The sequence below is a fragment of the Notechis scutatus genome, chromosome 10, assembly GCF_049901735.1.
Source record: "Notechis scutatus isolate UNSWTSFEM ecotype Mainland chromosome 10, rNotScu1.2, whole genome shotgun sequence".
Lineage (NCBI taxonomy): Eukaryota > Metazoa > Chordata > Lepidosauria > Squamata > Elapidae > Notechis > Notechis scutatus.
This window is the reverse complement of record NC_142018.1, coordinates 5,596,221-5,827,037: the sequence shown is the minus strand read 5'-3', so window position 1 is coordinate 5,827,037 and position 230,817 is coordinate 5,596,221. Positions and strand designations below refer to the sequence as shown.

Sequence of the window (230,817 nt, the reverse complement as noted above, 5' to 3'; positions counted from 1 at the left end):
ACTGTGGGAAATGATTGGGGGAGGGAGGAACATTCAAGATGTGATCGATTCCAGAGAGTAGAAGCTGAGATGGGAAAGGAAGTTCTGAAAGCGAACGTTGGCCATTTCTCTATGCAGGAAGAGTGGGGTCCTCAGCTCCCTAACTATTGGGTGGTGATCGCAGTCGAAACGGGTCCGTCTCTCCTCAAACCTGCTTTGGTCATAAGCTAAAGATGTCCAGCAATTCAGCTCTCTCTGTTTTGTCAATTTAAAGGCACTTAAAGTATTTGTCTGGTAAAAGTAGTAAATTAGTTGTAATAATGTTTATAAAGTTTCCATGGATTAAAAGAATCCACCTGATTACTCTTGACTGTAGTTTTTGAACTTGTGTGAGCTTTATTTGTAGAATAGTAAAGTCAGCTTGCAAAATACAACATAATTGATTACCTCCAACGTTAGGCAGAGGACAAGACCACTTGCTCATTGCAAGAGTTGGAGTTAGGGTCCCCACATGAGTTACAAAAGGTTGCAGTCCACTTACTTCAGAATTCCCTTTAGAGGAGCTGGCCTGTATGCCTTTCCTCTTTGGAGTTAATATAGACATAATCACTCACTCTAGGTGGGAATGGATGGAAAGCCAACTCATTTGCAGAGGGCCGTGTTGGAAAGTTCTGTTGGTGATACCAGTTTTTAAGCCATGGTTCATTTCTAGAACCCTTTGCTCCCTCATTGGATGTTGGGCTTTCGGTGGAGGTATAAATGAAAATACCACTTGAGCTCCTAATTCTTTAACCACCTTCCCTCGCTGTTCATCATCTGTTGTTATCTTCAGGTGCGTTGTTGTGTCGTGGTTGGCTTTTGATGCCATCGACTGTGGTGTCCTTTTGGGCTGACGTAATGGAGTTGGAGGCAGGTGGCACAATCACCTCCCTCCTCTGAGGCAGGCTCCAAATGGCGTTCATAGGGGGTGAGGTTGCTTCTTTCTGGGGCGCCACAGGGGCTCAGTACTCTCTCCAGTCCCTTTTGAACATCTACATGAACCCGCACAAGACAAGGTAGCACCAATAACCCGATGATACCCAGCCACATGTCTCCATCCCAGGTGAAGGGAGAGATGCCCTTCCGTGGGGCCCAAAGGCGGTGGGCGTCTGGATGGAGAACAGCCCTCTTCAGCTGAGCCTGGTCAGTTGGAGTGGCCAGGGGTGGGGCCCTCTGGGTCCGGGAGTTCACTGCTCCTGGATGGGGCTACCACTACCCCAGGCTGACCTGGCACATAACCTGGGGGGCTCCTGCTGAAAGAGCAGATGGCAGCCGTGGCCAGGAGGTCCTTTGCCCAACTTCGCATTGCATGCCAATTATGCCCCTTCCTGGACAGGGAGGCCCTCCACTTGGTCCCTTGTGCCCTGGTCGTCGCCCAATTGGACTCCTGCAATGCGCTTCGCGTCAAAGGGTCCTGGGCAGCCATGGCAAAATGGGCCCTTCCTGCTCTGACCAGCCCTTGGTCAGCCATCTTGCGAAAGGCCCGGCTTTTCCAGGGAATGGCACCTTCCTGGCTCCCAGGGCCATGGGGTGCTGCCTCCAGCTATTGAACTCCAGTGCTCACCAGCATTAGCCAAGGGTGGGGGAGAAGGAGGAGGGCTGGCACTCCAAAGGCATCTTTGCTCTCCTTCCAGCCTAGATGCGTCTGCTGTCTGCTGCAGCCCCCGGGAGACGCCGTTTCCCCTGGGCCTTTGGGCCTGTGTGACTGCAAGCCCCTTCGCTGGCTCAGCTTCTGGTGGGGAGTTGAGAGGCAGCCGTCACTTTCTTCCACAGGTTGCCATGGTGATGGAGGAAGCCGACCCCCCCCGCGGAGAGTCTGCACTGCCCCTTCGATGCTCATCCAGCCCCCCCCCCCAATGGAAGCTCCAATAGCAACTTGCCAAGTGCCCCCCCTTGTGCGCATATTTCAGCAGCGTTATGGTTTGAAAAACATATTACAGCAGCGTTACGCTTTGCTGTGGAGCAGTCATTGAGGAGAAGCCATTCTGGAGAATATTATGCCTGCACACTCGGACATAGGGGGTGTCATGGCTCGACACACACAGAGCCCGAGGTAGCCCCCGTTTGCACATGGAACAGACGCGTAAATGGCAAAAGGCATTTTCCCACCTAAAAGGTTTCAAAGCTCTTTAAAGGGAGCACCTTATGGCAGGCAAAACGTCTAATCTTTGCAGATTTTGTCTGCTGAAAGGAATGCAAAACATGCCTGCTTTTAAGGAAATCTTGATGGATTTTTATTTTAAAAAGGAGCACAAACCAGCAACGTATGGCCGCTTTCCCCTGATGAATCTTTCCATCCTCCGGGCTTTCACCAAGAGCTCTCCAGCATGGCCGGAGCACTAGTGGAGCTGAGACCAAGTCGAACTGAGGCGGCCAGAGCCTCTCCGAGGGCAGAGAGGGCTGACAGACAGCACACTGGATGGGGGTGTGGTGTGTGGGGAGGTCCTTGAGGAAAGAAAATCATTCCTGTAAAACAGGCCTGTGGCTTCCGTGCCTCACTTAGTGCATCATCCTTCCACACTGCCTGGAAACGGCAACTGGTGTCGAACGAGCGCAAGGAAGCGCCTCCGTCTGTTGGTTGTGGGCTTCCTCGCACAATACCTTTCAAGGCTCACCTAATGGCTGCTGAACTGCTGGGCACCAAGTCCCACAGGAGGGACCCATTTTCCGAGGCTCTGCAGCAGGGAATGGGGCAACTCGCTGCGGGACAATTTAACCATTCCATTTAATTATTTAAAATAAATTTTAAAAAAACTATTTTAATTTTTGCAATCCACATTTAATTCTGTCCCTCCTTTTGCATCCTTTCTTTAATGGATTCTATTCCGCGATTCCTTTGACACTAGTGTAACTCTTGTCCCAGGGCGAGTTGGCTGTGGTGCCCCCGCAGCACCCAGGAGGGTAGAGGCCACGTCTTGGTGCTCCCGGGCTGTGGAAAGCCATGGCTGAGCCTCTCCCGGAAGCCTTGGGAAGAACTTCCAGATTCAGCGGATTGGCCAGGACCTAGAAGGGTTAAGGGAAGTTCACGCCGATTCTAATTCATGTCCCTGCATTTCTCTCATTTTTTTTGGATAGCCTATATTTGTGGCGTTTGCTGATATTAAGTAGGAAGATGGAAGAGAAATCAAAACTTTTTTTCAAAATCTACTATTATATAATTCTCTCTGGATCTGAGTCTGCAGTGATAATGCCAGCAAAGGATACATTTTTCATTCATTCTATTCGTACTGCAGTTAGAATGGGGAAACCTTTGTTTTTAATTTGTGTTTAGACGTGGACCAAAAAAATGATGATTTTTAATTTATGCATAAAAGACTTCATGTTTTTATCAATTTATCAAAAATTTTATTTCATTGAAAGGATTCTGTACAATGCCCGGAGTCACTTGTGATGAGATAGGTGGCTATATAAATCTGATCAATAAAGAAATAAAATAAAGTCTTACAAGTCTTCTAATCCAGCCTGCTAACTTTTGGATTTACCAAAATATTTTAAATTTTAAAATACCTGAAAATGAAGTAAAAGTAAAATCAGCATTCACATATCATCAAACTTAAGTTACTACTTTTATTTATTTTTTATCTTTATACTTCCTGCAAAAATAAGTATTTGAACTTATGTAAATGACAGAATGTCATTAAATTTTGAATTTGTATTAGGTTTTCTATTCTAAAATAATAAGTTGAATACTTATTTTGCTTTCAAATCTCAAATGCAACAATTGAGTGTTGCAAAATGGATTCAGTATCAGTGTTCTTGTACTTAGTGAGAAGTTATGGAATCAGTGAAATAAATTTTATCTTTGGAAAAAAGATAAACAATCTTTATATATATTAAAAAATCCTGCAACTTATTGAAGAATCCAAACACAGAGAATGTATCCCTAACCATCTGATCAGACCCCCTCGGCACAAGAGCCTCGGAAGGCAAATATACCTGGTTAGTCAGGTGACATGAAAACCCTCAGGACTCCAGGATGATGAAAGTTCTCATGTGACTCTCATAGTCAGGAAATTCCCCCTTATTTCAAGTTTGGATCTTTCCCTAAAGTTTATCATGATTCTTGTCCTAACCCTCAAGGACTTTGGAGATTAAATCCAGAGCCTTTTCCTGGCCTTCAAGAATTGGAAATCCAGAGAAATGGAGAGTAACAACAACAACAACAACAACAACAACAACAACAACAGCAGCAGCAATAATAATAATTCCTGATCCTGCCTTTCTGTCACCAAACAGGCAGTTAGGCTGCCATGGCTGGGCCTAGTTCCTATGGTTATGGGATTACCGTCTTTGGATCAGTAGTGGCTTAGCTACCGTGAACCAACCCAGGCACCTACCATCACTAATGATGAGAAGAAATCAATAAAATCCCACAGCGGATCGGTCATCGCCCGGGTCAGCAAGGACCACATCAGATACTATGGGGCTCCTGGATATCTGCTGAAAAATGGGCTACAGGGCTCAGTTGTTACTGCAAGGGGACCAGGGCGTGCAACTGCAAAGCGACTGGGATAAAAGCGTAAAACTTGGAAAACCGAAGAAGATCGAGAAATCATCAAATATTACTGCCAGGCAGAACCAAGAGCCAAGGGATTTCAAAAAAGAATGGTGCAACTGTGGAAGGAAAAACACCCAGAAAGCGAGGTAACTGAACAAAAATTAATGGATCAAAGACATTTGATCATCCGTAATAAAGTTTTCACAGATGTGGAAATGCAACATCTAGAAAAATTGGCCAGAAAGAAAACAACAAGTAATGATGAACAAGCCGAAGAAATTGCTTCAAACAAACTGACCAGCCAGTGAAAGAAACCAACCTACAGGATGAAGATCCTCCTGTGCAACAACTTGAAAGTGTACAGCTAAGTGATCTAGCAAAAATAATGAAAGAAAAGATTGAAAACCACATCAAACAAAACATAGAAAGAAAACGACTACCTACCATTCGCAAAGTGCATAGCAAATGAGTGAAAGATCTGTTAACCGCTGTGAACAACATTTTAATTTACATCCCATCCAGCATAATATATGAAACCAACCAACTAATGTATAGAACAGCTGCCATTATAACTGCAGAACTGGGTTGTAAAATGCCAAAAAAAAAAACCACTGGAACACCGAAGTGGAAAATTCGACTTGAAAATAAAATAAAAAACCTACGAGGGGATGTCAGCAATTTAAAGTACTTGAAAGAAGAAAAACTATAAAGAACAAAAAGCTGAAAAATAGTTTACACAAAAAATACAACCTGGAGGAAAAAAACAATAGCGGAAACCATGAAAGAACTAAAACAACATGTAATAGCAACAGCAAAGAAAATCGAAAGATATGAAGAGCAAATAAAACAATATCATCAAAATGTCCAGGTTCAGAAGAAACCAACACCACTTCTACTGGTCCCTTATGAAAATCGAGTCCAAACTAATGTTCACCCACGTAAGGAAAAAACTTTGAACTTTTGGAAAGAACTGTGGGAAAACCCAGTAGCATGCAACAAAACTGCCTCCTGGATCAAAGATATTCAACAACAAACAACACGAAACAAAATGGAAAATATTGAGATGGTTGAAAAAACAAGCAAAGAAGGTCAAGAACTGGAGTACACCTGGCCTGGACAAACTGCACAGATACTGGCTAAAACACCTGACCAACCTCCATCATCACATGGCCGCTCAATTTGATGAAATGCTTCAAAATGCAACAAGCAAAGAATGGCTAACAGCTGGTTGAACATACTTGATAATGAAAGATCCAGAAAAGGGCACAAAACCAAGGAACTATCGCCCAATTACTTGCCTGCCAACAACGTTCAAACTTTTTACAAGAATACTGGCAAATTCAATATTCAATCATCTGATGGGAAACAGTTTGTATACAGTAGAGCAAAAAGAAATTATAAAAAAATCAAGAAGAACAAAAGATCAGCTGCTCATTGACAAAATGGTACTAAAAATGCAAAATGAAGAAAAACAAATTTAAATATGGCATGGATTGATTACAAGAAGGCATTTGACTCATTGTCCCACAGCTGGATTAACACCTATCTAGAAAACTTTGGAATCAGCAAAAATATTTGTACATTTTTGAAAGCAAATATACAAAAATGGAAAACAGTTCTAACAGCAAATGGGGAGAACATTGGTGAAGTCAACATCAGATGAAGAATCTTCCAAGGGGGACTCACTTTCGCCATTACTGTTCAACATCGCATTAATTTCACTGATAATAATCCTATGAAACACAAAACTGGGCTACCAGGCATATTGGAAGCAGATAATATCTTGAATGGAAAAGTCAAAGAGTCAACGCAAAAGGAATACATCAGGAGGGTCCACAAAATATTAAAATCAAATTTGAATTCTGGAAACATAATTAAAGCCATGAATACATGGGCAATTCCAGTGATACACTACCTAGCTGGAATCCTCAACTGGACTTTGGCTGAACTGGAAAACCTGTAAACTTTTGAATATTTACCATGCTTTACATCCACAAAGTTGAAACTGTTTCACACTTAATTTGTGAGTGCAGCAAAATTGGCCAAACTGACTACAAAGCTAGACACAATCGAGTTGCTCAATTAATCCACTGGACATTGTGTAAAAAATATGCTGTACCTGTATCCAAAAAGTCATGGGAACATAAAGTGGAAAAGGTTGTCAAAAATGAGATGGTGAAGATTTTGTGGGACTTTTGAATTCAGACGGATTGCCATTTGGAACACAACATGCCAGATATTACGGTTGTTGAGGACAAAGCATACAATGTATTGATACCACTGTACCAGGAGATGTCAGAGTCAAAGAAAAAGTACTGGAAAAAATCATGAAATATTGCGACTGGCCATCGAAACTTCATGGTTATGGATAAAACACGTAACAGTCAGAAGTGGCATTCAGCAGGTTCTGACCAGTTCTGGAGAACTGGTAGCGGAAATTTTGAGTATTTTCTTTTTCTTTATGTACTGAATTTTCTTTGGATTTTTTTGGGGTGGGGGGCGGACATTAGTTACCAGTCTTAGCTCATTCTGGACCTTAGTTTTCCTTTCTGCCTCCTTGCAGATCAGGCTATTTGTTGACATTCTGTTTTAGTTATATGCCCTTCTTTCCATTTTTTCTATTTGACCATTTTTGTCCCTTAATTTATTGGAGAACTCTATGCAGCCATGCTGGTCTTGTCTGCTCTTTAGTTTATCTTCCTCTGAGGTCTTGATTTTGGCTAGGGCTTCATCATCTAATTTTTCAGGTTTTTCCCACATATCTTGAAACGTTTTTCCTTCTAGGACATCCATCCATCGAGTCCTTCCTCATCTCTCTTTTAGCTTGTTGAAGTTTCTCTCTTAAAGTCTAAAACTCTAGTCTGACTTGTGCTAGTTAGCAATGGTTGCATTATGGTAGATTCAAGTATGACATAGTTGCGTTTTCCCAAATATTTTCTAACTTCTACTCCCTCAACTATTTTGTCTCTAATTAGTGTCAGTTACGTCTGCTGTAACTGTCCTTCTAGTTCCCTCTTCTACCTTCTATATGACAAAGTGGTCTGCTAGGGATGGGGTGGGGGACCCCTCTTTGGTCTCCTCCTGCCTGCAGAGTTTGTCGTCTCCCAATTGAAGTCGGGATAGTTAAAGTGCCCCATTACTGCCCTGGTGTGTTTTCTGCACCCCACAGTTAACCAATTAGGAAAGAGTTCACTTGGGTGACCTGTAGTACACACCTACAGCAATGTCATGTCTTTTTCTTCTAACCTTTATCCAAATAGTTTCAAGAAGGCCAACAGAGAGAGATACTTACAGTGGAAAGGCCAGGAAGCACAAACTCGTCTTGAAAAGGTTTGCATAGACCTTCAATGAGCTTCATGTATGTTTGGAAAGACAATCTGGCTACGAGCTTGTCAACCGTGGCTCTGGGTGCGAACAAATGGCCTGGAAGAGCTCTTTGGCCATTATTGCCTCAGTGACTCTTTAGTGATAAGACAAAAAAAAAAAAAATGAAAGCAATGCTTTTCCAAAGAAGGTTCCCAACTGTCCATTGACTGAAACACAGATTTCCCAAGCACAACGTGGCCTAATTCAGCTGGTTGTGTGAACTATGTACAAAAGGACAGTAGGCAGAAAAGGAGGCTGTTGTGATACTAGTATGGCAGCTGCAGAGGTGTGCCCTTTACTCCTATTTGTTCCTCAAGGAGAAAACACAGGCTAGGATGAATATTCATCTCAGGGAAGAAAAGGCAGAAATAATTAGTCATCCTCTTGTGTCCTCAAAGCTGATGATGTGTTGAATAAATAAATGTATTGCAAAAATACTGTTTGCCAACTGCTGCTTTCCTGCTTGAACTGAGAACCTGTCCTTAAAGAACAACCAACTTTTCCTCTAGGATTGATTTAAATAAGAAAAGTGGTGACCTTACAAAATCCCAGGCCAGAATAGGATGCAAACAAGGTCCTGTCTGACTCCATTGTCCTTGTTTCCCATAAATTATCCTATTCTGTTTCCTTCAAGCAAGACTAGTTGCATGCCATTATTTTGTTTTTCACTTTTGGAAGAGTTTGCCTGAGTTTGATGACTGAATGCAATTATTTGCCATCACGTGTGCAGAGAAAGAGGGAGACTCCTGAAGCATTTGCCAAGAAGCGTCATTGTGGAACCCAAGTCCAAGGTCCCTTCCCAGCAGCCACCTCAAGCCTTGGGCTTCGAAAGGAGCCCATTGGCAGCAATCTTTGGTCATGGCAGTGTGGCACTCTTGGTCTCACTCTTGACCACCACCACCACCCCCCCAGGGCGTTCAGGCCGTGCTCATTCTGCTTCCTTTCCTGCTTAAGATGGTTTTTCTCCTTCTACCTACTTATTTGGTGGGTCTTGAGATTGATCATAGCCTCCATGTAATCATGTCAGACCTTCTGGATTCTAACTTCCCGCTAAGGGGTGTCTACTCTTGAGATCAACCAAGATTCACAATACCAGAAACTGCCTTGGAAAGGACTCCCCCCCCCCTCCTCCAGCCCCGGTCACTCCCACTCCCACAGAAAAGCAAGCAAGGGACCATAAACCCAGTTGGGCTGAGGCCAGGACAGCGACTTAGCTCTTTAGTTGGGAAAAGATTCTAACCAAAGCGGATTGCCTTAAAAGAAGCCCATCGAATACAAGGAGAAAACGGATAACATTTTGAACAGGCATTCAGCGTTTAGTTGTGTTGTTATTTATTTATTTATTTATTTGATTTGCCAATTGTTTACAAGATAATAAGTATAAGTGTATACATAGTTGTGAATACATGAAATGGGTACATATAAGAAAAATAAAAGAATAAGAGAAACAATAGGACAGGGACGGTAGGCACGTTGGTGCGCTTATGCACGCCCCCGTTATGTTATGCGGCTAACAGATCAATGCTGAGCACACAAAGAAATCTTGGATGGCCATGGCTAAAACATGGTGCGTGTGGCACCCCCCTATGTTGTTTGGATGTGTACAGGAGACCCCAAGAGAGTTTTGGAGAAGGTCCCTGGTGAAAGAAGCTGAATTTAGGTTCTGCCTTTCTGGGATTTGCTCCCCCCCAAAAAAAAAAAAAAACCCCACAAGCCTTTTCCAAGATCTTCTCCAGATCTGACTGATTTCATAACATCATCTGTTTTGGGATCTGTTTCTTCCTGACTCGGCTTCAATTTGCATGAAACCAGAGCAAAAAGTCTGTTTTCTTTGAATTTGCTACAGCTCTTAAAAGCTTGGAGACCATCCATTTTTCCATTGGAAGAATTCTCGCCTCGGCTGCTGTGCTCTAAAGCGGCCCATCTTCTCGCCGCTCCCTGCCCCGCGGAAAGAGGCCCCGTCTCTTGCTCTTTGTCTCTGCAGTTTCCTGCCTGGGTCAGACAGAGCCCGCCTGCCCGCCCCCCCCCGTCTCCCCCTCCCTCCCCCTGCCCAGGTGCCTTCCTGATTTACAGACACAGACTTTGGGGGACGGTTCCAGGTGACCCTCAGTGGCCCTAAGAAGACCAGTGGTAATGAAAACGATCCAAACAGAAATGAATAATAATATTCAAAGTAAAGTATAGAAAATATCTGAGTAACAATTATAGCCGGGAGGTGGGGGGGGGAGGCAGAATTGGGGGGAGAACTTTGGACAATGTTTTTGTCTGTTTTGCTTTTTAAAGCCCCGTCTCAAATTCCTTTACGTATGCGCATAAGCATGTCTCTTTTCCCCTTTTTTTGCCATTTTTAACTTTATTATTCATTTATATATATATCACCTTATTATTTTTATAAATAACACAAGGCGGTGAACATACTTAACTTCCTCCGCCTATTTTCCCCACAACAACTGTGAGGTAAGCTGGGCTTTTCTTCCTTGTAGGTTTTCTTAACCCCCGGAGAAAGGAAAGAGATCTCCGAAATAAATTGATTTTTAAATTACATCCTTTTCAACAACAAACACTATTTCCAAAATGGCAATATTTGTATTTGTATCGTAGGAGGTGAAGTAAAGCTAATGTTTTATTTAAATACTGTATATTGTTCAATTATGATAAAGAAGCAATTCCACTTATTAATTCAATAGTTGACTTTGGAACAGAGAAAATGAACTTGTAATCGGTGGAAGAGCCTCCCGCTAGGACTTGTGGGGAAGCTTTGAAGAAGAGACCACCTGCCCAGAATGGTCGAGGGAGCGTCTCCTGCTGGAGCCCCCGGGGGTTGGACTAGAAAACCTCCAAGGTCCCTTCCAACTCTATGATCCGATACTCTGTTAAAAGACCATGGAAGCAGAAAACATTTGGTTTTATTTAGCAATCTGAAGAATTATTAATATAGATAACCATGGATGACTGCAATAATTTCACTACTGATATATGTCAGCAATATGAAAACACAGGAGGTTTCGGAAGCTATGAAACAAGTGAAAGAGGAAAGAATGGATTACCAGCTTCTTATTATAACTGTTTTTTGAGATGAACATTTACAACCTCTACAAAACACGATGGTTTCTATTTTACAGGCAGGAAATATTCCAGACAGCTGGAAAGAGGCCAAACGGAGCCTCAATATCTGAAGAGGGACCCAGGTTTGACTTCAACAAGAAACTACTTATACGATGGAAGAAAAAGATGTTATTCAATGTCTTTATTGAATAATGGTTAGAGGTGTGTAATCACATTGGCTGGCAGGCTGAAAATAATTTTGCAAGATCAATGGAGGATCTAAGTAGGTTGTTACCTAAAAGGCCGTTATATAAGACATTATTAGGAAGGTGTTGCACAGTCTGGAATATTTGGAGCAATATAATGAAAAACAAGTGGATCCTGTTTGAGGCAGGGGAGGCCTCTGACCATTGAACTGGGATTTTCTTCTTCAAAAATTTGGAAAATACGGAATTGGGTGAGAATTCGGTGAAAATAGCTGAGATCACTTTATACGTCACAGGAAGCACAGACACGGGGTCCTCGACTTACGACCACAATTGAGCCCAACGTTTCTGTTGCTAAGTGAGAAATTCATTAAGTGAGTTTTACCACATTTACAGCTTTTCTTGCCACGGTTGTTAAGTGAATCTCTGCAGTTCTTAAGCTAGTAACACAGTTGTTAAGCGAATCTGGCTTCTTCCCCACTGACTTGGCTGGTCAGGCAACTGCCCCCCTCGACCTCCCTCTGTGGCCAAGCGTCCGAATGGAAGCCCTGGGATCCGGGGATGGAGGCAGCCAGGGTCCTAAGCATGGAGAACGGTCCGTGCCATTGGATCTCCCAGCCGTCCCTAAACGGACTGTTGTAAGCCAAGGACAACCTGTAATTACTAATGGGTGTTTAATGAAGACTTGTGGGATACAAAAAGGAGCCAGGCGGAAGACAAAGACATTAACCAAAACCATGAAAAGTGGAGGACCGAGTGGATTGACACATAAAACAGTTTTCAAGATTAAAAGGGAAATACCTGAGGATCTTCATGAAGAAAATGAATTGTATGTTAGTTTCAAAATAATTGTGTTAAGCCAATTCATTATCCCAACTGGGTAACATCATCAGTGCTTTATATTCTAGTGCAGGGGTCCCCAACCACTGGTCCACGGACCGGTATCGGTCCGTGGATCATTTTTTACCGGGCCGCAAAGCTTGGGCGCCGCCATCTTGTTTCGACGGCGCTTCCGAGTTTTCGGTTGCTTCCGGGTTTTCGGTTGGAAAGTGCTTTTGGGTTTTCAGTTGGAAAGCGGCGTTTGGGTGCTCGCGCCTTAGTTTCGTTGTAGGGGCCCCCGGCTTCGAACGAAGAGCCGTCTCGCTGGCGGTGGAGTCTCGCGTTACTCAGGTACCGGTCCGTGGAAGAATAAATAATCGTGAAACCGGTTCCTGGTTCAAAAAAGGTTGGGGGCCACTGTTCTAGTGGATTGCCCTGACCTTCTGTGCCTTACTAGCATTGGATGGTGTCTATGGAGATTCTCAGGCATCCTGCAGGTCCTGGTTGTCCCAAAGGTGCTTTTTCAAGAGGCAACTGGACTTTCTTGGGTTGTTTTTTTTTTTTTGATGATGTTTTGCTTCATCCAGAAGCTTCTTCCGTTCTGACTGGAAGGTGGGGAATGGAAGGATTTATACTCCTTGCAGACAGCTGGTCATTTGCATCGTTTTAGAGGGTCGTTGAGGCCCCTTGGAGGTTTGTCTGTGTCCTCGGGGTCTCTGAAAGAATGCAAATGCAGCCCCAGCATCTAGTCAGAGCAGAAGAAGCTTCTTGGGTGAGAAGCAAAATATCTTCAAAGAAAAACGAGAAAGTCCAGTTACCTCCTGAAAAAGGCACCTCTGGGATAGCATTGATGATCTTACCTACTTCAGGTAATGAAACCTCTGCATGAAAACAACCAAGCTAAGAGAGCACCTCATTTCAATCCTGAGCTACCAATATTCTCATTTATAGGTAAAAAAAGACACACACACACACATTAGATATAAAATGCTAATAAGTTGCAAAGGGAATGTGCGGGGGAGCGTTATTGGTTTGAGATTGTATTTGGCAGCTTTCTGTTTGGGTTGGTTGAAAGCGTAGGGGTTCCTGAGAAAACAGGCTTTTGGAGATAGGAGGACACCCCCTGAAATGTGGGGGGCTATTTGTGGCCTGACAGTTGAGGTTAGTGTGGATTTTAAAAACCATTTATGTCAGATGTGCCATATTGAGAATATGGGACAAATATAAATCCAGGTTGTGCCCCAAAACACTTTTATGGCCCTTAGTCTAAGAAGCATTTTATAGGTGAGAAATAATGGGGAAACACAAGTGCCTAACATATTATGAGGTACCAGAATTTTGTCAAGGTGAATGCAAAATAAAATCAAGAGAAGAACAGGTGGCAGAGGGAGATAGTTGTCAAGGATTTTCTTATTTGCCAGAAAGATTTAAAATAGACAAAAAGTGTTTGCGGTAATTGAACATTTTAACGCTGATCTTGAAACAGAACCGAGTACAAATGAGGAATATGTAACTGCTTAACTCCGACACTGCCCAGCCTCTCTCTGCAATACCGTCTTTTTCAGCACTTCCAAGTATTGGCACTGTGATTCAGGGGACCCCGAGCACCTACAGATAAACCCCCCAAGCGGCCTCAACAACTGTTAGACTACCTGCTAATGACCGGATGAGTGCAAAGACTAAAAACCCTCCCATTTCCCACCATTCGGTCAGAACTGAGAAAGCTTCTTGGATAAGCAGCAAAACGTTTTCAAGGAATAAACCCAAGAAAGTCCAGTTGCTTTCTGAAAAGCACCTTTGGAACAAAAGAACGATGATTTAGCTTTAGAGAAAGAGGTATATTTATAATTGTACTTAAAATTGCTATAAAGAAGGTTGGAAACTACTTCTTGGCATCTTTTTGTTTTGATGGAAGAAATATCCTTCTGGGTTCAGTTCCAAGTGGGGAAGAAAGACACTGGAACACATGGAGGCTGCTTGGGAAGATGGTTTAATGGTGGACAGGACCACGTGGCTTGGAGCTCCTGGGAGAAAAGGGAAGAGATGCTGAGAATCCCTCGGTTTTATGCCCTCTGTGGGGCCCCACCTTAGTGGTTCCTGTTCTTGGGTAAGAATTGTATCCCATTGGCTGCCAGAGTCCCAGGGGCGGGGTCTTAGCTGGACCACATGGCTTTACCTGAGTGCTGGCTGATGCAATCTTCCCAGGCCAGGTGGTGAGATGGGTAGAGGCCTTTGTTATGTAGAATACTCTGGCCCAGGCCTTAATGGCCCACCCATTAACAAAGGTGGGGGTGAGCTTCTGCTTCTGAGTTTCCACTTTTCTTTTCAGGGGAAATATTCTGCCTTTTAAATATTTCCTAGGATATTTCATTTTCCTAGGAGAGGAGGGGTGGGTGCTAACTTCCAACAGTTGTTAAAACTTTCAGTATTATTTGATATAAAAAGTAACTGAACAGTTCATGCACACATCACGTGCCCCCAGCCTTGCTTGTGATAGCAGTAGGAAGCCCACATGTGTACAGACTCTACTTGTTAGCCCACTTCTGTGGCTCACAATTCTTGAGAAACTTATATGAAATGTGTGCCCGTTGTATGAAAAGGACCTGCAAAACTCAATTCCCTGATCTGACAGAACTTGATTTCCCATCATAGCCCTAATCGAGAGGGGCCAAAGGCTTCCTGTTTCTTGCCATCGTTGCCTTATTCACCTCCCCCTCTTCCCAACGGGCAGGCCATATGCTTCCCAGGAGATTCCCTGGGCTATAAAGGAACATCTGCCCGGCCCCAGTGGAGGCAAACAGGCAGCGGGGTGCACAAAACTCCAGTTATGGCTGTGGTTGTTGCAAACAATATAACCATCCTGGTAGGAAAGGGAGCAAGAGAGAATGTTTGCCATGCTATCAGTCAGTGGCCATGACAATTTATGATGCTTTATTCTACCTGTTAATGGAGGGCCTGGAAATGAGGTTACTAATATACTGCTTATGAGTAATTGCCCCTATGGATTAGCCTGCAATTTCAGTTTCCACGCACTACTTTCCTACAAAACAAATTCCAGCTTGTTTAAAAATATCTTTTAAAAACATGCTCACTTTGGCTCTTTGCTGTGATCCCCCCTCCCACTTAAAAACGGGGTTGATTGACATCAGTGATCTATTTCAGCTTTGCAAAAACTACAGGGCAACTTTGCTCATTAGACATTGCCGGATGTTTTGCAAAACTCTCAAAGGAAGAATGACAGCTAAAAGGGACCTGGTCTGTTCTACATCATCATCATCATCATCATTATTATTATTATTATTAATTATTATTATTATTATTATTATTATTATTATTATTATTATTATTATTATTATTATTATTATTATTATATGTCATTGTATTTACAACTTAGCCCATTTTCCCATGGCTGACAGCTCCAAATAACAAAACACTTCAGCTAACAATAGGAAAACATCTAACAGAAAACAGTTGAAATGTTAATTACTATGCAAAAACAAACAAAAAAACAAAAAACAAAAAAAACCAAGATTAGCAAAACCAGTTCAAAAAGCTTATTGCTTTAAAAGTTGCATGGAAATTGGGCATTTTTAACCCAATAAGCAGCAAGGAGCTGGCCAAGAACGTCTTCAGTTCCCATCACCCAGAAGGACCTTTTTCTCGCATTCTCACCAAGTGAGGAAAGGATTGGGAGGCTGAGGAGAAAGTGGATTCCTCAGGAGATTGCTGTAGGTCCCAGAGAGCTCAGGGCTAGTAGAGAGTAGATTCTCTTATTAGAGGTCCCTCTCACCCATCTGGCTCAGCAATTAGAGGAGGTGGGAGGAACAAGGGGAGGGGGCAGGAGTTGGTGTACTAGCCCCAGCTGCACATAAGCATCCTGGCTACAACCTGGGAATGGAAATGACATGGACTGGGTTTTTCTTTTCTTTTCTAATTGTTTTTATTGCAGTTTTCAAAAAATACAAATCTTGTTTATATTCGTTACAGTGTTTTGGCATTGACAAATACATATATCTTATTATATACACATCTACATTGATAAGCTCGTAAGGCCTCTTGTTTTATTTACAATCATCTATTCTTCCTAATCTTTACATCTATTTTTTAACCACTCATACTATTTAACCTGTGCTGCGTAATAATCAGAATCCTCTTTGTCTTTCATTTCCAAGGTGAGCTTATCCATTTCAGCGGATTGCAGTATTTTTTTGTATTATTAGATCCTCTGAAGGGATATTAGCTCCTTTCCATAATTGTGTGAAAGCTATTCTGGATGCTGTCAGGATATGGAGTATATTGTACTTCATCTTTTTAGGGTATTGGCCTGGGATTATTCCTAATAGAAAAAGTTCTGGTTTGAGTTCAGTTTGGTGTTTGGTGATCTCTTGTAGTCAGTTCTTTATTTTAACCCAATATTTCCTGGTCTCAGGGCATAGCCACCACATATGATAAAAAGTACCATCTTTTTGTCCACATTTCCAACATTTTGGGCTTGTGTTGGAATATATCTTGGCCAACCTCGCTGGGGCCAGATGCCACCGATAGAACATTTTATATAAATTTTCTTTGTAGGCCGTAGATGTTGTTAATTTGTAATTCCTAGACCATAGTTTCCCCCATTCATCTAATTCAGTACTATATCTGAAGTTTCAAGCCCATGCTATCATAGAACCCTTTACAATTTCTTCTTCCATATTAAATCCCAATAAATATTTATACATTTTGGTTATAAAGTTTTCTTCTGTTCCAACTAAAATTTTATTTAATTATTGTTGTTCTTTATTGAATCCAAATTCCTCTAGGTTTTTTAAATATCTACCTTGTATTTGTAAGTATGGTCACCAATCAATTATAATTCCTTGTTCTCTCAGCTCCTGATTCGTTTTAAGCTTCCCTTGATTGTCTAATAACTCATTATAGCTTACCATTTTTTATATCCAATCTGTTCGGGTGGATCATGGCCTCCATAATTGACAGCCAGTACGGTATCTTTATATAATGCTTCTTTTGGATTTTCATCCAAATCTGGATAAGTGAATCTCTTATTTGATGTCTGTAGAAGTAAGAATGTACCTTACTCCTTTTTCCCCATAAAAATGTGTGCCAGTCTATCTGGAGGTCACGATCTTCTAGCGTTAAAATTATTTTATCTTTTAAACTTACTCAATCTTTTATCCAGTTTAATGCTGCTGCCTGATAATAGAGTTCCCACTCTGGTAGTCCCAAACCACCTCTGCTACTACTATCCTGTAACATTTTTAGTTTAGTACGCGGTTTCTTGCTTAACCAGTTGAATTTAGTTGTTATTTAGGCAAAATGTTCGTTTTTATTACTGCAATTCTTCCCAATAATGACAGTTACAAATTCCCCCATGATTCTAAATCCTTTTTTATTTGTTTTACTAATGTACTATAGTTGTCTTCTTTAATTGAAGAACACCTTGAAGATACCCATACTCCTAAACATTTCATTTTTTTGCAATCTGTAATCCCATTTTCTCTTCTAATTCTTTTTTCTGATTTGCAGTACAATTTTTAACATTTTAATTTTATCCTTATTAATTTTAAGTTCAGCCACCTCCCCAATTTTTTTTTATTTCTTGCAATAACATGTATCCAATATTTAGTGGGTCTTCTACAATAAATACTAGCTTGTCCGCAAATGCTTGGACCTTATACTCTTCTTTCCTGATTTTAATCCCCTTTATTTCTGAGTTTTGTCTGGTCTGGGCTAGTAACATTTCTAAAGACAGGATAAAAAGGAGAGGTAATAATGGGTACCCCGTCTCACTCCCTTGGCTATCTTAAAATTGTCTGTACAATCGCCATTTAACAGTATGCTAGCTTTTTGGGCATGGACCTGGTTTTTCAAGAAGAAGGCTGACTGGCTCTAGATACTTTGTCTGTCGTACTCTCTCATCTTGTCCCTATCAAGTTTACATTCATTCGCCATCATCATTTCCATTTTTGGATTCCAGACATTCACTCAGGAGATCAGTCACATTCTGAGATTATAAAAGAAATAGGTAATATACATGCAGCCGAGATGCTTCAGTTCAATGAAATATTAAATGTAACACCCCTTCCAAGCAGCTCTACCTAACAGTGCATAGAGCACAACTTTTGAAAAATCTAAAGAGCAAAGAGAAATCATCGCATTGCATTGCTTGATGTCATTTCTGGGCCTCCTCTAGTTCTTCTAGTAATTCCTGGATGTGCCGGAAGTGATGCAGATTGCAACCTTTCATTGAAGTGGGGCATCAAAGCAGAGTCAGTTCATATTGGCCTAAGCCCTAGGCCTTCCTGAAAATGGGATTTCTGAAAAGCCTCCTCGACAGAAAACTCATTACATTCAGAATCTCCACAGGCATTCATCACATTCAACTGAAGATGCTTATGAAGGTTTTTCAGCCATTGGGGCCAAATAGTCAAGAATAGGCACCACCTGGCTCAATTGGATGAGTTGTCAGATCTGCCCCCAGTCAGGTCCCTTAGGAAAGACTCTCGACTCCCATTTGGGTGAGGTGATAGCTTCTTTTCTCTAAAGGCTGCAGTAAAGTTAGGCTAGAACAAAATTCCCTGCATGAAAAGTTACAAAATTTCCCCCTCATCTGTGTGAGGGGACGTCCTGGGGCACGATCACTTGAATATGAGCCAGCCGTGTGCTGCAGCTGCCAAAAAGGCCAATGCAGTCCTAGGCCGCATCAACAGAGGGGCAGGATCAGCATCACGGGAAGCGACAGCTCTGCTTCACTGGTGAAACCACTCTCGGAATATTGCATCCACATCTGGTCACCACGATACAAAAAAGAGGCTGAGGCTCTACAAAGAGTGCGGAGAAGAGCAACGGAGATGGTTAGGTATCTGGAGGCTGTAGCTTATGACCAAGGATCTAGATAAACTTAGCCTAACTAAGAGAAGGATTTGAGGTGACCTGAAAGCCATCTTCCAGTACTTGAGCAGCTGTCCCAGGGAAGAGAGGCTCCAAAGCATCCATGGGCCAGACCAGATGTAAGCCGTGGAAACTCATCAAAGGGAGATGCAGCCTGGAAATAGTGAATTTCCTGACAGAGCAATTAATCAATGGAACCATTTGCCTCCTGGAGTTGTGAATTCTCCATCACTGGAGGTTTCCAAGAAAAGATTGGGCAAGCCTTTGTCCAGAATGGAATAAAGACTCCTGCCTTGGGCAGGGGGTTGGACTAGAAGGCCTCCAAGGTTCCTTCCAGCCCTAGGTGTCTATGATTTTCAAGGAAAAGGAGTACAGAGTGGCTATGCGGGTAGATTTCAAGTAAACACCTATGTCCAGTAGTGGGGTTCAAAATTTTCTTACTACCGGTTCTGTGGGCGTGGCTTGGTGGGCGTGGCCAGGGAAAGAGACTGTAAAATCTCCAGCCAGAGGTGGGATTGGCCGGTTCTCCGAACTACTCAAAATTTCCGCTCCTGGTTCTCCACAACTGGTCAGAACCTGCTGAATTCGCCACCTCTGCCTATATCCCACCCCCCCATCCCAAATGTGACCTCTATGTGGCCAGGGTAATGCTTGCAATAGCTGACCAAGGGAGGGTAAGCTGCCAGTGCATGTTTCCTACGAATCCTATAACATCAAACAACTTTGGCTGGAGAGGTTAAGCCTGAAATGTTCAAGAGAGGTGGAGGCATGTTCTCTGTTTCCCCATAGGCCAAAGGCTGAAGTGATGCCCAGCATTTGATTATAGATCTTGGGCAAAAGCTAAAGGCACCTTGGCTCCTCCTCCTCCTCCTCCTCCCTCCTCCTCCTCCTCCTCCTCCTCTTCCTCCTCCTCCTCCTCCTCCTCCTCCTCCTCCTCCCTCTCCTCCTCCTCCTCCTCCTCCTCCTCTTCCTCCTCCTCCTCCCTCCTCCTTCTTCTCCTCTTCTTCTTCTTCCTCCTCCTCCTCCTCTTCCTTCCTCCTCTTCTTCCTCTCTCTCCTCCTCTCCTTCTTCTTCTTCTTCTTCTTCTTCTTCCTCTTCCTCTTCTTCCTCTTCTTCTTCTTCTTCTTCTTCTTCTTCCTCTTCCTCTTCTCTCCTCCTCTTCTTCTTCTTCCTCTCCTCCTCCCCTCCTCCTCCTCCTCCTCCTCCTCCTCCTCTTCTTCTTCTTCTTCTTCTTTTCCTCTTCTCTCTTCTTCTTCTTCTTCCTCTTCTTCTTCTTCTTCCTCTTCCTCTTCCTCTTCTCCTCCTCCTCCTCCTCTTCTTCTCTTCTCTCTCTCTCCTCCTCCTCCTCCTCCTCCTCCTCCTCCTCCTCTTCCTTCTTCTTCTTCTTCTTCTTCTTCTTCTTCTTCTTCTTCTTCTTCTTGTATACATTTCAGCAAATAGCAGCACTAGCAACATATATACATATGAGAGAGGGAGGGAAGGAGAACTCTTGAACTCGGTACATGCATGCAGCATGCACACACTCATGCATAAACAAAGACACATCTTTGCCACCATAGCACTCTTAATCCAGAGGGAAATAGATTTGGTTGTATTTTTTTTTTTTTAAAAAAGTTTTGTTTGCTTTTTTTTAATTTCCAGAATTAATGATGGAAAGGAAGAGCCTGAAGGACCGTGGACAATTTTTCTCTCCCTCCCCACCTTTAAACCTTTTTTTTTAACATGCTAAAGAATTTATTTGCATTTCATGAAGTATAAAACATATAGAAAAGCGGGATGGAGGTTGCAAAACCCAGCTGATAAATGGGAACGGATCACTCAAGGAAGCTACACAGAAAGGTTGCCCTGTACCAGGAAACGTGCACTTTTGATTAGGCCGGCTGCTTTGCAAGAACATTCCGGCAACGGCTCTGTCATGGTGCAGATGAGATCAAGGCTGAGCAGGGATTAGAGGCAGGTCATTGCAGAAGGCCCAGGAGAGAGATCAAAACAGAGGCCTTGAACTCTGTTTGAACTCTCTTCCCCCCTCCGCCCCCCACCCCTTCATACAAGTTAATTAAAAAAAAAAAACCTCTTATGGGGTAGTGCTGGCTTCAGATGATCCGAGTCCACCAATCTGCATTCAAGCTGACAGAAAACATCCCTCAGAATTTATTTCAAACCAAGGGAACAGTCCGAGTTTGTTTGTTTGTTTGTTTGTTTATTTATTTGTCAATCGCTTACAAGATAAAGTTCTTCTTGCATTTGTTATGTGACAAGGTAACCAAGGTCTGCATATGAGTATTTTCTCATTCAGGGTTTAGTCTCCAGCAGCCTGCAACTTCAGCCTTTCATTAAATCTCCCACACAAAGATTAAAAAAAAATTCGGTTGGCCTTTCCCAATAGCTGCTAAAGGGATTTCTGCTTTGGAGAAATGACTGGGGATATTCTTACCCTGCAGAAATCATCTTACTCCGCCGACTTCCCTGGTTACAAACTTGGTGAAAATTTTGAAAGGGACTTTGTGATCCTGTTGGTAGGAGAGCATGAGCCCCCAGACCCCCTTTGGTTGTTTGGGGCTGGCGACCCTTCAGGCCATCAGGGCCACCAGACTCCATAATGTGTGAACCACTATCTGGACTGCTCTATGCAAAACCAGGGGATTCTATCCAATGTTTGAAGTGCTCTGGATAAATGATTTCGAAGGCTGGATGTCAACATTTCAGCTGATGAACTCAACCAAATCAAGCCCGGCCGAGATGATCCAATCTCTGAAGGCAAAATTATATTGAGTACATCATTCTGGCACCGATGAGGGCAAAACCAGATAGAGCTGATTCCCGTGCAAACCCACATAATTAAAGCATAGGATTCTCTCTCCCCCTATTAGTGCAGGTTACACTGTCCAATTGAATGTCGTTGTATTGCTATGAGAAAAAAATCTTTGGCTTTGGTAAACACCTGCCAAAGCCTCCTTGGCACTGATGCCTTGACTTCTTGATGTCTGGAGCCTACGTTCCAATTCTCTCTCTCTCTCTCTCTCTCTCTCTCTCTCTCTCACACACACACACACACACACACACAGAGTTCGTTGGCAAGCTGAGAAGTGATCATAGTTGCAACAGCAAAAGCATGGTTTGAACTTGACCCTGAGTGCATGATTACAGCAGAAACCTATTCTGCCTTGTTCACACAAAACCTCTCACAGAGAAATATCTGTGCAAATTCACAAGATTTCTTATTGGAAAGAAGTATCAGAAGAATTGAGCATTGGTTCTGAAGAAGCAAGTCAACAAGGGAGGGTCAAGAATGACACTTGAGTCAACTCCTGAGCTTCCTCCCAAGGACTCAAATGCCTATATACTAACCCTCAATGTTTAGGGAACAAACAGGATGGACTTGAAGCATTAATACACGAAGGAAGATAGGATATAGTTGCCATTACAGAAACTTGGTGGGATGAAACTCATGACTGAAATGTACTGATGGAAGGATACAAATTATTCAAAAAGGAAAGGAGGAGGTGGAACTGCATTTTATATAAAAGATCACTACATCAGTACAGAAATACACAAAATGAAGGATGAAAATCTCCTAGAATCCATATGGGTCGATATAAAAGGCGGGGAAATGACATTGCTATAGGCATATATTATAGGACACCCAATCAAGCACAGGAAATTGATGAACTCTTTGCTAACCAATTAACAAATGTATGTAGGAAACATACCACATAGTAATGGGATATTTTAACTATCCTCATACCAACTGGGAGACAAACTCTGCAGCAAGTCGAACAGATTCTTAACCAGCTTAGCTGACAACTTTGTCATCCATAAAGTACAGGAAGGAACTACAGGGAAAGCTATATTGGACCTAATTCTTGCTAATAGAGAAGAAGTGATAAGGGGAGTTGAAGTTGCCATAACCTTGGGCGAGAGTGACCACATCATATTGAAATTCAATATAATGCAAACAGAAGCAATAGAATATAATGCAACCACTATCTTAAATTTTAGAAGAGTTTATTTTAAGAAACTCAGAAATCTTAAGAAAAATTCCATTTGATAAAAATCCTAAAGGGGAAAACAACTCAAGAAGCGTGGGAAACTCTGAACAATATGATCATAAAAGCTCAGTCCAAAACAATGCTACTGAAAAAGAAACACAAGAAATCCAAGAAGAAACAGCACAGTTGCACAAAGATCTCCCTGATAAACTGAAAGACAAAAAGGAAACGTACAAAAAAATGGAACGAGGGACACATAACTAAGACAGAATATCAGCAGATAGCCCGAATCTGCAAAGATGAAGTCAGGAAAGCAAAGGCTTGCAACAAAAGTCAAAGGTAATAATAATAAAAGTTTCTTTCAATATATAAATAATAAGGAAAAAAATCAAGGATACAGTTGGTCCACTAAAGAGAGATGGCAAGGAAGCCAGTAGAGAAAGCTTAACTCATTCCTTGTGTCTTCACACAAAAAGAAACTACAGCCCAACCTACCAAAAAGACAACTGTAAAAGACAGACTAGAAATAAAAAATAAAATAAGCAAGGAAATGGTAGAACACCTGTCTGCTTTTGACAAATATAAATCACCAAGACACCCCAGAGTTCTGAAGGAGCTGGCAGATGTTATCTCAACATATAGAAACAAATAAAGTTACAATTAGAAGCTAACAATAAAGTTACAATTAGAAGCTAACACAGGTTTGTCAAAAACAGAATAGGCTAAATCAATCTTATTTCATTCTTTGATAGTCACTAAATTACTAGCTTAACAAAATGCTATGGACATAGTATACTTGAATCTCAGTAAGGCATTTGAGAAGGCAGATCCCAACCTACTTATTAATAAGTTATAAAAATGTGGGATAGACAGCATCAGAGAGAAGAAGAGAAACAGTGCAAAAAAGATGTTCAGACTTCGGAAAAAGTGACTACTTCCTTGTAGGCTACAGTAACAGAATCTTGTGAGTTTGCAGGTACAAACTTCCTGCAAACGACCATTAGGCCGGCTCCTTCCTAAGTTTCTTCCTCAAACCCTTAGGCCACTGGGGGGCTCCTCTCTTCTGTGATTGTCTTCTAAGCAGCATTTCTTCCCCTCGTCCCTCAAGGCCACCCCCATCCCTGCCCCTTCAGGGCAGAAAATGGCAGAGTAGATTTATTGCCGGTTCCCTGCATGTTGGAATCGTGTTCCAGGCAGAAGAGCAAATTGATGGTCACGGGTGGCGGATTTCAGTTTGTTATGTGGACAGAACAATGTTTGAAAGTCTCAACTGAGGTCAAAGTGCTGTCTGACAACCCTTCAACTGCAATGAGACAATGAAAAGTGATGTTTTTTTCTTCCTGTCTCTATCATCGTCCTTGAATCGCAGCTGATGGGTGTTCTGATCATTGCTCATGATAGGCAGTGTTGGTGTCATCCTTTGTCTTGGATGGACTCCCTTATTAGCAAAGCTGGGGGGGGGGGAATCTACTAATCGCAGCCTTGCTACAGCCACAGGGGAAGAGTGTGTGTCTGCCCTTGACCGAGCCACTGGTGCCCTTTCTCCAGCCTTAGAGAGGATTGCAAAGTCTCCTTTAAGTGAAGCTCAAATCTGAGTGACTGCGTATTTGATTGGCAGCTAAACACGGCAAATGGTTTTGTTGACATCAAATGTCTGTGTCTTAAGTGATAAGAGCAAAGTGCAGCTTCCTCTGGGATGCTATTCTGGAGGGCAGGTGCTGCGACTGCCTTGCTTCCTTAGACCCAGAAGATGTTTCATTGAAGGGACACCCACTGACTGTTTCCTAGTATGATTCGATTGCTTATTGGACCCCATGACTATCATTAAGTGTCGTACCTGATGATTCTTGACTCTTGGCGAAAGTATCTTTTCTTTTATGGACACTGCACCAAGACAAATTCTTTGTGTGTCCAATCACACTTGGCCAATAAAGAATTCTATCTGTCTTTAAAAAAATATAAAAAGGAAATAGGTGGTCCCTGGATAACCAGACCCTCTGCCATGAATGGCTTTATCAATAATCAACACCTTGAATTGCCCTCGGAAGCCAGCTGGCAATCATTGCAATTAGCATAGCAGCAGTGACACGTGGGAAGAAGGGGAAGGGCCCATAACTGCTGACGTGTTTTGAAGCAGCTCTAGCTGTAGATTCTAGATGATGATCTTCCAGAGCAGCTCATGGGCAGTGCTTTGCGAAAGTCCAGAGCAATAATGACTCTGACGGGCTTGAAGACAAGATGCAACTGCCACACAAAGGAACCTGACCACAACTGCCGCTTCCTTTTTTGAGCAGTAGCTGAGAGTCCAGGAGGATCCGCCCAAGTTGCAGGCCAATATTGAATGAGAAGTGCAATTCCATCCAAGACGACCAAGGTGAAAACATCCCTGAGCCAAGGGCAGAACTGCGCTGAAGTTGGTTCCTCCCCATCCAGACCCAAACAGCCTCCAGACCCTGGCATCATCTGGCGGCCCAGGATTCGGATTATACCAAATCCCAAGCTGACAGATGACCTCACCGAGGAAGGAGACAAACCACTGCAGCCTAGTGCCTATCACCCCGAGCCCCGGTAGCTGGTCAGTGGCGTTGAAAACCACTGAGTGGCCAATGCATCAAAACCCACTGAGCAGTCCAGGAGCCCCAGACCGATGCACCACTGCTCTCCTGGCCTTATCAAAGGCTATTGAGAAGCTGAGCAACACTTCCTGTGTACTCTACCCCAGACTGAAACCACGCCAAAGAATCTGCTTCCTCCAAGGTCTTCTGAAACTGCCATCCGACGACTTTCTTCAGAAAGGGAAGATTGGAAACTGGACAACACTGCCCAAGATATCACTCGTCTCTTCAGCCTACAGCAGGAACACCAGAGAATGTTTATCATTAACATACTAAACTGGAGACCTGGCAGTGGGTGGGTTCAGAGGCTTTTTGGGCACTGCATCCCCTCCATGTGAGCAGGGCTCCAGGAATGCTCTCCTCTCATCCCTTGAGAAGTTGGATGTCCTTCCCTCCCCAAGCAAAGGTGCTTCCAGGTGCTCAGCTTGGCTGCTGACACTTTGCAGAGATGCTCCTGAATGGCTCCTCTGATGGGCACCTGGGATCAGAAAATCCAGGCAGCTTGTCTGAGTAGCCAATGTCCCTTTCAGGGGAGACCAGCCTGGGCTTTGCCATTTTCTCTTCTTTAAACTTGTTGCAAATGAGTCATTTCAGCGCAGTTACCTGAGAAGTATTTGCAGGGAAGTTGCTGGCCACTGTTGTCCTTAGGAAGATGTAAGTTATTATTCAGAATATAAATGTCACCTCGAAAAAGAAAAGAACCATGCAGAAAAACTAAACATATTTAGGGTCCAGCTGGAAGGGATAGGAAAAGATTCTACTTCTCACCCAGATCCTGTAAAATATATTCTTAAATAATCGATGTAAGCTAATTATTTATTTTCTCTTCAGTAAGACTGATTTCTTATGGCAGCATCGAGTCTGCATAAATAGCTTGAAAACGCTTTTAAAATGCTTCCTCTGCCTAAGTTTCTCTCTCAGTCATTCTGCCTGGATCAGATGTCCACGGCCTCCTGGGGACTGGGCTGTGGAAGTGGCGGGTGAGTGCGCATGAAGCTGCATTTGCACACGGGCAGGAGTTAGGTTGTGTGCATCAAACCATCCCCTCCCCCCTCTCCTAGGGTCCACGGATCCAAAAAGACTGGGGATCACTGGTCTAGATGAAGAACCCACAAACTGCATCAAAAAGTAGGTAGAGTCTTCATAGGTAGAGTTGCAGGAAAAAAAGCAGCCAAGACAGGAAACGTACACACGGATTCAGACAATCAAGGTTTGCTTTTTAAAACTGTATTTGGAGGAACAATAAAATCCAAGGTTACAAAGATCAGAACTGGTTGACAGCATGAAATTTGCCCTCTGTCCAACGACAACGGTCACCTTCTATTAATCATACAACGTACTAATGAAGTCAGAACCAGGCGGCTTCTTTTGTCTTGTAACCTACTCTCTTTAACAGTCCCCCGTTCACTTCTCTGTGTTGGGGCTGGGCGTACGTGAACTCTCAGGTTTTAGCCTTTGCAACTAGGATGGATGGCTACAACTCACCAGAAAAGGTGGCTTGCCCTGGTCTCATGCCACTCACCCCAAGACCTTTGCTGCAGCTGCTTCTGGGGTTGCACCCAGCATCTCCATCCAAATGTCCAACACTGAATTACACTTGTGTGTCTAATTCTGACACTAATAAAGTCAGTTGCATTTTCTTCTACTGGTGTCGGTAAATAAATGGCTGGTTCTATCTGCTTTGGCACCATTAATTAAAGACCACTTCCTGGACATAATAAGGCCATTATTCTCTTTAAGTATGGCCACATTTTGTCATGTAATATGCAAAATGCACAGAAATTGATCTGTTCACCAATCAATATCAATCAATCAATCAATCATTTCTATGTATGTAAAGATTTTATGACCACTGACCATAGCAAAGAATCCATCCACCCACTTCATATTCTTTCAGTGAACTCTTAGCCTAATTAAATCGTCCTTTATCTACTGCCATTCGATGCTTCTGACAGGCAGTTCTGGGCCCTGGAGAGCCACGTGAGCAACTGTTCTGCGGGCAACATTCCAGCTCTTTGGCTAGTATTGATATTTTACAGCGTCACAAGCTTATTTGACTGTATTAAGACCATAGAAACCTGTACAAGTCCATCTCACTCCCTCCACACACACACCTCTAGCACACAGCCATTGGGGTGATTTCATCTAACAATAATCTATGTATGCAAAGATTTAATTAAAAAAATACACAAGCAGATTAACAAATGTAACTTTTCAAAAAAAGTGCCACAATTTTTACAGAATTATTTCTGGCTCCAGCTACGCTAAAAAAAGGAGACGTCTAACCCCGCACCCCACCCTACCAGGCTCTCCAAACAAGGACAAGAGTCGGGTGCCTTGACCCCTTTGCTTTCTACGCATTCAATGCGCGGACTGGACTCTTCTTCTGCCGAGAACGGATGCAGCGGGGCCCTTGACTCTGTCCCGACCTTTGAGTGTCCTCCCTGGCGCCCTTCTGAGGTCAACGCTCCAAGAGCGGCTCCTCTCCAAGAAGGGAGACAAAGCCCACCAAGCCCCCCGCTGGCCGCAGCCTGCCCACCCCCCCACCCCCCACCCCGTGGCTTGCAGCATCCTCACAGGTACAGGGAAGGGAAGCAGAGGAACCACCTTCAGCCTTCCACTCACATTGAGGCTGTGCTCTCTGGCCAAACCGTTTTCCTCCACTCTCGGAGGAGCTGTGAACCCCAAGAACCTTTAGTGCGATCAAGTGGGAGCAGCATTAGGGCCCGGCTCCCCCCCAGTGCAAATAATGCTCCCCAGGGGCTCTTCCCCACCCAAAAGACCCTCTCCCCTCCGGCTGGCTGCTCTGCTCAGCAGGCCAGGAAGGACATGCGTCCCCTCAGATCTCCATGCTTCCTGGTCTCGGTTAGTCCCACAGGCACTTCGTCCTGGGGACAGAGAAGGAGCAAGAGGGTCAGACATCTGTTTCTCCCCACTTTAAATAACATTCTTTGGTACTAACACTACACATTCTTTCGGTCAAAATTGCAACAAGTGAACACAGAAGCAGCTTAAGCCTTTACAAAGTGCTTTGGACAAAAGAGAACTCAGAGTTCCAGTACAATTAAGGGACAGAGTTGGAGAAAAGTTTTCCCAAAGAAAGGGGAAAACATAGATATCGGCATCTTTAACTATAGAAAAATCTAAGATTCTTAAGCACATACCTCCCACATCCAAACTAAAATAGAATAAATCCCAAATCTGTCATCAGAATTGTGATGTCGTCCAGGGTCAAATGCGCAGGTCCCTTCCTCGTGCAATGGGAATGCCCCTTTCCTTCCATTCACGGCCTTCCTCCTCCTCCTCAACTGCCAAAGGAACAAGACCCAGCATTGCCCTGGGGGCTGGGTGGGGGGAGAATAGGCAGCAGCAGCATTCAACCCCCCTCCCCCCCACCCAGTCTGTCAGCCCTTGTCCAACCCTGCGCATTTTCAGAGCGGTTGGGTTCTGGCAAATAACTTTTCGTATCACAAAAGGCCATTTTCATATGGCAGAACTCAAGGCTAAGTACACTTTTTAAAATGCATAATAATTTTGATGCATAAAATGCACAGTTCTAAAAATATGGACTGATGACTATGATTTTGTAAATGCTTTTCATAATTCATAAGCTCCCCTCCCCCCCACCACTTTTCCCTTGTAGTCCACCGTAAATAAACTGAAGAAAGCAAATACTTAACTCCCGGCCACCAGTAATCCATTCTCCAATATTTACATGACAATTCATTAAAAAGGATTTGAAAGGATCTTCCAGAAGTGGCCAGAAGATGAAGCTTCTGGACCTGATTGGAAGATTGCTGGAGAGACAGGTGAGAAATGAAGCTGCTGGGTGACAGGCTACAGCAACCCTAAATGAGTCATCCTGGGGTACTTGAAGAACTAGCAAGTTCACTGTGGTATCCAAAACATGAAGCAGCCATGCTAGGTTGCAGAGGTCTAATGGAGGTGGCACTTTGCTTGTGCGTGGATCTTGAAGATGTCAGGAACTCTGCCCTTCTGCGACAGCTTAGCATGAAGGACACACGTTGCCCCTGGATTTCAAGATTTTCAGATGATTTGAGTATGGGAGGAAAGCACCCTGAAACCAAGTGCAGCATGCATGCACCCTGGAATGCCATGGCTCCCCACAGCCAGCTCTGTGGAAGGCACGTCACATATACAATGCAGCCGAGGGAAGTTGAATCAACACACTGATCTGAGCCATTCAGGCTCGTCAACTACAGAAGGGCTTTCAAGGTTTCTGCCCAACTTTTGATGGCCTTATCTTCACTCGCTTATAGGTGCATTTGAGGCAATATTTCTAAAATGAATAATGAAATGATATTGAGTCTATAGGGAAGGATGGTTAAGAGTGCAATTCATCCAGTTTGATGCATTTCGGAGGTTTTCAAACCAAGCACCCAAAATGTAGACTCTTGTCTTAAAAAAGAGCTTCAGTGTGTGTGTGTGTGTGTGTGTGTGTGTGTGTGTGTTTTAAATCTCTTGAGATAGCATGAAGAAGGATCAGGAAAGCCCAAACATCCATAGCATTGTCAGTTGCTCTACGAAATGAGAGGAGAGGGAGCCTCAGTATAGAAAACAGGAACGTATTTCAATGGTTGCTTCCAATTATTGTTATTAACAATCCAAAAATTAAAAAGCGGCCAAAATAGATTTATTTTGGCAATGCAATGGACAGCATCACTCAAAAGCAAAAGCTAATTCAATGTATTGCTGTTTTATTGTTCTTGTTTCTGTAGAGATGAAACTGAATGTTGGTCATTTTTACTCTGCGTTGCTAGAAATATAACCTTGTTTTTTCCTTTAGCTGAAGCCTGGGGTCCATGTAAAGACACAAAAACGGCCAGGTAATTAATGATCTTAAGCATCGGATCAAAATGACTCAAGGTGGGCAAGTTTTAAACTCAGAGCAAGACATCTTGAAATCAAAGCAGATTTGAGAATTGAGCCTCAGGCGGCCCAGGCGGTTCTCCAAACGTTGGATTCTATTTTCATCTTTTTTCTCAGTAGACGTCACCTTGTGCTAAAAAGTGGTACCTAATAGGAAAATAAAAAAGAGGTATATTTTTTTTTGGGTGGTGGTGGTGGTGGTCTCCTCGTCTCCTTTGATAAGGGGGTTTTTCTCCTACTCTTTTCAGCAGGGATTACAGAAAGGAAAAGGGGCTCCGCCACTGTTTTCTTGCAGAGCGGCAGGAAAGGAATGGTCCTGGGCCGGGCGAGCACAGTGTGCAGGGATGTTCCCAGGAAGGATCGCCGATTTGTGGGATTGCTGAGGCGGCTCCCTGCCCCCTAGCAAAAAGCCAGTGATCCAAGGAAGTCTCTAGGAAGGGAAATGAATGACTGTGCAACGAGAGGCAGAGCTAGGGTGAGGCTGACTGGGGGACGGTTGGGAAGGGGAAAAGAAATACAACGGAGAGAGAGAGAGAGAGAGCATGAAAAGAGAAAAAAAAGCTCACAACTGGAATGTCTTCACATTCACTGGGCAAATGTTTTCACTTCTGGCTCATGGTCCACAGAAGAAGAAAAGATGAAGTAGTGCCAGCTGCAAAAAGCCCCCATGATTTCTGGGCCTTGGGAAAACTTCCAGCCCTCCTCTTGCCTTCCGCCCATTCCTGTGGCCCTCGGAACCACTGCAGGAATCGGGCTCTCTGTGAGCATCTTCCACGCCAGCCACTGCAACAGGCGACACCCGGCTCTCCTCGGGTGTCTGTTCAAGTGAGAAAGTGACGCTGAAGGTCCGAGCGCTGGGAACAGGACGGGCTGTCTGTGGCCTCCTGCTTGAGCGGGGCTGGGGGCTGGATTAGAAGACCTCCAAGGTCCCTTCCAACCCTGTTATTCTACGTACGTAGTTGGACGAAGGATGGGTGTCTTGAGCCTGATTGTATGTGCAAATAAAGCCCTGTCTGAAAGCAAAGTCTAGCAGGCGCATGGATAGCCACTACATTCTCTTGGTCTGCTTTGGGGTTTGCGTCTCTCGCCATTTCCAGGGATGCTTCGGACCTTTTCTTGGAGAGATGAAAAAGGGGGCTGCAAAGACTGCTGAAAAACCAACCCAACACACACACACACCCCACTCCCACCCGGAAAGTCTTCCCTTATGACCTGCTTGCCACTGGGCAGAAAATAAACAGCACCAGGAAAGTAGCCGCGGGTGGTTCTGGGCCAGGCCCTTCCCTGGGTTGCAGGGGGCCACCAAAGCCACAGTGGGGAATGCACAAGCACAAGAATGTAAACAGGGCCGCCAGGCGCCACGCCACAAAACTGGAAGAGGAAGTCCACGCACACAATGGGCCACGGAAGCCGGCAAATCTCTTGACATGAAGGCAAGTTCAGGGCAAAGCAGGAAAGATGAACCTGAAAGGGGCCCAGCAAGGAGTTCTTTGTGGCCACTGTGCCTCTTGGGGGGACACACTGTGCCTCTTGGGCCAAGGCACTGCAGGGCAGGAGTCCAGCGGCCCGAGGAAAGGAGGCCGTCCACTACTCGCCCTCACTGGGAGTGGAAGTAGATGGGCTTCACCTTCCCAGAAAGGATCTTGGGGACCTGCACCGAGATGATCTCCGCCATCATTTCAGGGTAGTCGACACTCACCATGTGGGACTTCACCAAGAGGTCAAAGGTGAACTGATGCAGCTCTCTGGCAATCTGCGGAGGGAAAGGGAGGTTGTCACAGGGAGGCCCCTGTTTTGCCTGGGGGTGGGTGGGGGGGGCTTCCACACCCTGGAGGACGGGAGGAGCCCCCGGCGGTTCCAAAGGAGGAAAGTTTGGGGCTGCTTCAAAGGGAAGGGGGAAGAATTCCCAGGGGTCCCTCATATCCCATTGCTCTGGCTGGACCTGTGTTGTAAGGGCACTTTATTCTCCCGCAACCAGAAAATGCGCAGAACGTTCCGCCAGGTGTGACTTTCTGTTTTGTTTTGCTGGAGCTTCTAGAGTTCCCCATGGCAAGCGGTGACCCCCAGCCCCCTCCTCCTCCTCCTCCTCCTTTGAGCCCACTGTCCAGGCAAGAGCTCGTCTTCAAACCGAAGGGCCAGGCCCTTTTGCTCCGTGGCCAAGGGCTGCCCCAGAATGTGCCCCAACGTGGTGATGTCCATTGCCGGACACCCCATCTGGTCCCTCTCCTTGCAGCTGCTTAACTCAGCATTCCTCCCGCTGCCCGTCTCAAATTCAGACGGAATCTCCTTTTCTTCCCTAAACCCTGCCTAAAATGGCTCCCCGCCTCCCTCCCCACCCCCCCCCCCCCGCATGCCTCTTCCCGAAATAGTAGCGTGGAATAATTCCAGATGTTTAACACTGGTGGTAAGGCTGGATGCTCCTCTTGTAAGAGGACGCTCCTCAGAAGGGAGTAGCGTCACCCAATGAGCGCTAGGGATCTCGTGTGCAGACCGGCTGATTGGCCGGGAGCTCCTTGAAGGAGGTGCTGACAGGTGTGGCGTACATAGCCAGCCCAGACTCGAATCCAGATCCAGTTAGCCACAGATCCCTAAGTGGAATCAGGTTTGGCTTTTCAAACCACAGTTCCGGGCTTCCCTTCCGCCACGCCTTCCTTTTTTCCCTCCTTTAGACAGACAAGTCTTTGATGTGCCGCCCATTGGTCTTTTCTCACTCTCTCCCCTCCGCTGCATGGAAGCATCGCATGGGGCCGGCAGCAGGAAATGCGCCAGCTGCCCCCTTCTAAACGTAACGGTAGCTGGGGATCCAACAGGGAACCTGTTCCAATCCACGGAAACTTAACGGACGGAGCTTCCCCAAGAAGACGTCCTGGCAGGGCCCCCAGAAGAGGACTGGGGGAGCTTGGCTCCGACCCAAAGAGGAAACACCCAGCAGGAATTAAGGGGGGGGACTCTTTCCCCCCCAAGCTGCACGTGGCTGTTGAGTGGTGGGCCAGGAGCCCCAGTCTAGAATGACAGAACAGAAACTTCCTTTCAGGTAACTTGGTGAATACTAATACGGCAACAACTTTGTCTACCATGTTTAAAGATGCACAGACATGTGTATGTCCACTTTTGGATCTCTCTGGGGCTCGGCCCAAGGATTTTGGGACTACTGCTTGCAGCTCTGAGATTCTATGACTTCCTGGGCTTCTATGCTTCCTCTTTGCGTTTCCTCTGTCGAAGCCCTTTTGGGTCTGAGTAGGCCTTGCCCTGCACCCCAAGCCCCTTGGCCAACTCCCCCACTTTCACACTTACCGGCTGCACGGAGTCCAGGAGCTTTGTGAGCTGATAGAAGCGACGTGAGCAAGATGTGGGGTTCTTCCTTTTGCAAGCAATGATGCGGTCCAGCTCCTTGATGTAGTTCATCCGGAGCTCATCAAAGAACTTCTGATTCTTCAGGCCATCCACTGGGACTGATACAGGAGAAGGAGAGGAAGTAAAAGGCACAGACGCAGGAAAGAGACCCAGGAATACTGAGGGGGCGGTGCCCCCTCCCTCCTTCCGTACAAAAGTGCAACCAATAGGGCAGCTGCCACAGAGAACACAGAATAACAGAGATGGGAGGGTACTTGGAGGTTATCTAGTCCGGCCCCATTTCCTGCCAGTGAGAACAATTAACCTGTGGAACGTCCTGCCTCTGGAGGCTGTGAGTGCTCCTTCACTGGAGGTTTCCAAGCAGAAACTGGGCAGCCATTTGTCCAGAATGGTACAGAATGGTACAGGAGGAGGTTGATCTAAAAGACTTCCAAAGGTCCCTTCCAACCCTCTTATTTTACGTTTTATTCTAAGTACAAAAACAGGGGGATGAAAAATGCCGCTGCTTACTGATACTGAAGAGGAGCAGAGCCTTCATACAGAGAAATTCTTGAGGCGTAATCTGAAGCCATCCAAACTCTTGAGAGAGATGTCGCATCCTGACACACTGGCTGTACATTCTGGATTTGTGCATTCGGTACCTAGGAGAAGTTAAGACATGAATAGGAGAGAAACAGCTTAACAGAGTTTGCCTTTCTTACAAGAACTAAATCCACACATTTCACTTTTGTACACTGCTTGAGATGTTTATGAATGCTACCATTTCAGTCTTGATGGAAACTTAGTCTCTCTTGCTTATTGTTGGTCACATAATGGTGCAAAAGTTGACCCCTCCCTCCACAAAGGTCCTCATAGCCCCAAGTCCAGCCCCCTTTCGTCCCTCTGCAAAATCCCACCAGCCCTTCCCTGAGACTCTTGTCATTTCCTATGAGAAAGCTTATAGCAAGGAAACACTGATGCCCCTCAGCTAACAGGCCCCACTGGGAAATCCGTCCCAAAGCAGCAGGCCCCCTCCCAGCACTAAGGACCGTCTTGTCTTCAGGCTGCCATGTATTCCTGCTGGTCTAACTATGCATTGAGCCACGTTCCATCTCTTCCATCAACTTTTTGCTGAGTAAAGTTGAGTGTCTGCGTTATAAACTTGATTGCAGGAAACATGACTTCAGCAACAGAGCGGTCAATGTCTGGAATACTCTATCTGACTCTGTGGTTTCTTCCCCAAACCCCAAAAACTTTAACCTTAGACTGTCTACTATTGACCTCACCCCTTTCCTAAGAGGTCTTGTAAGGGGCATGCATAAGCGCACCAACGTACCTACTGTCCTATTGTTTCTTTATTTTTCTTACATGTATCCATATATTCAAAACTATGTTTATTCTTATACCTGTATCTTGTAAGCGACTGACAAACCAAATCAAATCAAATCAATCAATCAATAAAATGTGTGCCTGTCTCCAGAGGAATGAAAAGACAGGTGAGGAGATGTGGAATCTGCCAACTACAAGATAGCCCAGGAAGCCCGAAGAGCGCTCAATCTACTTGCACACACCCAGGTGGACCTAATCTGTACTCGTATCTTTTCTTTTTCCTGCATAGGTTGTTTTTCTCTACAGTACGTTTTATGTTGTTGGGTAGGGCCCCATTGTTCAAGTCTGTCAAAACCTATTTGTATCCTGCACTTGTCTTCTGGGGTGTTGGCTACTCCTGTGAGCTTGGTGTCATCTACAAATTTGATGAGTTCCCCTTCTATTCCCTCATCTAAGTCATTTATGAAGATACCGAAGAATACTGAGTCTAAGATGGAACCTTGTGGTACCCCACTGGGTACTTCCTCCATGTAGATGTACTTCCAGTCAGTGCCTAACATCCTTTTCGTTAGATCATGGACACTTCAAAATGAGTCAGAAGGATGCGTTGGAACTTCCATGATCACAAGCTTCTCTCGGTTGCTCATTAAAGCAGCCATGTTTTTTCCAAGTTTCTAAATAACTCTAAGCATATATGGTTTTAATGGTATGGCTGACATTACAAGTATGGCTGTTTTAATGAGTCCATTCATTAAAGTTGCTGGACCTTTTTTCCCAGTCTTGCTTAGCAGCTTGAAAGAACATGTGGCTGCCTTAATGACTAACAAAATTTGAAAGCAGTTCTTCCAAAATATTTATTACTTACCTATTTCTCTCCCTCCCCTTCCTATTTCCATAATTATTCTTAGGGTGAAAAAATATCATGAAGGGAGCTTTTATAAGTATTTTAAAAAAATGATCCAGAGTTATCTTATAACCTGTAAACTTCCAAATATGCCATATTGTAATGGCCAGCTAACAAGCCTTGGAAATGGATCTTGCCATATAAGTTGCCTTATTAATAATACTTTATTATTTGACCATTAGGCCGTATCAGAATACAAAATATAATATAGAGAATAGTAATAAAACCACTAACTAGTAAATATGGCAAAATACATAAGTAAAAGAAAATGCAAATCTTAATTTCTCTGTCAGCCCTACAATTTACTCCATAGATTCTGATCTAAGCTGTTCTCAATTGTCCCGTTTTGTTCAGATAAAAGGCCCTATTGAAATAGGCCCTATTTCCCACAAGGCCGTGGGGCCTGTTCTCTTGCCATATGTGGCACATGCAGCTGTAGGCAGGGTCATCTGAAAACAAGCATGCCAAGCACACAAGTAGAACTTGGAACTTCATTTCTGTAGTATCTGGCTACAAAGGTCAGCCTGAATCCTTCTCCAACAGATGCCCAGGGATTGAAGTAACTGAATACACGAACTGCATACAGAAACTCTGGTAGTCAAATAGTGCACAGAAGAACACATGGGAAGTCCCCTGTCTGCCCAAGACCTGGGATAGAGAAGCCAGAAGTGCAGAAAACAGTGGCTATGCTTGGGTCAAGACAGCTGCATGTGGGGGGGAGGGGGCGTACTACTTTACAGAACTTTGATCCTCCAAAGTGGTGAGGCCTCAGCATTTTATGCCAGAGATCAACAAAAGATGGAATATTTCAAAGGACGCAAAACACAAGGAAAGGACCAGTCCTTGACCACTTGAGAAAATATAGCATATGCCTGGAAAATAGATATTCACTATTTACACTGAAACATTTCTACGGAAGAAACTTGTACTAAACACTCCTAACTAAGCTCATATTTAGACTTAGAGTTCTACTTTTTTACACATCTACTTTCCAGAAATTTTGATCTCTACGTCTGCCTCTCAGAAGAAGTGTCATGCCCCTGGTGGAGACTGACTCTGAGGGAGAGGAGGAACAGCCGACAGGGAGTGGAAGTGGGGCTCCAGAGGTTGTGGAGGAGGCTGGGGAAGGGTGGAGGCCGGCTGGGAAGTCAGAGGAGGACCCAGGCCCATCCCCTCTCCATCCTAAGGCACGCAGGGAGGAGAGGATAAGGGAGAGACGTGGTCTACAGAGGAGGACAGGGCCTTGATCCTCTTCATGGGCTGCAGCTGTGACAACTGGATAAGAGGACAGGCATGCATAGGGGCCGGTGCTGGAAACATAGCATGGAAATATTTCTAGTTTATTGTTCCTCTCTGAGTTTGGTGTCCTTCCCAGTGTGTGTTCTGATATCTGTGGGCGTCTTCCAGCCCTTATCTTGCCTGGTTTGTGTTGTTTTTTGACTCTTTATAATTTAAATGGCATTTTCTCCTTCTTATAACTGCTTGTGTGGGAGTTTTTTGTCTCCAGTCAAGGATATTTGGAGCTTGGAAGCAAAGTGAAGGAATAAAAGGGGCTTCACCTGTTTTTTGTGACTGTGTTTATTTTGTATTCCACCCTGGGTCATCACAAGAAGTGAGTATGTGAAACAAAGCAAACGTTACCTTGTGTGGCTGCACATTTGCCTCTTGACTCTTGTGTAAATGTAATCCCAATGACATTGCATTCAAGAATTGAAACAAGTCAAGCAGACACAATTTGAGCTCAAAAAACCTTCCTTCCTTTTCACTGAAAGTGGCCCTGTGGCTCACTTGCCCTGCCGTTCCTGAGGAAAGGAGCGGGCTTCCTCTGGCTTTCGCTTAAAGCCAACCACAGGCTAACCCCCTTTCCACTTTCTCAATCAAGTCTAACATGAAACAGAGACAACCTACTCATTGAAGACCAAGTCTGGAGCAAAATAAAGCATCCGGGAATTCACATTGGTGAAGGACCTCCATCCCATGGCAAAAATCATCAAGCCCATCCAGGAGTACTGAATGATGGCCATCTGGTCATCTACATGCAGGTTGCGGAACCCTAGGAAGAAAAGTCAGAAAGGTTAAATCAGCTGGAGGCAAAGCTCTTTCTTCAGGTCAGGGAGCAGCTGGGTTGTTAGCCTGGGCTCAGGCTGCTGGCACCTCAAGACCGACAGAAGGCCTTCTCCAACAACGATTTGCTGCTTGTGGCATTTTAAATCTGGTAGCGAGGGAAGGACAGGTGAGGGAGCGACAAGTCATATACAACACATTTTCTTACTGAAGGTTTTCTGTTGTTATTATAGAACAAGCTATTTTTCTCTCTTATACTGCAGGGATCAGCAAAAAAAAAGAGGACATAATTAGGGATGAAATTGGAAAGAAAATAAACTAAAAGTTCACACCATAAACTATTTGGATTCCGAGTTGCATACAGCCTGGGCCGCTGGTATGACTCCATGGGAGGAGAGAGGCATTAAGTCAAAGGTCTGCTGGGATGCCTCAATAAAACCCAGAATTTTCTCAAGCAGAATTATCAGAGGTTCATGTAATTTGATGCCACATAGTGTGGGCCACACTTCAAACAGATTATATTTTAAGATTACATTTTAATCTCACTGGTATTACCCTATTTTTTTCTAAAAGCATCTCTTAAGCCTTTACAGTTATTAAAAATATATTGTATTGCCTTAAGTATTTAATTCATAACTGCACTTGCTCCACTTAAAGCTTCTCATCAGTTAGATTTGCAGACTGAGAGGGAACCAAGCACTTTTGTTGCTAATTGCTAACACGAGCGCTTGTTTCATTCACCTTCGTGGCATTTGGAGATTGGCGAAGGTGCTGAAATGAAGGTTCACAGAGAAAGAGAAGAGCATTACCAGAACGCTCAACAAAGCTAAAATCGGGAATTACTTATGTCTTATTCTTACTTTCTACATCTTTCCAAGGTGATTTATAATATACGCTGAGCGCACAATTATTAGGCAAGTGAGTATTTTGATCATATCATCATTTTTATGCGTATTTTCCACTTCAAGTATAAACTTATATTCAAATATAGTGGATATAAGCATATCAGGCAATGTGTTTTTGTGTAATGAGGGAGGGTGTGGCCCAAGGAGATCAACACCCCATGTCAAGGTGTGCATAATTATTAGGCAGCTTCCATTTCCCAGGCAAAATGGGCCAAAAAAAAGAGATTTAACTGAAAAGACAAAAAATTTTAAAAGGTCTTTCCGAGGGATGCAGCACTCTTGAAATTGCTAAGATATTGGGATGTGATCACAGAACCATCAAATGTTTTGTTGCAAATAGTCAACAGGATGGAAAGAAACGTGTTGAGAAAAAAGAGACCCACATTAACTGCCAAAGATTTGAGAAGAATTAAACGTGAAGCTACCAGGAACTCATTATCCTCCCGTGCTGTCATATTCCAGGACTGCAACCTACCTGGACTGCCCAGAAGTACAAGGTGTTCAGTGCTCAGAGACATGGCCAGGATAAGGGAGGCCGAAACCCGACTACCACTGAACAAGACACATAAGTTGAAACGGCAAGACTGGCCAAGAAATAGCAGAAGCCAGATTTTTCAGAGGTTTTAGGACAGATGAGAGTGACTCTTGATGGACCTGATTTGAAGGTTTTGGTTTCTCTGCCCTGAGTAGATCTTTGCAGTTCTCCCAGTGCTGTTTCTATGAATACTTTATTTCGTATTATAGACAGACATTAATCTGCTAGCCTCTGTTCTATTATTCCTGATCCTGGGTGGTGTTCTTTCCAGAACTGACACATTCGTTTCAAATATCCTCTTCTTGTTGGACCTGATCTGTTACAACAGACCATTATTTCTTTGTTTTCAATCACTGTATATTTGTGACAAATAAACACCTTTTCTTCCAGTTGTTCTGCAGCTGCTGGCCCTGGTTGCTCAGCCAACAGTCCTGAGTCCTGAAGTCCATTTTTCACCAGATATCCAGGACAGTGGTGGGATTGAAATTTTTTTACTACCGGTTCTGTGGGCATGGCTTGGTGGTCATGGTGTGGCTTGGTGGGTGTGGCAGGGGAAGGATACTGCAAAATCCCCCTTCCCTCCCCACCCACTGGCCTGCTTTCCAGCTCCGTTCTCCTGTGCAAGCTGGGACTCAATGGGAGGCAGAGAAGAGATGGGTGCAGGGCCAGTCAGAGGTGGGATTGGCTGGTTCTCCAACTACTCAAAATTTCCTCTACCGGTTCTCCAGAACTGGTCAGAACCAGCAGAATACCACTTCTGGTCCAGGATCTCCAACATCTAGCGTGGACCTTGTTAACCCTGGTGACACCCAAGACAGTATGACTTTCTGACATTTATATCTCACCATATTTTTAATGGGAGAGAAGAGCCTCTTTGTCTGACTCTTCTGAGGAGACCCGTCCAGTATGGTTGAACCTCTGGCATAGCTTCTATCTTCCTCACAGCACACAAGCCCCACAACCACGTCTCACTGGGAAATTGTTGTTGTTGTGCAATCCACATGGGCAATCCAAAATTCTTTGGATCATTCTAGGGTCAAAATATATATGTCTTGGTGACATATCCCACCCACCCAGCTTGTCTTGTGCTTTATTGGTCTGTTATTTTCTAAAACAGGAAACGAACAGTCTTCTCCCCATGAACCAACAGCCATAAGCCTCAATGCAGAAAACTGTGATTTGGACCTTCTGAATTTTGTGATAGAGAATATCTAAGGTCCTCGGGGATCAATTCTTTTCTAGAATCTTTTCTTGGCACTATTTTTTCAGCGTCAATTTCTATACTTAGAAAAAATGGCAATATTGTTTTTGTACAGGCATTTGACAGCATAGAATAGCTAACATTAACACAGAATTCAGAGTGTTCAAACCATTCATATAGATTGCTGTGATCTGTACACAGACGAGAGCTTGTAATATTCTTTAACATCATCTAAGTAAGTTTCAAGAAGAGGCAAAAAATTACAGGATCTTAGGTTTCTTTCTTACAGTTACAGATTGCATTACAACTTAATTGGAGATGGAATTCATGCTATCTGTGGTAAATATAAGCCAACAAGTTTAACATCTTCAAAAACTACTAGCATTAACAAAAAAAAAACACAACAACTAAAGCTGAAATTACAATTTGGATTATCACTGAATTTGCAGGAAACCTGCCTATAGCTATCACCTCAATGACACTTTGAGATACCCTATCACACTAATGCTGCATTGGTGGAAAGTGCAGTTAATAAGTGCTTGGCATCAAGCACATTTTTACCTGCTTTCCCACTGGTATCTCAATGCATAATTAAAAGTTTCACTTGAACTTTACTAATATTAATTTAAAAAAACGTTGTTAGCATTTTTAGCAATAGCAATAGCACTTAGACTTATATACAGCTTCATAGTGCTTTACAGCCCTTTCTAAGTAGTTTACAAGGTCAGCATCTTGCACCCAACAATCTGAGTTCACCACGGCTCTTTTTCTAAATAGTTGTTAAACAATGTTCATTAACAATTATTTTATTGGCGGTAAACACTGAACTATCATTTTTGTAATTAATATTTTCAGCTCATTATTAAAACATTAAAGTTCATATATGCTCTTTCTAGCAATATTCTGAACAGTTCTATGTATTTTTTAAAATGCCCTGAAAACTCTTCTGTATGTTAATCCAGCCTCAGAAGGTGTATACTGACTCTCTGCCTTGCTATTGTAATTAAAGGAAAACTCCATGGTGGAAATCACTACGAAGAAATGCAGGAATATAATTTCCAATTTTATTATGTGCTCTCACTATCCTATGTCCAGCCATTACTAATTTCACATTTTGGAGAAATACATATTCTATCTGCTTAAGTTAAAACTGTGCTCTTCTCATGAAAACAACATAAATCTGCTTGCTTGAAGCTTTGGTTTTTTTCATATACCCCTTACGAGAGAGAACTCAAAAGGAGGAAGAGATCAGGACAAAGGCATCCATATCTGAGGCATGTAAAAAAGGAGAGCAAACCTTCAACCAGTCACAGCTACCATCTAATATTCTGACCCCCATTTGTGGATGCTATTTTGATCTGAATGTGAATGTAAGAATGGGGAGGGGTCTTAGACCTAGAGTCCAAAATCACGCCCAGTGCAAATGGCCAGATGGTCATCCAGCCTCTTTTTAAAGATACCCCTAGACCCCTTTATTAGTATCTGTTGCACTAGTGAACGGCTCTTCACATTAAGGTATGTTTGCTGATGTTCAGCTGACCTCTACTTCCTTTTCCTTGCTTGAAGTTGTTATCTTACTATCCAACCAAACAAATTGTAATGTGGAGAAATGCAAAGTTTTACATTTAGGTAGGAAAAATCAAAGATATAAGTACAGATTAAGTGAGACCTGGCTCAAAAACAGTAACTGTGAGAGGGACTTTGGAGTCCTAGTGGACAATCACTTAAATATGAGCCAGCCATGCGCAGCAGCAGCCCGAAAAGCTAATACAATCCTGGATTGTATAAACAGAGGCATAGAATTAAGATCATATGATTTATAAAACCCTAGTAAGACCACCACTGGAATACTGCAACCAATTTTGGTCACCATACTACGAAAAAGATGTTGAGACCTTGGAAAAAGTTCAGAGAAGAGCAACTAAGATGATCAAAGTCCTGGAGACTAAAACATGAAGAACGGCTGCAGGATTTGGGTTTGGCCAGTCTAGAGAAAAGAAGAATTAGGGGGGGACATGATAGCAGTATTCTAGTATTTGAGGGGCTGCCACAAAGAAGAGGGGGTCAAATTATTCTACAAAGCACCAGAAGACAAGACAAGAAGCAACAGATGGAAACTAATGAAAGAGAGAAGCAATCTGGAATTAAGGAGAAACTTCCTAATAGTGGGGACAAGTAACCAGTGGAACAGCTGGCCACCAGAAATCATGGATGCTCCATCACTGGAGGTTTTTAAGAAGAGACTGGACTTGTCTGAGATAGTCTAAGTTCTCCTGCTTGAGCAGGACTAGAAGTCTCCCAAGGTCAGTTCCAGCTCTATTCTATTCTAAGGTTCTTGTTTCTGGTCCTGATTTCTGGAAAAACTTGGGACAAATCTACCTCCTTAGGTCAAAACTGTTGTTTATTCACTTCTCTGAATGCCACTTCAGCATCTTAGCCAGCTTCATTCAGCTGCGTCTGTTTTCTGTGTACATCATTCACAGAGTTTTAGAAATTTGCCCTCCAAGCCGTTCACCTTGTCCCTTCTTCCCATTCTGAGATGTCAACAGGTAATGCTTACATATAAGCATTACATACATAGATGTTTAGTATTCCTTACAAGCACTGATAATATCATGTAGTTTGGTAATGAAATGTCTGCAAGAAAATAACCAAGCTCAGAGACCACTAAAGAGCCCACAAATATTTAGGTTTCTATATAATAATGGTTGTGTGAGTCACAGCTGTTAAAGCAGGAAAAACGGAGTCCTGCCTCTTCTTTTGCCCTTGGTTCCTCCACTCCCGCTAACTCTTGAACTTACTCCCAGCATCAGGTTAAGCCCAAATAAACCACTCTGTCAAATGCAATTAGGAAGGACGAAACAGAGATCGGCTGTTGTTGAAAAAGTTAATGGCACCCATTACTTGAAAGAGCTTAAAGACAATTCACAGGACAGCTTTAGTGGTCAAAAAGCAAAAGGCTGATTTCTGTCAAAATGTGCAGTTTTTAGTGTCTGCTGCCAGTGCAAGTTGCGATGATGTCGGAAAAGAGAAGAGAAAAAAAGGCAGGTCCCTGCTGAGTTTGCTGCAGAGGGAGGAAATAGGTGTGAAGAGAACAGTTCAACATGCCAGAATCACGGAGATCAATGGTTACACAATCATTCCCTTCACACTCTAACTCTCTTTCCTTTCCTTTCAGTGAGACATTTATTTAGGCCTATTTTCAGGCAGGAATAGACCTTGCCCCTCTCCTGAAGCCTACCCCAGGCCCCAAACTCCGAGTCCCCTGAGGCTGAGCCTCAACCTCTCCTGCCGGGGTAGCCAGACCGAGGAGGGCCCCGTCTGCCGGCAGGGGTGGTCCCCAAGGCAGCCCTTCCCGCCCTTCTATGGCGTTGCCTTGCAGGGGGGTTTCGAAAGAAGAGGCATGCCTTTGGCTAGCTGCCAGTTCCTATGATAAATCAGAACAAAATATTTATTTAACATTAATGACTGCAGTTGCAAAGAGGCTTTAACTCTCCTGGTGCTACCTATAAGGAAGATACCAATTTGTATCCATTACTTAAAGCAACTGGCAGAAAAGCAACAGAACTAAAAGAGGAGAAAAATAGCCATTAAAGGGGGACTCCAAATAACTTCCATTGCCCACCCTTGAGGGTCCCATCTGGCTGGAGGAAGAGCAGACAAGATGGTAACAAGATACTTGCCGCTCTGCCACCTTCCCTACTATGCATTGTTAAGCTTGCTGGCACCCTGCCATAAACGGAGGGAGGAGGAAGGTAGGGAAGTTATGCAGGTGGTGTGAATGGTTTCTATGGGTAGAATGTGTCCAAAAGAGATGAATGAAGGAATGACAGATGTGGAACAAGTTTTTATCTGACAAGATAGTTTAAAAAAGAGAAAAACAAACGATAAACCAAGAGAATGATCTGAAAGATATTTTTCTTATTGGATCTACAAAACAGGCTTATTAAAGCCTTGACAAAATTTGTGTGATGGGATAAAGAATTGAAACCCAAACAAAGCCTATGACAATATTGAATTGATTAAGAGTTAAGAAGGAAAAGGAATTTGATTAAGGTTAAAATAAGACATCCTCCTCCCCTCCCCCTTTCCTGGCAACCCCTTCCCCGACTTTTTGCTGGCACTAAGATTAAAAAGTTGATGTTTTATGGATTTGTTTATAAAGAAGAGATAGTATTTTGGCAGAAGAGATGTATGCTTAACCTTATAAGAGCTGAAGAGTTATTTTTTTCTACTTTCCCCCCTTTTTTTCTCTTCTCTATCTCTGGGTTTAGTTTATATTACTTTTTACTGTAACCAAAATTGTTAATAAAATTGTATTTAAAAATATGGAGTTTCCAATTATGAACCAAAGGTGTGACATGTCAGCCAAAATATAACGTGAATCCCATCTTCCCTTTGAAGCACAACCATCACATCACAATCACATTTCTTGTCTTGCTATCCTTGCTGGTCAAGCCAAAAATAGTTATTTTTCCTTGTGGCCCATCAAGAACTCAATTACTCTTCCTGCAGAGGAAGGACAGGTGATTTCTTCTCTCTTGAGTAAAATCTCTACTGAAAATTATCTGAGGAAAAAACTAAAAAATTTCTATTCCTTGGTCTAAATCCAACTATTATGAAATTTTGTTGACTGCCATGGAAGAGACGGTCCCGCGTTTCTGAATGGAACCACTTATGCTGGAGTTGATCCAATGACCAACTCAACGCAGCTTGCAGGATTTCGTTGTGCTTCAACTGGACGTTAGTGCTCTTTGGGTCCTAAAATAAGGGAAGGTCAAGATGGAAGGCAAAGCTCTGCCCCGCCACGATGGCATGAACAACTGGGCAATTCTCTTCCTCCTGCAGACAAAGTGCTAGTTTTGCCGCCAAAGCTGGTGCTGTGCTCCCTCAGGGCGCCTAGGAAGCCTGTGCATTGGACGATCATGCATTTCATCACCTGTCCGCCACTTGGCCATTGCTTGGGAAGCTACCTGTAAACGATCTTATACAATTCTTTCATGCTTCATGATTATCCGTGAGTCAAGTTGGCCTTTCTGTAAATCAATCAGATCCCAAACATTTAAATTTATCCCTTTAGCTTCCTCTAGCTTAATTTCTCAGTAACATATAATTTTTGATCAGGGCAATGTTCAAGAGGTGGGATCAGGAAGCAGAATGCTACTCAAAGAAGCAAAGTAGTCACCTTCAAGCAGGTCAATCAAAAAAAAAATTGTTTCAGGAAGTGCTTTGAGATTTGATCAAGATGGGAAGTGAATCCATTGATAGACTGTCCCTAATATGTTGTAGAAAAGTTTCTGTTGCCAACCACAACTGGAATCTTCCAATAACATAGTCTCTTAAGTTTACTATTTAAACAGAAGAAAACCAGAGATTGCAATCTATCTTCCTATCCTATCATTAGTTTTTTTAATTTTTAAAACTTGTTCTGGGCTTTGGGCTTTGCACATTTATAAGTAAGAGATTTAGAAGTTCTGAGAATGATAGATTTAGGAGTGTATTAATTAATTCATTAACTCTAAAAAACCCACGTACTTCATATTTCTGTGGAAAAGGCTCCAAAGATAGGTTAAGTGGATTAAAACAAGTTTCACAAGCTATGGATAATCAAACGAGAAATAATAAAAGCAACACAACCACAAAAATGAGGGCTAGCACAGCTAAGGACAATCAGGCCTGCCTGCAGTTAAAAGCAGCAGGGGCACCTGCAGAGGCAGCGTTAGAGACGTCAGGATCCGTTTGTCCCTCGTTTGTCCCAATGCGCCCCAGTCCCATGGGGGCTCTTGGAGCATGAAGCATCCTGTGAGGACCCAAAGGGGCGTGGCAAAAAAGCAACAAAGTCACAAAAGTAGGTAAAGTCCCTTTAATATCTCCAACTTGGCCCCCAATGTCCAGTTATCTTTGGCTGGAGAAAAAAACTCTCCCAAGAACAGTTTTTTAAAGGGAAGAAATTCTGTCCGAACCCAAAGTACATATAGATTATAAATAAATAAAAAACACAAACCACACTGCAGCAATTAACGAGACAGAGCAGGATAAGGAATTGCAGACTTCAAAAAATAACGAAACACACACAGTTGGGAGGACGCCATAACCCAGATAAGACTCGACAAACAAAGATAATGCAGGCTTTGCTTCCAGCATGGTGCTGTGAGCAAATGCCCCTTTTAAATCCTGTTTTCCTAGCTGCAGCTAATGAAGGGAATCAGGGCCCTTTTCTCCCCCATAAGCCACGTTGCTCCCTTCTCTGTTCCTCCCTGCATGCCCTAGGATGAAGAGGAGGTGGCCCTGGGTCTTCCTCTGAATGCCCAGCCAGACTGTGCCCTTCCCCCGTTTCTTTCACAGCCACCAGAGCCACACTCCCACTCCCTGTCATCTGTTCGACCTCCCCCTTGGAATCAGATTCCAACAGGGGGCATGAAGCATCCCCATCATGGTCTGACCCAAGCAGCGTTCTGCTCAAAGCATGGCAACTGAACTGGATATTACCTTGAGGTAAGATGGGCAGCCTATAAGTTTCATAAATAAATAAAATAAATAAACATTGCATCCTTCTCGGTCAAAGACTAGAGAGGCAGCCATTTCATTACTTGTGAAGGGAAGGCAAAAGTGAGGCGGAGAAGAGGAGCCAGCAACAGCCCCTCCCTGGCCCTTCTGTCCTTGGCTCCCCACATAGTCTGGGGGAAGCAGCCAGAGGGAGGGAGTGGTCGGGGTGGGGGCACTGGGAGCAGGCCCTCCTTTGCTGAAACCAGCCCAGCTGGCTGAGGAGTTTTCTTGCCTCTTTCCAGACACAGGAAAGCCAAACAGTCAAACCCTGGGATGCTTCATTCTAAATTGGACCATGGGTTGTAATGGACGTTTACCACAGGAGTCCTTCAAAATCAGAAGGCGTGGATAACCAGGCAGTACTTTTTAACAGCTCTATTTTAACAGAGATAAGAACCACCAGCAAGTTACGGGATTGCTAATAAGGCATCGGTCTTGGAAGTCGTGATGACATGACACCTACAATCTCAAATCGGAGCGACTTTCTCATTATCCTTATTCACAATTTCTGGAATAGGGTCTGAGAAATACAATTTAATTGAAGTTAAAATGGCACTTTGAGAAAAGCAGCGGTTTGTAAGACTGACAGAACGAACATCTTCCATGCAAAGTTATCCTTTCGAAATGGGTGGCAATTCTTGGTTGGTTGACAGTTTAGGCCATTTGACCCTGGTTGCTGTCTTTGGAGAGCTGAAGGCCTGAGGAGGAAGCGCTTGGCAGACGTTGGAGTGTGGATGGTGAAGCAGGCATGCTTACGAGTTCTCCCCCCTCCCCCATTATACTTCCCCTATTTTATATTGCTAATATGACCTATGGCTGAATAATTAAAACAGTATTAGAAGTTTTGAAGTTCAGGGGCAATGGCTGCCCTCTTGAACTTGCTGGGTCTTAGCACCGAATTGCTCTGGTACATGTTTCTTCACTGAATGGTGGGATAGGTTTTCATTCACAGACCACACTTGTGCACATCAAGTTCCGTGAAATAGGAATCAAGAGAAAGTAAATGCTTCCTTTGCTTACTAAGTCCCAGCTTTTCAGTGCCGTTGCATCCAAGTCAAAAACTAAAGCTTTCTCAATTTGCCTGGGGGAGCTGACAACCTCTTTATTCAGGCAGACCGGAAAGGAAAGCCCCGGGTGTCGTCTGATCATCCCTGTTTCTTTTCAGCAAGGAAGGCTCATATAATGTATGGATCAAAAGTTACCTTGAATCCTGCTTGTATTACTGGAACACGCTCCATGTGGAGCGGCCCTTGAAGAGTCCTTGGAAGCTTCCCCTGGTGTCAAATGGGTGCCCACTGTTGGGCACATGTCACCCCTTTGTTCCGTGGGCTGCACAGGCTGCTTCGGGATCCAATGCAAGCGGCGGGCGGGTCCCTCTCAAGCCTTCCATGGCTTGGGGCAGGCTACCTATGGGGCGACCTCCCTCCAGCAGCATCTCCCCTCCTGTCAGGCCCAGCAGGAGATGCTCTGGGCACAGCCTCCTATCGGCTGGAAGGGTCCCAGAGGAACCTTTTGGATTGCAGCGCTGACCTCTGGGGACGAGATCAGCCCCATCCCTGCTGGCCTTCCATGCGGGCTTGAAGGCTTGGCTTTGTGCCGGAGCCCGGGCAGCATGATGGAGCCTGTCACCTGGCCACAGGGACAGCTGCCCTGAGGTTCTCTCATTTTTCACTGGATGTCTTCTGTTTTTTGCATATTTTTAAAAGTCTTTTTTCATATTGTTCGTTCTCCCTGAGTCAAGCACTTCAGATGGGCTGTTGAGGTATTCCCCATTAGGAAAATGAGTGCACTCAGGGAAACGTGAGAGCAATGTTGAATAACACACAACCAGCATACAGATACACTGAATAGTAAAATGTAGGTTTTACTTCCAGTAAACGGGTAAACAAAGTCCAACAAACAGTCCAAATCATACGCGGTTAAAGCAGTTAGTATCAATCCAGGGATAATCCAAAAACAAAGTCAAGTATCATAAACAGAGTTCAGTAAACGGAGTTTGCTAACAGTTGCAAGACTCACAGCAATCCAAGTAGAACCACGATCAGGCAACATGGCAAAACAGGAAATGCAAGGAGAGAGAAACTAGGTTTCTGGCTCCATCTTATGGCCGTTGGAGGAACCTCAGCCAATCACAATTACAGCAATCTCTTAAAGATACAGTATTAAACTACTATCCTGGTTTATATATTGCCAAACCAACTGTTAGGTGACTATCATTCCTAACATGGGCGGCCATAAAAATGTAATAAATAAACGTCATGCCATGTCATGTCACCCAATCTCTGATCTGGTTCAGCCATCCAGGGCAGCCCCAGCCTGAAAACTACCAATCAGGTGGAGTCTATCTTGACTCGAGGCTGGCTCTTCCTCCATTGCCCCCAACCCTTCGTGCAGAGCTTGAGATCCCCTGACCTCCTCCCTGGTTGTCCAGACCCTGGTTGTACAAAACTCACACCACCGAGAGAGACCAGAAGTCTCTTGGACTTCTCTTTCCTAGCAGTTCCTGAGTTGGTGCCATTCCTGGTGGGTTAGGCAAGACTCTTGATCTCATGAGAAATTCCAAGGTTGACTTAGAAAGACACCTTCTGATCTTTGACAGGTATCGATTTCACAGAAGACAATGTTGAAAAATCACTACGCAATCTAAAACCATCTCTATCTATTGGACCGGATGGAATATGTGCCTACTTCTTAAGAAAGCTATCCACTGCCATAGCCAAACCTCTAAGCATTATCTTTGAAAAATCTTTCAGGACCAGCTCCTTGCCTAACCTATGGTCACAAGCCACAGTCATCCCCATCTTCAAAAAGGGAGACCCAAGCCTAGTTGAAAATTACAGGCCAATCTCCTTATGCTGCGTCACCTGTAAAGTCATGGAATCAATTATTAACCAATCCATCATCCTCCACTTAGAGACAAATAACCTACTCTCCAATAAACAATTTGGTTTCAGAAAAAAACTATCCTGTAATCTACAACTCTTACACTGCAAAAACATATGGACAACACAACTCGACCAGGGCAAAGCAATAGACGCAATCTACATAGACTTCTGTAAAGCCTTTGATTCAGTGGTACACGATAAACTACTCTAAAAATAAAATCCTATGGTATCTCTGGACAACTGAATAACTGGATAGAAGCATTCCTGTCAAACAGACAACAAATGGTCAAAATCGGGAGCGTCCTATCAAATCCAGTACCTGTCAATAGTGGTGTCCCCAAGGCAGTGTTCTAGGACCAACTCTCTTCATACTCTACATAAACGACCTCTGTGATCATATTAAGAGCAATTGCGTTCTCTTCGCTGATGACGTAAAGCTGTTCAATACCACAGATAATACTGCTACCCTACAAAAAGATCTTGACTATCTATCAGAATGGTCAAACAAATGGCAACTTCAAATCTCAACAAATAAATGCTCTGTCTTACATATTGGCAAAAAAATCAGAAAATAAAATACAAGCTGAATAATCAAGAACTTGTTGATGACCCAAGCTCTGTAAAGGACCTTGGAATACTCACCTCTAATGATCTAAGTGCTAGAGCCCACTGCAACTACATAGCCAAAAAGGCATTAAGAGTTGTTAACCTAATCCTACGTAGCTTTTTCTCTGGTAATATCACACTACTAACCAGAGCATACAAAACATTGCTAGACCAATACTCGAATACAGTTCATCAGTCTGGAATCCACATTACGTATCTGATATTAGCACAATTGAGAAAGTCCAGAAATATTTCACAAGAGTTCTCCACTCCTCTACTCGTTAGTAGAATACCTTATGCCACCAGACTTGAAATTCTAGAACTAGAAAACCTTGAATTACGCCGTCTTCGGTCTGACTTAAGCATGGTATATAAAATCATACATTGCAATGTCCTACCTATCAGTGAATACTTCAGCTTCAACCATAACAACACAAGAGCACACAATAGATACAAACTCAAAGTAAACCGCACCAAACTTGATTGCAGGAAATACGACTTCAGCAATAGAGTGGTCAATGTCTGGAATACTCTACCTGACTCTGTAGTTTCTTCCCCAAACCCCAAAAACTTTAACCTTAGACTGTCTACTATTGACCTCACCCCTTTCCTAAGAGGTCCATAATCAGGGACATGATTTTCTTTATAGGCATATGACACCCGACTACCGTCCCTGTCCTATTGTTTCTCTTATTCTTTTATTTTTCATATATGTACCCATTTCATGTATTCACAACTATGTATACTCTTATACTTATTATCTTGTAAATAATTGGCAAATCAAATAAATAAATAAATAAATAAATAAATGTGGACGTGGGGATTAGTCTCGTATGTAGGCAGCCTTACTGCCTCCCGGCTGTCGTGCGCTGAAGACTCCGAAGTAAGTTTCCCATTTCATTCCTCTGCCATTATTAACTGCAGCTATGGTTCTCTCTCCTTGGGTTTCTCTATCCTTGCATTTCCTGTTTTGCCGTGTTGCCTGATCGTGGTTCTACTTGGATTGCTGTGAGTCTTGCCACTGTTAGCAAACTCCTTCCTCTATTGACGTCTGGGCTGCTGCCTCCTTTCAATTTATTTTAAAACCTTTCCTACACCCCGCAAGGCTTTTGCTAAAGACATTTTCCTTTTTTTTATGGGTTGTAGCACATTCTTGTCAAGGAACCCCTCATACCGGAGAAGGAGGCTAGGGTTCAGGACTTCCTATCTTTCTCAACGGGACAGTCCTTGCCTTTTTTTTCCCCTCCCAGGTCCTGCTTTTCCTTCCCTGCCCGCTAAGGATGAGCAGGGAGGATTAGTACATCTCCAGCTGCTCCACCTGCGTGCCCAGCCACCTACAGTGGCCTGTAGTATTCTGAAGGATTTTTGCTCTTCTAGCAATATTGTTTAACCTGATCAGGACAGACATGAATCGGCCAGTATCCATTTGATGATTTTGGATCATCTCTTCTCCCTATCCGTGTTCATCAGGAAGAGAGCTTGTTCCTTATGCTCTTCGGTTTCTCGTGTTAGTAAATTTCTCACTATATCACTTTACCTCCTCAGTGGAAAGCATGGTTTTGTTGGTGGCTGAAGCACTGAAAGTCCTTTCCACTTGTATTTGGAGAAGCTGATTTAAAAGACAGCCCCCCACCCCCACCCCCTTGGGTGGCTGGAGGTATTTTTCCCACATCCGGAGTGTTAGGAATAAAAGTCACCTAACAGGTATTTGGGTTAGAAATATATAAACCAGGATAAATATTTTAGTACTATATCTTTAAGGGAATGCAAGAGCATGCAATTGGGTGTGGTTTCTCAAACAGCCATAAGATGGAGCCAGAAACCTGGGTTGTTTAGTCTTAGTCTCAGAAGAGAGTGTGTCGGAGTGAGTATCTCTGTTTCCTTCTGTTGGAAAGTATTGCCGTTCCTCCATTTTTCCTAATTGACTGATATTACTGGATTTGATGTAAGTCTGATACTGAACTGTTTTTGACACTGGAATTTGATATTTCGATTATCCCTGGATTGAAAACTGACTGATTTAACCTGTGAATGATTTTGGATTGCTTATTTGGACTTTGCTTAACGTTTCTGGAAGTAAAAACCTACATTTACTGTACAGTGTATCTGTGTGCCGTATGTATATTATTCAAACACCATTCTCAGATACGTCTCCCTGTATGCGCTCATTCTCCTAACGGGGAATTACCTCAACACGGAGCATTAATTCAGCTGGTTGGCTCCTCCTAGTTTAGCCATTCTTTCCTGCCGCGCCTTTCAATGCTCACCAGAGGTTTTTCTTCCCCTGGGGGAGGCATCTTGTCCTGGGCAGCAGACTGTGCCCCTCCAACCTTCATGTGGGAAACCTTATGGAACAAGGGTGGCCCTTAGTTTGCTCCCCTTTTCCTCCAGCCGCCATCTTTCATCTGCACCGGATATGATTGGCATATTCTTCCAACAGGACTCTGTGCTGGGATCCAAGGGACGGAGGCTCTGCCTTTGCCACACTCTCTGTGAAAATAACCATGCAGGGCAGGTGGGGGGTAATATTTAAACTCTTGTTGATGTACAGGGAGTCCTTGACTTATGACTGATCATTTCATGACCATTCAAAGTTACAACTGCCTCAAAAAGAATCTTTACAACTTATAGATCAACATGACTGCATTTGGTCACTGGTCCACATATAGGACCGACTGCAGAATTCCATGGTCATGTGTGACTGCAGTTTTTGCAATCTGGCAAAAACGACACCCAACTATTATTTTGTATAATTGAAGTCAGGATACATAATATCCCCTTTTCCTATTTCTTTCCTCACAACACAATCCTGGAGCTGGTTCTGCAGAGGGACAAAGGCTGGTTCGCAGACATCCAGCCAAGGTGGAACTAGAATTCACAGTCTTTTAAGGTGGAACTAGAATTCACAGTCTCCTGGTTTGTAGCCTGGTGTCTTTAACCACTACACCAAACTGGCCAGTCAATCACTCTAAGGAGAAGACCTACTGTTTCTGAATTCATTCCCATAAGAAAAATGTGGGCAATTGATTTATGGGTAATGAACACAAACAAAGGCACGTTCATGTCCCAATAACTTCACAACTTTCTTTTGTTCTCTTTCCCTACTATACATCAGATTTTATGGATGTTGGTGTCAGCACCCAAGAACTCGCTTCCCATAGGGCAAGGCAACTTCCCCAGAAGAAGGGCCTGTTCAACAAGCGCATCCCATTATTCCCAGTTAGCGTGTCTGTGTCCATAGAATGATGGGGGAGGAAAGGGGTGATCGCTGTCCAAAACAGATGGAGACCCACTTGAGGAAGAGGCATTGAATGAAAAGAGGTAGAATTCTACTACCAAAACCAAACATTGTTCTTTTCATTGCTGAAATTTTCATTTCAGCAGCTATTTGGAGACGTAACAATCAATGAAGGTGGTAGAATCCCTTTCTTTTATAAATACAACTTGCTTAAGCATGCACCCAGAGGTATGTGTATATACAAATTGAACATTGCTGGAAAAGTGAGATTAATGAAACTGATAATTCCTATGCCACTTTCATGACAATTAGCAGAAAGTAGAACTGGTAATACTTTATAAGCAGGACTGAGGTGACACTGAAAAAGGAAGAAGCTGCTTCTTTCGTCCTACAAATTAATGAGTTATAATGAGGTGAACATTTGTGAACATGTTTGGATTTTCAATATTCCTGCACGAATATTAAATGATAATCTGTTCTTTACACAATGCCTCAAACTAGAGAAAGACAACCCAATTACAGAAGTTAATCAGAATCAGTACACTCCTTCATTTCTTTATTCAGGAAAATGATCCAAAGCTACATATTTGTGTGTAGCAAAGTTATGTAAACCTCTAGGCTTCATTTGAGGGGGAAATTAGAGTCAGGAGGAAGCAGGGGGCTAAAATTCCTCCCAGCTGATGTGAGGGGCTGACCAGCAGTTATCAGAAACGTTTAGTTACAGGCATTGCTGCCTGGGAGTTACTGAAAGCAAAGTAGAGACAGACTTTTGCAACACATAAATATTGCAGCATTTTCCTCAATCAGGGAATGCTTTTGACTCATTTGTTTAATTTGGTTTTCTTTATCTAGTTTCAGTAGATAAAGATCAAATAACATTTAGGTCACATTTATGCAGAAATATTGAAAGTTCAAAAGGTTCATTGTAGTTGGTGCTTAAGTTTCGACCTTCCGCTTTTTAGTTAGGCCTTATAAGTGCATTTTTGTCCTGATGTTGCCCATGAATCCAGAGGTACCTGGAGGCCGAGGCGATCTAGGGAGGAGGAATCCCACTCTGGCACTCCAGACTTCTCTTCCCAGCAGCACCAACGCTCAGGCTCTGAAGGGAAGAATACTTGCAAAACCTTTTGTGTGTGTGGGGTGGGGTGGGGGGGGGGTTGAATTCGGAAGGCATTGCAAAATGCTCAGAAGATAGTTGCCTATTCACAAAACGTGTCATCCCCAATTGTCCTTTCCTCTGGAGCGATTTCCGCCTCCTCCCGCAAGGTTTCCTCTTGTCTTCCCCAGGCATCAGCATGGCCCCCTTTCCCTAGGGACACCTGGGAGAATAAAGGTTTAGAGGCTTAATGGCTAATGTTCATTTTCCCAGCAGCCCAGGTTTCCATGTATTTTGTTCCATGTGTCGTTGTCAAAATGCAGGCGGGCCAGGGAGTGTGGAGGCAGAAGGCCTGTGGGTTCCCCCTTAGCTGCCCCGAGTGTCTTGTATGCAAGGCAATTCAGAGTGAGAGTCCCGGGTGATGCAAAGGGGGCCTTGGTGGGGGTCTCTGGGTCCTTGAAGCTCCCTGGGACAGGGTCACCTCGGGCACTTTATGCAACAGGAACGGGTCCAGGTGCATCGTTTGAGTCTTTTGGACAAAGACTGGAATAGGACTATCAGCTGCCCCTATTCAATTCTGATTGGCTTGCATGTGGGGCATAAAGAAAAAGCCATTTGGAACGAATCAGAAGGCTAAGATCTCACGGAGCGGTCTGAAATATATTTTCTCAGGGAGCATCTTGTCCTGTAAGGCCCTTCAATATTTTGAAAAACCTGGTTCTTTCATTTGTTCAATTGAATGGCAGCCTGGGATTGTTCTTCAGCTTTTCTTTGACACTGATGGATTCCTTATGCATGAATTTCCTCTCCAACTGGCTTTTTACCCATTGTTTTGACAGCAGATAATGAAGAAAACAACAAAATTTAAGTTCAAAGAATATGCACGATAATGGAAGAAGGAGCTGTGCGTAGTATTTGAACAGAAACTTTTTTTCTTATTTTGCATAAGAAACAGAAGCCAAGTCTCAATCAATCAATCAAAACAAAACAAACCTCAAATAATCCTTGAGCAAGAAATTCTGGGCAGCAAAGAAGCCTTTAGGAAGGCGGCACCTTCTCTGGCCAGAGAGAGGAAGGCAAGTCTTCAAGGGGGGCACTGGACGGTGGAGGCAGGTGAAGCCCAGCACGGCAGCTGGGGTTTCTGAGCACAAAAGGAGACTCGGATGGCTGCTCTCGGGGGACGATCTTTTGAGCCTTTTTATTTTTTCAAAATACCAACAGGACTTATGCGGAGCCAAGAAATACGAATAGGCAATAAATCTCTCAGTAGCGTTTGGCCCTTTCTTTGCATTTAAAACTGCTAAGCCTAATGCAGCAGGAGCCTGATGGATACCAAGGAATGTATCCATGCCACCTACCCTCAGTCAAGTGTCCTTGAGATAAAGGCAACCCCTCATGGACCATCCCCTGCAGTTTTTGTGGCAACAACAAAGCAGGGGTTGGACTAGAAGACCTCCAAGGTCCCTTCAAGCCTTATCATTTTATGCTTTATGTTAGTTACCACCTTCTTCCAAGAAGTTTTTTCAAACTCCAGCCTAGCCTTCAGCTCTAAAATTGCCAGGACGTCTCCGCTACGACTTTCACCGAGTGCCTCCACCACCTAAGACACCACCACCCCCGCTTGCTTAACATCTTCAGATCCTGATAGGCTGAATGGGAGCTGGGGGTACCCCCCAAAAAATGCTTCTTACCTGGCAAGGCTTTTGCCCATTTCACCACATGTACCAGGTGCCTCTCTCCAAGTTCATTCAAACTGGTGAGAAGGGAGCCGAAGGAGTCGGGCTGGTTGTTGTCGTGCCCTGCGCAAACCACGCCAGGCTCAATGGCTTCCAGGACATTGAGGAAGATGGGCTGGCATTCCAGGCTATCAATATGCGCCAGTGGCATTTTCGTGGCTTGCTCCTCAGTGGGGCTCGAGGGCCCTGCTGCCTCCCCTTCTTCTTGCATCTTCAGGTTGCCCAATTTCTTCAACTTGCGGGCTGAAAGGAGAAAAAAAGGGCTTCTAAGAAAACGTTCCATGACAGGTTGACTGTTTATACCATGAGTGGGCATTTCATCAAAGGAGGAAAAATTTGTGGACGCTTCTTTCACATAACTAAACCTTATGAACCTGCTGCTCTTGGGCTGCTCCTCTGGGGGCAGACACCAGAGCCACCAGACCGCCCACGGGGTCCCTCTGGATTCCTCTGGCCAGCCCAGGCAGAGAGGTAGCTGGACAGAATTTTAATGCAGCTCCCATTCAGTTGTGTAAACATAATGCGAAGAAATAAGAAATAACTTTCTATGATTTTTCACTATCTCAGCTAGGCTTTGCGATGAGGGTCCAATCTTCTCAAGCAAGGTTTCACAGGGGAATGCTGTGCAGACTTGCACAAATTTGTAAGGAATATGGTTAGCATTTACAAAAATTAATGTGTTAGGATTTGAACAAACCATTTGGGAGTGATTGACACCATGGTGGTGGTGGGTGCCCCTAAAATGAGTGCCCTTCCTCCTCTTGTGTTTGTCGCAGTCGGTGTGACAAGGTGGAATTATGTTCCTCTGAATGATTCTCGACATTCAGTACTGACCATTACAATTATATGGAATTTTCCCCAACGCCCAGAGCAGCAGTATAGCCTGAATCTACTGCTGCAGGAATTGTAACTGGGGTTTTTCCCATCATTATGCTTTTATATTTCTGAACAACTAGATTTCTGACCACCCTTCTTGCAAACAGAAGAGCATGTTGCAAACGTGTTTGACCTGATCCTACAAGACTAGATATATACTCTCCACAAGGTAGAGGGGAGCCACCTTTTTATGTGGCAGGGGCCAGTATGCTCAAGGGCAAAATGGAGCATTAATCTTTCATGATCTAAAGGTAAGGTAAAGGTTCCCCTCGCACATCTGTGCTACTCGTTTCTGGCTCTAGGGGGCAGTGTTCATCTCCATCACAAAGCCAAAGAAGAGCCAGCGCTGTCCGAAGGCGTCTCTGTGGTCATGTGGCTGGCAGGACTAGTATTTAGGGTTTTTGTTTTTTTTAGTATTTATTTGATTTGTCAATCATTTACAAGATACAAGAATAAGAATAAACAGTTTTGAATACATGAGATAGATACTTATATGAAAAATAAAAAGAAACAATAGGACAAGGACGGTAGGCACGGTTGGTGCGCTTATGCACGCTCCCTACAGACCTCTTAGGAAAGGGGTGAGGTCAATAGTTGACAGTCTAAGGTTAAAGTTTTTGGGGTTTGGGGAAGAAACCACAGTCAGGCAGAGAATTCCAGACATTGACCACTCAGTTGCTGAAGTCGTATTTCCTGCAATCAAATTTGGTGCGGTTAACTAAACGCCCAAGGCATATGGAACGCTGTTCCCTTCCCACCAAAGTGGTCCCTGTTTTTCTACTTGCATTTTTTACGTGCTTTCGAACTGCTAGGATGACAGAAGCTGGGACAAGGAATGGGAGCTCGCTCCATTACGCAGCGCTGGGGATTCGAACCGCTGAACTGTCGAACTTTCTGATTGACAAACTCAGCATCTTAACCACTGAGCCACCGCGTCCCTTGGATGACCTACCCTGCCCCAAAATCTTGTAAGATCTCTTAGGAAAGTTCTCATTCCTTCTGGCAGCCTGTGTCATTTTTAAAAATTAAATGTTGTGTTTTTAAAATGTTAATTTGGGGGCTCCACGGAAGCCGCCTGAAGGCTGTGAATTCTGTGGCTGCTCCCCGTCACAATGGGAACCTCCAAGGCTGAGTAAAAAGGGAGGCTCAGCTATTGCAGCAGCACCGAGGGGTCTTGCTCCCCTTCCCCACTCAGTACAGGTCAGCTCTCCATTTCATACTAAAGTTCACACTAAATATACTAGCAAGATTTCCTAATATTCAAATGGGATCAGAGGCAACTTATTAATTAATCAAGTAAATATTGCCGGCTATTTGCCCTTGGCGACTTGGGGCAGCTTACAGAATGTAAATGTCAACTCATAAAATATTTCTCTGGTCTAAATGGGGGTGACTACCGGAACCCTGACAGTAAAACCATATTTAAAATTAAAACAACAATAAAAACTAACAAAAAGAATCAAATAAATTAATAAAGTACAGTTGGACAAAATCTGGAAAATAAATAAATACATAATCACCCCCAACTCCCCGCCATCCCAACGGCAGCAGATCACACAATGAGCCACTGGAAGGGATCCCTCCCGCTCTGGGCTCCCCAGGCAGAACCAGGCCGTCTTCAGGGCCTTCCGGAAGAGTGTCAGAGAGGGGGCCATCCTGATCTCTGGGGGGGATTAACTTAGATCCCTGATTCCTCCTGCCTGTGAGTGGGACAATCAGCTCTTTTCAAAAGGAGGTTGACTTCCCGGTTGGTCCTCTGGTTCCCTTCACAGCCTTTCTCGGATCTGTCTGAATTGTTCTACTTTTTAACTGGTCCCACTGCTTTTGCTATTGTGCAATTTATTGATTCCCTGCCCCACTAATATTCAATTTTGGTTGTCTTTTTTTAAAAAAAGCCATATCTTCCTAGACAACCAGGACGCTCTATTGACTTTATGGGTTGTCTTCTATATGGTCATTTCATTGAATGGCTTCTTGCCCTTGTGCATTTCTTTTGGGCTGCTGGACGGCTGTGGGCCGGTCCAAGCACCACCGTTTTCGTAGAAGTTCTGCAACTTCAGGGGTTCTGAAAGGGCTCTCAAATCCTTGACTCCCTAAATCAGAGGTGGGGAACAAGGGCCCCTTTATGACTTGGGGCTGGTTGAGAAATTCTGGGAGCTGAAATCCACACATCATAAAAGGGCCACCGTTTCCCCGGCCCTGCCATAAACGATAAATGGATTTGTCTGGCCCATGAACAATGCTAATGACTTTACTTGTGCTAGTGGCACAAGATAAACACACCACTTCCCATCATTAAACACATCAAACAAACAAACCTACTGACCGAACCTTATAATTTTTTTTAAAAAAATAAAAACTTTCCACCAGAATTTAACATTTAAACCATACTTTTAATGGGAAGAATGCGCTTGCCTAGTTTTGCACAATTCCTGAAGTCCAGCTTCCCTCACCCAGGTCTCCTTCCCTCTTCATAACAGAAAGAGTGGCAGAGCTCAGCTGGGCCAGGCCAAGGAGGGGCCACTGGCTGCCATCCAGCTTGTTTGCAGGTGTGTTTTGCAGGCCCAGCCACAGCTTGTCAAGACTTGCCCTGGGCTTTGCTTAGACAAGGACTGTTGGCTTGTCCAGGTGACCCAGGAGAAGGGCAGCCATCTTTTAAACCCTGCCCTACAGAATTAAGAAAAAGAAAGGCATTTTTCTATGTCCTTGTAGTCGTTTTGCTGGTGTGTGTGTGTGTGTGTGTGTGTGTGTGTGTGTAGGCCAGCTCTGTCAACCCTGGCCCTTGCCTGAGCTCAGCGATTGAACAGGTAGCGTAATCCTGAATGTCCTGCATGGCCCAGGAGCTGCTCTGCCCGGGAGATCTAAGCCGATCCAGGCAACCTTCAGACCTTGGCATCACATTACACAGAGATGACTAAAACCCCAGGAAGTCCGTGATTACGAGTTTTCTAATTCTCCGAAATGGACTGTTTGTAGCCGTTATTTATTTATTTTCCACTCCTGGGTGTTTGCTATCATAATTGTCTTGCTTACAACCATAAAATCTACAGAGCCAGATTTTGTTGTTCTAGACAATAAAATGCTTTTATATCTCCCTGAAACTCTACCACCTCCTTCTCAAAAGCCAGCTTGGAAGAAAATAAAATAATTAATGAGAAATAATGGGGGAGATAGAGAAAAATCCTGACTACTTAAAAACAGTATCTGAGGTCCTGGAGGATCTGGCTCCCTACATTAAATGAGGTTTATCTGAAACTTCCTCTGGCCATAATTTAAAAAATAAGCCTGCAAACATAAAAATGTCAAATCAAAGAGCATCTCAATAAATCAACTCAAAAGCCGGTCTTTAATTATATGCTTTGGATGATCTACAGTAAGAGCAATTAAGGGAGGTTGCTCTGTGAAAGTGGCAATAAAAAAAATGAAAGTGAGTAACCTTTGAAAAACAAGAGCCAAATGCAGCATGACTTCGGTGCTGTTATTTATGCAGGTTGGGATGGTGACCAGGAGATGGCTGAACATGATCCGACCATGTCTGGCAAGGTCCTGATAAGCTTCCCCAAGAACATCGCTGCACTCCTCTCTTAACCTTGAGGCAGTTTGGCTCCAAGCTCTACCGCCAGCCTATCAGGGCCTATCTGTGCTCCAAAGCCACAACAGTTCTTCTGTTTTGACTACATGAAGTGGTCGCCCACAAGGAAGGCAAGGAAGATGCCAGCATCTGGAAAGATCTGACCTTCCAGAGTTGCCCGCATGGCCGTTTCTGAGAGAAGTGGCAACGCCACTCAATGTCCAGAAGTCCAGATGTGAACTTTAGACCTGAGAGCAGCTCTGCCCAACTTCTCATGACCTCCATGGTTTGCAGCTGCAACTTCAGGGCTTCCCAAGTGAATGGGACCACCGCAAATGCTGGGAGGTGTTCGGTTAGGAATCGTTGTGCCTTGGATAAACCTCAGTGGCCACAACACTGCTAGCCAAGCATTCATTTCATGTTTTTACTTGTAGTCTGCAAAGATTCTCCATCATCCAGGCCACGGTTGTCCTTGACTTTGTTTTTCCTTGAAGACCTTTTGCTTCTCATCCAAGAAGCTTCTTCAGTTCTGAGAATCTCCATGGACACCTCCAGTAATGGAGCATCCACAACTTCTGGAGGCAACCATTCCACTGATTAAATGTTCTCACTGTCGGGAAATATCTCCTTAATTTTAGGTTGGATCTCCCTTTGAGAGTTTCCATCCATTACTTCTTGTCCTGCCTTCAGGGGCTTTGGAGAATAAGTTGACCGCCTCTTCTATGTGACTGCCCCTCAAGTATTATTGAAAGACTGTGATCATGTTACTCTTTCTCGTTGTAAAACTAGACATAACTAGTTCCTTGAACCGTTCACCGTACTATTAGTCTCCAGACTGCTAATCATCTTTGTTGTTCTTCTCTGCACTCTTTCTAGAGTCTCAAGATCATTTCTCTATTATGGTGACTAGAAATCTAGTATTCCAGGTATGGTCTTGTCAGCACAGTATAAAGGGGACTAACATTTCACGTGACTTTGAGGCTTTCCCTCTGCTGATGCAGCTCAGGACAGCATTAGCCCTTTTTTGGCAGCTGCAGCAGACGGCCGTAGCAATGGGCCTCAGCAGCTGTAGGATGTGTGGTGGTCTGCAAGGAAGCTGGCGAGGGCATTCTGGGATCCAAAGTCCACCTATCTTAAAGGTGCTGAGGTTTTGAAGAAGCACTGCTCTAGAAGTAGTGAATGCCCCGTTGGGAAACTTGCAGGCCCAGCTTCTTTCCTCTAATACACAAGAGGTCAGTTAGTGGAACCCTAGAGAGAACATTCCAGAGTTTGGACAAACAGGTTGCTATATCCAGCCCAGCCCCCTCCCTCTCCCATTGGCGCAGCTGTTCCAAAATGACAAGATTCTGCGTGTTGTTTTTTTTTTTGGAATAAGTCCTGGTTTCCTGCTGATAATGATTGTTGCTTCGGTTATGGATAGGAAAAGACTAGATGCCCTCTTTCCTCAAGAGGAGAAGGCTGTCCAACTTGATGGATCAACTCAACCACACAACCCAAATAGGGGTGTGTGTGTGTGCGTGCATGTGCACATGTGTGCAAGTGGGAGAGGGGGAGAGAATATAATGTATTGGGTATTGAATGTTTGGGTTATCATTAGAAACATTGGTGGGGGAAGTAACCACTGGCACCGGTCACACGCTCCCCCCCCCCAATCTGCCCATGGAAGTACAAAACGTGCTTCAGGGTGCAAAACAAGGGTAGCCTGGTATGTCCACTTTTGCCCTGCCCATTGCCCAATGTAGCTGGAAGCTGGGTCAGCCTGACTTGGGCAGAGGAGCAGGGCAGGTCAGGAATGAAAAAGGCTTGCAAAATCCCTCCTTGGCACCCAAGCTGAAAGGGAGCCTTTGGGCCTGAGGCCGCCAAGTAAACAGGCAGGCAGGATGGCTATATAGATGCAACCTTGGAGGAATAAAACTAAAGGGAGAGAAATTTGGAAAAGACATGTATAAATGATAATTAAGGAGGTTTTATCTTTTTATGTCTTGTTTTATGTTTTGTATTTTGTGTGTTTATGCTTGATTGATAATTAATAAAACCTTGATAGAAAGAAATATAATTGAATAAAAGTGAAGGGAGAAACAATGAGAAATTTGGAAAAGATATATATGTGTTTAAATCAGGGTGGGCAAACATTTTGGCTCGGGGGCCGCATTGACTTTTAAAATTTGACAGACGGGCCGGGTCAGCACAAGTCCACCAGCAGCGGCCTAGCTTTAGGTGGCTCCAAGCAGCCCGCCCCGCCCGCCGGGTGGAACCTTTCCCGCTCCTCGGCGGGAAGACGCTCCAGCCTGCAAGCTTTGCCTTTGCAAAGTTTAAGCCTGGAAGCCCCGGAAAAAAAGGGGATCGGCGGGGACTCACCTTCGAGAGGTCGCACTCGAAGGTGATTTCGAACTCCCAGCCGAGGCCTTTGCAAATTTCTTTTCTTTCCTACCCCTAGATCGCTCCGCACTGTTTTGCAGCTTTGGGGGCCACGCGGCACAGGGCAATACGCCACACCCAGCGATTTTTTTCAGGGGCGGGCGGATTGGACAGACCAATGGCAGTGATTTTTTTTCAGGGGCGGGCCGGATTGGACAGACCAATGGCAGTGATTTTTTTTCAGGGGCGGGCGGATTGGACAGACCAATGGCAGTGATTTTTTTTCAGGGGTGGGCCGCATTGGACAGACCAACGGGCCGGATGTGGCCCAGACGTGTATTGCCCACCCCTGGTTTAAATGGAAATGTGATAATGTGGAACTATGCCTTAAAAAATAATGCTTTATTTGCCTTGTTAAAACTTATAAGTAATTTTTGAGAAAGGAGGTTTTATACTTTGATGTCGTATGTTTTGTTTGTCTTTAAAATCAATAAAACTTGTTTTTTTAAAAAAATATACAACATGGCTCCTGCCAAAAGGGGAGGCGGCTATCATTCATCCTGGGGATCTTCAAAATCACACCCCTAAAGATGCCCAGGGCAGGGATGGGAAGACCCCTGAAAGAGCACCCCTTGATCAGGATCTTTTGGCAACGGTTGGGCAGCTGCCAGGCCTGGGACCCCCATTTCTAATGAAGGGCAGCCAGGCCTTCTGTTGCCTTGGAGGTAGCTAAGGAAACACAGCTCTACTCAAAATGGTTTATGGCATTGTGCCCATACTAAAAAAAATGGATGATTATTAACCGATTGTGGCTGGCTACGTTCACAGATACCTCTGGAAGCCCTTGAGAGAAGGCACACAAACAAGAAATATTGAAGGGAACAAATGAAGTTGATTACTTCTGAAACATTTTTTCCCCCTGCAACATCCTTTATCCCGAGTATGGGAGCTTTGACGTTGGATTGGTGGGATGCTGATGGGGCAGAGGATTCTTGGATTTGTGTGTGTGTGTGTGTGTGTGTGTCTTTGACTCAGGTTTTTGATGCTGGGCAGCTGCCTGGACTCGGCCCTGCTGTTTTTCTTGGTCCAACCAAGGCTTTTCTTCACCTGCAGCGCTGTGCTGGGGGTGTGGGTGGCTTCACAGAAAGGAAGAGCTGCGGCTATAAAGCAGGAGCCGGAGTTGGCTGTGCCGCTTTCAGCCCAGGGCTTGCTAACATTAGCCATTAGGGTTTGATTGAAGAGCTGGCTCACGTCTGAATGACGCAAGTCTGAAGCCAAGGGTTTATAACTCTTGACATCTGGCGGACTAGATCAATAATGAAAGGCATCAACAATAAAGATATTGTATTGATCAGAACACCAAACCTCCCTTTTCCTTCTCTCCCGCTTAATAAACCCCCTTCTCTCACCCAACGGGACCCTTCTGCTGCTGCTGCCCACTGTTAGTAAAAGAGTTAATAACAAACATCCAACCACGGAACGTTTTTGCATCTTTCTGTGGGGTCAAGACAGAGACAGCTTGGGAGGGGGATTCAAAAAGGGAGTCTGGTGGACACTAAATCACAGCACACATTTTCACAATTACTTCTAAGCTAACATTAAAAGGAAAGATAAAACGAGCCAGGCAGAGAAGGTTAAAGTGACCTAGAACAGACACATACAGCATATTCATTTGCTCGTCCCAAGTAAGCACACGACCTTGGGAAGGACTGGGTTTTATTTGTAACATAGGACTAAACAGATTTTCTTTCTAAAAGGGGACGCTTAGCTTGGTCAAAACAAAGCTGAGCAGGAGACTGTTGCGCAGTTAAACTCCCCGGAAACCGACACCCATCAGCACAGGTTGATCTTGGGAGTTGGTGGCCTTGGAGCCTCTGTCTGTAGGTGACAAACAGGTGTCCAGAGGACAGCTGGCATCTCCAGGGCTCACCCTTTCGAACAAGATGCAACTAAAAAGCAGTCGGTTTCATAGGGATCCTTCGGGCTGGGTTGTTTTTTGGGCACACAGTAACTAACTCATTTTCTAACCACTTTCAGAAATTGCCTATTTAATTATCTTAACGCTATTAGAGTCGTTCAGAGCAATAAGGTTTAAAAGCAATCTGGTAAATTTACTTCCATTCTTGAAAAAAAAAATAACCATAAGTTTAAGAATGTAAACAACTGGAAATTAATAGTAAAAAACAAATAAAACTTTGATTTAAGAAAGTTATAAACACATTATGGGTCCAGGCAAATTTTAAATATTTGTTACTATAAGCTTTTATTATATAAAATAAACAGCTTTTCATGGAAAGCAAATTGTTTCATGTATCTTAGGTCATAAACATTTGAAGCTTCAGGACTTCAGAAATTGGACACTGGGAAGGACTTAAGACTCCAAGCAGAAAAGGAAAAAGTGTAAACTTGTCCTTGCATTTTTCTTTGTATGGGACTTACAAAATGACCCAAAGCTTTATAATGTTGAAATACTCCACGAGATTTTCAAAAAATGGGATTAGAAATTTGTAAACAATGTCAGTAATGTCAGCAATGATATCTGCTTCTACAGATTGATTGTCCAAAATATGTTCATGATGAGGTGATAGATGTAAAAAAATTCCCTAATGTAGAAATATTAAAAGCAGAAATACTGGATAATAAAGAAGGCAGCTAAAGTGTCATGCCCAGAGAAAGACCCAGATGGACAAGAACCTGGTTTGGAAATGAAACTGGAAATACAAATGATAGACCAAAAGAAGGGGATAATGACTTTGAACTTTGCTAAAGCCTCTCGGAAGCCTTTGAGCTGGGAAAATTGAACAAAAACCAAATCTCACGACAACAGCTGAAAGAATTAAAGATCAAAATTGTCAGAGGTAAAAGAAAGGAATATAAAGTTGGTTTCTTTGACCAAGATTAAAATGACACAAGTTTTCATAAAGCTGTACTGACCATTTTACAGACATTTGCTGGCACCAGGACTGGAAAATGTATGATAATTTTATGTCTAAATAAGGGATGGGTTACAGAAAAGAAGAGATATTTGTATCCTTTTAGGAGAAAAAGAGTTATCACTTTTATTTATACTTTTTGTGATTAAGATTGAAGGTCACTTCTTTAAGCATTTTTCTTTTCTTTTCTTTTCTGCACGTTTGTAAGAGAAAACCTTGCGGATCACAGAGAAAAAAACACTTTCCATTCTTATTCCTGTACCATACATGGGACTGTTTGGGAGTTTAACATCCCTTTCTCCCCATTTTCTCAACAATTTTTTTCCCTTTTATTTTGTTTGTGTGTGCATACATGTAAGTGTGATGTGCATGTCTAAATAAGGTTGTGAAATGTTCCGAATACTCTACATGCTAGTTTTAGGGAGTCCAATCAATACAAATCCACCCACCCCGTTTCTGAAAACCCAGGGTTGCATCTCAAGGCCCTGGCCTGTAGGGACGTCCATTTCCCCCTCGGCTACAGATCCTCAGTCTGCCTCCTTTTGCCTCCTCACCCAAGATGCTCTCCTTTCGCTGTGCCCTCCGCCAACTGTAACCTGGAGGGGGACGTTTCTGCTTTGTAAATGCATCTAGTACCTAACAGTCTCCAACACTGTTTTATGTTCATTTTGAATTTGCTATTTAGTGGCAAATTCAAAACACTGATTGTTCTTAAACAGCCCATTAATTTGTACACCTGATGATGTAGGTTTTCCATCCTAACTGTGCTTGACATGCACAGAACCATCTGTTGGGGACTGGATGTCACTCTTGCAGGCAGGCAGGCAGGCAGACAGGCAGGCTCCCACCTGGCAGGCAGGGTAATTAAATTGCACAGCTGACCTTGCAAGTCCATCCAGGAGTGGACTGAGAACAGGAAGCACTTCTATCTCTCCGCTACCAGGCTTCAGGGCCACACCTTTGTAAATGCATTGCCGCTTTGTTAAAGAACTGATGCAGCTGAGCTGCAGAGTAACTGCTCTAGCAAGCTTGGAAAGGAGGAGGAACCAAGTAATTCTTCCCAACTCAAAGCCAGACCACTAGGTTTTGTTCTACATTCTCTGACACCATGAACTGTATGAAGGGCCCCACACCAACCTCTGGCACTTTATCTAGTTTAACAATGAAGAGCATGCAGATGTGTTCCAATCAGCTCCCCCGAATTCACTGCTGCCAGCCTCTTCCACTGCCTCTGCGTGGCCAGGAGTCAAAGTGGGACTGGAACAACTAGTAACCAACAACACTAGACTAAACAACTGCCTCGATCTCATCTTCTGCAATAGTTTGAATTTAATTTATGGAATACAAACTAAAGAACCCTTTTCCAGCAGTGACCACAATATGATTGACTTTTGTCTCAACATACGCCCACACAAAAATCACCTCAATGATGTAATCCCCAATTATAACTTCAAAAAGGCAACTATGATCTTATAGACAACGACCTCTCATCCCTTGATTGGCAATCTCTATTCTCTGGATGCAATACCGTTGAAGACCATTACAACATATTCTTACTTGAAATCAAAAGAGTCATCATACTATATGTTCCAACAACAACTCCCAAAACAAAACAAAAAGAAGATTACCCATATCAATAAGGAAACTTCAATCCAAAAAGAGATCACTCTGGCGGAAAAACAAATCTGGTCACATTGCCAATTTCAAAACCGATACAAAAACTTATGCCACCAGATAAAGACCGAATGCACCAATTATCACATTAAACAAGAAGAAAACCTTCTAAGCACCAATTCCACCCGTGCTTTTTACAATTTTGTAAACAACAAACTAAAAGACTCAAGGTCCATCCCTCCCTTGATAGGACCTGATGGTAAAGACTGCAACGATTTACACCATTAAAGCCAACATCTTTAACACATTCTTCGGCTCAGTATTTGTAAACAGCAATGGATCTTGCCCAGTATTTCCTAACCGTACCACAGATAACAACAATGACCTAATACATATCAATTTCACAGAAGACAATGTTGAAAAATCACTACGCAATCTAAAACCATCCCTATCTATTGGACCGGATGGAATATGTGCCTACTTCTTAAGAAAGCTATCCACTGCCATAGCCAAACCTCTAAGCATAATCTTTGAAAAATCTTTCAGGACCAGCTCCTTGCCTAACCTATGGTCACAAGCCACAGTCATCCCCATCTTCAAAAGGGAGACCCAAGCCTAGTTGAAAATTACAGACCAATCTCCTTATGCTGCGTCACCTGCAAAGTCATGGAATCAATTATTAACCAATCCATCATCCTCCACTTAGAGACAAACAACCTACTCTCCAATAAACAATTTGGTTTCAGAAAAAAACTATCCTGTAATCTGCAACTCTTACACTGCAAAAACATATGGACGACACAACTCGACCAGGGTAAAGCAATAGACGCAATCTACATAGACTTCTGTAAAGCCTTTGATTCAGTGGTACACGACAAACTACTCCTAAAAATAAAATCCTATGGTATATCTGGACAACTGAATAACTGGATAGAAGCATTCCTATCAAACAGACAACAAATGGTCAAAATCGGAGAGTCCTATCAAATCCAGTACCTGTCAATAGTGGTGTCCCTCAGGGCAGTGTTCTAGGACCAACTCTCTTCATACTCTACATAAACGACCTCTGTGATCATATTAAGAGCAATTGCGTTCTCTTCGCTGATGATGTAAAGCTGTTCAATACCACAGACAATACTGCTACCCTACAAAAAGATCTTGACTATGTATCCGAATGGTCAAACAAATGGCAACTTCAAATCTCAACAAATAAATGCTCTGTCTTACATATTGGCAAAAAAATCAGAAAACAAAATACAAGCTGAATAGTCAAGACCTTGTTGATGACCCAAGCTCTGTAAAGGACCTTGGAATACTCACCTCTAATGATCTGAGTGCTAGAGCACACTGCAACTACATAGCCAAAAGGCATTAAGAGTTGTTAACCTAATCCTACGTAGCTTTTTCTCTGGCAATATCACACTACTAACCAGAGCATAACAAAACATTTGCTAGACCAATACTCGAATACAGTTCATCAGTCTGGAACCCTCATTACGTATCTGATATTAGCACAATTGAGAAAGTCCAGAAATATTTCACAAGAAGAGTTCTCCACTCTTCTACTCGTTGTAGAATACCTTATGCCACCAGACTTGAAATTCTAGAACTAGAAAACCTTGAATTACGCCATCTTCGGTCTGACTTAAGCATGGTATATAAAATCATACATTGCAATGTCCTACCTGTCAGTGAATACTTCAGCTTCAACCATAACAACACAAGAGCACACAATAGATACAAACTCAAAGTAAACCGCACCAAACTTGATTGCAGGAAATACGACTTCAGCAATAGAGTAGTCAATGTCTGGAATACTCTACCCGACTCTGTAGTCTCTTCCCAAACCCCAAAAACTTTAACCTTAGACTGTCTACCATTGACCTCACCCCTTTCCTAAGAGGTCTGTAGGGGCGTGCATAAGCGCACCAACGTGCCTACCGTCCCTGTCCTATTGTTTCTCTATTCTTTTATTTTTCTTATATGTACCCATCTCATGTATTCACAACTATGTATACACTTATACTTATTATCTTGTAAACAATTGACAAATCAAATAAATAAATAAATAAATAAATCTTCACCAGCACCTTTTTGGCCATGGTGTCACGTCCCCTTGAGATCTATTCCCAGGGTGCATCAAATGAAAAAGACAGAGCTGTTACAGATGATTAATCCGGAGTTACTCTGAATATAACGGGATTACAATACAACAACTCTTGAAACAGAAAAGAGGTTTTTTTTAGCCCCATCAAGACGAAACAACAATAATCTACTGAAGATAACCAAGAGGCCCAAAGCAATTTCGGGAAGAGATTTTTTTTAAAAAAATAAGTAGTAAATTCTTTCACAGATATATTTTGAAGAGAGAACATCCTTGCTCCACTTGAATTTGGCAAATGGAGAAAATAATACTTTGTTAATGTTGCTATATTAACAAGGTTCAATTAAAAACCATTATACACACTCACACTCACACCCTGGGGCTAAGGGGCTTATCAATTTGCACAATCTTAAGAGTTCTATCAACCATGCCTATCCTGCAAGTCCCTGGATATTGCTTCAGTTTGATCTTATGTTTAGTGATAAAGGGCTGGGGAATAAAAGCACCCAAGGAATGTCGGCCAATGCTAAACCAAATCAAAGTTGGTCCCTTTAGACAGCACTTCTGGCCAGCACAAGACAGAGGGAACCAAAAGGTCAAGATGATACCTCAGGATTCATTCTTGTCAATGAGGCAGCTCTTAGTGCCAAAAAAAATCTGCTTTCATCCCTCTAAGTAATTCCTCTGATGGAAGATAGCAAGTGTGCAGCCCACCCATTACGGTAGTGTGTTATGACAGTCATAAATCAGGTTGGGCACATGACCAATCTGATTTTACAACCGTAAGGACCGACTAATGCAACAGTCATAAAAGGAATGCTCTTGGTTGTTTGGTGTACCCATTGGTTGCTATGCTTCAGTTTTTCCAAAGATCAGAAGTAACTTCTGCTTTTCAGCAAACTGTCATAAAATGCAGACACCATGATCACCACCACCATCATCAAGTAGACAAGTAACTGCAAGATGCTGCAAATGGCCATAATTGAAGCCGTGTGGCCAAGCACCCAAATTGTGGTCACCGTGCATGTGGGGTCAGAACTTTGAAACTGGATCATAACTCCATTGTTCCAGATAAAAGTTGTAACTTGGAAGAGTCGTGAAAGGATCAGTTACAAGCCAAGGATTACCTGTAGTCATTTTCTTCACTTAGCGCTGAGGTCAAGCCACACAGCTGCAAGAGGGCCCAATGGAACACAGTTGATATCTTGCCTTTTATTATCCGAGGCTATGGGAGCCTACTCTCACTTGTAATTCTTGTATATTTTACCCTAGCAATGCAGCCGTAAGCGCTGAAGACCTTAAAGAACATTTATTTGTGCATTCCATATATCCTGAAGTTATGGCATTTGGGCACATTATGATGGCCCTGTTGGATATGACTTCATAGCATATCATACAAGTTTGATAGTATTTGTATTGCCTATAGCATTTGTATTGTCCTGAAGGCTTGTTGGGGTGGGCTACGTGGATTTTCCCCAGGGAGCAGGATGAAGGTAAAATGGGGGTGGTTGGTTACGTACCATCACATCATTGTTAACTCTGACAATCACATAATTAATTCGATTCAATTCAGAATAGAGCTGGAAGGGATCTTGGAGGTCTTCTAGTCCAGCCCCCTACTCAAGCAGGAGACCCTATACTATTTCAGACAAGTGACTGTCCAGTTTCTTCTTAAGAACCTTGTGCTGGTTAAACAGTATATAGTTAGTTTGGGAATGAGAGTTGTCCCCTTAAGGGAAAGCCTCATGGGAAGTGTAGTTAATGCCTCAGGGGCGATGTAGTTCATGTCATGTGGTCACATCTGTAATCCTGATTGGTCACTGAATTGACCTCTGGTGGGTGGGGGGGAAGCTTTGTTCATTCTTGCTTGGACCCCAGTATCGTGCTGGAGTCTTCCCTTTGCTGTATCATTATGGGATGAAGATAACTATCTTTTCACACGATGAAGACAACTATGCAAAAATTGGACATTAGATTAATCTCAACATAACTGTGAGTTATACCTTGAGGATGCCTGATATAAACCTCCAGTGACCCACAACTTAGGTAGGCAAGCTGTTACACTGGTTAATTGTCCTCATTGTTAGGACCTTCAAATACTGGAATATTGCTATCATGTCACCCCTGGTCCTCTTTTTCTCTAGACTGGCCATACCTAATTCTTGCAACTGTTGTTCATATGTTTTTGTCTCCAGGCCTTTCGTCACTTTAGTTGTTCTTCTTTTCACTTTTTCCAAAGTCTCAACATCTTTTTTGTAATGTGGTGACCAAAACTGGATGCAGTATTCTAGGTGTAGTCTTACTAAGGCTTTGTAAAGTGGTACTAATATTTCATGTGGTTTTGGTTTTAATGACTCAGTTTGTACAACCCAGGACTGTAATGGCATTTTTGGTTGCTGCCGCACACAGCTGGCTTCTGTTTAAGTGATTGTCCACAGGTCCCTCTCACAGTTACTGTTTTTGAGGCAGGTTCTGCCTACTCTGCACTTGTACCTTTGGTTTTTTCCTGCCTGAGTGTGAAATCTTGCTTTTCTCTAGGTTGAACTGCCTTTTATTAGATAGGGCCCCGTGTTCAAATTTGTTGAGATCCTTCTGAATCTTGAGTTTCTCTTCTGAGGTGGTGGGTATTCCTGCCAGTTTAACGTCATCTGCAGATTTGATGAGTTCCCCTTCTATTCCCTCATCTCAGACATTAGATTTTCTGCATGACAAACTGACCCCAACCGGATCTTTGGGGTAGGGGGGTTTTTATTGGGCTCTTATTAGAGAATCTGCTGGAAGAACCAATCACTGTTCCTCCTTCCTTCCGATAATACTCTGATTTCCTCTCATGTTCAATAACAGGCCCAGAGGAGGCCGCTGCCTGGCCCACCCTGCCAACTGCCTGCAGTTTGGGGAAAGGGAAGTGAGTTAACCAAGAGGTCGAACTGGGAAAGGGATTTCAGAGTTTGCTTCAACAAGACAGATTTCTTCTTGGCTCCCTTAAATCTTCCTGGCTTAACAATCAAGAACGCATCTGGACCATCCAGCCTAGGAAGACCAAATGTTGGATGTTTTTGCTCTTGTGGGTTTGCAAGCATTTGTTTGCCGACGGCTGCCGTACCTGGCTACAAAAGGAGAGCTGCTTGTAAATTACAGGAGGGGCACGGTGACCTGGCAACAACATAAACCAAACTCAGCAGCTGTATAGCCCCAGTCTTTCTGGACCTGGAGACCCAACCGCCAATGCTTCAGGCTTCTGCAACTAAAGGGCAGAGCCCTCCCTTTCCCACCAGTTCAAACCACTAACCTGCCATGTCTCAAACGGCGTGTGTGCTGGCCGTGCGGGAGCACACACTCCAGCAATTTGGGTGCATTTATCAGTTAATTCCAGGCAATTATAGGAATGCTCAGCTTCTCGCTCAAATATCTGATGAAAGAGGAGACATCCTGCCCCACAGACGGGCCCCGTCTCTGAAGCGCTTGGAGGATAATGGCCGGAGCGGCACAGAGTGCTGGGGAGGGCAGCCAGGGTGGGGTGGGGGGACGGGACGGGACAAGAAGAGTTGCGGAAAGGAAAGGCAACCTGCCTGCTCTCCAAACGCTCCTTTCAGCAGAACCTGTCGGAATGCTGGGCTCACAATGGAATAAGAGACCAAGGGGAAGAGAAGAGAACTCTGCTAGGATCCCTCCTGAGCGTAACGTGATGAAAATGGCAGCTTACTGAGTGATGTGATATCACTGTATGCCAATCTCTAAGGGGCTGCCAGAGAGAAGAGGAGGGGACCAACCTGTTTCCAAATCGCCTGAGGGCAGGGCAAGAAGCAGGGGATGGAAACCAATCAAGAAGAGAGACAACCTAGCACTAAGAAGAAATTTGCTGACAGGGGGAACGATTAATCAGTGAAATGGGTTGCCTTCAGAGGTTGTAGGTGCTGCTCCAGCCCTGGAGGTTTCTAAGAGGAGATTGGACAACCTTTGGTCTGGAATGGTACAAATGCTTGAGCAGGGAGTTGGACTAGATGACCTCCAAGGTCCCTTCCAAGAATGATATTCTGTTATTTTCCAAATCAGTGCAATGATAGAGCAGGGACAGCGACAAACTTTTCTGTCACTAAGATTCCTCACAACGCTCAGAATCCTTTGCAGACACCCCTGGGCACAAAAGAGTCGTCCCCCCCTCTCTCCCTTTCTCTTTCTTTCTCTCTCTCTTTCTCTTTCTTTCTCTTTCTCGCTCTCTCTTTCTTTCTCTTTTTCTCTCTTTCTTTCTCTCTCTTTCTCTTTCTCTCTCTCTCTCTTTCTTTTTCTCTCTTTTCTCTCTCTCTTTCTTTCCTTTCTCTCTCTCTCTCTTTCTCTGTCTCTCTTTTTCTCTCTCTCTTTTCTCTCTCTCTTTCTTTCTTTCCCTTCTCTTTCTCTTTTTCTCTCTCTTTCTCTCTCTCTTTCTCTTTCTTTCCTTTCTCTTTCTCTCTCTCTTTCTCTTTTTCTCTCTTTCTCTTTCTCGCTCTCTCTTTCTTTCTCTTTTTCTCTCTCTCTTTCTCTTCTCTCTTTCTCTCTCTCTCTTTCTTTCTCTCTTTTTCTCTCTCTCTCTTTTTCTTTCCTTTCTCTCTCTCTCTCTCTTTTTCTGTCTCTCTTTTCTCTCTCTCTCTTCTTTCTTTCCCTTCTCTTTCTCTTTCTCTCTCTTTCTCTCTCTCTTTCTCTTTCTTTCCTTTCTCTTTCTCTCTCTCTTTCTCTTTTTCTCTCTTTCTCTTTCTCGCTCTCTCTTTCTTTCTCTTTTCCTCTCTTTCTTTCTCTCTCTTTCTCTTTCTCTTTCTCTCTCTCTTTCTCTTTCTCTTTCTCTTTCTCTCTCTCTTTCTCTCTCTCTTTCTCTTTTTCTCTCTCTCTCTTTCTCTCTCTCTCGTTGCGCTCATGGGCTGGCTGGGAAGAAGTTGCCTGCCGCTGCTGTGCTTGAGATCAGAAAGACAACACCTTTGGTGGGTTGCTCACTGGTCTGGGGAAGATCCTGGGGATGGGATGGATCTTGACAACTTGGCTGCTCTTTGAGAAAAGGGTCTATAAAGGCTGCCGCCAGATAGGGTGACAAGAAGGGCTTCATTTGCAGGCAAAGGGCATTAGCAAAATCACCATCAAAAACAACATCCAAACTTTTTCTCATACGGAGAAGATGCTGCACTTGATTCAGTATGCTGATTCTACTGCAGCCGCAGTTATTGCATTAAAACAGCAGAATGCTGTACTGTAAGTTCGAAGACAGTTATCAGGTTCATAACAAATAGTACTACAAATGCAAGTCAAGCCCCCCTCCTGCCTGATATACTAACAAATCTTTATCCCTCCAATTTTATAGTGTTGGTGCTTGTATTTCCAGCACAGCAAAATTCCAATTTGAAACTTTCCTAGATTGTTTTGAACTTTCAGGGGCTGTCCATCTTCTACGTTCCTTCTCTCACTATCAAACAAGAAGCAGCCAATGGGGAAGATTGGAACGAAGGAATCAAATAAGGCAAACTTTAATTTAATTACTTTTAATTAGGTCAAATTTAATTTTTCAAGGGTATTGGATTAACATGTGGGGACAGTATCATTTTATACCCAGATACCTTGGATAAGAATACAACTTTTAGTTCTTGGGGAAGAGAGCTCTTTGTCCCGAGACCTGCTGGAGAATGTCCAGACACATAATTCTTGCACAGAACACTGAAGTGCCCTGATGAGAATCTAGCAGCTGGTAATTCATGCCAGGTGCCCTATTTTGCTTTTGATTGGATAAAAATCAGTTTATTTGCCGGGCTGTATGTCTTTGAGAATCTACATCCAGGCAAGGGAAGAATGTCTTTAGACCATGAAAAAACATGTGCTGTGTTTCAGTGTGGGGGGAAGACTTCAGTGTGGAGACTTCTGGCGAGGAACGGTGAGGTAGCATGTCTCCAGATGAGCAGCGATGATATCATGAGAGTGACTGAAGAACCAGAGAGTAGGCTGGTCTCATGGAACCTCTTGGGGTGCGTGCAGTGTGTATGTGGTTTGCTGGATCAGTGAAGGATCCACAGCCAAGAGAAAAGGAATTGCTCTCTGTAAATAGTGCATTTCCTTTCCACTTTTGAGTGTTAGCTTAGGGGTCCAAACCAACCTAAACATGTCTCGGAGGTACTTCCAAACACCCACCCCCTTTTATCCTCCTCTAGCTGACCCACCTTTACCTGCAGAAAATGATCCCCTTTTCACCTTCTCTGGCATGCTGAAAGGGGAGGGGCTTATTGGCGGGCAAATTCCCTTATTTAATTACATGTGACACAATTTGTGAAGCAACCACTTTAAATGAAAGCCATACCTCCCATTCTTCAGCAGTTCAACTTCAAAGGGAAAAGCAAATCTTTCTGCTCCTGGCCAAATGTATCCTGGTTAATGAGTTGAATGATTAACCTCTTTTAAAAGCACATTTTCAGAAAAGGAAAAGGCAGCTCGATTGGTCTTCATTGCAGAAGGCCTTCTCGTCTTCTGGCCAAGAAAAGTTTAGGAACGGTTTTGAAAAACAGAGGAGGAGAAACGTTGTGGGAAAGAAGCCTGCTCTGATTCTAGCCGGATCCCTCAGCTCAGAAGCTTCGGTTGCTGGGAGCTCAGGAATACACGGAGCAAGAGGAGAGAGAAGAGCAAACTCACGTCCATAAGAGGGTCTGGGCTCTGAAGCCACGCTACCAAGGCAGGAGAAGGCTCCTTCTGCCTCGCAGGGCCAAAAACCTTTCAGGCACCTGTGGAAATGTCCACAGAAGTCACCAAAATCCCAAAGGCATCTAGGAACCAGCTCCCCCCCTCCCTGCCAGCAGAGCCCTTGTCTCAACCCCCTTGGGAAGAGATCAGAGTTAGGAGCTTTGGCCAGCAGGCAATTCAGGGCTTGTGAATTTTCTTCTCCTGGCCAAGACCTGGGACCCCAAGGAAGCTTTACAACTGACCGCCTCCAGTATAATCTGGCAGATTGCCCCTTGGTGCACATTCCTTAGGAGATACTTCAGATGTGGAAGTTTTTGTTAGCCTTCTTTCATATGATGAACTGTGCAACAAAAGGCTTGGAAGGGTTCTGAAGCAGAGAAAAAAGAGCAGATCTTTTTGTAAAGAATAAAGTTCTTTACCTGTAAAAGGAAAGGGTGGCTAGTAGCAACTCTAGTCACTCTGAAACTCAACCTACAAAATGAGAAACTCCAATCTAAGCAAGAGGACTATATTCAAATTGAACATAATAAAGAACAAACAATTTCTAAAAGAAATGACCTGGTACATGAGGAAGACCGATGGAAGCATGTCACTCATGGGAAGAAAACAGCAACCAAGTACAAGGCCCAGCTGTCTGGCCCAGCCTCTCTGGAGCTGAGCAACTGACTTCACAGCCTCCCCCTGGAAGGAAGCATGAAGGCATCTGGAAAGAGGCCTCACCAGGTGCTCCTGTGAAAGGTGGAAAAGTAGCCCAGACCTCCCTGAGGGAAAAAAAAGGCAAGTCTTGGTGATAGGAGATTCAGCTCTATGGGGAAGAAAACCAGCCATTGTTAGACTGGACATTCAGTCTAGGAAGGTTGTTTCTCTGGAGCAAAAAACAAAGATGTGGCTGACAGGCTTACTAAAATAATCAAGCTCACAGATTATTATCTCTTTCTTCTCCTTCACGTAGGGATGAACCAGATGACAATGAACCTGAAAACAATACTGAGGAATTATTAGCAGCTAGGCAAGAAACTTAAAAAGTTAGACGCACAAGTGATTTTTTTTCTTCCAACTTCTAACAAAAGGTCAACATCCAATGAGGGAATAAAGAATTTAACATACGACTTCAGCAACAGAGTGGTCAATGTCTGGAATACTCTACCTGACTCTGTGGTTTCTTCCCCAAACCCCAAATCTTTAACCGTAGACTGTCTACTCTTGACCTCACCCCTTTCCTAAGAGGTGTCTGTAGGGGGCATGCATAAGCGCACCAATCGTGCCTACCGTCCCTGTCCTATTGTTTCTTTTTATTTTTCTTATATGTACCCATTTCATGTATTCATAACTATGTTTATACTTATACCTATTATCTTGTAAGCCATTGACAAAAATAAATAAATAAATAAATAAAAAATAAATAAATTTTGGAAATGAACCACTGGCTTAAGAGTTGGTGCTGCCAAGAAAACTAGACCATGGTCTGCATTACCTACATGAAGGGCTTCTGGCAAGGATGGGCTGTACCTCACGAGGACAGGGAGGAAAATAGTCAGGAAACAACTGGCTCAACTGATCGGAAAGGCTTTCAACTAAAATTAAAGGGGGAGAGTAACCAATCTTTAGGATCTTCAGGACCTGATCCCAAGCATAAACCCCAAGACAACCAATCAAACAACGAGGCAGGGAGTGAGAAGAAGGAAGAAAAACTCAGAAATAGCTATAGGAAGCCTAGCCAGGGTCACCATACAGGACTCAGGTGCCTGTACACAAACTCTCAAAGGGACTTTAACTACCCTGATATCAACTGGGAAACAAACTCTGCATCAAGTGAGAGATTGAACAGGTCCCTGAACAACCCAGCCGACAACTTTGTCCCCCAAAAGGTAGAGGAGAGAAGAAGAGGAGAAGCTATAGCGGACCTAATTCTTACTAACCCCCGAGAAGAAATGACAGAGGGGCTTGAAGCTGCTGGAACTTTGGGGGAGAGTGTTCAAGTCATATTGCAATTCAATATAATGCAAACACAAACAACAGAATATAATCAAGCCATTGTCTTAGACTTTTAAAAAGTCTGCAAAGCATTGCAAGGATGTAAATATTAAAGGGGAAAATAAGAAGCTAGGGAAAGTCTGAAAAATATGACTATAAAGGCCAGTTCAATACCACTGAAAAAGAAAAAAACAGCATGGTTGAGCAAAGATCTTTTGATAAACTGAAAGAAAAAAAAAAGGATAAATACAAAGAAATGGAAAGAGGGACATATAAATAAAGCAGAGTATCAACAAATAGCCCAGACATGCATAGATGAAATCATGAAATCTGAGGCTCAGAATAAAGTAACACTAGCAACAAATGTCAAAAATAATAGAAAAAAAGTTTTTTTTCAACATATAAAAAACAAGAAAAAAAATCAAGGAAATAAATTGGTCCTCCAGAAGCCAACACAGGTTTGTCAGAAACATATCATGCTAAACAAATCCTATTTCATTCTTTCACAAAATCAGCGGGCCAGTGAAATGCATACCTGGATTTCAATAAAGCATTTGACAAAGTAGACTACAGCCTATTTCTTGGTAAGCTAAAAAAAATTGGGATAGACAGTATGACCACCAGATGGATTTGTAACTGACAAATGTCAGTTTTAAAATGATTGCGTTGCAGTCTACTTTCTATGCAAAAGGAGACTTTTAATTGAACCACAACATAAGACAAAACTAAAGAAGCAATTAAAACATTTACAATGAACCCCCCCACCCCCCACCCCCAGAACCCAGTGGTATTTCTGCAGGATATTACAAGACTCATTAAGAAATCCAACTGAACCTTGAATTCAAGTAATGAATGAGATTCAACTATGTGAAGAACTTCCTCCATCACGGAAAAGGGCCTTTATTTCCTTAATTCATAAAGGGAGAGATTTCCATAACCCACAATTTGAGGGTCACACTGATCAACTGGAAAGGGGATTCCTTAATTTGACATGTTGAATAGGTCGCATCTACTAAGTGAAGATTGCTCACATTTTGCTCTGGATAAGTTTGTATCAACAGCTACACAGGTTAATAAACCTAAACACCCACACACACACACACACACACTCCTGAAGTACTACTGTCTGGCTCAGCATTAATGCTCTGGAATGTACTCCATCCTTGAATATGGGCTATTTTGAGAAGATCAGTGGACTTCTGTTTTGAAACAGGTTTGCCAGTTTTCCAGAAGACTGAAGTCAGCAAAGTGTTCTAGAACAGTCCAGTCCAGTGGTGGGGGAGGGGACGTGTGAGCTGAGAAGATGTTCACCTAGCAAACTGAGAAAGTTCCCTGCCCCTTCATCCTAGCCTGTCAGCTACCCCACTAACCCATGGACTGTTTTTTGGAGAGATGCTTGACAAAACAACAACAACTGGTGGGCAGGCTCATCAGTCACCCTTCTCCTCAGGACGTTGCTGAATCAGGCCCTTAACTGATGTAGTCCAGCAGGTTGTTCCCATAGTGCTCAAACAAGTGTGTAAGGGAGGCCACGAATCTCCCTGCTATTCCATTAGTTGTATTTCATCAAGACTAATAATCATTAATCCCAATGATCTCCATAAATTGGTCCAACCCATATTTCAAGCCAGCTAAACTGGGAGCCAGTGCAACATTTCATAATAGTGAATTTCAAAGTTTAATTATGCATTGTGGGGGGGAAAAGGGGGTCCTTGGCTGTCCTGATCCTCCCTGGATTCAATTTCACTGAATGGACCTCTAGGCCTAGCGTTTGGGGAAAGAGAAAAACAGCTTCTGTGTGCCCATTTAATCCGCCGCAGGTCCAATGCTGTATATTTCAATCACGTCTCCTTTCATTCGCCTCCTTCCTAGGGAAGCTGCTCCAACCCCTTCGTCCTCTTACTTGTCCTCCTCTGAACCTTCGCTAGCTCTATTATCTCCTTTTTAAGGAGCAGCTACCAGAACTGCACACAATATTCCAGATCTGGTCATGCCACTGATTCATAGAAGAACATTATGATATTGCCGTCTCTGCTTTCTTATTACTCCCAACATGCCGTTGGCTTTTATTTTTAACAGTAAATGCTGACTGTGCCAGCCCCTCCATTCATCTGTCGATCATCGCTCCAAGGTCACTTTCCCCATCAGCCATTGTTGGTTGATCCTATTAATTTGTATGAGCACTTAAGATTTTGGGTACCAATGTACATCACTTTACCCTTGCCCACATTGAATGGCACCTGCCATTTCAATACCTCTAATGCGCAGAGATGCTCTACTGTCATTACTACCCTGAACAACTTAGTGTCATTAGCAAAGCTGGCTATTCCATTAGCCATGCCGGATTCCAGATCACTTATAAATGTGTTAAAAAGCACCTGTCCTAGGACGAGATCCCAGGATTCCTATTCTTTAGCCAGGTCTTTATCTGCAAAACCATCTGCTTTCATTCCATGGCTGTTCTCCTTATTAAGAAGTCTTTGATGAGCAACTTTTATCAACCGCTTTTGAAATATAAGAAGATGCTATCTACTGGCTTGCCCTCATCCATATGTTTATTATCACCCTCAAAAAACTGATAGATGAATGAGGTGGACCTTTCCTACAGGGAGGAAAGGTCTTCCTGTCGGATCCCAATTATCGGTGGGATCACATTCTCCCAACAGTCTCTACCCATCCAATGAGGCCTGGAAGAGAAGGCTCCCTCTAGATCCCATCGTTTGGGAACATCTCTTGCAGGGTTTCTGGGGTTGCAGCCTCTCGTTCACTGCCCCCTTCTTAATGTCAGGCTGGCCCCGTCCCTGTTTGCAATTCCATTACGGCTGGACTATTCCAGCAAGACTTTGGGCTGAAGGAATCGTTTTAATCTCTCTGGAAGTGTTACAGTTGTTCCTTGGAGCACAGAATATGACCGACGAAATACATTAGAGACAGTGTTATTTTATTCTACTTTTATGTTCTTAATCTTATTACTGTTTTAGGAGGTCAGTAAGTTGCTGTTGCATCAGGCATGACTCAAGTGGCATATAAGACTACTGAAGTAAAATAAATAGATGAAATAAATACTTAGGCTACAAAGTGAAATTGGCTAAACTCATCTCAATTTTACTCCAGCACCTAATGGCCCAAATTATGAAATGCTTCAGAAATCATAAGTGCACTAATGTGGGACACAATCAGCAACAAAATTTTAAATTTAATCAACATACGGCCTCCTCTAAGCACCTCCAGGCAGAGCCTAGAGTTACTCAAGAGTAAAGTAAATGCTAAAGAAACAGAGGGGAACTGGGAAGAGTTAAGATCAACTGCCTTGAAAGAGGAAGGATTACAAGATGGTATTAATTAAATTAAATTAAAAGAAATAAAAACTGTTGCATCACTCCATGTTTTATGTTAACCTCCAGGCATCGGTGAGGCAAGATGGAAGCCTAGGATTGCATACAGAGGAGTTTGGGAGAGGCAGCATTTCTACAGCTGGGAAGTGAGGCTGAGGTCAGCATCTCTATCAACACAATAAACTCAATAAAGCCCAATCACTATGGTAATTGAAACAAGCTCCCTTTCGTAGCCCTGAATCTGGGAAAGGCCTCCTGTCAGAAGCAAAGCACCATAGGGCTGGACCCTGGGGTGCTCAGCACTCAACTGGGTAATAATTCACTTATTAAAAAGTGATCTTCCCAGGAGTACAGGTTGCTTACTAGGGCAGTATTGCTTCTTCAGGTGAAACTTAAAATACTCATGAGATTAAGTTGATAGTCCACCATACATTCTGGGGTGTGGGTGTGTTTGGTAAAAGCAGTACTGGGTCCAGGGGTCCCTCACAGCAAATTTTTCCTCTATAGCTTGCTGTCTAATTAGCCTTTTTAAATCCACATACTTTTTTTGTATGTAGCCTTTTCTAGATTGGTTTAGAGATAGACAACTATTTTTAGACAATCATTTATCCAGAATGGAAAAGGTCTTCTGCACTGGGCAGGCAGTTTGGCTAGGAGACCTCCAAGGTCAGAATACTGGAGGTACACAAGGTTTTAGAAAGGGCGCATAGTCATACTCCACTCAGTAGCAAGGCTGCAGCCGGAGGTGGTGAGCAGTATTAAGGGGTATCTGGGGGTGCAGACAGCAAACAATCTGAACTGGTCTCCTCACACATCATCCTTAGTGAAGCATTTGCAAACCGGTGCCTGCATTTCCTGCGTCGGATGAGGAGAGCACATCTCTCTCCTTCTGTCCTGGCCACTTTTTACAGAGGCACGATTGACAGCATTTGAACAAACTGCATCACCGTTTGGTTTAGTGGCAGCAGAGCCTCAGATAGAAAGTCCATACAGAGAGTGGTGAGGACAACCGAGATTATAGGAAGCTTGCTTCCTGTTATTCAGGATACTGCTTATAAGCGCTGTGAGCTTAGAGCTCAAAGCATTGATAGAGACCCCACCACCACTTCACGGGCTGTTTATGTTGCTGCCCTCTGGGAGGTGGTTTCTAAGTATTTCTAGCAGGACTACCAGATTCTGGAACAGCTTTGTTCCCTAGGCCATCCGTCTGGTAAAACTTGCAAGATTTGTTTTTCTCGCCATATACATGTATATATCCAGATTAGACTGTGTTGTTTCTCTGTGTCATATAATATATACATAATTTTGTATTAATTATTTAGTCATGTTTATGTAGTATATATTAGAGGTGGGGATCCTTTGAGAGCTGCATGCAATGAAACTTCATTTTAGTGTATGCTGATTAGTGTATATTCAACGTGAGAATAAAGTTATTCTAATCTAATATTGATCTGAGCCCATCCAAAGAGGCTTCATATGTTCTCATCACACCTCAAGAAGGTTATCAGACAGCTTGGAGAAAAGGGCAGCCAAGATAAACAGAGGCGTGAACACAGGAAATAGCAATGGAGACTGCTTATCTTAGAAAACAAGTTTACAAGGAGACACTATTGAAATACAAAGATAGACAGGTATGCGTGCTGTGTTCTTTATTCTTATTTTGCCCAGTCTTCACCATTGCTAACTGCAAGTTTACTCTTAAAGGCAGTCTTTTTTTTTGCCTCCTCATTTCTCAAAGCAATGTCTCTTCCAGCAACTTTTTGTCCCTTGGCTGGGGAATACGGACACCTGCCTTTGTAATACGCTCAGGTTTGTTTGAGTTTCATCTGCTGGGATTGTTTCCTGCATGAAGACATAGAAGATCTGTTTCACTGACTCGTCTGATAGAAGCTGTGACTGTCTCAAGAGCTCATCGGTGAATGGGCCTAATCTCATACACACTTGACATAAACCTTCCTCCTTTCCCCTGTGATATTATGTGGGAGTTTCGGCTTCACTGGTTCTGGGACATCCAAAGAGCAGAGCATCATTTTGGTGAACCCACCAGATGCCAAATGTGGCGGGACTTACCTCCGAGGGTCATCCCTGCTTCGTAGCATTTTCTCAGGCGACAGGAGGGACAGTTTTTCCTTCGGAATTTATCAATGGTGCAGTCATTTCGGCTGGCACAGAGGTACTTTTGCTTACCTTAAAAAAAAAATTACAGCAAAATTTGTCATTAACAGATCAGAGGAACAAGCTGGAACAAGTGGGGTGGGGTGATTTGGTTGCAATGAAAAACACACATGTACACCAATGCATCAATCAATACACAAATCGCATCAGACTGAAGGGGTTTTAATCAAGGAAAGCAAAAAGGATTGGAGTGTCGAGTGATGTGCCTCCCCACCATTTCTGGGAATACTGGACAAGGTGCACCTATGTGATGTGCCTGCCCCCAAAGACCCCTCTGGCAGAGGCCCGTCAGAAGCCGGCTGACTTCCAGCGGCTGAGCAAAGGCTGGAAGCGAGAGATTTGGGCTGACACGCCTCTGCTCCTGTTGGGAGAGCGTGGCTCATTGCTAGGCCTCAAGGAAGGGGCTCAGCAGGCCCCACCACCTCTGTACACAGCAGAGGGCAAACCCCACAAGCTGGGCTACAGAAGGGCTGAAATAGGTATCCGAGGTATCGAGGTATCCTCACGCTGAAATCTCAGGTAGGAAAAATCAGAACGGAGGATCGGCCTTATTTGGGGGAAGACTAACTATAATATTAACTCCCACCTTTCCGAGGGAGGCTGCTATAGTACTGCCATTGTCCGTTTTGGTGACATTATCCATCTGGCTGGGCTGGTGACACAGAATATTCATAAACCCCCAGGTGGCCCTGGAAGCCAGTGGTCAGCATATAGTACCAGCTTTGGAAAGGTTACATTAGCTTGCCTGGTCACAGAGGCAGCCCAAAAAACGGCAGCCCTGAACTTTGGGCACTTCCCACGACTCCCACCCCTCAATTGGAAGGATCCAGGTGTTTCTTTCTCCTTTAACTCTCAGCTTAAAATGCCAGCAGGAAATCTGGGCTAGGCTGGCCTGGCCCGGCCAGTTCTCTGAATTAACACGTGACCGTCTCTTTCTTTCTCCTACTCTGACATGGAGGACAAAATCACAAGGTGCATCCGGTCCTTTTATTAGTGCACTGATTGTCTTCACCTTCACTACTTCAGAAAAGCACAGCTCTGAAACCGCCTTACCAATACACCCATCAGCGTATTCATACTTCTAATCTGCCTCTTGGAAAATTCAAGGCAGCCTCGGGCTGGAAAAAAGGATATAGTACGAAAGTGGCAGACTTTTTAAAAAATATTTTAAGTTATGGAGGGCTAGAGAAGGAAATAGGTACAGAGAAACCTGGACAAAACTAGAAGGGCTAAGTGGAAGCAAAGCCATAACAGCATCCCTCTATGGGTGGAAGTTCAAACAGGATATGAGGGGGACAAAGGAGCCAATTGAGGGAACAAGAAAGAAAAGAAGCCTGCAGTAAGTACATATTGGCTTGAAAGTATTTGGAGATCATCTAGTCTATTTGATGTAAGGGATAATGGATCAGAAAACATTCCCAAGCAGGTGCAGCCACTCAGTCCATCTCTAGGACAAAGGACTAGGAAGGGTTTGCACTGTCAAAAGGAATTTGCAGCCAAAGCCTGTGTTTCTCTTTCTGCTCAGAAACAGATATTCCTGCTCCTCATCCTAGGGAAACAGCCCTTGAAATATTTGTGGCAAGTTCTCTCAATCTTCAGGTTAAACATAGTTTGCCTTTTCTCATGAGGCGTAATGTTCAGATTGGCCTCTGCCCTGGTTACCCTCTGGTGAGGTCCCATACTTGAGAACTCTTTCCAGGTTGATCCACTGTCTTCAACGAATGTTTTAGGGTTTGTTTGCAAAATGGCAACGGATCCTTTGCCCCATGGGTTATCAACTCATAGATAGGTGTATCATGTACTTAACTGAATTAAAGGTATACTAGGTTGTGGCATTCTACAACGATCTATTAAATGGTAGGTCTCTAAATCGGCCCCCTGGAACAAAAGGCTATTGCTAGAATTCTAACTGGGGCAAAAAGGTTCCACTCCTCTTCTGCCCCACTTCCAAATGATTCCCAAGTAAGACTCATGGGGGCAACGACCCCTTTATGCCCCCCAAGACTTTAGACCAGCTGCAGCCTGCTTGGGGTGCAGTCTTATTCTGAGCTCTTTTGGACTTTGGAGTCACTGGCAGCCGGTCTGGCTAAATCCGGCCTCTGCCGGGAGAGCGACAGGTTTGATGTAAAAAAGGAGGAGGAACTAACTGCTGATGGCTGATCCCGGGTCTTTCGGGCTCTTATTATTACTCTTACGTTATGGAAAAAGCTGACTTTGCAGCACATGGAAAAAGCGGACTTTGCAGCACAATGCCCACATTGCTCTGCTCTTCTGCTGCAGACAAACTACAGAATCTTTATGGAGCTCAAGGTTTATGGTGCAAACATGATGAGACACAGTTGACAATCAGCCACTTGAAAATCTCTCCAGGGTAGGGTTTTTTTTTTTGGCTATGTTTCTATATCTCCTATCATTTATTTATCTTGGATGGTAAACAAAACAAAACCCAAATTATAGAACAACTCAAAATAATTTCACCTGATTACAGTGTCCATTAAAATATTTATTTAGCCTTCCAAAACAGGCCTTCTAAAAGTTCTCCCAAAACATCCGAGATAGGCAGTTTCTAAAGCTCAGTAAGAAGTAAAGAGAAGATCTGACCACACAACCAGCAACATTTATTTGGCTATGGTGGTAGCAGGGGAAAATGCAAAATTAAGTACAACTTTGCTCCTGCTGTAAGGTTAGGGCAAAAGGCTTTTAAGAGAAATTAAATATGTTTGTTACTCAGTTCGCTCTCTCAAGGAGATCTGTACAATACCAAGTTGTTTTTGGAGAATAGCCAATGGCCTTTGTCATCAAAGGTTTATACTGAAATTAATGTGTGGCTTTTTAAGATGCCAAAATTTTGTGACTCGGAGGTTTGAACCTGCTCTGTCAGAAGACATAGGCTCGAGTGATGAGGAAGATCTGGCATTAAGGTTTGAGCCTGCCTTGTTGAGTGACATAAATGGGAGTCAGGAAGAGGAGGACTTGGCTCTAAGATTTGAGCCTACTTTGTTGGAAGTTTCGGAGTCGTCTTCCTCTCCAGAAACTTCCTCCCTGATTGTGCCTCAGGTGTTGGCAGATAATCAGGAGAGTATGCCGGAGTCATTAGCTGAAGATCAAGCCGAGAAATGCTGGTCTGATGCAGGCAGAAACGTGACATACAACGTAAAAAGAAAAGAGACTGACACGGCCCTCAGGGAATATAAGGAGGCGGTTTAGCTCTGAATCCCTGTTCGGGTCAAATTGTCTTTTGGAGCTAGCAGTTCGGATGAATTTTTCTGTGTGACGGTTGCTTCTGATTTATTGCCTTGCTCGTTATCGGACTTGGTAGGCAGCTTCTGGGAAAACTGCCAAGGACGAATTCAGCCAAGGGAAGTTAACTCTGTCGCTTCTGTTTCTGTCTGTTTGAGTATTTCCCTTTGGAAATTTGGATTCTCACCTTGTGGTGACAGGAGAGACAGAACACCAAAAGATGCATCATTAAACAAATGGGCAGAGAAAAAGAGAGGGGAAGGGTCTTATTTGTTCCTGGACACATGGCTTCTGAAAAGTCCTCTGCTCAGGGCTCCATCCCTGGAGCCTTTTAAGACGAGGTTGGTCAGCCATTTGTCCGGAATGGTAGAGGGTCTCCTGCTCAAACAGAGGGTGGGGCTAGAAGACCTCCAAGCGTCCTTCCAACTCTGTCACTATGTAGTCTGTTCTGGCTGCTTCTTTGATTCCTTCTCCTTGGATGGTGCGCCTTAGTTGCTATGAGAGCTTGCACCCTTCAAGCCACGGGACTTGTACCTCTTGGTACCCTATCCTAAGCCAGGTCTTCACTTCCCCTTGGAGAGGAACACGGTTTCCTGGGGGAAAAGTGAAAGAGGTGAGACCAGCCAAAGATTCTATGCCAAGGAAAGTTCCTGGGGAAAGGAGGAGGAGGAGGAGAAGGGAAGGGCTGCTCGAGACAAAGGGAGCGATGAGATACCTAAGCATCCAGGACATTTGGTCCTCTGACAAAAAAGAAAAGAACAAGAGCATGCATCTTCTTATCTCCATCTGTAATTAACAAAGATACGATGAGATGATTTAATCATTGGGAAAGGAGAATTTAAAAAACACTGCCCCAGACCACAAGTTCAAAGACTGAAGTCACGCAGAAGTGTTGCACTAAAGAAAAGAGAGAAAGAGGGTTGGGTTTCATCGGGAGCTACTCAGAAGAAACATGAAGGTGGCCCAGGAGGAGACAGCATGAAAAGCCCTGCAACCTCAGGAGGCAGGAGAAGGAGGAACAAAGTTCATGAAAATCATCAGGGAGGAAGAAGAACGAGAAGGGAGCTGCTGGGAAGGATGCACAAAAAGTGGGGGGGAGGATAATAAGTAAGGTGGAATCAGGGGTCTTGGAAAAAGGATGGGGGGAATTGTCAGTCTGGCTCATTGTTTCCGAGCTTAAAACTCTCTCTTCCTGAGAAAGGCTCCACCCCCATTTGCACCACTCAGGTGACCCTGAGGACACAGACAAACCCCCAAGTGGCCTCAAGGACCCTCTAAAAGATGCAAAGGACCAGCTGCCTGCAAGGAGTATCCGTCCTTCCCTTTCCCTCCATCTGGTCAGAGCGGAAGAAGCTTCTGGGATGAGAAATGAGACATCCTCAAAAAGAGAAACCAGAAAGTCCAGTTGCCTCCTGGAAAAAAAGCACCTCTGGGACAACTGTGACCTGCATGGCGGAGGGTCTCCTTAGATCACTGATGGCCAACCTTTCGTCATCGCATGCCAAAAGTGCGTGTGTGTGTGCACACGCGTGCCTGCGCCCATAATGCAATGCATGGGCAATCCTCCCCTGCCCCCCCCCTGTGCATGTGCACACGACCCCCGCGTGCACAACCTGTACCTCTGTGCATGTGCCTCCCACGCGCCCCTTGCTCCCTGCACATGCGCGGCAGATACCCAGCAATCAGCTGGGTGGCAGGAGGCGTGTGCGCATGCGCAGGGGACCTGTTCGGGGCACTGACAGAGATGGCTCTGTGTGCCCCTTCTGGCACGCGTCCCACAGGTGCGCCGTCACAGCCACAGACCGTCCCCGGGAAAGGAAGAAGCAGAAAGGAAATAAATGAGAGGAAAGGAAGTAAAATTGGGGAAAGTCTAGGAAGAAAGTTGGGGGTTCGAGGGGCTGCCCTTGAAGAGCACCTGGAGCCATTGAGGGCAAAATGCAGCAGCAGCAGCAGGAGGAGGAGGAGGAGCAGCCTTTGCATCTGCTTCTGGCAGAGCCCGGGTTATACTTCTGCACCAAAACTTTACTGGGCACCCATGTTTCTCCAGGTCCCACTCAAATAGCTGCCGTTGGCCTTTAAAGCCCTACCCGGCCTGGGTCGGAAGGATTGGATGGGTCACCCTTCCCCAATTTCATGGCTGCCCGCCCCACCAGATCTGACGGGATGGGCCTGTTACAGGTCCCCCCACCTAAGCAGCTCCATTGGGTGAGTCCTGGGTGGGAGGCGGCCATTTCCGCTGTGACTCTGCACTGTGCATTCTCTTGCCCTCTAAAGGGAGGAGGGCCTGGGGCCTCCTGAGCGCCTGAAGGTCCCTTAAGGCAGTGGCCCCCAACCTTTTTTGTGCCACGGCCCGGTACCGGCATCACAAAATCATCCGCGGCCTGGTACCAGCATCACAAAATCATCCACGGCCCGGTACCGGCATCATCAGCATGCATGGCAAGGCGAGCCGAGTGACCGGCCAGCCAGCCGTCCCCCGCTTCTCCCCGCCACCTTCAACTCCTCCTTTGTACCTGTGTCGATCGGCTTCGGGACGGCTTCGGGACGGTCGCTCGGCTCGCCTTGCCTTGGGTGCTGAAAGAATCCTTGCGCCTTAGTTTTGTTCGAAGCCGCCCCCCCCCTCGATGAAAGTAAGGCGCGAGGATTCTTTCAGCACCCAAACGCCGCTTTCTACCCGGAAAAGCTCACCGGAAGCACTTTTTCATCAAAACAAGATGGCGGCGCCCAGCAAACCGGTGGCCCGGTAGAAATTGTTCCACGGACCGGTACCGGTCCGGGGACCAGTGGTTGGGGACCCCTGCCTTAAGGCACAGACATGCTATCAGGCCTGGGGACCCCAGAGGGCAGCCAACTGATATAGTGGTTCCTCTGCCTAATTTCCCTCTTTTAGTTTTCAATGCTTTTCATCTTTGTTAATGATAATGAACGTAACCTTTGTTTAGTTTTCTTGTACGACGCCCAGAGTCATTTGCTCATGAGATGGGAGGTTCCCTATATTAGATGGGTAAATAAAGTGGGTCAGGAGAGCAAATAATTAAGTGAAGGAAAAAGAGAGGGGCCAATAGCAGAAACGAGGGGACGCACAGTAATAGCAGTGCAAGCAAAGCAGAGTGGAAGTTTTCATTTGCAACAATCATTTTGAGATACAAGACTGAAAAGATATGACTTAGCTGAGTGTCTTTCTTAACCAAAATTGCATCAGAAGCGTTTTAATTAAGCAATTATTATTTTTAAGTAGCCCACAATTATCAGTACACTGACTTTGTGGCATGGGAAACAACATTATTATAAAACTCCCATCAACCCGATTGCCCCAGAGCAACTTCTGTTTGATAAGTTGCTCCTTTCAAGCTGGCTAAGTCAACGTCATCACATCATTCATTGTAACAGCTGAAGATTAATCTACCATCTCTTTGCTGAAATCCACTTTGGTTATTCACATCCCCACTTTCTCCCATAGAGTTTCATCAAACAAAAGTATTTAGCAAACAGATCTGGAGTTTAGCTGAATGCCTGGGGTAAATATGTACACAACCTGGCATTTTTCTTGGCAACAACATGGAGGCTATTTATTTTGGGATTTCCCAGTCTGGCCTACAGGCCTGAACTTCTCCGGAGTCTTTGATCCAAGGACGATGATGAGGCTCAAGAGGACTTGCTTTCTTAGGCCAGGCACCTGCCGAGATGACAAGCCCAAAAAACTAGATTGTTTTAACGTTGCATCCAAATTTTACTCTGGCATGCTTGAATCCAAATGTGTACTTTGCTTGCTTTAGCGCTTCCCTTTCTGTTTGATAATGGACACGTTTTCCTGAATTAACCCCATAACAAATCAGTGTTTTGAAGCTTCCTCCAAGAATTTATGGGAAAAGCTCGTTTTTTTTCAAAGCCCCCCCCCCCCCGGAAGAATCTTCCTTGCCAGCTAATCCTGTTAAACGCCTTTTGTGTACCGAAGGCCTCGGCATCAGGATGAGATGGTTGCAGAAAGCAACTGCGACCAGATTCTTTACTGAACAATTAAAACAATCTGACCAAGATATTGCTCAAACGGGCAGTTTTGTTTTATTGTGTTTTTTTATGGTCACCACCTTTAAAGTCCTGGGCAGAAACAATTCCCATGACAAGAGGATCCGTGTCTTCTGGCCCCTCCTGCATGAATAAATTGTGCTGATAGGCAGAGTGGATCCAAAAATGCCTGGGTACGTTTAGGCCTTAAAGCAATTTACACACACACTTTGATGAATGTAATCCTGTCCTTTAACTGGTTCGACTCTTTCATCCTCTCCAATAAGGCACATTTTAAAAAGCACCTCTTTGACGAACCAACGCAAGAGAAAGGCCTACTACGCTTCCATGGGCTGGGCATGACTTGCTTTTGATTTGCCACCCATCAACTAATGTTGATTTCCTCCCAAGGTTGGGGTGGCTGGTGGCCCCCAAGCCACGCGGCAGTCTCCTTCAGCAGCCTGCGGCTTGCCGCCGTGAGAGCTGGAGTCCAAGCCCAGGGCCTCCCTGAGCCAAGCTCTGGTGGGAACGCCACCTCTGTTTTCCAGGCTCATGTCAGTTGCAAGCAGCTGTCTCCCAGGCAACGACTGAGTCCAAAGTAAGCAAGCAAACCCCCCCCCCCACGACCCTTCAGGCATTACACAACTGTGCTCTTTGTTTGGGCCCTCCTTAGCAAAATCACATCAACAACCGGTAATCAAAGCCTTGAATAAAAGTCATTGGACTCTTTGTCTCACTATAATGCTCCCCCTCTCTCAGGATGGCCTGGCCTGATGCTGGGCCACAGGGCTGACAAAACGACCACGTTTTAAAAAAAAAAATACAAAACAAGCCCAAAGCCTTGTTGTTTACCTTATTAGCACTCGCGGTAACACCCAAGACCCTTTGCTTCTGAGGAAAAACAAACCACCGCGAGGCTCAAGGGCCCTAATGTGAAATTCCGCCCAGTTCTTTTTTACACCACCAGCTCCCAGCAGCCCTTCCGCTTAGCCTTCATCCCGGGGTCCTGCCATCCCCATTGCCAGCAGCTGAAAAGCTGCTTTCCCCCCCCCCGGATGAGACGGTAGAGGAGAAAGGGGAGAAAAGCAGAAGTCCCAGCCAGTCGTGTGAAAACTCTGAACTTCTTCCCTGGAGTAGGAATGCGCCACCAGGCTTAGAAGCTCATACCGAAGGATTCAGCGTTATGTTACAGAGGCCCCAATGGTGCTCTGCAGAGGTGTCGGACTAGTAACCCAGCATCCTCTTCCTCATGAAAATCAAAACTATATTCCACCCCATTAAAGGATATCATCCTTAGCATTATCTTGACTCTAGACCAGGGGTGTCCAACCTTGGCAACTTTAAGACTTGTGGACTTCAACTCCCAGCAAAGCTGGCTGAGGAACTCTGGGAGTTGAAGTCCACAAGTCTTAAAGTTGCCAAGGTTGGACACCCCTGCCCTAGACCATTCCAAACAAGTGGCTGTCCTGTCTCTTCTTCAAAGCCTCCAATGATGGAATATCCACATCTTCTGAAGGCGAGCCCTTCGGCTACTTTAGTGCTCTCACTGTCAGAAATTTCTTCTTAGTTCTAGGTTGGATCTCTCCTTAATGATCTGCCATCCATCACTTCTTGTTCTTGCCCTCAAGGGCTTTGGAAAAGAGGCTGAGCCCTTCCTCCCTGTGATATTCTCTCCAATATGTTCCTGGATTCTCTGGGGCAAATGGACCTCAGCCATCTGGGCACGTTGATCAAGAACTTGGGTGCCCAACACTTTCAGCTCATGCAATATATTCCGTTATAGAGCAAACGGAAGACCTTCATGACTTAGCTCTCCATTTTTGACTATCTGACTTAAAAACAACCTTTAAATATGCCCCTTAAAGCCTTTCAACAATTACTGTAGTAGATAAAAACCTGAAAGTTTTTTCCAAGGCTAAAAGGAACCTTAACATTCTGGGAACATTTTTTTTTAAAAAATTATTATTTATCTGATAATTTTTAGAAGATGTATTTTCCTCTGATTTCTTTTCCAAAATACTCTTTCTTCCCCCACCCTTTATTCTACCCTCACTTAATCCTATTTTCAAACTATTCTGCCAATATCGCCTTTTCTCAACTTTGCTCCATGGAAAGGAGGTTTTCTGGACGCTGCGTTTTCCCTTGATAAAGACACGGATAGCCATGGGGGGCCCCTTCAAACTCACAGTCCCTCCTTCAGGGGCATTTCAGGGCACCATCCAGAGGGCCCCGGAGACACATTCCACTGAAAGAGGCAGGGCACCAAAGAGCAAGACGGACAAGAGGAGGGGGTTTTGGGGGGGAGGGTCATAGGGTCCCAGCATGGCAAGGCACTCAGAGCCCTTTGCTACTCATTTAATAGAACCAGATGAAAATATTAAGAATATGATACTGTATCATTGGTCCTTTTACCACCAAGGATTTTGAGTTAAAGAGCAGAACCCCAGGATCAAGGATCACGATTTCCAAGCACAAAGTCCATGTCTGGGCAAGAAAATCTCAAGGCAGCCGAGGAGAATCAAGTGAAAGTTTACATTTATGGGGAGAAACACTCCTCCGTCTTCTTCAGCGATCGCTTTCTATTTTCAGGGATGACTCATTCTAACTAAGCACTCTGAATTAAACTGATGGAGAGACTCTGATGATCTTTCAAAATACACAAACTGTGAAAAGCTTTTATTTCCTCTGGAGTGTTCCCACTACTTTGGTCTGTGTCTTTGGAAACCCTCTCAACAGGCCGATGATACAGATTTATTTTTGAACGATTCATTGTCTTTCCACTTGGCAAGCAACTCATCACTGCAGTCTTCTCTGCATCAAGAGCCATAACAAATACACAGCTTTCCTGATGCCCCTTATCGGTGCGATTTGTTAATCCAAGTTTTTTTTAAAAAAAGGATAAATAGCTATTAGTAGAACATCTAGAGGTGGGAGTCACTATTGATTGTTATTGATTTACAAGGAAGCCAAGAGTGTGGCGCTGCCCAGTAAGAGCCCAGAGCAGGCACTCTTTGCCAGCTGTTTCCCCAGGGGGAACAATCAATCTCTTTTATGCTGAATCAGGAGGTTGTGAATGGCACAGGAGCTTCTGCACGGGGACCACACATGGTAAGAAAAATAAGGAATAGCAACCTGGTAGAAAAGCTGCAGAGTGTAATTCTGTTTCCAAAGCCAAGCTGGGGTTATAGTTTGGAGACTAAATGGTTATGGTCTCATGGCAAGCCCCCAAAAGCCTCATTTTCCAGCTGTGGACTTAAGGCTTGATTCAGCTTCCAGAGAAGAAGCAGACTCAGCTATTGAAAGGGCAGAGAGAAGACAAGACGTTTTAGAGATTTGGTACTTTCATAAGAGAAGCTTATAATGAGAATAGAATATCAGCAAATAGTGTGAATCTGCAAAGTTAAAGTCCAGAAAGCAAAGGCTCAGAATGAAGGTGTCTGTGGAACTGCTTAGTTCCTTCTTTGCATCTATTTTCACGCAAAAGGAGAAAACAGTCCAAACAACGCCATGGGAGACAGGATAGGAGAGCAAGTCAAAATAGGCAAACAGCGAGTAAGAAAGCACCTTTCCAGGAGTTTACACACTAGTTCTGGAGAGCTGGAAGTGGTGATCTTGGAACCACTAAACAAAATCTCTTGGAGCTCCTGGAGCATAGGGGAAGTGCCAAAGCACTGGAAAAGAACCGATGTGGATCCCATCCTCATCAAAAAGGAGAAGAAGAAGAAAAAAACCCCCAGATCCAGGAAACAACACTTTAACATCAATACCTGTGAAGATTGTAGGAAAAGATAATACAGCAACAGATTTGCAAACACCTAGAAGCAAGCAAAGTTACAACCAGAAACCAACAGATCATGCCAAATAAATCTTATTTCATTCTTTGACAAAGTGACTAAAGTGTCCCAAGCATGGTCATTCATGATGTCAATATGGAGAGAGACAACTCAGGGAGCATCTCCAAGTGCTGAGTCCCAGGCTCACTAGTCTTAAATGACTTAGATCAGGGGTGTCCAACCTTGGCAACTTTAAGACTTGTGGACTTCAACTCCCAGAATTCCTCAGCTGAGGAATTCTGGGAGTTGAAGTCCACAAGTCTTAAAGTTGCCAAGGTTGGACACCCTGACTTAGATGGAAGGGATGCTGAGCTCAGAGTGGTCATGGGGGACTGCTAACACCTCAGAAAACAGGCTTAAGGCTCAGAAGTGTCCTGATAGATTTAGATATTGGGCCTGATCCAAGAAAGCATGGTTCAATAGCGGAAAATGTATGGTTCTGTATTTAGGTCAGAAGAACCAAATGCACAAGTATATACGGCAAGTGGTACCTGGCTCAACAGTATTGCTTGTAAAAAGAACCTGGACTTTCTGGGAGACCAGAAATTAAGGTTGAGCCAGCAATATGTGGCAGTTGCCCAAAGAGTTAATGCAATACAGAGCTGCATCAATCATGGTGTAACATGAAGATCACAGGCGGCAATAATACCATGCAATGCTGCCCTGTTTAGCCACACCTACAATGCAATCAGCTTGGCTCTAGTGTGAGAAGATGGGTGCCTGGAAAGAGTTCAGAGAAGAGCTATGAAAGCATGATTGGCCTGGGCACGTTAACATGAAAGAAAGCCAGTTAATGATGAGGGCGGGTAAGTCATCTTGCTAGTTCAGTTCACTCTTTTATTCTTTCTATTTTTCTTTTCAGTTTGTATTATCTTTTATTATTGTAATTAAAGCTTCTAATAAAAAAGATTTTAAAAAATAAAGGAAGACGATTGAGGTGTGACATGACAGCCATGCCTATTTCTTCTCTCTAGCATCTAAGGGCAAGATGGGAAGTAATGGCTGGAAACAGAAATCCAAACTTGAAATAAGCAGTAATTTCTTGACTGTGAAAGCTGTCGAACAGTGGAACACCCCTAGATCAGGGGTGTCCAACCTTGGCAACTTTAAGACTTGTGGACTTCAACTCCCAGAGTTCCTCAGCCAGCTTTGCTGGGAGTTGAAGTCCACAAGTCTTAAAGTTGCCAAGGTTGGACACCCCTGCCTTAGATCCTTGAGTGCTTCATCATGGAAAGTTCTATGTCAAAGTTGAATAGCCATTTGTCTGGGAAGGTCTGAGCAGATCCCCTCTGATCACAGGATTCTATAATCCAGGAGGTAATGCAATTTGACAACAAGCTCCAGCTGTGATGTTTGATCTGATGAAGGCAGCCAGCAAACTAAGCCTGTGAACCACCAGTTGGAAAATAAGAATTGCTTGCCATGCTTGTGGATCATCCAAAAGATAGAGGAGGGAACTAGAGGAAAAGCTATACTGGACCTAATTATTACTTAACAGAGAAGAAGTGATAGGGGCAATTGAAGTTTATTTATTTATTTATTTATTTGATTTGCCAATTGTTTACAAGATAATAAGTATAAGTGTATACATAGTTGTGAATACATGAAATGGGTACATATAAGAAAAATAAAAGAAGAATAAGAGAAACAATAGGACAGGGACGGTAGGCACGTTGGTGCGCTTATGCACGCCCCCTACAGACCTCTTAGGAAAGGGGTGAGGTCAATAGTAGACAGTCTAAGGTTAAAGTTTTTGGGGTTTGGGGAAGAAACTACAGAGTCGGGTAGAGTATTCCAGACTTTGACCACTCTATTGCTGAAGTCGTATTTCCTGCAATCAAGTTTGGTGCGGTTAACTTTGAGTTTGTATCTATTGTGTGCTCTTGTGTTGTTATGGTTGAAGCTGAAGTATTCATTGACAGGTAGGACATTGCAATGTATGATTTTATATACCATGCTTAAATCAGACCGAAGACAGGCGTAATTCAAGGTTTTCTAGTTCTAGAATTTCAAGTCTGGTGGCATAAGGTATTCTACAACGAGTAGAGGAGTGGAGAACTCTTCTTGTGAAATATTTCTGGACTTTCTCAATTGTGCTAATATCAGATATGTAATGTGGGTTCCAGACTGATGAACTGTATTCGAGTATTGGTCTAGCAAATGTTTTGTATGCTCTGGTTAGTAGTGTGATATTACCAGAGAAAAAGCTACGTAGGATTAGGTTAACAACTCTTAATGCCTTTTTGGCTATGTAGTTGCAGTGGGCTCTAGCACTTAGATCATTAGAGGTGAGTATTCCAAGGTCCTTTACAGAGCTTGGGTCATCAACAAGATCTTGACTATTCAGCTTGTATTTTATTTTCTGATTTTTTTGCCAATATGTAAGACAGAGCATTTATTTGTTGAGATTTGAAGTTGCCATTTGTTTGACCATTCTGATACATAGTCAAGATCTTTTTGTAGGGTAGCAGTATTGTCTGTGGTATTGAACAGCTTTACATCATCAGCGAAAAGAACGCAATTGCTCTTAATATGATCACAGAGGTCATTTATGTAGAGTATGAAGAGAGTTGGTCCTAGAACACTGCCTTGGGGGACACCACTATTGACAGGTACAGAATTTGATAGGACGCTCCCAATTTTGACCATTTGTTGTCTGTTTGCCAGGAATGCTTCTATCCAGTTATTCAGTTGTCCAGAGATACCATAGGATTTTATTTTTAGGAGTAGTTTGTCGTGTACCACTGAATCAAAGGCTTTACAGAAGTCTATGTGGATTGCGTCTATTGCTTTGCCCTGGTCGAGTTGTGTCGTCCATATGTTTTTGCAGTGTAAGAGTTGCAGATTACAGGATAGTTTTTTCTGAAACCAAATTGTTTATTGGAGAGTAGGTTGTTTGTCTCTAAGTGGAGGATGATGGATTGGTTAATAATTGATTCCATGACTTTACAGGTGACGCAGCATAAGGAGATTGGTCTGTAATTTTCAACTAGGATTGGGTCTCCCTTTTTGAAGATGGGGATGACAGTGGCTTGTGACCATAGGTTAGGCAAGGAGCTGGTCCTGAAAGATTTTTCAAAGATTATGCTTAGAGGTTTGGCTATGGCAGTGGATAGCTTTTTTAAGAAGTAGGCACATATTCCATCCGGTCCAATAGATAGAGATGGTTTTAGATTGCGTAGTGCTTTTTCAACATTGTCTTCTGTAAAATTGATATGTATTAGATCATTGTTGTTATCTGTGGTATGGCTAGGAAATACTGGGCATGATCCATTGCTGTTTACAAATACTGAGCGAAGAATGTGTTAAAGAGGTTGGCTTTAATGGTGTCGTCGTTGCAGTCTTTACCATCAGGTCCTATCAAGGGTGGGATGGACCTTGAGTCTTTTAGTTTGTTGTTTACAAAATTGTAAAAAGCACGGTGGAATTGGTGCTTAGAAGGTTTTCCTCTTGTTTAATGTGATAATTGGTGCATTCGGTCTTTATCTGGTGGCATAAATTTTTGTATCGGCTTTGAAATTGGCAACGTGACCAGATTTGTTTTTCCGCCAGAGTGATCTCTTTTTGGATTGAAGTTTCCTTATTGTTATGGGTAATCTGCTTTTTGTTTTGTTTTGGGAGTTGTTGTTGGTACATATAGTTTGATGACTCTTTTGACTTCAAGTAAAAATATGTTGTAATGGTCTTCAACAGTATTGCATCCAGTGAATAGAGATTGCCAATCAAGGGATGAGAGATCATTGTCTATAAGATCATAGTTGCCTTTTTGAAGTTACAATTGGGGATTACATCATTGTGGTGATTTTTGTGTGGGCGTATGTTGAGACAAAAGTCAATCATATTGTGGTCACTGCTGGAAAAGGGTTCTTTAGTTTGTATTCCGTAAATTAAATTCAAACTATTGCAGAAGATGAGATCGAGGCAGTTGTTTAGTCTAGTGTTGTTGGTTACTAGTTGTTCCAGTCCCAGATTTGTAATAGCATTGTAGAAAGTTGTGTATATGATTTCAGTTGTACATTCATTTAGGGTCCAGTCAATATGAGGTAGATTGAAATCACCAAGAAAGATAAAAGGGTATGGGCAGGATGCAGCCCATGTTAGTAATGTATTTAGCTTGTTTACATGTTCGATGTCATAATCAGGTGCTCTGTAACATAGTAAGAATCGAATTGTGATATTTAAGGATAGTTCACAGATGATGGTCTCAGGAAGAGCAAGCTCCTGGGTAACTTGGATATTTTTAGATGTAAGGACTTTTTATAGAAGATAGCAACACCACCTCCTCTACGAATTTCACGATCTGATCGGTAAACATGATAGTCCCTTACTGTGGTAATGGAGTCAGGGAGAGATGTGTTGAGCCATGTTTCACAGACAAATATAATGTCGAATTTAGCCATATTTAGTAGGAGGAAAAATTCAGGTATTTTATTCACGAGGCTTCTTGCATTGAGTAGTTTGCATTTAAGGCCAGTAGTAGTTGGAATTGAGGTAGTTAGGGCGTGCATGCCTAGTCTTGGGTGATGGTGGATCGGTTGAGGTAGGGTTGTGGTTGAGGGTTAAAGCTGAGTTGCGGGTTGTGTGGCTTACTTTTGATACAGTCAGCATGGTAGTCAATGTACAGGTCCTTCTCTCCATTGTCTAGACGTTTTTGAGTTCAGTGCGGAGTACACGGGAGCGGGCACGTTGCTGTATGGTTAGGTCAGGGCGACAACGGAGGTTCTTATGGTTGGTGTTGGTTTTGGCGAGTGAATTTATAGTGTAAATGAATTTACGTTTGCTTGATTCATTTTTGCAAATGACCCTGCACAAGCATGGGGCCACAGAGCCCTCTCTGTTTTTGAGCTCTCGGCCAATGCGGGAAATGTCAAGTATTTCATCAGCGGAGATGTTTCGGACAGTTGTGATGTCATCATTGTCATTGATGTTCTCTAGACCAAATAAGATGGCGTTTGGACGTTTCTGTTCACGCTCAACGGCTTCTCTGATGAGGATTGGGATATCAATATTTGTCTGGGTTGTGTTTATTTGTGGATTGGGTTTTGGATTGGGTTGTGGTTGTTGGGTAGAGATGTGGTTTGTAGCTATTGGATGTTCAGGTTTTTGTGTTGTGTCCTTTTTTTCAAGGTTGGATATTCTTTCTTTTACGGCGTCCAGGGATGCTACTATGGTGTTAAGGGATGTTTCAATGGTTTCGATGGTATCAACTCTTTCAGACAGATCCAGTTTGGGTCTGCATGATTTGCAGAGATATGGAAACTCATTGGATGATTCTAGGTATTGAATCATTTGCTCAGGTAATCCCAAGCAGTCATGATGAGCGTATTTTTTACACAGAGAACATTTGATGGAGTTTTCATTATCCTTTAGATTTTTGTAGCATTTAAGGCATGTGTAGGAGTCTTGTGGTTCATTGGTGGGGATTATCTTCTCTTTAGGTTGTGGTTTGACATTGGATTTTCTTTTTGGCATGGTAGGTTTGTTAAGATGGTACGTTGATTGCCAGAACTTTGGGCCAAGAGTGACCATGTCATATTGGAATTCAATATAATGCAAACACAAGCTATAGAATATAATCCAACCAGTCTCTTAAATTTCAAAAGAGCTGATTTTAACAAATTCAGAGATAGCCTGGGAAAGATTCCATGGATGAAAATCCTAAAGGGAAAAAGCCACTCAAGAAGCTTGGGAAACTGAAAAATATGATAATAAAAGCCTAGTCCAGCACTATACCACTGAAAAAGAAAAACAAGAAATCAAAGAAGAAACCAGCACGGTTGCACAAAACTCTCTGATAAACTGAAAGACAAAAAAGGACAAGTACAAAAAATGGAAAGAGGGACACATAACTAAGGCAGTATATCAGCAAATACTCTGAATCTGCAAAGATTCAGATAAGTTGAGGGTCAGAATGAACAAAGAGAAAGTCAAGGATAATAAAAAAAAGTTTCAATATATAAATAACCACAAAAATTCAAGGAAAGAGTCGGTCCACTAAAGAGAAAAGATAGCAAGGAAGTGTCCAGCGTTCGGACTCCTGATAGCTCCCTAGTGCAGGGCTCGCCAACCTTTTGGACCTCAGGGACCACCAAACTCATAATTTTAAATCCCGTGGACCAGAGACCCTGGGAAAATCCCCCAAAAAGTCTGCAGGAAAATTCCCCACCCCATTTTCCTACTGATCAATCATTCTTTATTTGGGATTGCAGGATACTGTCTCCAGCTCCGTTCTCGGGGAGGGGGAGAGAGAGAGAGAGAGAGAGAGAGAGAGAGACTTGGCTTCATGCAAGGAAAGCAGCAGAAGTCTTTCTTTCTCTCCCCCAAACTCTGCCAGAAATAAGTCTTTGCCGGCGCAGCCTCTTGGTGCAGGATGCCTTGCAGGGTCCCAAAGACTCATTTCTGGTGAAGTTTGGGGGAGAGAAAGAAAGACTTTTGCTGCTTTCCTTGCGTGTAGCCAAAAGCAGAACAAAGAAGTGGAAAGAAGCAGCCTGGTGGCCAGGCGAGGTGCGTGTGGTAAGGGGAGCAAGTTCCCCCCTTCCGTCCTTTCCCCCTCCACTCACTACGTCATGTTGTTTGCAATGCAAGTGATGCAAGCCTTGTGTTCCCGCAGACCACGTGGGTGGCGCAGCCTTGTGTTCCCGTGCAGTCTGGATTAATTGCTTTGGGGATAACATTTCTCTGCAAGACCACCTAAATTTTCTCGCGGACCACCGGTGGTCCCCGTCTCACTGGTTGGCAACCACTGCCCTAGTGTATTGTTAGGAAGAAAAGCCCCTCTGTTGGATCCTGCATTAACTGGTCCTCACTCAAGCCTTCCTACGGATACTATTAAGCTCTTTTTTGAGTCCTGGAGGGAAGCTGACAGTTTCCAGTGTTTACATTATGACTGCAAACCACTCTTTTCTGTCCAGCAAAGGCTGATTTCACCCCAAAGAGTCTCACATTGGTAACTGTAGTACAACTGGTTGGAAGCAATTTGAAGGTCAGTTGCAAATGGTTTATTTTTGTAAGTCACCCAGGATCATTAAGAGTGGCTGGCCATATACATTTTCTTAAATAAACACGAATTATCTCTCCTGCCCTGCCTAATTAGTTTGGAAAGCACCTGATGGTGTATGTATATAGGAGCTTCCAACCTGGCCATGCCTTAGATATCGTATATCACCTCAGCTTTCATAATCGACTTGGCTTGGGCAAGACTCCCAGAAAAACAAAGCACGAGGACACCTTGACATGTCAGAAATGCAACTGGCAACTTTTAAGCTGTTGGAGTTATGTCAGAGGACAAAGGATGCTGCTTTCATTGATGCTCCTTTTGTCACAACAAATGTAGATTTAAGGAAAGCAAAGAGGTGTGACAGGTGGGGCAAGAGGAAGCAATGAGGCCTGCCAGCATGCCTCCCCCCTGGCCGTTTGTAAAGTACACACAAGTGTATCACAACATACATGCTAGCATTTATTTTCACGCATATCCACAAAACATTACATCTATGGAAAAACATGGCACCACCATTACTCAAAACTAGGCACGCACGCCCCTAACTACCTCAATTCCAACTACTGCTGGCCTTAAATGCAAGCTACTCAATGCAAGAAGCCTTGCGAATAAAATACCTGGATTTCTCCTCTTACTAAATATGGCTAAATTCGACATCATATTTGTCTGTGAAACATGGCTCAATGTATCTCTCCCTGATTCCATTACCACAGTAAGAGACTATCATGTTTACTGATCAGATCGTGAAATCTGTAGAGGAGGTAGTGTTGCTATCTTCTATAAAAAGTCCTTACATCTAAAAAACATCCAAGTCACACAAGAGCTTGCTCTTCCTGAGACCATCGTCTGTGAACTGTCCTTAAATATCACATTTCGATTCTTACTATGTTACAGAGCCCCTGATTATGACATTGAACATGTAAACAAGCTAAATTCACTACTAACATGGGCAACATCCTGCCCACACACTTTTATCTTTCTTGGCGACTTCAATCTACCTCACATTAACTGGACCCTAACCGAATGTAAAACTGAACCCATACATGCAACCTTCTACAATGCTGTAACAAACCTGGGACTGGAACAACTAGTAACCAACAATACGAGACTTAACAACTGCCTCGATCTCATCTTCTGCAATAGTTTGAATTCAATTTATGGAATACAAATTAAAGAACCCTTTTCCAACAGTGACCACAGCATGATTGACTTTTGTCTCAACATAAGTCCACACAAAAATCAACACAACAATGTCATCCCCAACTATAACTTCGAAAAAGGCAACTATGATCTTATAGACAACGATCTCTCATCCCTTGATTGGCAATTTCTATTCACTGGATGCAATACTGTTGAAGACCATTACAACATATTTTTACTTGAAGTCAAAAGAGTCATCAAACTATATGTACCAATAACAACTCCAAAAACCAGAAAAAAAAATTACCCATAACAATAAGGAAGCTTCAATTCAAAAAGAAATCACTTTGGCGGAAAAACAAATCTGGCCACGTTTTATTTATTTATTTATTTATTTATTTGATTTGCCAATTGTTTACAAGATAATAAGTATAAATGTATACATAGTTGTGAATACATGAAATGGTTACATACAAGAAAAATAAAAGAATAGGAGAAACAATAGGACAGGGACGGTAGGCACGTTGGTGCGCTTATGCACGCCCCTACAGACCTCTTAGGAAAGGGGTGAGGTCAATAGTAGACAGTCTAAGGTTAAAGTTTTTGGGGTTTGGGGAAGAAACTACAGAGTCGGGTAGAGTATTCCAGACATTGACCACTCTATTGCTGAAGTCGTATTTCCTGCAATCAAGTTTGGTGCGGTTTACTTTGAGTTTGTATCTATTGTGTGCTCTTGTGTTGTTATGGTTGAAGCTGAAGTATTCATTGACAGGTAGGACATTGCAATGTATGATTTTGTATACCATGCTTAAGTCAGACCGAAGACGGCGTAATTCAAGGTTTTCTAGTTCTAGAATTTCAAGTCTGGTGGCATAAGGTATTCTACAGCGAGTAGAGGAGTGGAGAACTCTTCTTGTGAAATAATACGTTGCCAACTTCAAAAGCCGATACAAACATTTATGCCACCAGATAAAGACTGAATGCACCAATTATCACATTAAAGAAGAGGAAAACCTTCTATGCACCAATTCCACCCGCGCTTTCTACGATTTTGTAAACAACAAACTAAAAGACTCAAGGTCCATCCCACCCCTGAAAGGACCTAATGGTAAAGACTGCAACGACAACACCATTAAAGCCAGCCTCTTCAACACATTCTTTGGCTCAGTATTTGTGATCCAAACAGCAATGGATCATGCCCAGTATTTCCTAGTCGAACCACAGACAACTACAATGATCTAATACATATCAATTTTACAGTAGACAATGTTGAAAAAGCACTTCAAATCTCAACAAATAAATGCTCTGTCTTACATATTGGCAAAATAATAATAATCAGAAAATAAAATACAGGCTGAATAGTCAAGACCTTGTTGATGATCCAAACTCTGTCAAGGACCTTGAAGTACTCATCTGTAATGATCTAAGTGCTAGAGCCCAGTGTAACTACATATCCAAAAAGGTATTAAGAGTTGTTAACCTAATCTTACGTAGCTTTTTCTCTGGTAATATTACACTACTAACTAGAGCATACAAAACATTTGTGAGACCAATACTCAAATACAGCTCATTAGTCTGGAACCCACATTACGTATCTGATATTAACACAGTTGAGAAAGTCCAGGAATATTTCACAAGAAGAGTTCTCCACTCCTCTACCGTGTTTCTCACATAATAAGGCCGGGCCTTATTTTTTTTTGACCCCGAAAAAACGGCTAGGACGTCTTTTTGGGGTGACTAATTTCCCCCTTGCATCCTCGGGTGGGTGGGCGGGCGGCGACAGCTTGGATATTCGGGAGACCTTCGGGTTCGGGCCACCGTTGCTTTCCCTTCTCCCTTGCTGCCGCGGCATTAGAGCAAAGCCGCGGCGTTTGGCGCAGCCACGTGCGGCCAGTCAGGGCTCCTCCCTGCAACCGGAGCCCTGAGCAGACACTTGGTTTCAGGCGCTCCCGTCTTCCCTTTTCTTTCGAAGGTAAAGCGAATTATTTTACAAAGCCTCCCCTGCCCGAGAGGGCAGCCCAACCCCACTTGGGGAGGCTAATTTCCCGGGCCTCTTCCGTTCCTCCCCAACCTCCCTACACTGCGCGCCTCTGATGCGCCGGTCCCTTCAGCCCAGCGAGCTCTTCCACCTCAAAGAAAGGCCAGGCGGGCGGCTGCAGAGCAGCAGCAGCGGGTCTGAGCCGCTCGCAGCGGAAACAGCCACCACCCTTAGCACACACACACCCGCGGCTCGCTTTCCCAGCTCTGCCCAGCATTTACGGCTCTGGCGCGGCCCTGGCAGGATGAGTGGAGGGTCCGGCGGGGAGGTGCTTGCTGCCCGCCAGGGCTGCGCCAGAGCCGTAAATGCTGGGCAGAGCTGGGAAAGCGAGCCGCGGGTGTGTGTGTGCCTCTTCCTGCCCCTCGTTCTCAAATCTCACCCGGGCGAGCCGCGGCTTCCTCACCTCTCAGCAAGCAGGAGGAACCGGCTGCAGCCCTCTCCTCTGCAGCGCAGACGTTGACCTTGCGGGAAGAGAGAGGGAGAGATCCTCTCGGGCGAGCGCATTCCCCCGCAGCCCTCCGCACGAAAGGAGGGCCCGCCGTAGGGGGAAACCGAGCCGCGGAGGCGCTCGGTGCAGGTGCCTCCAAAGGCAGGAAGGACGGGCTGGCGGGCGCTAACCTCGCTCGTTCTCCCCGCGTCGGGCTAAGGGTGGTGGCTGTTTCCGCTGCGAGCGGCTCAGACCCGCTGCTGTTGCTCTGCAGCAGCCCGCCTGGCCTTTCTTTGAGGTGGAAGAGCTCGCTGGGCTGAAGGGACCGGCGCGTCAGAGGCGCGCAGTGTAGGGAGGTCGGGGAGGAACGGAAGAGGCCCCGGGAAATTAGCCTCCCCACGTGGGGTTGGGCTGCCCTCTCGGGCAGGGGAGGCTTTGTAAAATAATTCGCTTTACCTTCGAAAGCAAAGGGAAGACGGGAGCGCCTGAAGCCAAGTGTCTCCTCAGGGCTCCGGTTGCAGGGAGGAGCCCTGACTGGCCGCACGTGGCTGCTCTAACGCCGCGGCAGCAAGGGAGAAGGGGCAGCAAGGGAGAAGGAAGAAGCAACGGTGGGAGGTCTCCCGATATGAAGTGCCCCACCAACGCAGGTAGCACCATATCCGGGCATGCAACAAAAGTACTTCCTAACGGCAAGCCCCCCCCCGCTTCCCCCCCCATTTCGCATGTTTAATATGGGGCTTAATTTGGGGGGAGGGGCTTAATTTGATTTTATGCCAATAAAACATGGTGGGGCTTCCTATTGGTGGAGGCCGTATTGTTGGAGAAACACGGTACTCACTGCAGAATACCTTATGCCACCAGACTTGAAATTCTAGACCTAGAAAACCTAGAACTACGCCGCTTTCAGTCCGATGTAAGTATGGTATACAAAATCATACATTGCAATGTCCTACCTGTCAATGAATACTTCAGCTTCAACCATAACAACACAAGAGCAAACAATAGATACAAACTCAAGGTTAACCGCACCAAACTTGATTGCAGGAAATACGACTTCAGCAACAGAGTGGTCAATGTCTGGAATACTCTACCTGACTCTGTGGTTTCTTCCCCAAACCCCCAAAACTTTAACCTTAGACTGTCTACTATTGATCTCACCCCTTTCCTAAGAGGCCTGTAGGGGGCGTGCATAAGCCCACCAATGTGCCTAACGTGCCTGTCCTATTGTTTCTTTTATTTTTCTTCCATGTATCCATGTATTCATGACTATGTTTTTGCTTATACCTATTATCTTGTAAGCAATTGACAAACCAAATAAAATAAAATAAAAAAATAAATTCCACACAAAGATGCAGAGAAGAAAAAGAAGTATCAGGCCACATATATGAAATGGATCAGATCCAATTATTATCATTTCAGTTTTATTAGCTATAAAAATGTTTGTTTAAAAAAGGGAAAGGACAGTAAATGGACTCAGAGTGTCCTTATTTGAAATCTATTATTGAAGGTGACAATTATAGTAAAAATAATTTTGTAATGTATAGGTTAAATATTTAAAAGTAAACCTAAAAGAAATGTAAAATTATAAATGTATATAATTCAAATTTATTTATTTGATTTATTAATCAAATCATACATCACCCGTTTGACTGTCTAAGTGACTCTGAGCGTTTGTAAGTACTGTATAAGTATTGCACAAAGATAAACAGGATCCTAAATCAAGCAGGAATTTTACAAAAAATGTATACAAACATTCCAAATGAAAAAAATGACTTGTGCCTTTCACCATCAGATTGAAAAGCGCCTCCAGGGATACAAGATTAAATATGTAGCATGTTGATTTCTAATGTCAACACAATGAAGTAAATTGAAACTTTCTGGTTACTACAATTCTGCTAAATGATACCATCTGCAGGGAACATGACTGGAGGTGTCCATTTAAGAAAGAACGATGTCACACCCACTGCAATGCTATTGTGCAAATAATACAAATTATGTAAGTGTTCCACATCACTACAAATGTGGTGTCATTTGCTCCCTTTGAACATGATCCGTCTGAAAAAGGAAAGAGTTTGAGAAAGCTGCTTCGAATAAAGCCACATGGCTCTTCCGTGGGCCCTTTGCCCATTAGCCCAGCCTTCACAGCAGTCTCTTTTGCCTAAATTTTAGAGTTCAGGTTTCCCTCTTCTGGATTCCAGAACATTCTAATTTAAACTACTGTATATGGTTTCAAATTCTTGTTTATAATATTTAAGGCCCTGCTTTTACATTCTGTCAAATGCAATTAGTTTATATTTCATTTGGAAATACTTGGGAAGTCAAATTTGAAATAAAATGAAACATCTGTAATTTTTTTTGTAATTGTAATTGAAAAATATAATTGCGATTGCAAAAACTGCAATTTTGTAATTTTTTTCAAAGAAAATCCTCTGGTCTCACATTCACACAGGTTCGGTTCAGTTGCATCTTGCGCCGGTCTGAAGGATGTTCTGAGAATTCTATAAGACGCTGCTTCCTACCATACACCTTAGTGCAATGTATCAAAAAGCAAGCAAACAAATATAATTATTGCAATTATATTAATCTTCGCTCATTAGCTGATATTGCAATTAAACGCAGGAATAAGTAAAACAGGAATAGGGAGCAAGCTTCAGTCTTTCCTGAAAATAAAGATGAACATTCAGTGCACTCAAATACAAACAATATCTGTCATCCAACTGAAGTTGCTACTAAAGTTTATCAATGAATTTGGCACAATAACATCCTCCACCCAGCAAATTGCTGCGAGATGAAATATGACGGCATTAATAACAGGGAATGGCTTAGGGCATGAGAGTTTCAAATCAGAACATGCCGACTACATCCACAGGTGGATCAGACACTGCCAGGTCCTGGGGAATAGTGAGATGATGGATGATGATGACGATGACAATCTCATTTGACTCATATCTTACTCTTTCTCTAGCAGCTCCAAGTGGCTTTCCTTATTTTACCCTCATAGCCCAACCACCCCGTGAGGTCAGACGAACTTAGTGGTTGGCCCAAAGCCACCAAATGGCTGATGGGAGACCTGAACTGTGATTCCCAATCAAATACAAAGGCTACCAATTTCCCTCCTGTGAGGGGTGTCCAACTGTCCTAATGGACCCCCCTGCATAGGTATGAGCCAGCGGTGTGCTGCAGCTGCCAAAATGGCCAATGCAGTCCCTCAACAGAGGGACAGGATCAGCATCACGGGAAGCGACAGCTCTGCTTCACTGGTGAAACCACATTTGGAATATTGCATCCACATCTGGTCACCACGGTACAAAAAAGAAGCTGAGGCTCTACAAAGAGTGCAGAGAAGAGCAACGGAGATGGTTAGAGGGCTGGAGGCTAACTCCACTGAAGAATGGCTAAAGGAACTAGGTTTTTGGAAACTGACCATTAGGCTGGAGGGAGGGGGTGTCAAGTGTGAGCTTAGCTTAGAATCCTTGCATAGTCATAAGAAGCATAAACGTGACCCCCCCCCTCGAGATTCATAAAGCCTTATTTGGTCATTCTGCAGGGAAAGCAAGCAGTTTTGCAGAGATTCTGGTGATACAATCAGAGAACAATTTAGGCACAATTGCTTACTTTAGCTATTTATGGCTGGCTCTAGTTGCTTATGCCTGACACCAGAGATGTCTAACTTAATGAAGAGAAAACTGAGGGGAGACATGATAGCAGTCTTCCAGTCCTTGAAGGGCTGTCACAGGGAACTTTAGTCGTTGACCAATAAAAATACAATCAATAAAATGAACAATACAAAATCACCCCCCAATAGCAAGAACCATTAACAACCATTTGTCGGCAAAGCTTACACATAATGTAGCAAACTTTTGCTGCTTTTAGATAAATATTTAACGGTGTAGGTAAACGCTATCAGAGTGCCCTGGAAATTTTAATCAAAGAAGGATAATCAACTGGTGGAGAATGTCCCTGTAGTACTCGCAGTATAGAAGAACATGCACTGTGGTTTCTATGGCACCCCTATCACAGAAGCAGCATCAGATTTCATATGGCAATTTCACATTTCCCTTGCAGGACAACGGTGGGGAGAACATTAGAGCCAGTTTGGTCTGGTGGTTATGGCATCAGGTTAGAAAGCAGGAGACCGCCTGAGCCATGAAAGCTGGCTGGGTGACTTTGGGTTAGTCGCTCGCTCTTAGCTCAGAAGGGTTGTTGTGGTGGTGGGGAAAACAGGAGCAGGAAAGGGTGTTGGATATGTTTGTCTCCTTGAGTTATTTGTACAAATAATAAAGATGGGCTATAAATAAAATTAAAATTAAATCAAGCTATGATAGGGTCTCCTGCTTGAGCAGGCGGTTGAATTAGAAGGTCCCTGTGAGTCTATTATCTGTCACGATCTACCAGTATTACACGGATCAGTATGCTAGGGTTGCGATGTAGTTTCCACCAGTAGGGTAAGGTATTTATCCAAGAGATTAGATTCAAGTTTACTGGTCCCTGCTTCAGGGAAGAGGGTGTCGATTTAGTCTCCCTCACTCTCGAGGGCAGGACAAGAAGCAATGGCTGGGAGGTCATCAGAGGTTCAGTTCATCCAACCTGGAAATAAGGAGACATTTCCTGACCGTGAGAACGATCAATCCATGGAACAGCTACGGCTGTCACTGGAGATTTTCCAGAAAAGATTATGCAACCATTTGTCAAGGATAGCATAACGACCCTTGCTTTGGGTAGAGGAGATGGACTAGAAGACCTCCAAGATCCCTTCCAGCCCTATGAGGCTATGTTTCTGAACAACTGATAGTTCTTTAGCTCTGCTCTCTGCACAGCTGCAGATTGTCCCAGAATCAGAGAAGAAGCTCTTATCTTCTCTGGTCAACCAGAAGGCTGTGAGAAGACCCCAAAACCGCCTCCGGAATGTACAGTGTTGCATTGGTCCTCTACTGAAACCAGCTCCCTTGCAGGAATTCTTGCACCATTCACCACTTTCATCCTAATCTACATTGCTTAAGAGGACCTTTAAGATTCTCACTTGGGAAAAACTCACTTTCCTTTCAGGCAGCTACTAAAGGCCTGGCATCCGCTGGCCTAGGGAACAAATGGCACACTTCAGGGAATGTAATTTAAGAGAGTAGCAAACAAACAACTCCTGTCTGGTCTCCACATGCAGAAGCTACATATTGTGGTTTATTGATTTGTTCAGGAAGATTCAGCTGGAAGAGATCAGCAGTTGGCAAAAAACATCCGGGGGCAGGGGGAATGGACTTTTTCCATATGAAAGGGACCTAAAGGCCAATCCATAACTTGGTGACCTGAGAATGAAACCAAACACTTCCATACTTGATCAGACTCTGAACAATAGCTATCCATGGCCAAGGTGACTAAGGATTTGTGAGCTCCACACAAAAGTGCCTCCTGGTCTTGTCACAATTACACAGATGCCAAACTGTTCACATAGGAGTGGACTCGCATCAATATGGCGTCTTACGAAGGAAGGAAATGAGCCTGGTAATTCCTCAACATCCGCTCGTATGCTGTCATTTAATTTCAAGATCGTGAAAGGCAGAGCTGGGAAAATATCCGACGTGCATGGTCAGCAAGACATCTGAAATGAGTTTGTAGCACTGCGCATGGGGAGCTTCTAAAGATTTGATGGGCGTGCCATTCAGGAGTATGGAATCATTTTCTGTCAGGACTTTAGATTATGGTGACATCCCCAGGGTTACTTTGGGTATGTGGAAGGCATCTCCCTTTCAGGAAGAACCATGGCATCTCTTCTAGGCAAGCCTTGTGTGACGGAAGAGAATCTGGGTCTAAAATCATGTCTATGAAAGTCTACGCAAGAAAAAGCACGACAACCCATTGCCAAGTCGATTGAGAACAAGTCATGATACAGTAAGTATGGCTTGGAAGGCTTTTGGAGAAGGATTCAAAGAGAAGATGAGCAGTAGAAGGTAGGAAATTCCCATCTCCCAACAGAGCATGGAAAGTCTGACCTAATTCCACAAGTATTAGGTATTTTTGGTAGCTTAACGAACTGCACAAACCAAGTTTGTTTTGGTAATGTCAGTTCAATAAGCACTTTGAAGTATGTTGTGAGAATGCATCCATTATTACTTAGTTCCTGGGTTTTCTTCTTCTAACTCATTCCATGTCTTCAGAGGCGAACAGGGCAACTTTCATTCAACTGAACAATTCCATCCACCCCTACTTATTTGACTGCTCCAAATGTAGAGACATGTGAATATGAATGTTCTGGGATACACCTTTATACAATGGGAGAATTTTTAGAGCACTACCACTTCTGGTGGGATCTCTTTAATGCTAGGTACTGAGAAGACGGGAGTAAATTCAAACTCTTGTGTTGGAAGGGTTGCTCGTTAGAACCTTGAACTGGTGAAATATTTTGTGCATTCAGACTTCAAACTGTAAACTTCAACAGAAATGCTGTTCAAGACAGAAGCAGCCCCTAATCAAAACCAGACATTCTCCCATTTGCCTGCCCAATAAAAGTTCCAGTAGAGAGATTTTAATCAGAATGTTAATATGTATAACTTTCACCTGCCATGCTTTCCAGTCTATGTGGCCAGGTCTCATGTGCACCTGCACAAAGCTAGCTTCTTTGCAAACTGTGTTCTAGGAAGGCATGGCAGGTGCCAGGGCAAGAGGGCCTCTCCTCTGACTGGGCAGGGCCTCCCACAAAGACCCACTGGGATCCTTGTTCTCCTCCCAGGAGCCCAAAAGACATGGCCCTGTTGAAGCATGCCATCTTAGGCACCCAGTATGCTTCGGATTGGAGTGTGTTAATTGTATTTACTTCTCCTATATACTAATTGATCAGTTTTAAAAAAAAATGTTTAAAAAACCCACCTAGTTGAATCTGAACTGTTATTGGGTAACAGGATATGCAATCAAGAAAATAAACGCTCTGCAACTCTAGCCTTCAGGAGAAAGTCTGGCAACAACATGCTTCTAATGAACACAAGAGCACAGAATAGGGTTGGAGGGGACCTTGGAGGTCTTCTAGTCCAACCCCCTGCTCAAGCAGGAAACTCCACACCATTTCCAACAAATGGCTCCCAGCCTCTTCTTGAAAGCCTCTAGTGATGAAGCACCCACTATTTCTGGAAGCAAGCCGTTCCACTGGTTAATTGTTCTCACTATTGGGAGTGAATTAAAACTTAAAAGTGAGTTAATACTTAAAAGTGGTTATTGAACTGACACCTCACTGGATATTCTATACTGGCCAAGTGTGATTGGACACACCAGGAATTTGTCTCTGGTACATAAGCTCTCACTATACAGACAAGTAATAAAATGATAAATCATAAATCACCAGCAAGTGGAGACTTCCGGTTTGCAAGCTTTCGGCGGCGGCAGGGATTCGCGACTGCGCGATCCCTGCTGCGTTCGCCGCCAAGGTTCCCCCGATCCATTTGGATCTGGGGGATATAGCTGCCCGTAGAGGCAGCTGAAGACAGGGGATCCGGCAAGGGGTTTGGGGTGCCGCAAACCCCCTCCCCAGCCGCCTAAACCCCTTTTTCCCGAGGCGGAGGAACGGCGGTCAGCAATGGCCGCCACGAAGAAAGCTGCAGCCGGACAAGCAGGTGCAGGAGGGAGGAAGCTGAAAGAAAAGTGAAAGTTGATTCTAACCGGGACAAGACGGGAGAAAGTGACCTGGAACCTTGAAGGCTGCTAAGTATATATTGTTCCTTGTGAGAGTTACAAGCTGCGAATACTCTAAAGGGGAAAGTTTTTTCTTTGTTCTACTCTCCTTCCTAAAGTGACAGCGAAAAAAAACAAAAACCTTTTTGGCTGTGAGTGGGAAGGGAGAGTGAAAAAAATTAGAGCAAAATTTGAAAATAAGGAGAAGATTGCCTAGAATTGCAAAGAGTTGTTAAACATTAAAAAACTTCCAAAAATATATTTGAAAAGGATTTGTGATTACTTTAACCCCAGAAAGAGAAAGTGAAGAAGAAGAAGGTATCTAAAAGAAATAGTCTGTTTGGATTGTTTGGTGATTTTGGAACCTTTGGAAATTACTTCTGATTAAAACATCTGGGAGGTTGTTTGGAAAAACTTTTTCTCTACACAATGGCATCATCTATGGATGGATTGAAACTTATATATCAAAAATATGAAAGAGAAAAACAAGGAGGGAAAGATGGTCTTGGCACTATTTTTCAATACTTAGAAATGGCGGTTTATACTTATGTGAAGCAGAATGAGGATGATGGGGACAAAGAAGAAGAAGAAGCCATCTTTGATGAACAAATGACTTTGATTGGAGAAGGGAAAAAGCAAGAGAAAAAGGAAAAAAGGTCTTTAAGATCTGGAAAAACAGCCCAAAAAGAGAAGAATAAGGTGAAAAGGGGACATTATGTTAAGAAACAACAGAAAGGGGGAAAGCAGAATAAAAGGGAGATGGAGAGACAAGGGGTTAAAGAGGACAAGGAGAAGAAGAAGCAAGAGAGAAAGGAAGGGATGAGAAGCCCTAATGGTGGGGAGCAAGATGTTAAGAAGCAAAAGTTTTTTAGAGATAATGGATAAATCTTATTGTTAAAGGGATTCTAGAAAGGTACATAAGACTGCATTTTTATACCTGTATTTAGAAGTAATCATAGAAAATTAGAAATAATATGTAACTTAAAATGTGATAAAATATTTAACATAAATTAGTGAAATTTTTGGTTAAGAAAAAAGGAGTGCTGTAATGAAATATGATTCAAGATTGTGATGTGGGGGGGGGGGGGTAATAATCTTTGGAAAGCAGAAGTGTTCCCACAAAGGCATGATATTTAATTGAAATGGATAAAATGTTTAAGATATAAATGATTGTTAATATTAATGATTAGAATATGGTATATTAGTGAAATTTTTTGTGAAATGAGATTTGAAGTAGAAGAAGGAGGAACATTTTAATGAAATATTGAGCTATAATATGTGATGTGGGGGGGAATAATTATGGAAAAATAGGGCTCCCATAAAAGTATGTGATTTAATTGAAAAGCAATGAGTTAAACGTTTAAGATATGAATGAATATCAATACTAATGAATAGATTTGTATTATTTTTGATAATATAGTATAATTTTAGAATGTACCAGACAGAATCCCAATGTATGTCATGTGTTTTATATTAAGTATTATAAATATAGGGGAAAGAGATAAAGGCATCATACTCCATATAGTGTACAGGAGAAGTCTTTCTTCTTTTTTTAAAGAAGAAAAATAAATGGTTGGCTGGAATAGAACAGACAAAGAATAATAAATATTATGATACGAATTGAGAGGAGATAAATAAAATAAAATAAAATTGAGAAAATTTAAAGGAGAGGAGAAGTCATATAGAAAATTGAAAATGTTAATAAGATATGAAATGGTATATTAAATGAATATGAATTTGAATTTGTGTCTGTACTAAGAGTTTTAACCCGGGACTAAGCAACTTTCAGAAAAGAGATTTTTTATGCTTTTATGTTTTGTGTTTATGTGTATTTATGTATTGTTTGTCTTGAAAATAAAATTTGTTTTAAAAAAAATAAATCACCAACAAGTGGTAATCGTAACATACCAATAGGAGTAGGTAGCACCACTCCTGCACTAGCTAACGGTGTGTTTCGGGGTGCAATTCAAAGTGCTGGTGGTTACCTATAAAGCTCTAGTTTGGGACCAGGATACCTGAGGGATCCCCCTTTTTCCAAAAGTCTCTACCCATCCCCCCAGATTAAAGAGAATGGGCTTGCTACAGATCACATCCATCTCCTCAGGTCCAACAGGATCAAACTGCTCCAACTGCTCCTAGGGTAAGTCCATTCCCGAAACGGCACTATGCTTGGACTCCAACCGAGAATGAACCAAAGCGATTTTGTCCATGGGGCGTTGCACAAAGGTCCTTCTGTGCCCTCCTTCCCAAGGGTGACCCTGAACAGGGCGCCTGGGCGATATTCTGCATGCAAGAAGTGCCAAGAGCTACGTAGGAAGCACAAACAGTATTTGGCTACAAAGCCATGTCCAAATAATTAGACTTCCTGGATATCCCTTTAATAGGACGATCATTCCAGTTTATGCTGCAACCACCAGTGCAGAAGAAGTTTAAAGATCGAGATCGGTTTGAACCCACAGCCTATGCAAGCAAGATGTGCTGTTTGTGATTGGAGGCTGAAATATTAAAGTTAGAAACATGGAAGAGGAAAATATAGTTGGATTTTTGGGCACATGAAAGCAAAATGAAACAGGAGGTTGACTTATCAGTTTCTTCGACTTCAGTGGTTTCTTCATAGCTACCACTGTCTTTACACAACCAAAACGCCTCTACACATGATCTTTAAAAGCCTATACAAAAATTTATGCCACCAGATAAAGACTGAATGCACCAATTATCACATTAAAGAAGAGGAAAACCTTCTACGCACCAATTCCACATGCGCTTTCTACGATTTTGTAAACAACAAACTAAAAGACTCAAGGTCCATCCCACCCCTGAAAGGACCTAATGGTAAAGACTGCAACAACACCATTAAAGCCAACCCCTTTAACACATTCTTTGGTTCAGTATTTGTAAACAGCAATGGATCATGCCCAATATTTCCTATTCGAACCACAGACAACTACAATGATCTAATACATATCGATTTTACAGTAGAAAAAATGTTGAAAAAGCACTTCAAATCTCAACAAATAAATGTTCTGTCTTACATATTGGCAAAAACAATCAGAAAATAAAATACAGGCTGAATAATCAAGACCTTGTTGATGATCCTATGTCAAAGATCTTGGAGTACTCATCTCTAATGATCTAAGTTCTAGAGCCCACTGTAACTACATAGCCAAAAAGGCGTTAAGAGTTGTTAACCTAATCTTACGTAGCTTTTTCTCTGGTAATATTACACTACTAACTAGAGCATACAAAACATTTGCTAGACCAATACTCGAATACAGCTCATCAGTCTGGAACCCACATTACGTATCTGATATTAACACAGTTGGGAAAGTCCAGAAATATTTCACAAGAAGAGTTCTCCACTCCTCTACTCACTACAGAATACCTTATGCCACCAGACTTGAAATTCTAGACCTAGAAAACCTAGAACTACACTGCTTTCGGTCCGATCTAAGTATAGTATACAAAATCAAACATTGCAATGTCCTACCTGTCAATGAATATTTCAGCTTCAACCATAACAACACAAGAGCAAACAACAGATACTAACTCAAGGTTAATCGTACCAAACTTGATTGCAGGAAATACGACTTCAGCAACAGAGTGGTCAATATCTGGAATACTCTACCTGACTCTGTGGTTTCTTCCCCAAACCCCAAAAACTTTAACCTTAGACTGTCTACTATTGACCTCACCCCTTTCCTAAGAGGTCTGTAGGGGGCGTGCATAAGTGCACCAACCTGCCTACCGTCTCTGTCCTATTGTTTTTTTTTATTTGTATCCATTTCATGTATTCATAGCCATGTTTATACTTATACCTGTTGTCTAATACTTGCTTGAAAAACAAACAAACAAATAAATAAAAACAAAAAAAGAAACAGAACTTCACCAGACACAACACACAGCAACCAAACTGAAAACATTATCACTAAAAAGAGTCAGAGGAGCTAAATTATAGTATCGAAGACATAGGCGAGGGCTATGTGTGGAATAAACCATGAACTGCTCAAGTTTCAAACCAAGGTGAGTAGAAAGAAGAAAGCTACCCAATTTCCACAATATGATCTTGAACATATACCTACCATTTTCGAGAAGAACATCAGGAATCACTTTGACATTCTGCGCTTAACTGAAGACCAGAACAATTACAGAATGAACTTAAAACAAACTATTAATGTGAAAAAAGAAGAATACCAAAAATGAAGGAACTGGAAAAAACAACCTGGATGTCAGAACAAACTGTGCAAATTGCTGAGAAGAGAAGCCAAAGCAAAGAAAGAGAAAAATCTCAGAAATGAACTTAACAAAGCATTGCAAAGAGAGAGGGGAGGAGGGAGGGAGGAGAGGGAGGAAGCGGGGAGAGAGGGAGGGAGGGAGAGCTAGCTAGCTATTGGAAGAGAAGCGGGTTACAACATTTTAAAGATATAGGAGATGGAAACAGAGGCAAGGGATTCCTATTTTTTTAATAATAATTTTTATTAAAAGTTTAGATAGGCAAAGACTAATGAAATATAATTAAAGCGAAAGAAAGGAAGCTGCAGAAAGAAACAAAAATGTAAACTCCAGTCCCTACATGTATTCCCAAACAGCTGTGTACTCATAGAAGCGGCTGAAGAATTTTGGACAGCTCACCCAGCTATGCAAGGCTGAGCCACCTTCCTCCCAGACAGGCAAGAGTGAGGTTAGCAGCTGTAGGTCCTCGAACCCATCTCTTTCCTTATTTGCAAGCCCAAATTGCAACGCTACAGAGCAACTGCTCTGCACTGTTCAGAGAATCAGGACTTCTCCGTTGCGGTGACCCCTGCCCTGGCGCTCAGGATTTAGGCTCAGTTGTTTACAAAGGAGATCCTTTGGGGGGGGGGACATTTAATTTAGATCTAAACCTCTTTACATTCTCCAGCTATAAACTACTGATCAAATATTAAGTTCCTAAATGTTTCCAAGGCTCCCTGCATGGCTATATCATCTTCGAGGATAAATATTTACAGAATCAATATAGACAAGGAAGGAACACCACAGGATCCTAAAAATAACTACACATCTAGGTGAATTCAACATTATATAAAGGGCTACTATCCTTCTTTATTGCTAAAAAAAAAAAAAGAAGAATTAGTAGAAAATAAGAATTCCTTCTTTCCCTAAGGATTCAAGGAGGGATATTTGGATATTTGGCATTATTTGTACAGTACAGGGCAATAAGAATAGATTTCAAGATTCCACTCAAGTATGTGAACTAGCTGCTTCCCTACAGAGGCCTTAGCCAAGGCAAGAGTACCCATGCTCCTCTAATGCTTTGCAAATGCATTCGTTACCTGGAAGATATTACTACTTCCTTTCAGAAATACGCTACGGGGCTCGAGGTTGCAATTCTTTAATCCCTCTTGAAAACCTGCTTTCAATTTGATCATACGGGAAACAAGTTATGCCCCCCCACCTTTCACCCATCTGGAGAAATGGACTGTTTGGTCAGAGTCTATGGAGAGGCTCAGTCATCCAGGTCATGGTTTAACAGATTTAACAGATAATCAGAGTTGGAAGGGACCTTGTAGGTCATCTAGTCCAACCCCCCCCCCCGCCCAAGTGGGAGACCCTACACCATTTCTGACAAATGGCAGTCCAATCTCTTCTTGAAAGTCTCAAGTGATGACGCTTCCCACAACTTCCGAGGGCAACTTCTGTTCCATTGGTTGATTGTTCTCACTGTCAGAAAATGTCTAGGTTGAATCTCTCCTTGTTCAGTTTCCATCCATTATTCTTTGTCTGGCCTACAGGCGTTTTAGAAAATAGCTGGACCCCTTCCTCCCTGTGGCAGCCCCTCAAATATTGGAAGACCGCTATCATGTCTCTCCTGGTCCTTCTCTTTACTAGACTAGCCAAGCCCAGTTCCTGCAACCGTTCATTGTATGTTTTAGCCTCCAGTCCCCTAATCATCCTGATTGCTCTTCTCTGTACTTTTTCTAGAGTCTCAACATCTTTTTTATAATGTGGTGAACCAAACTGGACGCAGTACCCTAAATGTGGTCTTATTAAGGCTTTATAGAGTGGTATTAGTACTTCCCTTGATCTTGATTGTATCCCTCTGTTAATTTACAATTTAGGATTGCATTAGCTTTTTTGGTTGCTGCTGCACACCGGTGGCTCATATTTAGCTGGTTGTCCATGAAGACTCCAAGATCCCCCTCACAGTTTGGTTCTCACCTCTTTGGTTCTCCCAAAGGTGTCGTTTCCTCCCCCCCGCCCGGGAGGCAACTGGACCTCCTTGTTTTTCTTTGAAGACGTTTCGCTCGCTCAGAGTTGAAGAAGCTTCTTGGATGAGAAGCGAAATGTCTTCAGAGAAGAAGAAGGAAGTCCAGTTGCCATTTGGAAAAATAAAAAGAGGCACCTTTGGTTGGAGTATCACTTTCTCTCCGTGAAAGGTGTGTGGCTCCCAGTTGGAGACCAGGGTCACCAGTCCCAACCGCTTTGTAAGGCAGAACTGAGACAAGAAACACGGGCTTAGCGGTCGGTTTCCTCCAGAGAAGCTTCGATGGGGAGGCCCACAGCGTTGTCCCTGACAGCGGAAGGTGAGTGGCTGTGGTGGTTTTGTGGGGGAGGGTGATTAGGCAAGTCACGGCTGTTACCTGCGTACGTTGGGTGCTTCTACAACACCTTTACCTAGGTGCCCTCTGCTGATGTAGCACTCTTGGGCTCAACTTTAACCCGCCCTCATATTCTGTTCTCTAGGTCAGGGGTCCCCAACCACCGGTCCGCGGACCGGTACCGGTCCGCGGAACAAGTCCTACCGGGCCGCTGGTTGCCGCCATCTTTTTTTGATGAAAAAGTGCTTCCGGTGAGCTTTTCCGGGTAGAAAGCTCACCGGAAGCACTTTTTCATCAAAAAAAGATGGCGGCGCCCAGCTGATGCCGGTACCGGGCCGCGGCGCCCAGCTGATGCCGGTACCGGGCCGCGGCATAAAAAAGGTTGGGGATCACTGCTCTAGGTGACTAACAGATTTGTTTATCATCGCAGCAGAGAAAACGCTCATTTTTGATCAACTGAGTGATCAAAACTGCAGGCTGCCCTAAGAACTTGGCATGCAGGTATCATGGATAAATCCTTCATATACTGCACTATTACTATACTCAAGATAGCAATATATCCAACATCCAATACCAATTTCCCCTCCACAATTTACTCTGAGCCACAGTCACAGCAAGACAAAGTATCTGCAGCCAATGAAAACGTGGGGCCATGGCTCTAGTTAGTAGAACTGTGACTAGGTGAACATGTTCCACAGGAACGGAATGAAGAAAGTCATTATTTTAATTATTCCCTTTACCTTAGCAGCAGCAGCAGCAGCAGTAGTAGTAGTAGTAATATTGGTAGTAATGTTGCACCTGATCATCTGGTAGCTATTCAGCCTGGCTGAATGGGTTTTTCAGCTTCCCTGGGTCAACCACCCTGTCAAATGGGAGCAGGAGTCTAGGAAGAGGCCGAGGCTTTCTGAGGGACTTCCAGAAAATAAGGAGGGAGGGAGGGAGGAAAATAACCTCATTTGGGGGGGGGGGGAGAGAATGTTCCATTAGGCCAGCGCCATGGCAGAGAAGGCGCGCCAAGAGAGCATTCCCTGAGAGGTGGGCCCCGCAGTATATCTCTCTTGCACGATCTGATGGAACAAGTGGATGAAATCCAGGAGAGGCAGCCCCTCAAATAACCTGGCTCCCTCTCACGAAGAGCTTTCAAGGCGACGTGCGCGATCACCAAACCGGTTGTTGTATCGGTGGAATCCCATCAAAGACAAATTCCTTGTGTGTCCAAACACACTTGGCCAATAAGGAATTATATTCTGTTCTGTTCTGTTCTGTTCTATTCTGTTCTATTCTATTCTATTCTATTCTATTCTATTCTATTCTATTCTATTCTATTCTATTCTATTCTATTCTATTATTCTATTCTATTCTATTCTATTCTATTCTATTCTACTATCTTTCTTCTATTCTATTTTTCCTATTCTTTTTTCCTATTCTATTCTATTATCTTTATTCTGTTCTGTTCTGTTCTGTCCTGTCCTATTCTATTCTACTATCTTCTATTCTATTTTTTCCTATTCTTTTTTCCTCTCCTCTCCTCTCCTCTCCTCTCCTCTCCCCTCCCCTCCCCTCTCCCTTCCCTTCCCTTCCCTTCCTATTCCATTCCATTCCATTCCTATTCCAACTGGGCCCAGAGGCAGACTGCCAAACGACGCAGCTTGTGGAGCAGAGACGTAACACGTACTGTAGCTGCCCACATGCTACACCAGCTTCTGGATGCTCTTCAAGGGCACCCCCAGGTACAGCATACCAGTATACCTCCTGGTATGAAAAAAGCCTTCCATCCTATAAGCTGTAGGCACTCACCACCTGCACTTATTGGCAAAATCTGTTTGCTGACTTTGACAACTTGACACGATCCATCAGTAAAAAGTTTCCCAGAACAGGTTTATAGGAAACGCCTTCCTACCAACTCAGACTTTGGTCCGTTCAAATCCAGTTGTCTCTACTGGCTGGCAGGAGGAGGGGCTCCCTGGAGACAGCCAAGGCCCCACTTGGGAGGGTTTGTACACAAAGCAGATCCTAAGCCCTGCCTCTTCCTTGGCTACGTGGGGAGTTGGCTTCCCTAAGAGTTGGAGCTGCAGACTGCAATCAACGTGCTTGCTGGGCGTTCCTTCTCCCAAGACCCTTATGGACACAGGTGGACCTGCCACGGATTCTGCTGGGAGGCACCAGGTTCCTTTCTCATTCTCTTTTAAGACACCTGTTTGTTTTTTTCTTTCCTGCACTATTTCAGGGATCCTTTCGCTGGCACACACGGGGGAGGGGTCCACTCCATGGCTGCATCAGGCACACCAGAAGCTTCGAAAGAAGATTTACAACGCAAAGCTCTTATGAGTCCCAAGATAAGCTGAACCTCCACAGCCAGTTATTTATGTTCTCTTTTGTCCAATACAACCACTTTTTGACTACTTTGCTTCTCAATGAAAATCCACACAGCTTTTCCTGCCGGTTACAAGACGGAGAAGAATTTTCCTCGTGAATTACTCCTGAAGTCTTAGAAAACAGAATGGACAACAAGCCAAAGAGACATTCAGAAAGATTATAAAGTTATTTCTCCAGCAACTAAATATAGACAGGTCTGTATTGAGTTGCGCACTGAAAATAGCAGGCCGAAAAGGTTTTCCAACTTCCAGTCCCTATCCCACTGCCCAGTGATTCCTGGCTGGGGGGGTGACAATTCTTCCAAGGGAAGGAGGGAGAGGAACTGCAAGCATGCCGCCCCTCCCTAGTGACCAGGGCAGTGCAGAACTTACAAACCCAAGAAGAAAGGTGGCCTTGGACTCCTGGCTCCTGAAAGGGAGGGAAAGAGGGAAAGCCCAGGGAAAGAGCCGTGTGTGTGTGTGTGTGTGTGTGTGTCAGTCTAAAGGAGGACAATATTGTGGCCACTCAAACCTCTGGAAGGTGCGATTCTGGTCGGCATGGAGAAGGCCTGCTGCCTCTCACCCAATGAGGTTCAGGCACACTGAGGCTTGCCTATAAATGCTAGGTGTTCTTGACCCCGTAGCATGATAAGGGTGCCTTGATAGGCTCCCTTAGGTGGGCTCCTGCTAGTATTCCATCAGCGTCTCTCGTCCTCTCTCTCCACCAGCACCTGTGGTGGCCTTTGCTTGGCTCCCTGTCCTGGGCCTCCTCACTCAACCAGAGAGCCCCAAGGACTGGAAAGCAGGGAGAGACCAATCCAAGGGTCTTGGGACCCACCTATTCCAAGGGGAGCTAAGGCCTCATCCCAACTACCCACCAGACCCCCCAGGACAACGGCCAAGTTTCCCCTTGCATCTTTAAAGGCCCAAATTAGGCTTACCAAATGCTTCGACAACCACCATGTGCAACCTCATGCCTTTGAGGCAAGGAGAGGTGGAAGTGGTGGAAGCAGAAGCTGGAGAGCCACCGTTCAATCCAGGCACGCGTCTTTCCTGACAAACCGTCGGTTTGAAAAATGGGAGGCAGCTGGGCTGTACCACCGCCCTGAAAGTGCTGTCCGCTGCTGCCACCCAAGTCGATTTCCGTAAGGCCAACAGCTGGAGAGAAAGTATTTTGTAGTTTATGTGCCTATTCTCCCCTGATCAATAAGTGACAGACGTGTGTAAAGTTCTGGGCAGGCACGTGAAGGAGTCTACGTCTGGACCTGTGCAAAGCATGAAAATGATCTGGTAGAGGCACTTCAGGTCTCATAGGAGAACAGCCCAGATAAGCAACCCGTTGCTGTTCCAGGGTCTTTCAGGACGCTGGTGCTGGGGCCATTTGAGGACGAAGCCCCCTGTCAAGTCCTCTTCAGTGCCTGTAGTCCTGATACATACGCGCATAGGAAGCAGTGGGGGATCCCAAGCTTCCGTTTTAGGCCCAGAACTTTTCAATGTCTTCATGTGCAATTTAGATCAGGGATGTCCAACCTTGGCAACTTTAAGCCTGGAGGACTTCAACTCCCAGAATTCCCCAGCCAGCAAAGCTGGCTGGGGAATTCTGGGAGTTGAAGTCCTCCAGGCTTAAAGTTGCCAAGGTTGGATACCCCTGATTTAGATGAAGGGACAGGAGGGGAATTCATCCAATGTGCAGATGGCACCAAACTGGCAGGAACACCCCAGAAGACGGGCTCAAGAGCCAGATGAATCTTGACAGACTTGGACATTGGGCCCTATCTAACAAAACAAAGTTCAGTGTAGAGAAAAATAAGGAACCAAATGTACAGGTACAGGTTAGGTGATACCTGGCTCAGCAGCAGTAACTGTGAGAGGAATCTTAAGAGTCCTGGTGGGCAATCACTTAAATCTGTGCGACAGCAACCCAAAAAGCCGATGCAATCATAGGTGGCATTATCAGAGGGGTAGAATCAAGATCACCTGAAGTATTAGTACCACTTTGCAATGTCTCGCTAAGACCACACTTGGAATACCGCATCCAGTTTTGGTCCTCACAATATGAAAAAGATGTTGGAACTCTGGAAAGAGTGCAGAGGGAGCAACGAAGATGATTAGGGGGATGGCTAAAACACGAAGAATGGCCGCAGGAATCGCTTACGTCTGATCTAGTGGAAAGAGCTGACTTGGTAATAGTGCTCCCATATTTGAGGGGCTGCCACAAAGAAGAGGGAGGTCCTTATTTTCCAAAGCACCAGAAGGCAAGAGAAGAAACAATGGTTGGAAACTAACCAAGGAAAGAAGCAACCCAGAACTACGGAGAAATTTTCTGACACTGAGAGCAACCAACCAGTGGAACGACTTGCCCTTCAGAGGTTGTGGGTGTCCCTTCATTGGAGGTTTTCAAGAAGAGACTGGATGGCCATTTGTCTGAAATGGTATATAGTCTCCTGCTTGAGCACGGGGTTCAATTAGAAGACCTCCATGGTCCCTTCCAACACTGATGATGTTCTAAGCCCGTCCTTTTATCTGCCACTCAACCAGAGGGTCTTACTCTTAATCCTCTTCTGAAATCCGTGTGATATTTCCAAACCAATTGTGAACAGCTGTTCTGATGCCTTTTTTTGGCAGAGGGGGAGAATGAGACCCAAAGGGCTGAGAGAACTAAGCAAGAGTTTTACACAGCAAAGGCACGATAGATTTAACAGTGCAAGTATGTGTTAATTACATAGGAGATGATGAGAGAAAGGCGTTTGGAAATCCAGTTTGGTTTCCCTCTCACAGACAGCGTAAGAAGAAAGCATTTTCAAAATCAAATAATCTGTTCCCCCACGCCCCCTAGTTCCAAAATATGGAAGATGTTTCTTCTGTTTTATGCTAATACGGAATAAAAAGGCCTTTAGGAGGAGAACTGATAAAAGGCAAGATCCTAGCCGAGAGATCTCTGGCTAAACAAAAGGAGATCGAGGAGCAAAAAAGACCCACCGGAAGCGGCAAACGGGTGAGACTAAAGAGGCCTTGTTTGCAGCAGGTGATAGAGAGAAGAAGTGACTCCTCTGTTCCATTCAGGGCTGGACCTGGATCATGTTTGGGGTTGGGACAATTGTGTCGTTACTTTTAATCTCCCAGCTGGAGGAACAAAAAAGCACTGCCGGCCAGACTCTCCGCTCTCCTTAGCCACTTGCAATGGAGCACCTTTTCCTCTGGGACCCTGCTACTCTCTGCAAAGGCCATTCCCCCCATGGGTCCTTCTTGGCCTCTGCCCCTCTTCAGTGGGGAGAAGCAGGCTAAGTAAACAGCTGATTAAACTTCCCTGATGGAGCCAAGGGACAAGTCTGGCATAGTCCTCACAGAGGTTCAATCTGAGAGGCCATGGACCTGTTACGCTCACCATCTGTCAGGTGTCCAGAAATACAGCAACTCAAAGAACTTTTAGCAAACCCATCCAAATGGTTCCAGCAGTTTTCGGGCAAATACCTGAGGCACAATTACAAATGTTGTGCCAGAATTGGAGCACAGAAACCTCCTCAATGACTGAAAGGAAAATATACGGGACACAGCTGACTTCCAATCACAAGTGCACTGGCTGGTTGGCTAAGAAGTGCTTCTTTGCTAAATGATATCATAAAAGACCAGTAGATGACTGATTATTGCCAGAAGCTGGAGCTTTAGTGGATTTAGTGGAGAAAAATTATGACTGGTGCCGGTTAGATGCCCTCTGAAAACTGCAGCTGTGTTACCTTGATTTACAGCCGTACTTATATTACCAAATATATTGGCACAGAACCGCTGGGCCTTTTCTCTTCCTTGAGCCTTTAAAGCTCAAGATGCTTTCTTTCCACTCAGCCTACTGAGGAATAAAAACTACACCAATCACAGGACTAAGAAGAGCTTCCAACGGAGTAAAATCACCTTTGGGGGCTAGTACAGTGAATTCATGATTTACTAGCTAAACTACCCTCCTGTTTTCATGGGGGGGAGAAATAGAATGAAAGCACAGTGCCACACAATGCCACACTCCCCAACCCAACCCATCTCATCCCCCTCTTTTCTCCTAGGCCCCCATTGCCAGCACTGGCAAGAATGGGAGGCCCGGGGAAGGCAAGGGGGAGGTGGACATCTGACTGAGGAAAGGCGGCTGCTCCCTTCGACCTTCCGCCCCGGGAGAGAAGAAACTAGAGAGCGCTCCGTGGGGGCCCACTGTGACCCAAGGCCCCCTGGTCTCAATGAGGCAGGGGACTGTTCTCCCTGGAGGCCTATCTCCGACAGGTGGGCCCTTCACGCAAGCCAGCCCTATTCTGCAATATTTTAGTAAACAACGGTGTCTGGAGTGATCTTTACAGCAATACAGACATCACGCCCCCCACACACACCCCCAGCGGTCTCATTCTCCAGGGGACAAATAAATTAAGAATTAATTTACCTTCAGCTGCCCTTTTGAAAAAGACTTTGCAGCTTCCGCAGGTCAGGGCTCCATAGTGGCATCCTGAAGCTTCGTCCCCACATATCAGGCATGTCTTCTGTGGTGGGAAGTAATAGTCAATGGGCAGAACATGGTCCCTCCCGGATTCCAGCCTTTGGAGGCAAAAGAGAAAAGGGGGGAAAAAAGAAGCATTAGCAGGTGATTCAGGAGGAGCCAGCCTTCACCAGGAGTCCCTAAGCTTGAAACCCCAACAAGGAATCCCGGCTGCCTATCAACCTTCTCTAAGGGCCTCCCAAGAGCACAGCCAGAGACGGAATCTGCGTAGGTCCTCGGTGATTTCGGGGGCCTCGTACTGGCCCAGGGCTTCTTGGAAGTCCTGCCCATTTTCTAAATGTGATCATTTAGGAAAAGGGTTTAGAGAATCTCTCCCATTTCCTGCAAACACCTTTTGAGTGGCGGCAGCATTGAGCTCCCTAGGACAGAAGAGTAAAACTTGTTCCTTCTCCTGCCTCCCTCGAGGTTCCCTTCCTCTTTAGATGTGCAGCCTCGGCCTCTGGGGAGAAGCGTCAGGATTGCCACAATTCTATTTTACCTTTTTGTTTTAGTACAGCCAAATATTAGTTCTTTCATGTTAGAAATAAATAGAGGCTTTCAACAGAATAGCGGCTATCAAGAAAGAAGAGCGTCCACCTTTCTGTTCTTTTTTTCCTTTCAAAATTGTTCACGATTCTTCCTTATTTTCTTTTGTAATCATCCATATAGATTTTAATCGTGTTAAAAAGTCTCCTTGTGATCGTTTAGGAAAAGGGTTAAGAGAATCTCTCCCATTTCCTGCAAATACCTTTTGACATTTCAATTTTTACTGAGATGTCTTCAACAAAAATTATATTAAAGGAATGACAACCCAGGACAGAGGGTGAAATACAAATGCATTTGTAACCCTTGGCAAAAAGATGGAAGCATCTCTTCAATTCTGCCCCGTGCAGATGTAGATTCAATGGGCAAAAGATTGGATCCTTTCCCTTTTTTGGGCACCTTCCTTGTTCATGTGAGGAAGGTTGGAGGGAGGTTAGCTTGGAGGTTGCTGAGTGCTGCAATCACAGGCAGGTCCAACCTCTGTGGTTTGCTCTGCATGGGGGCTGCACTTGAGCAGCACTCAGCAACCTCGGTTGGTGTAGAACCAGCTGCCTTTTCAATGGCAGGCAGACCCATAATTGTCCCCTTGCGTTGTTCTTGTAGGAGGGGCAATGCTGATTGCCAGCTTGTTTCCAAGTGGCATTTGAAGGCACCGATTATCCCCCAGAAGGGCTTGGGACAGGGATCGTTCCAGAGAGAATCGTTCCTTCTGCCATCCAATCAAAAAGGGCCCTCTGTCAGTTTCATAGCTGACTGGGGAAGCGAACCTTAGATCAATACAGCAATTGTTTCACCATGTCCAAATTTATAAACCTATGAACACACCAGCCTGGTTAAAAAAAAAAAAGTGTCACCAAGTCTCCCAAAGATTTTCTTCGTCTTTAAAGTGCTCGCCAGACATTTACTCAAAGAAAAACGTAAGTGCAAGCGGAGAACAACATTAACGATCACGTACACAATATTTACATGTGCACGTATTCCTACAATACTACCTGAAAAGGATAACTCTTCAAGGATAACTTTGACATTCATATAGTATCTGTTCTTGTGCGGGAAATCACTTCCGTGGCCACTTAGATCTTAGGTGCCCCTGGCAAATAATTCCCGCACAAATTCTTGAAGCGTAATGGAGAGAGAAGGCAACCGTAGGCACCCCCCAGGCCAGACAGGGGGGAGAGAGGCAAGGTACACCAGAGGAACCGGGCACACAAACTAGGATGGACTTCTAAACATAGGTGCGTCCCTGGGAGCTGCTTCTGATCCCCTCTGCGGCTGGCAGGCCAGGACTGACAAGGACACCAAAGCAATGAGTTCCAATCACACCGTCCAAACCGGGAAGGCAAGCACTCCAACTCTTGTTCTTCCCAAAAGGTTCCTTGTATGTCTCATCACACTTGGCCAAATAAAATGTTCAATTCAACGTTTTGAGAGTTGTTGGCTTTTTTTTTTTAATTTAAATCACCCGATGCGGACTCCTTGTCCCGCTTTGTGCTCTGGGGCAACCCTTTCTCCCAAGGGGCTTCTCGGCCACCCAGCCAGCTCTTCACGTCTACCTTCTGCTGACCTGCTTCCCTCTGGCATTCCTGAAGCCTCCTGCCTCCCCGCAGGAAGGCTCACTCGGCAGAGAACTGGCTTCTGCCTGGCCTCCGCTCTGCCCCCATTGGTCTGCACCAGAGGTGGCGAATTCAGCAGATTCTGACCAGTTCTGGAGAATCAGTAGCGGAAATCTTGAGTAGTTGGGAGAACCGGCAAATACCGCCTCTGACGGGAGGGGGGGATTTTACAGTCTCCTTCCCCTGCCACACCCACAGAACCGGTAGTAAAAAAAAATTTGAATCCCACCACTGATCTGCACTGACTTCTTCTCTGCCTTAAAGGCACACAGGGTGGAATTCTGCAACTCTTTAAGGCGGGGATCCCCAAACTTGGCAACTTTAAGGCTTGTGGACTTCAGCTTTGCTGGCTGGAGCATTCTGGGAGTTGAAGTCCACAAGTCTTAAAAGTCGACCTCTGCTTTAAGGTCTCCATCCGATGCTATAACCACGCAGGGGGCCCTCTGGCAGAGAAGAGACTTGAACCCAGGTCATCCAGCCCTAAGGAAGCCTTCAGAATCTTTAAGAGCAACCTCAGTTTTCTTCTAGTTTAACTTCAGACAGAAAACACGACTAAGCTAAGAAGCACATGAAGTCGCAGAATTCCTTCCTCGGGCACATCTCCAAGCCAAAGCAGAGAGAGAGAGGCCTGCAAAATTGGGGGTCGAGTGAGGAAAAAGAGGTTCCCATCTGCAGCAGGAAAACAGGCCTGGCCTCTTTGCAGCACATTTCTACAGTGCAAGACCACAAAAATACCCTTTTAAAACGCAAGGCAAGTGTCCGAGCAAAGATTGGCAACCTAGAAAACCGAGATAAGGCAGAGGGAAGCAGACACAACTTGTGCAGGAATGACGCGAGCCAGCGATTCCACAGAGTTCACGACTAGAAGGTTAAGGCCAAAAATGTTCACATGGTTTGGGACAAAGAGAAAGAAACAAACTTTCACCCTCTTCTTTCTCCTTGGTTTGGGATGGGAGAGAATGTTTGCAGGGCTCTCGGGAGCTCTTTCTGAGCCGCAAAATACTGGCATTTTCTTACAACAAAGGACTGCTCTGCTAGCTAGGGGATCTCTCTCTTCTCTCTCTCTCTCTCTCTCTCTCTCTCTCTCTCTCTCTCTCTCTCTCTCTGGAGCGGGGAGAGAGAGAGGGAGAATGAGAGAATAGGTCACCCCAGCAATCACCCTTGGCTACCTGGATCCTTGAAGGAAGACACTTCAACTTGTCCCACCTTTTTTCTAGACCTCTCTGTTGTCTAGCGCCCATTTAGTGCTGCTAGTTGAGTAGATTCTTGAATAGGAGCAAGAAATCTGTAATGTAACATATCCTGATTCTTTGTGCATGTCACATACGAATTTAATGGATTTTATGGGCCACAGCCAGACAGATGAGCTGCTGCAGTAGATCTGACGAATCTCACCCCCCCTTTCATTCCAGTGCAATCCCCAAGAGTCCATGATGTAGAGTTGAATATTCTGTGTGGCCATTGGCCCTTCAATCGTATCAAACACTTTCCCACAAACTGTAGCAGCCTCGTTGCAGTAGCAATTATAGCAGGAAAGCATCAAGGGAAGGTAGCGTTTAGGCTTACGTGCCACCCCACAGTGCTTTACAGCCCTCTCTGGACAGTTTATAATGTAAGAATTATTGGCATGTTGCCCTCAAAACTATCCGGGTCCCCATTTTACGAACCTCGGAAGGATGAAAGGCTGAGTCTACTTTGAGCCAGTCGGGATCGAACTGCTAGCAGCCAGCAGGATTGGCCTGCAATCCTGCACCACCAGGGCTTCTACAAGAGGTTTGAATTCTGATGACTACATGGGACTATGAATTCATGCCGGTGAAGGATTTATTACACACATTACTGCACATTTCACCAAGTATCTGCCCCGGATGTGGGAAAAATATTCTGCAATGACTGGAAAACAGAGCTCAGGAGGGCTACTTTCTCTGAATCTTTGTGGTCGGTGTAAAGTTTTGGGAAAGATTTGGTGCTCTGGCCCCAACATTTGCCTGTTAAACTGAGAGAAATTAGCCTGAGAGTTGAGCAGTTTCCAGGATTTTTAAGGGATGTTTCCAGTTTCCAGTTTCTGCAAGGATTTGTTTGTTTGTTTGTTTGTTTGGGTTAGGGTGAGCCCTGGTCTGGATGAGTCCCTGCCATTCCCTCTTCCCTGGGGCTGGGAAGGGCTGAGTGGCCCAAGGCCGCCTAGATCAGTTAAAGCGCCTGGCTTCCGGGGTTCTAGCCTGACGCCTTAACCACTGCACCAAACCAGCCCTGTCATCCTTCATGACTAAACCCTCATTTTGGCTTTTAAAATGTTTCCATTTTGCGTAGGTTCTGAGGCTGCCCTCAGAGTTCTGTAGAGTTCTGTTTCCACTGCTAATTTACACCATCAAGAGGACTTCAGTAAAGGAAAGGAAACACTCATGGATTTATGGATAGAGCAATAGTACAGGACTGGACAAAAATGATACTCCATAGCAACATAAAAGAGTTTCCCGAGAATGACCCCAAACGGCACTCTCTAAAATGGCACCACAGTCCTGATCTGAATAAAGAGGCGCATGGAAACATTCAAGGGTGACCCAAGCGTAATCTTCTGTTGTTCCATATGGCGCCCATTTAGAAACATTACATGGTTCCTTGCATAAACCTGCAACCTGAATTTTCTTATAAAACATTCAGCTTTCTGGATGGAAAGCTGAAAAACAGAAGTCCTCATTTCTTGAAAATGTTAAGCACTACTTATTTTAAAATAATCAAAGCATATTTAATGCATAACGTCTGAAGAAGCTCTGTAGGTAGTTTTCAGTCCCACCGAGTCTGAATAAATAAAAGTTATTGTTTTATCAATTTCAGATTAGAGCTTGATAGAGCTTTTAAAAAAACATTGCAATTCTAGGCAGCTCAACTTGGCAATAAATCTCACTGAACTCAATGGACTTTTCTGGTGGGTATTTAGGGTTACTCTGGAAATGCTTCTCTTTGTGTACAATACACCGAGGACATTTCTAGCACATCCCAAAGCATAGGGCTTCCCAAAACTTTTAATAGCATAAAAGAGGCTGAATAATCTGCACAAATCAAAGTTTAAAAACTACAATTCAATATTTCACTTATAAAATTGTTGATAAGTCTGTCTCTCTCCTCAATATATGCATATTAATTATATTTAACTCTGTTTGTAGTCTTCTCTGCTGGCAGTCAAAAGGATGTGTGGCTGGAGGTGAGCTGCGTCAAAGAATCCTATGCCCTGCGGGGGGCCGTTGCAAGAGATCAAACAAAACCACTGAGATTTTTTACCATATTCTGCAAAAAAAGGGCTACAGCCAGATAGCCAGATACTCTTACCGGAGGGAACAGAATTGCTCTCCTATTAAAATCACGCCTGCCAATATTTCGCAAATGATCTTGGATGAGGACAAGAAGCAGCCCAAGAGTAGCAACACAAAGAGATTTGCTCTGTGTCGTGGCGTAGGGTCTGCTTGGGTGGGGAGTTGGACTAGATGACCCACAAGGTCCCTTCCAACTCTGTTAATCTGTACCTGTGGGAATCACATGAGGAGCAAATCAGCAGGTGGGGCCAAACCCCCAAAGAATCTTATTAGCACAGCAGGTCCTAGAGATTTGGAACATTTCATTCCTGATGCAGACTCTTTGTGGAAAAGCTGCTCAAGGAAGATGCATAGAATGATATGATTGGAACGGATCTTGGAGGTCTTCTAGTCCAGCTCCCTGCCCAAGCAGGAAGGCTTTCACTGTTTTGGATAAATGGCTGTCTAATCTTTTTTGAAAACCTCCAGTGATGGAGTAGTCAAAACTCCAGGAGGCAGGCGGATCTATTGAGGAGTCATTCTCACCGCCAGGAAATTCCTCCTGAGTCCCAGCTTGGATTCCCCTCTGAGAAGCTTCCACTCAGGTGGAATCCGGTCCACATGACTTCATGGGCAGGTTCATTGCGCTTCTATGACAACAATGCCAAAATTGCCTTCTTTTATTGCCTTAAAAAAAAAAAAACACCCACCCACGCACACCCACTTCCCACTCCAGGCCTGACATTTCCTCTCTCAGTTGTGCTCTAAGCAGGTGTGCACTGAGGTCAGCTGAGCATCGCCACCGGCTGTGGGCACGGTTCACTTGGCCACCACAACACCCTGGCAGAGGCTTCCCCCAACCACGAGCAGAAGCCCCCGAGACTCTATTTGCCAGTGCCAGCCTCTCAGCTGGGGAAGCCACTGGTGGGTCTCGTACAACTGAGTGTGGCCACCTGGCCCCTTGGCTTCTGGGGAGGGTGGAAATAGAGGGTTCCCATGGGGTGGAGCCCAGCACCCTTCCTTTGGGGGAGGATGACAGGGTACTGCAGTCCCCCCCCGGAAGGTGTGCTTGGTGGGAGGGGTGACCCGGTGCCACCACATCCAATGGGAAGGCAGAGGCCCCCTTCTGTACGTGGATTGGCCAGCGGGACACCTGGCTAATGGTCCCACAGGGGGAATTGCCCATGGCCAATCGCCTGGGGCCAGATGGCAGTGGAAGGAGGGTGGGAGGGAGAGGGGCACCAGGCAGGAATGCCTGCAGTGGGTCGGCTGGGACTGGAAGTGGGTCGGCTGGGGTGAAGCAGGTAGGGCCAGGCAGCTATGCTCAATTGCCCCCTTCTGGCTATAGGTGTGGCCACAAAGGAATGGAGACAAGCTGCGGAGCCAAATTTCCCCAGACGGAGGAGGCCTCCAGGGGTTTTGCTTAAGGGGGCAACTGTGCTAGAAATGAAAAAAAAAAAAATTAAGATCTCGCATTCACCCCTGATGTGCAGAATTTATAACTCCAAAGGGATAATTATAGGTTCAGCTAGCCTACTGCATGAAGTCGTTTTCCAGTTGGATTGCATCATGGAAGAGTGCAGGATTTCAGCATTAGGCTAATCAACTGAGCTATCAGTGGCCACCAGCTGCCCTTAAAGCCACAATAGGATTTATCTGGTTACAGCTGAATACAATATGTGATAATTTAGCCACAGGATTTCTATGAACCTGCCACACCAAGTTTTAATCAACACACCGAGGCTTGTTCAATGGGGGAAAAGTCATGGATTGTAAAGGACACAGCTGAGAAATAACGGTATAAATATATATATTGATTGATTTTTATTACTATTATTAGAGAACATCTGCCTAGGTGTCTGCAGCCTGTTTGCCAGATGTGAAATATCTTAATTCCCACCATGCCTACTCAGAAGGGCCCCAACATAATTTGTGGCCCACAGACTGGGGAAGACTCAGAAGAGGGTTTGTCAAGGTTCAAACCAAGTGCAACTTTGACCACGCCAGAATTTCAAAGGGCCGATGCACTCAGGTTACAACCCACTATGGAGAGCTTTGAATTTTAATGGCAGGATGTGCAAGTCAACCCTCCATCACTGATGCTGCCCACCACCCTTTTCCTATGTATACAATATCCTTTTTTAACATTGGCAGCCAGGAGGGTCCCTTGCATTTCTGCTTACTTGGATTTCACAGGCAACATGAACATAATCAATGCATTTGCATTCCTTCTGCCTCCTGGATCTCTTTCCCTTTGACGATAAGATCCTGGATGAGGTGAGATGTGAGAGCGCCTAGTCTTAAGGCAGCCAAAGAGGCAGCGTGCGAGGGCTGAAAATATGGTCACGAGGGCTTTTTTCATAGCCAGTTTTATATGTATTCTATCAAACCTTCATCAACAGAAAAACATGCCTGGATAATTTGGATTATTCTGTAAGTAACCTGGTCCTAAGCCACCTATAACCCTGCTGGTGCAGTCAATTGGTGGATGAAATCAACGGGAAGCTCATAGATCGGTTGCGGAGACTTGATTGTGGATTCATCTTTATTTTGTCTCAAACTTCAGCGTGAAGGTGCCCGAGAACCATTTGTAGAGGAATGTGTCCCCATTGCACGTGCTTGGTCTCATTGCCTAAATTTGCACTTAGTTTTAAACAAGCAAGAGGCTTGAAGTTTTTTTCAGCAATTTAAGGCAAAATGGTCATGAAGGGCAGAATCTCGTGCCTAAAGGGAAGTGCCAACTGGAGTTGGGAAGTTCCACTCTAGCCACATCATCATTATCAAGATCATGAAGGAAGATTCACCGAGCTTTCATGTACATCAAGCCTCGCGTTAGAGAAAACAGAAAGCATTACTTTAATAAACCTGGAACTAAGTGCAAATTTAGGCAATGAGTCCCAAGTGTGTGCAATGGGGGCATTCCTTTAAATGGTTCTTGGGCACCTTCTTGCTACAGTTTGAGGAAAATAAAGTAAATTCCACAACTGAAAGGTGGCCTCAAAAAAATGACTTTTCTCATATGTCAATCAACTGAATTTTTTAAGCTTTGCTTTTTCCAATAAGGCAAGAGAGGTAGTGAGGATATGCCAAAAACGCACACTACAGGATTGCACAATCCCTTGGCTCTGGAGAACATTCTTGGCACCTTCGCTGGCTTTCCATAAAAAATATTTTTTCTTACTCTCTGTAGCCTTCTGGGATGTCCTGAGAGTAAACCTGGGTGAAGTTTACCTGTAGTGTTTTGCCTCAGTCCAAACTTCTCGAGCCTGGATGTCCTCCAGTTGGCTGAAAATGAGGGGAGCTTGGAATGGCCTCTTCATTCATTAATATGGGTTTGTCAATCATTTCTAGCCCTGAATAAAACTGCCTAAAGCATCAGATTGCCTGAGATTTCGCAGAGCTTGGCTACTGACTTTGACAAGATCCAACCTGCATACGTCAATCAGGCAACTCCGAAACTTGTTCAAAGGTTCCTCTGCTGCGGCTCAGGTGTTCCTGTCTCTCTTCTTTCTCAGGTGCTTGAAAATCCCCATTAAAACACATCAGAATAACCTACATCTCGTTTTATGTTGATGTTTTATGTTTGTCTTTGTCTTTAAAAAATAAAAATAAAAACTTTATTTAAAAAAAGAATAACCTACATCTCCTTGAATCTATGATTCCTAAGGCGCTGATGCTTGGATGCTTCTGGGAATGTTTAGAGCAGGGGTGTCCAACCTTGGCAACTTTAAGCCTGGAGGACTTCAACTCCCAGAATTCCCCAGCCAGCAAAGCTGGCTGGGGAATTCTGGGAGTTGAAGTCCTCCAGGCTTAAAGTTGCCAAGGTTGGACACCCCTGGTTTAGAGCAAAGAGAACTGAACAGGACAGCAGGAGTGTTAACCAGTTTCTGGAAATGGAATGGGGAGGGGAGAAAGCCATCCTCTAATCCCCCCTCCCACCATAGGACAGCAGACATCTGCCTGATTTAAAAGTTTCCTATCAATGGAAAGTCTAAAATATCTGCAGTTTATACTTTGGGATCTTTCTCTCCCAAAAGAACCTTCTCCATTTTGTGCCCGCAGACTGTTTCTGTTCTCCCAAATTCTGTTCCAAATTCTAGGTGTCGCTTCGTTAAAGAAAATAGTGTTCAATCTAGCTCTCAAATAGGGAAATTGCAAAGACAATATAAATTGGCTGCAGATATGAAAAGAGTTTGCATTTTTAAAACTAGAAAATGTAAACAATGCACGTAAATAGGAAAAAAAAATATCCCTGCTAGACATTCACAATATTCGTAGCTTATCCTGAATAAGTAAAGCTTAATTAAGTGCACCATTATTAACTTGTTGCTGTTTAACTTTCTCAATTGGGTCCATCCCTGCATAACATTCAGGTGGCAATTATTGTGTGTTCAAAAAAGTCATTTTTCAACTGCATTTATATCAGCCAACTCTGCCCCATTTTGTATCCTGAGGAGTCTCAAGCTCAGTCAGGCTAACTTGGTCCAGACCAAGGCAAGGGCGAAACCGACAAATGACCGCTTTGGTGGCTAACATGCCCTAGAAAACCTACCATCTTCTTGGCTGCCCTTTTTGGCAGCAATTTCCATCACCACCTGGGATGGCGGTCTATCATTTTTAGGACTGGCTACTAACTCTTACCAATTTCTGTTTACACTGCATATTTATTAAAATCAAATACTCTGTACTATCTGGAAAAGCAAAAGGCCTTCTTTGTCTATATTTATGCTCTGTTACAAGCATTGTTGAAGAATTTCAAGTGTTTAGCAGAAAATTCACAAATTGGGAGGATTACGTTTGGCTTACGAGAAAGGAGTGAGTGATCTTCGACAATCTTTCAACACTGCAAATTCCTGAAGCTCCTTTCCCACAAAAGTACAACTTCCCTTGCCATTCCCAAGGAGAACCCAGACTTTTGGAAATAAAGGAACACAGTCAAAGTATCCATTGGATTCCCCGAAGCAAAAGAAAAGTTTCAGTTTAATCTAAAGATGCGTTGATTTGGACTTTTGCCTGGGCAGCCCGTCTAACTCTAATGCTCCACAGCTTCAAACTTGATTAAAAAAAACATTTTACTCTCCAGAATTCAAGTTCTGTGAAAATTTGTCACATTCTACAGGGAAAAAAAATAAGCACAGAATGCAAGGAGCCATTGGAAGAAAGAGCTGCAAAACAGCCTACTTCTACCATTTAATTCCTACTTCATGGTCAGCCAAAAGCCAGGAATCAGGTAGTCCCTTCTCCAACTAATTAACTTTGCTAAAAAGCATGCAATAAGCTGCAGTTCACAAATGCTGATGCTTTTTAGTAAGGTGCTACCAGGCCCCTTCCATACAATGTCTCTTCTACAGTACCGTCATAGTGTTAATTTACGCTGCTTTGATTCACCTGTTTAGGGATTTGTGGGGGGGGGTTGCCTCACTTCCCATGTGACTTTGTGATACAGAGCTACATATCCAAAGGTCCTTTCACTCCTGGTACAGGCACTATTGTAATAAGTTAAAGTCTTACACAAAGGAACTCAAAAACAGACCAGCAGATCTATTAACCACTATCTTCCCTTCCAGAAACAATTCATTCTTTGCATCTATCATCACCCAAAAAGATAATACAGCCCAGCCCACCAAAAAGAAAACCACAGAAGACAAGACCAGGAATACAAATAAAAATTAGCAAGAAAATGGTAAGAGAACACCTGTCCGTTCTAGAAGAGTTCAAATCACCAGGACCTGGTGGATGACATCCCAGAGTTCTGAAGGAGGTGGCCGATGTGATCTTGGAAAGCAATGAACCGTATCTTTCAAAGATCCTGCAGCATTGGGGAACTACCGGAGACTGGAAAAGCACTGATGTGGTTCCCATCTTCAAAAATGGGGGGGAAATGGTTCCAGGAAACTAAAAACCAATCACCCTGAAATTCATACCTGGGAAGATCCTGAAAAAGTTAACCAAGCAACAGATATGCAAACATCTAGAAGCAAGCAAAGTTATAACCAAAAGTCAACATGGGTTTGTCAAAAACAGATCATGCCAAAGAAATCTTATTTCATTCTCTGACAAAGTGACTAAATTAATGGAACAGCAAAATACAATGGACACACTATATTTGGATTTGAGTAAGGCATTTGACAAAGTAGATCACAACCTACTTTTGGTAAGCTAAAACAATGTGGGATAGATAACATCAACACCAGCATCAACACCTGGCTGATCAATTGCATTCTACGTGTAGTCCTCCGTGGAACTACATCTACATGGAAGGAAGGAAGCAGTGGTTCCACTTTAGGCCCAAAATTCTTCAACATCTTCATAAATGATTTAGATGAGGGAATGGAAGGGGAATTCATCAACGACACTAAACTGGCAAGAATAGACAACTCTCTATTGAAGTGGAGAGATTCATGCATCCTTGTTCAGCTGACCTGTTTGCTCCAGCAGCACTACTTCTGCCTTAAAATTAAACCTGGACTGCAATCCAGCTGAGCCTTTGGGAGATCAGCCACAACAGAGCCCCGCCGAACTTGATTAGGCATCCTACAACTGAAATCTGGACTGCTGGAGCCTTTCTGGGAAGAAAGAGTAAATGGACGCAGAGCTGACGACCTCGGCTCTTTCTAATTCCTCTCTGGGCAAGGAGAGGATTTTGAGATCATCCCCAAGGATTCCAAGCAGTTGCTCCCTGCAAGGGCAAGAGAGTGGCCTCTGGCAGGTTTAAGAGAAGGGAATCGCCCTGCCGCTGAAGCCGGTCAGGTACACTGAGTTTGTGTGCTTGCTTTTCTAATCAGTTCCAGAAATCATTTAATAACTGCTTTTCGGCTATGAGACACAGCGCTAGGCAAATTCTCTTCAATCACAGACTGAATCCTTCCCAGGGAAAATGCTTTTGGATTGAATTCTCTCTCTTCTTAAATCATATAGGCTGAGACTCTTTTCTTATACTATCCTTTTTATTAGTTTATAATATAAAATACAAAACTACAAAAGCAAATAATAGGAAACAAAGGGGAGGGAAAAGGCTCTGACTTTCAACTCCAACTGAGTTTCCTCCTATTTTAATCCTTTCTTGCCACCTTTGTTAAGTGAATCGCTGCAGTTGTTAAATTAGTAACACGGTTGTTAAGTGAATCTGACGTTCCCATTGACTCTGCCTGCCAGAAGGTCGCAAAAGAGGGTCCCATGATCCCCGCGACACTGTAACCGTCATAAGTGTGTGTCAGCTGCCAAGGACCCAAACGTAGATCATGTGACCCTGGGGAGGCTGCAACAGTCACATGTGTGAAAAGGGTCACTTTTCATAAGTCACTTTTTTCCAGTGCTGTCGTAATTTTGAATGGTCACTGAGTGAACTGTGCTAAGCTGAGGACTCCCTGCATTCTGGAGAGCCAGCAGACCCTGGTGTTACAATGCAGCCACGATACGAAAGCGTGGAGGGACTCTGGGCTTGTGTGAAAACTCTCCAGCTAGTAAAATAACCGTTTCGGTGGCTGCGTATTTCTTTAATTTTTTCTCCATTTTACTATATTTGATTTTACAACATTTACTATATTGGTTTTTCTTTTCTTTTCTCCGCTTGCTAGTTTTCTTTTTATTCTTTTTTTCTTTAGTCGGTATTAGTTTTCTATCTTTTTCATTGTAATTTCTAATAAAATTACTATATTAAAAAAAGCAATCTAGACTGCTAGGGTGTAACTTCTAAATAAATATCTTGCCCACACAATGTCTTTAGACAGCCTACAAAGGAGAGAGGAGATGCGATGGAATCTCATCAAAGAATAAGAGCCTGAGGTTGATTTCCAAGCTCAAGATTCTTATCTGGCTTGTAGCAGTGTTTCTTTTCCCACTTGAAATCAAGTAGTGCGGTTTTTCCTGGACGGTCTCATTTTAGCCTGCAGATAAATCTCACCTGCTTGAATTGGGCCTTCTGTAAAGGTCCACATTGTGCCTAGACTACAAGCATCCTCCCTCACCCATAGAAGTCTCTTCTTCCTTTCCATGGCAATCCTTCAAACATACATGTTCCTGGCAAAGGAAACGGCACTCACCACGGGTGAGAAGAGCAAGTGCCACAAGGCAGAGAGCGAGACAGCCTGTCCAAAGGGAGGCCTGGACTTTAAGGACAAGTCAAAGAGCCACAACTTAACCGAAAGAGTCAAGTTTCAAGAAAGGTCAAGGAAAGCCAAGTATTCTTTAGGCAAAAGAAGGGGTCAAAAGGTGGCCTAGGCCCTGGGATTGTTTGGGCTTGCAGCAGGCAGTTTACAGGTGCGACCCCCACTGTTCTCATGGGGCCAAAGGGGGAAGGGGGGGAGGGCTGCTGCTGTTCCTGTGGTTTGCTCAGGTAAACGGGGCCACTCAGACCAACACCCAACTGGTGTAACAGACACACGGCTGCTTCCTGTGTGAGCAGGAAAACCCCAAAACGCTCCAACACACACTCCCTGGGGAGAAGGCACTCACGCACCGAAGGATCAGGAGGGAAGATCAGGAAGGACCCCGGGGATTATGTGGGTTTTACCCAAGCTGCAGGCAACATGGAACATGGGTGTTTCTAAGACATCCAAACGCAGAGCCCTGTGAAGGAAGGGAATAAATCCTTGTACCCTGCTGGTATGGTGGTCAAAGCACAGTATTGCAGGCAAACTCTGCCCACAGCCAGGAGTTTGATCCTGATGGGGCTCGAGGTTGGCTCGGCCTCCCATCTTTCTGTGATTGATAAAATGAGGACTCGGGTTGTTTGGAGGGGGAAAGATGCTCACACTGTAAACCCCTGCCCGGGAGAGTGCTGTAAAATGCTAAAATGGGGCAGTAGAGAAGTCTAAATGCTACCACTATCCAGGAGACAGTGTCAAATCACACAGAAGTGGTCTTCCCACCTGGCAGATTTAGCTGGGCTTTGTATATATGTAAGAACAAAATCAAATATGGGAGCTCCTCTTAAGGTCGGGTGAAGCTGAAACTTCCTGCTTGGGTCACTTTTGGTTTCCCAGGGGAGAAGGGGGGGGCAGGCTACCTTTCCTGCTGCCCCAGCGAGAGGGAGGGCGCTGTCTCTTGGGAAGGAGGGCCCCGCTTAGGGCTGGCACAAAGGCGACCAACTTCAAATCCTCTACAAATCCCATGCGTGGCCTTGTGCCTGCAGATCAGAAGGCCTCAGGAGGAACTGATTACAAATCAAGTCAAACAAAATAAGTTCACTCCGTTTATTCATATTACTTATTTCAATGCCTTTTAGCTTGAAATAAAAAAAAAAAAAACCATTTAAACCCAACAGCAAATCTTGGATCAAGGGAAGACCCAAGTAGATTTTGCACAAACACCTTCTCCATTTCCTCCTGAAGACGTCAAGCCACAGCTGCTGACATCTCACTACCCAGCCTGATCCACAAGGAAAGCCACCTTTGCTGTACAAAAATACTCTTCTTTCAAAAGGTACAGAAGGAGAGAGATCAAAGATGCCACAATCCGTACTTGTGCTAAACTTTCCTTCTGCGGCTTTTGCATAATGGCACTGGAGCAGCCCTTCTACGGCTCTTGAAACTTCGAACAAGAGGGAAACATTGTAAAGGACTGGGCAGGAGCACATGTTGAAACTCGGGTGGTATTTGCAGAAGTAGCGGAAGGTCCTTTCCTCCATTACAGGAGAAACAGTGCAGCCTTGTAAAACGTTTTTTCCCCCCTTCGGGTTGCTTTCGTTTCAGGGTGAACCAGAACCTCCAAACTGACCTCACTTAAGCAGAATTCAGCTGCAGCCTAGAAATGCATTAACCCTTCAACACAAATCCCCGATGCTTCTTCTAGAGAGCCAGGTGGATCCTCCCACCAGTTCTTTACAAGAGCCCTCAAAGCAGCTGATGGCGTAGATTAAACATCAACGCAAACAAGAACCATAAGCCGTGCTAACCAAAGCATCTCCAACAGCTGGCAGCAGGAGGAAAAAGTGAAGGGCTACTGGTTCTGGCTACTTTGGGGGCCAAAGGGAGTCTTCCTGGAGAGTCCACTTCTTGGGGCTGCTGAAGGAGAGTGGCTCCTGGCCTCTGGCACCCCAGCATGGCTGCCCTGGCTGGCTTCTCGGGAGAATCCAGGGAGAAGGAAACTTTTGGACTCTGGGGAATGCACCACGACCCCCTGCTCTCTTCAGGAAATCAGCCCAAGTGGGGAGTTCATTTCACACCCTAAAATCCCCCTGCAACCCAAACACTTTTACAAAAGCTCCGAAGATTCCCTCTACCAGCCATTGAGAAGAGCTCTGGGGTGCTCTGTATGGATCAGGGATGGTCTACCCAGAGGCTTCCCCACGAGGGGGCAGCTGGAGGCAGGTGGACAAACCATGGCTCCCTGCCTCCTTCCCTGGGAGCACAGCAGTTCCAGCGCCCTCATCTCCTGGCCTGGCTGCCTGCTGTCGATGATATGGCAACGGCGGCCTGCAAGCAGCCCTGGCATGCAGAATGGCTGCCCTTGGCTGGCGGGGGTAGATCAGGCGTGCAGGGCACCTGTTTTTCAGAGGAGAATTGATGCCAAGGGGAAAATCTGGGGAGGGGGCAGGTGGGATTCGACTTTTCTCAGTTCATGCCAATGTATTAAGGGGGTGGGTGTGGGTGGGATGCAATTAAAAGGAAGAAGGGGCCACGGAAGCGATGGCAACATTTGTAGAGAATCTAAAGGTTGAGCTAAGCCAGCAGGAAACGAGGGTGCCAAAAGAGTTCGTGTGCCTTTCCCCCTTCTTCTCAAAATGGCCTCACCGAGACACACTTGTGGAAACTCTCCAGATGGAGGGGCGACCACCGTTCTGCCCCAGAGGAATTGGGGGGTAAATGCAGAGGTTCCTCCTGGTTGGCCCAGGTGCCTGGGATGGCGAGAGAAGCAGACAGGAGGGCAACGTCTATCCGACTTCTCAGGCACAAGCACTTAGCCCAGACTCAGTCGGAGGCAAAGGGAGAGGAGTGGAAAAGCTCTGCATGGCGCTCTGGGTGGAGAAAGTCTTTAATTGCAATTAAATACTCCTAACTCCCCTCTGAGTGGGAAGTGGACAAAGGGACAAGAGGAGGTTGTACAAAAAGGTGAAAAAACCATGCAGGCCTTACTCACAATAAACAGCCAAACAAGCGGGGTTAGGACTGACAGCATAGGATTCGGTGCTCTTGATCCTTTCTGTGGCATCTGTGACCACGGGTGGCTCAAGGGTCCACAGGTGCCAGAAGAGATGGGCCTGGGGTGGACCTTTCCCTGGTGCTGCTGGTCGTGAAACGGTGTGAGTCAGAGGGGTGCTGGTGTGCAAGTGGGGACACAGAGAGAGGGCTAGTCAAATGAAGGAGGTCACAGAAATGTGCTAATAAAAGAAGCGGGGGGGGGGGGGCACGAGGTTATTCTTTCACCTGCGTAAGAAAATTAATCCCACCCAGATCCCTGCTGTCATTCAGAAGAACTTAAAACCATAGAACAGGTTAGTATATATTCCGAATGTTAAAAATCAATTTTGGTGTCACCACCATTAAGGTAACATTTCACTAGATTTGCCCAGGATCACTGGCCATAGGCCAGATGGTAGAGATACGAACCTCTGCATTCATGTATTGGCAGGACTTAACAGACTCCTCCAATCAAGTGACACCCTTCAACTCCCCAAAGTTTTTCTCTGAAGTCAGAAAGCTTTCTGATGTTTCCCCCTGACCCCGCTCCAAATTTTAGTAATTACAAGAATTTTCCACAAGCTGGTTGTCGCATGTACAATTTCCCCACTTTCCACTACATGGATAAAGTACTTTTTATCTTAAGTGTTTTCAAGAAATCAAAGTAAAATAGCACTTAACACATTACTCCAAAGCACCAATAACATGATGTTAACAGCGTGCTCCGTTTTGAGGTTTTTTTGTTGTTGTTGTTTTTAGTAGAAGTGCAATTCTAGTTCTCTCGCATCTGCAACATCACTCAGGAAAAACATGACTAAAGATCCTAAAGATAAAGCCTTGGTGAGACCATAGCTAGAATGCTGATGCCAGTATTGGCCATTATATTATAAAAAAGATGTAGAGAATCTGGGAAGAGTGCAGAGAAGAGCAACCAAGATGATTAGGGGGCTGGAGGCTACAACATATGGTTACAAGAATTGTGTTTGGCCAGTCTAGAAAAAAGAAGGACTGGGGGAGGGGGGGCATGATTAGCAGTATTCCAGTGTTTGAGGGGCTGCCACCAAGAAGAGGGGTCAAATTATTTTAGAAAGCACCTGAAGGCAGGACCAGAAACAATGGATGGAAACTAATCAAGGAGAGAAGCAACCAAGAACTAAGGAGAAATTTCCTAACAGTCAGGACAATTAACCAGTGGAACAGAAGTTGCCTCCAAAAGTTCTGGGTGGCTTTTAAGAAGAGACTGGACAGCCCCCTGTCTGAAACGGGATGGAGAGACTCCTGCTTGAGCAGCAGCTTCAACTAGATGACCTCCAGGGTCCCTTCCAACTCTGTTGTTCTGCTCTCTGTTCCATTATCCATGACTTTTTGGCTTCTTAATACGATGGCAACATTCTGGAGCTGGAGCAGGGAAGTAATAAATTCAAGAAACGTTTTAAGAAGCAGCTCTAAGTCTGTCTCTCACGTCTCCTAAACAAAGGCTTATTTAAGCTTTTAACCTTTTTATTTCCTAGAAATCTGACTAAATGTTATAGATCTTCTTAAAATGTTCAAGAGGAAGACAGGATATTCCACTTCCTGTTCTTTAGCCTTTTTTTTTTTTTAGTTTTTAGGAAATTATTTCTGCTATGCTAAATAAATTACAGAAGAAGGAAATATAGGCACATAAAACATCTATATTTCAAAGTTATATGCGGTTTCAAAGTTAACAATGATGATAATAAAAACAGGGAGAAAGATGCCGGAAAAAATTGGCTGGAACAACCCACAAAATAACCCTTAATGCATTGCTCACACATTTTCTTCACTGCGCCTTTGTAAAGCAAAACAAAATTTCAAACCACAAATATCATGACTCCTTGTTTAAAAACTGCCCAAGATTTCTCCTTCCACTCAGCTTCTCCTTCTAGCTAGCTCCTGGTTGCTGCAGAATCCATAATCCATCTCCAACATATATGAAACAGTTTATATCAACCTTATTTTAAGATCATTGGAAACGCCTGGTTTAAAGTGACGATTAGTTTCTCAAAAGGGACATGCACGCTTGTTATTTCAAGGGCCATGTAAATGACTAGCACTTATTTCAACAACTTTATTCAACTGTACATAAATTAAGGCCTACAAATCACAATTTCTCCAAAACCTTCAAGTACTGTGAAACTAAAGAGGAGCCATAGCTGCTGGACCAAATAAATTGCATTATGAATGTTTAACCTGAACATATAGCGGCATATAGTATCGGCATTTTGTATGTCAGTATTTCCAATCTTTTTAGGACAAGAGATTTAAATGAGTTCTGGGCACTGCACACCCTGAAGGGAGAGGCCAGGGCAAACAGACTAGCCTAGGACAAACGCTAAGTTTAATTTGATTCGATCACTTTATAAAATTATATACAGCGACAATTTTGGAAAAATTGGAAAAGGCTGCTTTGTGGGGCAATAGATTGTCCATCCCAGCTGGAAGCAGATATTTGTTGTCGCTGGGCCCAAAATGTCTGAATCTGAATGAAGAAGCAGATCTGGGTTGCAAGAGCCAGAAGGATCTCCAGATGTCTTAATCATCTGGAACTGTGCAGCTCGGGTTTGGGCTAGTCAGAACTGCATCAGTAATAATTTCAGTTTAGATTTGTGGTTCAGAAAAGTTTTTCTCAAGTTATTGTTGCCATAATTTCTCCAAAAAAAAAAAAAAGAGAGAGAGTCAATCCTGATGATCCATGCTCCAAACGAAAGGAAAAAACATTGAACAAAAATCCAATTTTTTTTCAGTCAGAGGTTATCAGCCCCAGTTCAAGCCAAGTCTGGAATTTTCTCTCTCCCCAGCTACCATGGGCATATATTATATATTTGCAAATGGATGTACATCTTTGTTAGAAGTCAACCCTGCCAAAAAGAACAGAACTACAATAAATTTGCATGAATTGTCTGTAAATGAAATGCCATGTTTATAAAAGAATTAGGCCTCCCCATTTGCACACGCCATCCATTCTCTCTCACACACATTCAGAAATAAACAAGTATGCACAAAACACAGACACACACATATGCTCCTCCTTCTCAGGGAAAAAAAAAACACCCCACTGGGGATGGAAACAAGGCAAAGGGAACAAGGAAGAGGATGCAGGAGGTTAAACTCAGTCGGCAAACGGCTCCCCCACCATTTGCCCCCCTTTCTCAGGCCTTTGCCGTAACCGCTTCTCCTATCCGATCAGCACAGAAACACTCCAGAACCCGGGTGGAGAGGAAGCCTCTTCGGGTAGATAAAGAGGGCGTCCCATAATCCCCTGGCCATCATGCCCAGGGCAAAGCAGGCTGGGGGTGCAGGCTGGGGGCCACAAGATCTGGGCTGCCCCCCCCCAAAAAAAAGCAGAGGCTCCTTCCAACGCCACAGGATTAATTTCCCATCCATTCTGCTTGGAACGGACTCCACCCAGCCATGGCCACCCGTTTATTACACCTATACAATTGCACACACAATTACACCAGAGATTCAGAGGGAGGAGTACGCGCACACACACACGCGCACACAAACACTGAAAAGTATTCCAGGGAAACGGATTCAGAGGAGGGCAAAAGAGGCGACCAGGGAACAGGAAGCAAAGTATTCCTGAAATGAGGAGACCAAAGAGGGAACAGTGGCATTCATCAGGTGCCCTACAGAAGGTCGAGAGCTGTTCCGTTCCAAGGCAGGACATGGAAAATGGATGGATGTGCCAGGAAGGCAGATGCCAACCAAGCGTTAGTAAAAACACCCCCTCCCCAGAGCAGTTCAGTGTCTGGGGGTGGGGCGGGCGGTGGGCTCACCTTCCTTTGGTCCTTCAGGCAGAGGCTGCACAACCACCCATCAGGGATGCTTTGGGTTCCTGCAGTGTGCAGGGGTGGGACTGGGGTGGCCAAAGCCATTTCTCCTTCCCCAGACACCCCACTTCCGTTAAGCAAACCGGCCCTGCGGAAGCCCAAGTGGGTACAAGTAGTCCTCGGCTTATAACCGTTCATTTAGTGACCGTTCAAAGTTACAACAGCCCTGAAAAAGGTGAGGACTCATAACCAGCCCTCATGTTCTCCTGGTCACGTGATCCAAATTTGGCTGCTTGGCATCTGGCCTGTATTTGCCATGCTTGCTGCCTTGAGGGGGTCACGCGGTCGCCATCCCAGCTGGCTTCTGGCAAGCGAAGTGACTGGGGAATTCCAGACTCGCTTAAAGACCACATAATCAGGTGCAACTCACTTAACGACGGCCTTGCTTAGCCATGGAAAATCTGGCCCCCAATTGCGGTCGTAAGTCAAGGACCACCTGTCATTTTAGTCCTTGGGAGGCTTTGGCTTTGTGCAGTCTGATCTTTGGGTATTTTTAGCTTTGCCTGCAGCTAGTGAAGCCGTCACACTCTGAAGATCAAGTTGTTGTGCCTGCCCTGGTGGGGGCATTCCACAGCAACATCAAACACAAGTGGGCAGGCCAGCTGCTCAATCAGATAATCTCTTGCACTTTCCTCTGGGTAAGAAATGAGCCAAGCCTGCCCCAGCCCATTTTATGACAAGCGAATGGACAGCAGCCTTGCCTTTCCTTGGCGTCAAAAGTTTTGGCTTCTGCATAGCAGAGAAAGCAGCGGTCAAAAACAAAATGAATCTCCCTGGCCTGGACAGCTGGAGATGGAAGGGAAGAGGCTGTTTGGGGAAAAGGGACTCTGAACTTATCCCCTTTTCAAACCCCATAAGCAGGCTCGTTACTGGAGTAGAGAGCAGGTGAAACGGAGGGCCCATTTTGCGTGGCTGGTGCCTGCTCTCTCTCTGATCGCCCTGCCACTTTGACAATGCAGAGAAAGCAGGCACCAGCCACGCAAGATGGCACAGAGTGTCAAGGCAGAGACTGGCACTCTGGTCTCCCCGCCCTCACATTAGGCCGCCAAGTGGGGGCAAAGAAGCCAAGAGTAAGGAAGAGGGGGTGATCCAGCAGCAGCAGCAGGGTGGGTGTGGTCAAGGACCCCCCAAATTGCCTTCTCCTGCCCTCTGGAAGGCCGACTCCCCCAGAGATGACACCCAGGAAGCCCCCCAAGACTTCCAGGCTCTGGGGCAGAGGAAGGGCTGAGCACCTAGAGGGCTTTTCCTTGTGGATCTGTTGCTTTGGAGGGTGTGAATAGTTCTCTCGTCTTTCTTAACGTCCAACCATAAACTGGCCAGATTGTTGGGAGTCGGGCAGCCTCTGCATTGTCTGCCTGCACGAAGGGCTCCAGGATCAAGGGCTCGAGTGGTTTGTTCAATCTCTGTACCAGCCAATTACCCATGACTTTCACCAAGGAGCAGGAGAATGATAAAACGATCAAAGGAAGCAATGAAACAAGGTGCCCCAGAGAGCAAAGGGGGGCACAACCAGGCAGGAGGACAACAGAATCCCAGGCCCACCACTCCTGCTGCTGGCCTTAGGCTCACCTGGAGTAAAAGCCGGGCGAGAAGTTCGTTTTCACGCCAATTTACAGGACCCTGGGAGTGTGAGGCCAGGGCAGCCTGCAGCTGCTGGGTGAGAGAAAACAGCTGGCCATGATGACCCTTGGAGGCCTAGTTTCTGCTCTTGCGTAAATACACTTTTATTTTCTCACCAAATAAAAAGGCAATTAGGAGAAAAACCAACATCAGAATTTAATTTTTCCTGCAAACTAGCACGCCTGGCTAATATCTTCCAGTAACTGCTTTTGTGTGGGGGACACAAGCGACCACGGACACAAGCGAGTACGACGGACATTGTCACTCATCTTTTGCTAGCCGGAATACTCCCATCCAGGCAGGTGCCCTCCGACTCAAGGGCAGAGGTCATAGGAAGGAAAATCTTCTTCACACCTGTGTCCCCACAGAGGAAACGGGAAGGTCTCCTGGCTGAAGAGGCCAAGACTCGTGTTTGGATTCTGAAGCGCGCCAGTTCTTGCCAGTTCTCCTTCTGGCTTATAAGGTCTCCCCGCGGCACCCCAGGTGGCTCTTTCAGGGGCCAGCAGGCTAAATCGCAGCCACCACACGAAGTGAACTCCTATCCATCTACCTTACTAACCCGAGGGATTCAGAACTGCCCATTGGAAAGCAGGGGATGAGCTCAAGCGGCTTGGCCTCCTGTGAGTGACGCAATGCAGCTAGTTGTGATGGGCGAGTTCACGCAGCAGCTCCGTCCCAACGTTCACCTCTCTGCATGAGAAAACAGCGCTCCTGAAATGGCTTCTTACAGCTTCAAAGAGGACAGTCTGGTCACAGCCCTAATCAGCATTAACTGAACGGAGTCTCCTTAGCCAATGGCAGGCTACCTTGAGCGTCATACGCCGGGTATAATGAGCAAGAGAGCGCTGCTGCGTTTGCTCCCTTACTTTGGGGCCTTCCTGAAACACCAGGGTTGAATTTGCTTCGACTCAGCAAGGCAGGGCTTATGGTCTACTCACGGAGATTTCACGCCTTGCTTTTTGATAGCAACTAGATACAGATAACCGAACTGTATTCTATGTCAATATTTCTACATTTTTAAGTGGGATATTTATGATGCTTGGTGCTTAGTGGCAATAAACTCCACAGGTTAACATGGCAAAGTGCACTTCATCTCGAATGGTGGCTGCACCAATCGGGAACTAAAATTAAGACAGGGGATCCTGAGGCAAAGAGAAATTAAAGGGGGATTTGCAACCAGAATAAACAGAGTTGGAAGGGACTAACTTCTAATCCAACCTATACTATTTCAGACATGTGACTGTCTAGTCTCTTCTTAAAAGCCTCCAGTGATGAAGCACCCACAACCTCTGGTGGCAAGCTGTTCCACTGGTTAATTGTTCTGTCAGGAAGTTTCTCCTTAGTTCTAGGTTGCTTCTCTCCTTGATTAGTTTCCACCCATTGCTTCTTGTCCTGCCCTCAGGGGCTTTTGGGGAACAGCCTGTCTCCCTCTTCTCTGTGGCAGCCCCTGAGATATTGGAACACTGCTGTCCTGTCTCGCCTACTCCTCCTTTTCATTAAACTAGATGCAGTATGCAGACGAGATGCATATGTACAGGTATAGATACACATACCTACATACACGTAGACAATACACACCCACCCACCCCAAATACATTCTGGACACAGGAAGGTTCTATGGGTGCACCGAGGAAACTCGGCCCAGCAGGAGCCCAGAGACCGTTGTGGCATCGGGCAGGGAAACTGCATCAGGGTTTGGAGGCAACTCAGTGGTTGGTTTCTGCTGTACTGTAATTTTTGACATTTGACAGATCAGGAGATGACATGGGGCTTTTTGGCTGTTATTGCGTATGTGGGCAGGGAGTGAGAGACGCACTCTAGAATAACTCCCCACAGAACCAATTCCTTGTCAATGTATTTCCAACCTCTCCAAGGCGCTGCGTTACACTGGCCGCTGAGGAAGTTTTGAACAGCCGAAGAAACCCATGGAGCCACATATAATGGTCACACCAGCTGGCATCTTGGAACTGGCTCAGACACCCAGGTAGCACTTCACTGGAACTGCAGGTACGTCAGGTGAGCCCCCCCCCCCAGTGGTGGCCAGCATGCTCAGTGGCAGGAACGAGAAGAGCTGCACGGGACCACACATCTGAGCACCGTGCTCTGCCAGTCCCTGGAGGAGAACCCATAAAACCCGATGCTCCACCCCTCCTCTAACCCCCCCCACTACCGCCTCTCTTTCTCGCATACCTGTCTCCGACACCTTGGCCACTGGAGTGAAGCTCTCTTACTGGCACTAAGAGACATCCAGCTCCAGCTGCGAACTGCAACACAACTGGAATCATTTCCAACCTTGTTTAAGCACCAGAGCTATTCTCAAAATGTCAGGAATTTGTGATTAGCTTAAAGTTGAGAAATAATACAGTAAAAATATTAGATAAACACCGGTAGGAATCTGCCAGGAGTGACTCATAAGAAGCTGCTGGTATTGTTCAAGGTTTGGTGCCAAGGGTTGGCTCTACCCCAGGAAGTTACAAGCTCCCTGTTGCTCCTTCAAGCCTCAGAAATAAAAAGAGACGTTTTATAGTCTCATTGCAAGGAAAAAACTCAGCTCCTATTTCATGCCTGTCTTTTCTCAGAAACCCTAGCTAGTCATCCTTTTACTAAGCACCTGAAGGAGAAGACTGACACTTAGGATAGATAAGGAGAGGATCAGAGGGAATCTAGCTAGAGAGAGAAACATGCCCAAATCTCCAAGACCAAGTGGATTACCCCCCGCCCAGGGTGCCAAAGGAACGAGTGGCGCTGACTGTGGGACCCCTCTGGGTATATCTTTGGGGATTCCTGGTGGGCTGGCCACTCCCAGGAGGCTCAGAGGAGAGTCCATGCGACCCCCAGCTTCAAAAAGGGGAAGCGAGGGGAGGACCTACAAGACCTCAGGCCCACCACCAGTGTGACACCCTACTGACCATGCCTTCAGGGATCAGGGGATCAAGCAGCTTACAACTGACAGAAGCCGTAGGCCTGCCGCAAACCATTCATGCCAGATTAAATTCATGGTTTAATCAAGTGGGACCATGTTACAGACACAGCATACCTGGACTTCTCCAAAGCCTTTGACGGATGGTACCATGATATTTCCCCTAATAAATGGTATGGGCTGGAGGCAACCGTTAGATGGATGTAGAGCTGGTCGAATGCCAATACCCCAAAGGCTGCTTGTTAATGGTCACTCCCTTCACCTTGGAAGGAAGCCTCTAGGAATTGTCTGGAGGTTCTGCCCTGGGGCTCGCGCTACTCAACGTTTTATCCATGATTGGGTGGGGAAGCTGAGGATGAATTTCAGAGGATACCAACGGGGAGGGAGGGATGGTCTATACAGTCACCTCTAGAGGGAGGGAGGGAAGAAAAGGCTCGAGAGGTGGGCTGAAACGGAGAGGAGGAACAGAAAAAGGGCAGAGCTCTCCTCCCAGGTTGCAATCAGGAGAACAAAAAAAAAAGAAGACGGGGTGACCTGGTTTGCCAGGAATACATATAAAAACTGTCTTGGCTGTCCACAAACCTCTCGCATGAAGCATCTCCTAAGAATACAAACGCTACAAAACGCTATCCTGAGCTGCATTAACAAGAAGGCAGAATCTAGAAATAACAACCCCACTGTACTCTGTGTTGGACAGACTCGCACTCAGAACATCATCTCCAGGGTCAGGTAACCAGTTGAAAAGAATGACCAGTTGGAGCAAGTTCAGTTGGGAGTTACCAAAATGGTGAAGGGTCTGGCAAGCCGGAGGAGAAATAGATAAAGGACCTGGGCGTGTTTCACCTAAAATGACCGAGGAGTCTTCAAATTTCTATGGATTACCACTTGGCAAGGAGCGTGCTTGTTTCCGGCTTCCCAGGGGACAGGACTAGAACCATGGGGTTAAATTCGTAAAGGAGGTTCAGTCTGGCCACCAGGGGGAACTTCCTGGCTTTATGAGCTGCCAAATGAAGTGATCCGTTCTCATTCTCTAGAACAGGGGTGTCCAACCTTGGCAACTTTAAGACTTGTGGACTTTGCTGGCTGAGGAATTCTGGGAGTTGAAGTCCACAAGTCTTAAAGTTGCCAAGGTTGGACACCCCTGCTCTAGAAGTCTTCAAGCAGAGGCTCAAAGGTCAGAGATGCTCCAGTGAATCCTGTCCTGCACAGAAGGATAAACCAGGTGAATTTAAGGTCCCTTTCATGGCTTCTACTATGAAATATATGCAAAATTTTAACCTTATTTCTGAAATATTTTGGGACTGTGGAATTTGTGAATTATCCCCTGCAAACTGCAATGGCTTTTATTCAACACATCGCTTATTTGGAAACCACATTCACTAGGTGGATTTCTCCGAAGAAGTAATGGGCAATTAAAAAGTGGGCCCTGAGCGGCCAGTGAGTTATATCTGAGGTGAGATTATGGCTTATAGGTGGTGAACTGGTGTGGGAGGGGATCCTGATTTCTAGAAACGGCTCTAGTTTTGCCATGACAACTTCAAGACTTCCTTTCTACTCCAATGGCCTTAGCTCATGTCACAGCAAGAACCAATAAGAAGTAATTAAATTGCTCACTGAGCTGGTAACTAATCATGCCAAAATAAACTATGCACTTGATTTCTAAGTTTGATATGACACGCCTTTGAATCAACGTGGCAAGAAAAAGAGAGAACACAATAAAACACTCTCTGTTTTCTATTGTTAATTCTGAGTAACCAGGTGGGCCAGACTGACTGGGACCGATGGGAGCCAGTGGTGGACCTGGGCTTTGTAACTGAATCACAAAACCTGGCACAAGGATTCATCACCCACAAAGGGGAATCCTTTGCGCTCCCAGGCAGCATCTGACCAAGCAGAGCCCCCGTGAAGTTTAAGCAAAATCCAGGCGTGGAGCAACAAAGACTGGATGCACAGAAGTTCTGTATATCTTTTCCTTCCTGGGCCTCCCTGGGTTACCAGGCTCCACCAGTGGGAAGTCCATGAAATGGAGGAAAGGCCGGCCATGAGCTCTCCTGGACACCAGCAATTGGATGACATCCTGTGCCTGGAATCAGAAACGGGATGGATGACAGCTGCACCTCTGGGATGGCGTCTTAGAAGGAAAGCTCTGCGCAAAGGTTCTTGCCTTCCTCATTCAGGAATAGCTCCGCAGTTTGAGGTGTACTTGGACCCCCAGGTCGGTCACGGGAGGCCAGAGCCACAAAGTCAGGCTTGCACTGTGCCCTGGTGGCAGGGCCCTGGCAGAGAGTCTGGACTTGAGACTTCCATCCACATCTAGACACATCGGAGATGGACGGCAACATTGCCACGGGGTATATTTGAGGCTGCCACTGAAGGTCACTTGGAAGCTCCCCAAAAGCTCCCCAAAAGCCTCTGCTCAAGAAGAATGGGCCTGGTGGTCGAGGTCTGGGCCCAGTTTCTACCCTTTATGGCTTGGGGCAGAGCAGCAGAGAGCCTGATTGTGGCCCCCTGCCATGGATGGGGGCTTCGCTGCCACTCTTGCCCACCCTGCTCCTAAGGGAAGAGAGAAAGAGGGTAGAAATGGGTGGGGCTGTTAACTTTTGAATTTGGGATTTCCTGAAAAATAGCCAAGAAGTTCAACCACTGCCCAGGTCTCCACATGCATTTCAAAAAAAAAAAATCTCATTAATATTAAGCTCGTTCTATCAAAGTTTCCCCCCAAAAATGTTGACAAAGTTTAAAACTTTTAATAAAGTCTTATAGAAATTCTAGTTTCTACATCACACAATAGATGGGCAAAGTCTCACATATTTACACAACAAAGCAAGCAAATTGATGTAAAAAGAAAAAAGACATTTTTCACCTTTTATATCTAACAGTTCCATTACTTATTTTACTGCCTCAGGCTGTAAACGCTGCCAAACCGTATATATTGGAAGAAAGGCATGGAGTGCAGAATGTTTATAGAGGGCATAAATAAGGGTGACAGCTGATCTTTAATGAATAAGCCATAAATTCCTGGATGGACTGAAATGCAAAGGTGTTAAATTTCTGTCAGCTCTTCCATTAGACACCTGCTTCCTACACCTTCTCTGGTTTTAACATCTCTCTCTCCCTCTCTCTTTCTCTGAAAAGAGGGGGGCATTTCCCCACCTGCCTGATCCTGGGCCTCCTGCCACAAATACATAATCGAAGCCTACCAGGATATCTACCTGACTTCCAGGCTGTCCAAGGGCAGCTGTTTCCTCACATGAAAGATATCCATGACGGACAGAGTGTTAATTTGCTATTACCTACTTACTTCTTGGGCGATAAAGGCCCTGTGCGCCCCCCGCTGTCCCCTGAACCCTTGTAGGGAGAGAGAGGGAGATGCCAAGGAATCAGAAACTGGCTGCTGCTGCTCCCCACTTTATCCAGACCCAGGACAGGCTGGAAGGACAAACTCTTTGCTGGACTAGTAATGAATAACAGATTGATGATTTACGAAAGAGACGGAAGGAGGGAGGGACTGCTGGGGCCTTCCTGCCTGCAGAACTAACAGTCCTGCGTGGACAAGAGAGACACCACTGGACCTCCCCGCCTGTAGGGCTGAGGTTCTCCTTGAGACAGGTGGGAGGCAGCCACTGGGGCCCCCCTGCCCGCGGCCCCAAGAGATTCTCCTTGCCAGCATGTGCCGGCCTTTCGTTCCGCTCTCCCTGCAGGCTGGCTGCCTGCCATTCTGAGTAGTGCAACTTATACCTGGAGGCTGTTTATCAGCCGAAGGTTCGTCACCTGGAGACTTCCTGCAACATCAGTTTCTAAGAGGCCTAGAGCTACATATAAGAAGCATTAATCGGTGAAAGAGACAAAGAAATGGAGGTCTGAAAATGCACATAAACAGAACAAAGCAGCACTGAACATAAACCAATATTTCTGTCCATGCATCCCCTGCCAATTCTACAGGCCTCCACTTTCGTAGACTTCTCACTATTCCCAGGATGTGCAGCCAACGCAGACTGACTTCCCCCACTCCCCATGGAAGAACCCGGTGGCCTGACTGACCCAGAGAACAGCTGGAGGCGGCTGCTAACCTGCAGGTTTGGCCACAAACCACCTGGAATGACAAGCGAGCTGGTGCAGAGTGAGGCCGGGCGCAGCATTCACTGGGCACCAGTGCAGGAGCCGCCATCGCCGAAGGGATCACTTTGAGGAGGAGGGGGCGGCTTTCAAGCCCATCTACCTCTTCCCTTAACCCAAATGTCAAAACAGTACTAAAATATCACACCTAAAACTCTCCTAGATGCCTTGAAATACCTTTGCATTAGTATCTTAACCTTTGCTGCCCTGGCTATTATTACACAAACCTACATGTGTATAGCTAAGGAAGTGAATTGGTTTCCCCCTTTTAAACACTTTCCAACCCCTGGTGATATTACTAGTATTACAGGAGTAGGTAGAAGATTCCAGTGCTGGGGCAGGCTAGAGAGGAAAGAAAGAAATTGGAGAATAATACAATGAAAAATAATAACTTATTACACTTGTATGGCACCTGACTGTGAAGGGGAAGAAGGGAACCAGCAAAACTCAGGCCGTCCGGCCATCGGTGTGAGGTGGCTAAAATCAGGGGAGTTTTCTGACTCTATCTGTTGAGTCAATAGGATTGTGTCTCTCTCTCTGTGTGTATAGAAGTTATAATCTCCATTTAATGTAGAGATTTGAAATGAAATCCTAGGCTAAGAAACTTTCAATTCTAGTCATACGATCTTACATTCAGCTCTGGTTGGAAGATCTCAAGGCCCAAATAAAGAAATTTTCTCATTATAAGATTTATATTGTGCATTTCCACCTGGAGTTTGAAGGCAGGCAAAAAGCACTTTCCTTTTATGCTCCGTCTAGGGAAAGACAGTAACAGTGAGCCTCAATTTCTATAGTGGGCCAAGCGACAGAACACTTAGTAACACAAGTTCATCACTTGGCCTCAAGCCATTCCAAGCCTGCAGACAGGGCAGGAGTGGAATAATACCGACTGCAGAGTTACTGCTCTGATTGCAACCAGCATTTTGAACTTTCAGAGGTGCTTTGTCCAACTTAGGTGTTGCACCCCCATTCACCTAAGATTTTATTACTGAAATGCAAGGAAAACGGCTACCTTTGAAAAAAAAAATCAGGTACTTGGCACTCTTTTGAAAATCGAATCCTTAACCAAACTAAGCTGAACCTTCTTCCTTGTACTTCTAATGTACAATAAATATTCCCTGAAGCGATTTTAATACTGGTTGTCTAATCTGAGAGCTTGGATAGGCAAACCTGCAATTTTACAAAAGGCAACTGAGTGTGCTGGTTTGCCCCCCCCCCACACAATGATTCTTTTCATTAAATTTTTAGGAGCCAAATCCTACTTTTTGTTATATCCCAAGATGGCAAACAATGAATGTTTCCTTCTATGTTGCTTTTGTGTTCTAAACAAAACAACTTTGTATCCTATTACTAACTTCCAAAGTCTGGTCCAGAGTTACACTTTGTACAAAATTAAATATTTGCTTATAGCTATAATGCAAACTTTCAGTCTTTCCAGCAGCAACTAAATGTTGCACTGAACTTGTTCATTGTGTCAATATTTTAAAATGGATTTCATCAACTTTTATATCAACACAATTATAATCCAGATTTCCTCAAAATTTTGCAGCAGGGGGGAATAAATTATTTATTTATTTTATTATTAAATGTATAATGCAATATTACAGATAGGAAATTGCAAATTTCACGTGTAAATAACTTTAGTCTCCTGTTTTTTAAAAAAAGTCCCAATCAAGTTGCTTTACTAGAACATATTCCCATCTCATTTATTCTGCAAATAGCAATAAAAAATAGAAATAAATTGCCCGATTAAAGCTGAACTGAAAAGGTGAACTAATCTATGCTGAATATTTAATTCAAAGAAATTAGTTTCAGCAGAACGACAGGAGTTTGTGCTACATTTCTCTGGATGTTTATTAAAAATACATTTGTGACACCAGACCAGATTGGAGAACAGAGCAAAATGGGAATATCTGGAAAGGTTTGTAGAGCTCCTCCTCCTCCTCCTCCTCCTTCCTTTAAACGCTTCTATAAATCCAAGCAGTAGCTTATAAAACTGTAAAAGGACCTGCCAGCTTGGAAGGAAATAGACCGTCACTGGGGCGGCCTCTCTTCTGATGCAGGCCTTCCTGCTGCTCCAAGGCCTCTTTCCAAGGAGAGGGGATACAGAGGCTTGTCCTGCAGCATTCACACCTTCTGTCCTTCGAGGCTGCACTTGCTGGTAGCTACTCACCTCTCCTGAGGGCCAAGGCCACCCAATGGAACACAAACAGGCCGATTCGATTGACTAATTCACGGCCACCTCCACCATCAGCAGGTTGAATAACGTCCAGTGCAATTGGCAATTACAGGAGGCCTGTCAAGCACCAGGGAAACCAGGAAGTCCAGGCAGTTCAAGTGAGTATAAAGATTCATTGCATGCTAAGCTCTCTACGAGAATCTGAACGACTAACGGTCAAGTCAGCAATTGGCAATTGGCGATAGATAAGAGTAAAAGGAATTCAAGGGGGCAGTGCTGGATTTGGTTCTCTTGGGGGTGCCCAGGGGTTCAAGACTGCAAAGATGACACTATTAAAGCCAACCTCTTTAACACATTCTTTGGCTCAGTATTTGTAAACAGCAATGGATCATGCCCAGTATTTCCTAGTCGAACCACAGAAAACTACAATGATCTAATGCAGGGGTGTCCAACCTTGGCAACTTTAAGCCTGGAGGACTTCAACTCCCAGAATTCCCCAGCCAGCAAAGCTGCCAAGGTTGGACACCCCTGATCTAATGCATATCAATTTTACAGAAGATACTGTTGAAAAAGCACTACGCAATCTAAAACCATCTCTATCTATTGGACTGGATGGAATATGTGCCTACTTCTTAAAAAAGCTATCCACTGCCATAGCCCAACCTCTAAGCATAATCTTTGAAAAATCTTTCAGGACCAGCTCCTTGCCAAAACTATGGTCACTAGCCACAGTCATCCCCATCTTCAAAAAGGGAGACCCCAGCCTAGTTGAAAATAACAGACCAATCTCCTTATGCTGCATCACCTGTAAAGTCATGGAATCAATTATTAACCAATCCATTATCCTCCACTTAGAGACAAACAACCTACTCTCTAATAAACTATTTGGTTTCAGAAAAAAACTATCCTGTAATCTGCAACTCTTAACACTGCAAAAACATATGAACTACACAACTCGATCAGGACAAAGCAATAGACACAATCTACATAGACTTCTGCAAAGCCTTTGATTCAGTGGTACATGACAAACTACTCCTAAAACTATAATCTTATAGTATCTCTGGACAACTGCATTACTGGATAGAAGCATTCCTGTCAAACAGACAACAAATGGTCAAAATTGGGAGCGTCCTATCAAATTCTGTACCTGTCAACAGTGGTGTCCCCCAAGGCAGTGTTCTAGGACCAACTCTCTTCATACTCTACATAAATGACCTCTGTAATCATATCAAGAGCAACTGCATTCTTTTCACTGATGATGTAAAGTTGTTCAATACCACAGACAATATTGCTACCCTTCAAAAAGATCTTGACTATGTATCAGAATGGTCAAACAAATGGCAACTTCAAATCTCAACAAATAAATGTTCTGTCTTACATACTGTCAAAAAAAAATCAGAAAATAAAATACAGGCTGAATAGTCAAGACTTTGTTGATGATCCAAACTCTGTCAAGGACCTTGGAGTACTCATCTCTAATGATCTAAGTGCTAGAGCCCACTGTAACTACATAGCCAAAAAGGCATTAAGAGTTGTTAACCTAATCTTACATAGCTTTTTCTCTGGTAATATTACACTACTAACTAGAGCATACAAAACATTTGCTAGAGCAATACTCGAATACAGCTCATCAGTCTGGAACCCACATTATGTATCTGATATTAACACAGTTGGGACAGTCCAGAAATATTTCACAAGAAGAGTTCTCCACTCCTCTACTCACTGCAGAATACCTTATGCCACCAGACTTGAAATTCTAGACCTAGAAAACCTAGAACTACGCTGCTTTCGGTCTGATCTAAGTATAGTATACAAAATCAAACATTGCAATGTCCTACCTGTCAATAAATACTTCAGCTTCAACCATAACAACACAAGAGCAAACAATAGATACAAACTCAAGGTTAATCGCACCAAACTTGATTGCAGGAAATACGACTTCAGCAACAGAGTGGTCAATGTCTGGAATACTCTACCTGACTCTGTGGTTTCTTCCCCAAACCCCAAAAACTTTAACCTTAGACTGTCTACTATTGACCTCACCCCTTTCCTAAGAGGTGTCTGTAGGGGGAGTGCATAAGCGCATCAACGTGGCTACCGTCCCTGTCCTATTGTTTCTTTTATTTTTCTTATATGTATCCATGTATTCATAACTATGTTTTTACTAATACCTATTATCTTGTAAGCAATTGACAAACCAAATATAATAAAAATAAAATAAATAAAAGACTGATGATGTGTCTGATCCCTTGCTCAGACTCAGCCTGGTCATCTCCTGCATCTCCATTATTATTGGCCTACACTTAGTCCAATTACAGCTTGTTCTCCATTCCTGACCTAGCATTAATCTTAGAACAATCGTGCTAGGTAGACCAGTATTCAACAAAGCGTCAAGCTGAAAAGGGGGGCCTTCTTCCAAGAATCATTAGAAGTCTCTGGCAGAGGCAATATCTGACCCCTCCACCTTGTTTCCTTCCACTCCCAGGGATCTGATTGTATTGGCAACTCCACAGAAAAATAGGATGCAGTTTCTGCAGATTTTCTCTCCTGCAAACCCCTGGGAAGAAGAGATCATAATACAAAAGCTGAAACATCCAGCAGCCTTGAGACACTTCGCCTTCCACTGGGACCATGTAAAAGCTGAGCTTTTCTCGGTAGAAAAAAGAGTTACAAGCACTAAGCAAAGATTCAGCAAAGCAATACAAAAAATATCTCAAATTAAATAGATACAGGTATCTTGCTTTCATATGTTCACCCAAATTAGATGTTTGCATTTCTATTTTGAGGAAACCCATTGTGTAACCAAAGATTTTTAACTACTATATTTTGAACTTTGCTACTCAATGTTGAAAATGTTTACAACTTTCCTAATGTGAAATTCTGCATGATTACTATTTATTGTACAATATTTTAACTGGTAACTATAAATAGTTGAGAAACCGAGGTTCAAACTGACTTTCAGCTACAAAAATCTAGGTGGCTTTGAGGCAATCAAAATTTGTTTTTGTTCTGAGAGCTTATTTATCTTATTATTATTGATAATATTTATAAACTGTCCCAGTCATATATATTGTAAGTGCTGGTGCAGTCATATATATTGTAAGTGTTGGTGCAGAGCGAAGCAATGATATAAACAGTACAAAATATAATATAAGTAACATCAAATAATAACAAGCATACTAAAAGAATCCAATGTCAAAGGCATATTAAATAGTTCAGTCATCAAGGTTTTGAAAATGCAAGACAGGCGGGAGCCAAATTTAATTAAATTAATTTAAGTAATGCCCAACCTGAACTCTAACAAAGTACAAATAAAAGTGACAGCCTAAAATCAAAAAACAGTATCATAAAAAAAAGCAATAAGAACTGATGGTGGATTTGGTCAGTCATATCCACATACAATCCAATCATCTTAACAATCCCAAGGCCTGGGACAGCAGACATTATTAAAGCATCATCAGTTTCCTTTTTGGAAGATTTAATCTTAGCTTGTCATTCCCCATCCACTCCCCAACAGACCCCAAATCCCACTTCAGGACTTGTACAGCAACTTCAGCATCGTCTGGGGGTGGTAACAAGTTCTTGGTGGTCCCAACTCCAAAAAATTGTGGAGTGTATAATATGGCCCATAGTCATTTCACTCAGAGCCCATACTTCTGTTTCATTGACTGAGATCCTAGAAGTTACACAGCTTGTTTTTGTGGCAGTGAACAATAAAAGCAGCATGTCTTCTCACAGAGGTCTTGTCCCCATTACTGATAATTTCCTACAGAAGCGGTTGAAACATTTCGAATGGAAACCCATTTCCAAGTAATAGAGAAATGATAGAAGGGCTTGAAGTTGCAGGAACTTTGGGAAGAGTAACCATATCATATTAGACTTCAATGTAATGCAGACACGAGCAATAAAACAAAATCAGACCAATGTCTTAGACTTTAAAAGAGCTGATTGCGACAAACTTAGAGAGAGCATGGGAAGGTTCCATGGATGAAAATTTTAAAGGGGAAAACAACTCAAAAAGCTTGGGAAACTCTGAAAAATATTATTATAAAAGCCCAGACCAACTGAATGCCACTGAAAAAGAAAAATAAGAAATCCAAGAAGAAAACCAGCATGGTTATACAAAGAACTCTCTGATAAACTTAAAGACAAAAAGGATAAGTATAAAAAAATTGAAAGAAGGATATATAACTAAATCAGAATACCAGCAAATAGTCTGGATTTTATTTTTATTTATTTATTTATTTTTGTCAATTGCTTACAAGATAATAGGTGTAAGTAAAAACGTAGTTATGAATACATGAATACATATAAGAAAAATAAAAGAAACAATAGGACAGGGACGGTAGGCACATTGGTGCGTTTATGCACGCCCCCTACCTTAGGAAAAGGGTGAGGTCAATAGTAGACAGTCTAAGGTTAAAGTTTTTGGGGTTTGGGGAAGAAACCGCAGAGTCAGGTAAAGTATTTCAGACATTGACCACTCTGTTGCTGAAGTCGTATTTCCTTTGCAAAGACAAAAAAAAAAAAGCAAAGCTGAACCTCAGAATGAACAAATGTCAAAAATATTTTTTTAAAAAGGTTCTTTCAAAATGGAAAAAAACACAAGAACAAAGTCAAGGAAACAATCAGTCCACTAATGGGAGAAGATGGCAAGGAGGTGACAAGGCAACAGGGAGAAAGAATAACTGCTTAACTCAGCCTTTGCATCTGTCTTTACACAAAAGGAAAAAGTAGCACCATAAAAGACAGAATAGGAATGGAAGTCAAAATAGAAAGGAAAATGGCAAGAGAATGCCTATCCACTCTAAATGGGTTCCAATTCTTGGAATTACATCCCAAAGTTCTGGAACAGAAAAAAAAGAGCTGGAACACCTAATCTCAGAACCCCTGAAACACATCTTTCAAAGATCCTGGAGCACCGAGGAAACACTAGAGGACTGGAAAACTGGACTGGAAAAGAGCTGATGTGGTTCCAATCTTCAAAATAGGAAAGAAAATGGATCCGAGAGACTACAGACCAATCAGCTCAATGTCAATACATGGGAAAATCCTGGAAAAAATAAGCAACAGAACTGAGGAACACAATGTAGACCACAGCCCACTTCTAAGTGAAAAATGTGAGCTAGACAGCATCACCACCAGACAGGTTCCTAACTGGCTGACCAACTGCATTCATTATGTAATCCTCAATGGAACTGTATCTAACTGGAGGGAAGTAAGCTGTGGGGTACCACAAGGTCCTGTTTTAGGCCTGTACTCTTCAACATCTTCCTAAAAGATTTAGCTGAAGAGATAGAAGGTAACTCATCAAATTTGCAGATGATACCAAGCTTGGAGAGGGGTGGAGTCAACACTTTAGAAGATAAGATCCAGAAGGATTTTGACAGACTTGAACACTAGGCCCTATCCAACAAAATGAAATTCAGCATTGAGAGAAGTAAGGCCTTACACTTAAGTAAAAAGAAAACACCCCAAATTCAGAGTTATAAAATAGATGGTACCTGGCTCAACAGCAGAAACTGTAAGGGGGATCTAGATGTCCTAGTGAACAATCACTTAAAAATGAGCCAGCAATGTGTTGAAACTGCCAAAGAAGCCAATGCCGTTCTAGCCTGCATCTGCAGAGCATGGCAGCTCATCCATGGCTTGGCTCGGGGTAGCCCGGGATCCCGAGTGGTCATCTGAGTGAGAGTTTCCTGGGCTCTCCAATTCCCGATCGCCTCTTGCAATAGAGGTACAGGACGTGGCTCAGCATGACATCCTCCAGATCCACATCAAGAGGGGCACATTCACCTCTGTCCCACTTATGCCACCACTCCGGTCTGGGGGAGCCTCTGCTGCCTCACCTAAAGGTTACTCCCAAGGGTCATTCCTCTGGGTTTTCCTTTCACCCCATGCCCAAGGTTCCTTGTCAATGTCTACTCCTCCAGCCATTCCACTTCCGTCTTGGACACGGTGCAGTCTAGGAGGGGACCCACCTGGTCTCCTCCAGTTCATTCTCATGGCTGGACATTTAGATGCTCGGTCCTCACAGTACATCTCGGTCCCCACTGTTTCAACTCCTACCCTCAAAACGACGCAATGGAGCACTGCACACCAGAACAAGGACAGTTGTTTTTCCTGAAAGCCATCCCTCTGCTAAACAAATAATTCCCTCAACACTGTCCAACTATTTACTAAGTTTGCACTACTATCACTATTCATCTTCTCATCACTCCTTATCACCCATCCCCCTCCCACCTGTGATTGTATCAATGTTACTTTGTCGCTCGTATCCTTACTATCTATATTGACAGTCTCCTAGTATGATTTGATTGCTTATTGTACCCTATGACTATGACTTAAGTGTTATACCTTATGATTCTTGACTCTTGACAAATGTATCTTTTCTTTTATGTACATTGAGAGCATTTGCACCAAGACAAGTTCCTTGTGTGTCCAATCACACTTGGCCAATAAAAGAATTCTATTCTAATTCTATTCTGTTCTATTCCTTATTCTATCCTATCCTATCCTAGACTGCAGTCCCCAGGTTGACCTTGCCTGGGCTTCTGCTGCAATCCTCGTATAAGTACCTTTTCTCTGAATCTATGGTGTCCAGGGTTTCCTTTCCTAGGGAGGGATTGATGGGAAGCAGCCCTGACCTCTAACCTAACGAAGAGAAGAACTAGGGGGACATGATAGCAGTCTTCCAATATTTGAGGGGAGGAGAAGCAGTGGTCAACCTATTCTTCGAGGCACCCAAGAGAAGGACAAGAAGTAATAGACGGAAATTTATCAGAGAGAGATCTAACCCAAAATTAAGGAGAAATTTCCTGACAGTGAGAACAATGAATCTGTGTCTCCAGAACACAGAAAATATAATCATGGGGCTGGAAGACACTCAGAGGTCTGCTAGTCCAACCCTCTACTTAAGGCAGGAGACCTTATACCATCCTGATCAAATGGCTATCCAACCTTTCCTTGAAAACCTCCAGAAACAGAGCAGTTTATAGCTCTGGGAGGGTAGCTATCCCAGTAATTGTTGTTATAGTCAGAAAATTTCTCCTAACTTCTAGGTTGGCTCCCTCTTTAACAAGTTTCCACCCATTCCTTCTTGTTCTGCCCTCTGGTGTTTTGGAAAGTAAGTCAACCCCCTTCGTTGTAGCCGCTCCTCAGGTACTAGAAGAGAGTTATCATGTCCTCCTAATCCTTCTCTTCTGTAGTCAAGACACACCCAGCTCCCTCAACCATTTGTGGTATCATTTAGCCTCCAGGTGTTCTGTCATTTTTGTTGCTCTTCTCTACACTTTTACTAAGGTTCTAGCATCTTTTTTTTTTGTATTGTGGAACTGGATGAAGGTTTCCTAGGGTGGCCTCACCAGTGCAGGATAAAGTTGTGGGGCCTCCAATGTGGGTTTTAAAGAAGAGACGGGACATCCATTTGTCTGGAATGGCACATAGGGTCCCCTGTTTGAGCAGAGGGGCTGGACTAGAAGGCCTCCAAGGTCCTTCTCAACTCTGTTATTCTATATACTTCTAAAATTTCCGCAAACTTCACCCATGATCACTTACTATAATAGCAAGCCTAGTGGCTCCATGGTGCTTTGGACTTCAGTTCTCACCTTGCTATCATGGTCCATAATGAGGAACTATGAAAAGCACAGTTCAAAACATACAAAGGCATCACCTGCCAGGTGGGAGAACAAGGTGGGGGGTTGCTGCTCAAATATCACCCCAAAACAAGACAAAGGGGTAGAGAAAGGGAAGGGCTCCCCCCCCCAAAAAAAATAGCACCCATAAACAAGGTTTCCTCTCAAGGGGCCCATCACCCTCGCACTACAAAATTTCCACAATGAAACCTAAGGTTCGAGGGCAAACCCAAGAAATTACTTGTGTGTACTTTTTAAGAAGATGGACAAGCTTCGCTGGGCTTAAAGAACTCTGCAGGGAACACCTCTGGCCCATTTTCTAGCAAGGGCCTTGGGGTGGCATGGCCTGGAGAAGGATGGGGCCCTGCAGCCCAGCCCCTTCCTGTAAAACCGTGCTGGGATTTCTAACCGGGTCCCACTTTTTGCACTTTGAAGCTCCCAGGTGTCCATAGAAAGCTGGTCAGGAATTCTGAACAGACCAACATGTCTACAAGTTTAGCCTTTATGACTGCAATATTAGAAGGATGAACTAAGTGTTCAACTGGCAACAGATGGAGAAAGTTTGGCAGCCCCGGAAGGAATGGAGAGGGGGGGAACTATCTTCTGCCTCAGCCATGAACTCACTGAGGGAGGAATTGTGTGTTCCATAAAGTGTTTTAACTCTTTCTTAAGGACAGGTTTCTTTTTATATACCATTAGCCCGAGACTGGGTTTGGCTGGGGAACCAGAGATGGGAAGACAAGTTTCTTAGCCCATTCCCCTGGGGGCTACTTTTCTGTTGGAAATCAGCCCCTCCCCTTAAAAAGAGATAAGGGGAATAAAATAGTAGAGGAGTTTTTCAAAAAAAGAGAAAGAAGTTGGAAGCTCAGACCTACATCTGGAGCACAGAGATGCGCAAGACAGACTGATCTGACAGGCAATGGTGAGCAACACACTGTAGCGCATAGAAATATCAAGGATGAACGCGATCCTTTTTCTTTGAGCCAATGTTGCATTTTTCTCCTCTGATGAAGCTCATCTGCTTTTTCCATTTCACATCTGTGCACACTTTCAAGAACATGCAATAAAAATCTTGGACTTCAAGTAATTGCTGATAAAACAACCTTTCCCATGGAAAACATTGGGAAGCAAGGTAGCAAAAACCCCTGACATTCATGCGGTTCTCTGTCTGCAAGGATACACACCTTTCTCTTGCCTTGCAGTCTTTGGGAACAGCAGCCAGGAGGAAAAAAAGGAGCCCCAAAACCTCATGGAAAAACTGGGGAGGGACAGACCCCAAAAGGGGAGCATTTTCATCCCCTTTGGAAAATCTCAAGCAGCCATTCCAAAATGGACAAAGGAAAACTCCTGTGGGCCCAAGAGCACCAAAAACCAAAGGCTGGGAGGGTCACTTCAGCCAGGAGCCTGGCGTTGGAAAGGGCCTCTCTGGACACTCTTTCTGAAAGGCCTGGTCAACCCCAAGCCAAGTCTTTCCCCCAGGGCTGGATATTTGGACCACTTGAGTTTAAAAGGGGAAGGTGCGTCTGCCCCACCAGTGGTTAAATTGCATTTTGTTTAACATCCTGGAAGATTAATTTTATTCACACTGGTTAGATGGAATGACTGTACTTCATTAATGTTTTTGTTCTTGTATTTCAACTACAGTGCCTTTTTAAAAAAAAAAAGATAATTAATTATATTTTTTGCTTCTCTGAGCAAGAATGCACAAGTGAATAAACATCCTTATGCATTTATTCTTGACAATGATGAATTTATCTTTCCTGCTACGGGGCAGTCCTTAACATGCGGTGTTAATGTGCCCGTGAAAATTGCTGCAAAATGAGGAGTGTTTGTTTTAAGGCTGGTTTCCCAAGTTTCTTTTGCATCCCCTCCCTACGGAGGACCCAGGCCAGTCTGAACAGGAATGTCCTCCAGTTATTTGGGGAGAAGCCTGACAAGGACTGATGGTTCCCCAAGGCAAAAAAAAAACCCCTTCTACCGCAGGGCAAACCCAGAACGCTTCTCCTGCAGATCTGTTCTGACACCCAGATAATAAATCTGTCGGGACGGATGAGACCCTTCTTAGGAGCGAGTGGGCATTTCTGACCATGCCCGTGCCCCGCCCCGAGCAAACAGGGGACTGCAGCCCATTGTCAATGGCAACACTGCCACGCTGCCCCCCGCCAGCACCTCACAAGATTTAATGTTGTGAGGAGAGTGCAGAGATTTACACAGATAGCCTTCTCTTCCTCCTCAGCTGTTTTGTCTATTTGCAGATGTTCTCTGCCCCCGACAACAAAATCTATGACTCCATCAATGGCAGAAGGGATGAGCTAACCGGAGTTAGAGACGGGATCCAGAGTCACTCGGCCTAAACAAGGTTGCAAAGTTGAAGGGAAAAACAGAAGGAGCCGCAACTAAAAAAAACAGCCTCTTGAATATTTTCAATATGGAGCGTCAGTGATAGTTTACTATACTTTCACAGTACATTAAATCAGTCCTAGAGACTCCGGGTTTTTGGGAATGTACAAGAAAGCCAGCTGGAAGGGCAGGTTTCAGAAACTGCAATTCTTCCATGCGTAACTGCCTTCAAAAGAAGTCTCTACACACTACCAATGCTCCCATGGAAGTAGAAAGGTCGGAGACACACCTATCGGCCAAGGGGGAACGAAGCGACTCTTGCAGGAGCCTTCAAAAGCGATGCTTTGAAAGGCTCCTTTCAATTCCCATTTATTTCACGCATAAATTTTGCCTGCACAGAAGCCTACATTAAATTGTGAAAAATGAGGAATCCTAACTGATTTTAGTTTACCTTATTCACAGCAGTTATAGGAGAATAAAACACTCCAAAGCCATCGGAAAACGTGGCTTTCATATAGAAATTAGCTGTAGAGAGAACGCTGTTCCAGTTAGCAGATGTGAAAGATTGAAGCAGCAAGGCCAACTAATCCAAAAAGGTCACCCTCAATTTAAGTCCTGAACTTTATGTTCGGATCGCTCTTTTAATCTGATAATTTTTGAATGTACAGGGTAAAAAAGAAAGAGAGAGAACGCTTGAACAATATTATGATGGCATATCCAATAGCCCCATCCCAGCAAGGAAAGCAGACTTTCTGAGCCCTGTTAGAATCAGTGGAACGGTTGCATTGCTTAAGTCTGGCCAACAGTGGGCACTTCTACTTGATGGAGGAGCACCGGGGCTCAAAGTTTTTACAGAGCCAGGTTGAACAAGCAGTTGGCTCAAAGCAGATCGCAGGCTGCTTGCTCCGATCCAATGGCCTCCAAGATGGCCACTCTCCTCGGCCCTTGAACAGGGTAGACTGATCAGATAACAGGGCCAAACATCTGTGAAGGGATCCAAATTGCAACCCACTTTCTCAGGTTAAGTCCTTTACCAAGGGGATAATTTGACCTGGATGGTGGGGTGGAGAGAGGGTAGATTTAGCTCAGCTCAGTGCCTTGGACATTGATTGACCTTACTTCACTTAGTTGTTCTTTGTTATCTATTGATCTTAACTATTTATTAATTTGTCTTAAGGATTCAGATATCTTAAGTATTTCAATTGCACTGTCAAATCTCCCAATTCTTATGTGTTGATCAAGGCACCCTGAGACAGACCCGGCCTGAAAAAATTAAGAACAATTTTACTAAATAACAAAGCATAATTAGATGCTAAATGAAAAAGAAAAGTAGGATAAAATAAAAGAATTAGCAAATGTGTAATTATGGAGATCAGCTGTGTTGCCTGCAAAGGCGTTTACTGAGAGATCTTCTGAAGTGCACTAAATTGAGTAGGAGGCTTATTTTATTAAGAGAACATGTATTTGAGACCTTTATGAATGGATGCTCCGGATCTATTTATTTATTGAAATTGCATACGGTTTCTTGGGAATCATTTCATTCCTGGACTTAAACCCTAATAATGGATATATCAAAATGCAGTTGATTGTAGTTATGCAAAAATACAGAGGTATAAATGTACCCCTACCCACCCCCCAAAAACCCTACATTATTATTTTAGAGATACCTCAGAAATTCTGAAAGCAATCCAAATAGATTTCACTTTTTCTTTATTAAGCTTCCTTCGCTAAACTGAGTGAAAAGAGCAGGACTTTAGTTTTGCAAACCAAATTCCTCTAAAAGTCAGGGTGCAAAATTGAAAGCCAACATCTGTGTGGATCCCACTCACAGGACTGATTCCTTTCTTGACTTTTGATAGCTAACTCTTCTTGGCTTTATACAAACAAGAACAAAATCCAAAGCTCTGGGGTCGCCTTCGTCTGTGAGGCTCTTTCCCACGTGTGAGAGGAGAGGGGGCTTTCATTCCTGCTCCAGCAGAGGCGGCAAGGGTCCCCTTAAATGCTGCAGGCTGCCCCCCCCCCACGACACTCTCTGCCTAGCACCTTCCGGTGGAGACAGAGGGAAGCCAGCCAGCCCAACAGTCCACAGTTCCACCTGCCTTCTTCCCTTTGGATCAATTCAGAAAAGCCACCTCTGTCTGCCTTGAAGTTCAGCGGAAGTTGCAACGGCAGCCAGTCCCTCAAGAGTGCAGCCTGAGCTAGACTAAGCAAGGCAGAGAAATCAACAATTGCAAAAGCAGATTTGGGGGTCCAGTTTTCATTTGGCCAATTAAAAGAAGGAACAGAACAGCAGAAACCTAAAGGGGTTAAAGGTTCAGGCGAAAAAGCCTCCGCAGCGCGGCTGTTTTCAAAAGGTACAGGGGCGTTCTGAGGAACGGCTCCATTGGCAGGAGAAGGAAGGGAATTGAAGCTGCTCTTACCTTGGCCAACAGCACTCTCCAAATTGTGCAGGGCTGGATTCAAATATTTCCAACTCATCAGCATTAGGATTACCCATTTCCCATTGCTGGGAACTAACATTAATATAATATAGGAAAAAGAGGGGCAAGAATATCCTGGCATCACTTTTAACCACAGCCGTACTTCCCTGGGACGGAGGTGAGAACGGGGTTCTTCCCGCTCTGATCAGCAACACAGAGGAAAGGATGGAACCAGCGCCTCCGAACCTCCGCTTATTGGCTCAACTGGATGAAGCAAAGTTGAAAGAAAAAATCAAAGGAATTCCAAGCACAGGAGGCAAAGTAACTTCACTGACAAGGAAACCCACACCTGGATTATGAATATTCAGGAAATACCAGCAATTTCTCCTGCTGTTGAATGTACAAAACAGGCAATATATTTGGCTAATTATTTTTTATGGAACTGTGTTTTGGTCACAGAAAATACTGCTGTTGAACCTTGTCATTTGACTGAGAATCTGGGGAGAAAGGAGAGGAGAGGGAGCGTAAGGATCCACAATATCACTACTTTATTAGATGAGAAGCCACTGCATGTACAGGACAAATAAATCTCAGCCCCCATTTTTTATTGTGCACTATTTCTTCCTATAAGGAGTAAATTGAAAGCTGCTCACAAGCCAAATGAATTTGAGTAGTGGCAACGTACATAGAGCCTCACATAACCTGCAGGAATTAAATGTAGGGAGAATACATTGAGGAGAGGGGAATAATCTAAGAATGAATCTACCCTTATGAATCTACCCCTTATACATTACAAGATCAAAGCTCCTTAAACCCTCCCCTTTCATGCGTTTCATGCCATAATGTCTACTACAGCATATGTTCTCATTATCTTTGGAGTGGAAGTCAGAAGGAGAGAAAATATAGGGGAAAATACCAGTAAGGGCTCTAAGCTTGACTCATAGGATACTGTAAAATGGTCACTCAATGTTACGCTTTGTTCCTCTGCAAGGCCCTTAAGGGCTCCATTCACTCGCCAGTCATGGCACTTAAGGCTGCAGCCTAAATGAATTTAGCCAGCAGACGTTATGGGCAAAAGGACAGCCAGAAAGACCTCCAGTTTTACACTTGTACAAATTGCCCCATAAGAGGGGAGATGAACCTCACCGATCTCAGATGAGAGTTATGAAATAAGTCAAATAAATAAATAAGCAAACTTCTGCACATATAATGAACAAATTAAGCATTTAAAATGCCTTATCTTGAAGTCTTTAGCTTTTACTTGTACAATGCCATATTAATTATAACATCAATGCTGACCAAATTGATCACTTTGAAGGTGCAGGATTTAAGGCCAAATGTTTACCCATTCCTGATGTAACGAAGGGGTGCAAAAACATGCATTTTGATGGAAACATGACTACTTAAGCCCCTAGTTTGCACAACAAGTCCCTCAGAAGGAAAAGCTCGCATGGAGATTCCATTTTATCACTGCACGAGAAATAACCCTGTTCCCAATTTTCTGTATTGTGGCAAAATACATGAGTATGTGGCATGACCCAGATGCAAAGTGTTAACTTTTTTCAGATTGATTTCCTTAAACCTAAAATCTATTTGCACTTTATACAGATATTTCACACCAGAACCATGGCTGCCAACCTGTTGTTAGAGAACTCCTACTGGACACATCATAACTAGAATTTCTGTTCTAGTTATAATGCCATCTGCTAACAAACATCTGTAGTCCAATTGCAGTGAAAGCAAAGAAGTTTTGCTATAAATCACAGTTATGGATATGCTGCACACCAAAGGCAACCGAACACACCAGCAGGATCTGCTGTTCCATTCCAACAAAAGGCAAAGGGGCCCCTTGCAAGAACCACATCATAAATAACTTTGGATCACCATACTGTAACATTTCAACAGGACCTACAGTCATAAACGTAAAGAGTCCATCCAGGTCCATTGACGTCAATGGGGAACTTTCCATTAGATTCCATAGAGAACTGGATTAGGCCCAAGATAAATGCTAAGAAGGGAAAGGCTACTCAAAGCACTTACAAGATACCTTTTTATTATTATCACAAATGGGCAGCCTAAAATATTTTTTTACGTACTAGCCTATCAAATTTCTAAGTGTCTGGTTCCTACTGCTATAAGAATATTTTATATAAGCGGATTGTGAATCTGAGAATGGGAAATATTCGAGCATTATATCACACGGGCAATTTTAGTACTTTAGGCATTCAAAACTTCTTCTTTCACAAAAAGAAGCACCGATAGCTGTTTTATTTTAGCTCAGATTCTACCATTTTTTATGCTACAGAAATGAAGCTTTCCTACAAAGTATTAGCAGGACTGACTAGACATACATGTTAACTGACCAACAGTTGCCATAATATATATTAACCAGAAATTTAGGTTATGTTGCAATTCTTATGGTTTCAGCAAATGCTGGTGACTAATTTCCAGGCACAACACGCTGCTGAAGATACTTTCAATAGAATTTTGCTTACATTGAACAAATATGCTTTGCAATTCTTAGCAACACTTTAACGTAACTGCAGAGTAGCCTCAACCAGGAAAGAGAGAGTTAGATCAAGAGGACTTCGAAGTAAAGCATGAACCACAAGATGGGGCTGAGGCTGCCTGTTCCTCCTCAGGTCCGAGAAGCAGTTAAAGGGGCCGGAAGAAAATGGTGGACACTCTAAATGTTGAAATTGAGAAGAATCTGAAGCAAGCTCGCCATCATGGAAATTGTTTTTTTCAAAGGCATTTTGCCTAAATGGAACACAAAGTTGATCAGAGGGACCTGGGATGTCCATTCTCTACAGGAGCAGCACCAGCTTAGCTAGATTTTGGTGAAATCGCTGAATAAATATTAGGCATTACCACAACTATATCATTATGCAATTTGAAGGCACCGCTATACACTGCAGTTTTTTCTTCAGGATTGGAATCAATTTGGATTTTAATTTATTTTTCTTCTTTTTCCCTTTTGTCTTCAGCTATTTGTGTGTGTGTGTGTGTGTGTGTGTGTGTGGTGTGTGCTTACTCTCAGCTTCTGAATCTGAAAGGTGATCAAATTAAAGAATAAGGATACTTACATGCTATAGCTAACACGGCACCACTTTAAGTAGCTTTAAATAACAATCTGAATGATTCACATTTACCAGGAATAAATGAAACTAACGGGATTTCTTCCGATATAATCCCATTGGGATGATTCTGCCCATTGTATTTTGCCAACTCTGTTCCTAGAACCTCAAGTCAACTGGCTTAATGGACCAAAATATGAATCCAACCAAGTTTATTCAAAACAAAGTAAACTAAATATATCTTATATTGCTGGAATACTGAAACAAAAATTGAGATACCTAAACAAGTTGTGCAAATGGACAAATCAAATGTTAGGTAAGAATGTTTCATTCTTTTTATTGTTAGTAATAATTAATAGTATAAAATTAAGCCCTCGTGAAAAGCTGCACTGCCTGAACAAAGCAACCTGGGAAAGTTGGGCTGTTGGAGATCCATCCATGGATTCTGGGAAGGGACCTATCCTGGCTTCCATGTTAACCAAGGAGAATCATACCACAGGTGGTTGATTAAATTTTTGCCTACAATAACCAAAATCATGTTGTAGGCTTAGTTAAAAGCAGGATCTTTTAAAAGGTACCTATGGAAAATACAACCTACTGCGAGTCACTTTTGCCAAAAAGAAAGTAATTTGTGATTAAACTAAATGACAAAAAAATATTGAGAGAAGACTAAAATTAATGTCTATAAGCTTCTTAAAATTAAGATACTCTAGCAAATAAACTGTAGGTCTGAGTTATCTCACTGGAGTAACTGATGTTTTCTTGGGTCCCGCAAACATATATGACTAGTCTTTTTAACAACATAAAGCTATGTAATTTATCTATGTGAAGTAAATCCTACTTAATCCAGTAGAATACTCTCCTTTTAAAGGAGAAAATATATCAATGATTTATTTTGTCAGGAAAAAGTGGTTTGCATTTGTTTTACCCAGCATGCTTTTTAAAACCGTGTACATATATAGACTTTATGCTTCCTTAATTCAAGCTATAAAATGTACATTATGCACACAGATTTACATCGTTTAACATATGCTGTGGGCTACTGCAAAAACTTCCATAACCACGAAATAAAAGGTTAAAAAGAAGTTCCCTAGAGCCCGTAGTCTGGCTCATCCTCAGGGCCTGTAATCTGTTCTCTAGAAAAAGGGACCGATCCACCGGACTGGGAATGGCTGCAGCTTCGTTTCACAAGCGGCGCTGCCCGACTGCCGCCGTCTGGCGCTGCAGTCCCCCGCTGCTTCTGGGGAAGAGAAGCCCAGGCCCCTCAGGGAAGCCCAGGGGAAGCGCTCCTCGTCCAGGCGAGCAGAGGGGCAGGTGGACCTTCAGCATGACTCCTGCCCACCCACCGAAACCCGCGCCTGCTCTAAGCGCCCCTCCGGAGACCCACCTGAGGGGAAATCGAGGCGGGATAAGGCGCTTCCCCGGACGGGGCGGCATTTTTCTCCACCAGGGAAAGCGCAACGCCAACCGCTGCAATGGCGGGGTGTGTCCTCCTTCCTCTGGAGCGCAAAGCCTGCGGACGGGGCCCCGGGCCTCGCTGAGAGGCTTCCCGGGCAGGCGATCCCCGGGCGCTTTTCTCCCCCCGTGCGTCGGTCTCCTTACCTCACGTCTCCGTAGGCGCCCGCGTAGCCCTCCATCCAAGGCCCAAGCTCCGTCTTGATGCAGCCGGGCGCCGGAGCGAAGGGCATCCTGCCCATCACGCCTCCGGGGTACCACACCTCGGAAGGCAGGTCGGCTCCTTCCTGGCCGCTCGGCCCTTGGCCCCTGCCGTAGCCGAAGGGGCTCTGGGCGGCGGCCTCGGCCGAGGCGCACGGGCCGTAGACTTGCGCGTCTTCCGCGAAGAAGGGGTGCCAGGCCGGGCCCGGAGAGGCGGCGTAGTGGGGCGCCAAGGCGGGCATTTCCCCGGCGCGCCGATATTGCGCGCCCCAGATGCCGCCCGCCGCGTACTCCAGCGGGCTCTCCAGCTTGATGCGGCCATGCGAGGCGAGCGCCAGCTGGAAGTTGTAGTAGTCGCGGCTCTGGAAGGCGCCCGCCGGCGGTTCGTCCAGCTCCGGCGAGCTCTTGAAGAGGCTGATGTGGCCCGGCACGTCCATGGCCAGCGCGCCCTCGCCGCCGCCGCCGCCGCCTTCCTGCTCGGCTTCGACGATCTTGCAGCCGCCCACGGCCACGGGCCGAGCTTGCGCGCCCGGCAGCGCGAACATGCAGTCGCCGCGGCTCGTTGCCGCTTCGCCGCCGCCGCCGCCGGGCCCTTCGAGCACTTCCACCGCCAAGCCCATGGAGGCCGAGACGGCTTTGCACAGCTCCTTGGCGCTCTCGCCCAAGTAGTCTTCCTTGGGCGCGCTGGCTTCGCCGCCGTCCGCCGCCCCGCCGCCGCGCGGCTCCCCTTCCGTCGCCGGCAAGAGGCTGCTGCTCTCGGCCAAGATGTCTTTCAGGTCCCCGGAGCAGCCCTGGAACGAGGGAACCAGCAAGGCCAGCGACGAAGAGGCGGCCGAGGAGGAGGAGGAGGCCGCCGGGTGGGGCTCGCGATCGGCCGGCTGAAGCCCTTTGCTGCCTGCCGCAGCCTCATCCAGCGGCAGGTAAGAAGGAGAGCCGGGCTGCTGCTGCCGCCGCGGGCTGGGCTCCTGCAGGCGGCCGCCCGGCGCACACGGGCCAGCCGAAGGAGAGCCCGCGCTTTGGCCGCTGGCCACGACCTCCTGTCGCGCTCCGCCGGGCCCGGGACTCTGGAAAGCCTCGCGGACGCTCTGGAAAAGGCTCTGGAAAGCCCCGCGGAAAGTTTTTCCCGGCGGCCGGCCGTAGACCCTGCCCAGCCCGACGTGGACTTCCATGGCCCGTGGGTGGTGAGTGCGCGGGGCGAACCGGCGCGGCTTCCTCACTAGCAAGGGCGGCTTCTTCGCCCCTCGCGGAGAGTCCTCGGCGGAGCGTCCACGGGCACGTTTATCAAAAGAGGCGGCGGCCGACCATCCCTTCCAGGGCGAAGAGCCGTCGGAGCGGGCGGGAGGGGGCCGGGTCCGCGCAGGTGCCGCGCCAAGAGAGGGGCCTAGCCGCTTTCGGGACACCGATCCGGAAGTCGGGGCTGGCCTGCTGAAGCGCCCCAGCGCGCGGCCTACGAGAGCGGCGGCTGCCAAGGGGGAGAGGCCGCCACGCTGCCTCCGCCGGGCCTGTCGCGACGATTAACTTTGTCGGCGGAAAAAGCGCGCAGGGCGGCCGGCTTCGGGGCTGCTACGGCTGCCGAGCGGCGCTTCTCTTGCGGGCGGGCGCCGGCTGAGCGAGCGAGCCGAAAGTTGAGCGCGACCGGCGGGCAGACAGGCGCACGAAGAGGCGAGCGGCTCGCCGTCCTCCCAGCTTCTCTCCCCCGGACAAGAGCGGAGTGAAGCGGCTCCGGCGCGCGTACCGGCAGCTTTGGGGGCGGCGGGGCCGGGCCGCCCCTTTTGCCCCCGCCTGCGCCGGGAGCCAGAGGTCGCGCTCCGGCCGGCCGGGGAGGAGCAGAGCTGAGCGGGGCGCTCGCAGCCCAATCAGCTGGGCCGAGCGGAGACGAGCAACAAGTGGGCGACGCGCATGAGCCAGACGGGCAGGCCCTCGGCGCCCGCTGACGGGGAGGGGACGACTGCGCCTTCTTCGCCCGCCCTTCCGAAAGCTGGCAGCGTCCCGCGCTAAACCCCGCCGCTCGCCTGCTCCGCTCGGCGCCGCTTCTCCCTTCGGACGCTGGGCGCGAGGGAGGCAAGCGGGCCGGGCGCGAACGCTGCCGGCCTTGCCTGGGTGGCTGGCGGCGCCGTGCTGGCTCGGGCTTTATGTAGCAGCCCTCCGGCGGCCCAGCGCCGCTACTCTGCATTCGCACGCTCAGCTCCACGTGCCAAGGCAGAGCCCGCGGAAGCTGCCCACGAGGTAGCGCCGCCAAGAGCGGGCCGGCCAAGACGCTGCCCCGCTAGGGGCCGAGCCCGACGTGAGGGGAAAGCGGAGCCCGCGGACCGCCGCCAAGCCCGCGCAGGGAGGAGGCTTCGCCATCCCGCTGCTGCCGCTCAGCAGTCCCCGGCGTCGCTCTGCCTCAGCCGGGCGCGGGAACCGGCCCTTCCCGCCTCTGCTTCTCAGGCAGCCTTTCCGGCCCCTTGGAGACTTTGCTTTGGAAAAGCGGGCGGCGGGCGCTGCCTGTGCCGCAGGCGGCCTTCCTCGTCGGGCGGCGTCGGCGGCACCTCCGGAGCGCTCCGTCTGCCGTGGAGCTCCTGCCCAAGAGAAGCGCCGAGGCCCCTGGCCAGGCGGGTGGGTGGAAGGCGGTGGGCAGAAATGGGCACCCCGCGCCTCAGGCCCGGAAATTTCTTTGAAACAAAGTTTCACAAAAAGTCCAGAAGAATATTTTGAATGGGACTGTTTTATTCTGAGTTCATTTCATGTACTTCTGTACCATGCAAAGCCCCCCTGCTCTCTCTCACACACCCGCACAGCGTCAGCTGAGGGAGTCGGGCCAGTGGGGTTCCCCCTCCCTTCTAAAGAGGCACCTCTGTCTAGTTTTCCCACCTCCTGATGAAGCCTCCCTTCTCCGGAGTTACTTGGCCTACCAAGAGCTTTATCATTTGGGATTGATAAGCACCGGCTGTACCTGTTGCATTTACATTTCTTTGTGGCGCTTCCTTTTGTGCTGTATTCAGCTCACACAAATTGAGGTCGGCAACCTTGAATTGGTTTGAATCATTGAACTAATGTAATGATAAATAGTGTAAATGCAGAATTCTATTTCAATCAGGGAAGCTAAGTTTATATGAAATTGGTTTTTGATAACGCTTTGGTTTCGGCAAAGATTTTCTTTCTACCCAAAAATAGTCATGTATATTAGACTCTGCATTCTTACTTAACTCTAATGCTGGATTTAAATTGATATTGTGGATATTTTTTGCCATTTTTTCTATAAAAGTAGAAAATATGCATTAAGAAACAATGCAAGCTCACAAAACCACTCTTTACGATCAAAGTGAAAAGAAATATTTTTTCCTCTTTGTATAAATGTAGTCAGCTAATATTTGTATTCAAGCAACCTGCCCTCAGCTATAACATTCTAGGAGGTGTAATCCCAATTTATTGAGGGCAGAAGGTCCAGGAAGGCTGGATTAGAAGCCGGTCTTACCCACAAGGGGAGAAAACAAGAAATTTTGCAGCTGGTGAAAGATGATAAAGGCTGATATAAGAAAGAGAAGAGATTCAGGCCTGGGCCAGATTGAGGTTCTTTAGTTCTGGGCTTGAAGGTCTGAAGACAGTTCACCATTTCTGGTCCTAAAGAACCTGTGCAAGTAAGCTGTAAATTTCCAGAGTCTTCATTGCCTAAAGATAAATTCACAGCATATTGTACAAAAGGGGGAGGGAGGGGTGTTGATAAATCTGTAAGTAAAGAATGGATATGGTATGAATGAATGTGCTGGTGACTGAAAGATGCTCAACAGCACTGCAGTCTGTTCCAGTGGGCAATAAAATGAAAACTGGTCTAAGCCAAAATGCAGTTTTTAAAAGGCTGGGAAAAACTCTCCTTACTCCTTAAATAAGCGTCTCAAGCGTGCAGACCCAGGGAGAGGCTGCACCCCTGAAAAGACTGTGAGTAGATCCACACAGCTGTTTGCTCTACTCCACATGCTGCCTTAAAAGTTGCTGCCCCTGCAGTGTGGCTGGAATGTACAGGAGGTAAAATGATGGAATTGGCCTAACCCTAACTCTTGCCCTGCTTTCCATACAACATGCACACGACTTTCTAAGGGACTGAAGTTGGCTGAAATTCAAGCTCTGTCCGCCATACTCCCAAGGTGTGAGATCTCCTCCAGTTGGTCTGCGCAATGTTCTGGTTATCCCATGTACAGCAATTGGCCCAATCATTGTTTTGCTGCCACGCTAAACTTTTTATTGATTTCCTCAAGCTGTAGTCATTTATTTGACTGTGACTTAGAAACCAGTTAGAGCAAAGAGGTTTTGTATCTGTTGGCTGCCATCTACTGATTATCCCCATTTGTGCAGCTTCTGCTTGAATGCTGTTAAAGAGCTGAAGTTTCAAAAAAGGGGCTAGTTATGGGCATCGTTGTGGGAACTATATGCTAAGAACATTGTATGAAGAAAAGAAATGAGAAATGAGGACTTCTGTGGCCATTGGGAAAGGAATTTGCTTCCAGAAGTAGAGAAGACATTCCTACAATTACACTTCGGTTACAGGCTTTGAGCCAGGAATACTGTATGCTAGTCTGTCTTAAGGCTTCTGCTTATCGGTCATCCCATTAAAAGGAAAAAAGGCAGGGGGAGGGAGCAGGCGCAGTGGCTTTGAAGCAGGTTCTGACCTCCCTTAGAACCACACATGATGGAGGCGTGGCAGAAGAAATCTGGGTAGAAGCGGCATGCACAGGAAACAGGCAGAAACAGACTTCTGGAAATGTCTTTGGAGATCCTCAGCCATCATCCAGGTCATGGTTGTCCCAAAGGTGCTTTTCCAAGAGGCAACTGGACTTCCTGGTTTTTCTATGAAGACATTTCGCTTCTCAGCAAAGAAGCGAAACAAAAGAAAAACCAGAAAGTCCAGTTGCCTCTTGGAAAAGCACCTTGGGGACAGACTTCTGGAGAAGAAATGGACTGAAGATGTCTTTGTGAGTAGCAGCGCTGGCAACTGCAGCCGAAGGTAGAGCCCACGAATAGAGCAACTCTTTGTAACTCCTCTCTGGATAAGCAGGGGGCTTGAGGTCACTCCCAATCGCCCCAGACAGTTGCACCTCATGAGTCTGCAAGGCAGCTGCCTGCTGTGGGCTCAAAGCTCTGGGAGACAAGGAAGTAGCCATTCTGGTGAAATTGTGGGTTGGCAGAGTTCATGCACGTCCTTTTCTAAATCACGGTCAGAAATGGCCTTTTTTGCTGCTTTTTAGCTATTAAGCCACCTTTGGATTGACAGATTTTAAAAACTGAATTTCCTTTTAAGAACTACATACACAGACAACATGCATACAACACGGGGGAGGGAGAGGAATGGACCACATTCCCATTCCTTTCCATGGGAAAATACTTTTGGTTTGAAACATGATTAGATTTTTAAAACTTAGAGGGAACTAAGAAATACAATTAAAGGAAAAGAACACTCAGTTTACCATTACAACATAAAGCAAAATGTTTTAACATTTGAATATGGTAAAGCATATTTTTCAACAATAAAATCAGAAGTTACATTTTAAAAGTTCTGCTTCTATATGGTAGATAGTTTGTGTCTAAACTTGTTTATGGAAGCAAATTCTACCTAGAAGAGTAAAACTGAGTAAAAATGGATTTGTACAAGAATGACTGAGAAAAAGATGCTAAACTGGATATACAAAAGAAGCCTGATGTTTTAATGATTAATTGAGATATACAAAAATACTTCAAGAGATAAGAGTTTTGCTAAAGTTTTGAAAAATTTTGAAGGAACAAAGAAGAAATGAAAAAAAATCAAGTTTTATGACATTATTTGAAGGTACTAAAGATCACAATTGTAAGAAGTAAAAGGAAGAAATATAAAGTTGGTTTATCTAATCAAGGTTATGATAGATAACTCTTAATTGACCTTTGCTGACATCAGGAGTGAAATCATGACGCTTTATGGATTTGTTTTAAATAAGATGGCTTAGGGGAAGTTGAGAACATTTGTACTTTACGAGAAGGTGATAAATTATTAAAATTGTTTATATTTCTTGCAAGGATTATGAGAAGTTATTTCTCTTTACAATATTTTTATTTTTTCTTTACTATTTATTTCTAGTTTTCCTGTTTTCTCCATATTCTATTCGTTTTATTCTTTTTTTTTTTCCAGTTGATGTTACTTTTTATTGGTGCAATTTTAATTTTTTAAATAAAATTACTACCCAATGCACCCACACCCCCAAGTTGAGCCAGAGGATTTGCGGATAAGAAGCACCCCCTTCAGGCGATCTCCCCTGGGGAGGCCTCAGGACACCCTATGTTGTCTACAGGCCGCACCATTTGTGTGAGACAGGACAAGGGGGGGAAGCCTCACTTCCATAATGGAGCCTTTAAAACCAGCCCAGTCGCAGAGGGTGAGGAGATACAGGGGACAGTGGGAGGACGTGTCCCCCAGGTTTTTTTTGGGGTGGGGGGACAAGCCAGTGGCAGGGATTTGCCTCTCGAGTCCTGGCTGTGTAAGTGGCCATAAACAGGGGCATTCAGAGAGAACGATCAAATCACCATCTCGGGGAACGTGGGCAAAATGTTACCTGGATATTTTGCCCCTAAGCCTTGTGGAACTTGAAAGACCCCAGCCAGGTTTTTGTCTTGGGCTTGAGGCTTACGGTGAGGCAGAGGTGGCCTTTGGGCTCTTTGGCAACTGAGCAGCAGCACTCTGGATGCCTTGGAATCCGTGTGGCCTCTTGAGCTCACCACCAATGGACAATCTAGAATTAACATGGATAACTCTGGCCCTTTGTTTCTGTCCAGAAGGGAACGGTCACTGACTTATGCAAAAGAATGTTCAAAACCAAATTATGTGATGAAATTCCAAAGCTGCATCTGCGATGGAGATCTTAGTACCACTGAGAGGTCCAGTAAAATTAGATCAATCAGAATAGAGCTGGAAGGGACCTGGGTTAAAAGCTTCCAGTGATGGAGCACCCACAACTTCTGGTGGCAAGTTGTTCCACTGGTTAATTGTTCCCACCATCAGGAAATGTCTCCTTGATTCCAGGTTGCTTCCCTCCTTGATGGTCACTAAATGAATGGTCAAGGACTAGCTGTACTGCAGCATATAGTGGGACAGGACCCAACTGCTCTCTGCTGCTTGCAGGGCCATCCCCACTAATGGCTCTCCAGAGCATTTGAAGCCGTTGGATCACCTGCAAAGGTGAGACGAAGGTTTCCACCGTCTCTGGACCCCACAACACTCGAGGAAGATCTTTTCTGCTAGAAATATTCCTCCATCTACAAAGGCTTTTCAGTTATAAACCAGGCCAGAATTCAACTTGAGCTATGACAACGGCAGATAGAGTAGATCTCTGAATGAATCTGTGATTCTGTGAGCAACCCAATCTGCCTGCTTTGCCTGATTTTGAGGAAAAGGTGCTCTTTTTTATAAAAAAAAATTCAATATTTTATATAAATATTTATAATATTTACATACAAGCCATGCCCAGCCAGTCACATGACCACCAAACCACACCCACAAATTAGGCCACGCCCACAGAACTGGTTAGTGGTTCCCTGGGATCTAAAATTATGAGTTTGGTGGTCTCTGAGGTCCAAAAGGTTGGCGACACCTGGTCCAGACAGTATATAGTTAATTGGGAATTGGGATAGCTAAGTGGGAATTGGGAGCTGTCCCCTTAAGGGAATGCCTCGTGGTAAATGTAGTTAATGCATCATGGGAAATGTAGTTCATGTCATGTGGGGCAGAACCAGGCCTTCAGGCTCTTATGGAAGGTCAGGAGGTGCGAGTCCATCTCCCCTCAGAGGAGGAGCTGTTTCAAAGGTCAGGAGCCACGGTGGAGAAGGCTCTTCTGGAGCACACCAGCTGAATTTCCTTGGATGACGGGATCCATCTGCTGCCTGGATCCATGCCATGCAGGGCTTTAAAGGTGGTCACCAGCCCCTTGAATCGCCCCTGGAAGCAAACTGGCAACCGGTGCAGCTCAGGGAGCAGTGGGGCAACATGGGCCATGCTAGGGGCCCTAAGAACTGCCTGGCCAACACACACTGCGCCCGCTGCAGCTTCTGAATATAGAAGGAACAGACCAGACCTCCAGCCCTTGCTTATCAAGGGAGACCGAGGGGAGCAAGTGGCCAGTTTTAAGTTTCTGGGTGTTATCATAAAAGAAGACCTGACCTGGGGTGCTCACATTGCAGCCCTGGTCAAAAGAGCCCAGCAGAGATTATACTACCTGAGACTTCTCAGGAAACAACAACTGGATGAAAAACTGCTGGTGACCTTCTACCGCTGCACCAGAGAGAGGATCTTATCTTACTGCACTTCTGTAGGGTTTGCCAATTGCATAGGGGCAGATAGGAAAGCGCTCCAGAGGGTGAACGTCATTGCCCAGAGGATCCTGGGTTGCCCTCTCCCCTCTTTGGCAGAGCTTTATAGCTCCTGCTGTCTTAAGAAAGTTCAAGACACACCCAAAGATCCATCTCATCCTGGCCACCTTTTTTTTTTTTTTTTAACTATTACCATCTGGCAGATGGTACAGGACAATAATAAAAACAAGGACAAATAGACTGAAAAACAGCTTCTATCCCAGGGCAGCAACTCTATGGAATTCCACTGTCTCTCCTGCAATATGAATGCAATATCAGGGGTTTTCCATTCAATGTATAGGATGCGAAGGATGTGTGTTTGTGTTTATTTTCATAGTCATAAATTGTACACTGAAGATGGCATTTAATTTTGTTGTATGAGGTGCAATGACAATGAAGTAAACTAAACTGAATGTTCTTCAAGGGTAGCCCCATGTAGAGCACATTGCAGTAGTCCAAATGTGAAAGGACCAGGGCTTGAGTGACGGAGCGCAGGGACTCCTGATCCATGAAGAGCCACAACTCGGCCCGAGGCAAAGTGAAAGGACCTGCTGTCCCCCACAAAGCAAAAAGGAGTTTCTTCATTTCCCTAAACCACCCCACCCCCTCTTTCATTTCTTCCCAGGAAGAAACCAGCATGGTTGCCCAAACAACTCTCTGATCAACTGAAAGACAAAAAGGATAAATACAAAAAAACAGAAAAGGGACACATAACAGAATTCCAAAGGCAGAATTCCAACAAATAGCCTGAATTTGCAAAGGTGAGCTGAGGAATGCTGAGGCCCAGAATGAAGGAAGACTTGTAACAAATGTGTCAGCTGGTGCTCCATTCAAAATCCAAGAAAGAAATACTTAGACTCCTTTAATCAGAGAAAAGATATCTTTTACTGGAAATAAAGTGGTAGCAACAAAAGAATTCTGAATCTGAGAAAATGGGCGCGTAAATCACCTATACAAAGCAATGGCAACGTTCCCACCCCCAATAGTTCAATTGGCTCATCCAATTAAAAGTTGTGTATATCATCATGTGGGCATCTCCAGGTGGTGATGAGGCTTCTGTCCGTTGACCTTGACATAGTTTGATAAAGAGTTGCGGCTGCGCATAGCATAGGATAGAAACCTAAGCAAGAATCTACCCCCAACCAGCTTATACAGTTCTGGTTTGTAACACCTCCAGCTCATTTCCCATAACCATATCCCCCCTCCTCCCCCCGTTACTTATGACAGCCGAAAGATGCAAAGCAAAGGGAGAAAATCTTGAAGGCTGACAAAATGTTAAAAAGCAGTTGAACAAAAGTTTCTTTCAACATATAAAAAAACAAGAAAAAAAGTCAAAGAAGCAACCGGTCCATTAATGGGAGAAGAAGGCAAGGAGGTCACGGGCCGTAGAGGGGAAGCAGAGTTGAGGGTGGAGGTCCGTTCTCTGAGCTTCTGAACGTGTTGCTACCAGTCTAGGCCACATTTTCAGCCGGATTTAGGGGAGCTCCGTGTTCTTCTGCTGATAAGGGCTTTGTGCGGTCAGTAGGTCATGTCAGGTGAGGGTTTGGTAGTGGCTCTTGTGAGGGGCCAGGTGTGGGTCACGTCAAGTGAGGGTCGTGGGGAGGGGAAGTGCTGGTTGGAGGTGTTGCCCTTCCATGCCCTGCTGCACCCTATGTGCAGGCCTTCCTTCCCTGGGCCTCCCTGGGCCCACCTCCACCCACCAGCATTCTTCCTTGGTCTCCCTGGATTTCCTCCCCGGGTCTCCCTAGTCCTGAGCTCACACGGCTCCCATTGTCCTACAAACAACCTCCCCCTCAACCTGCACACGGCCTGAACGGGTCTCCCAGGACCTTCCCCCCCAGTCAGCCCCACCTGAGATTCCCTCCACTTCCTGCTTAACAACCAGTGCATTTGGGGATTTCAGTGACAACTGCCTGGATTGCTGTTGCTAAGCAACGAGGCCAAGTGATGTTACGTTTTACAACCTCATTACTTAGCAATGGTAATCCTGGTCCCAACTGCTGTTGTAATTCAAGGACTACCTGTAAATACATAAAATCAGTATTACCAGTGAAGCAAAGTGAAAACATATTGCAGCAGAATGCTTCATTTGCATTGAAAGACATTTAGCACTGTGTTGCTTCCAGTTCATGCAGTCAGCAAAGCCATCGGTTGAAAGCATCCACTTCTGATTTTTTTAAAAATATCTTGGCCCAATTTGGAAATAATCATAGCACATTTCCTGAAATGATAGACACTTTACCTGAAATTATTTGCCTTTTTGTTACAGATTCCTTCTGATAGGGCTAGTAGGGCATTGTGCAAAAGGAAAAGGCATAGAACGTTACAAGGAAGAATGACTGTATCACAGCAGCATTTTTCTTTTCCCTCAGCTGGCCTTGCGAGTCACAAACTCCGAACAGCTACTAGGAAGGAACGGTCTTTGTAACCCTTGAATTCTCCAGCGTCTACTCCAGGATGCGTATGAGGAATCCAGCTTCTCAAATGGACACCTTGGAAATAATTTTTGGCTAAAATAGGCGAATTCTCAGCCCACAAAAGCTGGGGACTCAAGGAGTTGCAACCCTGAGTGACAGGTGGGGGCAGTGCGGGGGATTCAGCTGGTTTGCACCACTTTGGGAGAACCGGCTGTTAACTTTCTGAGCAGTTTGGTGAACTGGTTGTTGGAAGAAATCATGAGGGCAGAGAACCGGTGGTTCAATTATTTTATTATAATTATATTATAATTATAATTATTAGATCTAAGTGCTAGAGCCCACTGCAACTACATAGCCAAAAAGGCATTAAGAATTGTTAACCTAATCCTACGTAGCTTTTTCTCTGGTAATATCACACTACTAACTAGAGCATACAAAACATTTGCTAGACCAATACTCGAATACAGCTCATCAGTATGGAACCCACATTACGTATCTGATATTAACACAGTTGAGAAAGTCCAGAAATATTTCACAAGAAGAGTTCTCCACTCCTCTACTCATTGTAGAATATCTTATGCCACCAGACTTCAAATTCTAGACCTAGAAAACCTTGAATTACGCCGTCTTCGGTCTGATCCAAGTATGGTATATAAAATCATACATTGCAATGACTTACCTGTCAATGAATACTTCAGCTTCAATCATAACAACACAAGAGCAAACAATAGATACAAACTCAAGGTTAACCGCACCAAACTTGATTGCAGGAAATACGACTTCAGCAACAGCGTGATCAATGTCTGGAATACTCTACCTCAGTGGTCCCCAACCTTTTTTGTACCAGGGACCAGTTTCACGCAGGAACACTTTTTCAAGGACCGGTTAGGGTTTTTTATTTATTTATTTTTTATTTATTTATTTTTATTTTTTATTTTATTTACTATTACACTATCAACTCACCAAAATTAACCAATGTTGGAGGATTACTAAAAATGTGTATAAATGCAAGACTAGACTCCAATAAAGTCATCATGATTCAGTTGATCATGATCGAACAAAAATATATGTTTGGCAAAAATATATGTTTCTCCAAAAGCGTTTTGTAAGGTAATAATCCGCAATTCAGATTTTACATTTAGGATGGGTTTGATCTCCCATATGGTCTTCAGCTTTCCACAATCTCAACAATTGTAAGGTGTGTGGGGAATTCAGAGAGTCCAAGTCCACACATTTTAAAGTTGTTGAGGTTCAGAAATCCAGGCATATAAGGAATTCCGGGGATTCATTCCAAATACCTGGAGAGCCCACTTCTTTCCGGATCTCTCTCGCCCCATTTCGCTGCAACCCCTTGGCAAGCAGAGCATTGTCTAGAATTCTTCCAGCTGAAATAAGACTTTCAATTACCTGGGAATAAATCCATATTAAACCAGTCAAACTTGTAGTAGATATTCACTGTGTAGCTTGGCTAAAGCAACATTCTGCCCTGTGTGTTTTAGGATTCTCGTCTCTTTCGCTCTCTTCTCTTCTCCTCTCCTGGTTGTTTCGAAACGACTGCCTTCGCCTCTGCCCGGTGCCTTTCGTCGCACACCTCGTCCTCCCCTGGATGACAGCTCTGCTGCCGCCGGCGCCGAGCCATGGCCGGTGCCTCTCCGCCACCCCGGACAAGTGCAGGGCTCCTTTCAGGGGCTCCCGCAAGGGGTCTGGATCGGGATCTGAGCCCCTTCATTCCACCCCACTCCAGCTTTCGGCTCACACGCCTCTCTCTCGCTTTCGCTCTCGCTCCCTTTCCCCAGGCAGAAAGAGGCGCTTTCTCCCCACCCCACGTTCCTTTCTCCCTCAGGCCGCCGACTGGCGCTGCTGAGGGCAGACTTTGAAACAAGATGGCGCCCAAGCAAAGTAGGCGGCCTGGTCCAAAATGATCCACGGGGACCGGCGGTTGGGGACCCCTGCTCTACCTGACTCTGTGGTTTCTTCCCCAAACCCCTAAAACTTTAACATGGACTGTCTACTATTGACCTCACCCCTTTCCTAAGAGGTCTGTAGGGAGCGTGCATAAGCACATCAACGTGCCTACCATCCCTGTCCTATTGTTTCTTTTATTTTTCTCATATGTACCCATTTCATGTATTCATAACTATGTATATACTTATACCTATTATCTTGTAAGCGATTGACAAATCAAATAAATAACAATAAATAAAATAAATAAACCCCACCGCTGGATGGGGGGGCGGGGGAGGCTATTTTGAGCCGTATCTGCATAAAGTCGTAAATTTCTTATTTAAAGAATTGTGGTTAAAATTCTTCAAAACGAAAATGCTACATGACAACCACTTATCAGATCCAACTCCATCCTACCCCCCCAACACCCCAAGTGGATATTGGCAACTCGCCCATCTCTTTCAGGAATGCCTGGAGAAAGGTCAAAGGGCGGAGCTGTTCACCTTGCAAACCAGCCTCAGCCCCGACCTCTTGCCATTGTTCTCCCAAGTTACCTGTCCCAAGATTGGCCTTGTGTGTGTGTGTGTGTGTGTGTGTGTGTGTGTGTGTGTGTGCACGCATCCTAGATTTTACTTGTGCCTTTAGAAGCATTTTGGCTTCACTATGTGTGCCCTGGCAAAGGCCATGCTGGTAGCATTTCAGAAATAATGACAATGTGGCACCACTCACACTCCAAAGAACGCAGAGTCTCTTCTTGAGACTTTCAAGAAGAGACTGGACTGCCCTCTGTCAGAAGTGGGGCAGGGTCTCCTGCTTGGGCAGGGGGTTGGACTAGAAGACCTCCAAGGTCCCTTCCAACTCTGATTATCTGTGGTTTTTTTTTCCTGCAGCCCTAAAGAGAGCACAAGTCTTGGATTTGCACACAGGCCTTGCACAGGTGCAAGTGTAAGGATGAGACCGAGTACCTTTATCTTCATCTTTAACTAAGCAATGTTAAATAAGTATATGGTGTTCTCTCTTGAAATGATGTTGCCAGTTCCATGGTTTACAGAATGCCCCATGAAACCTCTGTTGATGTATTGTTCTACACCAAGGAAAAGCACAGGATACTTCCTGTAGCTCCAGGGCCTGGAGGGTTGGGAAGCTGGATGGCTCACTGAGAGGTCGTAGGTTGACACTTGTGTGTTTGGATTTATCCTCAGTGACCATTGTAGGTTGTTAATATTGCTTTCTTTATTAGAGATCTGACATGTTGTCAGCACCCACAGTCCCATCTGGGAGATAGGCAGCCAAGTACATTGATTAAATAAATGAATACATCATATTTTTAATGTTACACAAACATCAAACCTTGCCTTGGTTTAACACTGGGCACTAAACTGTTTTTAGATAAGCCACAATTGGATGGTTTCACTTAACATGCGAACCCTGAACTTTAAAAAGCTGTGCTGTGTCTTAGCAGGATCATGGTCATTCGTCTCTGCCTCACCCAAGTTTAATTCAACTTCTCGCAAATTCAGGTTATTTTCCTGGCAAATATCTGCATCTCTGTCTGTCTGTTTCCCATCCAATTTCTTAACTGATTAATTCTACAAAAGCAATAAAAAACAAAACAAGGAAGGAATAAAGAACAAGAACAAGAGATTTACAAGCATTATACAATTAGCCTTAAAACTTTAAAACATTAATATAAATCCTCAGATATTATGTAATTTGATTTTTTTTCAGTGTTAAAATAAATCAATTTTAAAGTCAGGCTATTATGCAATTATTAACTGAAAGTATCCATTATAAATTGAGATGAATTCTGGGAACTCTCAGAAATTTGGCAAATTTAACAATTTAAAAACTGTTTTAACTGTATTATAATCTTAAATTAGGGAAAACCCAAACTTTGTATGTGGCGCGTGCCCTTCCTTAAAATTGTTGTCCAAAATGGTATTCAAACAGGAAAACACATTCAGCATAGAATATGCTTCCAAAACTAACCTGTTCTTGTACAGAAGGAGTCTGGCCACAATACGCAGTGGTTTGCGGTTACCTTCTTTGCCTTCTTCTACATATCTTTTAAATGATTCCCCAGCCATTTGCAGTTGAGCCAGCAGACCACAAGAGTCTAAGGCTACACCTGTGGGCTTACCTGGAAGCAAACCTTATGAAACAATCTGGTGTAATTGATGTAAGCCTCACCTGGGAGACCGCGATCTTGTCTGACTTCAGCCCAGAAGAGGTGAGACGGAAACGAACTGCATGAACCCTTTGGACAGGCAGGTCCAACAAGGCGAAGGTGGGATAGGGCCTGTGTGGGTGCAGGCACACCTGGCAGGAGTCAGATTAGAACTGGGAAGGCCTTGGCTCAAGTCCACCCTCACTGGCAGAAGCTCCCTGGGTGAGATGAGGCCAGCTACTCATACCTGATTCCACAGCATTCATATTGTGAGGGGTGGAAATGGAGGGAGCATTTAAATAATTTCTTGGAACTCCCGGAAGAAGAAAGTTGGGATAGGAACAAGAGTGATGAGCCATCCCACATGTGCCCAGAGGGTTATTTGCTCTGTGCAAAGACACTGACCAACCCATGGGGGTAGCAAAAGGCCATTCTGGATCTTCCCCAAAAGCGAGTCGAGGTGGCGCCTTAGCAGAAGAGCCAGAAGGCTGGGACTGGCGGTGTGGCAGAAAGAGAGAAGGGGCAGGGAAGAGCCCAGGGAAGTAGCCCTGACAAGCTTTCCAGATTGAGCGCGTGCGAATGTTTCCCTCTTTCTTCTGGCGCATGAAATGTTCCCTCTCTCTTTACCCCACACAGGGAGCCCCAGGGGGCTGCTCTCCCCGGTTTCCTCTCCACGACTGGCTGCCGGCGTTTCTCAGGTCCACCGGCTGTTTCTGGCTCGGAAAGGAAGACATGGCACCATGCAGGGTGTTACGCTGCTTTTAATTAGAAGTTGTTGCTTGACTGTTCAGTTTGACCGTAAAAGTTAGATTTCAGATACAAGTAAGACATTCAAAGTTAAAACTGTGAGTTGGACCCTAACTTGGTGGTATTTCGTTCCTAGTGAAACTGATGGGACTGAAGGTATGACTAACTTTTCTCTCTGGTGTCATTAAGACCTAAGCTGAGATCCCAGCCAGTAGAAGAATCGAATCATCAAGGGGGTGATGAGTAAACTTAGCAGCAGCATATGGCTGAATCCAAGCAGCTTAGCCACAGTTTGCTTAGTTAACCCAGTTGTCTGATTTGTACAACAAAGTGTATGACTACTTGTACGGGGTTACCCTCACCTCAGACTAAAAGGTCAGCCTGTGGTTACCAAACCTCCCTGTCTTACATTTCTGACATCCTTTTCCAAATCTCACCTTGAATTACCAATCTTTGAACAATCTGCTGGACTTGGATTTAACTCCTCTACTTTCTCCATTACAGCAACCCAAAACCAAAACAGGAAATTAAAGGCAGTAGAGATTCAAACAAAATTGTAAGACAATCTAAAATACTGGACTAATTGCACAGGACAGAAGAATAAACAGAGAAGGACACAAAAACATGTTTCCCTTTTATACGCCAGTTATCATCATAACAAGGGAATGGAAGGTCAAGAAAGATCAAGTAATTGCAGTTGTTTGGCAGTAAGAGAAAAGACAGCCAGAGTAAAGTTTCCCCTCAGTTTTCATAAGTCGGATCTCGTATCGAAAGCAAGCGATTTGGAGCCTGAGTGCTGGGAGGGAGGAGGAGGGGCAGGAAAGGGAGATCATTCTGGTAAAGAACTGCTGGAGTGTGAAAGGTTCTAAGAATGGATCATTCTATGAAGTACTTTACCTATCAACTAGCTTGATATCCAGGCTTCACTACGAAACTATGTGGTCGGGCTTTGTTTTTGGGGAGGAAAATGGGGGGGGGGGAATTCTGCCTCTGCCCCCCAGCATCCATCAGTATTCATCTGGCTAGCGTCCTGTTAGTATGTGAGAGAGATGAGGGCTGTTTGGAAACTGAAACAATATTTGCTGTATGAGCAAGAAGGAGACAGCAAGGAGCCTGGGCGTGGCTTAGCTCAACTGTTCTGTACTAAAGCTGCTTTGGTGCTCTGAAACTGAAACTGAAACTCCTCTCGTCTGCTTGTGTTTTGCATTTGGAAGAGATTTCTTTTCAGGTGGGGGGGGGAGTAAAACTCTTTAGCATCAGAGGGTGTTAATAATCATAATATTGGAAATCCTAATGCTCTGATGGTCATTTTGAAAAATCCTTTCTTAGTGAGCACCTAGGAGCCAAGAGGAACCTACGGGCCAAATTTCAAGTTTGTAGGCTTTACGGTTCTAGAGATTTTGTGATGGTGCATGAATGGTATTTCATTTTTATAGATAGATAGATACATAAAGGAGAATAAGTGTAGCTCGGGGTTGAAATGAGGGGTCCTTGCTGTTCTCTGAGCTTGGTTGTTTTCTTGCAGAAATTACCCAGACTAGTGCTCCTGATGATGTGACCTAGTTTGGTGATGAAATGTCTGCAAAAAAAACAACCAAGCTCAGAGAGCAGCAAGGACCCTCAGTGGCGTTTACCTTTTGCACTGTCTGATGGAGGTAGTGGGGTCAAGGGTTAAATTCTCAAAGGCGCACTCCTAAGGCTTTGGTCTTTGGAAGGAATCACAATTTCTCTTCAGGAGAAATTCGCAATAAGCTCTGGTTCTTCATTTTTTGTGCTAACAGTACCTTTGTTCAGTGGTACCTTTGACCACTGGTTTCTTACTGCTCCTGGGGCTGCCCATTGATGGCTGTTTCTGCTATTCTCAGCAGTTATGTGAGCTGTAAACCTGTAGTACAATATGAAATTAGCAATGCAGAAATCCTTTCCCAGGAAATGTAAATTGAAAGCTTTTCTTCGCTTAGAATAACAAAAAGGATTGGGGTGTGGGGGAGTGTTCTTTGGGAGCTGTCAAACAGTTTCTCTAGCCAGTGCAACGCAAAATGGCTCTTTAGGCCATGTGTAAAGATCATGCATTTGGAAAGTTAAGCTAGCTGATGGTAATTGCAGGGTCTCCAGAGCGGTACAAAGCAAGCCGCTTTCTTCCTTTTTGTATAACTTGGACTGTGCTCGTAGCAGCTGAAAGTAGAATGAAAAGAACAAGAAAGCGAGCAAGGGCCACCTTAGCAATAATTACCTGGCAACTGTTGGAGACCCAAGAGTGGGTAGTATGGGGGGGATACTAGAGGGGCTGGCACAAAATGCAGAGGCATGGGCAGTTATGTGTGCTTCCAGAATGGCGCAGGTTCCACCTCTGCTCCATGAGGCCCATGGGTTGCAAATTTGCTTCAGGTTCAATTTGAGGTGCTGGTTTTGACCTTGAATGCTTTTATGGTAGGGCCAGGTTACCGGAGGGACCACCTCTCCTGAGAAGAGGTGGAAGAGGTGCACTATGGATCCCACCTGTAAAAGTTTCACCTGGCAGAACTCAGGAGGCAGGCCTGGACCCCTCTTCTCTGGGACAGCCCCAGGGGTGGGATTCAAATTTTTTAACAACCGGTTCTGTGGGCATGGCTTAGTTGGTGGCCGTGGCTTGGTGGTCATGTTATTGGCTGGGCGTGGCCAACTCAATATAACTCACATCGAGGCACGCATCTCCTCGCCTGGCCTCTCGTGACTGGGGATGCTGCAACAGTTGTAAGTGTGAAAATGGTCATAAGTCACTTTTTTCAATGGTCACTCTACACATGCAAAGTACCAGCAAAGGAAGGGAAAAAAAACTCCAGAGACGTTGAGACAGGAAGTCTAGTTCTGCCAAAAATGTAATAAGGGTTAACGGAGAGGCAGTTTCTGTAAGCAACACCAGAATGTTTCCTTCCTGCCTTCCTTACAGGATTAGGCCAGTAATTTCTTCTAACAATCAGTTCTCTGAACTGCTTAGAATGTTAACAACCGGTTCTAGCGAATAGGTGCGAACTGGTAGAATCCCACCCCTGATGACAGCCCCTCAAATGTTGGAAGTCTTTCTTTTCACTAGAATAGACACACCCAGTTCCTGCAAGCTTTCATGGTATGTTTTAGCCTCCAGACCCCCCTAATCATCTTTGTTGCTCTTCTCTGCACTCAACGTCTTTTTTGTATTGTGGTGAGCAAAACTGGGGACAATATTGTAAACGTGGCCTTGCCAAGACGGTATAAAATGATACTAACGTTTCACATGATCTTGGTACTATCCCTCTGTGGATGCAGTGTGGACTTTTTTTTGGCAGCTGCAGCATTGGCTGTTGGCTATTGCCCCCAGCTTGGTGTTGATTGCAAATGTGATGAGTTCCCCTTGTATCTCCTCATCTAAATCATTGATGAAGACATTGAAGAGTATTGGGCCTTACTTCCCTCCATGGAGATGCAGTTCCATTAAGCACTACGTGTTGAGTGCAGTTTGTCAGCCAGTAAGGAATCCATCTGGTGGTGATGCTGTCTATCCCACATGTTTCTATCTTGTTTCTATCTTCTCTCCTGTTTGTAGTCTACTTTGTCAGTTTACTCATCAGTTACTTATTTATTATTAAGTGTGTATGCCACCTGTCTCTTGATGACTCTGGAAGACTCACAAGTAAAGTTTTTTTTTTTTTTTAAAAAACTGCAATTGGAGAAAAAAAAAGAGAAATAAAAGTCAGCAAGAGGACAGAAATCAGACTGCATGGGGGGAAAAGGAGGGGGGAAGCAGGAGGCTCTGCTCTCCTTTGCAAAGCCCTGGGCAAAGAGCCACATCTACAGGACCCTTCAAAACCCCAGCAGAGTTAGAATTAAGGTTCATTTCTTTCCTTCCCCCATCCTTCCAAAATGGATTTAATTTATCTTCCCACCAACAGGACACACAGGATCTTGTGTAGAATGTGACTTTAGCCCATCAGATTGGAATGACTGATGATCTCACAAAGAACTCTCTCTCTCTCTCTCCCCCTCTCCCTCTCCCTCCTCCTTTCTCCCTCTCTCTCTCCCTCCTCCCTCTCTCTCCCTCTCCCTCTCCCTCCCTTTCTCTCTCTCTCTCTCTCTCTCTCTCTCTCTCTCCTCTCTCCCCTCCCCTCCCTCTCCCTTTCTCTCCTCCCTCCTTTCTCTCTCTCTCTCTCCCTCTCCCTCTCCTCCTCTCCCTCTCCTTCTCTCCCTTTCTCTCTCTCTCCTCCTCCCTCCCTCCCTCTCTCTCCCTCTCCTCCTTTTCCCCCCTCCCTCCCTCCTCCCTCCCTCTCTCTTCTCTCTCTCTCTCTCCCTCTCCCTCTCCCTCCCCTTTCTCTCTCTCTCTCTCTCTCTCTCTCTCTCTCTCTCTCTCTCTCTCTCTCTCTCCCTCTCCTCCTCCCCCCCTCCTCTCTCTCTCTCTCTCTTCTGCAGTATCACCTGAAGCCATCCAGGTGGTCAGGGGGAACCCCCACAGGTTGACAGGAGGGCAGGGGGAGTGATCAGGCAGGAGAAAACTCTGCATTCTGAGAGACTCCACTTTGGAGTCAAGGAAATGAATTCCTTTGGACCGAAGTGGGGAAATGGCAAGCACGTTTTCTTACTGAAGCCAATGTTCATCCTTTCACACCAACTCTCCTGGAGCGGTCATCAAGCCGGCCAATCTATCCTTCAGAAAAACTGAATGCAGTTGACTCTGCAAAAGTGTTTCATCATTTAAAACCAGAGTTTAATTGTTAAATGCAGAGCCCTTGCCACCCCTGTTCCTGGGGAGCCTTGGAGAAGCATCCCTTGGGCTCTTCAACCCCGAACCAGTTTTTTTCAAAAGCATCACAGCATAGAGGCAGGTTGATTGTTTCTTTGGAATAATAATAGTATTTAATCTTCCACATTTCCATAGGAAAATGATCCATCTTTTTATTTGAAAAATGTTGAATTACTCAGTGAGGCAAAGTGATCCATGCGAAGAAATATGCAAAATGCACACACCATCATTGCTCATTCCAGGTAAACAAGGTGCAAAGGGGACCTAAACAGCCTAACTCAAAACCAGATTAGAGCCAGACTGTCGTAGATCAGGTCATCTCTCTTGTGCGAAACTCACGCAGCTTCTCGGTGGTGCACGCAATCGCCTTCCCAGTCTCTGCATCTGCAAGTGGAATCCTGGAAGCTGCCCAGAATCCGCCCAAGGCAGAAGTGAATACTCGACATTTCCCACATTGGCACTGTTCAAAAACAGTGACAGCTCGTTGGCCCCACGCTTCTGCAGGGTTGTTTGCAAAAATGAATTAAGCAAACGAAAATTCATCTACACGATAAACTCACTTGCCAAGAGCAACATCCACCATAAGAATCTCCATTCTCGTCCTGACCTAACCTTACAGCCAGGTGTATGGTCCCATGAACTACACTCTGAACTCAAAAGACTACAAGAACAAGGAAATACTAACCTATACATTGACAGAATGTATCAAAAGCAAGACCTTCAATTTACATCCCAATAACCAACACCCCAACATCCAACATTAGGCATGCACGCCCCTTACTTCCTCCAGATCCACTACTACATATCTAAAATGCAAACTACTCAACGCAAGAAGCCTCGCAAACAAAATGCATGAATTCCTCATCTTACTAAGCACAGCCATATTCAATATTATATTTGTCTGTGAGACGTGGTTGAATGCATCTTTTCCAGACTCCATTACCACAGTCAGAGAATATCACGTTTATCAGTCAGATTGCAAAATCCATCGAGGAGTTGCTGTCTTCTATAAAAAATCCCTAAATCTAAGAAGGATTCTAATTACACAGGAGCTTGCTCTTCCAGAGACCATGGTCTGTGAACTGTCCTTAAATACCACTATCCGCTTCTTATTATGCTACAGAGCCCCTGATTATGACATAGTTCATGCAAACAAACTAACTTCACTGCTGATGTGGGCTGCCTCTTGTCCACACCCTCCTATTTTCCTTGGTGACCTCAATCTACCTCTTATAAACTGGACTCTAAATGAATGTACATCCGAACCATACATGCAACCCTGTACAATGCTGTTACGACACTGGGACTGGATCAATTAGTAACAAACAACACTAGATTCAACAACTGCCTCGACCTCATCTTCTGCAACAGCTCAAACTCAATTTATGGCCTACAAATACAAGAACACTTTCAAACAGTGACCACAGTATGATTGACTTTTGTCTCAATTTCTGCCCTCACAAAGAAGATCATAATGATGGATCTCCAAAGTACAATTTCAAAAAAGCCAACTATGATCTCATAGATGCCGACCTATCATCTCTTGATTGACACATTCTGTTCTTTAACTGTAATACTACAGAAGACCATTATAATGTATTCTTACTTGAACTTGAAAGAGTCATTAAACTATATGTACCATTAGTAACCCCTAAAAACAAAACAACAAAAAAAACAAATTACCCATAACAATAAAGAAACTTCAATTAAAAAAAATCACTATGGTGTAAAAACAAAACTAGCTATGTAGCAAACTTTAAAAACCGATACAACACCTGATGCTGACAGATAAAGGCAGAATGCACAAATTATTATGTACAAAACTTCCTACATACAAAATCTACCTGCACCTTCTACAATTTTGTAAACTCCAAACTTAAAGACCCAAGAACCATCCCACCTCTAAAGGTACCAAATGGGAAAGATCCCAGTGACCAAGCTGTTAAGGCCAACCTCTTCAACACATTCTTCAGTTCAGTCTTTGTAAACAGCAATGGCTGATGCCCAACATTTCTTAGTCGTACCACAACTAACTGAAATGATCTACTACATATTGACTTTACAAAAGATAATGTAGAAAAGGCACTATGAAACCTAAAACCATCCCTATCTATTGGCCCCGATGGATTATATGCATACTTCTTAAAAAACCTTTCCTCTGCCATAGCGGAACCCCTAAGCATTATATGTGAAATATCATTCAAAACCAGCTCTTTACCGAACCTATGGTCCTTAGCTACGGTCATCCCTATCTTCAAAAAAGGTGACCCCAGCCTAGTTGAAAACTACAGACCAATCTCACTGTGTTGTGTCATGTGCAACGTCATGGAATCAATCATTAACCAATTCATTACCCTCCACTTAGAGTCAAACAACCTACTCTCCCAAAAACAATTTGGTTTCAGGAAAAAATTGTCCTGCAACCTACAACTCCTACACTGCAAAAACATATGGACTACTCTACTCGACCAGGGTAAAGCAATAGATGAGATTTACATAGACTTCTGCAAAGTCTTTGATTCAGTGGTACATGACAAACTACTATTAAAACTAAACTCTTACAGCATTTCCAGATCCCTTCATAAGTGGATTACTGCATTCCTGTCAAACAGGCAGCAAATAGTAAAAATAGGGAGCGCTACATCAAACCCTGCTCCAGTTAACAGCGGTGTCCCCCAAGGCAAGCGTTCTAGGACCACACTCTTTATACTCTATATAAATGACCTTTGCGATCACCTTATTAGCAACTGTGTCCTCTTCATGGATGATGTAAAACTATTCAACACCACCGACAATGCTACTGTTCTTCAAAGTGACCTTGATTATGTGTCTGAATGGTCAAACATTTGGCAACTCCAAATCTCGACCAACGTGCTCTGTCCTACACATTGGTAAAAAAAATCACTTCACCAAATACAAGCTAGGCGGATATGACCTCGTTGATGACCCTCACTCTGTCAAGGACCTCGGAGTACTCATATCTAATGATCTAAGCAGTAGAGCTGTAGCATTGCCAAAAAGGCATTAAGATTTGTAAATCTAATCTTATGAAGCTTCTCCTCTGGAAATATTGAATTGCTAACTAGGGCATTCAAAACCTTTGCTAGACCAATACTCAAATACAGCTCATCTGTCTGGAATCCACACTGTATATTGGATATTAATACAATTGAGCAAGTCCAGTAGCATTTCACGAGAAGAGTACTACACTCCTCTGCTCGCAACAGAATACCCTATACCACCAGGCTTGAAATTTTGGCCTTGGACAATCTTGAACTACACCGCCTAAGGTTGAACTTACGCATAGTACACAAAATTATCTGCTACAATGTCCTACCAGTCAATGACTACCTCAGCTTCAACCGCAACAATACAAGAGCACACAGCAAATACAAACTCAATGTTAACCTTTTGAAACTTGATTGCAGAAAGTACGACTTCAGCAACAGAGTGGTCAATGCCTGGAATGCACTTCCTGACTCTGTTGCATCCTCAAACCCCCACTCCTTTAACCTCAAACTATCCACTATTGACCTCACCCCATTCCTAAGAGGTCTGTAAGGGGCATGCATAAGTGCACCACCGTGCCTCTTGTCCCTGTCCTATTGTCCCTATTTATTTGTCCCTATTTCCTGTATTCTTACTCATGTTTATACTTATACCTATTATCTTGTAAGCGATTGACAAATCAAATAAATAAATAAATAAAAACTTAGAATCTCATGGCTGCCCCTTTCAATGAGGACAGCCGGGTCCTTTTTACCCCCCACCCCCACTGGAACGTTCCCTTAGAGTGGGGTTAACTTGCTTTCCTTTGGTCCAGAGTTAGCAGAAAGCCAGCAGGATTGATGCTGTCCAACAGCCACACTTTAATCTGCCTGTCGAGGGAGGGTTCTGAGCACCTCTATCACCCGATTGGTCGATTCTTAAGTCCTTCTCACCAGCATCAACTATTGTTATGAAAAGCACCACCAGTTGCTTTCTATGTGGGCCAGGACTGATTGAACATGGACAGGGGCTGAGGACAGAGGTTTTAGCCCCTTGTCAAGTTGCCCAAGTGGCAGGCATGGAAGATGGAGGTGTGCTTGTCCCACACTGTTTCTGAACTCAGCTCTGCAGTCTCCCCGAGGGAGACCATGCAGCCCACGGCAAGAGTGCCCTGCTGCTTTCTCTTGGACCTTTCCTCTGCCCCGCTGACCTGTCCACTTGGCTACCTTACCAGTTTTTCTATTGCTTGGGCTAAAGAAAAGAAACTGCCATAATGCTGGAACATCTCAAATTAGGAAGTGTTGCCAAGCCAGAGCCCCCGGAAGCATCCCTTGGAGCATGCAGGAAGGTTTTGCTCTCTTCCAAAGGAATAAAACAACATAAAACAGCCTCCTGCAAAGCCAGCAATACATCTCTTTCCCAGTGCAAATCGACAGGCAGCTCTTATTTGACAGATCGGGGATTCAGCTTATGGAAAACCATGGACCAGCAGGAGCCCCCAGAGAGATCCTCCTTCCATTCTAGGTCTGGACTGACCCTCTGATTTCTTCACTCTCTGTCTGGAATGTTCCAAGAGACTATAGCAGTGTGACTTATGTTGCTAAACATGGAACATGGCTGGCTCGGCCTGCCTGGAGTCTACAACTCTTCAACCAACTTCTAGGGGCAACTGGCTATGTTGGAATCTCAGTCTTCTTATCTTTGGAATATTAGACATTGTGGCATGTGAAATCTCTTCTCTTGAGTAATAGGCACTGGCAGCATTACTTAAATTCAACAGCATGACCTTGACACTAATTAATGATTAGATAGTTGTGCCTATGCCTACGTAAATAACATCCATTCACAGTTAGCAAATTATATGTGTTTCAGCTTCCAAATACTCATGATAATATTAACATAAGGATTGGCCCTGCACATAATTTAATTTTACCCATTTGATAAGGAAGAAATATTTCTTCTCCCTTTTTAATCTATCTGTAAGAAAATCCAACTTGTAATTTCTAGGCACTTCTTCTGGTGCAAACTTTGACTTAATTAAGATTTTTTTTTTTTTTGCTTTTAAATAACTGATGATTACCAGGAGGTACAGAGTGGGCTGTGGAGAAACCCTCATTGATTAATTATATTGCTGTTTGTGGAAACTAAATTCCATATTTAGGTATATTTTTAACATTTGGATAGTGATTGCAGTTAAAGTCATTTGATAATATTTATTTATTTACAACATTTATAAAGCTACTTTTCTTATAACCAACTCTGGTCAGCTCCCAAGAATATAAACTGGTCTTAAAACCCAGTTTGGGATCTTGGGCAAGTGGAGGCTGTTCTTGTGCACTTTTTCTGAGCAAGGAGCAGTGGTGGTATTCAGCCGGTTCGCACCGGATCAGGCAAACCAGTAGCAAGAATTTGGCATGGGTCGCTGAACCGGTAGCAAGTTCTCACTGGCCACCCCCCACCACCTGGTTGCCCTCCCCCCCGATGCTCGCTTACCCGCCTGCCTGACATTCGCCTAAGGCACTGGTCCCCAACCACCAGGCCCCGGACCGGTACCGGTCCGTGGACCATTTTGTACCGGTCCGCCTATTTTGCTTGGGCGCCGCCATCTTGTTTCAACGGTGCTAACCCCAGACAAATGGCTGTCCAGTCTCTCCTTGAAAACCTCCAATGATGGTTTAGCCTCTGGAACTCTTATCATCTTTGTTGTTCTTCTCTGCAGTTTTTCTAGGGTCTCAACATCTTTTCTGTATGTTTGTGACCAGAACAGGATGCAGAATTCCAAGCCTAGTCTTACCAGTACTGTATAAGGTGGTACTATTACTTCTCGTGATCTTGATGGTGTCCTTCAATTAATGCAGCCTAGGAATGCATTATTAATTCATGCCTTTTAAGCTGCAGCACATTGCAGCCTCATTTTTAAGTGCTGGTTTATTAGGACCCTTGGATTTGCTATCAATAAGCCAGGTTGTTCTGTCGCCAGTAAAGAGACTCGCAGATCGGAGTTGACTTCAGCTCTTTAATAATAAACAGGAACTTCAACTGCAGTCGAACCGCAGCAGCCCTTTTTATAGCGGCTGCTCCACGGCTCGCAACCAATGACATTTAGTTAAACTTCCCACCGCTATAGGCGGCCAATCAGATACTAACGTTACTACCCAATCGTATCGTTGCTTCTGCTAACCAATAGAAACATCGCCCTAGAAGTCTCTATTTAAATACACTACACAGGTACTACCTATTCTATGTGAATTTGGGTTTCTTTGCTTAGGGCCTTACTTTTCTTGCCCCTGAACTGGCAGGGCCCAGTGCTCAAGTCTTCTGAGTCTATCATCTAAAGTGTGAGCTATTCTTCGCAGCCTGGTGTCATCTGCAGATTTTATGAGCTCCTCTTCTCTCCCCTCATCTAGATCATTCATGAAGACATTGAAGAGTCCTGGGCCTAAGACAGAACCCCGGGGTTCTCCACTGCATGCTTCCCTCCATCTGGATGCAGCTCCATTGGGGACAACCTGCTGAATGCGATCGGTCAGCCCGTTCCGAATCCATCTGGTGGTGGTACTATCTTTCCCACATTACTCTATCTTACCAAGAAGTAGGCTGTTGTCTACTTTGTCAACATCTCTGCAAAGCACACCGGAAGCAATTGAATGAGTATGAACTTGGCCAAAGGAGAAGCTTTCAGGGCAGCCTTTTGCCTCATTTAGAAGGCAAATGCAGGTGACCGGTGGGCTTCCCACAGAGGGAGTGCTACCTGCTTTGGAGAACCTCTGCAGGCAATTACTTTGCTAACTCTTGTGCACTCAGTAGAAACCTCGCAATGTAGAGGAACCTCAACACCATCACATTTTAATTTGTTACCAAGAGCTGTATGGAGAAGGGAGCTGTTAAAAAGTCTCTTAGGAAGATTTTGAGAAATTGAGACCGTCTCCCCTTTTCTTCGCTTCTATGCCCTGGCTGATACTCAAGCGTGCTGGGTCTTTCCTCTCTACCTACGAGGGCACCAAGCTCCTTCCCAGGGCATTCGGCCTCGTTTCCCCTTCAGTACCAATGCTCAGAGCAATCTATTTTCCTTAAAGGTTTTTAAATCTTGTTATGCTGCCTGCAGAACCTGAAAGAGCAGATTGATAAGCATTATGTTCATCTGTTAGCCGACAGGGGTTTGGAGGGTTTTCTTTTTTTGGTCTTTTTTCCGTATCCCCGTTGGATTAATTTGATGATTTTCCTAAATTCATTGCTTTTTTATATTTGTACTTTTGATTGTTTATTACCTTAGCTTTTAAGATTTTATTTTTGTGTTACTGTCTTTACATATGTCTTATGTCATCTTGTTTTAGTGGTTATTGAAACGATGTTGATTATATAAAGTTATCAAGCCTTGCAACGTAGTCCAGACAGGAAGCCCAGCCAGAGCAGCATCGACAGGGAGGGAAGGAAGCTGTGGGGACACCCAAGGCTGCCTCTCGGGCCCAGGAGGACTCTTCAATACCTTCATCGAAGGTCTAGATGAGGGAATAGAACTCATCGGATTTTCAGACGGTACCAAGCTAGCAGGAATAGCCAACACTTTATAAGAGAGTCTTAAAATCCCAATGGATCTCAAAAGGACTTGAGCTTTGGGCCCTGTCCAACAACATGAAATTTAATATGGAGAAAAGCAAGGTTTTACAGCTAGGCAGGATAAATCAAAGGTACAAGTACAGATTAGGCAAAACCTGGCTCAAAAATAGTAACCGCGAGAGGGACCTTGGGGTCTTAGTGGACAATCACGTAAATACTAGCCAGCCGTGTGCTGCAGCACCCCAAAAAAACCCAACAATGTCCTAGGCTGCATTAACAGAGGGATAGAATCAAGATCATATGAAGTGTTGATTCCACTATATAATGCCTTAGTAGTAAGGTCACACTTGGAATACTGCATCCAGTTTTGGACACCATAAAGTTAAAAAGATGTAGAGACTTTGGAAAGATTGCATAGAAGAGCAACAAAGATGATTGGGGGACTGGAGACTAAACATGTGAAGAATGGTTGCAGGAATTGGGTGTGTCTAGTTTGGTGAAAAGAAGGACTAGGGGTAACATGATAGCCCTGTTCCAATATCTAAGGGGTTGCCATAAGGAAGAGGGAGTCCACCTATTCTCCACAACACCGGAAGGCAGGACAAAAAGAAACAGATGGAAACTAATCAAGGAGAGAACCTAGAACTAAGGAGAAATTTCCTGACAGTTAGAACAATTAATCAGTAGACTGGTTTGTCTCTGGAAGTTGTGGATTCTCCATCACTGGAGGCTTTTAAGAAGAGACTGGACAGCACTTGCCTGAAATGGTAGAGAGTTTCCTGGCTGAGCAGGGGGCTGGACTAGAAGACCTCCAAGGTCCCTTCCAATTCTGCTATTCTGTTATTAGGTAAAGGTTCCCCTCATGCATCTGTGCTAGTCATTTCCAGCTCTAGGGGGTGCTGCTCATTTCCGTTACAAAGCCAAAGAAGAGCCAGCGCTGTCCGAAGGCGTCTCCATGGTCATGTGGCCGGCATGACTAAACGCCGAAGGCGCACAGAACGCTGTTCCCTTCCCACCAAAGGGGTCCCTATTTTTCTACTTGCATTTTTTTACATGCTTTCAAACTGCTAGGTTGGTAGAAGCTGGGACAAGGAGCAAGAGCTCACTCCGTTACGCGGCACTAGGGATTCGAACCGCTGAACTACTGCCCTTTTTGATCGACAAGCTCAGCGTCTTAGCCACTGAGCCACCGCGTCCCCTATTCTGTTATTAATTCTATTTATTGTCAGGTTACATTAACAGGATCTTGCAAATCTGCAAGGACATCTCTCCCCTTTGCGAGAGACGAAGAGGATTCCCATCTGAGTTGTTTGCCTGCCCCACATTTCCGCTGCAGATTGAGCTGCCTCTCCTCTGCCTGTTCCTTTGGCTGCATCTGTTTCCCCATCTCTCAAAGTCATTCCCAGACACCATTACAAATGTTATATTTTGTTTACCCTTTTTAACAGCTAAAGTTGTCCTTATTGGATTGGTTGTTAATTTTGTTTTATATTGTTTTTCTCTTCTCTATGACCATAATAAAACTCTCCCTCCCTCTCTGTTCCATTAAATGCATGTTTCATAATAGACGTGCTTGTCTTCCAAAAAAACAACGTTCCAATGTATATAAGGAGCCTACGTAATACTTGGCACACTCTGTGTGTGTGTTTGCTTGTGTGTGCAGGTGTGTGCATGTGCATGCACAAGTGCTTTCAAGTCATTGTTGATGCCTGAGGACTGCAAGATTTTACACGCGGTTTGCCACTGCTCCTTCTAAAGTCCGGGAGGAGGTGACAAGTTCACACTACTAGATCCAACTAGCTGTGATCACTACTTGACTAGTGCATTGCAAAGTATGCACCAGGAATTACACAGGCAGATGTTCTCTAGAAATCAGGTGTCCAACATCCCCTCAGCTCAAACCAAATTGGTCAGTGTCCAGTCAGTGGATAGGAGGAGCTTAGTCTCAGTCAGTGGTGGGATTCAAATAATGTAACAACCGGTTCTCTGCCCTCATGATTTCTTCCAACAACCAGGTCACCAAACTCGCAAAACCGGTGAGAACTGGCTGAATCCCACCACCGGTCTCAGTCCATCAGAGCTTGCCTGTGTTTTTCTGCATTATCATTCAAACTGTGATTGAGGCATCATAGATCTTTATTATATCAGGAGTTGAGTTGTGTTGGGAGAAGGCAGAAAATACAGGTATAAAACTAAAACAGCTTAAGGTGAAATTAGGACACCTCCACAAATGGTGTGAGGGTGAGACAGAGGCTGTGTCATGAGAACATTCCCCTAAAACAGGTCAGGGCTGCCGTTGATCTGTAATGATTGGGTGCCCTGTTAAGACTTCAGCCAGTGTGGAGGAGAAGGAAGAGGAAGTGTTAAGCTCCATCCAGGAATAAAAAACAACAAGAGAGCAGAATCCAAGGGACATCAGCAGGGACTGTACCAGCTAGTGTTGGGCGATAAACAACTTCTCCATTTTTCTAGAGGTGTTTGTTCTACTTGCTCCAAGGGATTTTGAAACACCTTTCAAAGGAAAAGCCAGTTTTGGTAGAATTGTTTCTACACTTATTTATTGACAAGGTGTCTCTTGAGAGTTTCACCCAAATGATATTTTCCGAAAGCCATCTGAAGGATAATTTATCTTTTATTACTGAATGAGAAGTACTCAAAGAAAAATGCGGGGGGCGGGGGAGAAATGCTGCTTTAGCTAAAGAGCGGCCTGATCCCCTGAATGGAGTGAACCAGGCCAGGAAACACACTGGCCTCTCTGACATTGTAAGAGGCTCATCGGGGGGTTCGGGGCCAGTTGCTTTCCCTTTCGTGGTTGCACGAAGGCTGCTTGAGCTCTCAGAAAACAAGACAGACAAATGCAAAAATAATTTCAGAATCAAGATCAGGATCTATGGAGCAGAGGCTGCTCTAGGAACCTTCCCTAGGTCGCTCCTTGCCCACTTGGCCTTGACGGGTTCAAGTCTCATCGCTCTTCTAATATTGGAGCTGGTGATGTTCCTGTTGCATTTCTGAAAACCATTTAAAAACCTGGACTCGTTCTCTGAAAGCTTATCCTGGCTTGGAAACGGGTGACTTGAAAACCTGTTGACTCCCATGATCCCCTGTTGGGCCTCGAGATCCACTTTCATCTGAAAGCTTCTTTAGCTCTCCTCTCGGAAGGTTTTTCTCCCCATTGTAATTTTTCCTCCATCGAGAACTGATAGATTGCAGCCACTTTTTTCTTTCTCTTGTGGTCAGTTTCTATATTCATATTCTTAAATGTCCAACTAGCAGATCTAAAACAAGGAAATGCTCTCAGGAGACTTGAATCCCCCAAAGTAAAACTTTGCTGGATACACCATATTGGTACTGAAGAAACAAAACCAACTCAGGTTTTCCCATGCAAATGCTTGACTAGTTAAACAGTGGCTTCCCTTTCTACCCACTCCTGGGTGATCACATTGTCCAATTATGAGATGTCTTTTTGTTATGGGAACAGTCAATCCTATTCTCAAGCACCTGCAGTGGTGACCTTGATGGTTTCCATGCTCCCATGATCTCCACATTCCATTTCCTCCTTCTCTCCCCCCAGTTCATTAGTAAGTTGAAAAGCATTTAGGTTTGAAAGAAGCAAAGCAGTTCAATCTTGACAAATATAGCTTAATGCCCAGTTAAGGGTTTTTTTTTGTGATCCCTCTTTACTTTTATCTATCTCTATCTCTATCTATTATCTATCTATCTATCTATCTATCTATCTATCTATCTATCTATCTATCTATCTAATCTACAGTATCTATCTCTATATACCTATCTATCTACCTACCTATCAATCAATTATCTATCTATCTGCCTATCTTATCTATCTATCTATCTATCTATCTATCTATCTATCTATCTATCTATCTATCTATCTATCTATCTATCTATCTATCTATCTATCTATCTATCTATCTATCTATCTATCTATCTATCTATCTATCTATCTATCTATCTAATCTACAGTATCTATCTCTATATACCTATCTATCTATCTATCTACCTACCTATCAATCAATTATCTATCTATCTATCTATCTATCTATCTATCTATCTATCTATCTATCTATCTATCTATCTATCTATCTATCTATCTATCTATTCTACAGTATCTATCTATCTATCTATCTATCTATCTATCTACCTATCTATCTATCTATCTATCTAATCTACAGTATCTATCTCTATATACCTATCTATCTACCTACCTATCAATCAATTATCTGTCTGTCTATCTATCTATCTATCTATCTATCTACAGTATCTATCTATCTATCTATCTATCTATCTATCTATCTATCTATCTATCTATCTATCTATCTATCTATCTAATCTACAGTCTGTCTATCTATCTATCTATCTATCTATCTATCTATCTATCTATCTATCTATCTATCTATCTATCTATTCATATAAAGGCAACAAGAAATAAAGTTATACAACACAGAGTGAAGATGGCCCTTTTCTTCTGAATGTGGGTTATATAAATTGAGAACGAAACAAACCACTTTCTGTGTCTGTCAGGAGCTGAATGAAATGGTGGAAATCCAACATACATTTGAATGAAATGAGTCAAGTGTCCTTGGACTAATGGACTAATCAATAATTGGACTAATGATTGATAGAGAAAGGAATTAAGAGGTCATGGTTATCCCAAAGGTGCTTTGTCAAGAGACAACTGGACTTTCTTGTTCTTCTTTGAAGACGTTTTGCTTCTCATCCAAGAAGTTTCTTTATTTCTGACTGGATGGTGAAGAATAGGAAGATTTATATTCCTTGCAGACAGCTGGTCATTTGCAATCTTTTAGAGAGTTGCTGAGGCAACTTGGCAATGTATCTGTGTCCTCATGGTTATTGTTCTTATTGAGAACAATAAACAAAGCAATGTTGTCATTCCATACATTGCAGGAATATCTGAAAAGCTCAGGAGGATCTTCAACCTACACAATGAACATGCATACTTTAAACCCAAGAATACACTAAGGCAGAAGCTTGTCCACCCGAAGGATAAAACACCCAGACACAAAGTAAGCAACATGGTACATACAGTACAATGCAGTGAGCCATGTGCAGGTCTGTACATTGGGGAAACAAAACAACCACTTCATAAGCGCAACATAGGTACAACATAGGAGAACAAACCCATCAGGACAAGTTTCAGCAGTTCATCTTCATTTAAAAGACAATGGCTGCTCTTTGGAAGACAGCAAAGTCCACATTCTGGACAGAGAGGAACGCTGGTTTGAACGAGGGGTCCAAGAGGCCATCTAGGTCCACATTGAACAGCCTTCTCTCAACAGAGGGGGAGGGAGACAACGTCATCTGTCTCCAGTCTACAACAGGGTCCTTTCAACAGTTCCAAGAAGGCTCCACCCCCATTTGTGACCCTGAGGCCATAAACAAATCTCCAAATGGCCTCAATGACCCTCTGAAAGGAGGCAAATGACCAGCTGTCTGCAAGGAGCATGGATCCTTCCATTCCCCACCATCCAGTCAGAGCCGAAGAAGCTTCTTGATGAGAAGTGAAAGATCTTCAAAGAAAAACAAGAAAGCCCAGTTGCCTGTTGAAAAAAGCACCTTTGGGAGAAGAATGAAAAAGACTACTCAAAAGTTAGCTTTCTCCTTTCTCCCCATGATCTGAACGTTGCCCAGCGTTGGTACTTTAGAAAGCAGATTGAGGGACTTTCCATCTTAGCCTCTGGGAGCTTTTGGAAAAGAAGAGTTGAAAGCATCATCTGGACAGCATGGGTGCTGCAGGCTTGCCTGCCGTTCTCAGGTGAGGAAGGCGTGGGCAAGGACGTTGTTTTGGCCTTCCTTTAGCTTGTTGCATGAGAAGTGTGCCCTCCCCTATGACCTGTGTGAGAATGTGCGCCTTTGCGGGGTGTAGAGAGAGAGAGTGAGGGTGAATGTTTGGTTTGAGAAAGGACCTTCCAAGTCATAGATGCGGAATACTTGGGAGAAATTATGGGTGCTAATTCTATTAGCAAGTCTGAATGTAGAATAAAAAGGGCCAGTGAATCTGCTTTGGCTTGGACCTCTTACTGACTCCTGCAAAGTATTTGGAAAATGTCTTTGGGAATGATGTAGAAATGGAAAGTTTGATCCAGAAGAAGGCAGGGGTTGAGTTTCAAAATTCCAACAGTCTTCTTAAGAATTTACACAGAACACTTAACCGTAGCAAAGGCATCATGGGCAGACACCACCTATTGCTCTAAATCAGGGGTGTCCAACCTTGGCAACTTTAAGACTTGTGGACTTCAACTCCCAGAATTCCTCAGCCAGCAAAGCTGGCTGAGGAATTCTGGGAGTTGAAGTCCACAAGTCTTAAAGTTGCCAAGGTTGGACACCCCTGCTCTAAATGGTGCACACCTCTTGGATTGGGGCAGGATAATAAATCCAGAGGATTAAATAAACACATGATGACTTGTCTGTCTAAGGTTATGCTACTGCTTGTTCCAGAGTGTTAGAAATAAACACAGTGCATTGTGTTTGTCATTGCAATATGCACACGAGTAGCATTCTCCATTCTTGCTTGCTTGCACTTTAATCTCTAAATGACAGCCACTTTGGGGTGATAGTTTGCAGATTCTTACCCTCAGAGTGAGCTGCTTTTTTTCAATTCTTCCGTTTTTTCATTTTATTTTATGACTTCTACACAAACTATAATTCATTGATATAAAACTCTCAACCATTTGATGCAGCAACAAATTCTTGAACCAGAGCTAGGACATCTATGCGGTCGCCTCAGGCACATAAAACATTGAAATGCAACAAAAGCACACACACGCACACACACACACACACACACACACAGAGAGAGAGGAGGAGGATATACAGGTGTGGCAACTACTGTGTGTAAAACCTTGGCTAGGGGAATGACACAATCAGACACGTATCTGGATTTTTTGCTCTGAGAACGTGAAGGAGGGCGGAAGAGCAGGGAGGCTTCAAAGAAGTGTCTGTGAGGCACACTTCTGTGGGGAGGAAGCCCAAGTTCCCAGTCTGTACATTGGGAAAACCTCCTTCCTCTCCAATGTCTTGTGGGGAAACAGACTGTGAGAACCAGAAGCAGGTCAGGATGGCCCCCCCACCCGCTCTTGTCATCCCCACCTGAACAGAATCACTGGATGCAAAGCACAGCAGGAACCTTCCCGTTTTTCTGCATGACTTCAACAGATGCACACCCATCCATGCATTTAACCCATTTTAAATTGCATCTTCTATGGAGCAAGTCTTGCTTTTCCCAAAGCTGGACACAGAGGCAGGCTTAAGGGGGAAGCATGGGGGCAGGTAGCTTGGAATGAGAATGCAGGGATTAGCTGGAAAAGAAAGATAGGCTAGGAAGCAAGGTTCAAATGTAAAACTCAAGGTAACTCCTGGGTAACAAGAAAGGAGGAGGACGCGGAGGAGGGTCTCTATGCACCTCCTTTTCTGGGACAATTTCCCAGCCAAACTGCTCATCTTCATTTCCAACAGAAGGCATATTTCCTTGGCATTGACCTTTTTATTTTCATTTGTTGCCAAGCAGAGTGCCGAAGAATGCCTCTGAGGTCCAGAGAAAGATATTTTTAAGGAATGAAAATAGCATCTCCATTTGCCCCAGAAAAAAAGTTAACAGGACTGGAGTAAAAGGTTTATCTTGGAGATGTTGATACCTTCTGATTGTTAGGGGGGGGTTGACTGGTGGGAGGCCACCATACCCAGAATTTTGTAAGAAAAGAAATGCATTTTTAAAATGATAGCAATAAGGCCCCCTAAAACAATAAAACAATAATAAGATCAAGACCAGTGATTAATATGCTACAGAAACATTCCAAGTCAATTTGAGTAAAGTCAAGCAACTATAAATAAGTGAAAGATTAAGATAATAAGAAGGCAGCCATTACTAATAAGCCAAAATTGATATTTCTTTAACAGTGCCAGCTGAACAGTTTAGTTTCCCTCTTGTTCCAAATCTTGATATTTCTCATTGGCCACAGAACAGGAATACAAGTTGTCCTTGCTTATCAATGCTTATTGATCAGGAACTTCATTGCTAAATGACACAGTCATGAGGTACAGAGGAGACTAAGATGTCTCAAGATGAGACAATTATTTGTTTATACTTCTTATGACAGCAGTTGTGGCAGTCTCAGGTGTGTCTTCAGTTGAATCCCTTGAGGTAGCAACATCCCACAGTCATGTATTCATCAGGGTAATAACCTACCAGGTGTTGACTTTATTTATTTGTTTGTTTGTTTGTCAAACATGTACAAGATAACAAGTATAAGTATGAACATGAACAAAGGGGGTTAGTACAGATCAATGGGGACAGTAAGACAGGGACGGGAGGCCCACTGGTGCGCTTCTTATGCATGCCCCCTTTAAGGACCTCTTATGAATGGGGTGAGGAGATCCACGGGAGACAGTTTGAAGTTGAAGCTGTGAGGGCTCAAGGCTGTGACCACAGAGTCGGGTAGGGTGTTCCTCTTCTTTACTCTGCAGCTGCTCTCCCATCTTCTGACCTGAAAGCAACATGAGAATCTGGAGAATTAAAGGCAGAAACATTTTTGCACTGGTTCAAAACACACCCCAGCCATGGCAAGAAAAAAGGCTATCTGTCAGATGCGGCTCCATTCAAAATCCAAGAAAGAAAGCCTTAGACTCCGTTGTTATAGAGAAAAGGACTTTTACTGAATATGAAGTGGTAGCAACAAAAGAAATACAAGATCTGAGGCAAAAGGCACAGAAATTACATAAAGTTATCCCAAGTCCCCCCCACCCCCAACAATTCAAACTGGACATCCAATCTGAGGTGTGTGTAGTGTCATGTGGGTTCCAGCTTCAGACATCTGGTATGCCAAGACAATTGACCTTGGCCTAGAAAAGGTAAGTGGAAAGCAACCCAACTTTTACAGTTCACACAACTTCAACCTCCAGCACCCTTCCCCCCACAAAGCCCAATTATTCCTCACCCCCCAATTCTATGGCAGCTGGAAAGAGTCAAGAAGAAGACGAAGTCTTGGAGGCTCACACTATCCATGCCTGTGATTTACTGCATCCAGAGAAGTATCCCAAAGCAACGGACCGTTACCAGTCTATATTGAAAGGATAACTCTTTAGACTCATTTAGATGACTAAATACTGTATTATTAAACATGTAACTAATTCTGAAATTAATTGAACCCCAGTACTTCTTGGGATGACCCAATAGAGCTGTTTTCTCTTAAAACTGGAGCTTTAAGAAATTCTTTTCATGGATATAAGGCCCATGTAAAATTGTAAATAAAATTGTAAATATAAGGCCCATGTAAAATTAAGAACAAAGCCATTTTGAACGTTCTGCTGGGTATTAGCATTAATGAGTATTGTAAAACCACATAAATGCCTTTTTTCCATCCTTATCATATGGTACTAATGTAAGATAATGCTGTGCCAGAAAAACATAGCATTGAAAGGATGAAAAGGCCTGTATTGATGCCCTACTCTCTTACATCAAAGTGTGCACTGACAGTGTAACAACAGACAAGTGCATCCGATTCTATGGGAATTGTAAACCCTGGATGATTGCCAAGGTACGGACACTTCTTTAAGGCAGGGACAGGGACATATAGAGAGAGGCCAGGGCAAACCTTACAAGAGGCATTAAGATGGTAAATAATCATACAAATATAAGGTGGAGAACTCCCTAGCAGATAACAACCTGGAGCAAGTGTGGCAGGGACTGCAGCACCTAACAACACGAGGAACACGGTCAATGCTGACGTCTCATTGGTAGAGGAGTTGAACATCTTCTTCTCCCACTACAAGGTGAAAAGACCCGACCCCTTAGCCTCTGCCTGCCAGCCTTCTGATTCCCAGCCACTCACCCTATACGAACATCAAGTGAGAGCAGCACTGAAGGCTGTGAATCCCAGTAAAGCTGCAGGTCCAGATGTGGTGCTGGGGATAGTGGTAAAGACTTGTGCCGATCAATTAGCAGGGGTCCTGACAAAGATCTTTCACATCTCCCTGCAAACAGCCTGTCATCATGCTTGAAAACAGCCACTATTGTCCCAGTCCCCAAGAAAACAGCAATTAACTGCCTAAATGACTACAGACCCATCACGTTAACTTCAGTGGTGATGAAATGCTTTGAAAGACTGGTTCTCCAACACCTTAGGACATGCCTCCCACCAGACTTTGACAAACATCAGTTTGCCTACAGGGGGGACAGGTCGACAGACGACGCCATAGCGACTGCTTTACATTCTGTAGCGAGCCATCTGGAGAAACCCGGAAACTGTCAGGATGCTTTTTATTGACTACAACTCGGCCTTCGATACTATCCTGCCGAGCGTCTTTATCGAAAAGCTGACTGACTTGGATTTTCCCTCTCCCACCTGAGACTGGATCAAAGACTTTCTGAGGGGCCGGCCACAAACAGTGAGGGCTGGGTCTGTCACATCCACCTCCCTGAAGCTTAGCACTGGCTCCCCACAGGGCTGTGTGCTCAGTCCCTACCTGTACTCACCGCACACACAGGATTTGTGTATCGTTTGACCCGTCCACTGTGATCATTAAGTTCGCAGATGATACCACCACATTGGGCCTCATTCCAGGTGGAGACGAAACAGCATACAGGGGGAGGTTGAAAAATTATCCTCATGGCGCCTAGAAAACAACCTGCACCTAAACATCAGCAAGACAAAGGAGATGGTGTTAGACTTCCGGAAGAAGAGAGAGGAACCCGCCCCACTTTACATCGAGGGGGGCTGTGTGGAGAAAGTTTCCTCCTTTAAATTCCTAGGAGTCTACCTCAGTGAAGATCTTATCTGGAAAACCAACACAACCCAGGTGGCCAGAAAGGCCCAACAGAGACTCCACTTCCTTGGGGTCTTGCGAAAGAATAAAGTGGAACAATGACTGATGGCCTCCTTTTACTGGTCCACAATAGAAAGCGTCCTCACATATTGCATGACGGGGTGGTATGCTGGCTTGACAGCCACGGATAGAAAGACACTACAGAGGGTGGTGAGCACAGCACAAAACATCATGGGCTGTTCCCTGATACCACTAGATGACCTCGCTAGGGCTCGCTGCCTTAGAAGAGTGAGGAAAATCCTCAGGGATGACTCTCATCCCAGTCAGCCCTTCTTCACTCTCCTGCCCTCGGGTAGGAGATAGAGAAGCAGAGCCAGCCGCACCAACAGGCTGAAGAACAGTTTCTACTCGTGGGCTGTCAGACTCCTGAACAGAAAATCACTTCATGTCAACATCATATGATAGACTTGCAGGGCCGGCGTGTTATGCAACAAGGTCACACAGTGTAATGAGATTAGGGCTGGGTTAGGGACTTCTGTCCTCACTGTGAGTTGTGTTGTGGGCGAGTGCATGAAGGGAGGCTCAGCCAATTTCATTGTACACATGTTGTACTCTGACAATAAAGGTAATAAAAAAGGGAAGTGACTGACACTTAGTTTTCTTTCTTTAAAAATGGACTATAGGATGTGTTGCATTTGTACTACCTACTGTGGATAAATACAGACTACTTTAAATTAATATTCTGGGCATTGGATCAGGGCACCCATGGATAGGTTGATAGTATCAAAATAATGGGTGTAACCATACAATTGAAGCCATACCTCTTTTTGAAATGGATTATATACATCACATGTATGGGTCTTCAACCAGAAAGCTGTACTTCCCATTTTAATGCTGTTCACCTCCATATGACACCCATTCTTATGAGGGGTGATTGTTTTTTTAATTACTGATAGCTTCTAATAAATCTTCTGCATGAAGACAGCTCCTCAAATATTCTAAGACTGTAACATGTCACCCCAGTCCTTATCTTTGTTATACTAGACATAACCAGATCCTGCAACCACTCAGTGTATATTTTTGCCTTTAGTCCCCTAATCATTTTTGTTGCTCTTCTCTCCACTCTTTCTAGAGTCTCAAAATTTTTTTTTGTATCATGGGGATCAAAACTGGATGCAGTATTCCAAATGTGGTATTACCAAGGCATGATAAAGTGGTACTATCAGTTCACATGATCTTGATACTATCCCTCTGTTGATGCAGCCTAGGATTGCATTGGCTTTTTTGGCAGCTGCAGCACACTGTTAGTTCATACTTAAGTGGTTGTCCACCAAGACTCCTAGATCCCTCTCATAGCTGCTCCTGTGGAACCAGGTACCACTTATTCTATACCTCTGCATTTGGTTTTTCTTGCTTAAGTGCCTAACCTTACTTTTTCCACCACTGAATTGCATTTTGTTGGATAGGGTTCAGTGTTCAAGTTTGTCAGGATCCTTCCAAATCTTGACCCCATCTTCTAAAGTATTGGCTATTCCAGCCAGTTTGGTGTCATCTGTCAATTTGCTGAGTTCCTCTCCTATCCCCCCATCTATGTCATTTACGAAGATATGAAAGAGTAGTGGGCCTAAGACAGAACCTTGAGGTACCCAACTGCATGCTTCCTTCCATGTAGATGTATCTCCATTGAGGACTACTTGCTGAGTGCATTTGGTCATCTCACAGCTGTGGCCTATTTTGTTAAATGCCTTACTGAAGTCCAATTATATTATGTCCACAGCATTTTGCTGGTCCACTAATTTAGTCACTTTGCCAAAGAATGCAATAAGGTTTGTCTGGCATGATCTGTTTTTGACAAACCCATTTTGGCTTCTAGTAAATACCTTTGCTTGTTTCTAGTTGTTTGGAGATTCTTTGCTTCAATCAGTCAATCAATCAGAATAGAGCTGGAAGGGACCTTGGAGGTCTTCTAGTCCAACCCCCTGCAAGCAAAAGACCCCATACCATGTTTGGTTATCTTTTCCAAGATCTTCCCAGGTATTGATGTCAGACTCATTGGTCTGTAGTTTCTTGGGTCCATTTTTTCCCTTTTTAAAGATTGGAGCCACATCAGTTCTTTTCCAATCCTCTGGTAGTTGCCTGGTCCTCCAGGAGCTTTGAAAGATGTGTTTCAGGGGTTCTGAGAGAACACCTGCCAAGATGAAAACCACCTGGTCCTGATGATTTGAATTTGTCTAAACTGAATAGGTGTTGTCTTATAATTTTTTTCTTATTCTGCAGCCCAAATCCCATTAAAGTCAGCTCTCTGAACTGAAGCTATACAGTTGGCTTACCCTGCTTCACTTTGAGACTAACCAACCTAAAACTGTTATCTCCAAAGGACAGTAGATTTACAAGCCCACAGGCAGAAATCCTTGTAGCCTTCTAAAAATTTAAATCCAAAATCTTTGTGGTCTCATGGTTGGAGCTGGATCTCAAGCGTGCAAAAATTCCACTTCTGATAAGAGTTCTTTTCATCAATATGACTTTGTTTCAGTGGAAACAAGCTTAACACAAAAATAAACCAAAACCCTTACTTTCCAATCAAATGAATTTGGGAAGTCTTCAATGAATATCAGATGACTTTTAGCTCATGATTTTTTTGAAAAAAGTTTTTTATTTTTATAACAAAAACAACAAATAAAACCGTCTTTCAGTTACACAGTGTGTCAACTGGGTTCATATATCTTATCTTGTGCATATAATATTTGTATACGTTTTTTATTAAATTTACATTCATATTATAACCTATTCAACATTATATATCACAGTATATCATTATTACAATGTCTTTAAATTTCTTGCTTTGTTTTCCAACTATTCTTAGCAACAAATCCCAAATTTTACTGGATTACATTCATATTATAGCCTATTTAGCATTGTCTATCATAGTATATCATTATTATAATATCATTTAATTTCTACTTTATTTTCCAACGATCCATAAAATAGATCAAGTCTTATAATACTAAGGGGCATGTATAAGTGCACAGTAGTGCCTACCGTCCCAGTCCTATTGTTCCCATTTATTCGTACCTATTTCCTGTATTCTTACTCATGTTTATACTTATACCTATTATCTTGTAAGCGATTGACAAATCAAATCAAATCAAATCAATCAATAAATAAATACTCCCTTTCTTCTTGCTCTCTAATTTCTAATGTCAATTTACTCATTTCTGCACATTCCAATATTTCTTAATCACCTCCTTCTCCATCAGAATTTTCTCATTTTTTCCAATTTTGAGCAAATACAATTCTAGCTGCTGTTAGTACATGTATAATCAAATACGTTATTTCTTTGTTATAGTTCTCAGGAAAAATCCCCAATAAAAATATCTCAGGCTTTAAGTCTGTATGTTGTTTTATCATCTTTTCCAACCAGGTGTGTATTTTAGTCCAATATCTTTTAGCTTCTGTGCATGTCCATCACATATGGTAGTATGATCAAGGTATCTGATGACATTTCCATCATTTCGCTGATTTGTCTTTAAACATCTTTGCTAATCTTGCAGGGGGGAAGTGCCCCTTTTAGCTCATGATTAAGGAATTTTTAAAAATGCTACAAAATCTGGTGGCTCTGCAGTTCTTGGGCCAAGCCTGGACTTTGAGTGAATTATTAATCAATTGTGAGGGATCTGACAACGTGTCCAATTTTCCTGTTACTGGTGAAATTGCCCTGGTAGAATTTGGCCTGAGGGCTGATTGTGCGACAGCCTAAAATTGGCCTCGTTCAGCCAGATGGTTCTCCTCACCTCATTCACTTTTAACAGATAAGAGAGTATAAGGCTGCCAATTGAGCAAGGAGGCCTATGGAGCAGGGACAATTTCCCTTTCCTTTTTGTGAATGTCAAAATTTATCTCCCAAGACATTGACTGAACTAAGGATGCAGGGTCATATTTTATGTAAAATGAGATTTTGACCTTCTTCCCATTTCATGCAGGTTCCAGGAAGCATTTTTCATGATCATCTGATAAGGTTTGTACACCAGAACTGATGACATTTGGAGAGAGGCCAGAAACAACAGAGTTTTTACATCTTTTCTCAAGTCAACAAGGAAGAGAGGAACCCAACGGGGTAACCATTTCTGTTTTTCAAATAAATAAATAAAACGGTAGGTTTTTTTTAAGGAAGAATATGATTAATTTACCCTTTTCCATAATACTACAAGCAGGTTATTTAAGGTATAATTAATTAAAGTATAATCAAACTAAACATCTAAAGTCATAAAATTGAGTAAAGTCACAAGAAGGAAGCTATTAGTTAATGTTTCCAGGGTATTTGCTGAATAGTGCAATAACATGATTCTTAGATGGGGCAATTAAAGAAACAGAAGGAAATAGTCCTGAAGAATAAATACATGGATTTGTAACATTTTTTTAAAAAAAATTAAGAGCCAAGAACACATAAAACAAAGAACCAACGTGACAGAACACAAGTTAGAGGTGCTATTAAGACCTGGCTGGTGGGGATCAGAGCGGTGACACCCCAATACTTCTGCCCTCTTACTACATCCACAGAAGACCAACCGGTGGCTCTTCTTAGGGCCACTCAGGCTCTCCTTGGGAAGGGGACCCCAGAGGCTCATTTGCAGGGCTGGGCAGAGGAATTTTCCAGGCACCTGGAGGATAACATTGACCAGATTGGTTTTCCCTTGGATGTCAAGCGTGGCGCAAATCCTGTCGAGATACCCAGGCAGCGGACTTACCCAGTTATCTGGGAAACGGTTTGCTTCTGTTGAACCCGAGGCAATGGAGAGGATTGTCCAGAATGTAAACACCACCATCTGTGCATTAGTTCCACGCCCGTCCTAGCTGGTTAAAACCATCCAGGAAGTATCCTGTGGATGAGCCAAGCCATGGTGAATCCATCGTTGTTGGAGGGGTTGTTGTTGCTGGCTCCTTTTAAGGAAGCCCTGGTGTGCCCCCTCCTGAGGAAGGCTTTGCTGGACCTTACTATTCTGGACATTGTGTGTCCAGTCTCCTGCCTTCCCTTTTGGAGAAGGTGGCAATGTTGCAGTTTCAGAGGATCCTGGAGGAAACGGGCCCTTTTCAGAGCTGGGCGTGCATAGGTGCCCTCGTGGGTGAGCTCTGGCTTTGAAAAGCCCTACATGGCATGGGGCCAGGTTGGCTGTAAGACCATGATCTCTGCCCCATTCCATCCGCCTGTCCTTCCTGACCAGGCAGGGAAGGCCTGTTCCAGAACCTCTTACCTACAGACTTGCGATGGGTGCGGTCCAGGAAGGGAGCCGTCCCTGTCTCTCCCCCTTCTTCCTGTGGGCTGTTCTCCCCCAGAGGAGAGGCAGCCACCCCCCCTGCTCTCCCAGCCTGGCAGAAAGGTACGAAAACACGGCTCTGCAGGGAGTGCAGAGGAGTGTGTGGTGGTGGGGCTGGTTCGTGCCCTGAAAACCCTCCTCTACCTTTTAATTAACTTTTAACAGTTCATGTTCATTTCTTGCCTTTTTTAATTTTAAATTTTATACACTGTTTTCATGGTTTAATGTTTTATTTTATTTATACTGCCCAGTTCCTTTATGACAGAGATAGGTGCTTTAAAAACAGGTCATAAATAAAATAGTATTTGGAAACCTCGAAGACAGCCTTGTCTGTAAAAAATTACGCAGGTAGTGAGAGATTTTTTTATACATTGATGCCGTATATTGTAGCCTTTCTAAAAAGAAAAAAATGAAAGGACTCCATCCCCCTCGGTGGATGGGAGAGCAAAGAAGAAACTTTACTATTTCAAAAGAAACGAAATGCTTCATTATAATAGCACTTTATCTGAACATAAATCACGTCCTTCCCAAGGCTGCCCAGTGGGAGGGCTGGAACCTCTCGGCATCTTCAGATCATCTACAGCTGCGGCTGCTCAGGGACGATGCTCAGCCCCAGGGCTTCTCCTTCCGAGTCTGAAAGTGGGTGGGCTGGCGGAAAGAAATGCCTAGAGAACGGTGTGTGGTATCTTCTTCTCGGCCCTCATTACCTCAGAGGCAGCAAAGTGTGTGTGTGTGGTGGGGGGGCTTGGAGTTTTAAGAGCTTTCATGGGATTGTGGAATGGGATCCACCAGGCAGCCTGCAAAATATCTTTTGACTTCCCTTCAGGAATGGAAGAATTTACTGTTTGCAGATTGTACATCTATAGTGCAGGTTGCATATCAAATGGGATGGATCTTTTTTTTTTAAATAAAAAAAAAATCAATTATGACATAAATAATGTGAAAAATGCAGGCTTCTTGAAAGTCAGATTGAAATTTCAGTAAATCTGTAACCATGTAAAAAATGGTAAATAATTTCTGAACAACTAATAGTTAAAGATGTATTTTTGAAGGCATGGGAGCACAAACAAAACACTTGTTTCCATTTCTTTAGTGAACAGATTGTGCCCATCTGAATTTGAGTCATTGGATTGACCTCTCAAGTCCTTCTTTACTGTCAGCTCTCTAAATATAGCAAAGTTTTGTTCAACTGTTTGCAAGTTGATTGTTTGCGTGTGGACATTTCATTACCCAAGTAAGTAACATCACCAGGGTTAGTGAGTGTGGGGTTTCCTCTCTGTTTATGGTCAGTAGCTTGACTTGCCCTACCAGTCTTGCTCATGGTAATTAATTGATTGCAGGAATTTTTTTCTCTGCTGAATTGTTTCCCTGCTTATCTGCAAGTTTCCTGCTGGTGTGCTACATCTGATAAATGTAAAGGGTTTTATTTGAATAATTTAAGTACTGTCCTAATTTGTGTTACTTGAAGCCAGGAAACTGGCATGTAGTGCCACGAGCACACATGAGTCCTACAGTTGAGTATTTCACTTCTAGTACTTGTCAATATCATAAGTTCTCCACTCCTCTACTCGTTGTAGAATACCTTATGCCACCAGACTTGAAATTCTAGAACTAGAAAACCTTGAATTACGCCGTCTTCGGTCTGATTTAAGCATGGTATATAAAATCATACACTGCAATGTCCTACCTGTCAATGAATACTTCAGCTTCAACCATAACAACACAAGAGCACACAATAGATACAAACTCAAGGTTAACCGCACCAAACTTGATTGCAGGAAATACGACTTCAGCAACAGAGGGGTCAATGTCTGGAATACTCTATCCGACTCTGTAGTTTCTTCCCCAAACCCCAAAAACTTTAACCTTAGACTGTCTACTATTGACCTCACCCCTTTCCTAAGAGGTCTGTAGGGGGCGTGCATAAGCGCACCAACGTGCCTACCGTCGCTGTCCTATTGTTTCTTTTATTTTTCTTTTATTTTTCTTATATGTACCCATTTCATGTATTCATAACTATGTATACATTTATACTTATTATCTTGTAAACAATTGACAAATCAAATAAATAAATAAATAAATAAATTACCATATAGAATTTCTGGAGTTTTGTACTCTCTCTAATTTGCTATTTTCTGCATATCTCTGTCTCTAAAATAAAGAAAAAAAATCTTTGTTGTGTCACCAGATATCTATAAAATAGTAAAACTCGTGTGTGTATGTGTGTGTGTGTGTGTAAAACCATCAATTAGGTGAAATGTTCATCATAAGAGAACAATTGTTGAACCAAGGTACCTCAAACGGGCTAACATAAGACTGCCTGGACCAATTACTCTGGTGGGACGGAAATTTGGTAAAGTTGTGGTTGCTTCAGCTGGCAGAAAGGTACGAAAACACGGCTCTGCAGGGAGTGCAGAGGAGTGTGTGGTGGTGGGGCTGGTTTGTTTAATTCATGATGCTAATTTCCAAGGCTTCTTGGCAGCTTCTCAGAAGTCAAGGAAGAAACCAACAGGGGAGATTGCAGATCAGTGGAGTAAAACTCCCTCTCCCATGCAATCTCCCCAGCCCCTCTGTGCTCACACCATGTGAGCCACATATCTTTCTGAACATCTCCTGCACTCTTGTGCAGCCCCCTGACCCAAGCAGAACCTCAGGTAGTCTTTCTGATGTGTGCCCAAACCTCCGTATGTCCATCTCAACTGTGACTTACCTGACTTCTGGCCTTGGGCTTGCAACTTCCTGCCAGCTTCCCCGCTGCTCGTGGGAAACTTGCAGGGAGAACGTCAAAGGGAACATCACAAGTTATTCAGTCTGTCCCACCCACACTTCCTGTCCTAGGCTTTCTGTGCTTAGGTCACTCTGACCAGTTGCACCTCCTTCCTTGACCTGCATTGCACTGCACCCCTGTACATCCCCACCCCCGAGCCACGCCCAACCTGACCTGTGCTGCACCTCTGAAAGAATTGAGGGGTCCTGGGTGCTCTCTGAGCCCCGTAGTTTTCTTGCAGATGTTTCATTACCCAAACTAGGTAACATCAACAGACTAGCCCTGAGGATGTTACCTAATTTGGGTAATGAAATGTCTGCAAGGAAACTACGGCGCTCAGAGAGCACCCAGAACCCCTCATTTCAACCCCCGAGCTACAAATATACTCCTTCATCTGAAAGTATCACCTAATGGATTGTGCCTTGTATAATAGTTTGTGCTTATATTTTTTCCAAGCTAAGAAAGAGCAACAAAAATGATAAGGGATCTGGAATATGATGAAGATGGAGAGAACTAGATATGTGTAGCCTGTCAAAGATAAGGACTAGGGGAGACATGATAACTGTCTTCCAGTACTTGTGGGACTCTCACAGACAAGAGGGGATTGACTTATTCTTCAGAACACCTGACTGTTCGATCGGGGGAAAGGAGACTTGAGACCAGAGTGACTTTTCAGCTCTTTATTTAATGTATTGATCTGTGCAAGATCTTGGAGCCGCGGCAGCCCTTCATATAGGGATTCCCGCGGCTCGCCAGCCAATGACAGCTCTTTGAATCTCCCACGATCGGTCCGGCCAATCGCGGTTGATTCATAACGAGCCAATCACAATAGTTTAGTTACCCAATCATCTTGCCGTATGGAGGACCAATCAGAATAGAGTATTTGGAGTATGTTAATATAGAACACTGACAGCAGGACAAGGTCATGAGTGGAAGTTTATTAAAGAGAGACCCAATTTAGAAGTAAGGAGAAATTTGTAGTGAGAACAATTAATGGAATATCTTGCCTCCTGAAGTTGTGGGTGCTTCTTCACCAGAAGATTATTAACGCAAGTTGTCAGCTAAGCTTTGCACCCCTGAAAGGACGGCTTTTTTTAAAGAGATGTAACAGACTAACAGAAAACAGAAAAACAGAGTTGGAAAGGACTTTGGAGGTCTTCTAGTCCAGGGGTCACCAACCTTTTGGACCTCAGGGACCACCAAACTCATATTTTTAGATCTCAGGGACCACTAACTGGTTCTGTGGATGTGCCTAATTTGTGGGTGTGGCTTGGTGGTCATGTGACTGGCTGGGCATGGCTTGTATGTAAATATTATAAATATTTATATAAATATTGAACTTTTTATAAAAAAAAGAGCAACTTTTACCCAAAATCAGGCAAAGCAGGCAGGCAGATTGAGTTGCTCTCAGAATCACAGATTCATTCAGAAATCTATCTGCCATTGGCTAGCTCAGTCTGTCACATAAAATTTGCTTGCGAGCAAACTCACAAAATTAACTCACAACACACCATGTATGTAAATATTGAATTTTTTATATAAAAAAGTAACTTTTATCCAAAAGCAGGCAGATTGAGTTGCTCACAGAATCATTCAGTGATCTAACTATTTGCCATCGGCTAGCTCAGTCTCTCAAATTTGCTTGCCGTGAGTCTGCTCTGAATTTGCTTGCAAGCAAACCTTCAGTCCTAAGGGAGGTTCGGTTGTGCTTAGCTAGAAAGCAAGAAATCCAACCATTTCCTGCTTCCTAGCTAATCTAAATCTCGGCACAGCAGAACAGATGATGGTCGGAAAAAGGAAAAATAGCAACTTAGCAGACAAGTTTCCCAGGTAAGGAGTGAGTGGGCGGGGAGGGTTCCCGCGGGCCACGTGGGCTGAGCAGCCTTGTGTTTCTGCGCAGCCTGGATTAATTGCTTGGGGGGGGTGTGCTCTGGGGGTGAGATTTCTCTGCGGTCCACCAAAACTTTTTCGCGGCCCACCGGTTGTCGACCGCTGTTCTAGTCCAACCCCTGCTCAGGTATGGGACCCTATACCATTCTGAACAAACAGCTGTCCAATCTCTTCTTAAAAACATCCAATGATGGAGCATCCATAACTTCTGAAGGCAACCTGTTCCATTTATTGTTCTCATTGTTAGAAATTCCTTCTGTTCTAGGTTGCTTCTGTCCTTGATTAGTTTCCATCCGTTGCTCCTGCCTTATGGTGCTTTGGTTGATTCCCCTCTTCTTTGGGGCAGCCCCTCAAGTATTGGAACAGTGCTATCAGGTCACCCCTAGTCCTCTTCGCTGGACTAGACATAATGAGTTCCTGCAACCGTTCTTCATATATTTTAGCCTCCAGGCCCCTAACCATCTTTATTGTTCTTCTCTGCACTCTTTCCAGAGTCCCAATATCCTTTTTATGCAGCATTCCAAGTGTGGTCTTACCAAGGCATTATAAACTGAAATTAACACTTCAGACGATCTATCCCTCTGTTAATTTGACCTAGGATTGCATTGGCTTCTTTGGTGGCTGCTGCACATTGCTGACTCATACTTAAATGGATGACAATAAGACTCCAAGCTCCCTCTCACAGCTACTGCTACTGAGCCAGGTTTCACCTAATTTGTACATTTGGTTTTTCTTGCCTAAGTGTAAAACCTTGCATTTCTCTGCATTGAATTTCATGTTATTAGAATTTCGTTTTGTTGTTGGTAAATTAAACTGCAGGCTAACATAGACTTCTTATAAGGATGGGAGGTTAATCCAACTGCATTTAGTAAAACTGAGTTCTCAGTTGACATGAACAGGGTTATGGAGTAAATTTGAAAAAAAAGTTCCTATCCTATGATAGGCATTTTTTAGAAATGGTGAATAAACAAGTTTGGCATTAATATATCATCAATGTTACCTGCAACTCATGTTAATTGAGATATTTTTTAAAATTACTCTTTATTTAAATTCATAAAATAAAATATTAATTGGTTCAAAAGTTGATTTCAAAAAAGTGATGCTAAAACATTTTAATCTTTCTTCAGCCAACCATCTAATCAGACAATTTTCACAAGTAATCATAATTTGGATACATTAATTTTATGATTATAATTTTCTTCATGACTTCCACACAGGAGGCGGCTATAAGGTGAGAGAAGAAGATCTGGCCTAGAACTGAACCAGAATGAAATTAGTCAACATTTTAATTGACATTTTTGCAGTTACCCCCTCCCCCTTATCAACATATCAATTATGAAAATTGTTCAGTTATAAATTGCACTAAATTGCCTTCCTTTACCTTTGTCCCTATGATCTTATAAGGAGATAATTCAGGCTCCAGAAATTATGTTTATTACATTATTTCTACATCATTACTCCTGTGGAATCATACCGATCGGCAATCCCGTACAAAATGGTGTCTCCAATTGAGACAAGGAAAGTCTTGTTATTTGTACCTAAGTTACCCTTCGTCTGCATATATTTATAGCTCAGGAGGGATGAAAATGCAGGTGTGAATTTATCCCCATGAAGCCAGAGATTTATGCTTTAAAAAAATACCCATCAGACCTGCTGCCGTTGTTCATCCTGGAAAGTCAACGGTGCTGGAGGACTGTAAGGCTGAATTCCTTCTTCTGCAGCGTCCATCTTGGAGGCTGGGGTTCCATGTGTTCCATTTGCCCTCCTAGCCCATACATATTCAGCGAAGGACTTGATTCCTTAGCCAATATTGAAATGAAACTGAACTCTCCTTCCAGCAGTTGTCTCCGTCTTAGGTAGCCAAGTGTCATTGGTTAGCCCGGCCTATGGCAAATCATGGGAGATGATCTGATTGAATGAATTGCTGTTCTTTGACCTGTTCTACCCGATGAATCTCCCCGGGCCATTGCTTTCCTAGGAAGGCGGTTTGCTGGAAGAGGCAAGTAGGAAAGTACACGATACAGTTCATTGGGAAAAAGTTCCTGTGACATTTCCTCTTACGGGATACTTACTCCTGACAATCCCTTCTTCCCCCCACCTCCAAGCTTACTTAGCAACTTCTTTCTTTCACTTATTTTTAGAAAACATTCTCCATCATTTTATTTATTGCTACTTCTTACGTTAAAAAAAACACTCATAAGAAAATGCTACTTGCTGCAAGTACTGGAAGCGGAACCCTAAAAAAAATTGTTTTTGATTTTTGCTAACATTATGACTGAAGTTAGTTTTATGCAAAGCATATGCTGGAAACCCTAGGCCTTGCCAGAAATGATCGGCATATATACATTATTTCTGAACTCCATACATAAATGTTGCAATAACCTTTTTCCCATCTGCCTTTCTTCCCGTGATCTTTCTCTCTGTGATCTTCCTGTATATAAGATCGTAGACTTAAAAAGTCTAGGGATAGGAATATTTCCTTCAGGCAATCAGATCCACAGCTGCTTAATACAGCACTGCAAATAATCTATGCCAGCATCCTTGTTTTCCAGCTGCTCAGCATGGCCAACGAAAAGGAAGCCTCCCTGGGTCCTTGAGGCCACTTGACAGCTGCCCTTTACTGTCTGCTCCTGTGTTATCTAATATTCCATTTCCTTCTCATTTACACCTATTACTCTGAGTTCTGCACTCTGGAATGAGAGGTGGCAGGCCTTCACCTTCTCCTCATTGTTTTCTCTGATGACAAATCTTGTCAAGAATTTGAAGAGGCTGGCTCCTAGCCTTCTTTTCCCAAAACTAACTCTACCTAACTCCTTTTAGTCTCATTTAGTTTCTAGTTTCCTGATAAACAGCTTTATTCTTCTCTGAATCTGCTCCAGTTTCTCTGCATTCTTCTTAAAGTATGGTACCCAGAACTGTGGACAGCACTGAGTTGTGCTGTCCTCTAACATCCTCAACCACCGGCGCGGACGGTACCGGGCCGTCTTCAAAGAAGGGGGCTTTTCCTGTCGCCGCAGCTTCCCGAAGCGCCCGTTTCTCCCCACCCCACCCCGTCCGCCCGCCCTCCCGCCCGCGCTCTTCAATCTACAGTGTCCAGTTCTGCCTGCCTGCCTGCCTTCGTTAATGGTTGAATCGGAACAGCTTGGCTGAGTAAAAAGGCGAATAGTTATTATTCTCAGCCGAAGCTGCTCCCAAACAACCAGAAACTAAGGCAGGCAGGCAGGCAGGCAGAAATGGGACACTGTGGATTGAGCGCGCGACGGGTGGAGTGGGGTGAAACGGGCGCTCGGAATAGCTGCGGCGACAGGAAAAGCCCCCGCTTCTTTGAAGCAGTTTCTTCCTTAGCTGGTGGAGCAGCGAGAGAGCGAAGCCTCCTTCTCTTCTCTCTCCCCGGTCCTTGCAAAATTTTCTGCTTGAAACCGGTCCCTGGTACAAAAAAGGTTGGGGACCACTGCTCTAACACACACCCGTTCAGAATAAAGTGGAGTGGAATTATTTCATGCCATGATTTGGAAAGACGTTTGTCCGGGTGGCAGATGGGATAGTGGCTTCCCGCTGCTTTCTCACATTCAGCTTACAAGCAACGAATATTCCAAGAGTGGGGTTTTTTTTTCCACGAGTAGGAAAGTATCACCACTAATTCCTGCCTTTTTATGTGTCTGCCTCCTAAGTTTTTCATTTATCTCTACTAAATTTCATTCCTCCCCATTTCCCTGCTCTCTTCAGTTTGATAAACACTCTTGAAAGAGCCCTTGTCATGAGACCTTTTGGGTAGATGAGAAATGATTTAACACACAGCACACAAGGTTTCCTTCTGATATTTCCCCCTTTATTGACTAAATAAGATAAAAAGAAATTCATGGGTTTTTAAAAAATCAAGTGGCTTTTAAAGCTAAAACATATCCACATATCTGCTGGATTCTCTCCCACTTTTCTTTGTCTTTCTGACATAACAATAAAATGAAGTTGGAAATGTGATTTATTCACCATTCTCATCTTCATTTAGATTTATTAGAGTTGCCCCACTCCAAAGACTACTGTAGAGTCTCTCAATATAAAAAATAATAATTAAAAACATAACAACAAAGTATAAAAAGGGTTGCAGCTCAGAGGGAAATAATCATAGCAATAAAAACATGACACGGGCTCCACAAAAACATGGTCTCCAGGCCTGGGAACAGAGCTAGGTCTTAAGACTCTTCTGGAACCTTAAGAGAGTGGGTGCCATACATGTCATTTCATGGGATGAAAATTAATTTTTACAATTTCTTTCAGGGAGGGGTTTTACAAATATGTGTTTTTACACCAAGAATTGAAATCTGTTGTTAGTTTTGCAATTGCACAATGTTTAGCTTGGTAAAGCCACATCTGATCATATACGCCACAAAAATTAACGCCAAATACCGTTAATTTTATCTTCTCAAAATTACACCTTGTATTACAAAAAAGTAAAAGTTTTTTTTTCTGCATGAATCTAAACTAGCTAAATGGCTATGGAGATTCTCAGTCATCCAGGTCATGACTGTCCCAAAGGTGCTTTTTCAAGAGGCAACTGGATTTTCTGCTCTCTTTTTCGGGAGGGGAAGATGTTTTGCTTCTCATCTAAGAAGCTTCTTGGAAGCTTCTTGGACATGAAATGTCTTCAAAGAACAACCAGAAAGTCCAGTTGTGTCTTGAAAAAGCACCTTGGGGACTTATCTAGCTAAGCAAAAAACAATCCATGCAATCATAAACTTAACATCAGAAAGAAATTATCTGAGCTACAAAAATGTTGAAGGGAGTTTCATCAAGCCTTGTTTTGATTCGTTCTTCACCATCAGCCGCTGACTTGCTTCTTGGCCTCTGACATAGCCCTCCCATTTCTCTTGTGTCTCCACTCTGCTTGCTGCCTCTGTGACCTGTTTCACACATCCCTCTATTGACTGGGCATGACAGGACCACTGTGGTCCTTGCATTGGTTCATCAGCGAACTTCCTTTATTTCCGCTGCAGTCACTTTGCATGTCCAAGGTGGTTCATCTATACCTTCAGTCAATCAGCTCCACCAGGATGGATGATTTCACATTGATTAAAGGCATTTTTCTTGCAGAAAACTCTCCCAGTGCGCCATCATCTGCACCGCTCAAGTCGGTGGTCTTTTGCACACCAGCTCTTCTCTCTTGAATGCCACCTGAACACAAGACTGGATCATCATTTCACTGAAAGTGTACCATGCTGAGCGCTAAACGGTTGGCAAAACAGCATCTAGTAGACCTCTCTTGCAGTCTGACTTGCTGCAGCTGGAACAACACATGACGCAGCCCTTCAATCCAGGGATGTTTTACTTTGATCTTGAACCACTAAGAGTAGTACACACCAATGATGTAGTCCACTATCATTCTTAAGTTTTGAAGAGTTTTGCTTTTAAAGCCATGTTTTCAAACCCATATTCGACAAAGCCTATTTGCAGTTGTCAGCCGGTGTGAATGGCTTACGGGGTCAATTTCCAGAAGAGCCAGGTCTGTGGGAAGTTCTCCTGTCCTTGTTGCCTGTGTGATCCTATATCCATACACTTGATTAGCAGAGAGATCCTTTACAACACTGTTGCCTAGTGAAATGAGAGGCTCACCAATTGAAACTGGTGAATGAAGGATGTCAAGTTCTGTTTCAGTGTCTAGCATGTTGCCAATTTTTGTTGTTAGACAAGGCATTCCCATCTAATTTTGTGATGGTAGTAGGAGTAACTCATTCGTGTGGAGGGCACACACCAACCAGATCAACTTCCAGTCAAGCTTGACCTCTACTCAGTGCATGGCACCACCTTCATAGCCATATTAACCTTTGTAAAATCTCCTCTAATGGCCTTCAAGCTTTTGTCAATGTCTTTCTTCTTCATGAAATACACCAGATTATCTGCAACCACTTGAGCAGGTTTTCCTGTTTTTGAGCCTTTCTCTGGAATGAAATGATATTTGAACTGATATTCGCTCTTTTTACAGAGCTCATCCAATTCTTTTTTTTATTATATCAGTTTTTTTTTAATAAAGTTTTATTTGGGTTTTCACACACAAAATACAAGTAAAACATCTTTTTTGAAAATAGCATGGTCCGGGTTGAACTTCTTTATACAGACACAAAACTCGATTTCATGCTCCTTTTTGTATTCTATTCCATATCTTATACTATTTTACATTTTCTATATAGTTTTTCCCCTCTTTTAATTTTCTCAATTTTATTTTGATTATCTCATCTCAGTTCAAATCATTATATTTATAGTTTTGTCTGTTCTGTTTCAATTTCATATTATCTTTTTTCATTAAACAAATTTTCTCCTGTAGTTACTAATTGGAGTATGACACCTTTATATCTTTTAATTATATCCATTCAACTCTTATTTAAACTTCAATATATACCTTAAGTTTATGACCTTCCATATAATACATAATACATAACTTCCAATCGAATTCTGCTTGGCACATTCTTATAATACACACTATATTCTTTAAAAAAAAAGAAAGAAAGATTGTAAATATATGTAATTATAAACCCTCATTCCATTCCAGTTCAGTTCTATCATTAATAATCATTAAAATCTTAACATCTTTAACACTTCTTTTCAATTAAATATACTTCCTTAAAAACACATATAATCTCCATAATT

General features: G+C 44.1%; 1 protein-coding gene across 1 annotated transcript; it reads right to left on the bottom strand.

The window, feature by feature from the left end:
* Positions 1-26,658: 26,658 nt before the first annotated feature.
* AR (androgen receptor) lies at positions 26,659-177,201 on the bottom strand. The gene is made up of 8 exons (XM_026684905.2): positions 175,440-177,201; positions 127,019-127,170; positions 84,235-84,351; positions 56,671-56,958; positions 37,812-37,956; positions 34,202-34,332; positions 33,632-33,789; positions 26,659-32,090 (listed from the first exon to the last, which is right to left on the bottom strand). The coding sequence occupies exons 1-8, from the start codon at positions 176,660-176,662 to the stop codon at positions 31,935-31,937; spliced, it is 2,370 nt and encodes a 789-aa protein (XP_026540690.1). The 5' UTR covers positions 176,663-177,201; the 3' UTR covers positions 26,659-31,934.
* Between the last annotated feature and the right edge of the window lie 53,616 nt (positions 177,202-230,817).

Bases quoted from the DNA above. Each gene is read 5' to 3' on its own strand.
- AR (XM_026684905.2), bottom strand. From the start codon at position 176,662: ATGGAAGTCCACGTCGGGCTGGGCAGGGTCTACGGCCGGCCGCCGGGA. The intron at 37,957-56,670 runs GTAAGAAGCATT...TTTTCTTCCTAG, and splicing joins ATGGGCAAAAGCCTTGCCAG to GGTTCCGCAACCTGCATGTA. The intron at 32,091-33,631 runs GTAAGTGTGAAA...TTCCCTCCGCAG, and splicing joins TCCTGGACTCCGTGCAGCCG to ATTGCCAGAGAGCTGCATCA.